This window comes from Mobula birostris, chromosome 8 (assembly GCF_030028105.1).
Source record: "Mobula birostris isolate sMobBir1 chromosome 8, sMobBir1.hap1, whole genome shotgun sequence".
Lineage (NCBI taxonomy): Eukaryota > Metazoa > Chordata > Chondrichthyes > Myliobatiformes > Myliobatidae > Mobula > Mobula birostris.
Genome location: NC_092377.1, coordinates 125,594,186 through 125,882,543, shown reverse-complemented (window position 1 = coordinate 125,882,543; position 288,358 = coordinate 125,594,186). Strand labels below are relative to the sequence as shown.

Sequence of the window (288,358 nt, the reverse complement as noted above, 5' to 3'; positions counted from 1 at the left end):
GGGTAAGGTGGTGTTTTACGTGAGGACCGAGGAGTTGTTGCATCAAGCTCTCTGCAGAAGGCTGAGAATGGGGAATGTTCTTCCCACAGTTGGATCTAGCAACAGCGGATCATCCTTGGACTCAATCCCTTCATCCCTAATGAGATCCTCCTTCCCCACTTTACCCGCTTGGGTCAAGTAAGATCTGAGATCACTGCCATTAGGCACAAGATCAAGTGCCACACCCTCTGCGACATTATCTCTTTCCAGCAACGTGTTCATGCAGCTGGCACAGGAGGAGGACATTGAGGGTCGATTTACTGTGTGAATTGAAGGGGAAACCTACCAGCTGTACTGGAGTTCAGAGCACCCATGGTGCCACACGTGTGGGGAAGTGGGGCAGTTTCAGAGGATGTGTCCCAACTCCAGCCCAGAGAGTCCATCTCAAGCACCAGTGCCCCAGCTGCCTCTGCCCCAGCTCATGCCCCTGCCCTTATCCACCATCTGTTTCTGCCCCTGTGGGTTTGGGTGGGGGAACTTGAGGCTACATGCAGGGAGGATGCAGCAGGGGATGGGGAGGAGACTCCGCAAGGCAGGAGGGTGAAGACAAAATCCAAACACAATAGGAAGAAGGTCATTGAGAACGCAGAGCTCACGTCTGCCCTGTGTCCTGTACCACAGAACCTGCTTGCTCTGAAGTTCAGCTGGAGGCTTAGGGAAGTGTGTTGGTGGACGGGAAGATGGAAGCAGAGAGTGCCGCTGTATTGGGGACCCCTGTTCCGGGTGCATTTCCAGCCTGAAGAGGAGAAGGAGCTCTTCTCCTAACAGGGTAGAGATTGTAGACGTGGGAGAGTCACCAGAGGGGGAGGGAATCCAGGTGGGTCCCTAGATGTAGCATCGAGCCCTGTGGTGTGTGGAGTGTGTCTGTAGGAAGCTGTTGTTAAAGGTGGTGTTGCCCCTGATCTGGCAACTGAAAAAGCCCCTGTGCCCTCCACTGTGGACTTATCAGATAGAGCCTCTCTCAAGGCGAGTACACTGGATAATGATGGTGAAGCAGCGGCCAGCCCCTCTCACTCTCAGGATCAGGCTCCAGGTGGACCCTGAGAACTGGAGTTGTCAGGGAACACTTGGGTCTGTCTCCTGAGGAGAGAGATGTACTCTCTATGCTGACCCCATTAACCCATCGTTCACAGGGAATTCCTGGGGATGATCCCTCCTCTCGTGTTCCTGGGAGTAGGGCTGAGGTGAAGGTGGAGTTGACAGGTATAAACAATATACCCACTGCACAGTTAGGTTAGAAGTGCTCCCATCTGTTAGTACACACAGGGAGGAAGATACAGGGGCTGGTGCAGAGGGAGAATCATTTGACAGTGAACAATGGACATCCTCATCTATCCTGAGAAGTGCCCGTTGATACCCACTGAGGTGAACAGAGAGTTTATTCTCATCTCTGTGAAGCATCAGCCGAAACTAGCCTCCCTACTCTGGTCTAGCATGCTGGAAAGGGAAGGGGAAGAGGAGTTCTGTGTCTGGATGACCTGGTGAGAGACGTTAGGGTGGGGATCGAACCACACGTTCAAGGGATGGCAGGTCACAGGGTGGAACTGGCATCACTCGAGTCCAGCAGCCAATGAGTATTCTTGCTGTTTTTGGAAAGAGTAGGGTAGAGAGTGGCTCCACTCTCACGGGAAGGGAATTGGTCAAGAGGCCGAGTGTACTCCCGATATGGCCAATGGCAATGGCAATTGTCTTGGCCCAGTGTTGAGACAGGTGATCCATCCTGACCAGTTTTAAACAGCTCCGGGCTGGTCCATTCAGGACAACGTCCATCTAGTCCGGGACCTGACTGGGTCCCCAGCAGTGTATCTCTCTCATGACCACAAGAGGATATTTGAGCAGGTAAACCAGTTTCCTGGTGGGCACTCTACAGGCATTTGGGTTCTGACCACACTTAGTAGCCCGGATTCATCTCCTATAATCTGCTGCAGGGTGCCTTGTCAAGGTCCATGGATCATTGACAGCGCCCAAACCCCTTCGAAGCGTGAAACGTCAGGGGTGCAGTGTTCTCTCGAATCTGTGATGACCAGTGTGATGAAAAATCTTGTTCTGTGCAATTTTTTGCCCAGTGAAAACATGTGCCTACTGAATTTTTCAGTGGAAGTAAACCTGAAGCCAATCTAAGGATAATAAACTACCGAATGCAGTTTGTTGTTCATTGTTTTAAAAAAAATAAAATAATACACATAAATGAGACTTATTTCTCATACAGTAAATGGCAGCAAGTGATCATATCAATCTTGTCACATGTTATTAAAGTTGTTTGAAATGGTCATTAAAATGAACCAGCAGTTCTTTTGCGCTTCACACCCTTTGCTTCCTTTGAATTCGACATAGTGAATCAATAATTTCTTCAATAAAAACAATATAAATAAGCCAGTTCTAAAATCTGCAGACAAATCATTGCAAACTTCACGTTGTCAACACCGTCCGCATCAAAAACTGGAAAAGGAAATGTGATTGTGTAGGATCGTGAAATATATTTAACATGCTGACGAGGTAGATGGTGACAACTTTTTGTGCGCAGTTTAAATTCGTTTGTGCGCTAGTAACAAAAGACGTGTGTGCGCACACCTTGGAGGGAACATTGCCGGAGTGCACCATGTCCGGCCAGTTGTACACCATCTGTGTTGAGCCACTCCTGTGCCTTCTTTGGGCTCACCTCCCCATCGCCGGAGCTGTTTGTTGGCCCCCGGCCCCGGAATCTTATCCGGGAGCCGAACCCACACAACTTGAGCCGTCTCTCACTGACACCCACAACATCTGTTGTGTATCTGATGCTGTGTGTCTGTGATGCTACTGCAAGTAAGTTTTTCATTGCACCTCTGCACACCCAGTGGGTCTGACAATAAAACTGATCTTCATCCTCCCCCCTTTAAATGTGCAGGCACTTCAGTTGATCATCCTCCTGTGTGAGAGTTTGAGTGTTTGGCTGGTGGAAACTGTTGTCTTTCTGCCACCCCCCCACCCACCTACACACACACACACACACACACACACACACACACACACACACACACACACACACACACAGTCCCCAGAAACATGTACTCGGTATAATCCTGAGCCCCTCCCCAGGGGAATGAGTGAGTGCTACACTCCACATGCTCATGGGAAGGGGGAGAGGGGAGGAAATCCCGAATTTCCTAAGACCTTCTCTTTGGTCATGGTTTCCACACACCATGTGGAGAACTATGGTACACACACACACACACACACACACACACACACACACACACACACACACACACACACACACACACCACACAGACCACACCACACATACAGAGCCGGACATACTTTGACAAGGGGTTAGGGGATATTGCAAGGGTTCAGGTACAGAGTAGGAACAGTGTTTAGGGCATGGCTTAGAGTGAAGGTAGGGAATATGACTTAGTACAAGGAATTAGGGGTTTTGGCAAGGCCTCGGGTTACGGCAGGGGCAGGGATCAGGAGTCCTGAGGGAGCTTGGGATAAAGCATGGCTTCCGGATTAAAACAGTAGATAAGGATTAGATTTTAGGGCTGGGGTTATGGGTAAGGAAGGTGTTAGGACGCAGGTGAGGGTTATGGGTTAGGGCAGGAAACAGGGGTTAGAAATTAGGTCAAGGTGCAGGGGTCAGGGTTTAGGGCAGGGGTTAAGGGGTAGGGCAATGGCAGAGGTTAAAGGTTAGGGCAGGGGTTTGGGAGTTTAGCATTAGTCAAAAGTTTAGAGGTTACAACCAGGTTTGGGCTTGAGGAGAGAGGGATGAAGGTTTGAACACGGGCCAGGCGGCTGTTTGGATGACGGTGAAAGCTTTATCAAAAGGTAAATACTTACACTGAACTTTTAAGCGTTTGGGTTCAGAATCCTGATCTCCAATCACATTCCCAGCTCTGCAGTAATAGGCACAGGAATCATCCTCGGCTGAGACCCGGATCTGAAGCTCATGCGTGGATCCTTCGAGTCTCATCCCCATCCCAGAACACACCTTCTTCCACTGGTAGGTGTCTGCAGGTGGATTCCCGACACTCTCACATCGTAACGTAACCTGTGATCCCTCGACCACAGAGTCACTGGACAGGATTTTCACATCTTCGGGTTTATCTGTGGCGTGTTTAAGAGTAAAAATCCCTGCAGTTATTCCAAATGGTAAGGGGAACTGCAAATCTTGGGTAAATATTCAAAAAACCAACAATCGCCAATGAGAATAAGAAATAGATGGAGATAACTTTCTGTAACAAAATGTCATAAGGTTATTGTGAAAGAGGGAGTACAAAGAAAACAAAATATTGGTCACATCAGGTGGGTGTCCAGGAATCTCTTTGCAAAGGGAGGGGTACAGGAGAGACCTAATGTGGGAGCCAAAGGGGAGGAAAGGATTGGGGAGGGAGAGCTGTGGAGTTGGTCAGCAAGGGAGCTATGCAGAGAGAGTCAGAGAGGGTCAGAGAGGGTGAAGGAGGGAACGTGGAGCTGAGGAACAGGCCGCTGTAAGTTTGGCTGCCAATGGCAGAATGATGGGAGGGGGTGTAGGGGTCAGAAAGGGTTACAGTGATGGGGAGGTGTGTGGGGGTCTGTTGTTGGGTTGAATTGTGAATATCTCTGGTGAAATGTCAGTTATGAAGTACTGGAGTCAGAATTAATTTTGGGAAGAGTTTAAATCAGACACCTCTCTCAAACAGCATCTTCTTCTCTCAATTCCTTCGTCTCCGCTGCATCTGCTCTCAGGATGAGGTTTTTTTATTCCAGAACGACGGACATGTCCTCCTTTTTCAAAGAAAGAGGCTTCCCTTCTTCCACCATCGATGCTACCCTCAACCACATCTCTTCCATTTCACACATGTCTGTTCTCATCTCATCCCCGTCACCCCACCAGGGATAGGGTTTATCTTGTCCTCATCTACCACCCCACCAGCCTCTGTGTCCAGCACATAATTCTCTGAACCTCCGTCATCTCCAACAGGACCCCATGACCAATCACATCTTTCCCTCTCCCCTATTTTCTGCTTTCTGCAGGGATCGCTCCCTCACGTCCATTCATCCCTCCCCACTGATCTCCCTCCTGGCACTTATCCTTGCAAGCAGAACAAATGCTATACCTGCTCCTACACCTCCTCCCTCGTTCAGGGCCCCAAACAGACACTTCACCTGTGAGTCTTCTGGGGTCATATACTGTGTCCTGTGCTCCCGGTGTGGTCTCCTGTATATTGGTGAGACCCAACATAGATTGGGAGACTCCTTCGCCAAGCACCTATGCCCCATCTGCCAGAAGATGTACGATCTCTCAGTGGCCACCAATTTTAATTCCATTTCTTATTCACATTCTGATATGTCAATCCATGGTCACCTCTGCTGTCGTGATGAGGCCACACTCGGGTTGAAGGAACAACACCTTATATTCCATCTGGGCAGCCTCCAACCTGATGGCATGATCATTGATTTCTTGAAGTTCCAGCAATGACCCCCTCCTCTTCATTATTCCCCATCCCCTTTTCCCTCTCTCACCATCTCTCCTTGCCTGCCCATCGCCTCCTCCTGGTGTTCTTCCCCACTTTTCTTTCTTCCCTGGCCTTCTGCCCTCTCCTATTACATTCCCCCTTCTCCAGCCCTATATCTCTATCACCAATCAGCTTCCCAGCTCTTCACTTCATCCCTCCCCACTTCAGGTTTCACCTATCACCTTGTGGTTCTCATTCCCCTACTCACACCTTTTAACTGTACCCCTCATCTCTTTATTTTCAGTCCTACTGAAGGGTTTTGTCCCGAAACATCGACTGTTCTCCTTTCCATAGATGCTGCCTGGCCTGCTGAGTTCCGTCAGCAATTTGCTCGTGTTGCCCTGGGTTTCCAGCATCTGCAGAATTTCTCTTGTGTGTGTTTGTGTCAAGTTGTCATGGAATCAGATTGTGTGTGAGAGGTAACAGGATAGAACAGTGTCACTACTCACACTCCACATTGAGGTGTTTCGGTGGAGACTCCTGATCACCAATGGAATTCTTCACTGTGCAGTAAAAGTCACAGGAGGAATCCCCCATTTTAACATAAAATACGTATTTTCTATCATTTCTCCTCGGATTTGATGACCGAGAGCCACACACCTTCCTCCAGCTGTAGTACTGCGGTGCTGGGTTGGCATCAGATTCACACCACAGTGTGATGGACTGAGCAACAGGAGCACCAGCGGGAGATGTGATTCTCACGTTGGTGGGAGCGTCTACAGAAAGAAACTCCGTTCAGTTAAATTAGACACCCGAATCCTACCACAAAACGCTGAGACGAGGAAGCATTTGGGCCGAATATCAACTCAGCGTGGGTAAAAGTAACGGGCGATAGAAACCTGTGCAACACACTCCGGGGTCAGACACAGAGTGAAGCTCCCTCCATACTGTCCCCTCACGCACCCCCGGGGTCAGACACAGTGTGAAGCTCCCTCCACACTGTCCAATCACACACTCCCTGGGTCAGACACAGAGTGAAGCTTCTTCCACACTGTCCAATCACACACTCCCGGGGTCAGACACAGAGAGAAGCTCCCTCCCCACTGTCCCATCACACATCCCCGGGGTCAGACATAGAGTGAAGCTCCCTCCACACTGTCCCATCACACATCCCCGGGGTCAGACACAGAGTGAAGCTCCCTCCACACTGTCCCATCACACATCCCCGGGGTCAGACACAGAGTGAAGCTTCCTCCACACTGTCCCATCACACACCCCCGGGGTCAGACACAGAGTGAAACTCCCTCCACACTGTCCCATCACACACTCTCGGGGTGAGAAACAGAGTGAAGCTTCCTCCACACTGTCCCATCACACACTCCCTGGGTCAGACACAGAGTGAAGCTCCCTCCACACTGTCCCATCACAGACTCCTGGGGTCAGACACAGTGTGGAGCTTTTCTGATGGAGCTGGGAGAAACCATAAGAAAACCGTTGGATAAAGTTTTCCTGCGGTATCAGATAAGGTCCCGCAGGACTCCTGAACTTCTCAGTGAGTAACTGTTCCACTGTGGGAACTTCTGGAGTTTATCTGCCTGTTTGGACTGTATTTGTTGGCGGCTGCTAACTGCGCAGTCTCTCGCCGCAGCGGTTGGCATATTGCCAGAGCTGTTGCTACAGCAAAGCCACGGAGAAAGAAATTGTTCGTTTTCGAACTAATATCCGAACGAATCTGCCGCAACCCCCGTCTCGTCATGCATCTCGGTCGGCGTGAATGAAGGAGTGTTTCCTGGGCATCCTGACCTTTTGAGGCCGGGGGGGGGGGTGGATTTTTGGGGACCGACGGAGTTTTTCCCGGAGTTGGAATTCGCTAACGTTTTGTCAAAAGAACCACCGGGTCAACATCGAAGATTACGTTCCATCGTCCTCTCGCAGTCTAAACAGCAAAGGACGGCGACAGTTTGTCATGGGACCCCACAACCTCGAGGCGACTGGATCTGCGGACGCAGCAGGATTTGGGTGAGCTGCGACAAGTTCCAAACATTCCAGCTAGGGACACCAGTCGCTTTTTTTGTGTCTTTATCAGCGGACATAGCCGCTTACAGTGTTTCAGGATATATGACGTGTTGTATTTGGACTGTATTCCCAGCATGCCAGATCGATCACCAGGGAGTAGTGGACCCCCCCGAGGAACAATGCAAAGGCTGTTGTCTCTAAAACCACACAGTGCCCTGTTTCGGTTGTTGTCGATTAAACGCGGGGTGCAATGCGTCTGCCTTCCGGACTGACTCTAGAAGAGTGCCGGAGGCCGGAGGCCGGAGGCCATGGAGAGCTTGGCTGCTGCTGGCGGCGTGCTGGCTTCTGAGAAGGACTGAGGTAAGGTGGTGTAAGACATGAGCACCGATGAGTTGGTGCTTCAAGCTCTCTGCAGAGGGCTGAGAATGGAGGGAACTTTCCTACAGTTGGAGCTAACGATCGCTCACACATTGCAGATCGTCCTCAGGCTCAATACCTTCATCTCCAGTGAGGTCCTCCTTCCCCATCTTGCCCTCTTGGGTCGAGGAATATCCGAAATCAGCGCCGTTAGGCACAAGTTCAAGTGACATTATCTCTTTCCGGCGACAGGTGTTCATGCAGTTGGCGCAGGAGGAGGATATTGAGGGTCGATTTACCATGCGATTTGAAAGGGAAATCTACCAGGTGTAATGGAGTTCGGAACACCCACGCTGCTCCACTTGCGGGGAAGTGGGGCACTTTCAGAGAGACTGCCCCAGTTCCTGGCCCAAAGACTCTACCTTGAGCTGCAATGCATCAAACTGATCCTGCCAGTCCCTGCACTTGCAGCTGCCCCTGTGGAATTGGGTGGGGGAACGAGTCTACAGGCAGGGAGGATGCAGCAGGGGATGGGGAGGAGACTGCTCAGGGCAGGAGGGCGAAGAAAAAATCCAAACCCAATATGGAGATGGCCATTGAGAACGCACAGCTCACGTCTGCTCCTGTGTCCTGTACCACGGAACCCGCTTCCTCTGAAGTTCAGCTGGAGGCTCAAGGAAGTGCGTAGGTGGACGGGGTGATGGAAGCAGAGAGTGCCGCTGTATTGGGGACCCCTGTTCCGGGTGCGTCTCCATCTCAAAGAGGAGATGGAGCTCTTCTCCCAAGAGGGTACAGAGTGTAGACTTGGGGGTGTCACGGGAGGGGGAAGGAATCCAGGTGGGTCCCTAGATGTGGCCCCGAGACCTGTGGTGGTGGAATGTGTGTACAGGAAGGTAGGGTGGAAGCTGGTGTTGCCCTGATCTGGCGACTGAGACAGCCCTGGCTCCCTCCATTCAGGACTGAGTAGTTAGTACCTCCCTAGAGGCAAGAACACTGGATAACGAGCCCAGCGGCCAGGAACACTCTTGGTCTTTTGGAGAGAGTAGGGCGGAGAGTGAGTCCGCTCTCACCAGGAAGGATGCTGCTCAAGAGGCCGAGTGTTGTCCCGATATGAAGCCCACCATAGCTAGTCTGAATGGTAAGTGGTATCAGGGTTTCTCTCAGCAGGTTTAACAATCTCTCAATCCTCAGGGATGGGAGATATGTGGCGAGTTTCCTACAGGAAACCCATATCATTTCAGGAGACGAATCCACTTGGCTCCTGGACTGGCAGGGAGGGGACTACATGAGCTCCGTCAGCCTCAGCTCGAGTGAGATGGTGACCCTGATGGCCCAACCTTCCAGCCGGAAATCACAATAATCCAGGGTATCGTTCCTGGCCCTCTGCTCCACCTGGCAGTGCGCCGGGATGGTTTCCCTACCGCTGCACTTCATCAACGTGTATACCCCTGGGTGAGGGGTGAAGCAGACGTGCCTACTCTGTCTGGTGTCCTCGCTGCTCTCTGCTCAGCTCCGTCGACGCTGGAGACGGCATTTTCCTCGGCGGAGATTTCTCCTCTACCCTCAAGGTGGAGGACCGCTCTAGCCTTCAATGCAACCCAGCGTCGGCAAAAGGGGTTACTAGGCTCCCGCGGGATCTTCACCCTGACTCTAGCATTTTCTCGAGAAGGACTAGACGGGGAGGATCTCGCATCGCCGCTTTTACATCTCTCGGGCGTATATCTCCCGCGAGTCGACATCCTCCATGCACCTGGTGTCGTGCTCGGACCATCACCTCGCGTGGATGGAGTTTGCTCCTCTTCACTCTCGGGTGGGTTCCGGCCACTGGCACTTTACCGACCAGCTTCAGGAAGACGGCAGATCCTGGGATTCGTCCCAAGTGTTCTGGGTCAGATGGTGGGAGAGACGGGAGGATTACTGCTCCCTCATGCTATGGTAGGATGTGCGCAGGCAGACGGTGTGGTAATTTTTGGGGAGTGTATGCGTGCCCAGGCAACCATCGTGAGGGAACACGTGCTGTCGACGGCAACCACAGAGGCGTCCCGGGACCCTTAGGGGATTAGCGCCATCATTGATAGAGATGGGAACATTTCACTTTCGTTTGTCTCGTAATTGTGTTAGTCACTGTTCTGTATATATACAGAATTTGTGGTACTGTATTATTGTACTTGTAATAAAGAATTTCTGTTTTAAAAAGCGGTGAAGTTCATTCCACACTGTCTCATGACACGTCCCCCAGACAGAGTAACTGCTTGGTCGAGAGTATCCGTTAATATATTTCATCAGAGGCGAATATTTGCGGTTCACATAATATTTCTGGTTCTGACGGCACCACCCTTCCCACAGCACTGTGCGCCCTCCTCACTGCCTGACCCACAGTACTGCACGCTGTCCTCACTGCCCGTCCCACTGCGCTCCGCTCTCTCCTCACTGCTGCTGTCGGACCCTGTTGAATTTGCAGCGCGGGTGACAGGTGATTCTCGGTGCGTGATGGGTTGGTGGGGAATCCAATTGTGTCTGTGTGGTAACAGGATGCTGCAGTGTCGGTACTCACATTGAACATCGATGCGCTTTCCTGGAGACTCCTGTTCACCGATGGAATTCCTCGCAGAGCAGTGGTAGTCACAGGAGGCGTCCTCCGGTTGAACATGCAGTCCGTATTTTCCACTATTTCTCCACAGATTTCTTGACTGGGAGCCACACACCTTCCTCCAGCTGAAATAGTTCGCTGCTGGGTTGGCTTCAGATTCACACGACAGTGTGATGTACTGACCAACAGGAGCAGCATCGGGAGATGTGATGTGCACATTGGTGGGAGCGTCTACAGAAAGAAACCTCCTTCAGTTAAAATCAAACTCCTGTAACCACGGCAAAACGCTGAAACAGGGAAACATTCAGGCTGAATGTCAACTGCGTACCGGCGGTGGATGGGCTGCCTATCAGATTGGCGGCTCTGTCCAGGTTGGCGACGAGGATTGAGTGCCACTCATTCACCCAGCTCACCCCGAGGGCTGCTCCTATTCACGTAAAGAGCCTCCGGTTTGTGTTTGAACCACGTCCCACTGAATTGAATCTCAACTTTGAAAGCTTTGTCCCTTCCTCACATTCTCATTTTATCACCAACCATTTCCCTCGTGGTCTCTTGTCAGTAACTTTCCAAGATACTCCTTCACCAGAACGAATGCCTGAAATATTTACTTTTAAGCTGGACGGTGCCAAGCCTGTCCGCAGAACGAGGAGGGTTGGGTATCGGCTAGTGACCCATACCGTAAAAAATGCCAGAGCTACGCACACTCTAACAAAACCCTGAGAGGGAAAGGATACACCAAGAAGATGGTCTCCATGGGAAACTAGAAATATTAGCCCAGTTCAGAGGCTCTGATGAGCTATTGTCAGCGGCCTATGCACCAGTAGGGGTGATGGGAAGACCAACACGTCTACTGGGACACACATCAAAGCTGCTGGTGAACGCAGCAGGCCAGGCAGCATCTGTAGGAAGAGGTGCAGTCGACGTTTCAGGCCGAGACCCTTCGTCAGGACTAACTGAAGGCAGAGTGAGTAAGGGATTTGAAAATTGGAGGGGGAGGGGGAGATCCAAAATGATAGGAGAAGACAGGAAGGGGAGGGATGGAGCCAAGAACTGGACAGGTGATAGGCAAAAGGGGATACGAGAGGATCATGGGACAGGAGGTCCGGGAAGAAAGACAAGGGGGGGGGGGGACCCAGAGGATGGGCAAGAGGTATATTCAGAGGGACAGAGGGAGAAAAAGGAGAGTGAGAGAAAGAATGTGTGCAAGACCCGACGCAGACTGGGAGACCACTTTGCTGAACATCTACGCTCTGTCCGCCAGAGAAAGCAGGATCTCCCAGTGGCCACACATTTTAATTCCACATCCCATTCCCATTCTGACATGTCTATCCACGGCCTCCTCTACTGTAAAGATGAAGCCACACTCAGGTTGGAGGAACAACACCTTATATTCTGTCTGGGTAGCCTCCAACCTGATGGCATGAACATCGACTTCTCTAACTTCCGCTAGGCCCCACCTCCCCCTCGTACCCCATCTGTTACTTATTTTTATGCACACATTATTTCTCTCACTAAACTTTTTCTCCCTCTGTCCCTCTGAATATACCTCTTGCCCATCCTCTGGGTCCCCCCCCCCCCCTTGTCTTTCTTCCCGGACCTCCTGTCCCATGATCCTCTCGTATCCCTTTTGCCAATCACCTGTCCAGCTCTTGGCTCCATCTCTCCCCCTCCTGTCTTCTCCTATCATTTTGGATCTCCCCCTCCCCCTCCCACTTTCAAATCTCTTACTAGCTCTTCCTTCAGTTAGTCCTGACGAAGGGTCTCGGCCTGAAACGTCGACTGCACTTCTTCCTACAGATGCTGCCTGGCCTGCTGCGTTCATCAGCAACTTTGATGTGTGTTGCTTGAGTTTCCAGCATCTGCAGAATTCCTGTTGTTTACGTCTACTGGGACACCTCTAGTGGGTGATGCTCCAGAGACACTGGTTCAGACAAGAGAGGTGTGTGTGTGTGTGTGTGTGTGTGTGTGTGTGTGTGTGTGTGTATGTGTCTGTGTGTGAAACCCCTAGTGGATCATTATGTGTATAAGTGACTGTACATTCTCCCCCTGACCCCTTTGGTTTCCCCTGGGTGTTCCAGTTTCCTTTTACATCCCTTGGTGTGCAGTAGTGGGTTCATTGACAACTGTGAAGCTCCCCGCTGGTGTGTTAGAATCAGTGGGGGGGAGGGGGGTGTTCATTGACAGGAACGTGGGGAGAATGGGTTACCCGGGGTGTAGGAAGTCTTGGGGAATAGGCATGATGTGATCTTTCTTCTGGGAGCTAGAATGAAGTGATGGGCCAAACGGCAGTCACAATACATCAGTAAACACTGTTATCTGATTTGCCAAGACAGTGGTGAATCATATTGCAAAGGGGCGGGTGAATGGGACGGTGTGTCTGTGCGGTAACTGGTTGGAAACGTCACTACTCACACTGTACAATGATGCGTTTGGGTGGAGATTCCCCTTCACCGATGGAATTCCTCACAGTGCAGTAATAATCACAGGAGATGTCCGCCCGTGTAATCCACAGTCTACAACCCCGAGAATAACATTGCAGATTAACTGATGAAGAGCCACACACCTTCCTCCAGCTGTAGTTGTGCGGTTCTGGGTTGGCATCAGATTCACACCACAGTGTGATGGACGAACCAACAGGAGCACCAGAGGGAGATGTGATTCTCATGTTAGTGGGAGCATCTACAGAAAGAAACTCCCTTCAGTTAAATCAGACCAATTATCCCACAGCAACAGGTCAAGGGAGGGAAACATTTGGGCTGAATATCAACTGGGTAAAAGTAATGGGCAATAGAAACATGTGTAACACACTCCCAGAGTCAGACACAGAGTGAAGCAGCAGAACATTTAGAAAGGAGTGGTTCCATTAAACAGACACAGCATGAATTCAGAAAGGGCAGGTCCTGTTTGACAAACTTACTGGAGTTCTTTGAGGACATAATGAGTGCAGTGGATAGAGGGGAACAGGTGGATGCCGTATACTTGGATTTCCAAAAGGTGTTGGATAAGGTGCCGTACAAGAGACTTATAAATAAGATATGGATGCATAAAGTCGGAGGAAGTGTATTGGCTTGGATAGTGGATTGATTAACCAACAGAAGGCAGAGAGTTGATATAAATGGGTGTTTCTCCGGTTGGCAGTCTGTGGTGAGTGGGGTGCTGCAGGGGTTGGTGCTGGGCCCGCCACTGTTTACCATCTACATTGATGATTTAGAACAGGGGACTGAGTGTAGTGTAGCAAACTTTGCTGATGACACTAAACTGAGTGGAAGCAAATTGTACAGAGGATGTGGAGAGTCTGCAGAGGGATATAGATAGTTTAAGTGAGTGGGCCAATGTCTGGCAGATGGAATACAACACTGGTAAATGGCAGATCATCCACTTTGGAAGGAATAATAAAAGAGCAGATTATTATTTAAATTGTGAAAGATTGCAGCACACTGTTGTGCAGAGGGACTTTGGAGCACTTGCTCATGAATCGCAAAAAGTTGACTTGTAGGTACAACAGGCTATTAGGAAGGGAAACGGAATGTTGACCTTCATTGCCAGAGGGATTGAATTCAAGAGCAGGGAGGTCATGCTGCAATTATACAGGGTACTGGTGAGGCCGCACCTGGAGTACTGTGTGCAGTTCTGGTCTCCATACTTGAGGAAGAATATACTGACTTTGGAGGCAGAGCAGAAGAGATTCACCAGGTCGATTCCAAGAATGAAGGGGTTAGCCTATGAGGAGACATTGAGTCGCCTGAGACTACACTCTCTGGAATTCAAAATGAGAGGGGATCTTATAGAAACATACAAAATTTTGAAAGGGATAGGTAAGATAGAAGTAGGAAAGTTGTTTCTAATGGTAGGAGAGACTAGAACTAGGGGACATTGCCTCAAGATTCAGGGGAGAAGATTTAGGATGGAGATGAGGAGAAACTGTTTTTCCCCAAGAGAGTGGTGAATCTGTGGAATTCTCTGCCCAGAGAAGCAATTGAGGCTTCTTCAACTGAATTCTTCAATTCAATTGAGGCTTATTTAAGATGCAGTTAGATAGGTTTTTACATAATAAGGAAATTAAGGGTTATGGGGAAAAGACAGGTAGATGGAGCTGTGTTTATGCACAGATCAGCCATGATCTTATTGGATGGCGGAGCAGGCTCGATGGGCTGGATGGCCTACTCCTGCTCCTATTTCTTATGTTCTTATGTTCTTCTGAAGCTCCTTCCACACGGTCCTATCACACACTCCTGGGGACAGACACAGAGGGAAGCTCCCTTGTCATCATCCCATCATACACTCCGGGGACCAGACAGAGTGAAGGTCCCTCTGCACAACCCCAACACACTCCTGCGGTTATACACAAGGTGAAGCTCCCATGGTTAGCATGAGTCTCCATCCTCATCAATTCTTCTACAATGTGGCACTCCCTTCTCTCATCCTTCCCACAGCGCTCCCCCCTCACTGTCCTTCCCCCAGTACTGCCTCCTCACCACTCCCTCTCACAGCGCTCCCTCCTCGCCACCCCCTCCTACAGCATTCCCTCCTCACCACTCCCTCCTACAGCATTCCCTCCTCACCACTCCCTCCCACAGCATTCCCTCCTCACCACTCCCTCCCACAGCATTCCCTCCTCGCCAATCCCTCCTACAGCGCTCCCTCCTCGCCACCCCCTCCTACAGCATTCCCTCCTCACCATTCCCTCTTACAGTATTCCCCCCTCACCACTCCCTCCTACAGCACTCCCCCCTCAACACCCCCTCCCACAGCACTGCCCCCTCACCACCCCCTCCCACAGCGCTCCCCCCTCACCACCCCCTCCCACAGCACTCCCTCCTCACCACTCCCTCCTACAGTGCTCCCTGCTCACCACCCCCTCCCACAGCACTCCCTCCTCACCACTCCCTCCTACAGCACTCCCCGCTCACCACCCCCTCCCACAGCAGTCCCTCCTCACCACTCCCTCCCACAGCGCTCCCTCCTCACCACTCCCTCCTACAGCACTCCCTTCTCACCACCCCCTCCTACAGCATTCCCTCCTCACCACTCCCTCCTACAGCATTCCCTCCTCACCACTCCCTCCTACAGCGTTCCCTCCTCACCACTCCCTCCTCCAGCATTCCCTCCTCACCACTCCCTCCTACAGCGATCCCTCCTCACCACTCCCTCCTACAGCATTCCCTCCTCACCACTCCCTCCTACAGCATTCCCTCCTCACCACTCCCTCCTACAGTATTCCCCCCTCACCACTCCCTCCTACAGCACTCCTCCCTCACCACCCCCTCCCACAGCACTGCCCCCTCACCACCCCCTCCCACAGCACTGCCCCCTCACCACTCCCTCCCACAGCGCTCCCCCCTCACCACCCCCTCCCACAGCGCTGCCTCCTCACCACTCCCTCCTACAGTACTCCCCGCTCACCACCCCCTCCCACAGCAGTCCCTCCTCACCACTCCCTCCCACAGCGCTCCCTCCTCACCACTCCCTCCTACAGCACTCCCTTCTCACCACCCCCTCCTACAGCATTCCCTCCTCACCACTCCCTCCTACAGCATTCCCTCCTCACCATTCCCTCCTACAGCGTTCCCTCCTCACCACTCCCTCCTCCAGCATTCCCTCCTCACCACTCCCTCCTACAGCGCTCTCTCCTCACCACTCCCTCCTACAGCATTCCCTCCTCACCACTCCCTCCTACAGCATTCCCTCCGCACCACTCCCTCCTACAGCGCTCCCTTCTCACCACCCCCTCCCGCAGCACTCCCTCCTCACCACTCCCTTCTACAACATTCCCTCCTCACCACTCCCTCCCACAGCACTCCCCCCTCACCACTCCCTCCCTCAGCACTCCCTCTTCACCACTCCCTCCCACAGCACTCCCTTCTCACCACTCCCTCCTACAGCGCTCCCTCCTCACCACTCCCTCCTACAGAGCTCGCTCCTCACCACTCCCTCCTACCGCATTCCCTCCTTACCACTTCCTCCTCACCACCCTTCCTGGAGCGGTCCCTCTTCATCAATTCTCCCACAGTGTGGCTCTCCCTTTTCACATTTTTTCCACATCACTCCCTTCTGACTGCTCCTCCCACAATGTTTTCTCCTCACCCCCCCACAGTGTTTTCTCCTCACCCCCTCCCACAGCGTTTCGTCCTCAACTGCGTTCCCTCCTCACTCCCTCCTACAGGGCTCCCTCCTCACGGCTCTCCCACAGCACTCCCTTCTGACTGCTCCCCCCACAGCATTTCCCTCCTCACTCCCGCCTATGCAGCTCTCTCCTGACCTCCCTCCCACAGTGCAGTGCGTCCTCTCTGCAACTCACTCCTGAGGATACTGGAGTTCCCGACTTCCTAAATCCCCGGGGCAACAGAACAGCGGAATATCAGGTGATAACTGGGTGCCCAGCAGGGATGGTGTGGGTTACTCACACTGTACGTGGATGGTGATGGTCTCTGAGCTTCTTGTTCCAATCTCATTATGAGCCTGACAATGGTATCTCTTGCCGTCCTCTTCTCGGTTAATCCTGTCAAACCGCAGTTCCTGATTTTGGCTCTTCTCAATCCAGCCATTTTGTAACCAGGAGTAACTGGAGATCAGTGGGTCACTCTTGGTGCTGACACAGGTCAGAGTCAGCTGATCATTCTCTCTCATAACTGTTAGCTCTTTGGTCTGTATGCCATTGACGTGGTACTCAATGTGAACACCCAGAGGTCGAGCTGGATTAGGATTCAACATCTCAGTTAGGAACTGGCCAGTGTTTGCATTTTCTGGATTGTTTTACATTAAATTTGACCACCCAGCAGATACACCCATTAGATCCCTCGACCCACACTGGGGTGTGTGCTCTATGCTAATCCACCACTTCTCTGTCACCTCCCCCCTCTCATAGAACATAGAACAGTACAGGCTCTTCAGCCCACGATGTTATGTCAATATTCTGACCTACTCTAAGAACAGATGAGCCCTTCCCTCCCACATGGCCATGGTAGTATAATGGTTAATGTAACCTTTTTGCAGAGCCAGCTGTCAAATTGGGGATCAGTATGTTTCATTGTCCTTAAGGAGTTTGTACATTCTCCCCGTGATGGTGTGGGTTTCCTCAAGATGCCCGACTTTCCCCCCACAGTCTACAACCGACCGGTCAGGGTTAGGAAGTTCCGGACATGCTATGTTGGTGCTGGAAAAATTGTGACAATTGCAGGCTACCCCAGCGCACCTCAGAAGGTGCTGGTCATTGATGCAAAATAATGCATTGCACTGCATGTACTGAGGCACTTCTGGCAAAGCCAATCTCTCTAACACTTCTCGATTTTTTCATTAATTCACAGGCCCATCTTATTGTCTCTCAAATCTCCCTAACAATACCTGCAGCATCCCCGTCACTCTCTGTGAAAAATCCTACCTTTGGCACACACCTGTACTTTCCTCCAATCACCTGAAGATTCCAACCCTTCATATCAACATTTCTACCTTGGGAAAAAATTTCTGGCTATCCACTCTATTTCTCATCGTCTTCTACCAAGTCACCTCTCATATCTCTGTTCTCCTCTCCTCTGTTTGTTCAGCTCCCACTTTCACCCCTCCCTGTCAGAACAAAGTCCATCTGAAAATGGCTTTCCGGGGTGAGGGGAGGTTCACTTATATTCTCCATTGGATTTTCCATCATTTCCCTTTGGTTCCCCACTCCACACGAATCTACTCAAAGGACCCCCTTGTTCCACAGTTCACCAGAGAAACATCTCTGATTGTTCGATGATCCAGTGAATATTTGTATCTACAATAGATCAAGACCTTTTTGTAAAATGGAGACGGGAACTGTGAACAGTGTTCTTGGTGTGGACCTGACCCAGGGGATATGGAGACGGGCAGTATGTACGACTTAAATTCCGCTTTTGTTATACCCCTCGTCCAAACAGACCAACATTATTGCCAGCTGACACTTACCTTTGCCCGTCACTGTGAATTCTGCTGACCTGCTGCTGCCCACTTCATTGGAAGCCTGACAGACATACGTCCCGTAATCGGTGTGAGATATTGGTGAAAACTGGAGGCTGCCACTCTTCTGTCCCCAGAGTTCAGTTCCATCTCTGTACCAGGTGTACTCATTGACTGCCGGGCGAGCTGGGGCAGAATTACAATTGAGGACAACTCTATCCCCTTCCTTAATATTCTGAGTGTCTGTTGTTCGCCAGTTTATTGACAGTGAGATGGTGACGTTTCGAGGAGGATCTGAAAACACAGGGAATGAGTTAAACAGAGACAGAGAAGGGTTTACAAAGACCGGGAGGGAAGAGAGCGGAATGGTTTTTGGTGTAGTGGCCGGGTGGGGGGGGGCATCAGATGGTGTCATGGCCTGAGGGGGTGTCACAGAGACAGGGAGGGGATCACAGAGATGGGAAAGAGTGCAGGGGACGGAGTGGAGGGTTCACAGAGACAGGGAGGTGTGTAGGGGCTGGAATGGGTCACAGAGATGCAGAGGAGTTTAAGAGCCGGAGGTAGTTACAGAGACCGGGTGTAGGAGCTGGAGGGTTTCACAGGGACAGGAAAGGGTGTAGAGGCAGGAGGGGGAACAGAAAGGACAGAAATGTAGGGGAAGATAGTGATGGAGAGAGTAGATGTTGAAGGACAGTAGGATGATGGGGATGAGAAGTCGAGGTGTTTCTGGTCTGTGGTTACACTCTCTGACTTACTCTTCACATCCAGTGAGATCTCCGTTTCTCGTGACGGTGTCTGGGGTCCAAAGTTGGCCACACATTTCACTGCCTGGTGGGAATTCTCGAGCGTTGGTGTGTACACCACAGTGTGGGAATAAATCCAGTGGTAATCCTGGAAAACTTGGGATACTTTCCCAGTCAGCTGAGGAACGCTGAAGCCAGGGAGGTGCCACTCAAACACAGGAGTGTCCTCAGGGCAGTAAGTGTGAACAGAGCAGGTCAGAGATACGACTTCTCCCTCCACCACACGCTCAGGTACCTTGATCACCGGTTTCTCCAGACTCCCTGTGGAACAAACCGTGCAAACAATGCGTGGCCCTGCAAGGGTTAAAGCAGTTGACACATCCCCACCCACCTCCCTCTCCCTCCTCCCAGTCTCAGAGTAGCTGTGTTCAGATCCCACACCCCAGGAGGGCATTCCCCACGGTCACAGGCAGGGAGGGGCAGTGACAAGGGAGCACTGAGGAGGGAGTGTCGCGGGAGGGGCAGTGAGGAGAGGGCACCGTGGAGGGGACAGTGAGGAGGGAGTGCCCCGGGTTGGGTGCTGAGGACAGGTGGAGGTCATACAAAAATGAAGCAATGGAGGCCAGAACTAATGTGTTCCCATGAGGATGAAAAGTATCAGGAACTCCACGGAGCCCGGAATATCAAGGAACATTGAGGCCTGGATCAGAAAAATTTACCACACATTAGGAATTTAGAATTTGAGGGGTTACGTTATAATATGAGAGCAAAGAGGAGACTTTGAATATCACTGGCAGAGATGAAGAATGAAAAACCCAAAGCATTTTATAAGTACATTTAAAGGCAAGAGAGTAACAAGAGAGAGAGAAGAATCCAACAAAGACCAAAACGGCAACCTTGTTTGAACGGCTTGAATCCTTGTTGTTCTCTACTGCTGTCACCCAGCCACTTCCAGGTTTGACCTATTGTGTGCTCAGAGATGTTCGTCTGCACACCACTGTTGTAACACATGGTTATTTGAGCTACTGTCACCTTCCTGTCAGCTTGAACCAGTCTGGCCATCCTCCTCTGACCTCTCTCATTAACAAAGCATTTTCACTCAAAGAACTGTCACTCACAGAGTGTATTCTTTTTGTTTTCACACGATATATAGGAAAGTTTACAATCCATGTAAACTCTACAGACTTCCGTGCATGAAAATTCCAGCCATTTCTGAAATAATCTAACCACCCCATCTGGCCCCAACAATCATTCCATGAGCAAAGTCACTTCAATCACTTTTCTTCCCCATTTTGATGTTTGGTTGAACAACAACTGAACCTCATGACCGTGTCTGTGTGCTTTTATGCACTGAGTTGCTGCCACATGATTGGCTGATTAGATATTTACGTTAATGAGCAGATGCACCCAATGGAGTGGCCTCTGCGTGTGTAAGACCTGACAGAGACTGCAGGAGAGGTGATGGATGTAGTCAGCGCACTATCTCAATACACTGATGTGATGAAATGTCTGACATCCAAAGCAAAGATTTTCACTGTACCTCGGGGTATATGTGACAATAATAGACAAGGAAATCACAGTCCTCCCAAAGTACTGATTAGAAATCACCAAAGGAAGTCCAGTTGGTAAATATTCAAAAGACATGAAAATTGTGATATTATTGACATAAAGACGCTAAAGTTTGAAAGTGATCATAGAAGATAGAACAGTACAACACAATACAGCCTGTTCGGCAAATGATATTGTGCCGATCTTATAACCTATTCCAAGATCAATGTACCCGTTCCCACTACATAGCTCTCCATTTTCCTTTCATCCCTGTGTCTATCTGAGAGTCTCTCAAATGTCCCGAATGCATCTGTCTCTACCATTACCCCTGGTCATGTGGTACACGCACCCACAACTCCCTGTGCTAAAACCTACCTCTGACATTCCCCCTATACTTTTCTAAGTCCTTGCATTATCCATTTGCAAACTGGAGAAAAGTCTCTGCTCTCCTCTCTATCTGTGTCTTTTATCATCTTATCCATCTCTGTCGAGTTGCCTCTCATCCTCCTTCACTCCAAAGGGAAAAGGCCCAGTTCACTCAGTCTATCCTGATAAGACATGCTCTCTGGTCCAGGCAGCATCCTGGTAAATCTCCTCTGCACCCTCTCTAAAACTTCCAATTCCATCCGATATGAGACAAGCAGAACTGGGCACAATTTTCTAAGTGTGGTCTGACGACACGTTTTATAGAGCAGCAACATTACTTCACAGCTCTTGAACTTCCAAGATCTCTCTGTTCCTTCACAATGCTAAGAGTCTGGCCATTAAACCTGTATACTGCCTTCAAGTTTGACCTTCCAGTGGGTGAACTGGGCAGAACAGTGGCAGATGTTTAATCCAGATAAGTGTGACAGGATGCACTTGGGAGCAATAATTCAGTTTATTGTCCAATGCAAATGACCACATATGGACAAATGCAAAGAAAAGCTTACTTGCAGCAGCACCACAGGCACACTCTAAGCAGAATTCACAAGAAGAGCATAAATTTAACTGTAGTTTTACAAGAAGACACAATTAGAACAAAAACACAAAGCCCATTGTAGTACAAAGTGGTCCTAGTGTGACAGTACTGAGGCAGTGATTGTGGTTGTTGTAGTTGGTTCAAGAACCGAATGGTTGAAGGGAAGTAACTGTTCCTGAACCTGGTGGTGTGGGACTTCAGACTTCTGTACCTCCAGCCTGATGGGAGTTACGAGAAGATGGCATGGCCCAGATGGTGGGGATCTTTGATGGTTGATGTTGCCTTCTTGAGGCAGCACATCTTGTAGATACTATCGATGGTGGGGAGTGATGTGTCGTTATGTATTGGGCTAAGTCCACTACTCTTGGCGGTTGCTCAAATTGCCATATCGGACTGTGGGACCTCAGGCTCCTGTACCTACACTACAAATGGCTGGATCCCGGGAAATACCCAGGAACAGAGAGACCTCAGTGTACAATCACTGGAAACCCTGAAGGTACAGGCATGGTAGTGCAGTGGTTATCATAATGTTTCACATTGTTATCGATCATGGTGCTCCAGTTTCCTCCTTCATCCCAAAGATGCAGAGTGTGCAAGCTGAAGACATGTTGCGTTGCCACTGTAATTATTGTGACAATTGCAAGCTCCCCTCAGCAAATCCTTGGTCTGTGTTGGTTGTTGATGCAAACAACGTACTTCACTGTATGTTTTAGTGTTATCGATGTACACGTGACAAATAAAGCTAATCTCAAACTTTCTTCAGAAAAAGTGGTGAGAAGGTGAATGGGATCCTTGTCTTCATTAGCTGGGGCATAAAATACAGGAACCGTGAGGTTACGGTACAACTGTATAACACACTGGACAGACCACAGCCTCGGCACTGCGTTCAGTTCTGGTCACCACACTGTAGGAAGGAGGTGACTGCACTGGAGAGGAGATTCCCCAGGATGTTGTCCTGAATGGAGAATTCCAGTGTCAAGGAGAGGTGGGAGGGGCTGTTTCATTCTCTCTGGAGTAGAGGAGGATGGGGGGAGGGAATCAAGATAAATTATGAGGGAAATGGAGATGGTAGGATGGTGTTCCTCATGGTGAACATCACTAAATCTAGTGGCACAGGTGAGGGGAAGAAAGAGGGTATATGAGGAGGGGAGTTTTTATTGCAATGGGTTGGGGAATGGTGGATTGTGGAGTTTTGAGCGACACACACTCTCACAGTACTGACGAATTATCCAAAGGACTACTTGAATGACCAGAGAAGGGACGCAGAAAGGGAGAATGGGGTTGAGAGGGATAATAAATCAGCTGTGATGGAATGGCGGAGCAGATGTGATGGGCTGAATAGCCAAATTCTTCTCCTATGCTTTATGACCTTGTGGATTGAGCGTTGAGATAAGGAGTTGGTGTAGCTGGGCCAGCAGGGCCACAATGAGCCGATAGATCTATTTCCCCGTGTTGTACAACACTGGGACTCTACTGGATGGGTTAGGGGTAGGGAAATAGAAGGGAGAGAAGCAGCAAAGAGTGGAGGAGTGAGGAGGGAGAGAGGACACAGTTGATGCTGGGCTGAAAATTAAATTATTTACTCACTAGATACCAGGAGTGTGAACCCGATTGGATCCGACCATTTACCAGACGATGTTTCAATCCGGAAATAATACTTCCCACCATCGGATTCTTTTAAATTCCTGATCTTCAATGAACAGTTTTCACTCTCCATGTGTCCCAGGAACTCGACCCGTCCTGTATAATTACCTCCGATCCCAGAAGGGGTGTGATACACTGGAGTCCCTTCATAATTTACGTCTTTGAACCAGATCCCAGTGGCCGTCGTGTATCTCGTTCTGGTTGCAGGAATGTGGAACAGGCAGGGAATTATCACACAGGACCCTTCCCGGGCATGGAGTGAGAGGGGGGTCCACACTGCCCAGTTATAACTCCCTGAAAAGAACCAAGTCTCAGTGTGGGATATCATGGACATCAAAACCAAACAACCCACACTCGCAAAGCTAGACGACGAAGAGAGAACAGGGGGAGGATTTCATCTTGGAATGGGACCACATCGCATCAGGGAGGTGGAGGAGTGCAGGGGCCAGAGATGGTCACAGAGATAGGGGGGAGGGTGTAAGGGCCAGAAAGTATCACAGAGACTGTGAGTGGTGTAAAGGCTGGAGGGGATTACGGAGACGGGGAGCAATGTAAATGTCAGAGGAGTTTCAGGAACACGGAGGGGTCAAAAAGTGTAACAGAGATGAGGGCGAATGGAAAGGCTGGAGGGGGTCACGGAGACTGGGAGGGGTGTAGAGGCTAGAGAGGATCACAAGAGAATGGGAGGGATGTAGGGTTTGGGGAGGGTCACGGAGATAGAGAGGGTTTTGGGACTGGAGGGAATTACAGAGACTAGGAGAAGTGTAGGAGCTGGATGGGGTTTCAGAGACAGAGTGGTCTGTAGGGGTTGGAGAGGGGTACCGTGAAATGCAGGGGTGTTGTGGCTGGAAAAGGTTAGAGAGACAGGGAGGGTGTAGAGGCCAAATGAGTTCACAGAGATGAGAAGTGTACAGGGGCCAGATGGGGGCCACAGTGAGGGGGAGGGGTGTAACGTCTAGGGGGTGGGATCACAGAGACGAGGATGGGGGTAATGACCAGTGGGGGGGGGGTCAAAGAGACAAGGAGGGGTGTAATGACCAGTGGGGGGGGTCAAAGAGACGAGGAGAGGTGTAGGGACTGGAGGGGGGTCACAGAGATGGGTAAGGGGTAGTGGCCGAAAGGGGTCACAGACACAGGGAAAGATGTTGGGGTAGGGGAGTGCATTACAGAGTCAGAGAGGAGCGTAGGATCTGGAGACGGTAACAGAGAGTGTATGGATCAGAATGGGGTCACAGAGATGGGCAAGGGTGTAGAGGCCGGGGGTAGAGTTTGTTACAGAGTCAGGGAGGGGTGTAGGGTCCGGAGGGGGTTACAGAGACAGTGGGGGTCCAGGGACCAGAATGGGGTCACAGAGACGGGGAGGGGTGTCGGCGATAGATGGTGGTGTCCGGTGCAGGATGCTGAGTGAATGGATGATGGTTGAATGGGATGGTTCGGGTCAGGTCACAGGGCAGCTGATTGATGAATATAACAAGGTCGAAGCCCTCGATACAAACCATACACCGGCAGTTTAGTTCTCTCAGAGGTGGCTTTTCCTAGTGAGTTGACGGCTTCACATCGGTACTCCGTGTCTCTATCAGTACTGTAGATCTGACGTGTTCCACTTGATGTCTCCTCTCTCCTGGAATTTGTACTACTTGATCGATACCAACTGTAGCTTGTTACTGGAGGGTTACTGTCCCCGACTACACACTCCAATGTCACAGACTCACGCAAACCGATGGTCTTGAAGGGAGAGATGGTGAGGTGAGCAAACCTGGGAGCATCTGTGGAATCAAAAGACCCAAATGTCAGAGAAAGGGTTTAATCCTTCATAGAGCAGAGGAGCACAATGTGACTCTCCCAGAGTGGTTCCTCCTCACTGCCCCTCCCACAGTTCTTCCTCCTCACTGCCCCTCCCACAGCACTCCTTCCTCACCCTCTTCCCAAAGAGCTCCTTCCTCCTCAATGCTCCTTCCAGAGCACTCCCTCCTCACTATCCATCTTATAACACCCCATTGACTCTCCTGCAATGGCCCTTCACTTCACCCCTCCCACTGCGCTGTCTCCTGACCACCCCTCCCAGTCTGTGGTCTTGTGTTAGACCCCGACCCTCCTCACTCTGACATGAGAGGTGATGGGTCTCACTCAGCCGAGGTTGTTGTCTGTTGCTGTGACACTCAGCAGCTCCCAATACTCACACTTCACATTTAAGGTGATAGTTTGGGATGGAGGTTTTCCCAGTGAGGATGTTTGCTCACAGCTCAGTGTCCTGCCGTGGTCCTGGTAGGAAGCGACAAAGCTCAGAGTGAGGCTGGTTGTCACGATGTTCTGGTCCGTGCGCTGAGGTTCTGTCGAAGTTTGTTCAGCTAATCCATCTGAACCCGTCCACGTCAGGTGACCTGGGCAGCCGTATTTCACAGAGCAAGTTAACATCACCTCCCTTCCCTCGATGATCTCCTCAGGTGAGGAAATAATTGGCAAGTTTGACACATCTGAGAAAGAGAGAGTGGATTAATCAGTGTGAACAGTTTGTGTGATTGCAGTGGACTCCAGTGTGCTTTACCCCAGGGATATCGAAATCGGAATATTTACAGTGCTCCCAGTGAGGCTAAATCAGGAATATGGAGACCGGTACCATGTGCAGTGTTTACAGTGTGGACCAACTCCAGAATAAGGACACTGAAACTGCCTGCTGTGTCTGGTATGGATCTGACCCAGGGATACGGAGACTGGATCTGTGCACGGTGCTCCCGGTGTGGGTCTGACCCAGGCATACGGAGACTGGAACAGTGCACGGTGCTCCCGGTGTGGGTCTGACCCAGGGATACGGAGACTGGAACTGTACACAATGCTCTCGGTATGGTCTAATGCAGGAATACAGAGACTGCAGCCATGCACGGTGCTCCCAATCTGATACACAGGTCAGAGCATCAGTAAAAGAAGATGCTCTTCAGGACAGGAATATCAGGAATCCAGTCTGTGGACATACCTGATACATTTACCAGGACTCCATCCGGTCCAGAGTACTTCTCACCGCTGTTGTCCTCCATTCGGAAGTAGTACCGGCCCACATCCCTATGGGACACATCAGTAATAGTTAACGTGCAGTCTTTCTCGGCTTCCCACTGTGGGTAGAGTTTAGCTCTCTGGCGGAACTGAGGGTCCGATTGCTTTTTGGAATCGATGACAAGGGTCCCATGAGTCTTGTTGTCCTTCAACCACTTCACCTCAGCGAGTGGATAGTTTGCGGGATGAGAGAAGATGCAGGGGATCTGCACACAGGAACCATCTGAGGCCATGATGATCTGTGGTGTTCGGACCATCCACCATGAGTAGGCAACTCCTGTCGAGACAACAACTCTCCTTCAGTCAGTGGAACAGGCCCTTCAGTCCGCAATGTTATGCCGGCCATTTAACATAGTCAGAGATTATTATAACCCTCCCTCCCTCCCATATAACCCTCCATTTTTATCCATCATCTTTGTCCCGCAATAAAAGTCTCTTAAATATCCCTAAAGTCTCTGACTCTTCCAGCACCCCTGGCAGCGACTTCCACACACCCTTCACTCCCTGTGTACAACACCAGAATTTCCCCCATATTTTCCTCCAAGCACCCTGAAATTAATCTCTCTCATATTCGTCAATTAAAAAAATACTGAGGACACAAGTAGTAGAATCCTTAAAAGTGAGTCTGTAGGTTGTAGAATCAGATCAGAGTTATACCGAGTTCATATATCCACACCAGTTCAGGAGCCTGATGGTATGGGGCATCCTTTCTCAATCTTTTTGCCCTGAAGGAACACTTTGAAATAACTTTCAGGTCTCAGGGAACCCCTGCGTAAAAATTATTATATCTACAATTCACGGTATGTTATCATGATCAGTAAGTTGTAGATATAATTATCCAAAAATAATTGTCAATGCTCTTTTGAGCAGAAAATGTATTTTAGCCAACCTTTGAAAAATATTGGGTAGATAAGCTTTGCTTACCTTTCTTGAAATTAATCTTTCTTTCCCTTTCATAAATTTTAAAAACTCATAAGGAAAACATCAGAAATTTCTGTAAAATAACTGGCTTTAGCAAATATGGACATGTACGCCCAGATCCCTGTGCTCCTCCACACTACCAAGTATCCTGCCATTTACTTTGTACTCTACCTTGGAGTTTGTCCTTCCAAAGTGTACCACCTCACACTTCTCTGGATTGAACTCCATCTGCCACTTCTCAGCCCACTTCTGCATCCTATCAATGTCTCTCTGCAATCTTTGACAATCCTCTACACTATCCAAAACACCACCAACTTTTGTGTCGTCTGAAAACTTGCCAACCCACCCTTCTACCCCTGCATCCAAGTCATTAATAAAAATCACAAAAAGTAGAGGTCCCAGAACCGATCTTTGTGGGACATCACTAGTCACAACCCTCCAATCTGAATGTACTCCCTCCACCATGACCCTCTGCTTTCTGCAGGCAAGCCAATTCTGAATCCACCTGGCTAAATTTCCCTGGATCCCATGCCTTATGACTTTCTGAATAAGTCTACCGTGTGGAACCTTGTCAAATTCCTTACTAAAATCCATGTAGATCACATCCACTGCACTACCCTCATCTATATGGCTGGTTACCTCCTCAAGAACTCTATCAGGCTTGTTAGACATGATCTGCCTTTCACAAAGCCATGCTGACTGTCCCTGATTAGATCATTATTCTCTAAATGCCAATAGATCCTATCTCTAAGAATCTTTTCCAACAGCTTTCCCACCATAGATGTAAGGCTCACTGGTCTATAATTACCGGGACTATCCCTACTACCTTTTTTGAACAAGGGGACAACACTTGCCTTCCTCCAATCCTCCGGTACCATTCTCGTGGACAACGAGGACATAAAGATCCTAGCCAGAGGCTCAGCAATCTCTTCCCTCACCTCATGGAGCAGCCTGGGGAATATTCCGTCAGGCCCCGGGGACTTATCCGTCCTAATGTATTTTAACAACTCCAATGCCTCCTCTCCCTTAATATCAACATGCTCCAGAACATCAACCTCACTCATATTGTCCTCACCGTCATCAAGTTCCCTCTCATTGATGAACACCGAACAGAAGTAGTCATTGAGGACCTCGCTCACTTCCACAGCCTCCAGGAACATCTTCCCACCTTTATCTCTAATTGGTCCTACCTTCACTCCTGTCATCCTTTTGTTCTTCACATAATTGAAGAATGCCTTGGGGTTTTCCTTTATCCTGCTCGCCAAGGCCTTCTCATGCCCCCTTCTTGCTCTCCTCAGCCCCTTCTTAAGCTCCTTTCTTGCTACCCTATATTCCTCAATAGATCCATCTGATCCTTGCTTCCTAAACCTCGTGTGCTGCCGTCTTCCACCTCACTTGTCACCCATAGTTCCTTCACCCTACCATTCTTTCTCTTCCTCACTGGGACAAATTTATCCCTAACAGCCTGCAAGAGATCTCTAAACATTGACCACATGTCCATAGTATATTTCCCTGCAAAAACATCATCCCAATTCACACACGCAAGTTCTAGCCTTATAACCTCATAATTTGCCCTTCCCCATTTAAAAATTTTCCTCTCCTCTCTGATTCTATCCTTTTCCATGATAATGCTAAAGGGCAGGGAGCAGTGGTCACTGTCCCCCAGATGCTCACCCACCGAGAGATCTGTGACCTGACCTGGTTCGTTACCTAATACTAGATCTAGTATGGCATTCCCCCTTGTCGGCCTGTCAACATACTGTGACAGGAATCTACCCTGGACACACTTAACAAATTCTGCCCCATCTAAACCAATAGAACTGATCAGGTGCCAATCAATATTAGGGGGAACTTCTTCACTCAGAGTGGTGGGAGTGTGGAACAAGCTGCCATCTGACGTGGTAAATGCGGGCTCACTCTTAAGTTTTAAGAATAAATTGGATAGATACATGGATGGGAGAGGTCTGGAGGTTTATGGACTGGATGCAGGTCAATGGGACTAGCGGAATAATGTTTCTGCACAGACGAGAAGGGCCAAATGGCCTGTTTTCTGTGCCGTAGTGTTCTATGGTTCTTCTAATCTTAATTTTTCTTAAGATAGGCTCAATAGATTTAATCTAAATAGAAGTTGTAAAGTGATATTAATTAATGCTATTTGCAACATGAAAATGTTGACAATGTTGAATACTAAAGTTCTTAAAAACCATAAGCTAGAGCATATGAATAAAAATATAGCCAATCACACAATTTTATACAAAACTTTGAAAAAATCTTTTTTTACTAAGTGACATTATCAGGCTCAAATATAAGCGTAGCATGTGAAAATTATGCTTGTTTTTTGCTGCACAAATATTCAATTCTGGGTTGAACTTGAGATAAGCACACACGGATTTCACCTTCAACTGAAATGAGATGATTTCTGTCCTTGCTCTTGGCTCTTGATGCTTGTTAAACAAGAAAATGCTAGCTCAGACACGTAAGAAGTTGAAAATTGCAGTAAAAGTTTCATTGCTTTCCTATGAGTGGCAGGATACTCCTTTTTCATAGAAATTCAGAACTTGTCCAGGAGCTGGTCAGTAAATTTCACCTTGAGTGCATGGTCAGAGTGCAGCTCACAAAGTTCATCTTCTTCTCTCAAAGTCAAATTCTCTGGCTGAACAGAAGATTCAGAGAAAGCCAGTCATACACTTGTGTTGGAGGAAAAATACTGTCCAATGTTGTCTACAGTACTTCCAGGTAGTTTACAATCAGACTCGAGACTTTCTGATGTCCTTCCTCACTCTCAAGCCCAAGCAGTGGAAACATTTTAAGATTTCCTTTTGCAACATGATTTTTCCAAAGAGTTATTTTCCTTTTAAATCCAAGAATCTTGTCACTTGAAGGAAAACATTTTTTCAAGGCCTTGCAGAGACCTGTTCAACTGGTCCATATGATGAAATATGTCTGCTAAGTAGGCTGATTTCTGCAGCCATTCTTAATCTTCAAAGCACTCATCAAAAACTGGCCTACTATTTTCTTGGAAGTACTCCTGCAATTCAACTTTCAACCACCATCTGTATGTAGCAGGAGATCGGTATGCTCTTTCTCCAGGTTTTCACAGTTTTTTATACATTTTCGAGTGAACTGGTCTTTGTTTAATAAAGATAACCATTTTTGTAGCACCATCCAGAACACTTTTCACCTTCAAGTGTTTTTTCACTTCAGGAGAGCATGGAGTGACCACTCTCTGCTGAACGTTGACAGCTCCTCCGTTGAGATCGTTAAGAGCACTAAATTTCTTGGTGTTCACCTGGCGGAGAATCTCACCTGGTCTCTCAACACCAGCTCCATAGCCAAGAAATCCCAGCAGCGTCTCTACTTTCTGAGAAGGCTGAGAAAATTCCATCTCCCACCCCCCGTCCTCACCACATTCTACAGAGGATGTATCGAGAACATCCTGAGCAGCCGCATCACTGCCTGGTTCGGGAATTGCACCGTCTCGGTCCTCAAGACCCTGCAGCAGATAGTGAGGTCAGCTGAGAAGATCATCGGGGTCTCTCTTCCCGCTATTACTGACATTTACACCACATGCTGCACCTGTAAAGCCAACAGCATTGTGAAGGACTTCACACACCCCTCATACAAACTCTTCTCCCTCCTGCCATCTGACAAAAGTTACCGAAGCATTCAGGCTCTCACAACCAGGCTGTGCAACAGTTTCTTCCCCCAATTCATCAGACTCCTTAATACCCAGAGTCTAGACTGACATCTACATCATTTAGTATTATATTGTAATTTGTCCTCTGCTGTGCCTATTGTCTTGTTTATTATTTATTGTACTGCCCTGCACTGTTTTGTGCACTTTATGTAGTCCTGTGTAGGTCTGTAGTCTAGTGTAGTTTTTGTGTTGTCTCACTTCGTCCAGTGCAGTTTTTGTGTTGTTTCATGCAGCACCATGGTCCTGGAGGAACGCTGTTTTGTTTTTACTGTGTACTGTACCAGCAGTTTATGGTCAAAATGACAATAAAAAGCGACTTGACTTGACTTGACTTGACTTTTGACATCAACCCTCTGTGTGAAGAAAGCAGTGTGTTGTGACAACGTCAGGATTTTCTTTTCACAAGGGAAATGAAACCTCTCATGGAGCCGACCATCGATGGGCCACCATCAGTATAGCTGCCAGCATGGTTCCTCCAAGGCAGACCTTTTGTTTCCAAATATGAAGATAAAACATTAAGTATATCTTGGCCTTTGCTTGTTTTGTGTTATTCTTTGCAACAGAAAAAGTTTTCACCTTCATTTACAAGTCTTACGAATGCTACAACATGACATTTATTGGTGAAATCTGTTGACTCATCAACCTGGATAGAGAAGTTGTTGTTTTTCAGTTTATCACACAAAACCTCTTCAGCATCATGTGACATGTCATCAATGCATTGCCTTATCGTATTGCTCGAGAGCGAAACCTTAACAATCTCTTGTTCTGCACCTTGTCCTAGCATTTTACATGCTGGCATTATAAGGTTCTCACCAATTGTGTGGCTTTTCATTTTTCTGGGTAATAAGTTCTAGTACTAAATTAATTGCTTCCTGATCTTTCTACTGGCTGTGACTTTATTAACAAAAGCTTTCTCTGTTTTGAGATTCCAATAGCCATTTAAAATAATCAATGCTTTTACATGTCACATGGCTGTGATTTGTAGTTAAGTATCTTTTCAATTTTGCTGGAACCATTGCTGCAGTTGTTAGCTGTTTGCTACAGACTAGGCACAATCGAATAGGGCAACCTCGATCGCCAGTCCATATAAAACCTATTGGTAAGTAGCTTTCATTGTAAAGACAGACTTTTTGTGTCCATTGTTGTACTATTGCAGTGAAGTGACGCAGAAGATTGTAATTCTTCATCACTAACCTTATCAGGATTGTCTGTAGGACTCTGCCTAGAATACTCTTCTTCCATCTCATACCTCCACTTCAAAAATCACCAGAATGGACCATCAGACGTGTCCGTACCACACAAAGGTTAATAAAATACCCCTGTGTATTTTACACTTGGAGAGGCAGATGTCACAGCCCAAGTTGGGCGAGTCCATTCAATGCTCAGAAAACACACTTCACGCTCCTCATAAGCCGACCGTCCTCCCCTCCAGACTCAACCAAATAAACACAGTCCTACTGCACACTGCACTGAGTGACCCCTAATGAGATTGCTAATGGTGTTGTGCAAAGTTCAAAAAACTATGTTCATTTTTTTAATTATGATCTCTAATGGAACCCCTAGCGACCTCTCGTAGAACTCCAGTTGAGAAACCCTAGTGTACGACAATAACTCTTCCTCAATCTGTTTTATTAGGACTTGAGGCTCCTGTGGCAAACCACTTTTGTGGAAAAAATTGCCAAAAACTATCATGGTCATGGAAAGACCATGATCACCAACATCATACGACACGGCACATAACCAATGAACAAAGGCTCCTGTACCTCCTACAAGATGGTAACAGCAAGAAGAGAACAAGGCCTGGATGCTGGGGACGCTGGGGATTCTGGATGGTGGATGCTGGTTTCTTGTGCCTGTGCTCCATGTAAATGTGCTCAGTGACGAGGAGGGTTTTTCCTGTGATGGACTGGGCTGGATCTATGCCAGGCCCTGACAGAATTACTCATGATACTCTCCACTGTGCATCTATAGAAGTTTGTCAAGGTTTTAAATAAAATTCCGGATCTACACAAACTTGTGGGAAAGTAGAGGTGCTGTCGTGTCTCCTTTGTGATGACATTATGTGCTGGTCCCAGGACAGATCCTCCAAAATGATAACGCTGAGAAATTTAAAGTTACTGATCCTCTCCACTTCTGATCTTCAAGTGAGGACAGGTTCACGGACCTGCAGTTTACTCCTCCTGCAGTCGATAACCAGCTCGTTGGTTTTTCTAATGTTGAGCTGGTTGTGACACCACTCAACCAGCTTTTCAGTCTCCAGCTTGTATGTTGATCCATCATGACCTTTGATTCAGCCAACGACAGTGGTGTTGTCAGCAAATTTAAATACAACACCGGAGCTGACATGATGGACTGAGCTGTTCACAACTCCCTGTGTTTCTTCCCACGGGCAGATCAGTTGCTGTTCAAAGCCAGGAAACATGGCTTTCTGTGGAGCATTGATTAAAAATTGGTGAGGGTCACTGGAGACTTGCTGAATTTCTTTAGCTTCCAGAGGAATTTGGTCAGGTATGCACAGTTCACCAGGAGAAGAAAAGGGAGGTGTTTAGAGAATGGAGCAAATCCCGATGGCAAAGTCCAGGGAAGTAAAACTGTCATATAGACCTTGGAGAAATAACTTCAGAAGACATTGGAAATACTCAGCAGGTAGACAGTCAATATTTCAGATCAAAGACTCTTCATCAGACGACAGGGAGAGGCAGAGGGGAGGGGAAGAGGGAGGGAGGGGAGAGAGGGAGAGAATGAATAGAGGGCGTAGAGTGAAGTAGGAGGGAAGGAGGGAAAGAGGTGAAGAGAAAAGGGAATAGGGGAAGAGGGGGTAGAGAGGGGGGACTGGGAGAGGTGAGAGAAGGGAGTGAGAGTGAGGGAAACCATAACAGAATGCAGAAGAACTGTGACCGTGTCAGGAAAGTGCAGGGCAGGTAAACAATAAGGTACAAGATTATAGTGATATGGAGTGTGAGGTCAAAGCAGACCGCATGCTTGCCTTTGTTAGTTGTACTCCCTGACGTCCCAAAGTCAGGAAGTTACGCTGCAGATTTACAAAACTTTGGTTGGGCTGTAAGCTGAGTAATGAATTCAGATCTGGTCACTCCATTACAGGAAGGATGTGGAGAATTTGGAATGGGTACAGGAGACACTCACCAGGACGCTGTCTGGATTAGAGGGCAGGAGCTGTTAGAAGTCTGACAAACCTGGGATATTTTCTTGGAAGTGTCGGAAGCTCAGAGATCTGACAGCATTAATAAGATTATGAAAGGCAGAGATAGAGTAGACAGAGTCTTTTTCCCAGGGTAGAAATGTCAAATACAAGGAGGCAGTACTTTAAGGAGAGACGGGGAAAGTTCAAAGGAGATGTGTGGAAAGGGATTTTACACAGAGAGTGGTGGGTGCCTGGGATGTGCTCCCAGGGGTGCTGGTGGAGACAGATGTGATAGAGGTTGTGACACGGCTCTTAGATATGGACATGAATGTGACATAGAACAGTACAGTATGACAACAGGCCCTTCGGCCCACAAGGTTGTGCTGAAACAAACAAATGTGCAGGGAATGGAAGCAGCTGGACATCACAGGTAGATGGGATGTTACATTGACACCAGGGTTAGCATGACTCAATGGGCAGAAGGGCCTGTTCCTGTGCTGTACTCTGCTGTGTTCTGCATTATTCTAGGCTACGAGACATCAGTTTAACAATAGCTGGATAATCCAGTCTAGTACTGGGCGTTTCACTTGAGGAAACATGCAGAGACTTTGGAGAGCATGTAAAAATATTTCATGTTTCCCTCACTCACTATGCTCTTTAATACCCACTCCCCCCTTCCCATGTCCTTTAGTATTCTCTCTCTCTACATTATTCAATACCCACTCTCTGTCTCTCCGGTACTGTACCAGTCAATTCCCACTCTCCCCTCAGTAACTGCCACCTTAAATTCCCACTCTCCCCTCAGTTACTACACCCTTAAATTCCTATTCTCCCCTCAGTAACTGCACCCTTTAATTCCCAGTCTCCCCTCATAACTGCACCATTTAATACCCATCCTTACCTCAGTAACTGCACCCTTTAATACCCACTTTCTCTTCAGTAACTGCACCATTTAATACCCACTTTCTCTTCAGTAACTACACCTTTTAATCCCCATTCTCCCCTCAGTAACTACAGCCTTTAATTCCCATTCTCCCCTCAGTAACTGCACCCTTTAATCCCACCTCTCTCCTCAGTATCTACACCACTTGATACCCACTCCCCCCTCAGTAACTGCACCCTTTAATACCCACTCCCCCTTCAGTAACTGCACCCTTTAATTCTCACTCTCCCTTCAATAAAAGCATCCTTTAATTCACACTCTCCCCTCAGTAACTGCAACTTTTAATTTCCACTATCCTCTCACTCCCTTTGATCCATAATTCCCCCCACATCATTCCCAGCCTCTTTAATCCCCACTCTCCCTTCACTTTCTCCGTACCCTTTAATGCTACTCCCAGTCTTCTCCCTTTCCCCAGCTCTGCCTCCCCATATTTAAAACTTTTGCCTTCTTCAGCAAACTCCAGTTCCACCTTCGATGTACCTACCCTGGAGGATGCTGAGGAGCAGGAAAAGGATGGTTTTCATCATCATTCTGAAGCGTCTGTAATTAAACACAAGACAGGAATTATTGGCAAAGGGTGTCTGATTCACCTCAGAATCCATTCCTGCACCCCGACCCCTCCAGCCCAGTGTCTTGTGATCACTCAGTGTCAGGATGGAGGGAACTAGGATTTGGAATCTTTACTCCGAGATTTGGAAATCCTCAGAATTCCCTGTTGCAGACAGCGGGGAATCTCAGTGGCTGGCAGTGTGGGACTGACAGCTTGATGGGGATGAAGTTATCGGGAATGCGGTGTGGAGCTGGTGGGAGATGGAGTTTCCAGGAACTGAATCATTCTGACTTTTCTGTGTGTATAACTTTTCTCTCTGGGCAATGTTAGGGTGGTGAGGTGGGGGGATGTGAAAGATCCCACGAGCACGATCAGGGGGTGGGGGTGTTTTCACACTGCTGTCCTCAGGCTCAGATTCACCACTCACTCACCAAGCGCACGAATTGTGGCTAGTATCAGGTCCCTGTCTGTAGAAATGCAGGGCACGCTGGACACTATCTGGGCTCATTATGTCATCCAGCACAACTCCAGAGGAGAGGGAGAAAGGGAGGAAGGACAGGAAGAGAGTGGGGTGAAAAAGGGGAGAGATGGAGAGGGAGAAAATGAGAGAAAATGAGAGAGAACAGGAAGAGAGAGAGAATGGGGAAGAGAGTGACTGAGAGAGGAAGAGAGATGGGGAAAGAGACAGAGCAAGTAAGATAGAGAGAAAGTGTAAGTGCAAATGGTGGGAGTGAGAAGGTGGGAAGAAAGCCAGACTGGGTAGAGTAGAAAAGAGTTGGGAGAGAGAGGGAGAGCTAACTGTGGAGGTAGTGAGGATGTGAGGGGAGAAGGGAGAGGAAGGGGGGAGAGGTGGGGAGAGAATGAAACTGGGAAGAAGGGGTAAGAGTGGAGAGAGGGAAAGGTAGAGAGTGGGGCAAGAGAGCGGGGAGAGGGAAAGGAGGAAGGAATGAGGTGGTTGAGGAAGAGGAGAGGAGGGGACAGACAGAGAAGCAGGAACAGAGAGGAAAGGGTGGAATTTATTATCAAAGTTTATATTTTATATACAACCTTGAGGTTTATCTCTTACAGGCAGCCACTAAACAAAGAAACCCAATAGAGCCCATTTGAAACAAGATCACCACCAAACACCCAATGTTTGTCAAGTGAAGTAAATTGTGCAAACAACAAAAAGTCAGGGAATAACATTCAGAAATAAAGTTGAGGAAAGTGAGTTCAGAGTGACAAAGCCAGTCATCACTGCAGCCGGTTCAGGAACCGGTTAGCTGCAGATCGCAGCCCTACTTCAGCACAGAGAGGAGAAAGGCTTGTTGAATTGCAGACTGAAGCCATTGGATATATTTAAAGCTGAGATTGACAGATTCTTGATTCACCAGGGTTTGAAGGAATATGGAGAGAAGGCAGAGAGGGAAATGGATCAGCCATGATGAAAGGACAGAGCAGACTTGATGGGCCAAATGGCCCACTTCTGTGCCTACAGCTGATGGCCCACTCTCACATTAAACCTATACCTCTAGGTTTAGACTCCCGTACCGTGGGGAAAATACTGTGACCATCCACCTTATCAGCACCCCTCATGGTTTTATAAACCTCTGTAAAGTCACCCCTCTGTCTCCTTCACTTCAGGGAAAACAGTCTCAGCCTGTCCAGCCTTGCCTTATAACTCAAGCCCTCCAGTCCTGGTAACATCCTGGTGAATCTTTCCTGCACCCTCTTCAGTTTAATGACACCCTTACTGTAGCTGGTCGACTGGAACTGCACACAGTACTCCAAGTGCGGTCTCACCATTGTCTTGTACAGCTGTAAGCTGACGTCCCAACCCCTGTACTCAGTGTCCTAACTGATGAAGGCCAGCATGCCAGACACCTTCATCACAGTCCTAACTATCTGTGTCCGCTTTCAGGGAACCATGTAGCTGTACCCCAAGGTCCCTCTGTTCTACAATGCTCCACAGGGTCCTGTTGTTCACTATGCCCTGGTTTAACTTCCTAGTAACATCCTCATAAACTTTTCTTGTCCCCTCTGACCTTAAAGACAGGGTGGCATTTCTGGAAGCCTCCAGATCAGAGGGCTTTAACACATAAAACCCTTGCAGCTGTGTGCTTCAGGAAGATGGATTGACGGGGATACGTAAATCAGGAGGCATTTACCCCTTTGAGCCCCCTACCCCATTCAACCTCAGCACCACTCCATCGCCTGCTCCCCACTGAAGTTAACTTCTGAAAATGTCTGTATGGAACAGATGACACCTTGTTTCAAGGCGGCCCCACCCTGAAGAAACACCCTGCCCATTTGTGAAGAACGGCACATTTCAACGAGGTCTCCACTCATTTCAGAACTCAAGGTTCGGAATAGTATGACTCTTTGACATGGGCAGGGGCTATTCTGCCTGCAAGAAGGTGGTGGGCAGAATGGCCCATTCCCATTCCACAGAGCCTTACTATCCCTAATCTGTATGTCTTTGGAATGTGGGAGGAAATGGAACAGCTGGAGAAAACTTACAAGGTCACAGGGAATGCGTACAAAATCCTTACAGACAGCAGTGAGAATTGAATCCCCATTGCTGGTGCTGTGAAGCGTTACACTAACCACTGCGCTCGCCTTGTTTGCATTAAGGTTTTTGCTTTAATCGCCCTATAAGCTCTTTCAGATGGAACTTTTGGAAAAGGCAGTTTGCAGGGTGTGTAGTGTCCACAATGAATTTTCCTGCCTCCTTCTTTGTCCTGGACACATACAAGTGCCACAGTGATGGTCGGTAGCAGTAGACACTTCCTGCTGAGCAGGCAGCCAAAACCCCTGCACCAACTCTATGCACATGTTTGCAGAATAAGTGTCTGCTGTACCTCCTTCACCATCTTAGTTCTGTTGTGTTGGCGTGTGGCCAATTAGTTAAAGCATCAGTCTAGTGATCTGAAGGTTGCTAGTTTGATCCTTGGCTGAGGCAGCGTGTGTGTCCTTGAGCAAGGCACTTAACCACACATTGTTCTGCGACGACACTGGTGCCAAGCTGTATGGGTCCTAATACCCTTCCCTTGGACAATATCGGTGGTGTGGAGAGGGGAGACTGTAATGTATTGTGTGAGTATTCGTACCATCACAGTGCGTATGATGTCAGGACGTGGAAAAAGGGTTTATAAAGTGGAAGTCTGGTGAATAAATGTGGTTGTTCAATCTACATGGGTGTCCGAGTCACATCAATATTACATGGTGTCAGAAGAAAACGTGAAAAATAAAAAGGAAGAGAAGACACGTAAAAGATGTCACAGTTACAGCCACTGTCAAGTTTAAGCCTACAAGGTAATCTTGCTGAAAACTGGAAAATATGGATCCAGAAGTTTGAGCTGTTTTGCACCAGTAGCGGCGTAGCTGAAAAGACGGAGAAAGTGCAATGTGCTACGTTTCTGCACGTGGCGGGAGAAGAGGCAATAAAGGTTTGCAACACATTTGTCTTCCAAGATGATGAGCAAGAAAAAATTGAAGTGTTGAAAAAAAGTTTCCAGATTACTGCGAACCGAGAAAAGACTTACCGTTCATCCGACACCGGTTTTTCACGAGGACTCAAGGACCAGCGGAGACCATAGACGCCTACGTAACAGATTTGAAGAGCAAGGTGAAAGACTGTGAGTTCGGACAACTGCATGATTCTTTAATATGTGACAGGATTGTATGCGGCATACAAGATGATCAAGTGAGAGGCAGGCTATTGAGAGAGGCGGATCTTACATTAGCTAAGGGGATTGATGTTTGCCATGCCAGCGAGATCACGTTAAGACAGGTTAAAGTGCTCAATGAAGAGATTGAAGCGCACAAGATAAAAATTGTGAAAACTAACAAGAGTAGGACAAAGCCAGCTCCACAGGATGATCAAAAGGAAGTTAACTGCAACAGATGTGGTTATAAACGTGGATACAGAAAATGTCCAGCCTTTGGTCAGACATGCAAGTTATGCCAGAAAAGAAATCACTTTGCAAAGATGTGCAAGTCGAAGGAGCACGCAAGGAAAATGCATGCTGTGGAACAGAGTGAGGGCAACAGTGACATGTTCATTGGCACAGTTGAAGTGGAACAGGAGGTATGCATCAAGAATATTGACAATGCAGAGATGGAGGATGAAGATGATTGGACCCAAGATCTGATAATAAACAGGAGGAAAGTGACATTTAAGCTTGACACTGGGGTAAAGTGCAATGTAATGTCGGCAGAAACATTCAACTCACTGGACATCAGAGGAAGACTGGAAAAATCCATCTGCAAGCTTGTTGCATATTTCAGCCACAAGACGGCGCCACTGGGCAAAAAAAGCACTCACCTGTGTATACAAAGGTCAAAAATACAAGATCGAGTTTGAAATAGTACAGCAACATGCTTCAGCAGTACTGGGCAAAGCAACATGCACAAAGCTAGGCCTGGTGAAGCGAATCTATGGTGTTAAAAAAGAAAATGACATTCTCAAAGACTTTGATGACTTGTTTTCTGGATTAGGATGTTTACCAGGGTAACACCATATCAAGATTGATCCAACTATTGCACCAGTCGTGCATGCCCCGAGAAGGATTCCAGTAGCTCTCAGGGATCGAGTAGTGGAGGAGCTACACAAAATGGAACAGATAGGAGTCATAACAAGACAAATAGAACTGACCGACTGGGTGAATAGTATGGTGACAGTGGTCACAGAAAAAAAGACGAGGATCTGCATGGATCCATAAGATCTCAACCAAGCCATCAAAAGAGAACACTATCTGCTGCTCACGGTTGAAGAGGTTGTCTCCTGCATGCCTGATGCAAAATACTTTTCAGTATTAGATGCAAATCAAGGCTTCTGGCAGATCAAGCTGGATGAAGAAGGTTCCAAATTATGCACTTTCAACACGCCCATAGGGAGATATTGTTTCCTGTGTCTACCCTTTCGGATTTCTTCTGCATCAGAGGTATTCCAGAGATCCGTGGCACAAATGATTGAAGGCCTGGACGGGGTGGTCAACATCACTGAAGATTTGCTGATATGGGGTGATACAATTGAGGAACATGATGAGAGACCGAGGAAGCTCCTGGAGAGAGCACGTGAGTACAACCTAAAACTGAACAAAAGTAAATGTAAGATCAGAACTACAGAGATCAAATACATAGGTCATGTAATCAGTGCTGATGGGCTAAAACCAGATGATGAAAAGGTCAGAGCTGTGGTACAGCTACCACCACCCAAAGACAAGCAAGAACTATTGAGGTTCATGGGCATGATACAGTATCTTGCCAAATTCATTCCCAACTTATCAGAGGTCAGCGCTCCACTCCAAAAGCTACTAGAGAGCAACACTGAATGGCATTGGGAAGACAAACAAAAGAAAAGTTTTGACACATTGAAGCAGTTGGTTACCAATGCACCAGTACTCAAGTTCTATGATGTCAATAAACCGGTGACGATGTCTGTGGATGCCAGTTCGGAGGGAATAGGAGTTGTTATACTGCAGGATGGGAGGCCTGTGGCATATGGATCACGAGCACTTACAGACTGTCAACGCCGATATGCTCAAATCGAGAAGGAATTACTCGTCATAGTTTGTGTGTGTGAGAAGTTCCACCAATATGTATATGGCAAAGAAATCAAGGTTGAGAGTGATCACAAACCACTTGAGAGCATCTTCAAAAAGCCACTCCACCAAGCTCCTATGAGGGTTCAAAGGATGCCTCTCAGGCTACAGAGGTACACTCTCACAGTCACCTATAAACCAGGAAAAGAACTGCACGTTACTGATGCTTTGAGCTGTGCTTAACTCAAAGAGCAAAAGGAAGAGTTGCTAGGAAGAGAGCTGGAGGTCAACTGGGTTACACCTCAGCTACCCATCTCTGAGGAGAAGTTGAACATGTTCAGGAAAGCAACTGTGGATGATCCTGAAATGCAAATGCTAAGAGACATTACAATGAATGGATGGCCAGCAGAAAGAAAAGATGTTCCAAAGGAAATGCAGAAATACTGGACATTTAAAGAAGAAATCAGCTATGCATCAGGACTAATGTTTAAAACGTCAAAACTCATCGTACCAAACCAAATGAGACAGGAAATGCTCAGCAGAATTCATGAGTCACACCTGGGGATAGTGAAATGTAAAGAAAGAGCAAGGGACATTCTCTATTGGCCAGGCATGTCAACTCAGATAGAGGGCATTGTGTCTCAGTGTGCTGTCTGTAATGAAAACAAAAACAGCAATCCAAGAGAGCCTCTGCTTCCCCACCCACTACCAGGAAGACCATGGGAGAAGATTGGCACAGATCTCTTTCACTACAATGGTACAGAATATCTGCTTTGTGTGGACTACTATTCAAAATATCCAGAGATCACCAAGTTAAGTGACACGTCCAGTCGAGGTGTCATTACCGCAGTGAAGTCGACATTCGCAAGACATGGTATTCCAGATATTGTCGTTAGTGACAATGGTCCACAATATGCCAGTGGTGAGTTCAGAGGGTTCTCAGAAAGCTGGGAATTTCAACATGTTACTTCCAGTCCAGGGCACGCTCAGTCTAATGGACAAGCAGAGAGAACTGTACAAACTGTCAAGAACATGCTCAAGAAGGCACAAAGCAGCGACAGTGACCCTTACATTGCTCTGCTTGAATACCGCAACACACCGATTGAGGGTGTGGGGTTCTGTCCTGCGCAGCTGTTGATGGGACGTCGTCTGAAGTCCAAACTGCCAACATCCACAACTCTACTGACTCCTGAAGGTAATGCTCAAGTACATGACAAGCAAAAGTACAAGCAAATAAAGTAAAAGAGCTACTATGACAGACATACAATACAGTTGCCAGATCTGCATACAGGTGAAAATGTCAGAATACAGAGGGGACACGTGGCAACCAGCTGTGGTTGTGAATAGACATCAGCAACCAAGATCCTTCATAGTTCACAGGCCGGATGGAAGAGTCTACAGGAGGAACAGGAAGCATCTGCTGAAGACAGGCGAGAGTGAGTTACCACGTACAGATGCACAGGACATTTCCACAGATACAGACATGGAAACAAACGACACCAAGTGTGATGCAGACCCCAAAAACACAGAGGTCGCTCGAGAGACTGACACGGATGAAGGTCAAGCACAGTCACTGTTGTATCATACACGGTCTGGGAGGTAAGTCAAACTTCCAGCTAGATACAGAGACTAATGAAAGGTTTATTAGTCTATGTTAATAAAAGAAAATACACTGCTGTTAGTATTGTAAGATACAATGCAGAATACAGTACAAGAAGGTAAGATTTTTTTAGTTTGTGTCATAGTTGTTGCACTGTAAGAAGGGCGTACCTAGAGGCATTGTTTTGGTAATTCACAGGGTTGTAAAAAAAAATCTTGAGAAGGGGGATGTAATGTATTGTGTGAGTATTCGTATTGTGTTCGGCTCTGGATGGAGTATTGTGTTTCCTTCTGGTCATCTCATTACTCATAGAGTCATAGAGAAGTACAGCACAGAAACAGACCCTTTGGCCCATCTAGTCAGTGCTGAAACAATTTAAACTGCCTACTCCCATCGACCTGCGCTAGGATCATAGCCCTCCATACCCCTACTAACCATGTACCTCTCAAAACTTCTCTTAAACATTGAAATAGAGTTCACTACTTGTGCTGGCAGCTCATTCCACATTCTCATGACCCTCTGAGTGAAGAAGTTTCCCCTCATGTTCCCCTTAAACTTCTCACCTTTCACCCTGAATCCATGACCTCTGGTTGTAGTCCCATCCAACCTCAGTGGAAAAAGCTGCTTGCATTTACCCAATCTATACCCCTCATAATTTTGTATACCTCTATCAAATCTTCACTGTTCTAAAGAATACAGTCCTACCTATTCAATTTTTCCTTATAACGCAGGCTCTCCAGACTTGTCAATATCCTTATAAATTTTCTCTGTACTCTTACAAACTTTTTTACATCTTTCCCGTCGGTAGGTCACCAAAACTGCACACAATACACCAAATTAGGTCTCACTAATGTCTCATATGAATTCAACATAACATCCCATCTCCTCTACTCAATACATCGATTTCAGAAGTACAATGGGCCAAAAGCTTTCTTTACGACCCTGTCTACCTGTGACGCCACATTCAACAAGTTATGGACACGTATTCCCAGATCCCTTTGTTTTACCACACTCCTCTGTGCCCCACCGTTCACTGTGTAAGACCTACCATGATGGGTCCTGCTGAAATGCAACACCTCACACATGTCTGCATTAAATTCCATCTACCATTTTTCAGCCCATTTTCCCAAATGATGCAGATCGCTCTAAATGCCACAACAATCTTCCTCACTGTCCATTACACCCCAATCCTGGTGTCATCTGCAAATTTTCTGATCAAGTTAACTACATTATCATCCAGATCATTGATATAGATGACAAACAACAAAGGACCCAGCACCAATCCCTGTGGCATAACACTGGTCACGGGCCTCCAGTCAGAGAGACAACCCTCTACTACCACTCTCTGACTCTCCCACAAAGTCAATTTCTCATCCAGTTTACTACCACAACCTGAATTCCGAGCGACTAAACATTCTTGACCAACTCCCATGTGGGGCTTTGTCAAATGCCTTATGAAAGTCCATGTAGATAACATCCAGTGCTTTCTCTTCATCCACTTTCCTGGTAACTTTCACAAAATCTCTATAAGATTAGTTAGACATGACCTACCACACACAAAAACATGCTGACTATCTCTAATCAGTCCACATTTTCCAATATACTTATATATCCTGTCTGTTAGAATAACGTTCCCACTGCTGATGTCAGACTCATCAGTCTATCATTTCCTGGTTTATGTTTAGAGCCTTTTTCAAACAGCTGAACAATATTAGCTATCATCCAGTCCTCTGGGTCCTCCCCTGTCCATTATCGGAAGAATGTGGAAGCTTTATAGAGGGTGCAGAGGAGATTTACCAGGATGCTGCCTGGATTAGAGAGCATGTCTTATGAGGAAAGGTTGAGTGAGCGAGGGCTTTCTCTTGGAGTAATGGAGGATGAGAGGCGATTTGAGAGAGCTGTATAAAATAATGAGATGCATAGCTTTAAGGTGATCGGAGGATACAAGAAGTAACATTTTCTTCATGGAGTGTTATGAGTGCATGGTACACACCATCAGAGTGGTGGTAGAGATAGATACATTAGCATCATTTCAGAGAGTTTTAGACAGTTCATAGTCATAGTCATACTTTATTGATCCCGGGGGAAATTGGTTTTGCTTAAATGCACAAAAGAGAAATGGTGGTTATTTATGTTGGAGGGAAGGGTTACAATAATAATGGAGTAAGTTAAAATAATGGCACAATATCATGGGACGAAGGGCTGTAGTGTGTTGTCATGTTCTGTATTCTATGTTCTGTGTTGGCTGTCATGGGCAAACCTTAGGACTCAGGGGACTCACAGTCCCTCACCATTAAATGTCAGCGTTACTTTTTGTTTTTCTCTCCCTCTGGGGATGACCTCGCTACCTCCCACTGGATTTTCCGTCTCCCTCCTTTCTTGATCCCGACAAATCGTTCTCTCACCCTCCCAGCATCACATCAGCTGCAAGCTTGGGGACATGACAGATGAACCTCCCCAAGTCTAACTCGTGAAGTGGCTATGTTTGATCCCGCATCTAATACAAGCACAACAATGTTCTCTGTCCATTAATCCCCACACGTACACCTCCCACATATTCTAATTCTGCTTAACGATCGCTCTGTTTTAAACCTTGTACACTTCAACCACTACTGTTCGCCCTTCCACAATTCTGTCTGTGACAACGCCAAACAGAAAACTCCAAGAAACTTTGCCAAACTTGGCTTCCTTTTCCTAAATCCGTGTCGATGATGAGGTAACTTTGCAAGGACCAACAGAAGCCAGAGTTAAGTTAGTAACAGAGTCTCCCCACCTCTCCTCCCACCCCACACCCAATCATGCTTCCCCTCAACCTCAACTGTCACGTCTCTCACCTGCAGCCTTAGATCGGATTCACCTCTTCCTGATCTGATTCCAGCAAACGGAGACGAGAAATGCTGGCTTTGATTCTGCTGTGGGATCCGGAGGGGTTACATGGATTGGGGATCGGGTGGGGAGTACTTCCTCTGTGTGGGAGAGCTCACAGAAATCCCCCTCCTGGTGGTTAGAGTCACAGAGACGTGTGGCTGGGTTGGAAGACAGTGTGGAAGTGAAACGACAGAAGGGCTGTTCCTGTTACACTCTCAACTTGACAGATACAGATGAACATGCGTAGTTTGATCATGGGTGGGGATACTCTCTGCTCTGCTGACTCTGCTTCATATTTTCCATCTCCTGTGGTGGTAAACAAATCTACAAACACTTTCAATACCTTAAATCACTCCCCTACTCAACAATATTCCTCTCCCATCACATTTTCGAGGAACCACCCTCTTTCCGCATTCCCCCGTCCAGCAGGTCTGGAATTTGCAATGATGATCCACAAGCAAGGAAGGGGGAAGGTGGGGAGGAAGGTGGATTTGAAAGTTCAAAGTAAAGTTTATTTTCAGAGTACAAATATTTCACCACCTACAACTCTGAGATTCTTTTTCTGCAGGCATACTTAGAAAATCTATAGAACAGTAACTGTAATCGGCGAATCCTTTGCTTGCATCATCAGAAACAGCTTTACTTCTATCTTTGATATCTCCTTTTTTCCCTTTCAGGTTCTTTTGAAGACCCTGACCTGGAGTCACACTCTGACCTCGGTTCTTTGCTGGAACATGACCTGTTCACGGGGCCTCATGACCAGCCACTTTTTGATATGCCAAGGACGCGGACTAGAAGACAGGTGCACCTTCAGGGTGCTGGATTTTCGTGGCTCTGGAGGTGGGCTGCCGTTGACTGATGTGCCATGGGCAAACGACAGGTATAGATCTTGGAAAAAGTGATGCAACAGACTTTTAACACCATAAATCAGTGAGTTGTTTTGTTATGTCTCCCCTCTCGCTGTTAAATGGGGACACCTCTTTTTCCCTTTTTAGAGAGAGAGGGAGATCGTGCGGTATGTCGAATACTGGGTGAACAAATAGTCTTTGGGGTACTGCAAGTCTGTGTCTTTCTTGATGCATTGTTGCATGCTTGAGTGCTCGTTGGGTGGCGCCAATGAATTTTTGTTGGTGGGGGAGGGAGGGGTGGACATTGCCTTGCTGCTGATTGTGGGGGGGGGGGAGAGGGGAGCCTGGGGGCCTTTTCGTTTCTAACATTCTACTGTCATTCATTCATTGGGGCACTCCTCTGTTTCTGTGGATGCTTGTGAAGAAAAAGAATTTCAGGATGCATATCGTATACATTTTTCTGACATTAAATGTACCTATTCAAACCTATCAAAACAGGATCTGTAAATTTTTAACATCAGGATCTGTAAACTGTTAACAAACTCTGCAAATGCAGATATAAATAAATTGCAATAAATTATGAACATAAAATAAGCAGATAATTGTGTCCTTAAATGAGTGCAGTTATCCCCTTTTGTTCAAAAGCCTGATAGTTGAGGGGAGTAACTGTTCTTGAATCTAGTGGTGTGAGCCCTGAGGCTCTTGTACCTTCTACCTGTTGGCAGCAGCGAGAAAAGAACATGGCCTGTGTGGTGAGGATCTTTGATGATGGAGACTGCTTTTCTACGGCAACATTTCACGTAGATGTGCTCGGTGGTTGGGAGGGTTTTACCAGTGATGTACCGGGCTGGATCCACATGATCCATCGGCTTTTCTGCTCAAAGGCATTGGTGTTCCAAGGGCATCTGAGTGCTTATCGAGTGGGCTGCTGTGTCCTATTTGGTGTTTCAAAGTTTCAAAGTACATTTATTATTAAAGAATGAATAAATTATACAACCTTGAGATTTGTTAGAGTTGCACTCAACCAGGGACGTGGAGAGTGTCCCTTCACCCTCCTAACTTGTCGAAGGTTGGGGATGGGGCAGGGTATGTGGTTAATTGAGTAACTCCATCCAGGGAGGTGGGGAGACGATGTCACTCTCCTTGGGACCTCCAGTCTCTGACCTGCCCTGACCGCCACAGTGTTTCTACGGTTTGTCCAGTTGTGTTCCTGGTCAGTGGTGATAGCACAACCCCTAGGATGAGGAGGGTGGGAGGATCTGAGTGAAGAGAACACCACTGAGTGACAGGAGATGGTGTCGGAGACAGTTGCAGGAGATGTGTGGGGTGCTGTCTACTGATCAGATATTGTCTGGACACTACATACAGGGATAGGAAGGGTTGTCCAAATTATTTTATCACAAACACTGGCCAGCACAGAGACAGCACTGATCCCCATGGGCTCTCCGTGCTTCTCAGCTAAGGGTAGGCAGTGGCTAGAAGGTGATGTTTGGATCAGGGAAGAAGAAAGTGTCTCTCTCAGAAAAGGAGGATGTGGATGATGAAACTAAGCCACACTTTCCACGCGCCATCATGATGTTGGGTCAAGAGGGAGAGAAGGTGGTACAGGCATCATGAGTTCAGACCAGACTCTGACCTCCAGTTCTACAGGGGGAAGCAGAGATCCCTGCCCTCCTGTAATGCTGGACATCTGAGAGCAGACACCTTCAGGCTCTGGGTGGGGATGGAGAGCGGCCCACCATCACTCCACCCACAGTATCTGTCTGATGCACAAGCAGAATAAGCGGGACCAATCAGTGTCCTGTCCCAGGTGACACTCCCAGCTCTGAGCCCCAAGTAACCAGGTGGGTCATGTCATTCCAGAGTAAATGGGGAAAGTGTATGGGAAGGAAGGAGTCACAGAGACAGAGAAGGGTGCAGGGGCTGGAGGGGTCTCAGAGACGGGGAGGGTGGAGGTGTATAGGGGCTGGAGGGGGTCACAGGGGAAGGGAGGGGTGCAGGGGCCAGAACAGGTCACAGATGATAAGGTGTCTAAGAATGGGGGGGGAGGGTGCGAGTCACAGAGATGGAGGGGTGAAGGTGCCAGTGGAGTTCACAGAGAAAGAGAGTGTGTGAGATTTGAGATTTGGGTTCTGCCCTCTTCCACATTGACCATCTGCTCCTGAGGGAAGTGAAATTGTGTTCACATGAGTCTTGCTGGCTTTGCTAATTTACTTCTTTACATAAAGTTAAAAATATACTTATAACGGTGTCAGCAAGCTGTGACTTCTGTACAAGACTTTCTGCTGACTCTTGTCACATTGGTTCATTCAAGCCAGCACCCTTTCCAGACTAATTTAATCTGCAGTGAACAAGTGCTTTCCTTAAACTCTGGGAAATACGCACACCAGACCTCACCGAGGGTGGAAGTGGTAAATGGCCTCTGGTTCTTTTGTGTCAACATCTCAGACGATCTATTCTGGGTCCAGGACCATGATTAATCAAAATTCAAAGTTCAGAGTATATGTATTATCGAAGTGTGTATACAGTATACAACCTTGAGATTTGTCTACTTGCAGGCAGCCACGAAACAAAGAGACTGACTTGGCCTCCCCAGCCAATCTGTTCCAATGATTAACAAACCTCTGGCTAAAGAAATCAAAGAGATGTCAGTTCTACAGGGACACCCTCATGTTCTGAGGCTATGCCCTCTGGTCCTGGACTCTCCTAGTATTGGAAACATCCTCTTCACATCTCCTCTACCTCGGGCCACTCTAGGTCTTTCAGGAGGTTTTAAAGAGATCCCACACAACCCCTATCCAGCACCATTCTCTTAAACTCTAGCAGTACAGGGCTAAAAACATCAAATCCCTCTCATACATTAACCCTTCCATGCCCAGGATCATTCTTGTATCACTCCTCCAGATCCTCTCAAATACCAGCATATCGTTGCTGAAACAGGCCAGAACTGCTCACAATGTTCCAAATGCAGTCTGACCGATGTCTTATAAAGCCTCAACATTACATCTATGCTTGTATATTCTGGTCCCCTCGAAATGAATGCTAACATTGCACTTGCCTTCCTTACAACCAACTCAACCTGCAAATTATCCTTTGGGGAAACCTGCACGAGGACTCCCAAGTCCCTTTGCAACTCTCATTTCAGAATTCTGCAAAAGACTGTACTGTTGAAGACCAACAGAGTCTTACAATCCTTACAGTCTTACTATAAATGTCTCCGATATTCACAGCATTCTGTAGCATTTTCCAATTTTCAAGGTATCCTGCCTGTGTCGTTACAGGATTTGTGGTACTTGGAGCTTTGTACATAGAGAGAGTTGGTGAATTGCTCAATGGTGGGAAGCAGAGTGATGGTGGATGGTTGTGTATCAGACTAGAGAATTGTGACTAATGGTTCTCCCCAGAGCTCAGTGCTGGCACACTTGTTATTTGTCATCTACAGTACTGTACAAAAGTCTTAGACACTGAGACTTTCTGTATGGTTTCAGATGCTTTGGTCTACACAAAACCCTGATCTCAACATCATCAAGGATGTGCGGGATTTTCTGCACACAGAAGGAAGTGAGACAGCCAAAGTCTGCAGAAGAACTGTGGCAAGTTCTCCAAGATGCTAAGACCAGCCAGACAGCCGATGTTCTGATAAAACTGCATGACATTGTACCGAAGAGTATTGGGGCAGTTTCAAAAGCAAACTGTGGTCACGCTAAATACTGATTGGTTTACTTCTCTTTATAGTAATTTTTGCTATTTAGAAACTTTTCATTTTACTGTTTTTGAAAGCAACTTTGTTTTACTTTTTTTAACACGTGCCTAAGAGGAAGTCCTGGAGGGGTTGTCTACGGAGTCTGTGGGTAGAAGTTAGGAATAGGAAGGGGTCAATAACTCGAATGGGTGTTTTTTATAGACCACCCAACAGTAACAGGGACATCGAGGAGCAGACAGGGAGACAGATTCTGGAAAGGAGTAATAATTACAGGGTTGTTGTGGTGGGAGATTTTAAATTCCCAAATATTGATTGGCATTTCCCTAGAGTGAGGGGTTTAGAAGGGGTGGAGTTTGTTATGACTGTTCAGGAAGGTTTCTTGACACAATATGTAGATAAGCCTACAAGAGGAGAGGCGGTGCTTGATCTGGTATTGGGAAATGAACCTGGTCAGGTGTCAGGTCTCTCAGTGGGAGAGCATTTTGGAGATAGTGATCACAATTCTATCTCCTTTAACATAGCATTGGAGAGGGATAGGAATAGATAAGTTAGGGAAACGTTTAATTGGAGTAAGGGGAAATATGAGGCTAGAAGGCAAGAAATTGGAAGCATAAATTGGAAACAGATGTTCTCAGAGAAACGTACGGAAGAAATGTGGCAAATGTTCAGGGGATATTTGCGAGGGGTTCTGCGTCTTTACGTTCCAAGGATACAGGGAAAGGATGTTGGGGTACAGGAACCATGGTGTACACAGGCTGTTGTAAATCTAGTCAATAAGAAAAGAAGAGCTTTCGAAAGGTTCAAAAAACCAGGTGATGATCGAGATCTAGAAGGTTATAAGTCTAGCAGGAAGGAGTTTAAGATTGAAATTAGGAGAACCAGAAGGGGCCATGAGAAGGCCTTGGTGGACAGGATTAAGGAAAACCTCAAGGCAATCTACAAGTATGTGAAGAGCAAGAGGATAAGATGTGAGAGAATAGGATCAATCAAGTGTGACAGTGGAAAAGTGTGCATGGAACTGGTGGAGATGGTAGAGGTACTTAATGAATACTTGCTTCAGTATTCACTACAGGAAGGGATCTTGGCGATTGTAGGGATGACTTGCAGTGCACTGAAAAGCTTGAGCATGTAGATATTAAGGAAGAGGATGTGCTGGAGTTTTGGAAAGCATCAAGTTGGATAAGTCACTGGGACTGGAGGGGATGTACCTTGGGCTACTGTGGGAAGTGAGGTAGGAGATTGCTGAGCCTCTGGTGATGATCTTTGCATCATCAATGAGGACAGGATTGTTGCAATGGGTGACAAGGAAGTGAATCCAAGAACAGGACACATGCTTGGAGACTTGACACGGAGACGGACTTGGACTTGGACTCGGAACTTGACTGGACCGGAACACGGAGCTGGACTTGGACTCGGAACTTGACTGGACCGGAACCCAGAGCCTGGACTCGGGACTTTACCGGACCAGGACACGGAGCTTAACTTGGACTCGGGACTTCACTGGACCGGAACACAGAGCCGGGACTTGGACTCGGGACTTGACTGGACCGTAACACAGAACCAGCAGTGAGTAGATGCAAACCATAAGACCATAAGACCATAAGACAAAGGAGCAGAAGTCGGCCATTCAGCCCGAGTCTGCTCCGCCATTTTATCATGAGCTGATCCATTCTCACATTTAGTCCCCCTCCCCCTCCTTCTCACCATAACCTTTCATGCCCTGGCTACTCAGATACCTATCAATCTCTGCCTTAAATACATAGTCATAGTCATAGTCATGGTCATAGTCATACTTTATTGATCCCGGGGGAAATTGGTTTTTGTTACAGTTGCCCATATATAATAAATAGTAATAGAACCATAAATAGTTAAATAGTAATATGTAAATTATGCCAGTAAATTATGAAATAAATCCAGGACCAGCCTGTTGGCTCAGGGTTTCTGACCCTCCAAGGGAGGAGTTGTAAAGTTTGATGGCCACAGGCAGGAATAACTCCCTATGACGCTCAGTGCTGCATCTTGGTGGAATGAGTCTCTGGCTGAATGTACTCCTGTGCCCACCCAGTACATTATGTAGTGGATGGGAGACATTGTCCAAGATGGCATTCAACTTGGACAGCATCCTCTTTTCAGACACCACCGTGAGAGAGTCCAGTTCCATCCCCACAACATCACCGGCCTTACGAATGAGTTTGTTGATTCTGTTGGTGTCTGCTGCCCCAGCACACAACAGCAAACATGATCGCACTGGTCACCACAGACTCGTAGAACATCCTCAGCATCGTCCAGCAGATGTTAAAGGACCTCAGTCTCCTCAGGAAATAGAGACGGCTCTGACCCTTCTTGTAGACAGCTTCAGTGTTCTTTGACCAGTCCATTTTGTTGTCGATTCGTAACCCCAGGTATTTGTAATCTTCCACCATGTCCACACTGATCCCCTGGATGGAAACAGGGGTCACCGGTACCTTAGCTCTCCTCAGGTCTACCACCAGCTCCTTAGTCTTTTTCACATTAAGCTGCAGATAATTTTGCTCACACCATGTGACAAAGTTTCCTACTGTGGCCCTGTACTCAGCCTCATCTCCCTTGTTGATGCATCCAACTATGGCAGAGTCATCCGAAACTTCTGAAGATGACAAGACTCTGTGCAGTAGTTGAAGAGAAAGGGAGACAAGACAGTCCCCTGTGGAGCCCCAGTGCTGCTGATCACTCTGTCGGACACACAGTGTTGCAAGCACAAGTACTGTGGTCTGCCAGTCAGGTAATCAAGAATCCATGACACCAGGGAAGCATCCACCTGCATCGCTGTCAGCTTCTCTCCCAGCAGAACAGGGTGGATGGTGTTGAATGCACTGGAGAAGTCAAAAAACATGACCCTCACAGTGCTCACTGGCTTGTCCAGGTGGGCGTAGACACGGTTCAGCAGGTAGATGATAGCATCCTCAACTCCTAGTCGGGGCTGGTAGATGAACTGGAGGGGATCTAAGTGTGGTCTGACCATAGGCCGGAGCAGCTCCAGAACAAGTCTCTCCAGGTCTCATGATGTGGGAGGTCAATGCCACCAGTCTGTAGTCATTGAGGCCGCTGGGGCGCGGCGTCTTTGGCACAGAGACGAGGCAGGACGCCTTCCACAGTACGGAAACCCTCTGGAGCCTCAGGCTCAGGTTGATTACATGGCGAAGTACTCCACATAGCTGAGGGCAGAAGCCTTTAGCACCCTGGTACTGACACCATCCGGTCCTGCAGCCTTGCTTGGGTTGAGACATTTCAGCTGTCTTCTCACCTGTTCAGCTGTGAAGCCCACCGTGGTAGTTTCGTGTGGGGAAGGAGTATAGTCATAAGAGCAGGGTGGGGGACTGTGAGGAGGGGTAGGAGGGGAGAGTGGAATATGTGTTGGTTGGGGGCCGACAACAGATGGCTCATGTGGGGATGGGCAGGGCCACAATGTCAAATCTGTTAAAGAACAGGTTAAGTTCATTGGCCCTGTCCACACTGCCTTCAGCTCCTCTGTTGCTAGTTTGCCGGAACCCAGTGATGGTCCTCATCCTCCCTCCAGACCCCTCTCATGTTGTTCTGCTGGAGTTTCCACTCAAGCTTCCTCCTGTACCTGTCTTTAAGCCTCCCTGATCCTGGCTTTCAGGTCCCTCTGTATTGCCCTCAGCTCCTCCCTATTTCCATCTCTAAACGCCCTCTTTTTAGCGTTCAGGATGTCCCTTAATGTCCTTTGTCACCCATGGCTTGTTATTTGAATAACAAAGGACAGTCCTTGTCGGAACATTGCAGTCCACATAGAAGTTGATGTAATCAGTGATGCACTCTGTGAGCCCATCAATATCCTCTCCATGTGGCTCACAGAGTGCCTGCCAGTCTGTCACCTCAAAACAACCCTAGAGCGCCTCATAAGCCTCCTCCAACCATTTTCTCACTGTCTTCGAGGTTGCAGGTTTACTCTTCACCAGAGGCACATAGCAGGGTTTTAGATGCACCAGGCTGTGATCTGACCTTCCCAGTGGGGGGAGGGGAGAGGAGCTGTATGCATCCTTACGTCAGCGTACATCAAATCCAGAGTCCTCTCCCCTCTGGTTGCACAGCTCACATACTGTGTGAAGTTGGGCAGTATTCTAGCCATGGTAACCTGGTTGAAGTCACCCGAGATGGTAATGAGGGCACTCGGATGCTGGGTTTGTAATCTGGCTATGACGGTGTAAATGCTGTTACACGCCAACGTCAGGTTGGCAGAGGGAGGGATGTACACAACAACCACAATTGCATGCGAGATTTCTCTTGGCAAATAATATGGCCCGAGTCCAACAGCAAAAAGTCAATATCCGGGCTACAGACACGTTCCTTGATCGTAATATGCCCAGGATTGCACCATCTGTTATTTACCAGAACCGCCAGCCGCCCTCCTTTACGCTTATCGCTCTCAGTGCAATTCTGGTCAGCTCGAACGGTCTGGAAGCCCTCTATGGAAACACTTTGATCGGGTATGTCCTCATGCAGCCATGTCTCAGTTATGCACATGGCACTGCTCTCCCGAAATGTTCTTTGATTCCTGACAAGCGCAGTCAGTTCGTCCATTTTATTCCCCTGCGATCTCACATTTCCCAAATACACCCAATGACTTGGCCTCCACTGCTACCTGTGGCAACAAATTCCATAGAATCACTACCCTCTGGCTAAAAAAAAGATTCTTCACATCTCTGTTCCGAATGGGCGCCCTTCAATCCTTAAGTCATGCCCTCTCGTACTAGACTCTGCCATCGTGGGAAACAACTTTGCCACATCCACTCTGTCCATGCCTTTCAACATTCGAAATGTTTCTACGAAGTCTCCCCTCATTCTTCTAAGCTCCAAGGAATACAGTCCAAGAGTGGACAAACGTTCCTCATATGTTAACCCTCTCATTCCCGGAATCATCTAGTGAATCTTCTCTGTATCCTTTCCAACGTCAGCACATTCTTTCTTAAATAAGGAGCCCAAAACTGCCCACAGTACTCCAAGTGAAGTCTCACCAGTGCCTTATGGAGCCTTAACATCACATCCCTGCTCCTATTCTCTACTCCTCTAGAAATAAATGCCAACATTGCATTTGCCTTCTTCACCACCGACTCAACATGGAGGTTAACCTTAGGGGTATCCTGCACCGTTGCAGTTCAGAACTTTGAATTCTCTCCCCATTATATAATAGTCTGCCCATTTATTTCTTCTGCCAAAGTGCATAACCATACACTTTCCAACATTGTACTTCATTTGCCCATTCTTCCAATGTATCCAAGTCTCTCTACAGGCTCTGTTTCCTCAGCACTTCCGGCCCCTCCACCTATCTTTGTATCATCAGCAAACTTAGCCAAAAAGCCATCTATTCCATAATCCAAATCGTTGATGTAGGACGTAAAAAGAAGCGGCCCCAACACGGACCCCTGTGGAAAACCACTGGTAACCGGCAGCCAACCAGAATAGGATCCCTTTATTCCCACTCTCTGTTTCCTGCCAATCAGCCAACGCCCTATCCACATATGTAACTTTCCCGTAATTCCATAGGCTTTTATCTTGTTAAGCAGCCTCATGTGTGGTACCTTATCAATGGTCTTCTGAAAATCCAAATATACAACATCCACTGTATCTCCCTTGTCTAGCCTACTTGTAATTTCCTCAAAAAAATTGTAATAGGTTTGTCAGGCAGGATTTGCCTTTGAGGAAACCATGCTGAGTTCTGCCTATCTTGTCAGATCCCTTCAGGTACTCCGTAACCTCATCCTTGACAATCGACTCCAACAACATCCCAACCACCAATGTCAAGCTAACAGGTCTATAATTTCCTTTTTGCTTCCTTGCCCCTTTCTTAAATAGTGGAGTGACATTTGCAATCTTCCAGTCCTCCGAAACCATGCCAGAATCTATCGACTTTTGAAAGATCATTGCTAATGCCTCCGCAATGTCCACAGCTACTTCCTTCAGAACACGAGGGTGCATTCCATATGGTCCGGGAGATTTACCTACCCATAGCCTATTCAGCTTTCTGAGTACTTTCTCTGTCGTAATTGTGACTGCGCACACTTCTCTTCCCTGACACCCTTGAGTGTCCGGTATACTGCTGATATCTTCCTCAGTGAAGAGTGATGCAAAATACTCATTCAGTTCCTCTGCCATCTCCTTATCTCCCATTACAATTTCTCCAGAATCATTTTATATCGGTCCTATATCTACTCTCACCTGTCTTTTACTCTTTTTATACTTGAAAAAGCTTTTAGTATCCTCTTTGATATTATTTGCTAGCTTCCTTTCATAGTTCATCTTTTCCCTCTTAATGACCTTCTTAGTTTCCTTTTGAAAGCTTTTAAAAACTTCCCAGATGTCTGTCTTCCCTCTAATTTTTTGCTTCCTTGTATGCCCTCTCCTTTGCTTTAACTTTGGCTTTGACTTCTTTTGTCAGCCACGGTTGCATCCTTTTTCCATTTGAAAACTTCTTCTTTTTTGGAATATATCGGTCTTGCACCTTCCTCACTTCTCGCATAAACTCCAGCCACTGCTGCTCTGCTGTCCTTCCCGCTAGTATCCCTTTCCAGTCAACTTTGGCCAGTTCCTCTCTCATGCAGCGGCACTGTAATTTCCTTTACTCCACTGAAATACCGACACATCGGATTTCGGCTTCTCTTTTTCAAATTTCACAGTGAACTCAATCATGTTATGATCACTGCCTCCGAAGGGTTCCTTCACCTCAGTCTCTCTAATCCCCTCCGGTTCATTACACAATACCCAATCCAGTACAGCCGATCCCCTAGTGGGCTCAACAACAAGCTGTTCTAAAAAGCCATTTTACAGACATTCTACAAATTCCCTCTCTTGAGATCCAGTGCCGACCTGATTTTCCCAATCTACACGGATGTTAAAATCCCCCACAGTTATCATAACACTGCCCTTCTGACAAGCCTTTTCTATTTCCTGTTGTAATTTGTAGTCCACATCAGTGCAGTTGTTTGGAAGCCTGTATATAACTGCCATCAGGGTCCTTTTACCCCTGCAATTTCTTAGCTCAACCCAAAAAGATTCTGCACCTTCCGATCCTATATCACCTCTTTCTAATGATTTGATATCATTTCTTACCAATAAAGCCACGCCTCCCCCTCTGCCTACCTGCCCCTGCCAGAGTCTTTATGCTGCTGGTTCGAATGAGGATCAGGTGCTGTCATCAAGTAGCCCAGAGGAACACGGGGAAAAGGAAATTAACTGAAATGAGTAGTTAACTGTGCCCGATGTCGGCCCCCTAGGCCTGAGTCGACGTAGTAGTGGTAGTAGTTAATGGATCGGACCATGACAGGAGAGGTTCCGGAGGATTGGAGGGTTGAGGATATTGTTCCCTTATTCAAGAAAGGGAGTAGGGATAGCCCAGAAAATTATAGACCAGTTAGTCTGACTTCAGTGGTTGGTAAGTGATGGAGAAGATCCTGAGAGGCAGGATTTATGAACATTTGGAGAGGCATAATATGATTAGGAATAGTCAGCATGGCTTTGTCAAAGGCAGGTCATGCCTTACGAGCCAGATCGAATTTTTTGACTAAACACATTGATGAAGGTAGAGCCATAGATGTAGGTCATATAGATTTTAACAAGGCATTTGATAAGTTACCCCATGCAAAGCTTACTGAGAAAGTAAGGAAGCATGGGATCCAAGGGTATATTGCTTTGCAGATCCAGAACTGGCTTGCCCACAGAAGGCAAAGAGTGGTTGTAGAGGGGTCATATTCTTCATGGATGCTGGTGGCCAGTGGTATGGCTCAGGGATCTGTTCTGGGACCCCAGCTCTTTGTGAATTTTATAAATGACCTGGATGAGGAACTGGAGGGATGGGTTAGTAAATATGCTGACGACACAAAGTTTGGTGGAGTTGTGGATAGCGTGGAGGGCTGTCAGAAGTTACAGCGGAACATTGATAGGATGCAAAACTGGTCTGAGAAGTGACAGATGAAGTTCAACCCAGATAAGTGTGAGGTGGTTCATTTTGTTAAGTCAAATATGATGGCAGAATATTGCATTAATGGTGAGACTCTTGGCAGTGTGGAGGATCAGAGGGTTCTTGGGGTCCGAGTCCATAGGACATCCAAAGCTGCTACAGAGGTTGACTCTGCTGTTAAGAAGGCATATGGTGCATTGGCCTTCATCAATCATGGGATTGAGTTTAAGAGCCAAGAGGGAATGTTGCAGCTATTTTGGAACCTGGTCAGACCCCACTTGGAGTACCGTGCTCAATTCTGCTCGTCTCACTTCTGGAAGTACGTGGAAACCATAGAAAGGGTGCAGAGGAGATTTACAAGGATGTTGCCTGGATTGGGGAACATGCTAACTTATGAGAATAGGTTGAATGAACTCAGCCTGAGAGGTGACCTGATAGAGATGTACAAGATATTGAGAGGCATTGATCGTGTAGATAGTCAGAGGCTTTTTCCCAGGGCCGAAATGGCTGGCATGAGAGGGCATATATGTAAGGTGCTAGGAAGCAGGTACAAAGGAGATGTCAGGGGTAAGTTTTTTTACTCAGAGAGTAGTGAGTGTGTGGAATGGGCTGCCAGCAGCTGTGGTGGAGGCAGATACGATAGGGTGTTTTAAGAGACTCCTGGGTAGGTACATGGAGCTTTGAAAAATAGAGGGCTATGGGTAAGCCTAGGTCGTTCCAAGGTAAGGACATGTTCAGCAGAGCTTTGTGGGCTGAAGGGCCTGTATTGTGCTGTAGGTTTTCCATGTTTCTATGTTACTAAGACTTTTGCACAGTACTGTACATCAACAGTTCGGATGAGAACGTACAAGATATGGTGAAGAAGTTTGCAGATGACACTTAAAGAGGTGGTGAAGTTGACAGTGAAGATGTCAGGATTTACAGGGGGATCTTGATCAGTTGGATAATTAGACTGACAAATGGCAAATGGAGTTTAATTTGGATAAGAGTAAGGTGTTACAATTTGAGAAATCAAATGAGGTCAGTGAACGGTCGGGCTCCAGGAAGCTGGATGTGGAAATACAGGTACATTGTTCCCTGAAGTGCAGACTGGATGGTGAAGAAGGGATCTGGCATGCCGGCCTTCATCAGTCAGGGCAGTGGGCACAGGAATTGTGATTTTGTGATCACAGAAAGCAAAGGAAAGGTTAATTTTATTTGGCATACGTACATCAAGACATTGAAACATGCAGTGTAAAGCGTCATTTGTATCAACGACAAACGCAGTCTGAGGGTAGAGTGGGGGGCAGCTCATGTGAAGTAAAGTAAGTAAAGGCATCCGTTAATCTTCCGAGACCATGGATCTGCGACAATATTTACGATACCGGAACTGTATTCCACAACATTTACGGTACCCAATGCCGTTAATATTGTGGTCAACAAGCCGGCCGGTGGTGTCGTGGCATCAGATGCGAATGGTCCCGAGTTCGAATCCGGCCGGCACTTTGTGCGCTTTCTATCCGTACTGGGCTGGGTTGAAAAAACAGTCAAATGCTACAGAAATGGGATGGGGGGCGGGGTGTGTGGAATGCAGCCCTTTGCGCCGCAAAGCACGAAAAGGAAATACATCAGGGAGGTATGTCGCAGCTGTTTAAAACTAGTCATGCCACACTTGGAGTATTGTATTCATTCCTGCTCGGCCAGTATCGGAAGGATTTGAAGAGGGTGCAGAAGATGTTCACCAGGATGCTGCCTGGATTAGAGGGATGAGGCTGTTTTCTCTGGCGTAGCGGAGACTGAGGGGAGGTTTTAATGGCACTGTTAATGATACTTTTAGCGGCACAGAAGGCAATAGGCAGATTGTGTCTTCCTCGACAGGGTAGAGAAGTCAAGTACGAGAAGGCATAGTTTTAAAGTGAGAGAGGACTTTGAAGGAGATGCGCAGCCGAGCTTTTTTTTCTCACGGAGAAGGTTTGGTGTCTGGAAAAAGCTGCCAGCGTTTGTGAGGAGGCAGATATGATAGCAACAGTGAAGAAGCATTCCGGGAGACAGGTGAACACTCAGAGACTGCAGCAATATGTACTATGCACGGGAATTGGTCAATTGATATCATGGTCGGCACTAACATGATGGGCCGAAGGACCTGATCCTTTGCTGAACAACAGTGAACTACTGAGCCACCTGTCAGGCATCAGTGGAGGTTAAAATACAGGAATCTGAAAAGAAGGGTGGAGCTGTATAGCAGTGTTAAAAGAGAGACAGGATTGGACAGAGTCAGCGAGGAGTCACAGCGATACAGCCCGGCTGCAGGACCTTCGGCCCCACCAATGCATGGCGACCACAGTGCCCACCAGCTAATCACGATTTCCTCTATTCAGCCCAAATTCCCCAACCCCTGCCCCTCTACATACCTATCCAAGCGCTTCTTAAATGATACTAATATTCCTGCCTCAACCACTTCCTCTGGCAGCTCGTTCCAGTCACTCGCCATCCTCTGTGTGAAGAATTTGTCCCTCGAGTACCCTTTAAATGTTTCCACTCTTACCCTAAACCCGTGCCCTTTAGCTTTCGATCGTCCTACCCAGTTACCGCCCACCTTATCGATGCCTATCGTCATTTTGAACACTTCTATAAATTCGTCCACCTTCTCCCCCGTTCCAAGGAATAAAAACCCAGCCTGGCCAACCTCTTCCTGTAACTCAGCCGCGCCAATCCTGGCAATGGCTCGATAAATCTTCTCTGTATTCTTTCCAGTTTAACCACGGTACAACTTCACTGTACTCAATGTGCCATCCCAATAGTGATCAGTTTAAGCGCGGGATGTTTATAATGTTTACGGTATTGACGCTCACGTTACAGTAGCGCTGCGATTGACCCAGTCAATAATTACAGCATTTGGTGCCCCGTGTTCCTAATATTTACGGTAGCCACTGTAACTTGTGAACGGCAACACCTTCATAATATTTATGTGACCCAGTTCACAATATTTATAGCGTTTGGTCTGACATCATCAGTGCTTGCGCTATTTACGAAGAGTGCTCTGTGTCCATAATATTTGCAGAATTCAGTCTGAGAGGACACGGTGTGGCTCGTTGCAATATTCGTGGTGTATTGCTGTGTGTTTAGAGCCTTTACAGTATTCTGTGAGGTTGCTTCTCAATCTTTATGGTACTTCCTGCAGTGAGTTCGCAATATTTATGGTATTCGGTAAGCTGGGTCACCATTATGATATTTAGTACTACACCAGTACCATAACTATGGTATCAATGCTCAGAGACCACTTTATTAGATTCCTCCTTTGCATAATAAAGTGGTCACGGGGTGATGTTTCGTGGTGTTCCGGTGCTGTGTGTTCAGAGAGGCTTTTCTGCACACTACTGTTGCAACACATGTTTACCTGAATTACTGTCACCTTCATGTCAGCTTGAGCCAGCCTGGCCATTCTCCTCTGACCTCTCTCATTTCACCCACAGAAATGCCACTTGCTGGATGATTATTTTTCTCTGTTTTATTTTTCACACCATTCTCTGTAAACTCTAGAGACTGTTGTGCATGTAAATCTGAGGAGGTGAGCAGTTTTTGAAATACTCAAACCACCCCTTCTGGCACCAACAATCACTCCACTGTCAAAATCACTTAGATCACATTCTTTCCCATTCTGATGTTTGATCTGGGTGACACCTGAACCTCTTGACCATGTCTGCATGCTTTTATGCATTGAGTTGCTGCCACATGATTGGCTGATTAGATATTTGCATTAATGAGCTGGTGCACAGGGGTACCTAATAAAGTGGCCAGTGAGTGTACATTATGGTACTGGTATTCACAGTATTTACAGTATTGATGCCAAAACATTTCTGTATCTGGCAGAGTGTGTTCACAGTATTTATGTTGCTTGGTGCTCTGTCTTCACATTGTTTGCAGGTTACAGTTCAAAGTTAAAAGTACATTTATTATCAAAGTTTGTATACTATATACAACCTTGACATTTCTCTCCTTACAGGCAGCCACAAAACAAAGAAACCCAATGGAATCCATTAGAAAAAGACCGTCAACCACCCATGTGCTGAACAAAAACACTAATTGTGCAAACAATAAAAGTAAGCAAATGCCATCCAGGAGTGAGTCCACAGCCATGAAACCAGTCTTACTCGATCTTTGACCTGGGTCGTGCTGCTTTGTTATGCTCTTGAGCCCAGGACCCATTGCCTCGAAACGGTCCGTACCCGAACTTTCCCATCTGGCCCCTACCCGACCTTTCCCATCTGGCCCAGCACTTAAATCAGTGAGCATCGACTTGGTCTGCCCTCTCAGGCCTGGGCCTGGGCCCTGCCACCTCAATTCAGCCCATATACACCACGTCACAAGTGTGTCACACCTTCCAATCTCAATTCACACCGCAAAAATGCCAGGTCGTACAGGCAATTCAGATGCACAGCTGTGAAAGGGAAGTTATAGGCTATTGATTACAGTGATCGTTTTAGAGAAAGAGTGTGATTAATAAAATAATGAGTAGTTTTGTTTGTAGCCAGCAAGTTGTCTTTGTGTTTATCAGCACTATCTTAAACCCTTTATCACTGCAGCTTGTTCATAATATTAATGGTACTGTGCATTTCTCTTCCAATATTTACATTTCATATAGCATGTGCTCAATATTTATAGTGTTGTGTTCACGATCTTTACAGTAGCTGGTGCAGAAGGTTCATAATATTTTGACAGTCAGACTGGTTGTATCCCACACCACCATGTTCAGGAACAGTTATTCCCCTACACAATCAACTCCTGAACCAGCGTGGATAACTTCACTCTCCTCCACACCGAGCTGATTCTATGAGCTGCAGACTCACTTTCAAGGACTCTTTACAACTCCTTTTGTCAGTATTATTTTTAATTTGCACAGTTTGTCTTCTTTTGCACCTTGGTTGTTTGCAGTCTCTACAAATAGTAGCATTTCGTAAACTCTATGGTATTTCTCTTTTTCTGTAAATGCCTGCACGAAATGAATCTCAAGGTACTATGTGGTAACATGCACCATGTTAATAAATTTACCTGCAACTTTAGACTTTGGTTCATAATATTTACGGTATTCTGAGGGGTTAGTTCAGTGTTTACAGTTTTCAGAGACAGTGGTTTGCAACATTTACCATATCTGAGGCTGATTAGCAATACGGTAGCCAGTGAGGCTTGTCACTGATATTTATTATACTGGGTTATGTGTGTTCACAAGATATTTTCAGTATCTGATGCAAATTATTCAGGATATTTACGGTAATTCATGATCAGGACTGCTCACAGGTTGCTGACCTGATTAGACTGGCTGAGATCGGGATCTTTTATTGACTTATTGAGACACAGCACGGAATAGGCCCTTCTGGCCCTTAAAGCCGCACCACCCAGCAATCCCCGATTTAACCCTAGACTAATCACAGGACAATTTACAACCAGCGATTCACCTACCAAGCGGCAGGTCTTTGGACTGCGGGAGAAATCCGGAGGAAACCCACACGTTCATGGGGAGAACATGCAAACTCCTCAGAGACAGACCTGGGAATTGAACCCAGGTCACTGGTACTGTGAAGCATTGTGCTAAACACTACACTCCAGTGCCACTGGAGGAGGGAGGGAGAAGGGAGGATATTAAGAGCTACAAGAGGGAAGGGCATGCTGAGAGTGGATGAGAACACAGAAAACAGATTATAATGTGGAGATGTTTGGAGACATCCACTGAAGCACAGAACAGAGAAGCAAAGTATGTGTTAATTTGTGGGAGATTGGTTAGTATTGATTTTCAATAGGATCCGGAAAGAGTTAATCTATACCACACAGAACTCTGGGAGAATGAGTGTGAGTGTGTTTGTTCTCTGCCCATCTCTATCTCGCCCCACTTTGCCAAACCTCAAACCCAACCCCACCCCCAAGAGACAAAAATCCCGCTGTCCCGTCAGATGGGGACAGATGCCACGGTGGGCTCCGATGGCACCTCCAGTCTCGCCATCTCCCCCTCTCCGAGCTGCTGGTAACGATCCCTCGCCAGCCTGAGGGGATGCAGCATCTCCTCCTCCAGCTGGGGGAAGAGCTGAAAGAGAGGAGACAACGTCCCGTCACATCCTGGGAGCAGATTCTGACTAACGTTCCCCTCTGTTGGCATTCCCATTCATCCGATTGCAATCACAAGGAATCTCCTGATAATATTGCCAGGAATTCGAGCTCGGGGTTACGGATATGGGGACGGGTGTAGGGGCGATTGGTGGTTCATGGAAACGGGGAGGCGTGTAGGGGCCAGAGGGGGATCATGGAGATGCGGAGTCGTGTTGGGGCCCGAAGGGTCTATATTTTTATCTCGAAGGCAATGCCAGTGTTTGGATTTTGAAGAGATTTGTTATCTCACCAAAGACTCAACAATTTTTTTTTAATAGATGGAGAACATTCTGACTGGCTGCATCACAACCTGTTCTGGTGGATCACAAGAGGCTGCAGAGGGCTGTAACCTGAGCCAGCTCCTCTCCACCACGGCATAATCGTCCCCACCACTGAGTACATCTTCAAGAGATGAACCCTCAAGAGGGAAGGGTAAGAGCGGCAGGGAGTGGGATGAAGAGAGGGTGAAGACCTGCTCCCGCCCCCTCCCCACTCAGTATGAACCCTGTTACTTGTTCCCTCCCCCAATGAATCCCCACCCCCCCACTCTCAGCCCTGTTACCTTGGTCAGGGGCTCGAACATGGGCATGAGGGTGGAAGTGAAGAATGCGCTCTGTGTGTGAGATTTCTACACCCGGTCCCGGTCCATGAAGGGCGACACTGGTAAACCCTCAGACTTCTCCTGGTCTCCCTGGGAACAGGTCCAACAGCATCAGCAGTGATAGAGACCAGAACCTCCCCTGACTGTGAGGCATTCCATCCCTCCTCACCACTCTTCCCACAGCATTCCCTCCTCATTACCCCCTCACAGTGCCCCTTCCTCATTCCCCCTCCCACAGCAAGGCAATTAATCGTCATTGCCCCTCCCACAGCGTCCTCTCCTCATCATTCCTCCCACAGCACTCCCTCCTCACCACTCCTACCCCAGTGCTCCCTCCTCGCCGCTCCTCCCCCAGTGCTCCCTCCACCCTACTGTCCTTTACTTAGTGCGACACTCCCTCCTCACAGCGAAATGCTCCTTCCTCACTCCCTCCACCCATGACACTTCCCCACCACCCACCTGCGTGAAGTACTCCTGTAGCAAACAGTCGAGCCAGGGCTCAGAGACCTGGGTGGGACGCACCTCATTGGAGGTGTCACAGCATTTGATCAGTACTTGTTCCAGCTGTGGACAGGGAGGACGAGGGTGTCAGTGAGCTGCAGAGAAGGGGGAAGTCGACAAGTCGCGGGTAGCCCATTCTCACCCCTCTACCCAACTTGTTAACACAGTGATGCCTGGCCCCCATCGTCAAACCTTCCCACCACAACTCTGGGGAAGGTAAAACTTCCTCGGAAGACACGTACCACCAGGCTCAAACAGATTCCACCCTTCTGTGATCAGACTCTTGCATAGACCTCTCGTATGAGAAATGGACTCGAACTCACAATCCAGGTCTCGGCCTCGCAGTTTACTGTCCACTCTCACTGCACTCTCCTTGTAGCTGTTACACCTGATTCTGCATTCGGTTATTGTTTGACCTCATTCTAGCTGAATGCACTGTGTAATGACCTGTCTGTATGAACAGTGTACTTTTCACTGTATCACTGTATATGACAATAATAAACCAATTCCAATTAACAAGAACATTGAGTGTGTATCCCCATCTCTATCATCGCCTGTGGCCCCTACATTCCCTGTCTCCGTGTCACTCCCCCTCCCTGCCGCTAGATTCCACACACCTCCCCATGTCTGTGACCCACTCCCTCCCTTACACCCCGACCTGTCTCTATGATTCCTTCCAGTTCCAATACACTCCCCGTCTTTGTCAGCCCTCTAACACCTTTCCATCTCTGCCACTCCTTCCACCCTCCAGTTCCTCTACCCATACCATCTTTATGAACCACTCTGACCCCTACACCACTCACTGTCTTGGTGCCCCCATCCTCTCTGCCTTCAGCTGTCCAGATCCTGATGTCCAGAGTGCCCTGGGGTCTCATTACTGACCAGTCGGATGTGTTCCTGGTTCTGGTAGTCAAACACATCGAGGCGTTGTGCAAACGCATCCATGATGTCCCCGTGCCTCGCCATGTCTGTGGCCAAGATCAGCTCCATCATCCCCTGGGGGGAAAGGAGAAGGTCAGAGCCCCCTCGTATACAGACACGTGGCTTACCACCCCCCTCCACCCCACCCACCAACTCTCCCTGTAACAGAGCATTCTGACTGGTTGCATTGCCACCCGGTGTGTAGTCTCCAATACACGGGATCACAAGAGGCTGCAGAGGGTCGTAGACTCAGGCAGATCCATCATGGACACAACCATCCCCACCATCACGGACACAACCCTCCCCACCATCACGGACCCAGCCCTCCCCACCATCACGGACACAACCCTCCCCACCATCATAGACACAACCCTCCCCACCATCACGGGCACAACCTTCCCCACCATCACGGACACAACCCTCCCCACCATCATAGACCCAACCCTCCCCACCATCACGGACCCAACCCTCCCCACCATCACGGACACAACCCTCCCCACCATCACGGATACAACCCTCCCTACCATCATGGACACAATCCTCCCCACCAGCACGGACCCAGCCCTCCCTACCGTTACGGATACAACCCTCCCCACCATCACAGATGCAACCCTCCCCACCATCATAGACACAGCCCTCCCCACCATCACGGACACAACCCTCCACACCATCACGGACATCTTCAGAATGCAGACCTGGTGACATCCTCGTGAATCTTCCCTTCACCCTCTCCAGCTTCATGATATCCTTCCTATAGCTGGATGACCAGAAATGCACACAAAACTCCAAGTGCGGTCTCACCAATGTCTTGTACAGCTGTAACATCATGTCCCAACTCCTGTACCATTGCAACCTTGTCAGACCAATTTTTGTAACAAGCCTTGTCTGGTTCTTCCTTGTCTATGGCCTGTTGGTGATCAGTGTTTGGGCTATTTCGATATCTTCGAAGGATCAGTCACTCCGTAAAATATCCTGCGATGTTTGTGGAAATCTGGAAGATGTTGGATCATCCACACCCCCTCCCACCCCCTCCCGAGAGTTTCCCACCCTGGAATCTTCGAAGTGAACTTTTTCCCAATTCCTGCGGCCTCCTCCCACATTTCCATCCCTCAGTCTCGCCACCTCTCCTCCCCTACCCCACCAACCCCTACAGAACGTCTCACCTTCCGGATCTCCTCCGAGACTCCCGTCTCTGTGCCAGCGAAGATGTCAGTGTTGGGCTCTGAGAGTAATTGGAAGGCCACGGCACAGCGGTGCTGTTCCAGGGGGGAGCGGTTGCCGTAGCGACGTGCGAGATCGGTCTGAGAATTGACTTGGTATCTATTTGGGGGTGATGTGGGGTGGGGGGGGGCAAGAGTCCAACCATTAGACTGAGAGCGGGGACAGTCATCAGTGGCCATCTCTCCTCCGCAGCGAGCTTGGCATCACGTTAAGTGTCAATTATTGGATGACGGAATTGATGGCTTTGTGACAATGTTTGCAGACTGTACGAAGATCGGTGGAGGAGTATGTATTGTTGAGGAAGCAGGATGTCTGCAGAAGGACTTAGACAGATTAGGAGAATGGGCAAAGAAATGGCAGATGGAAGAGTGTAGCATTGTGTACAGCCACACTGTATATTTTGGTAAAAGAAATAAAGGTAAAGACAAATTTCGAAATTGGGAGCGAATTCAGAAATTGGAGGTGCAAAGGGACTAGATAATCCTTGTGAGGATTCTGTAAAGGTTAACTTGCAGGTTGAGTTGGAAGTAAGGAAGGCAATTGGAATGTTAACATTCATTTTCAGAGAACTAGTTTATAAAAGCAAGGAGGTAATGCTGAGGTTTTATAAAACATGGTCAGGCTGCACTTGGTGCATTGTGAGCAGTTTTGTGCCGTTTAGCTGAGGAAGGATAAGATGCCATTGGAGAGGTTTATGACAATGATTTCGAGAATGAAAGGTTAATGTTTGAGGAGCTTTCGGTGAACTCACTGGAGCTGTTGTTGGGAGGTGGGCGGTGGGGAATCAGGATCAAGGCCAATGTTGGAGCGGGAATTACAACATGGAGTGACCCCCTGGGGCTGGGCACTCAGACTCACGTGTTGTTGAGTCCGGGGTGGTCCAGGTCGTGGCAGACAGCGGAGGTCATCAGGATCAAGATCTCGATGGGTTTCAGCCGGGCCTGCGATCACAAGGGAGAAGGATGGGGTCAGTGTATGTCTGGGCTCACACCTCCCCCTTCCCCACCACAACACTTCACCCAACTGGGGCTCCCTCCCCTCACCATCTTCTCTAACACCTCCAAATCAGGGGGGAGTGTGAAGAGGGAGTGCTGGGGGAGGGGTGGTGAGGACAGAATGTTGTGGGAGGGTGTTGAGGAGAGGGTGGTGGGAGGGGCGCTGAGGAGGGAGGGGCAATGATGAGGGTGCGGTGGGGAGGGAGTGCTACACCGCAGGAGTGAACCTGACTGTACTGATCGTTACGGAGGACTAGTATGGACGGGATGGTCAGAACTTGCTCCCATACACCCACCTGCAGCTCACACAGTTGGATCATGCCATGCATCATCTGGGTTACGCAGAAGGAGTGACGGAAGTTGTGGAACGGATTCTCCCTGTAGTCCTCCTGGACGCTCAGCTGTGGCACAGAGAGAGGATGCAGATAGTTACAGACACTTCGGTCCATCGGGTTCCTGCTGGTGCTCTGGCCTCACACTTGACCAATCCCTGCGTCAGGGGCTGAGGGCCATCAGGGATCCCTCTGTTCCCTCACTGGGTTCAGCCTCTTCGAACAGAACCCATTAACCTCTCCCCATCTCCTGACCCCGTAACCTCCTTTAGCCCCTTTACCCCTCCTCCATCTCTATCAGCCCCGCCAGTGTCTGCACCCCTTCCCATCTCTGTGACCCCCTTCGGCACGCATCACCATCCCATCTCTGTCACTCTGGAAGGGTAAGGGGAATGATGCAGATGAAGAGGTGGGGAAGAAGAATGGGAGAAAATAGAGGGAGCGGCATTAGAGGAAAAAACAAAGAGAGATTAGAGAAGAGGAGAGATATATATAATAATCGAGATATGTGAAAAGGAAAAGACTAGTAAAGACAAATGTAGGTCCCCTGCAGACAGAAACAGGTGAATTGATTATGGGGAGCAAGGACATGGCAGACCAATTGAATAATTACTTTGATTCTGTCTTCACTAAGGAGGACATAAATAATCTTCCAGAAATAGTAGGGGACAGAGGGTCCAGTGAGGTGGAGGAACTGAGTGAAATACATGTTAGTAGGGAAGTGGTGTTAGGTAAATTTAAGGGATTGAAGGCAGATAAATCCCCAGGGCCAGATGGTCTGCATCCCAGGGTGCTTAAGGAAGTAGCCCAAGAAATAGTGGATGCATTAGTGATAATTTTTCAAAACTCATTAGATTCTGGACTAGTTCCTGAGGATTGGAGGGTGGCTAATGTAACTCCACTTTTTAAAAAAGGAGGGAGAGAGAAACCGGGGAATTATAGACTGGTTAGCCTAACGTCGGTGGTGGGGAAACTGCTGGAGTCAGTTATCAAGGATGTGATAACAGCACATTTGGAAAGCGGTGAAATGATCGGACAAAGTCAGCATGGATTTGTGAAAGGAAAATCATGTCTGACGAATCTCATAGAATTTTTTGAGGATGTAACTAGTAGAGTGGATAGGGGAGAAGCAGTGGATGTGGTATATTTGGATTTTCAGAAGGCTTTTGACAAGGTCCCACACAGGAGATTAGTGTGCAAACTTAAAGCACACGGTATTGCGGGTAAGGTATTGGTGTGGGTGGAGAGTTAGTTAGCAGACAGGAAGCAAAGAGTGGGAATAAACGGGACCTTTTCAGAATGGCAGGTGGTGACTAGTGGGGTACCGCAAGGCTCAGTGCTGGGACCTCAGTTGTTTACAATATATATTAATGACTTGGATGAGGGAATTAAATGCAGCATCTCCAAGTTTGCGGATGACACGAAGCTGGGTGGCAGTGTTAGCTGTGAGGAGGATGCTAAGAGGATGCAGGTGACTTGGATAGGTTGGGTGAGTGGGCAAATTCATGGCAGATGCAATTTAATGTGGATAAATGTGAAGTTATCCACTTTGGTAGCAAAAATAGGAAAACAGATTATTATCTGAATGGTGGCCGATTAGGAAAAGGGGAGGTGCAACGAGACCTGGGTGTCATTATACACCAGTCATTGAAAGTGGGCATGCAGGTACAGCAGGCGGTGAAAAAGGCGAATGGTATGCTGGCATTTATAGCGAGAGGATTCGAGTACAGGAGCAGGGAGGTACTACTGCAGTTGTACAAGGCCTTGGTGTGACCACACCTGGAGTATTGTGTGCAGTTTTGGTCCCCTAATCTGAGGAAAGACATCCTTGCCATAGAGGGAGTACAAAGAAGGTTCACCAGATTGATTCCTGGGATGGCAGGACTTTCATATGAAGAAAGACTGGATGAACTGGGCTTGTACTCGTTGGAATTTAGAAGATTGAGGGGGGATCTGATTGAAACGTATAAGATCCTAAAGGAATTGGACAGGCTAGATGCAGGAAGATTGTTCCCGATGTTGGGGAAGTCCAGAACGAGGGGCCACAGTTTGAGGATAGAGGGGAAGCCTTTTAGGACCGAGATTAGGAAAAACTTCTTCACACAGAGCGTGGTGAATCTGTGGAATTCTCTGCCACAGGAAACAGTTGAGGCCAGTTCATTGGCTATACTTAAGAGGGAGTTAGATATGGCCCTTGTGGCTACGGGGGTCTGGGGGTATGGAGGGAAGGCTGGGGCGGGGTTCTGAGTTGGATGATCAGCCATGATCATAATAAATGGCGGTGCAGGCTCGAAGGGCCAAATGGCCTACTCCTGCACCTATTTTCTATGTATGTTTCTATGAGATTCCTGCCTCCACCCCTCCACTCTTTCACAGAGAGATGGATGGGAAGAGGAGAGAGGGAGAGATGGATGATTCAGAAGAAAGTTGAGAGATGAGGGAGTTGTAGCAGACAGAGGGAGGGCATTAGCCAGGTAGACTGGAAGGGTTTAGAATGGGGATCTTGTGGATGAATGGTTACTGGGAGAGGTGGATGAGGAAAGGGTACCTACCAGCCATCGCTTCAGAGTGATGGCATCGATATTAAACTGGTGGACCAGGCCCAGGCTGTGGAACATGTACTTGATACAACTCAGCATCTGTGGGGAGAGCAGAAATACATCCAGATTCAGACCCCCATCCCACTCCCAATCTTCCCTCTTCTCGCCAGTCCTCCTCAGCCCCAACATAACCCACCGGGGGTGGAGTGGGTTAAGCTGTCGTGATCTAAGACTCTCTGTTTGAAAGGAGGTGGGGAAGAATGGTGTGAGAGTAGATCTGAGGATGCAAATGAGAGAGAGTGTGAGAGTGAGAGAGAGAGAGAGCAAGAGATAGATAGCAAGAGAGAATGCAGCATAGCTGAGAAATGAAGAGAGAATGAGATAAAAAGGAATGAGAGAATGGAGAGAGAATTAAATTGAAATGAGAAGAAAGAAAAAGACAGGAAATAATGAGAGGTGATGAATATTATGGTGAAAGTGAGCAAGCAAATTAAGCAATAGATGGAGAGAGGGAGGGAGGGCAGGGACAGAAAGAGTTGCAGCAAGTGAGAAAATACGGGGCAAGAGGATAAAGAGCACAATAGAATTAAAAAACAGAAAGAGAAGGAGTTAGAGAGAAACTGAAGAAAGAGTGAGTGGGGAGATGGGTGGAGAAAGATAGGATTGAGTGACTGGGGAGAGAAGTTGTGTGCATTTGAGAGACTGGGGAGACAACAGAGGTGACATGTGTTGCACTGAGAGACTGGGGGAGAGGGGTGACCGGCTGGGTATATTTAAAAGATTGGGAGAGGGAGGTGACAGGTTTGTACATTTGAAAGACTGGGGAAGAGAGATGACCGGCTGTGTACATTTGAGAGACTGAGGGAGGGAGGAGATGACCGGCTGTGTACATTTGAGAGACTGAGGGAGAGAGGAGGTGACAGGTTTGTACATTTGAGAGACTGAGGGAGGGAGGAGGTGACAGGTTGTATGCAGCATTTTGAAATCCCATTGCCTTTGAATGTTCTGACAGGACAATGGAGGCATTGGAATGATTGACTAAAGGTCATCCAATCACAGAGAAAGGAAGAGTCTACCAGTGAACCAATTGGGAGAGCGCAGCGACAAGAATGACCCTTCCATTGGGACCTACAATGATCTCCAATGGCTCAGTAATACGGCGTTGTGACAATATTTCCCTCAATGTCAACAAAGTGAAAGGGCCGGTCATTGATTTCAGGAAGGTGATGGTGGGGGATGGTCCCCTGTCTACATTAACAGTGCTGAGGCAGAAAGGCTTAGAGATTCAAGTTCCCAGGAGCGAATATCACTAATAGTTTGTCACCATGGCCAAGAAAGCTCACCAATGCCTCTACTTCCTCAGGAGGTTTAAGACATTTGGCATGTCTCCATCGACCCTCACCAATTCTCATCGACACACGACAGCAATCATACTGTTTGGATGCATGGCGGCTTGGTACGACAACTGCTCTGCCCATGATGACAAGAAACTGCAGAGAGCTGTGTACATCATGGAAAACAGCCTCCCCTCCACAGACTCAACATTTCCCACTGCCTCAGTAAATCAGCCAGAATAATCAAAGGCCTTTCCCACCCCGGAGATTTCCTCTTTCATTGGGCAGAAGGTACAAAACCCTGAAATCACACACCACCAAGCTCAAGGACAGTTTCTATCTCACGATTGTCGGACTCTAGAATGGACCTTTTATGTGATAAGATGGACTTTTTACCTCACAATCTACCTTGTTATGATCTTGCACTTTATCGTATACCTGCACTGCACTCTTTTGGTAATTTCTACACTTTATTCTGCATTGTTATTGTTTTGCATTGATCTAGCTCAGTGCACTGTGTAGAGATCTGATCTGTATGATCAATATGCAACACGAGCTTTTCACTGTATCTCCGAGCATGTGACAATAACAAACTAATAGCAATTCCAAGGAGAGCTGGCCAAGTACAATAACATTGTGTTCAAACAGGCAATCTCCCATGGGGTGGGACTCGATGAGGAACTGCACTTCATTGCCCGGTGATGGACTCTTGCTGTGCTCAGCAGCTCCGCCTCTGAAATTACTGATGCCTACCTCATTGGGAGCCCACTGCCAGATGTCGAAGGTTGGCTTCTTCAGTGCCTCGATGGTCTCTGGAGAGAGGGTGTACTGGGAGCGGGGAGGCACAAAGAGGAACAGGAGGTCAGTGCATGAGTGCAACATCTCCACGTCAAAACCACATGTCTTAAACCTCGGCCCCACCAAACCACACCCTCACCCCGGCCTGGTGCCTCTTCACAGAAGCGCATGCCTATGTCTATGCAGTCGGAAGCACCAATCAGTAAGATCTCATAAACAACATTCTGGAACCCCGGGGAGAAACTCACTCCCCCACCCATCCCAGACTCCCCATTTATGGCTGTGGGACTTTAACATACACAGACTGGGAACGTCTCGTCTGAAGAAAGCATGAGGTTCCCTCCTCAGTGACCCTCCTGCAGCGTGGTGCTCCCTCCTCACCCTACACATCCCACAGCCCATGCTCCCTCCTCACAGCACCTCCACAGTATAGTGCTCCCCACCTAGTGAGGGGCGTGCTGACAGGAATTGTATTTCACAGAAGCAGAGAGGGGTATAGGAGCTGGAGGGGTTACAAAGACCGGGAGGTGTGTGGGGGCTGGAAGGGGGAATAGAGTTGGGGAGGGGTGTAGGATTGGGAGGAGTTTACAGAGACAAGGAGGGTTCTAGGTGCTGGAGAAGTTCACAGAGACTAGGAGGAGTGACTGAAGACAGTGGGACGGGGGGGTTCTTACCTTGGGATATGAAGGAACGTCGCGGCAAGGGGTGAGCCTCCTGCTGGCAGGGGGGCATGGGGAGTCAGGAATCCAGAGGGATCTGAGGGAGAGAGAGATAGAGAGATCAGCTTTCAGCATTCATCCCTCACCCCAATCCCACGGCCCTTCACAACGCTACTCGACATCTAGGATCCACTCACCTTGAGCCTCCGTGTGTCCCCTTCCCTCTGCCCAACACTGACAATCTCGCCCCACTTCTCCAGGGTTTTCTTAGGGTTGCTGAGAAAATACTGTGGAGATTTTTTTTTCGGACCCTGCTGCCTCACGGTGGTCCAGCAACTCTTGAGGAGCGCAATGCCACCCAGAACAGGGCAGCCGTTCATTCAGCACCCCACCTACCCGCCCTAAACACCCTCACTCCTCACCCTCTACCATTGCTGCAGAGTGCAGTGTCTACAGAACGCTCTGCTGTTACTCGCTCGGGCTACTCGGACAGTATCTACGTCCGCATCCCTTTCTGCCCAGAAGGATGAGGGCAGCTTTATGTCTGAGGGGACAGTTTGTTCCACCACTACCCTCACTCGGAAATCTGTGGGCCATTCCTTCACCGTCGCCAGGCCTGAACCCTAGGACTCCCTCTCTCCCACTCCGTACCGTGGGCTGTGGCTGTTCGAAGGGGCGATTTAGCCCCACCTTTGAGGGAGGCGAGAGGGAGCCGATAAATGCTGATCTGGCCCAATGAGAGAGAGGAATTCACCCTGCGGACATGGATCGGTTGGAGGGTGGCCTCTTGTCTACCTCCTACCTCTTGGCAATCTCTTCCCGCAGCCTCTCGATCTCCCCCTGACACTTGGCGATTTCGGCTCTCCTCCTGCTCTCCACTGCAACAGAATCCAAGCCATTCCCGATTAACCGCCTGGTCTTCCGTGTCCGTGGGATCGTGCGATCAGCCTGTGCTGAGGACACCCACGGTGGACGGCAACATTCACGGGGTGTGATCGAACCAGAGCGTCGGTGTGCGGGGTTGATCGATCCGCCATTCGATCACGGCTGATTCATTATCCCTCTCAACCCCATTCTCTTGCCTTCTCTTCGTAACCTTTAACATCCTTCCTACTAAATTACTAATCGCAATCGTGAAAATTACTAATCGTGATGTTGTTACAAAATCACGAATCAAAAGGTTGAGCGTGGTGGGACTGAGGTTCTGAGCTGCGCATGTTTCAATGCAAGGAATATTGTAGGGAAGGCGGGAGAGTTTATGACATTTTAGCCATCACTGAAATTTGGTTGTGGTGGGGGGCAGGGCTGGCTGCTCAGTATTCCGGGGTTTCATTGTTTTAGACATGACAGAGCGGTGCCGGGGTGGGGGAGCGGGTGGCATTACTGGTCAGAGAAACTCCCATTTTGATGGTACCAGAAAGGATCTGGCTTGTATAGACTGGGACAGGTTGTTTTCTTTGAAAGGTGTACTTGGTAGGAGGGAGGACTTCAGTTTTCATGAGTACAAAGCTTGTATGTGCCTGTCAGGATAAAAGGCAAGGATAACAGGTTAATGGAACCTGGGTATTCAGAGATATTGAGGCCCTGGTTGAGATAAAGAAGGAGGTGCAGGAGTAGGCAGGCACAGTGAGGTGTTTTAGGAGTATAAGAAATGCAAGAGAACACTTAAGAAGGAAATCAGGAGGGCTAAAAGAAGACATGAGGTTGCTCGAGCAGAGAAGCTGAAGGAGAATTGGAAGGGATTTTACAGCTACGTTAAGAGTGAACGGATAGCAAGGGGCAAAATTGGTCCTCTGGAAGATCAGCGTGGTGATCTCTGTGTGGAGCCGAACGAGACGGCAGCGATCTTACATGGATTTTTTTTTGGGTTTTTTTTCCATCTCTATTTGCTCAGGAGATGGACACAGAGTCTATAGGTGTGAGGCAATGCAGAGGCGAGGTCATTGGTCCTGTACGGATCACAGAGGAGGAGTCTGAAGGCAGGTTGGGTGGAGAAATCCACAGGGCTTGACAAGGTGTTCCCTCCGACCCTCTGGGAGGTAAGTGCAGAAACTGCAGGGGCTCTAGCAGAGATGTTTAACACTTCCTTAGCCGCAGGTGAGATGCCCAAGGATTGGAGGATAGTTAATTTTGTTCTGTTCTTTAAGAAATGTTTCAAGAATAAACCGGGAAAATGTATACTAGTGAGTCACTTGGTATTCAAGACGAAGCTGTAAATCAGATCAAACATTGGATTTTCAGGAGAAGCCAGGGAGTGTTTGTAGATGATTGCCTCTCTGTCTCAAAGCCAGTGACTAGTGGTGTGCCATGGGATCGGTGCCGGGTCCATTGTTTGTCTGTCACATAAATCAATCATCTGATGATATTGTGGTAAACTGGATCAGCAAATGTGCGAATCACACCAAGGTTAGATGAGACTACAACTAGAGGACATGGATTAGGGTGAAAGGTGAAATGTTTAAGGAGAATATGAAGGGGATCTTCTTCACTCAGAGCGCGGTGAGAGAGTGGAATGAGCTGCCAGTGAAAGTGATGGGTGCGGGCCGACGTCAACCTTTAAGACAAATTTGGATCGGCACATGGATTGGAGGTGTATGGGGAGCTATGGTCCAGGTGCAGATCGATAAAACAAGGCAGATTAGTGGTTCGGCACAGACTAGATGGGCTAAAGGGTCTGTTTCCGTGCTATATTGTTCTATGAGTCTATGACTCGAAGAAACCATCAACTTCCGTTTTAAATATACCCAATGACTTGGTATCCACCACCATCCATGGTATTAAATTCCACAAAACAGAGGCGCAGTCATGTCTGTTTCTGATGACAGGTGCTGGTCCCTACAGTATTAAATGACACCCCCAGCGCCCCCCCCCACCCCCAGTTCTGATAACTCTGTCCCCTCGATCGAGAGACAATCCCACTGGGGAAAATATCTCCCTTGTCCTGTCCCCTCAGGATTTGAGAAGTTTCAGTGAGTTCACCCATCTCCTTCTAAACACCGGCCTTCATCAGTTAGGGCACTGAGTACTGGAGTTGGACGTCACGTCTGGTTGAGTGAACTCGGCCTTCTCTCCTTGGAGTGACGGAGGATGAGAGGTGACCTGATAGAGGTGTATAAAGTGATGAGAGGCATTGATCGTGTGGATAGTCAGAGGCTTTTTCCCAGGGCTGAAATGGTTGCCACAAGAGGGCACAGGTTTAAGGTGCTGGGGAGTAGAATATAGAACATAGTACAGCCCACAACGTTGTGCCGACCCTAAAACCCTGCCTCCCATATAACCCCCCACTTTAAATTCCTCCATATACCTGTATAGTAGTCTCTTAAATTTCGCTAGTGTATCTGCCTCCACCAGTGACTCAGGCAGTGCATTCCACGCACCAACTACTCTCTGATATCCCCCTTGAACTTCCCACCCCTTACCTTAAAGCCATGTCCTTTTGTATTGAGCAGTGGTGCCTGGGGAAGAGGCGCTGGCTGACCACTCAATCTATTCCTCTTTATAGGTAGGTAGAGAGGAGATGTCAGGGGTAAGTTTTTTACTCAGAGAGTGGTGAGTGCGTGGAATGGGCTGCCGGCAACGGTGGTGGAGGCAGATACGACAGGGTCTTTTAAGAGACTTTTATATAGCTACATTGAGCTTCGGAAAATAGAGGGCTATGGGGAAGTCTAGTAATTTCTAAGGTAGGGACATGTTCGGCACAACTTCGTGGGCCGAAGGGCCTGTATTGTTTCTATGTTACAGATGCACCAAATGTTGTTGAGGCTGCACTTTGAATATTATGTACAGTTTTGGTCACCCCGTTCAGGAAAAACTACCATTAAGCTGGGAAAAAGGCAGACATTGATGGGTATATAGCCGGGACTCAAGGCTCTGAGTTAAAGGAACAGGTTGGGCAGATTAGGAATTCATTCTTCTGAGCGCAGGAGACTGAATGGTGAAATTATAGAGGTGTAGAAAATCATGAGGCGTGTAATTATGATTAATCTTATCGCCAGGGTAAGAGAACCAAGAACTACAGCTGGAGTTCCCAACCTTTGTTATGCTATGGACCCCTACCCTTAGCCGAGGGGTCTATGGACCCCAGGTTTGGAACCACTGAACTCGATGTTTGGGGTGAAAGGGGTGAGATTTACCAGAGACATGGGAGTGGGTTTAAGAAGGCTTATAATATGTTGGCCTTCATCAGTGGGGGGGATTGGGTTGGGGTCAAGAGCTGCGAGGTAATGTTGCTGCTCTGTAAAACTCTGGTTAGACCCCACTTGGGGAACTGTGCTCAGTTCCGGTCACTTCTTTATAGGAAGAATGTGGAAACTTCAGATAGGGTGCAGAGGAGATGTATCAGGATGTTGGCTGGATTAGAGAGCATGTCTTATGAGAAAGGGTTGAGAGAGCTCGAGCGTCTCTCAAAGAAGGACGGGACAAGAACGAGGTAGAGAGGCAGAGCAAGAGGGAGGAGGATAAGTAGGGAGGGGCAGGATGAGGGAGGAGGGGGTAGCTGTATGACATTACTGTGGGAATGCCATGTTCCCCCACCCCCCCAATGAATGAGGAGGGGGATGGAGACCATTGTCGGAGGCGCAGGGCAAACATCACTCACCCTCCACCCGTCTCTCCAAGACAGCCAGCTTATTCCGAATCTCTCTCTCGATTTCGCCCACGCTCAGGTACCTGCGGAGGGGGAGGGAGGGAGGCGGTGAAGAGAGAGGGGACAGAGGGATTTTTCCGAGAAATCAAGGGGGAAAGTGGAAAAAAATTAACATTAAAGTTTAGCTTCGTTTGTCACATCAAACAGCGAAACGTTGATACGTACTGTGAAGGATGTTGTTCTGTGTCAAAGACCTACACCGCCTGAAGATGTGGTGAGGGGTGAGGGGAGTTTCAGGGAGAACACACAGAACAGAAAAAGATGTTCTCTGACAACCCGTTCTAGATAACCAACCCCTCTCTGTGTAAGAATAATTTTAATGTCCTCCTGTGTGAAAGTGATTACACCTCAGATGGACTTTACATCTCCACCCTCTGCCCCCTTGTTTTTGATACCTATACCAAAAAAAACATGAAAAGGGGAAACAATTACAAAATGCACAATAAAGTATTACAGTGGCAGAGAAAGTGCAGCGCAGGCAGACAAGGAGCGCAACGAGGTAGGTTGCGAGTTCAGGAGTCAATGTTATCATGCTTGGGGATCCATTAGCAAGGCAAAATGTCTTCCCTACATATGTTTCCCACAACTCTTATAGACCTCTACCAGGTCACCCCCTCAGCTTCCACTGCTCTGGGGTAAACAGTCTCAGACTATCTGCTCTCTCCAGTCTCTGAGGTCCATGGAGTTGAGAGGGAAAATAAATCAGCCATGATGGGATAGCGGAGCAGAATTCAATGTCTTGTGGTCTTATGGGCCTGGCCACCAAAGGCAGCGGGGACGTCAGCAATGAAGGGGAGAGAAAGCGCCGGTAATCACGTTCCCGCTTTCCGCTGTTCTGAATCCAGTACCTGGAGAGCTGGACGGTGACATCAGTGCAGAATTTCTGTAGTAGGACTTCTCTGTCTGTGAGTGAAATCAATAAATCAGCTTGTTATTGTCACAAGTCCCGAGGTACAGTGATGTCACATCCTGTCCACACAGATCGTTTCCTCACATCAGTGCATCGACATAGTGCAAGGGTAAAGCAGTAGCTGTTACAATTACCCGGGAAGCGCAGTCAGGCAGACAGCGAGGTACAAGGTAGATTGTGAGGTCGAGTGTCCATCTTATCGCACTGGGGGACTGTTCAATAATCTTATGACAGTGAGGTGGAAGTTGTCTTTGAGCCTGGTGGTACATGCTTCCAGGCTTTTGTATCTTCTGTCCGATGGGAGAGGGGAGGAGAGAGAATGTCTGGGGATGGATGGGATCATTGATTATGCTGGCTGCTTTACCAAGGCAGAGGGAAGTGTAAACAGAGTCTTTGGAAGGGAAGTTGGTGCCTGCGATGTGCGCAGCTGTGTCCACAACTCTGTTGTTTCTTGCGGTCACGGGCAGAGCAGTTGCCGTATCAAGCCCTGATACACCAGGACAGGAAGCTTTCCTTGGCGCATTGATAAAGATCGTCAATGTCAACAGTGACATGTTGAATTTCTCAAACCGCCGGAGGAAGTAGAGGTGTTGGTGAGCTGTCCTGTCCGTGGCGTATACGTTTCTGAACCAGGACTATGGCCCTCGAAGCGACGGGGTAGAGTGATGGGCAAAATGCTGATCTGGGCCAGTGAGGGCCTGATCCAAGGAAGAATTTAACATTTAAAAATTGTTTACCTGAGGGCCCTGATGATGTAACAATAACCTTATATGGAGAACTATAAAACAAATATTTCATAATTAATATCTGTCATTTTGATGAACACTCCCCCCTCACCCACTGAATCTCCTCCCGCAGACATCCCCACTCTCCATCACCAACTCCCCCTTCACCCACTGATTCTCCTCCCACAGCCCACAGACACTCCCCACTCTCCATCACCAACTCCCCCCTCACCCACTGAATCTCCTCCCACAGCCCACAGACACTCCCTACTCCCCATCACCAACTACCCCCTCACCCACTGAATCTCCTCCCACAGCCCACAGACACTCTTCCCACAGTGAATCTCCAGCCACAGTCCACTGAGAAACTCCAAACAGATAGTGAGGAGGGAGGGAACATTGCGTGAGGGGCCGGATCGAACCCAGGTCTCTGGAATTAAATCTCTACTAAACCTGTCCATTGTTTACTCAATCGCCTCCTCATTCCAAGGATATTCCCAAACATCGCGGGCCCCTTGACCGTCGAATCCTACCTTCTGGTATTGGGCGGCATCTCAGGATCAATGGTCACCAGCGACCCCTTGTGGTCAAGCAAGGACAGCGTGCCCCCTCTGGATAGGAAGAGAGGATCTGAGAACGAGAGGCAGACTCCGCCTCAGCTTTCCGTAAAACTCCCTCCCTTCCACAGTCAGTCGGTCACACAGCGCTCCTTCCACACCACGGCTCCCGTAGCGCTCCCTCCTCACTACTCCTCCCCCAGCACGGACCTCGGTGCTAAGCCGTATGGATTCGAACGTGCCATCCTCTGGCTAAGTGCGGGAATGGGTCTGCTCCCTGCACTGTCACAGTCAAGATGGGCCATAGGGCCACTTCCTGGGTTTCAAGGAAATAATCAATCTTCTTCAGAGTCCAGCACCACCAGTGGAGATCAATGTTTCAAATATCCCATCACACGCTCCCGAGGTCAGACACCAAGTGGAACTTCCACCACACCATCACAGATTTCTAGGGTGAGACTTCGAGTGAAATTCCCTCCACACCATCACAGATTTCTAGGGTGAGACTTAGAGTGAAACTCTCTCCAGACCGTCCCCTCACACACTCCTGTGGTCAGAAACAGAGTGAAGCTCCCTCCACACCGTCCCATCACGCACTCCTGTGGTCAGAAATCGAGCAACGCTCCCTCCACATCGTGCCGTTACACACTCCCGGAGTCAGACACAAAGTGAAGCTTCCTCCACACCGTCCCACCATACATATCTACGTCACATAATCCATCCTGGGAAGGATTCCTATCCCACCAACCCAGCACTGGGTAAGTACGAACTCTATTTCTTCAAAGGATGTGCTGTTTCTGGGCCCTGATAATGAGAGATGAAGTGAGAAACCATTGGACAATAATCCTACCTTCCGAATCCTTCCATCCACCTCCAGGTGAATGATCTTGGGCAGGGCTGCGGAAGGGACGAATCCCATAATATCTCAGAGAACCGTGCTCCAGGACAAACCTCGCATAGGATGGCGGAAATCCAATATAAAACTGGGATCTAGGGGTCTCTTCTGCTCCCCCTCCCTCCCCCTTCTCTCTCTCTCTCTCTCTATCTATCTATCTCTCTCTCTTTCTCTCCTCCCTCCCCCTTCATTCTCTCTCTCCCTCACACCCTGTCTCTCTGTCGATCCCAAAATGGTTACGTTTCCATAACCATGGAGTTTGCTCTCCCCGTCTCACACACTCTCTGTCTCTCTCTTTCTCTCACTCTCTGCCACTTACACTGCCTCCCAATCCCTTTCTCTCTCCCCTCTCTCCCACTCTCCCCCCCCCTCTGTCTTTCTCTTTCTCTCTCTCTCTCTCTCTCTGTCTCTCTCACACACACACATAAACACGCACACAATGATCACAATCCCTCGGCAAACTCAATATGCTTTCCTCGCTACATCGATCACTATTTCTCCACCTGTTCCCCCTCTCTCTTTCTTTCTCTCTCTGCCACTCTCTGTTTCTGCCCCTCTCTCTCTCCCCTCTGCCCTCTCTCTCACACTGGTCGCAAACAGCTTTCTTCTCTCTCTCCCCCTTCTCTGCCTCTCTCATGAACTGATTACAACCTCTCTGCAACCCAGTTTCTAGGGTAACCCAGTCCTTGGCGTCTGAGGGATGGAAAATATTCATCATCGGCTCATTATCATCTCTTCTCTCTGCCTTTGGGAGCTTGGGGACGGCTGCTCGATCAGAACCCATTGATATTCATTGAACGAGTTCAGTCCTGAAGCCTGCCATGGTGGGTCGCCAGGGTGGTGGGATGCTGGATATGTGAGAGAGTGTGTCACCGTGGCTGAATCACAGGGATTTAATCCTCAACAGATGTAAATCAGTCCTCAAAGCCGAGGTAATAATAGACAGACTGGGCACTAATTAACATCAAAGAAACCTCTCAGCAGCCTCCCTGCTGACCTGTATTTACACGCCGCATGTATGTTCACATTTCTTTCCAAAGACGCAACTACAGCTTAACTCAAGGGAGGTAGAATCAATAAACTGTGATTTCCCTGTCCCGAGAGTGTGTGATGGGACAACGTTGAGGGAGTTTCACTCTGACTCTGACCACAGGACTGTGTGGAGGGAGTTTCGCTCTGTGTCTGACCCCAGGAGTATGTGATGGGATAATGTGGAGGGAGCTTCGCTCCCTGTTTGACCCCGTGATTATATGATGGTACAGTGTGGAGAGAGTTTCACTCTGTGCCTGACCATGGGAGTGCATGATGGGACGGTGTCGAGGGAGCCCTATATTTTACAAAATATCTTTCTAAAATTCAGTGATACAATATATACAGACCAGTGTGTGACGGGGTCCGGAATTACCCCTATGAACTGCGCTTTTGAAAAGAGAGAGAGAGAGAGAGAGAGAGAGAGAGAGGTATTTAACACCGACATATTGTTTTTAAGAGAGAGAGAGAGAGGCGAGGACTCTTCACAGTATGTTTACATTTTGTGACGAGAATACACATAGATTAAGATGTAGCTGTCCTGTGCTGGCACCAGTGGGATCAGCAGTTGGTCTGCCACCTGTCTCCAGAAGAAAAAGAGATAAGGAAAACAATGGAGTAGCATTTGGAGATGTTATTGAAGGGACGGGAGAGTTTAACGGAAGGAGAGCTGTCAAGATCGGCTCCCCCTTTGAACCCTGAACTGTTTGAAGTGATGGACAGGCGATACCCCAGCAGGGGGATAAAAAGGGATAGGTTCGCTAAGGCAAGGCACACACGACACTCCGAGGTAACGAGACCCTGGAAGCGGTGCGTCTCCCACAAGTCGGTGGGAAGTTTTGGAAGGCTGATCGCGGGACCAAGCCATAGACGCACAGGGTGGAAAGGCGCGATCAGCGGGAACCTGGTGTGTATCTGCCCTTGCCTGGGTGCCAGGTTCACCGCAGAGAAATGATCGAATCTGGAAACGAAGGGGTCACGGTCGGTGACCTCAGAGGACATCACAAAGGGCTCGCCCGAAAGCTGACTGCGAAGAATATCGAAGGTCTGTGTGGAAGCCGTTTGAATATTCATTCGTTTTGCTCTCTCTCTCCTTCCCCCCACCGTCCATCTCCCATGGCAGTGATTACTGCGAACTGAACTGAATTCAATTGAACTGAACAAGGCATCACTTTGAAATTGGTCATTTACCCCTAGACGACGATAGAGCTTGATTGATCCTGTTATCCTAATTCTGTGTACATGTGTGTTTATCATTGCTGAACTGTTGCATTTATTATCCGTTTGATTAGAGTACTGTGTTGCTTGTTTCTTTAATAAAACTTTCTTAGTTCCAGTAATCCAGACTCCAACTGAGTGATCCATTTCTGCTGGTTTGGCAACCCAGTTACGTCGTATGTAATAATTTCTACAAGGACATTGCCTGCGTGTACATTCTTACTCAGACAGAGAAGGGAGGAGTTATTTGAGAGACAGTTGGTACTCAGTACGGTGAGATAAATAGATGGTCAGATGATAGACCTGACACACATGATTTTGGACACTGAATGAGTTTTGTTGTGCCCACAGAAAAAGTGGGGTTTGGAGGATCGATCCGGCGGATCGATCAGTGGCTCTTGCAGTGTGAACAGGGCGTGAACGGTCGGGAATTATTCGTGTGACCAACCCTCGCCTGGGTTGATAGGTCCACCACAGAAGAACGGTCCCCTTTGTTGTGGTCAGAGTCGGTGACCTTTAAAATATTTCGGAGGACAACGGGAAGATCGGTGCCGTCAGTTCATCTGAAGACTCAAATCTCTCCCCTCCTCTCTCTCTCCATCACAACTCAACTCAACTGAATACCATGAACTGAACTGAACTTTCCTCATCATCGTAAAACTGTATCTATTTACCGCTAGACTTGAAGAAGCTTGATTTTCATATATTTCCACACTTACTGATATACTTACTTATATATAATCATTGCTAATCTGTTTGATTTATCTGCATTTATATTACTGTATTGTGTAGTTACTAATAAATATTATTAGTTAATAGCAATACCAGACTCCAAAGTGCTTTCCATCTCTGCTGGTTCTTTAACTCGCCACGACAAGTGACTAACACAATTACTACACTACAAAAACTAAAATGTTTCCATCTCTGTCAATGATGGCACTAACCCCCTGACCTCCCTACTCTCCCCGCCCCCCCCGCCCCACAACGAGAAGCCCACGATCCCAGAACTCCTCTGTGGTCGCCGTGGACAGCGAATGCTCCTTCTGAATATTTCCCGGGGCAAGAACATACCCCCTAAACATTGCCAGACAGTCTGCCCGGGCAGATCCCTCCGCCACCCGTTTCCAAGACCCACGGTTGACCCAGGAGCAAGTTGACAAGGATATCCTCATCCCCCCATGCCCCCCTCATTACTGGATAACTGTATATAAATAGGTTGGAGCTAAAGTGTAACCAGACGGCGAGAAGCAGCCCAAACATATACGCAAAATGGGACTGCAGCCTCGCACACTCCATGTAGATGTGGTACAAGGTCTCCTCCATGCGGCTGGGAGGTCAGTGTACAAACTAAATAACTTATTACGGAGCACTGCTCTATGCTGCAGACTCCACCCCATGTTCTTCATGGGAAGAACTCCCTCGTAAAGGGACTTACATACGGGACTATCCTCACCTCCAGGTGGAAAGACCGACCGCCATGGCGTGTTGGAACGGTGGACAAGGGCGAGGAAGTAGAAGGTGTGGATCAGCAACCCACACAGGTACCTCCTACTTGCATTCCTGAATGGGATTGTGGGTGTCGAGGAGCGACGGCTCAATTTGTGTGGCTTGGCTCTCTGATAAAGTCGCGGGGCCTGGGCCGGACAAGCAGTTCTGGCGGTGCAGAGGTGAGACCAGCCTGAGTCGTTCCACACACCCGAGCAGCACCGACATCCGTTAAGGTAGGGCAGGGGTTGGCCAGAACTCCGCCCTCTAACCATATAACCATATAACAATTACAGCACGGAAACAGGCCATCTCGGCCCTTCTAGTCCGTGCCGAACTCTTACCCTATCCTATTCCCACCGACCTGCACTCAGCCCATAACCCTCCATTCCTTTCCTGTCCATATATCTATCCAATTTAACTTTAAACGACAACATCGTACCTGCCTCAACCACTTCTGCTGGAAGCTCATTCCACACAGCTACCACTCTCTGAGTAAAGAAGTTCCCCCTCATGTTACCCCTAAACTTTTGTCCTCTAATTCTCAACCCATGCCCTCTGGTTTGAATCTTCCCCACTCTCAATGGAAAAAGTCTAACCACGTCAACTCTATCAATCCCCCTCATAATTTTAAACACCTCTATCAAGTCCCCCCTCAAACTTCTTTGCTTCAAAGAATAAAGACCTAACTTGTTCAACCTTTCTCTGTAACTCTGTAACTCTGTAACTTTCTATAATTCGGCGACCAGAACTGTACACAATACTCCAGATTTGGGGTTAACAATGCCTTAAACAAATTCGACATTACATCCCAACCCTTGTACTCAATACTCTGATTAATTAAGGCTAGCAAACCAAAAGCTTTCTTCACCACCCTATCCACATGAGATTCCATCTTCAGGGAACTATGCGCCATTATTCCTAGATCGCTCTGCTCTAAAGCATTCTTTAATGCCCTACCATTTATCATGTATGTCCTATTTTGATTAGTTGTACCAAAATGTAGCACCTCACATTTTTCAGCATTAAACTCCATCTGCTATCTTTCAGCCCACTTTTCTAACTGTCCTAAATCTCAATGCAAGTTTTGAAAACCTACCTCATCATCCACAACTCCACCTATCTTAGTATCTGCATAGTTACTAATCCAATTTACCACCCCATCATCCAGATCATTAATATATATTACAAACAACATTGGACCCAGTACAGATCCCTGAGGCACATTGCTACACACCGTCCCCCAATCTGGCACACAGTTATCCACCACTACTCTCTGGGGTCTCCCATCTAGCCACTGTTGAATCCATTTTACTACTTCCTTATTAATGCCTAACGATTGAACCTTCCTAACTAACCTTCCATGTGGAACCTTGTCAAAGGCCTTACTGAAATCCATATAGACAACATCCACCGCTTTACCCTCGTCAACTTTCTTAGTAATCTCATCAAAAAATTCAATAAGGTTTGTCAAACATGACCTTCCACGCACAAATCCATGTTGACTGTTCCTAATCAGATCCCGTCTATCCAGAAAATTATATATACCATCTGTAAGAATACTTTCCACCAATTTACCCACCACTGACGTCAAACTCACAGGCAGTTAATTGCCAGGTTTACTCTTAGAATCCTTTTTAAATAATGGAACCACATGAGCAATACGCCAATCCTAAGGCACCATTCCCGTTTCTAATGACATTTGAAATATTTCTGTCAGAGCCCCTGTTATTTCTACACTAACTTCCCTCAAAGTCCAAGGGAATATCTTGTCAGGACCCGGAGATTTATCCACTTTTAAATTCCTTAAATGTGTCAGTACTTCCTCTTCTTTAATTGTCATACTTTCCATAACTACCCTACTTGTTTCCTTTACCTTACACAATTCAATATCCTTCTCCTTCATGAATACCAAAGAAAAGAAATTGTTCAAAATCTCCCCCATCTCTTTTGGCTCCGCACATAGCTGTCCACTCTGATTTTCCAGGGGACCAATTTTATCCCTCACTATTCTTTTACCACTAACATAATGGCAGAAACCCTTTGGGTTTATTTTCACCTTACTTGCCAAAGCAGCCTCGTATCTTCTTTTAGCGTTTCTAATTTCTTTCTTAAGATTCTTTTCACATTCTTTATATTCCTCGAGCACCTCATTAACTCCAAGCTGCCGATATTTATTGAAGATCTCTCTCTTTTCTCTGCCAGAGGAGGGGATTCCCGGCCTGAAGCATCTATGTTCCAGACTCTCAGTAGGTCCTGATAGAAGCCGGGCAGTCTTCGCAAAACAGCACGGCTGACGCCCCAGGGTAGTAGCCGCATATCTTCGTGTAGACAGCGGTCACTCCGGAGGAAGAATGTCGCCAACACGTGCCATCTGGGAGGGTGCTGAGCATACAGGAATCTCTGCAGGGTCCTGAGGCGGAGAGCCGCCAGTCGCGGACCTACATACACCAGCGACTGTCCGCCCTCCCGCACTGGGAAACTGAAGACCGCTGCTGAGACCCAGTGTTTCTTATTGACCCAGAGGAAGTTCACTAACTTCCTCTGCATTCTCGCGTCAAAGGGGCAGGTAGGGTCAAGGTGACCACACGATACCACAACATGGAGGGCAGCAGCTGGTGTATGACCACCACCACCCTGCTTCGATAGGAAAGCACCCTGAGAAGGTCTGAACAGCGCCCCAGCCGGGCCGTAACTTTCGTCTCCAGGTCCTGCCAGTTCGCAAGCCAGGTATCCCCAGAAGGACTTGGGTAGACTCACAGATAGAGGAGATGCCCGGTGCTCCACTCAAAAGCTCTAATCTCCTCCGGCAGGGAGTCCACCTGCCACTGACACAGTAAGTGTCCGGAATATTTCGTCCAGTTGATCCTAGCGGAGGATACCGCCGAGAAAACATCTTGGCACTCCCGCATCCTCGGCAGGTCACTGGGATCTGCACCATGAGGAGTACATCTTCGGCGTAGGCCAAGAGGACGACCTCCATGTCTAGATCGCGCAGAAACAGACCCGTCAGCCTTCGCCGAAGAAGGCTTAGGAATGGTTCGATACAGATCGCATACAACTGGCCGGATATGGGGCACCCCTGACGTACTCCTCTTCTCAAGGGAATGAGTGCTGTCAACGATCCGTTGATCTTACCAAGGCACTCTGCGGCAGAGTATAGAAGCCAAACTCAGGTTATAAAGTGTTGTTCAAGCCCAGATGCCTGCAGAGTGCCCACCAGGAATCTGAGGTCTACCCGGTCAAACGCCTTCTCCTGGTCAAGACAGAGAAACGCTGCCGAGGACTCAGTCTCCTGGAACAGGTGGATCAGGTCCGGTACAAGATGGACATTATCCTATATTGACCGGCCCAGGACGGTGCAAGATTGGTCAGGAAGGATCACCTATCTCAATACCGAGCCAAGGCGGTTGCCCATTGTCCGGGCGCAGATCTTGTTGCACAAGAGGGACACCGGACGCCAGTTCTTTAGCAGACGGAGGTCTCCGTTCTTGGGCAGTAGCACCACGATAGCTCTCCGCCATGAGAGGAACATTTCCCCGTGACGAGGCTCTCCCTTAGGACAAAGCTGTAGTCATCCCCCAGGACATCCCAGAAAGCCTGATAAAAGTCTACATTTAGTCCATCTAAGCCAGGGGGCTTACAACTCCGGAGTTGCTTAAGGAGAGTAGTCAGCTTCTCCCGAGTCAGGGAGCGTCCAGCCGCACTATGTCCTCAGGGCGACCTTAGGCAAATCTTTCCAGACCTCATTGCACGAATCTGCATTTGACTGGTCTAGTGAGAATAAGGACCGATAGAATGAACGGACTTCTTTATTGGTTTCATCAGGGTCCGTAACGGAGGAACCATCAGCAGCAAGTAATTCCACTAATTGCTTTTGGACTCCCCGCCACCTCTCCAACGAGTAGAAGAAGGGTGAGCCACGGTCCAAACCCTGCAGCATTTGGATCCCTGACCTTACGTACGCACCTCGGGATTGCTGGAGCTGCAGATTACTTAGTGAGTCCTTCTTCTCCTGGTATTCCTTCCATAGCTGTTCGTCCCCAGCGGTCGGACCAAGACGGGACCCTAGGTCAAGCAACGCTCCCTCAAACCGCTCAATCTCAGAGCCCCGCTTCTTTGTCGAACCCCTAGTGTACTCTTGACATAAAAACCGGATGTGGGCTTTGCCCACATCCTACCATAGACGGAGGCAGCAGATATCTCCTGTCTCTCTCTTCAGGTGACCCAGAGCGCTCGGAATGTATCCTGGAATCGGTTGTCCTGCAGAAACCGGTTGCTAAAATGCCAATACCCACATCGCACCTGAGGGTGCAGAGTAGTAAATTCCATCCACACAAGGTGATCGTACGAGCACGACACCGTCCCCATGGAGGGTGCCGACACGCGTGAGAAGTACACTCGAGAGACATACAGGCGGTTTATGCGGAACCTCCCCCTCTAGACCTTCTCGAGAAGGCGCTAGAATCGGGGTGAATATTCCGTCAGGTGACCATCAAGTCAAAGGAGCGGTCTAACTCCTTTAACATCCTATAACCCGATACTGGGTTATACTGGGTTGCGCTGGAGGCCAGAGTGGTCCTCCACCTCGAGGGTACAGTTGAAGTCTCCCCCAAGGATGACACAGCCCCAGCATTGATGGAACTCAGCAGAGTGAACAGCTGATAGAATAGGCGAGTCTGTATCACCCCGCCCCTCGGGGCATTCACATTGATGATATGCAGAGCTACACCATCCAGGCACACGGCCAGGTGCAGCAGACGGCCGGGCACGACATCTTGGACTCTGACGATTACCGGCTGGAAGGTTGGGGCCAGCAGGATCGCCACCCCGCTAGAGCTGTTGCTGAGGTGGCTCATGTAGACCTCTCCTTGCCAGTCCAGGAGCCAAGCGGACTCGTCCCCCGGGATGGAATGGGTTTCCTGCAGGAAACTCACCACATAGCTCCCATCCTGAGGAATGAGAAATTATTAAATCTGCGGAGAAAATCCCTGTTACAATTTACATTTAGACTAGCTACGGTGAGGTTCATGTCGGGAGGCGACCTTAACCACACTTTCCCGAAAAAAGCAAGAATCCTCTTTGCTTACCGGGCCCGAGTGTTTCCAACTCCACCCTGTAACCCACCATCTCCCGAAGGAGTAAAGCTGATTACAACTCTGATGTCCCTTATCAGGTCATCCGGGAAGGATTTCAGCTGTCGCCTGTCGTTCCCAGACACAGCATTCCTCTTCCCCTTCCCCTTCTGTCTGAGGATGACTCGCCAAGACTATAACTAGTCTCGGCATGCTAGACCAGCGAAGGTCGGCTAGTTTCGGCCGTTGCTTTGCACCCTCAGGGGTGAGAATGAACTCTCTGATCTCCTCCACAGGTATCAACGGTGATATCTCAGGAGGGGGTGTCTAGCTATCAAAGGAATCTCCCTCCACCCCCTCACTACAAATAGATCCCTCATCTCCTCCTCGTGTGTACCAATTGCCGGTTGCACTTGTAAACCACACTGTGCAGCGGGTACCTCACTCATACCTGCCCGCTCCACCGTCGCATCAATCTTATCCGCAGTTGCGACATTGGAGGGATAATCCGCAGGAACTCCCTGCCAGCCATTAGTTGCTGGGGTCGGCATGCAGAGTACATCACCCTCCCCAGGAGACAGGTACGAGGTGGACCCTCGCAACTACGGTCCTAGGGGTCCACCGGCAGTCTGATGCTGTGAGTGGGAGAGGTTGGGTTTCGCTCCGCTGACATTATTTGAGACACTTGTCTTCAGGGAGGGGCTAACTACTAAGTACTGGGTGGAGGGCTCTAGGGCTGTCTCAGTTGCGTAAGCAGGGCTAACACCACCTCTCTGCACAAACGCTCCACCTACCACAGGACTGGAGGCCACATCTGGGTACTCAGGTTTAGAACCAACCTCCACCCGGATTCCGAGCCCTCCTGGGGTCTCCCCCGCGTCTACATTCCATGCCCGCTTGGGGGAAGATCCCCTTCTCCTCTTCCAGCCGGAAGAGCACACAGCTGCAGGGTTCACCGATGCAGCGGCACTCTCCGCTTCCATCGTCCCGTCCACCCGCACACTTCCCCGGCCTCACGCTCCACTTCAGGGCAAGTGGGCGTGAGCTCTAAGTTCTCGGGGGCAGAATTCTTAGGGTGTTTGTATGTCTTCTTCGCTTTCTTGCCCCGCGCAGGCTCCACCCTGTCTCCTGCCGGAACCTCCGTGCACATAGCCTCAAGCTCTCCCACCCGAACCACAGGGGAAGGGGCAGGGGGCGAAACAGACTCAGGAATATGGTCAGGGGTAGCGGCAGGCGCAGGCGCAGGCGCAGGAATAAGAACCGGGGCAGAGACAGCTGGGGCACTGGTACCAGAAGTTGTCTCCCTAGTGTTTTGAGACAGTCCCTCCGAAAGTGCCCCACCTTCCTGTACGCATGGCATCGTGGGCGCTCAGAGCTCCAAGCACCTGATGCTCTACCCCCTTGTGCCGGACAGTAAACCGGCCCTCAACGGTGTCATCCCGTCCCAGCTGCGTAAACACTTGGCGCCGGAAAGAGATTACGTTGCGGAGGGTACGTCTCCTAAATTTGTATCCTATGGCAGTTACTTGTCCCAAGCCAGCTGGATGGGGAAGCAGGACTTCGCTGTGGATGAAAAGCTTGACGTGACGGAGGACAATTCGTTGCGTGGGAGCTGTCACAGGCTCCATCTGTAAAAATATGTCTTCCACAGTGACCCCCCCCCCCCCACCCCCACCTACTGAGAGCCCGGTGCACTAACACATCATTTCCCAGATAAAACACTGCCTTCCCGAACTCTTTGTCTAAGGCCAAAATGCCACCTCCCCCAACCAAGTCCTCCATGGCCTCCGCACATTGTTCCCGCAGTTATTCCAGGACGCAAAATACATTGCCCCCCGCGTTCATCTTCCACCGACTGAAACAAGGCATAGTCAGTGGGTGGAGAGGCAGCTGCCTTTGCATAAATCCCCGAAGGCCTGCGACTCCCTGGAGACCGGCCCGGTATGCTGGCATTACCTCCGAATCGAAAAATATGCGGCGGTGCCGGTTATAAAGTCCTGGAGCGAGCAGAGTAACTGGATGGAAAAACTTGCACTGCAAAGTACCTTGCTGGCTCGGCGTCAGAAATTTCAACGCCAGGAAAGGCTCCGTCGGTCCTGAGGAACTCACAGCGCGTGAGAGGTCGAGACGTCTCAAAAAATGCTGCGGCTCCTGTACCGAACGAAAATCACGACGACAAAGGACGAAAGATGTCTCGATGTTGGTGGAAAAACGGCGTGCGTGTCCCTATTGTCAGAGACAAACGTTTTCCTGGCTGGTTGCCAGCGGTCGCAGCCGCCAACAAACCTAGGGAAAACTGGCAGAAAAACTCTGAATGAAGCATCCACACTAAAACAGCCACTCACTGAAATGTCCAAGAGCGACTTCGAATCCCCTCCAAAGTATCTCACGAACTTTATACAGCAGTTTTTCCTCGATTTCTCCCAGCTCATTCAGAGTACAGCACGCTGTGTCTGACCCCAGGAGTGTGTGATGGGAGGATATGGAGGGGGTTTCACTCCGTGTTTGACCCCGTGATTATGTCATGGAACGGTGTGGAAAGAGTTTCACTCTGTGTCTGACCATGAGAGTGCGAGATGGAACGGTGTGGAGGGAGCTTCACTGTGTGTATCACCCCAGGAGTGTGAAATGGGATGGCGTGGAGGGAGCATTACTCTCTGTCTGACCACAAGGTGTGTGAAATAGGATGGTGTGGAGGGAGCATTGCTCTCTGCTTGACCCCAAGGCGTGTGATACGACAGAGTCGAAGGTACACGTTGTCACATTCCTGACTGCGGGATCTTGCTGTGTGCACACTGACTGTCCCGTTTCATTGACATGGTTGTCTTCTATACAAGCCTTGTGCTGGGACACCCCGGGATTAGCCGAGTTGTGGTGGCAGGGGCGTGGTGACAACTCTTTTGATAAATGGAACCATCCCTCCCCCAACGAAATCCCGACTCAATCCCAATCGCTGTAACTCCCTCCCTCACTGATGAAACCTCCCCGCCTTTAAAACCCTCACTCACAGACCCCACCCCTGCCTCTGGTCCAGACTCTTCGGTCACAGAGGGTCACAGAAATGGGGATACGGAGGTGGTGGGTATTCATAGAAATAGGGAGGGGAGTCGGGGTCAAATTGGGTGACTGATACGGGGGAGGGGTATAGGTGTCGGAGGGGATCACAGAGACAGAGAGGCGTGTAGTTGACGGAGGGGGTCACAGAGACGGGAAGGGTGTAGCGGCCTGAAAAGGGTTACAAAGACGGGGAGGGTTATAGGGGCTGGAGGGGACACAGGGGTCAGGGAGGGTCACAGAAATGGAGAGGGGTACGGGGGTCGGTGGTGGAGCAGGGTCCGAGATAAGGAGGGGGTAAGCATCAAAGGGGCTGCTAGAGACGGAGTGGGATGTATGGGTGAGTCCAGAACCAAAGGCCACAGTTTAAGAATAAGGGGTAGGCCATTTAGAACGGAGTTGAGGAAAAAACTTTTTCACCCAGAGAGTGGTAGATATGTGGAATGCTCTGCCCCAGAAGGCAGTGGAGGCCAAGTCTCTGGATGTTTTCAAGAAAGAGATGGCTAGAGCTCTTAAAGATAGTGGAATCAAAGGTTATGAGGACAAGGGTGTGGATGATCAGTGGTGGTGGAGGAGGGTCAGAGATAGGGAGGGGAGTAAGCGTCAAACGACTGACAGAGACGGACTGGGATGTAGGAGTCAACGGGGACGTGGGTCACAGAGGGGTACAGGGGCCGAATGATGTCACACAAATTGGTGGAGGATAGAGGCTGGAGGGCGGATAGTGAGAGAGTGAATGGATGAGAAAGGGTATCTGTGAGGGAGGGTGGGAGAGAGAAAGGGGTTGGGGAGGGAGCGGGGACGTTCTTGAACCAACCGACAAAACCTCAGTCGGGTAACATTATGTTTACTTCACCCTTTGCCGCTATAATTGATTTCCTTTTAACTTTGTGTTCTTTGGTGTAAAATTGTACATAAGTTATGTTTGTCATGGTGCGCTCACGAAGGATTCGACCAGGGGCCAAGGAACAGCAGGATCGCCAGGAATAGACGGAAAGAAGAGGATGAACGCCGGAATCAGAACCTCCGAAGTGCGAATGAGCGACACCAGGAGAATTCATCCTCTCTGCCACCATGACCCGACTGAGGCACTGAATGAGAGTCCTCTACAATCGTAGCATGGGGGAAACATGTGTTCAAACACCCGAGATGCTCAATGCTCTACGGCAAGCCGCAGCGCTCATGACCCTGATCTTCCTTATCTGATACGGTAATCCTGTGATTCTGCATTACCTCTGACTTGATAGCGGTGTAGAAACTGACAAAAGGCAAAGATCAAGCAGATACGTCCGAGTATGCACGGGACAATAGACCTCAGAACAGTACAGCACTGTACAGGCCCTTCGACCTGGGCCGTCAGGGACTGAGGAACGAGAGGATGAAGGGAGAGTAACAGAAAGAGGAAGCGAGAAACTGGAAAATTATTGGGGGGGGGGGAAGTGAGAGATGTCAAAGATAGTTTTGTTTTACAGAGTGGTTTCTCTCTGTTTATTAGTCCTTTCTCTTCCTCACGCTCCCTCTCCCTCTTCAGCTCCCTCCATCCTCTGGTTTCTCAGTCCCAACAGCGTGGGCCGAAGGGTCGGCGCTGTTCTCTGCTGTATTGGTCCTGACACCCAAGGACTTGTGCTTCTGACAATTAACAGATCATTAACACCGGGGCGCACTCACATGCCGATGAAGAGGACGGCGATGGTGGGAATTATGATCATCTCGGCTATCTTCCACCTCTGGGCTTCCAGGGACTCGAGGCCTACGAGATCTCTCCTCGTCTTTGGCTGAAGCCTGGGAACTGGAATGGAGGGCGGTGCTCAGTGACGGGACTGGAACCCACACTGACTCCCTCCGATCCAAGCCCACACAGACCCCTCTCATCCACACATCATTCTTATCCCTCCCGCCAGAGCCCTCACAGACCCCTGCTCCTACACTCATCCGTCCCCATACACTGGCCTATCTCCTCAAAACGAACCCTCTCCCACACAGACCGGTCTTCCCACAACCTCCATCGACATCTCCCCCCATACTGATCCGTCCCCAACCTACTCTCTCCCACCCACATCGACCCCTCTCCACGCCACACACTGACCCGTCTGTACAACATCCACTATTCCCCCACTCCCCAGTCCACACCGAGCCCGAGGAAGGGATGAGTAAGAGTGAAAGTGAAGGTGGTGTAGAGTCAGAGCTGAATTGTTTCAACCTTCCCCACTCACCGCAGATACCGCTCCGGGATGGCCCCTCCTCCCCGGGGCCCATCTCCGGGAGCGTGGCTGGGACGGGAAGGCGAGGTGAATGGGGGTAAGAGGAGGTGAGGAAAGTCCTCACAGCATTGATTTCGTACCTCTTCAGGATTGGGCGGTCAGGCCCCGCGCTGTGCGCCGCCTCCCGCCTCCGCAGATGTGCGGCCAGTGACAGGGCACCGGGTTTACCGAGCAGTTGCTGCAGAACAGCACCGGGACGGGGAAATCCTTACCTAAAAGACACAGACAAGGCGGAGTGTCAGTGCAATTGGCGCCGCCTAGGTCGGACAGCTTCAGGAGGCGATAGCTTAGAAAGGTGGCATCCAACATTAAAGATCCCCATTAACCATGACATGCCCTCTTCTCATCGCTACCGTGGTACAGAAGCCTGAAGACATTTCAGAAACAGCTTCTTCCTTTTCACCATAGGACTTCTGAACGGGCAATGTAGCAACGTAAACCGCCTCACTATTTTCCTCTCTTTTTGTCACTATTTCCTTATTTTAATTTCTCATTGTAATTTATTGTATTTTTTATTATCTATAGGAACGTACTGCTGTCGCCAAACGACAAATTTCACGATATATGCTTTTGATTCTGACTCGCCTCTTCATCTCCAACCCCCAACCCACCGATTACACCCCGCGTCACCGCCGCTGGTCTCCGAGGGTTAGTCTTGTGGGGTGGGGAGGCGGGAGGGGCGAGGCCCCCACAGATGGTGGTGTGGTCCCGGGAATTTATGATGGAAGAGAGGCAATTCCCGAAGGTCGGGGGATCGCGGGTGTCGGGATATTCCCAGCTACAGGATCCCGGAGCGAAGTTCGGGAAAGCTCGACGGGGAGGGTATAAGAGGTGTTTTAACTTATTTCCCACCCGGACAGTTTCGGATTCGGCCCAAGAGAAATTTTATTAAGGAGGTTGGGGAGGAGAGTGTGTGTGTTGGGAGTTGGGTGGGGAGGGTGATGTGTGTGGAACATCTTCCCTCACCGTGCAACGGGGAGACGAGGGGCCGAACGTCTGCAGCAACTATCAGAATCCAATCGCACAAAAGGTTTAGACGGCCACTTTAACACAAGCAAACGCCGCAAGAAGCTTAGGGAAAAATTTAAGTGCTTTCAGGGAAAGCGGTTAAAAAATGTCAAGGTCCGCGATATATCGGATCGAGATCTCAGTATTCTCAAGAGGGAGGGTGAGCAGCCAAATGCCGTGGTCCATGTAGGGGCCAATGACGTGGCTAGGAAGAGTGGGGAGGTCCTGAAACGTGAGTTTAGGGAGTTAGGCGCCAAGTTAAAGGACATGACTTCCAGGATAGCAATCTCAGGATTGCTACCAGTGTCACGAGCACGCGGGTTTAAAAATAGAAAGATAGCGCAGATCAGCACGTGACTGAAGGCATAGTGCAGGAGGGAGGGACTTCAGATTTATAGATAATTGGGCAGTTTTCCATAGAAGATGGGACCTGTTCCAGCGGGACGGTTTACTTCTGAACTGAGGGGGACAAATATTCTTGCAGGTAGGTTTGCTAGAGAGACTCCAGAGGATTTAAGCTAGATACAAGGGGTGAGGGGAGCCAGAGTGTAGGAACAAATATAGGGGAGAAGGTAGAAAAAGAAGATAGCAAAGTTGTTAGTGATGAACAGAGAGTAAGAGGTGGAAAATTTCTTAAATGGATTTATTTTAATGCTAGGAGCATTGTAAGAAAGGTGGATGAGCTTAGAGCACGGATTGATACCTGGAAGTATGATGTTGTAGCTATTAGTGAAACATGGTTGCAGGAGGGGTGTAATTGGCAACTAAATATTCCTGGATTTCGTTGCTTCAGGTGTGATAGAATCGGAGGGACAAGAGGAGGTGGAGTTGCATTGCTTGTCAGAGAAAGTATAGCAGCGGTGCTCTGGCAGGATAGATCACAGGGCTCGTCTAGGGAGGCTACTTGGGTGGAATTGAGGAATGGGAAAGGTGTAGTAACACTTATAGGGGTGTATTATAGACCACCAAATGGGGAGCGAGAACTGGAGAAGCAAGTTTGTAAGGAGATAACAGATATTTGTAGTAAGCACAAGGATGTCATTATGGAAGATTTTAATTTTCCACACATAGACTGGGAAGTCCATACTGTAAAAGGGCTGGATGGATTGGAGTTTGTAAAATATGTGCAGGTTAGTTTTTTGCAGCAATACATAGAGGTACCAACTAGAGAAGAGGCAGTGTTGGATCTCCTGCTTGGGAATGAGATAGGTCAGGTGACGGAAGTGGGTGTTAGGGAGCACTTTGGGTCCAGTGATCACGATGCTATTAGTTTCAATATAATTATGGAGAAGGATAGGACTGGACCCAGGGTTGAGATTTTTGATTGGAGAAAGGCAAACTTTACGGAGATGCGAAAGAATTTAGAAGGAGTGAATTGGGACAAATTATTTTCTGGGAAGGATGTAATAGAGAAATAGAGGTAATTAAAAGGTGAAATTTTGAGGGTACAGAATCCTTATGTTCCTGTTAGGTTGAAAAGAAACGTTAAAAGTTTAAGAGAGCCATGGTTTTCAAGGGATATTGGTAACTTGGTTCGGAAAAAGAGAGATACCTACAATAAATATAGCATGGAGTAAATGAGGTGCTCGAGGAATATAAAGAATGTAAAAAGAACTTTACGAAAGAAATTAGAAAAGCTAAAAGAAGATATGAGGTTGCTTTGGCCAATAAGGTGAAAATATATCCAAAGCGTTTCTATAGTTACATTAATAGCAAAAGGATAGTTAGGGATAAAATTAGTCCCTTAGAGAATCAGAGTGGACAGCTAGATGTGGAACCAAAAGAGATGGGGGAGATTTTGAACAATTTCTTTTCTTCGATATTCACTAAGGAGAAGGGTATTGAATTGTGTAAGGTAAGGGAAACAGGTTGGGAAGCTATGGAAACTATGATGATTAAAGAAGAGGAAATCTTGGCGCTTTTAAGGAATATAAAAGAGGATAAGTCTCAAGGTCCTGACAGGATATTCCCTAGGACCCTCAGGGAAGTTAGTGTAGAGTTAGCAGGGGGTCTGACGGAAATATTTCAAATGTCATTAGAAACGGTGTATTGCTCATGTTGTTCCATTGTTTAAAAAGGGTTCTAAGAGTAAACCTAGAAATTATCGGCCTGTAAGTTTGACGTCAGTGGTGGGTAAATTAATGAAAAATATTCTTAGAGATGGTATGTATAATTATCTGGATAGACAGGGTCTGATTAGGAACAGTCAACATGGATTTGTGCATGGAAGGTCATGTTTGATAAAACTCATTGAATTTTTTGAAGAGGTTACTAGGAAAGTTGACGAGGGTAAAGCGGTGGATGTTGTCTATATGGACTTCAGTAGGGCTTTGACAAGGTTCCACACGGATGGTTAGTTAGGAAGGGTCGATAGTGAGGTATTAGTATTGAAGTAGTAAAATGGATTCAGCAGTGGCTGGATGGGAGACACCAAAGAGTAGTAGTGGATAACTGTTTGTCAGGTTGGAGGCCGGTGACTAGTAGTGCGGTTCAGGGATCTGTACTGGGTCCAATGTTGTTTGTCATATACATTAGTGATCTGGATGATGGGGTGGTAAATTGGATTAATAAGTATGCCGATGATACCAAGATAGGTGGCGTTGTGGATAATGAAGTAGGCTTTCAAACCTTGCAGAGAGATTTAGGCCAGTTAGAAGAGTGGGATGAAAGATGGCAGATGGAGTTTAATGCTGATAAGTGTGAGGTGCTACATTTTGGTAGGAATAATCAAAATAGGACATACATGGTAAATGGTAGGGCATTGAAGAATGCAGTAGAACAGAAGTATCTAGGAATAATGGTGCATAGTTCCCTGAAGGTGGAATCTCATGTGGATAGGGTGGTGTAGGAAGCTTTTGGTATGCCGGCCTTTATAAATCAGAGCATTGAGTATAGGAGTTGGGATATAATGTTAATATTATACTAGGCACTGGGAAGGCCAAATTTGGAGCATTGTGCACAGTTCTGGTTACCAAATTACAGGAAATATGTCAACAAAATAAAGAGAGTACAAAGAAGATTTACTGGAATGTTTCCTGGGTTTCAGCACCCAAGTTACAAAGAAAGGTTGAACGAGTTGGGTCTTTATTGTTTGGAGAACGTAGAAGGTTGAGTGGGGACTTGATAGAGGTATTTAAAATTATGAGGGGGATAGATAAAGTTGACGTGAATAGGCTTTTTCCATTGAGATTAGGGGAGATTCAAACAAGAGGACATGAGTTGAGAGTTAGGGGGCAAAAGTTTAGGGGTAATACGAGGGGGAACTTTACTCCGTGCTGTAATTGTGATGTGGTTATATGGTTATAAAATATCCGGAGGGAGAGAGGGAGGGGAGAGTGATGGAAGAGGAAGGCGAGGCAGGAGTGTCAGGGAAGGAACTCCGGAACTCGGAGCGCACTCAGTGGTGGAGAAATTGGGACTGGAGGAGGGTGGAGAAGCTAAAATTCAAAGTCCAAAGTAAATTTATCATCAAATTACATTTATGTCAGGAAAAACACCCTGAGGTCTATTTTATTGCGGGCATTCAAAGTAAATATAAGAAAAACAATAAAATTAATGAAATACCGCACCCAACAGGACTAAAGAACAATCCGTGTACAAAATAAAACAAATTGTGCAAAGACAAAGAGAAAAAATAAAATAATAACTCTAATAACAGTGCTAATAGAATATAAAACGGAGAAGCAGGATACAATACAACCAATGCATGAATATGAAACATATTAGCATTTGGGATAAAGGGAAAATTCTCGACAGAATTTACTTCGAAGCTTAAGAAAATTTCCTAAACAGACCCAATTATCAGAAAAATATAACGAAGACAATAAACATTTTCACTATACCATATTAACATATTCTTTTGGCATAATATATTGGTCTGAAACCGATCTGGAAAATTTGCAAGGAAAAATTAGAATTGAAATGACAAATTTTAGAAAACACACTAAGATTAACACTACCTGGGACAGAAGGATAAAGACGAAAAACAGGGGAGGATTAATAACCCCCACCCAACACAAGTTTGAAAGTAACTTTTAATTTGGAATTTGGTTTAAATAATAGCTGATACTCACTGCAGTCGTCGCCACACAGCTGGGGTTGGGAAAGAGAAGGAGAAGACTATCATTGGTTGACAGGGCCTACAAGTCTATATCCTTATACCACTAAGTGGGGAAACAGGAGCATTCTGTTCGGGTGTCAATGTCTACTCTCACCTTCTCAACCATTTATCCAGTGACTTCACTTCGTTGGGACCTTGTCGAGATTTTAAATGTCGCCAAACACTTGCAAATTCCTACAGATGTACGGTGCAGAGCATTCTGCAGAATGGAAAGCGGCTGCAGAGTGTTATAGACTCCGCCAGCTCCATCACCGCCACAACCGTTCCCATAATCGAGGACATCTTAAAGAAGCGGTGCCTCAAGAAGGTAGCATCCAACACTAGGACCCTCACCATCCAGTGCATGTCCTCTTCTCATTAAAATCATCAGTAGCGAGTTATAGGAAACCGAACATCTACACTCAGCGATTCAGTGGGCAGCACGGTAGTGTAACGGTTAACGGAACACTATTACAGCGCTAGCGACCTGGGTTCAATTCCAACACTGTGGGTGAGGTGTTTGTACGTTTTCTTCGTGATTGAGCGGGTTTCTTTCGGGTCCTCCGGTTCTCCCACACATTCCAAAAGTGTGCGGTTGGCAGGTTATAAACACCAGAAACTCTGCAGATGCTAGAAATCGAAAACAACAGATACACAATGCTGGAGGAATCCTATAGGTCAGGCAGCATCTATGGAAATGAACAAAGGCGACGTTTCCGGTCCAGACCCCTCTTCAGGAACGGAAGAGAAGTCACCGGATTAAAACGGTTGCGGGAAGGGAAGGATGCTAGCTGGAAGGTGATAGGTGAAGCCAGGTAGGTGGGACAGCTAAAGGGCTGGAGATGAAAGGGCTGGAGATGAATGAATCTGATAGGAGAGGAGAGTGAATCAGAGGAGCAAGGGAAGTAGAAGGGGCACAGCGGGAGGTGAAAGACAGGTGAGAAGGGGTAAGCTGGAGAAGAATAGAAGAAGAATGAAGGGAAGACTTTTTATTGGACGAAAAATCGACATTTATACCATCAGATTGGAGGCTGCACGCTATGTAAGATGTTGCTCCTCCACCCTGAGTGTGGCCTGTCGTGGCACAAGAGGAGACCATGGACTGACATGTTCGAACGGGAATGGGAATTGGAATTAAAATGCTGGGTCACTGGGAAGTTATGTTTGTGGCGGATGGAGCGAAGATGCTCAGTGAATCTTTCCCCTAACTTACAATGTGTACTACCAATACAGAGGAGGTCGCATCGGGAGCACCGGATACAGTAGACAACCCCAGAAAATTCGCAGGTGACGCTTTGCCTCACCTTGAAGGACTGTTTGGGGCCCGGAATGGAGGTGAGGGAGGAGGTGATGGACAGCTGTAGCACTTTGGCCGTTTGTATCGCTTGCGGAGAGTGATGTGTTGGATATAAAGACTTATGGGGTTGTAGGGAAGGACAGGAGGAACTCTATCACTAAGATGAGCGCTCCCGCCTCACAGCACATTCCACTGTCACACACTCCGTCACCATCCCTCCCGTAGCACAGTTCTCCCTCCTCACTGCTCCTCCCACAGCTCAGCGCCTCCTTCTCACCGCCCCTCCCACAGCTCAGTATTCCCCTACACTTTCCTCCTAACTGGGTCAGACCATCGATAGATGCATTTCAATTTTCGCGGGGAATTAAAACACTAATTTACATGAATTGTTGATATGAGCTTGGAAAAAGAATTCTGTCTCACCTTCTTTCAATCTCATCTGAGTAAAGGCATGCGACATATCTAACGGTTCATAGTCTGCAGAGAGAGAATAACATTGTTAAACTCCAGTCTTTCATACATCCCTCTGCAAACAAACATCAATACACATAGAGCTCCCAGAGGACAGAACAACAAGACCCCAATGTACAATGTTGGATCTGTCCCTCAAAGGACAGGCCTGCACTATCGTTCCTCTGCCGTCCGCTTGGGGATCAGGGGTGAAGGGAGTCCCGAGGTTCACATCCGATGAAGCAGAACCGGGGCTCATTCGGCAGTAAACATATCTATCGTTAAACGACAATAAACTTCACCGAGGTTCGATTGCAGCAGCTAACTGCAAGGTGTTTGTAGCTGCAAACCTTGGGTTTCATCTAGTTTCCTCCACATTTTCGCGATGTAAGGATTAAAATTAGTAAATTGCATGGATGCTGTGCTGGAACCGGGAGCGTAGCGGCACTCGTGGGCTGGCCCAGGACATCGCAAACGATGACGCAAATGACGCATTTCGCTGTATGTTTCGATGTCCACTAATCTGTTTCTGTGTGGGAACGGAAGAGTGAGGAACTGGCAGGGAACATAAAAACTGACGGTGAAAACTTTTATAGATATGTGAAAAGAAAAAGATTGGTTAAGACAAATGTAGGTCCCCGACAGACAAAAACAGGTGAATTGATTATGTGGAGCAAGGACATGGCAGACCAATTGAATAACTACTTTGGTTCTGTCTTCACTAGGGAGGACATAAATAATCTTCTGGAAATAGTAGGGGACAGAGGGTCCAGTGAGATGGAGGAACTGAGCGAAAAACATGTTAGTAGGGAAGTGGTGTTAGGTAAATTGAAGGGATTAAAGGCAAATAAATCCACACGGCCAGATGGTCTGCATCCCAGAGTGCTTAAGGGAGTAGCCCAAGAAATAGTGGATGCATTAGTGATAATTTTTCAAAACCCTTTAGATTCTGAACTAGTTCCTGAGGATTGGAGGGTGGCTAATGTAACCGCACTTTTTAAAAAAGGAGGGAGAGAAAAACCGGGGAATGAGAGACCGGTTAGCCTGACATCGGTGGTGGGGAAAATGCTAGAGTCAGTTATCAAAGATGTGATAACAGCACATTTGGAAAGCGGTGAAATCATTGGAGAAAGTCAGCATGGATTTGTGAAAGGCAAATCATGTCTGACGAATCTCAAAGAATTTTTTGCGGATGTAACTGGTAGAGTGGATAGGGGAGAACCAGTGGGTGTGGTATATTTGGATTTTCAGAAGGCTTTTGACAAGGTCCCACAAAGGAGATTAGTGTGCAAACGTAAAGCACACGGTATTGGGGGTAAGGTATTGATGTGGATAGAGAATTGGTTGGCAGACAGGAAGCAAAGAGTGGGAATAAACGGGACCTTTTCAGAATGGCAGGCGGTGACTAGTGGGGTACCGCAAGGCTCAATGCTGGGACCCCAGTTGTTTACAATATATATTAATGTCTTAGATGAGGGAATTAAATGCAGCATCCCCAAGTCTGCGGATGACACGAAGCTGGGCGGCAGTGTTAGCTGTGAGGAGGATGCTAAGAGGATGCAGGGTGATTTGGATAGGTTAGGTGAGTGGGTAAATTCATGGCAGATGCAATTTAATGTGGATAAATGTGAGGTCATCCACTCTGGTGGCAAAAACAGGAAAACAGATTATTATCTTAATGGTGGCCGATTAGGAAAAGGGGAGGTGCAAAGAGACCTGGGTGTCATTATACACCAGTCATTGAAAGTGGGCATGCAGGTACAGCAGGCGGTGAAAAAGTCGAATGGTATGCTGGAACTCATAGCAAGAGATTCGAGTACAGGACCAGGGAGGTACTACTGCAGTTGTACAAGGCTTTGGTGAGACCACACCTGGAGTATTGTGTGCAGTTTTGGTCCCCTAATCTGAGGAAAGACATCCTTGCCATAGAATGAGTACAAAGAAGGTTCACCAGATTGATTCCTGGGATGGCAGAACTTTCATATGATGAAAGACTGGATAAACTAGGCTTATACTCGTTGGAATTTAGAAGATTGAGGGGGGATCTTATTGAAACGTATAAAATCCTAAAGGGATTGGACAGGCTAGATGTAGGAAGATTGTTCGCTATGTTGGGGAAGTCCAGAACGAGGGGTCAGAGTTTGAGGATAAAGGGGAAGCCTTTTAGGACCGAGATTAGGAAAAACTTCTTCACACAGAGAGTGGTGAATCTGTGGAATTCTCTGCCACAGGAAACAGTTGAGGCCAGTTCATTGGCTATATTTAAGAGGGAATTAGATATGGCCCTTGTGGCTAAAGGGATCGGGGGTATGGAGGCAAGGCTAGTACAGGATTCTGAGTTGGATGATCAGCCATGATCATGCTGAATGGCGCTGCAGGGTCGAAGGGCCGAATGGCCTACTCCTGCACCTTTTTTCTATGTTTCTATGTCTCGGCGTTCCCTTCCGAAATGTGGCGTTTCCTCCTCTTCCCCTCGTGTCCCGCGGTGCTCCCTCCTCACTGCAGTCCACTTGCTCGGGGAGAGGTGGTAGGGGGTGGGGGGTAGGTGTTCCCCGTATAGTCTGATCCAGGGATACGGAGACTGGAACTGTGCACGGTGCTCCCGGTGTGGGTCTGACCTAGGGATACGGAGACTGGAACTGTGCACTGTGCTCCCGGTGTGGGTCTGACCCACAGATGAACAGACTGTGCGAGCGAACAATTTTACTTTACAGTCATATGGAGGTGATTCCCAGAGTTTTTACAGAGACACAAGGAACTGCTGCCCTCCCGCTGGTTCAGCCCCTTTCCTCGACAAGACCGAGCACTATATCTAGAACTACAACTTACCCAAGGAAAACATGAAAAGATAAATCGAATCCATCAGCTCCAGGAATGAATAAATCATTGCCTCTGTGTACACTAACGGGAAGAAGAGACAGATTGGGTCACAACTGCGGTGAGATTGATTCCAGAGCAGTGACTACTGTATCTCAAACAAACACCGGTTTAACCTTTCTCCCGGGCAGCCTGACTGTTTCCAGGGCACATACTCAGTGTGCTGCACTGCCAGGCACACACCCGGCCCTAAATGAACTTTAAAAGCTCAACGTCTTCTCCAGACCGCCCGTCCCATATGGCTCCCATCTCACCACCCCTCCCACAGCGGTCTCTTTTCACCGCACGTCCCACAGGGCTCCCAAAACCGACCTACGCACTGCACTTACTCCTCACCGCCACTCTCACAGCCCTCCCTCCTCACCCTTCTCCCAATACACCCTCATCACCATCCCTCCTTCAGTGTCCACTCCGCACTCTCCCTATCGCAGCATGTTGCCCCCTTCTCACGATCACGAGAGAGATGTCTGGCCGGATTATGACCATAGTCGCTCTCGAGTTGGGGAATTAACCGGCAACACCTTCGTCCCTCTTCTCGCCTTCATCCCTCCCCCACTGCCACTCTCCCATCTCCACGCTAGGAGATTTTATCCATCTTGAAGACAGAAAATGCTGGAGGTATTCAGCGTGCAAAGCAACATCTCTGGAGAGAAATGGACATTCAACAGTTCAGTTGGAGACCCTTCGCCAAGACAGAAAAGGAAGAGGGCAGAAACCAGAATAAGAAGGTAGCTGGAGGAGAAGGAGTACAAGCTGGCAGGTGATAGGTCAGACCAGGTGAAGGGAAAGGTGAGTGAGTGAAGGGAGGAGGGAGATGAAGTGAGAAGCTGGGAGGTGAAAGGTGAAGAAGGAATCTGAAAAGTAAGGAGACTAGACCGTGTAACAAAGGGAAGGAGAATGAGAACCAGAGGGTGTTGGTGGGCAGGCGAGGAGAAAAGGTGAGATGAAAACCAGAATGTGGAACAGAAAATGATGGGGTGGGCGGGGGGAGAATTCACTGGACGTTAGATAAATCGATATTCGTGCCATTGTTTTGGAGGCTAACCACATGGAATATGGGGTGTTGCCTTTCCAACCCTAGTTTAGATATCTCTTGTCAGCAGAGGAAGCAATTTGTGAATGAGAAATAAAACTGAAATGGGTAGCCACCGGGAAATCATGCCACTTGCGGTGGACATAGGGGTCACCAGTTCTGCGTCGAGTCTCACCGATGTAGAGCAGGTCACACCAGGAGCATTAGATACAGAAGACGGCACCAAGAGACCCGCAGGTGAAGTGTTGCCTCACCTGGAAGGAGCATTTGGTACTGAAGAGTGGTGAGGGGGGAGGTGTAGCAAGTCATGCTTGCAGGGTAAGTGCCAGGAGGCTTCTTCCCCCATTCCGTTCCAGTCTTGAAGAAGGGTCTCGGCCCGAATCGTTGACTGTTTATTCATTTCCATAGAGGCTGCCTGACCTGCTGAGTTTCTCCAGCGTTTTGCGTGTGTTGCTCGTGATTTCCAGCGTCTCCAAAATCTCTTGTGTTTACCTATCTTGAAGTTCCTGGTGTAGCTGACGAGAGGATTCAGACGCGACGAACATTCTTGCTCGTTCGCTACCACCAGGCAGCGGTCCATCATCTCCTGAAACTTGGACCACAGCCTCCGGTCACAGGTCACACACGCGCATCCCCGGTTCGGCGGCACGACGAGCAGGATTAGCACTGGTGCCAGGCTGGATCGAAGCATCTCCGCGTCGGAGTCGCCTTCCGAGCCGCTTCGGGAGCGAGGCGGGACCGGTGGTGGGTGAGGGGGAGCAGGATGCTGCGTAACAGAGGTCTCCGATCATCGGACGGTCACTCGGCGGTTGCTCCCCGTCACAATAGGGCAACCGCTCCCCTAAGATACAACAAAGACCAAGGATACTTGTTTTTATATTCTCCTCGTATTTGTCGAAAACGAGTTCGCATAATTTTAATGTGATTGGAGGGATATTTAAGAGATGTCACAGGTAATTTCTTTTTTTACCTTTACTACCACAGGTAGTTTATTTTCGGAGATCCCACAGGTCTTAGGGACGTTAAACGCGCTGCCGAGGGAGTTGGTAGAGGTAGATTCGTGAGGGACATTTAAACGACTCTCGGATATATATACGGATAAAATAATGGAGAGAAGCAGGAAGTTAAACAGTCAGTACTACATCGTGGATATGGAAGAGAGGACCGAATGCAATATAACTAAGTTTGCTGACAATACTAAATTGAGTGGAAAAGCAAATTGTGCAGATGATACGGAGAATCCGCAGAGATATATAGTTAGGTTAAATGAGTGGGTAAGGATTTGGTTGATGGAATACAATGTTGTTACATGTGAGGTCATCCACTTTGGAAGGAAAAATGGAAGAGCAAATTATTATTTAAATGGTAAAACATTGCAGCATGCTGCTGAACAGAGGGATTTCGGTGTGCTTGTGTATGAATTGCAAAAGGTTGGTTTGTAGGTGTAGCAGACGATCAAGAAGGCAAATGGGGATGTTGGCCTTCATTGCTAGAGGGATTGAATTTAAGAGCAGGCAGGTTTTGCTGCAACTGTACAGGGTACTGGTGAGGTCACACCTGGAGTACTGCGTGCAATTCCGGTCTCCTTACTTGCGGAAGGATGCACTGGCTTTGGAGGTGGTGCAGAGGAGGTTCGCCAGGTTGATTCCAGAGATGAGGGGGGTTAGACTATGAGGAGAGATTGAGTCGCCTGGGTCTGTACTCGCTGGACTTCAGAAGAGTGAAAGGTGATCTCATGGCAACATATTAAATTATGAAAGGGATACATAAGATAGAGACAGGAAAGTTGTTTCCTATGATCAGTGAGTCCAGAACTAGGGGACATAACCTCTGGATTCGGGGGAGTAAACTTAGGACGGAGATGAGGAGGAACCGTTTTTCCCCGAGGGTGGTGAATCTGTGGAATTTGACTAATGAAGAAGTGGAGGCAAACTCAGTAAATATATTTAAGACAAGGTTGATTAGATTTTTACATAGTTGGGGAATTAAGGGTTATGGAGAAGGGCAGGTAGGTGGAGATGAATCCATGGTCAGATCAGCCATGATCTGATTGAATGGCGGAGCAGGCTCGACGGGCCAGGTGACCTACTCCTGCTCCTCTCATGTTCTTATGCGGATCGAATGGTCTGTACTGTGCCGTTCTGTTCTATGTTCGGCCTGTAAACTTTATTGATATTCAAAATACTTACAAGAATAAAGCATGCAGGGCCTTTTCATTCTTAAATCAGCAGACTACGCGTTAATTAGCGTTAATCAAAAGCACTGTTGCCGTACATGCCGCCCCCTGGGATGGAATACCATTTCAATGATTGAAGGGGCTTCCTAACCCCACCCTATCCCCCCTCCTCCCTTCTAATAGCCCCACCGAACCCCTGCGGCACAACCTCTACTTCACCCTTAAAGGAAACACAGCACTTGACAGCAAACAGTTGTACCGAGCTGGGTGGTATTGTGCTCAAGCGGTTAAAATCGCTGGGTTAAGGGTTCAGTCAGCGGGGAGGCGTGGATTCAAATCCCAACCACTGCCAATGGACAGGGCTTCTGATTCTTCTGTCCCGCCAGGACAATGCACCAGAAAATGTTTCCCTCGATGAGGATGGGGAATTAGTTATGATCTGTCTGGTTCTGTTTGTAATGTGACTGTTTGTAGCTTGAATTTATAACAAATTATTTTTTTTGTGAAAATGAACGAGCCCCTGCGGCGTCCCGACACTCAGTGGCGGTCGGATTTTCCATTTGCGAAAGGGGCCGGTCTCCCCAGGGGAATCCTTTTACAAGGGTGTCTTTCCCATGTACATCGGGGACCTGGGGTGGAGGGTGCTGCATAGACCGGTGTCCTGTAACAAGTTCACAAACAAGAGGAAATCTTCAGATGCTGGAAATCCAACGCACGCAGAATGCTGGAGGAACTCAGCAGGCCGAGATGTCGACTGTACTTTTCACCATGATGCTGCCTGTCTTGGTGCTGCTGAGTTCCTCCAGGATATTGTGTGTGTGTGTGTGTGTTCCCTGTAATAAGTTCATCAGTTTGTACGGGGATCTCCAGCCGCCTCTCGCTTCTGCGGACTGGAAGAGACCGAGTATCACAGGTACCTGGAGTGTGCGAGGCTGCAGACCCCATCCGGATATCTGAAGAGGCTGCTCCTCTCGGGATGCATTTTAGCCCCACCTTCTTCATATGCAGTCATCCATGGGGCAGGAGGATGGTGGGGGTTGAGTGAAAGGAGGGAGGAGGATGTATCGGTAAACTCGTTTCTGAGGCTGCTAAAAATTGCTACCAGTGGGTCCCAACGGCGGGCAGCGGAGGGTTCTGCCCGGACTGACTTCTTGGCGATGTTCCGGGGGAGTATGTCCGTGCCCGTGTAACCGTGGAGAGGTAACACGCGGTGTCCACGGGAACCACAGAGGTGTTCTGGGGCCGTTGGGAACTGCAGGGGATAGATGTCATCCTTGATCAGGAGCTTAATATTTTAGTTTAATTTAGTCTGTGTTAGTGTTTATCTAAATTAAGATATTTATTGTAGTAACGTAGAATGTAATTTGTAGGACGTGTTTGTTTAACAATCAGTGTTAGCTTTTACGTTAATTGTGTTTGTTGTATTGTAGAACGAAATTTGTAATAAATACATTACACCAAAATAAACCAAAAACAAATTACGCGGCGGCCTGACACACAGCGCGGTCAGTTTTTCCACCTGGGAGTGGAGGTGGATGCGGTGGGTGGTGATGTCCCCAGTGGAAGTCCTTTTACGAGTGTGTCCTTCCCGTGTACATCAGGGACCGGGAGTGCAGGGTGCTGCATCGAGCTGTGCTCTGTAACAAGTCCATCACTTTCTACACGGATCTCCCAGCCACCCGTCGTTCCGCGGGCTGGAAGAGACGGTGTACCATATTAACAAGGAGTGTGCGAGGCTGCGGCCTCAATTCACATATCTGCGGGGGCCGTTTCTTGCTTTCTGTCGCATTTTAACCCCGGCCTCGTTATCTTTGGTCATTCAGTAAAGAGGAGAGTAGAGAGGGGGGAGGATGTTCTCGTTAATCTGCTCCTGAGGTTGGCTAAGGTACCTATCAATGAGTCTTGGAGACGTACAGTGGAGGTCTGACCGGGCTGACTGCCTGGGGGAGAGGGAAGAGAGCAAAAATAGAGAGATAGGAGTGGGATTGGAAGGGGAGTGGGTTTACCGGAAAATGGAAAATCTACTTATTCATACAATTGGAGTTGTAGATGAGCCCTGCGGAATCAGACGTGTAATTCTTAGAGTTTGCATTGTAGAGAATCTACCTGTCACTTCCGCGACCAGTCTCACTTCCCATCATCAACCAGTCTCTCACCACCTCCCTCCCAATCGCCTATGGGGGGGGGGGGAATGGGGGTCAATTTCCGCCGCGGAAAGTAATTTTTATGTTCTCCCCGTAACCGTGTGCGCTTCCGCCGTGTGCTCGAGTTTTGCTCCAATATTCCAAAGACTCATGAGTTCGGATTTGTAAATTGTGGGCATTTTATGCTGGTGGTAGAAGCATGGTGACTCTTGCGGGCTGCCCCAGTACATCCTCGGACGGTGTTACTCGTTGACGCAAATGACGCATTTCACTACTTGTTTCAATGTACATGTGACAAATAAAGCCAATCTTCCTAACCACCTCTGGACCCGACCATCCCATTCGCCCTGAGTACTCCCTCTCGGTTCACTCTGAGTTCTGATACAGGGTCTCGACGAGAGAAGTTGACAATTCCTTCCCCAGCACACATGTTGCTTGACTCGCTAAGTTCCTCCAGCAGATGGCGAGAGCTCCATATCGCAGCGTCTGCCGTCTGTGGTATCTGAATATTGTCTGGTCTTGCTCTGTGTACGAATGGACTGCTCAGTTCACTGCGGAGTTGCAATTGGGATTGGACAGAGTGTGTGTGAGCGGTAGAATCTGAGGGTGAGGATAATCGTTGGTATGTGGGCGAATAGAATGGGATCCTCGTGTATTGGTATTGGTTTACTATTGTCACATATGCCGAGATGCAGTGAAAAAGCTTGTTCAAAAAGACTAAATTCTTACACAGTACATTGAGGTAAAACAATAACAATGCAGAAAAAAGTGTAACAGCTGGGGAACTATTTAATCGTATTACAAACGTGAGATAGAATCTCTCTTTGAATCTTTTGATACTGTACGTGTTTAAGGCTTTCATCCCTCCTACCCTATGAAAGGGGGTATAAAAGAGTATGTCCGAGGAGGGTGGGGTCCTTGATTACTGAGACATTGGGAAGTGTAGACAGAATCCATGGAGGGAAAACTAGTTTCGAAGATGTGCTTGTCTATGTCCACAACTCTCGGCAGTTTCTTGTGATCATGCGCCAAACCAAACCTCTGCCATTCCAAGCCAAGATGCGTCCATTAGAATGGTTTATCTGGTGTATCAATAAATTTTGCAGGGATTGACATGGACTTGCTAACTTTCTTACCTTGTCGAAATCTAAAACAGTGTGTCCAGCTATTAGAATTTTTCTACCATGAAATCACAGAGTGAAGAATATAATCTGTGAGATTGCAGTGAAGAATACATAAAAAATAGAAAACCTATAGCGCAATACAGGCCCTTCGGTCACAAAGCTGTGCCGAACATGTCCCTACCTTAGAACTACCTAGTCTTACCCATAGCTCTCTAGTTTTGTAAGCTGCGTATACCCATCTAGAGTCTCTTAAAAGACCCTATTGTTTCCGCCTCCACCACTGCCGCTGGCAGCCCATTCCATGCACTCACCACTCTCTGTGTAAAAAACTTACCCCGATATCTCCTCTATACCTACTTCCAAGCACCTTAAAACTATGCCCTCTCGTGCAAGCCTTTTCAGCCCTGAGAAAAAGCCTCTGACTATCCACACAATCCATGTCTCTCATTATCTTGTACACCTCTATCAGGTCACCTCTCATCCACCGTCGCTTCAAGGAGAAAAGGCCGAGTTCACTCAACCTATTCTCATACATCATGCTCCCCAATCCAGGTAACATCCTTGTATATCTCTTCTGCACTCTTTCTATGGTTTCCATGTTCTTCCCATAGTGAAGCGACCAGAATTGAGCACGGTACTCCAAGTGGGGTCTGACCAGGTCCTATATAGCTGCAACATTACCTCTCGGCTTTTAAACTCAATCCTACAACTGATGAAGACCAATGCACCGTACGTCTTCCTAATCACAGAGTCAAATTGCGTAGATCTAATCTATATGAATATAGAGTAAGGAGTTCATTAATGTGATTCAATATACTGTATCTGGTATTATTATATTTTTTCTTTTGTTTTATAATATGTATTCTCTTGGACTCTGTATTCTTCTGTATAGAAATCAATAGAAATATTGGAAAAAAAGAAAAGAACTCCATCTGCCACTTCTCAGCTGTTTTGCATCCTACCAATGTCCCGCTGTAACCTCCGACAGCTCTCCACACTGTCCACAACACCCCCAACCTTTGTGTCATCAGCAAATTTACTAACCCATTCCCTCCACTTCCTCATCGAGGTTATTTAAAAAAATCACAGAAAGTAGGTGTCCCAGAACAGATCCCTGAAGCACACCATTGGTCACCAGACTCCATTCAGAATATGACCTGTCTACAACCACTCTTTGCCTTCTGTGGGCATGCCGGCTCTGGATCTGCAAAGCAATGTCTCCTTGGATCCCATGCCTCCTTACTTTCTCAATAAGACTTGCCTGGGCTACCTTATCAAATGCCGTGCTAAAATCCATATACACTACATCTACGGCTCTACCTTCATCAATGCGTTTAGTCACATTCTCAAAAAAATCAATCAGGCTTGTAAGGCACGAGCTGCCTTTGACAAAGCCATGCTGACTATTCCTAATCATATTATGCCTCTCCAAATGTTCATAAACCTTGCCTCTCAGGATCTTCTCCATCAACTTACCAACCACTGAAGTAAGACTCATTAGTCTATAATTTCCTGGGCTATCCCTACTCCTTTTTCTGAATAAGAGAACAACATCCGCAACCCTCCAATCCTCCAGAAGCTCTCCTGTCTTCATTGATGATGAAAAGATCATCGCCAGAGGCTCAGCAATCTCCTCCCTCGCTTCCCACAGTAGCCTGCGGTACATCCCGTCTGGTGCTGGTGATTTATCCAACTTGTTGTTTTCTAAAAGCTCCATCACATCCTCTTCCTTAATCTCTACATACTCCAGCTTTTCAGTCCGCTGCAAGTCATCCCTACAATCGCCAAGATGCTTTTCCATAGAGAATACTGAAGCAAAGAATTTATTACGTACCTCTGCTATCTCTTCTGGTTCAGTACACACTTTCCCACTGTCACACTTGATTGGTCCTATTCTCTCACATCTTATCCTCTTGCTCTTCACATGCTTGTAGAATGTCTTGGCGTTTTCCTTAATCCTGTCTGCTAAGGCCTTCTCATGGCCCCCTCTGGCACTCCCAATTTAATTCTTAACCTCCTTCCTGCTGGCCTTATCATCTTCTAGATCTCTATCATTACCTAGTTTTTTGAATCGTTCGTAATCTCTTCTTTTCTTCTTGACAAGATTTCAAACAACCTTTGTACACCACGGTCCCTGTACCCTACCATTCTTCCCTGTCTCATTAGAACGTACCTATGCAGAACCCCACGCAAATATCCCCTGCACATTTGTCATATTTCTTCCATACGTTTCCTTGAGAATATCTGTTTCCAATTTACGTTTCCAAGTTCCTGCCTGATAGCCTCATATTTCCCTTTACTCCAATTAAACGTTTCTCTAACTTGTCTGTTCCTACCCCTCTCCAATGCTATGGTAAAGAAGAAAGAACTGTGATCACTATCTCCAAAATGCTCTCCCACTGAGAGATCTGACACCTGACCAGGTTCATTTCCCAATACCAAATCAAGTACAGCCTCTCCTCTTGTAGGCTTATCTACATATTGTGTCAAGAAACCCTCCTGAACACACGTAACAAAGTCTACCCCATCTAAACTCCTCACTCTAGGGAGATGCCAATCAATATTTGGAAAATTAAAATCTCCCACCACAACAGCCCTTTTAATCTTACTCTTTTTCAGGATCTGTCTCCCTATCTGCTCCTCGATGTCCCTGTTACTATTGGGTGGTCTATAAAAAACACCTTGTAGAGTTACTGATCTGTTCCTATACCTAACTTTCACCCACAGAGACTCCCTAGATAACCCCTCGCTGACTTCTTCCTTTTCTGCAGCCATGACACTATCTCTGATCAACAGTGCTAAACCCCCACTTCTTTTGTCTCCATCCCTGTCCTTTCTGAAACATCTAAAGCCTGGGACTTAAAGTAGCCATTCTTGCCCTGTGTCATCCAAGTCTTTGTAATGGCCACAACATCATATCTCCAAGTACTGATCCACACTCTAAGCTCATCTGCTTTATTCATAATGCTCCTCACATTAAAACAGGTACATGTCAAACCTTCGGTCTGAGTGCGTCTGTTCTCTATCCTCCCTCTCGCACTATCTCCAATCTTTCTCTGTTTGTGAGCCAAGCTCCCTTTCCTCCGTCACTTCAATTCAGTTCCCAAACCCCAGCAATTCTAGTTTAAACTCTCCCCAATAGCCTTTGCAGATCTCCCCGCCAGGATATTGGTTCCCTCGGAATGTAAGTGCAACCCGTCCTTTTTGTTACACCTGCCCCAGTAGACGTCCCAAAGATCCAGAAATCTGAATCCCTGTCCCCTGCTCCTATCCCTCAGCCATGCATTTATTCTCCACATCATTCTATTCCTATACTCACTGTCATGTGGCACAGGCAATAATCCCGAGATTACTACCTTCTTAAATTCCTTCCTAACTCCCTGTAGTCTGTTTTCAGGACCTCCTCCCTTTTCCTACCTATATCGTTGGTACCAATATGTACCACGACCTCTGGCTGTTCTCCTTCCCATTTCAAGATATCGTGGGCGCGATCAGAAATATCCCAGACCCTGGCACCTGGGAGGCAAACTACAATCCATGTTTCTTTCCTGCATCCACACAACTGCCTTTCTGACCCCTAACTGTAGAATCCCCTATCACTGATGCCATCCTCTTCCTTCCCTACCCTTCTGAGCCACGGGGCCAGACTCTGTGCTAGAGGCGCGACTACTGCTGCTTCCCCAGGTAGACCATCCCCCCTAACAGTATTCAAACAAGACTACATATTGTTAAGGGGGATAGCCACTGCCGTAGCCTCCAGAATCTGCTTCTTGTCCTTCCCTCTCCTGACTGTTACCCATTTCTCTCTCTCTTGTGGCCCCAGAGTGACTACCTGCCAATAGATCCTCTCTATCACCTCCTCACTCTCCCTGACCAGATCAAGGTCATCGAGCTGCAGCTCCAGTTCCCTAACATGGTCTCTAAGGAGCTGCGGCTCAATGCACCTGGTGCAAATGTGGTCGTCCGGGAGGCTGTGATTCTCCAGGACCTCCCACATCTCACACCAAGAGCAGAAAACTGGCCTCACACACATATTTACTGTCTGTATTGTAAACATATAACCTACCTTGCCTCGACTCGTTACTGCCGAAGCCCTGTTGAGCCAAAGCCCTACCACTCTGTCTCCCTCTACACCGTCGCCCGCTCCTGTGGCACCTGCTCTTCAAATCTGTCTTCTTTTTAAACTCTTCCCGTTGTTCTCACTGGCCAACCTCCATGCGCTTGCGCAGTTGTGCCCCGTTCAAACTGCTGAAGAGATCACAGTAAAGAATACAGTCTGTGAGATCGCAGTAAAGAATACAGTCTGTGGGATCATAACTTTCAAATGTAAAAGGCACTTAGTGGCAACTTTAGTAAGTACACCTGTACACTGCTCAGTAATGAAAACATCTACTCAAGCAATCATGTGCAGGAACTTAATGCATAAAAACATGCTATATGGTCAAGAGATTCGGTTGTTGTTCAAATGTGATCTAAGTGACTTTGACCGTGGAATGATTGTTGGTGCCAGATGAGGTGGTTTGAGTATCTCAGAATCTGCTGATCTCTTGGGATATTCACGTACAACAGTCTCTCGTGTTTACAGAGAAGGTGTGAAAAACAAAACAAAAAAATCCAGTGAGCGGCAGTTCTGTGGGTAAAATGTCTTCTTAATGAGAGAAATCATTACAACTGTGGGTTAGGAAGAGGACCTCTGAATTCACGACATATAAAACCTTGAAGTGTATGGGATACAGCAGCAGAAGACCATGAACATACACTCAGTGGCCACTTTATTTGATACAGGAGGTACCCCTGCATGTATTTCTGATAAACCAGAGCACAGGGAAATCGAGGCTACTGAAATCAATTGGGTTCACAAACGCCGATGTGTTGTTTTCTTATTCAGTATGTGGGTTCTGACCTAACGGGAAGGTAGAGTTGTCCCACTATCCTGAACTGTTGCCATTCATGTCGTGACCGAGGTGCGTGCACATTGGCTTCTATGGTTCCAGTGACCCCACATCGAGCATTCATCATTGGCTGTCAGGTTTCAGGGCACCCCGAGGTGGTGGATAGTGATGGAGAAGTGATTGCCTTCTTTATATCCTCCTTTCCATACTTCCCATTCCACACTGACATGCCTGTCTGTGGCTGGAGGCCAAATTCGGGTTGGAGGAGCAACACCTCATATTCCAATCTGATGGCATGAACATAAATTTCTCAAGATGAAGAGTATTTGTCACATGTACATTGAAACATCGATATATTCCATCTGTATCAATGACCAACACAGTCCAAGGACTGTGCTGGGGGCAGCCCGCGAGTGTCACCAACATCGCATGTCCACAACTTACTCACCCTCACCTGAGTGTCTTTGTAGGAGGAAACCGGAGCACTCAGAGGAAACCCATGAGGTCACAGAGTGACATATAGCCTCCTTACTGACAGCAGCACGGGCGGAACCCCAGTTGCTGGTGCTATAATAGTCTATGCTGACACTATGATACCGTGTTGCCTTTCTCTAACTTCTGGTCACCATTCCCCTCTGTCTCCGACCCCCCACCTCCCCTTTTTAGTTGTATTCCTCATTACACATTCTGGTGGCCCTCTCAGCCACTTCTCTTTTCCTCCCCCACCCACATGACCTGTCCAATACCTCGCCATCTTTCCCCACCACCTTTCCTTTCTTCCATAGTCTACTCTCTTCTCCTATTAGATTCCATCTTTTGCCCTTCATCTCTTCCACCTATCACGTCCCAGCTTCTTACTTCATCCACCCTTCCCCACTCACCAGTCTACCCTCTCACTTGGACTTACTTAGTACCTGACAGATTGTAAACCTCTCCCCCAGCTTCCCACCCCTTCCTTTTCAGTCCTGATTAAGGGTCTTGCCTGAAACGTTTATTCAATTCTACAGATGCTGTCTGACCTGCTGAGTTCCTCACGAGAGCTATATTAATCCACGGAGAGTTACATTATGTCAGCTTGGCTACAATGACTTTTTCAAATGGTAAGAGGCAGGAAATCATGGAATATTTGGGACCCGACAAAGGTTACAAAATTGTTCATCACATTGGGCCAAGAGATTTAAAGTTCCCTGTTTTATCCTCCACTCCTATGGAGACCAGTTTGATGGGTGTACTTAAGGCAGAGTTTAATAGGTTCTCGATTGGACATGGCATCAGTGGTTACGGGGAGAATGTCAAGGAGTGGGGCTGAGGAGGGGAAAAAAGAATCAGTCATGATTGATTGGCGAAGCAGATTTGCTGGGACAAATGGTCTAATTCTGCTCCTGTAACTTTTGTCTATGGTTTCACGGAATTCTGAGGATTTCAAACCACAAGTCTACGCTCTGCATCAGTAACCAGGACACCTCACTGCCCGGCAGGCTGTATATCTTTTACACCCAGGTTGATGCACAGAAGAAAGTGCAGGTGAGGAAGGCACCCCTCTCCCCAGTGGAGCAGATGCTCAGTCTGGCTGAAGCTGAGATGAGAAAGACCCTGATCAAGTCAACTCTCGCAAAGCTGCGGAGCCCGATAATATACCAGGTTGGGTTCCAAAAGACTGCACAGCCCAGAAAACTGAGGTGCTGATGAATGTATTCAACATCTCTCTGGAAATGCTCATTGTCCCCTCACTTCAGGACAGCAACCTTCATTCCAGTTCTAAAGAAGGTGACGGTAACCTGCTAAATGACCATTGTCCGGTGCCATTAACATCAACCATTATGAAATGCTTTGAGTGGCTGGTCATGGAATGCATTAGAGCTTTACTTCCAGTCACATCGGACCCTTTATCGCTTGAATTTGTCCACTGACGATCAGTGACCTCTGCCCTTGACTCTGTGCTGCCCAATTGGAAAAGGGGTTCTCTTATATCAGGCTGCTGTTATAGATTTCATTTTGGCATTTAACAGCATTACACCTCAGGAAAGAGTGGGGAAACTTTTCTCCACTGGGTCTTAACACCTCCTTTGTAATTGAATCTTGGACTTCGTAACAGAAAGGCCACAGTCAGTCTGTGTAGACAGCAATGTCTCTAGTCCCATTACACTGAGCACGGGTACTCTCCAGGGCTGTGTGCCCAGTCCGCCGGAATTCACACTCCTGACACGTGACTCAAACCGAGTCACCTAGTTTGCAGATCACACAACAGTGGTTGGGCTCACCAACAGCGATGATGAGTCGGAGTACAGAGAGGCTTCTGAACTCCCTGCCGTATCGCATTCAAAGCGTCATCGGCAAATCTGTCTGTGCCTTGTAATATTTAATTTATGAAATTTGCTTTGTTTATTTATGTTCAATTAATGTATAGATTTTAATCTTTCTGTTATTGTGCATGTATGTTATGTGTACTATTGTGCTTTACACCTTGGTCCAGAGAAACTTTGTATCATTTGACGGTATACATGTATATAATGAAATGACAATAAACTTGACTTGACCTGACAGGAGAGGGGAGGGGTGAGAGTGTCCGAGGTGTGTGTGTGGATTTTGACAATGCTGGCTCAGGCAGCAGGAAGTGTAGGCAGAGGCCATGGAGGGGAGGCTTGTTTCTGTGATGTGCAGTTTCTTGCAGTCACAGACAGAGCAGTTACTGTACCGAGCCGTGATGTATCCGGTCAACATGCTTTCTATGATTCGAATAGAGAAGAAAGTTCATGCTGAAACTGAACCCAAAGCTTGAAGTTTAAAAATATTGCTTGTCCCTGCCCATGTGTAACAAATAGTTTGTTGCATGAGTGTGCTTAGAGGGTGTGCAGTTACCCACTGAGGATAGTTGAGCCTTGTGTCGAGTTGGGGAGGAGACTATATCCGGTGTGTGTGTGTGTGTGTGTGTGGGTTTTGACAATGCTGGCTGCTTTACTCAGGCAGCAGGATGTGTAGGCAGAGGCCATGGACGGGAGGCTTGTTTCTGTGATGTACAATATCTTGTGGTCACATGCAGAGCTGTGACTGTACCAACCGTTGATGCATCCGGTGAAATAGAGAAGGAAGTTCATGCTGAAACTGAACCCAAGACGGCGATGGTTAAAATTATTGTTTGTCCCTGCGGATCCAGTGGTTTGTTGTATGAGTGTGCTGGAGGATGTGCAGTTATCCACTGAGGATAGTTGAGCCTTGCTTCTAGTTCTTTGCATTTTTTTCACTTCTCCACCCTCATCACATAGATATATAGATATATACATAGGTATACATAGAGAGGTGTTATATTGGATTAGACATTGGCTCAATGGAAGAAGCCAGAGAGTGGTAGTAGAAGATTGTTTCTCAGAGTGGAGTGGAGGCCTGTGACTAGTGGTGTGCCACAGGGATCAGTGCTCGGTCCACTGTTATTTGTCATCTATATCAATGATTTGGATGATAATGTGGTAAATTGGATCAGCAAATTTGCTGATGATGCAAAGATTGGAGGTGTAATGGACAGTGAGGAAGTTTTCAAACCTCGCAGAGTGATTTGGACCAGTTGGAAAAATGGGCTGAAAATGGCAGATGAAGTTTAATACAGACCAGTGTGAGGTATTGCATTTTGGAAGGACAAACCAAGGTAGAACATACAGGGTGAATGGTAAGGCACTGAGTAGTGCAGTAGAACAGAGGGATCTGGGAAAACAGATACAAAATTCCCTAAAAGTGGCGTCACAGGTAGATAGGGTCGTAAAGAGAGCTTTTGGTACATTGGCCTTTATTAATCAAAGTATTGAGTATAAGAGCTGGAATGTTATGATGAGGTTGTATAAGGCATTGGAGAGGCCGAATTTGCAGTATTGTGTTCAGTTTTGGTCACCAAGTTACAGGAAGGATATTAATAAGGTTGAAGAGTGCAGAGAAGGTTTGCAAGGATGTTGCTGGGACTTGAGAAACTCAGTTACAGAGAAAGGTTGAATAGGTGAGGACTTTATTCCCTGAAGTGTAGGAGAATGAGGGGAGATTTGATAGAGGTATATAAAATTATGATGGGTATAGATAGAGTGAAGGCATGCAGGCTTTTTCCACTGAGACAAGAGGAGAAAAAAAAAACAGAGGACATGGGTTAAGGGTGAGGGGGAAAAGTTTAAAGGGAACATTAGGGGGGCCTTCTTCACACAGAGAGTGGTGGGAGTGTGGAATGAGCTGCCAGACGAGGTGGTAAATGTGGGTTCTTTTTTAACATATAAGAATAAATTGGACAGATACTCAGATGGGAGGTGAATGGAGGGATATGCTCAGTGTGCAGGTCTGTGGGACTAGGCAGAAAATGGTTCGGCACAGCAAAGAAGGGCCAAAAGGCCTGTTTCTATGCTGTAGTTTTTCTATGGTTTCTATGGTCACAAGAGACCCTCAGAATCGTTCTCCATTCAACCCGCAGAACTGAACGCCCTGAACCTGGAATAATTTCAGTTTACCTGTCCCACACACACCAACCTATTCCTAAAATGTGACTACCAGACTAAACACTAGAGCAGGGGTTCTCAATCTAGGGTTTGTGGATCCTTGGTTAATGGTAGGAGTCCATGGCATAAAAAAAGGTTTGGATCCCTGGTACTAGGTTTTTTCAGAATGCTTCATTGTGACTATAAGTCCAAAAGACATGGAAGCATAAATAGACCATTCAGCCCTTTGAGTCTGCTGCGCCATTCCATCGTGGTTGACTTATTTTCTCTCTCAAACCCCATTCTCCTGCCTTCTTCCCATAACCATTGACACCATTACTAATCAAGATCACATCAACCTCTGCCTTAAATATATCCTATGACTTCAACCCCATCTGGTGCAATGAATTGCTCAGACTCACAACCTTCTGGTTAAAATGATCTCTTATTTCTGCCTTTATTCAAAACGTTTCTCTAACTACTTTCTCACCCTGCCTTGCCCCTGTGATGAACTAAGTACATTTTACCTGTGTCTTTCTCCTTCCTCGTATGCCTTGCAGAGTTGCATCCTCTTTTCTTTCTTCCTCCCTGCACTTACCACTTCTCCTTTCTCAGTGAAAACATACACTAGTCCCTTCTTTGCTACCTCCCCATAGTGTATTTATCTCCTTGAAGTCTCCCACAAACCTCCTCTCGATCCACCCCTTCTCCAAGTTCGCTTCATCTGTCAGCTTGGAAACTCTGTCCAGTGCAAAATTTCCAGTCATAAACATATATTCACAAAGGGAATCAACTTCAAAAGTGTAAAGCTAAAATAGATTTATTATCAAATTATATATGTCACCATACACAACCCTAAGAATGAATTTCTTGAGAGCATACACAGTCGCTCCAAGAAGCACAATAGAATCAATGAAAGACCGCACCTTAAATCAACTGATGTGCGAAGAGAACAAACTGTGCAAATACAACAGAGAAAAGAAACAATAAATATCGAGAACATGAGATGAAAAGTCCTTCAAAGTGAGTCTATAGGTTGTGGGAACAGTTCAATGATCCGATCCACTCTGTACTTACATTCATTCTGAAAAACATTTTCAGATTTAATTCTTTTCTGTCGCTCAACAAACTCTCAGTCCAGTCTGTTTACAATCCCGTATCTCCTTCGGACATTGGAGACATTTGGCCCCTTGGGTTTAAATCTGACAGTTTATGGGGTGATCCCAACACCCATAATCTATTCGTAAATTCCCGTCAGTTCCTCAGGCTGTGCTGAATAGCTGTACAGTCAGAACGGTTTAAAATAGCCAATTAACCTATCTGGGCTGCACCTTCAATCCTGACGTGGTCTCGCATCACCTGACTTTTCGAAACTATCAACTGGATGCCTCCCATCATCCCTATATATTGATCAAGATACTCCGAACTTTGGATGAGACAATAGGTCCAGGGGATTCGGGTTGCAGAGACAGGGAGGGGTGTGTGGTCCAGAGTGGGGTTACAGAGAGAGGGAGGGGTGTGTGGTCCAGAGTGGGGTTACAGAGACAGGGAGGGCTCTACCTGAGAGACATATACCACAGTGCAGCAGTCCCTAGGCTAAGCTAAAATAATGTCACTGTTGGATTGATTGGGTTAACCATTTGCGAATACTTCCTCATTTTGTTTCCCTTTCCTGACCTAAGTATTCTCTTCAACCATTTTATCCACACAGTGCAGCTGCTGCAGGAGAGGACATTGACCCCTGAAGAGTCTGTCCGATTAACTCTGAAGATGAGCAGTGGGCCGATCCTGGGTATGTAATTCCATGCTTGTAGCCAACTCTGGCAAGAACTGGTGGTGTGGGATGTTGTACTGAGCCTGGTCATTGATGAGAACTTTGGGACTCTACGTCCTGTTTATTGGTGGTGAGACGTATGGAGTCCGATCATTGGTGGACCTTGTGGGGTTCTCCATCCTGTTTAATGGCGTATGGTTTATTGCTTGTGGTTCTTAATTCCCAGCTTTATCCTGGAATAGATCCACCATGTCCACCAGACTCCTGCCAACTCATATGTCCCTTTTCCCATTTTATCCTTCCTTTCCTGCCCATTCTAGTGTCTGTTCAAATGCCTCTTTGAAACCCCTCCTTGGCACCTTCACCCTGCGTCCTCTTGTTGCTGCCACCTCTGCCATGACAAAAATACATTCTACTGATCGACTTTCTCTTTGTCTCTCCTAGCATTCTATTCCCATAGGTCACCCCTTGTCCTGCTTCACTCCAGAGAGATTGAGAGAGAGAGAGAGAGAGAGAGGGTGAGGGACAGGCAGGGGGAGAGGGAGGAAGGAGAGAGGGAGAGGGAGGAGAGTGGGCGAGAGAGGGAGAGAGGAGGTGCAGAAGGGGGAGGGTGAGAGGGAGATAGGAGGAGAGAGAGTGAAGGGGAGAACAGAAAATGGATGTCCTCCAATCCAGGAGGAGCCATTCTGGTAAGTATCCAGTGAGTTCCCTTCAGCACAATAACTTCCTCTGCGTAGTGCAATGACCGTAACTGCGCACAATTCCCAGAGTACAGTCTGACCAGTGGCTAGCAACATTGCAACATATCAACACAACTCTTATATTGTGCTCACTGACCCATGAGGGAAGTATACTGTATGCCCCTTTCACCATCCCAAGCAGCTATTTTACTACTATCAGACAACAATGGTCTCAGAACCTCTGCTTATAAACACAAACGATTCTGCAGATGCAGGAAAGTTTGAGCGACACATAGAAAATGCTGAAGGAACTCAATGAGTCAGACCTTCTGTGTGATTTGCTGAGTTTCTCAAGCATTCTTGAACGTGCTGTGCTCGTCAACTTTCCTGCACTTTACCCTGTGGCAACATTCGGCACGCTTCCCTGCTAACCACAGCATGGTCAATTTGCATGTCGTGTGCATGCTTACTAACCTCTAAACTTTGGAGACACAAAATACGGCAGATCTGGGAATTTGGAGAAACAAACAACCCACAGGAGGAACTCAGTGTTCAGCAGGTCTGTGGGCAGGAACGGAATCGTAGATGTTTGGGTTGAGACTCTGAATGCGGAGTGAGATTGGAGGGGAGAGGGAGAGTGGTAAATACATATAGCCAGTACACGCATAATACTGGAAGAACACTGCAGGTCAGTCAGCATATACAGAGAGGAATGAACAGAGAATATTTGGCACGAGAACCTTCACCAGGATTGGTAAATAAGGGTCCGAACCAGAATAAGGAGGGAGGAAGGGAAGAAATTAAACCCGCCCTACTCACACCTACCCCTCGATCTCCTTCCTCACCATCATTCAATGCCCCAAAGAGCCCTTCCATGTGTCACATCACTTTACCCGAGGTTTTGACGGGGTCATCTACTGTATTCGATGCTCTCAGCCTGGACTCCTCTACATCAGTAAGACCAGACACAGATTGAGGGACTGTTCTGTTGAACATATTCGCTCCATCCACTACAAAAGGCAGATCCTTCATTGGCGACCCAATTCAATACCCATTCCCTTTCTGACATGTCTGTCCATGGCCACCTCTACTGTCACAATGAGGCCAAACTCAGGTTGAAAGAGAAACACCTCATATCCATCTGGGTAACCTCCCACCTGATGGCAAGAATTTGGATGTCTCTAATATCCATTAATTTCTCTGCCCTCCCCCATCTCTCTATCCATTCCCCATTCTGGTTCCCCTCTCACCCCTTCTCTTCTAGTGCTCATCACCTGCCTCCGATACCCTTCCTCCTTCCATTTCTTCTATTTAGAATGAGCAATGAACCTACCAATCAGTGTGTCTTTGGATGTATGAGGAAGCCACACAGAATGTACAAACTTCTTACAGAGAGCAGTGGGAATTGAAACCTGGTCACTGGTACAGTAAAGTGTTGGGTGAACCACTATGTCACCGAACCTCAGGGGACTGTGCCGCACATCAGACAAGCCACCGCAGTGTCAGTGCTCAAAGACCGGCACACTGTTGAAAGATGGTAGACCCAAACAGCAAAGGAACTGGCCCTTCAGCCCATCCAGTGCATGTCAACTATGCCAGACCCATGTGCTAGCTTCTTACACATGTAAGTTTAAAACGTTCTGATCCAAGTATCAGTCTAACTGTATTTTAAATGTAATTGTACTGCCTCATGAACTCTCTCTGGCAGCTTGTTCCAGCTGCAGAGCAACAACTGAGTGAAAAACTTGTATCTTCAGGTTCCATTAAATCTCTCCCCTCTTACCTGAAACAGTAGCCTTCTGGTCCTTAAATCAGTAGACCCTGGTAAAAGACTGGGTGAACTCATCCTGTCTGTACTTCTCATGATTTTATGCACCTCCGGAAGACACTTCACGTTCTCCTAGGCTCCAATGAATAAATCCCAAAATTCACAACCTTGGCGAATAACTCAGTCCCTCGAGTCTGCTCAACATTCTCCTAAATCGTCCTGCATTCTCTCCATGTAATGAGCTTTGTATTTCAAAAGACAAGTGAGAGGGAAAAAGGAACATTATTCGAGTGACAGCAATGCGGGACTGTCACACTGTCAGAGGAACAGTACGGAGGGACTGGCTCACTGTCAGGATGACACTACAGAGAGAATATCAAACTGTCAGAGGGACAGTACTGAGAGAGTGTCACACTGTCACAGGAACAGTATTGAGGGAGTGTCACATTGTCAGAGGGGCAGTACTGAGGGAGTGCCACACTGTCAGAGAGACACAACTGAGTGAGTGTCATAATGTCAGGGGGACAGTATTGAAGCAGTGCCACACTATCAGAGGGGCAGTCGGGAAAAATTGCCACACTGTCCGAGGGAGAACTCTGAGAGAGTGTGACATTGTCAGATGGACGACACTGAGGGAGTGTCAGACTGTCAGAGGGACAGTACGGAGGGAGTGTCACACTTTCAGAGGGACATTACTGAGGGACTGTCACACTGTCAGAGGGACAGAACTGAGTGACTGTCACACTGTCACATGGACGGTACTGAGGAAGTGTCACACTGTCAGAGGGACAGTACTGAGGGAGCGCCACACTATCAGAGGGACAGTATTGAGGGAGTGCCACACTATCAGAGGGGCAGCCAGGAAGGAGTGCCAACTGTCAGAGGGACGACACTGAGGGAGAGTCACGCTGTCATAGGGACTGCACTGGCGGAGTGTCACACTGTCAGAGGCAGAGCACTGTAAGAGCGTTGTACTGTCAAACGGACACAACAGGGTGAGTGTCACACTGTCAGAGGGACAACACTGTGTGAGTATCGCACTGTCAGTGGGACGGTTCTGAAGGTTTGTCACACCGTCAGGGGAACAGGACAGAATTTGTGTCACACGGTCAGAGAGATAGTACTGAGGGAATTTTGTTCTATCATAGGGACTGTACTGAGGGAGTGTCACACTGTCAGAGGGATTATACTGAGGGAGGGTCACACTGTCAAAGGGACAGTACTGTGAGAGTGTTGCACTGTCAGAGGGACTCTATTAAGGGTCCGAGGGGCAGTCGGGAAGGGACTACACTGAGGGAGTGTCACACTAGGAGAGAGATAGTCCTGAGGGAGTGTCGCACTATCATAAGGAATGTACTGAGGGAGTGTCACACTGTCAGAGGGACTGTACTAAGCGTCATAAGGGTAGTCGGGAATGCGTGTCACACTGTCAGAGGAACAACACTGCGGGAATGTCATACTGTCAGATGGATAACACTGAGGGAGTGTCACCCTGTCAGAGAGACAGCACTGATGGAGTGTCCCACTCTCGGAGGGACAGTACTGACTGACTGTAACACTGTCACATGGACAGTACTGAGGGAGTGTCAAACTGTCACAGAGACTGTGCTAAGTGAGAGTCACACTGTCAGAGGGACAGGACTGAGGGAGCATCACATAGCCTGAAGGACGGTACTGAGGAACTGTCAAACTATCAGAGGGGCAGTACTGAGAGTGTGTCACACTGTCAGATGGACGGTACTGAGAGAGTGTCACACTGTCAGAGGGACATTACAAAGCGTCATATGGGAGTTGGGAAAGTGTACAACATGGTCAGTATTGACAACACTGAGAGAGTGTCAAACTGTCAGAAGGACGATACTGAGAGAGTATCACACTTTCAGAGGGATAGTACTGTGTGAGTATCACACTGTCAAAGGGTCAGTACTGAGGGAGTTTTACACTGTCTGAAGGACAGTACTAAGCGTCTTAGGGGCAGTTGGGAAGGTCTACAACATTGTCAGAGAAACAACACTTAGGGAGTGTCACACCGTCCGATGGGCAACACTGAGGGAATGTCACTCTGTCAGTGGATGATACTGAGGGAGTGTCACACTGTCAGATGGACGATAAAGGGTGAGTATCACATTTTCAGAGGGATGATACTGAGGGAGTGACACACTGTCAGAGGGACAGCACAAAGAGCGAGAGGGACACCATTGAGGGAGGGTCCCACTTTCAGACGGACACAACTGAGTGAGAGTCACACTGTCAGATTGATATTAATGAGGGACTGTCACACCGACAGAGGAACAGTACTGAGGGAGTGTCACACTATAAGACGGACTGTACGGAGTAATCATCACACTGTCAGAGGGACGGTACAGACAGAGTGCCACACTCTCTGAGGGACAACACTGAGGGGGTGTCACACAGTCAGACGGACAACACTGAGGGAGTGTCAGACTGTCAGAGGGACACTACTAAGGGAGTGTCACACTGTCAGAGGGACAGGACTGAGGGAGCGTTAAACTATCAGAGGGACAGTACTGAGGGTGTGCCACACTGTTAGGTGGACAGTACTGAGGCAGATCACACTGTCAGAGGGACAGTATTATGCGAGTGGCACATGCCGAGAGGGACAGCACTGAGGGAGTTTCACACTGCCCGAGGGACAGTTTGAAGCGTCATAGGGGCAGTCGGGAATGAGTACCACACTGCAAGAGGGACTTCACTGATGGAGTGTCACACTGTCAGAGGGAAGATACAGTGTGAGTACCACACTTTCAGAGTGATAGTACTGAGGGAGTGTCATGCTGTCAGAGGGAGCATACTGAGTGAGTGTTATACTGTCAGAGGGACGATACTGAGTAAGCATCACACTTTCGGAGGAATAGTACTGTGGGAGTGTCACACTGTCAGAGGGTCAGTATTAAGTGTCAGAGGGACGAGACCAAGGGAGGGTCACTCTTTCAGACGGACACAATTCAATGAAAGACACACTGTCAGATGGACATTACTGAGGGACTGTCACAGTGAACAAGGAAAAGTACTGAGGGCATGTCACACTGTCTTATGAACAGTACTGGTGGAGGGCCACACTGTCAGAGGGACAGTACTGAGTGACTGTCACACTTTCACATCAACAGTGCTGAAGGAGTGTCACACTGTCAGAGGGACAGTACTGAGGGACTGTCACACTGTCAGAGGGGCAGTACTGAGAGAGTGTCACACTGTCAGCGGGACGGTACTTAGGGAGTGTCACATTGTCATAGGGACAGTACTGAGGGAGTGTCACACTGTCAGCGGGACCGTACTGAGGGAGCGTCACACTGTCAGAGGGTTGATTCTGACGGAGCGCCGCACTGTTAGAGGTACAGAACTGAGGGAGTGTCACAGTGCCAGAATGACGGTACTGAGGGAGTGTCACAGTGCCAGAATGACGGTACTGAAGGAACGTTTCACTATCAGAGGGACAGTACTGAGGGAGTGTCACACTGTCAGAGGGACAGTACTGAGGGAGTGTCACACTGTCACAGGAACAGTACTGAGGGAGTGTCACACTGTCAGAGGGACAGTACTGATGGAGTGTCACTCTGTCACAGGAACAGTACTGAGGGAGTGTCACACTGTCATATGAACAGTACTGGGGGAGTGTCACACTGTCAGAGGGACAGTACTGAGGTAGTGTCACACTGTCAGCGGGACAGTACTAAGGGAGTGTCACACTGTCAGCGGGACCGTACTGAGGGAAAGTCACACTGTCAGAGGGTTGATTCTGACGGAGTGCGGCACTGTTAGAGGTACAGAACTGAGGGAGCGTCACAGTGCCAGAATGACGGTACTGAAGGAGCGTTTCACTATCAGAAGGACAGTACTGAGGGAGTGTCACACTGTCAGAGGGACAGTACTGAGGGAGTGTCACACTGTCAGAGGGACAGTACTGAGGGAGTGTCACTCTGTCACAGGAACAGTACTGACGGAGTGTCACACTGTCAGTGGGACAGTCCTGAGGGAGTGTCACACTGTCAGAGGGACAGTACTGAGTGAGTGTCACACTGTCAGAGGGACAGTACTGAGTGAGTGCCCACTGTTCAAGGAACAGTAATAAGCGGGTGTCACATTCTCAGAGGGTCAGTACTGAGCAAGTTTCACACTGTCTGAGTGACAGTACTAAGTGATGAGCAGTCTGATGGAGCGTCACACTGCCAGAGGGACGATATAGATTGAGGGACAGTACTGAGGGAGTGTCACACTGTCAGAGGGACAGTACTGAGGGAGTGTCACACTGTCAGAGGGACAGTACTGAGGGAGTGTCACTCTGTCACAGGAACAGTACTGAGGGAGTGTCACACTGTCAGAGGGACAGTACTGAGGGAGTGTCGCTCTGTCACAGGAACAGTACTGAGGGAGTGTCACACTGTCATATGAACAGTACTGAGGGAGCGTCACACTGTCAGAGGGGCAGTACTGAGAGAGTGTCACACTGTCAGTGGGACGGTACTGAGGGAGTGTCACATTGTCATAGGGACAGTACTGAGGGAGTGTCACACTGTCAGCGGGACCGTACTGAGGGAGCGTCACACTGTCAGAGGGTTGATTCTGACGGAGCGCCGCACTGTTAGAGGTACAGAACTGAGGGAGTGTCAAAGTGCCAGAATGACGGTACTGAAGGAACGTTTCACTATCAGAGGGACAGTACTGAGGGAGTGTCACACTGTCAGAGGCACAGTACTGAGGGAGTGTCACACTGTCACAGGAACAGTACTGAGGGAGTGTCACACTGTCAGAGGGACAGTACTGAGGGAGTGTCACTCTGTCACAGGAACAGTACTGAGGGAGTGTCACACTGTCAGAGGGACAGTACTGAGGGAGTGTCACTCTGTCACAGGAACAGTACTGAGGGAGTGTCACACTGTCAGAGGGACAGTACTGAGGGAGTGTCGCTCTGTCACAGGAACAGTACTGAGGGAGTGTCACACTGTCATATGAACAGTACTGCGGGAGTGTCACACTGTCAGAGGGACAGTACTGAGGGAGTGTCACACTGTCAGCGGGACAGTACTGAGGGAGTGTCACACTGTCAGGGGGACAATACTGTGGGAGTGTCACACTGTCAGTGGGACAGTACTGAGGGTGTGCCACACTGTTAGGTGGACAGTACTGAGGCAGATCACACTGTCAGAGGGACAGTATTATGCGAGTGGCACATGCCGAGACGGACAGCACTGAGGGAGTTTCACACTGTCCGAGGGACAGTTTGAAGCGTCATAGGGGCAGTCGGGAATGAGTACCACACTGCAAGAGGGACTTCACTGATGGAGTGTCACACTGTCAGAGGGAAGATACAGTGTGAGTACCACACTTTCAGAGTGATAGTACTGAGGGAGTGTCATGCTGTCAGAGGGAGCATACTGAGTGAGTGTTATACTGTCAGAGGGACGATACTGAGTAAGCATCACACTTTCGGAGGAATAGTACTGTGGGAGTGTCACACTGTCAGAGGGTCAGTATTAAGTGTCAGAGGGACGAGACCAAGGGAGGGTCACTCTTTCAGACGGACACAATTCAATGAAAGACACACTGTCAGATGGACATTACTGAGGGACTGTCACAGTGAACAAGGAAAAGTACTGAGGGCATGTCACACTGTCTTATGAACAGTACTGGTGGAGGGCCACACTGTCAGAGGGACAGTACTGAGTGACTGTCACACTTTCACATCAACAGTGCTGAAGGAGTGTCACACTGTCAGAGGGACAGTACTGAGGGACTGTCACACTGTCAGAGGGGCAGTACTGAGGGAGTGTCACATTGTCATAGGGACAGTACTGAGGGAGTGTCACACTGTCAGCGGGACCGTACTGAGGGAGCGTCACACTGTCAGAGGGTTGATTCTGACGGAGCGCCGCACTGTTAGAGGTACAGAACTGAGGGAGTGTCACAGTGCCAGAATGACGGTACTGAGGGAGTGTCACAGTGCCAGAATGACGGTACTGAAGGAACGTTTCACTATCAGAGGGACAGTACTGAGGGAGTGTCACACTGTCAGAGGGACAGTACTGAGGGAGTGTCACACTGTCACAGGAACAGTACTGAGGGAGTGTCACACTGTCAGAGGGACAGTACTGAGGGAGTGTCACTCTGTCACAGGAACAGTACTGAGGGAGTGTCACACTGTCATATGAACAGTACTGGGGGAGTGTCACACTGTCAGAGGGACAGTACTGAGGTAGTGTCACACTGTCAGCGGGACAGTACTAAGGGAGTGTCACACTGTCAGCGGGACCGTACTGAGGGAAAGTCACACTGTCAGAGGGTTGATTCTGACGGAGTGCGGCACTGTTAGAGGTACAGAACTGAGGGAGCGTCACAGTGCCAGAATGACGGTACTGAAGGAGCGTTTCACTATCAGAAGGACAGTACTGAGGGAGTGTCACACTGTCAGAGGGACAGTACTGAGGGAGTGTCACACTGTCAGAGGGACAGTACTGAGGGAGTGTCACTCTGTCACAGGAACAGTACTGACGGAGTGTCACACTGTCAGTGGGACAGTCCTGAGGGAGTGTCACACTGTCAGAGGGACAGTACTGAGTGAGTGTCACACTGTCAGAGGGACAGTACTGAGTGAGTGCCCACTGTTCAAGGAACAGTAATAAGCGGGTGTCACATTCTCAGAGGGTCAGTACTGAGCAAGTTTCACACTGTCTGAGTGACAGTACTAAGTGATGAGCAGTCTGATGGAGCGTCACACTGCCAGAGGGACGATATAGATTGAGGGACAGTACTGAGGGAGTGTCACACTGTCAGAGGGACAGTACTGAGGGAGTGTCACACTGTCAGAGGGACAGTAGTGAGGGAGTGTCACTCTGTCACAGGAACAGTACTGAGGGAGTGTCACACTGTCAGAGGGACAGTACTGAGGGAGTGTCGCTCTGTCACAGGAACAGTACTGAGGGAGTGTCACACTGTCATATGAACAGTACTGAGGGAGCGTCACACTGTCAGAGGGGCAGTACTGAGAGAGTGTCACACTGTCAGTGGGACGGTACTGAGGGAGTGTCACATTGTCATAGGGACAGTACTGAGGGAGTGTCACACTGTCAGCGGGACCGTACTGAGGGAGCGTCACACTGTCAGAGGGTTGATTCTGACGGAGCGCCGCACTGTTAGAGGTACAGAACTGAGGGAGTGTCACAGTGCCAGAATGACGGTACTGAAGGAACGTTTCACTATCAGAGGGACAGTACTGAGGGAGTGTCACACTGTCAGAGGCACAGTACTGAGGGAGTGTCACACTGTCACAGGAACAGTACTGAGGGAGTGTCACACTGTCAGAGGGACAGTACTGAGGGAGTGTCACTCTGTCACAGGAACAGTACTGAGGGAGTGTCACACTGTCAGAGGGACAGTACTGAGGGAGTGTCACTCTGTCACAGGAACAGTACTGAGGGAGTGTCACACTGTCAGAGGGACAGTACTGAGGGAGTGTCGCTCTGTCACAGGAACAGTACTGAGGGAGTGTCACACTGTCATATGAACAGTACTGCGGGAGTGTCACACTGTCAGAGGGACAGTACTGAGGGAGTGTCACACTGTCAGCGGGACAGTACTGAGGGAGTGTCACACTGTCAGAGGGACAATACTGTGGGAGTGTCACACTGTCAGTGGGACAGTACTGAGGGTGTGCCACACTGTTAGGTGGACAGTACTGAGGCAGATCACACTGTCAGAGGGACAGTATTATGCGAGTGGCACATGCCGAGACGGACAGCACTGAGGGAGTTTCACACTGTCCGAGGGACAGTTTGAAGCGTCATAGGGGCAGTCGGGAATGAGTACCACACTGCAAGAGGGACTTCACTGATGGAGTGTCACACTGTCAGAGGGAAGATACAGTGTGAGTACCACACTTTCAGAGTGATAGTACTGAGGGAGTGTCATGCTGTCAGAGGGAGCATACTGAGTGAGTGTTATACTGTCAGAGGGACGATATTGAGTAAGCATCACACTTTCGGAGGAATAGTACTGTGGGAGTGTCACACTGTCAGAGGGTCAGTATTAAGTGTCAGAGGGGCGAGACCAAGGGAGGGTCACTCTTTCAGACGGACACAATTCAATGAAAGACACACTGTCAGATGGACATTACTGAGGGACTGTCACAGTGAACAAGGAAAAGTACTGAGGGCATGTCACACTGTCTTATGAACAGTACTGGTGGAGGGCCACACTGTCAGAGGGACAGTACTGAGTGACTGTCACACTTTCACATCAACAGTGCTGAAGGAGTGTCACACTGTCAGAGGGACAGTACTGAGGGACTGTCACACTGTCAGAGGGGCAGTACTGAGAGAGTGTCACACTGTCAGCGGGACGGTACTGAGGGAGTGTCACATTGTCATAGGGACAGTACTGAGGGAGTGTCACACTGTCAGCGGGACCGTACTGAGGGAGCGTCATACTGTCAGAGGGTTGATTCTGACGGAGCGCCGCACTGTTAGAGGTACAGAACTGAGGGAGTGTCACAGTGCCAGAATGACGGTACTGAAGGAACGTTTCACTATCAGAGGGACAGTACTGAGGGAGTGTCACACTGTCAGAGGGACAGTACTGAGGGAGTGTCACACTGTCACAGGAACAGTACTGAGGGAGTGTCACACTGTCAGAGGGACAGTACTGAGGGAGTGTCACTCTGTCACAGGAACAGTACTGAGGGAGTGTCACACTGTCATATGAACAGTACTGGGGGAGTGTCACACTGTCAGAGGGACAGTACTGAGGTAGTGTCACACTGTCAGCGGGACAGTACTAAGGGAGTGTCACACTGTCAGCGGGACCGTACTGAGGGAAAGTCACACTGTCAGAGGGTTGATTCTGACGGAGTGCGGCACTGTTAGAGGTACAGAACTGAGGGAGCGTCACAGTGCCAGAATGACGGTACTGAAGGAGCGTTTCACTATCAGAAGGACAGTACTGAGGGAGTGTCACACTGTCAGAGGCACAGTACTGAGGGAGTGTCACACTGTCACAGGAACAGTACTGAGGGAGTGTCACACTGTCAGAGGGACAGTACTGAGGGAGTGTCACTCTGTCACAGGAACAGTACTGAGGGAGTGTCACACTGTCAGAGGGACAGTACTGAGGGAGTGTCACTCTGTCACAGGAACAGTACTGAGGGAGTGTCACACTGTCAGAGGGACAGTACTGAGGGAGTGTCGCTCTGTCACAGGAACAGTACTGAGGGAGTGTCACATTGTCATATGAACAGTACTGCGGGTGTGTCACACTGTCAGAGGGACAGTACTGAGAGAGTGTCACACTGTCAGCGGGACAGTACTGAGGGAGTGTCACACTGTCAGAGGGACAATACTGTGGGAGTGTCACACTGTCAGTGGGACAGTACTGAGGGAGTGTCACACTGTCAGTGGGAAAGTCCTGAGGGAGTGTCACACTGTCAGTGGGACAGTACTGAGTGAGTGTCACACTGTCAGAGGGACAGTACTGAGTGAGTGCCCACTGTTCAAGGAACCGTAATAAGCGGAGGTCACATTCTCAGAGGGTCAGTACTGAGCAAGTTTCACACTGTCTGAATGAAAGTACGAAGTGATGAGCAGTCTGATGGAGCGTCACACTGCCAGAGGGACAGCACTGAGGGAGTGTCACACTGTCAGAGGGACAGTACTGAGGGAGTGTCGCTCTGTCACAGGAACAGTACTGAGGGAGTGTCACACTGTCATATGAACAGTACTGAGGGAGCGTCACACTGTCAGAGGGGCAGTACTGAGAGAGTGTCACACTGTCAGTGGGACGGTATTGAGGGAGTGTCACATTGTCATAGGGACAGTACTGAGGGAGTGTCACACTGTCAGCGGGACCGTACTGAGGGAGCGTCACACTGTCAGAGGGTTGATTCTGACGGAGCGCCGCACTGTTAGAGGTACAGAACTGAGGGAGTGTCACAGTGCCAGAATGACGGTACTGAAGGAACGTTTCACTCTCAGAGGGACAGTACTGAGGGAGTGTCACACTGTCAGAGGCACAGTACTGAGGGAGTGTCACACTGTCACAGGAACAGTACTGAGGGAGTGTCACACTGTCAGAGGGACAGTACTGAGGGAGTGTCACACTGTCAGAGGGACAGTACTGAGGGAGTGTCACACTGTCAGCGGGACAGTACTGAGGGAGTGTCACACTGTCAGAGGGACAGTACTGTGGGAGTGTCACACTGTCAGTGGGACAGTACTGAGGGAGTGTCACACTGTCAGTGGGAAAGTCCTGAGGGAGTGTCACACTGTCAGTGGGACAGTACTGAGTGAGTGTCACACTGTCAGAGGGACAGTACTGAGTGAGTGCCCACTGTTCAAGGAACCGTAATAAGCGGGTGTCACATTCTCAGAGGGTCAGTACTGAGCAAGTTTCACACTGTCTGAATGAAAGTACGAAGTGATGAGCAGTCTGATGGAGCGTCACACTGCCAGAGGGACAGCACTGAGGGAGTGCCACACTGTCAGCGGGACCGTACTGAGGGAACGTCACACTGTCAGAGGGTTGATTCTGACGGAGCGCCGCACTGTTAGAGGTACAGAACTGAGGGAGCGTCACACTGTCAGTGAGACAGTACTGAGGGAGTGTCACACTGTCAGAGGGACAGTACTGAGTGAGTGTCACTGTCAGAGGGACAGTACTGAGTGAGTGCACACTGTTCAAGGAACCGTACTAAGCGAGTGTCACATTCTCAGAGGGTCAGCACTGAGCAAGTTTCACACTGTCTGAATGAAAGTACGAAGTGATGAGCAGTCTGCTGGAGCGTCACACTGCCAGAGGGACGATATAGATTGAGGGACAGTACTGAGGGAGTGTCACACTGTCAGAGGGACAGTACTGAGGGAGTGTCACACTGTCAGTGAGACAGTACTGAGGGAGTGTCACACTGTCAGAGGGACAGTACTGAGTAAGTGTCACTGTCAGAGGGACAGTACTGAGTGAGTGCACACTGTTCAAGGAACCGTACTAAGCGAGTGTCACATTCTCAGAGGGTCAGTACTGAGCAAGTTTCACACTGTCTGAATGAAAGTACGAAGTGATGAGCAGTCTGCTGGAGCGTCACACTGCCAGAGGGACGATATAGATTGAGGGACAGTACTGAGGGAGTGTCACACTGTCACAGGAACAGTACTGAGGGAGCGTCACACTGTCAGAGGAGCAGTGGTGAGAGAGTGTCACACTGTCAGTGGGACGGTACTGAGGGAGTGTCACATTGTCATAGGGACAGTACTGAGGGAGTGTCACACTGTCAGCGGGACCGTACTGAGGGAGCGTCACACTGTCAGAAGGTTGATTCTGACGGAGCGCCGCACTGTTAGAGGTACAGAACTGAGGGAGTGTCACAGTGCCAGAATGACGGTACTGAAGGAACGTTTCACTATCAGAGGGACAGTACTGAGGGAGTGTCACACTGTCAGAGGCACAGTACTGAGGGAGTGTCACACTGTCACAGGAACAGTACTGAGGGAGTGTCACACTGTCAGAGGGACTGTACTGAGGGAGTGTCACTCTGTCACAGGAACAGTACTGAGGGAGTGTCACACTGTCAGAGGGACAGTACTGAGGGAGTGTCGCTCTGTCACAGGAACAGTACTGAGGGAGTGTCACACTGTCATATGAACAGTACTGCGGGAGTGTCACACTGTCAGAGGGACAGTACTGAGGGAGTGTCACACTGTCAGCGGGACAGTACTGAGGGAGTGTCACACTGTCAGAGGGACAATACTGTGGGAGTGTCACACTGTCAGTGGGACAGTACTGAGGGAGTGTCACACTGTCAGTGGGAAAGTCCTGAGGGAGTGTCACACTCTCAGTGGGACAGTACTGAGGGAGTGTCACACTGTCAGTGGGAAAGTCCTGAGGGAGTGTCACACTGTCAGTGGGACAGTACTGAGTGAGTGTCACACTGTCAGAGGGACAGTACTGAGTGAGTGCCCACTGTTCAAGAAACCGTAATAAGCGGGTGTCACATTCTCAGAGGGTCAGTACTGAGCAAGTTTCACACTGTCTGAATGAAAGTACGAAGTGATGAGCAGTCTGATGGAGCGTCACACTGCCAGAGGGACAGCACTGAGGGAGTGTCACACTGTCAGCGGGACCGTACTGAGGGAACGTCACACTGTCAGAGGGTTGATTCTGATGGAGCGCCGCACTGTTAAAGGTACAGAACTGAGGGAGCGTCACACTGTCAGTGAGACAGTACTGAGGGAGTGTCACACTGTCAGAGGGACAGTACTGAGTGAGTGTCACTGTCAGAGGGACAGTACTGAGTGAGTGCACACTGTTCAAGGAACCGTACAAAGCGAGTGTCACATTCTCAGAGGGTCAGTACTGAGCAAGTTTCACACTGTCTGAATGAAAGTACGAAGTGATGAGCAGTCTGCTGGAGCGTCACACGGCCAGAGGGACGATATAGATTGAGGGACAGTACTGAGGGAGTGTCACACTGTCAGAGGGACAGTACTGAGGGAGTGTCACACTGTCAGTGAGACAGCACTGAGGGAGTGTCACATTGTCATAGGGACAGTAGTGAGGGAGTGTCACACTGTCAGCGGGACCGTACTGAGGGAGCGTCACACTGTCAGAGGGTTGATTCTGACGGAGCGCCGCACTGTTAGAGGTACAGAACTGAGGGAGTGTCACAGTGCCAGAATGACGGTACTGAAGGAACGTTTCACTATCAGAGGGACAGTACTGAGGGAGTGTCACACTGTCAGAGGCACAGTACTGAGGGAGTGTCACACTGTCACAGGAACAGTACTGAGGGAGGGTCACACTGTCAGAGGGACTGTACTGAGGGAGTGTCACTCTGTCACAGGAACAGTACTGAGGGAGTGTCACACTGTCAGAGGGACAGTACTGAGGGAGTGTCGCTCTGTCACAGGAACAGTACTGAGGGAGTGTCACACTGTCATATGAACTGTACTGCGGGAGTGTCACACTGTCAGAGGAACAGTACTGAGGGAGTGTCACACTGTCAGCGGGACAGTACTGAGGGAGTGTCACACTGTCAGAGGGACAATACTGTGGGAGTGTCACACTGTCAGTGGGACAGTACTGAGGGAGTGTCACACTGTCAGTGGGAAAGTCCTGAGGGAGTGTCACACTGTCAGTGGGACAGTACTGAGGGAGTGTCACACTGTCAGTGGGAAAGTCCTGAGGGAGTGTCACACTGTCAGTGGGACAGTACTGAGTGAGTGCCCACTGTTCAAGGAACCGTAATAAGCGGGTGTCACATTCTCAGAGGGTCAGTACTGAGCAAGTTTCACACTGTCTGAATGAAAGTACGAAGTGATGAGCAGTCTGATGGAGCGTCACACTGCCAGAGGGACAGCACTGAGGGAGTGTCACACTGTCAGCGGGACCGTACTGAGGGAACGTCACACTGTCAGAGGGTTGATTCTGACGGAGCGCCGCACTGTTAGAGGTACAGAACTGAGGGAGCGTCACACTGTCAGTGAGACAGTACTGAGGGAGTGTCACACTGTCAGAGGGACAGTACTGAGTGAGTGTCACTGTCAGAGGGACAGTACTGAGTGAGTGCACACTGTTCAAGGAACCGTACTAAGCGAGTGTCACATTCTCAGAGGGTCAGTACTGAGCAAGTTTCACACTGTCTGAATGAAAGTACGAAGTGATGAGCAGTCTGCTGGAGCGTCACACTGCCAGAGGGACGATATAGATTGAGGGACAGTACTGAGGGAGTGTCACACTGTCAGAGGGACAGTACTGAGGGAGTGTCACACTGTCAGTGAGACAGTACTGAGGGAGTGTCACACTGTCAGAGGGACAGTACTGAGTGAGTGCACACTGTTCAAGGAACCGTACTAAGCGAGTGTCACATTCTCAGAGGGTCAGTACTGAGCAAGTTTCACACTGTCTGAATGAAAGTACGAAGTGATGAGCAGTCTGCTGGAGCGTCACACTGCCAGAGGGACGGTATAGATTGAGGGACAGTACTGAGGGAGTGTCACACTTTCACAGGAACAGTACTGAGGGAGCGTCACACTGTCAGAGGGGCAGTACTGAGAGAGTGTCACACTGTCAGTGGGACGGTACTGAGGGAGTGTCACATTGTCATAGGGACAGTACTGAGGGAGTGTCACACTGTCAGCGGGACCGTACTGAGGGAGCGTCACACTGTCAGAGGGTTGATTCTGACGGAGCGCCGCACTGTTAGAGGTACAGAACTGAGGGAGTGTCACAGTGCCAGAATGACGGTACTGAAGGAACGTTTCACTATCAGAGGGACAGTACTGAGGGAGTGTCACACTGTCAGAGGCACAGTACTGAGGGAGTGTCACACTGTCACAGGAACAGTACTGAGGGAGGGTCACACTGTCAGAGGGACTGTACTGAGGGAGTGTCACTCTGTCACAGGAACAGTACTGAGGGAGTGTCACACTGTCAGAGGGACAGTACTGAGGGAGTGTCGCTCTGTCACAGGAACAGTACTGAGGGAGTGTCACACTGTCATATGAACAGTACTGCGGGAGTGTCACACTGTCAGAGGAACAGTACTGAGGGAGTGTCACACTGTCAGCGGGACAGTACTGAGGGAGTGTCACACTGTCAGAGGGACAATACTGTGGGAGTGTCACTCCGTCACAGGAACAGTACTGAGGGAGTGTCACACTGTCAGTGGGACAGTCCTGAGGGAGTGTCACACTGTCAGAGGGACAGTACTGAGTGAGTGTCACACTGTCAGAGGGACAGTACTGAGTGAGTGCCCACTGTTCAAGGAACCGTAATAAGCGGGTGTCGCATTCTCAGAGGGTCAGTACTGAGCAAGTTTCACACTGTCTGAGTGACAGTACTAAGTGATGAGCAGTCTGATGGAGCGTCATACTGCCAGAGGGACGATATAGATTGAGGGACAGTACTGAGAGAGTGTCACACTGTCAGAGAGACAGTACTGAGGGAGTGTCGCTCTGTCACAGGAAAAGTACTGAGTGAGTGTCACACTGTCATATGAACAGTACTGAGGGAGCGTCACACTGTCAGAGGGACAGTACTGAGGGACTGTCACACTGTCAGAGGGGCAGTACTGAGAGAGTGTCACACTGTCAGTGGGACGGTACTGAGGGAGTGTCACATTGTCATAGGGACAGTACTGAGGGAGTGTCACACTGTCAGCTGGACCGTACTGAGGGAGCGTCACACTGTCAGAGGGTTGATTCTGACGGAGCGCCGCACTGTTAGAGGTAGAGAACTGAGGGAGTGTCACAGTGCCAGAATGACGGTACTGAAGGAACGTTTCACTATCAGAGGGACAGTACTGAGGGAGTGTCACACTGTCAGAGGCACAGTACTGAGGGAGTGTCACACTGTCACAGGAACAGTACTGAGGGAGTGTCACACTGTCAGAGGGACAGTACTGAGGGAGTGTCACTCTGTCACAGGAACAGTACTGAGGGAGTGTCACACTGTCAGAGGGACAGTACTGAGGGAGTGTCACTCTGTCACAGGAACAGTACTGAGGGAGTGTCACACTGTCAGAGGGACAGTACTGAGGGAGTGTCGCTCTGTCACAGGAACAGTACTGAGGGTGTGTCACACTGTCATATGAACAGTACTGCGGGAGTGTCACACTGTCAGAGGGACAGTACTGAGGGAGTGTCACACTGTCAGCGGGAGTGTACTGAGGGACTGTCACACTGTCAGAGGGACAGTACTGTGGGAGTGTCACACTGTCAGTGGGACAGTACTGAGGGAGTGTCACACTGTCAGTGGGAAAGTCCTGAGGGAGTGTCACACTGTCAGAGGGACAGTACTGAGGGAGTGTCACTCTGTCACAGGAACAGTACTGAGGGAGTGTCACACTTTCATATGAACAGTACTGCGGGAGTGTTGCACTGTCAGAGGGACAGTACTGAGGGAGTGTCACTCTGTCACAGGAACAGTACTGAGGAAGTGTCACACTGTCAGAGTGACAGTAGTGATGAAATGTCACACTGTGAGGATGAGCACTGAGTGAGTGTCACACTGTCAGAGGGACAGTACTGAGTGAGTGGCCACTGTTCAAGGAACTGTAATAAGCGGGTGTCACATTCTCAGAGGATCAGTACTGAGCAAGTTTCACACTGTCTGAGTGACAGTACTAAGTGATGAGCAGTCTGATGGAGCGTCACACTGCCAGAGGGACGATATAGATTGAGGGACAGTACTGAGGGAGTGTCACACTGTCAGAGGGACAGTACTGAGGGAGTGTCACACTGTCAGAGGGACAGTACTGAGGGAGTGTCACTCTGTCACAGGAACAGTACTGAGGGAGTGTCACACTTTCATATGAACAGTACTGCGGGAGTGTCACACTGTCAGAGGGACAGTACTGAGGGAGTGTCACTCTGTCACAGGAACAGTACTGAGGAAGTGTCACACTGTCAGAGTGACAGTAGTGATGAAATGTCACACTGTGAGGATGAGCACTGAGGGAGTGTCACACTTTCATATGAACAGTACTGAGGGAGTGTCACACTGTCAGAGTGACAGTACTGAGGGAGTGTCACTCTGTCACAGGAACAGTACTGAGGGAGTGTCACACTGTCAGAAGGACAGTACTGAGGGAGTGTCACACTGTCATATGAACAGTACTGCAGGAGTGTCACACTGTCAGAGTGACAGTAGTGATGAAATGTCACACTGTGAGGATGAGCACTGAGGGAGTGTCAGACTTTCATATGAACAGTACTGAGGGAGTGTCACAATGACAGAGGGACAGTGCAGATGTACTGTTACACTGTCAGAGGGACAGTACTGGGTGACTTTCACACTGTCACATGGACAGTGCTGAGGGAGTGAAATACTGTCAGAGGAACAGTACTGAGAGAGTGTCAAAGTATCAGAGGGACAGTACTGAGGTGTGTCACACTGTCAGAGGAACAGAACTGATGGAATGTTACACTGTCAGAGGGACTGTACTGAGTGACTGTCACACTGCCACATGGACATTGCTGAGAGAGTGCCACACTATCTGAGGGACAGTACTGAGAGAGTGTCACACAGTCAGAAGTACAGTACTGAAGGAGTGTCACACTGTCAGATGGACAGTGCAGCGAGAGTTTCACACTGTCTGAGGGACAGTACTAAGCGTCAGAGTGGCAGTGGGGAAGGTGCGCAACACTCTGAAAGGGACAATACTGAGGGATTGTCAAACACTCAAAGGGACGATACTAAGGGAGTGCCATACTGTCAGAGGGACGATTGTGAGTGAGTATCACAATTTCAGAGGGATAGTACTGAGAGAGGGTCACACTGTCAGAGGGAAAGTACTGAGGGGTTTTCACACTGCCTGAGGGACAATACTCAGCGTAAGAGGGAGCACTGAGGGAGGGTCACACTTTCAGACGGACACAGCTGATTGAGAGTCAAACTGTCAGAAGGACAGTATTGAGGGAGTGTCACACTGTCAGAGGGACAGCACTGATGGAATGTCACACTGTGAGGGACAGCACTGAGGGAGTGTCACACTGTCAGAGGGACATTACTGAGTGACAGTCATACTGACACATGGACAGGGCTGAGGTAGCGTTACACTGTCAGAGGGACAGTACAGAGGGAGTGTCACACTGTCAGAGGGACAGTACAGAGGGAGTGTCACACTGTCAGAGGGACAATACTGAGGGAGTGTCACACTATCAGAGGGACAGTACAGACGGGGCGCCATACTGTTAGAGGGACAACAGTGAGGGAGTGTTACACTGTCAGATGGACAACACTGAGGGAGTGTCAGACTATCAGAGGGACAGTGCTGAGGCAGTGTCGCACTGTCAGAGGACATTACTGAGGGAGTGTCACACTTTGAGAGGGACAATACTAAGCGAGTTTCACGCTCTAAGAGGGACAAGACTGAGAGTCCGTCACAGTGCCCGAGGGACGGTACTGAGGGAGTGTCAAACTATCAGAAGCACAGTACTGAGGGTGTGTCACACTGTCAGAGGAACGGTACTGAGGGAGCAACACACTTTCAGAGGGACGTTACTGACGAAACGCTACACTGTCAGAAGGACAGAACTGAGGGAGCGTCACAGTGCCAGAATGACGGTACTGAAGGAGCGTTTCACTATCAAAGGGACAGTACTGAGGGTGTGTCACACTGTCAGGGGGACAGTACTGAGGGAGTGTCACACTGTCAGAGGGACAGTACTGTGGGAGTGTCACACTGTCAGTGGGACAGAACTGAGGGAGTGTCACACTGTCAGAGGGACAGTACTGAGGGAGTGTCACACTGTCGGAGGGACAGTACTGAGTGAGTGTCACTGTCAGAGGGACAGTACTGAGTGAGCGCACACTGTTCAAGGAACCGTAATAAGCGAGTGTCACATTCTCAGAGGGTAAGTACTGAGCAAGTTTCACACTGTCTGAATGAAAGTACGAAGTGATGAGCAGTCTGCTGGAGCGTCACACTGCCAGAGGGACGATATAGATTGAGGGACAGTACTGAGGGAGTGTCACACTGTCACAGGAACAGTACTGAGGGAGTGTCACACTGTCAGAGGGACAGTACAGAGGGAGTGTCACTCTGTCACAGGAACAGTACTGAGGGAGTGTCACACTGTCATATGAACAGTACTGCGGGAGTGTCACACTGTCAGAGGGACAGTACTGAGGGAGTGTCACACTGTCAGCGGGACAGTACTGAGGGAGTGTCACACTGTCAGAGGGACAATACTGTGGGAGTGTCACACTGTCAGTGGAACAGTACTGAGGGAGTGTCACACTGTCAGTGGGAAAGTCCTGAGGGAGTGTCACACTGTCAGTGGGACAGTACTGAGTGAGTGTCACACTGTCAGAGGGACAGTACTGAGTGAGTGCCCACTGTTCAAGGAACCGTAATAAGCGGGTGTCACATTCTCAGAGGGTCAGTACTGAGCAAGTTTCACACTGTCTGAATGAAAGTACGAAGTGATGAGCAGTCTGATGGAGCGTCACACTGCCAGAGGGACAGCACTGAGGGAGTGTCACACTGTCAGCGGGACCGTACTGAGGGAACGTCACACTGTCAGAGGGTTGATTCTGACGGAGCGCCGCACTGTTAGAGGTACAGAACTGAGGGAGCGTCACACTGTCAGTGAGACAGTACTGAGGGAGTGTCACACTGTCAGAGGGACAGTACTGAGTGAGTGTCACTGTCAGAGGGACAGTACTGAGTGAGTGCACACTGTTCAAGGAACCGTACTAAGCGAGTGTCACATTCTCAGAGGGTCAGTACTGAGCAAGTTTCACACTGTCTGAATGAAAGTAGGAAGTGATGAGCAGTCTGCTGGAGCGTCACACTGCCAGAGGGACGATATAGATTGAGGGACAGTACTGAGGGAGTGTCACACTGTCAGAGGGACAGTACTGAGGGAGTGTCACACTGTCAGAGGGACAGTACTGAGTGAGTGTCACTGTCAGAGGGACAGTACTGAGTGAGTGCACACTGTCAGAGGGACAGTACTGTGGGAGTGTCACACTGTCAGTGGGACAGAACTGAGGGAGTGTCACACTGTCAGAGGGACAGTACTGAGGGAGTGTCACACTGTCAGAGGGACAGTACTGAGTGAGTGTCACTGTCAGAGGGACAGTACTGAGTGAGTGCACACTGTTCAAGGAACCGTACTAAGCGAGTGTCACATTCTCAGAGGGTCAGTACTGAGCAAGTTTCACACTGTCTGAATGAAAGTACGAAGTGATGAGCAGTCTGCTGGAGCGTCACACTGCCAGAGGGACGATATAGATTGAGGGACAGTACTGAGGGAGTGTCACACTGTCACAGGAACAGTACTGAGGGAGTGTCACACTGTCAGAGGGACAGTACTGAGGGAGTGTCACTCTGTCACAGGAACAGTACTGAGGGAGTGTCACACTGTCATATGAACAGTACTGGGGGAGTGTCACACTGTCAGAGGGACAGTACTGAGGTAGTGTCACACTGTCAGCGGGACAGTACTGAGGGAGTGTCACACTGTCAGCGGGAGCGTACTGAGGGAAAGTCACACTGTCAGAGGGTTGATTCTGACGGAGTGCCGCACTGTTAGAGGTACAGAACTGAGGGAGCGTCACAGTGCCAGAATGACGGTACTGAAGGAGCGTTTCACTATCAGAAGGACAGTACTGAGGGAGTGTCACAATGTCAGAGGGACAGTACTGAGGGAGTGTCACACTGTCAGAGGGACAGTACCGAGGGAGTGTCACTCTGTCACAGGAACAGTACTGAGGGAGTGTCACACTGTCAGTGGGACAGTCCTGAGGGAGTGTCACACTGTCAGAGGGACAGTACTGAGTGAGTGTCACACTGTCAGAGGGACAGTACTGAGTGAGTGCCCACTGTTCAAGGAACCGTAAAAGCGGGTGTCACATTCTCAGAGGGTCAGTACTGAGCAAGTTTCACACTGTCTGAGTGACAGTACTAAGTGATGAGCAGTCTGATGGAGCGTCACACTGCCAGAGGGACGATATAGATTGAGGGACAGTACTGAGGGAGTGTCACACTGTCAGAGGGACAGTACTGAGGGAGTGTCACTCTGTCACAGGAACAGTACTGAGGGAGTGTCACACTGTCAGAGGGACAGTACTGAGTGAGTGTCGCTCTCTCACAGGAACAGTACTGAGGGAGTGTCACACTGTCATATGAACAGTACTGAGGGAGCGTCACACTGTCAGAGGGACAGCACTGAGGGACTGTCACACTGTCAGAGGGGCAGTACTGAGAGAGTGTCACACTGTCAGTGGGACGGTACTGAGGGAGTGTCACATTGTCATAGGGACAGTACTGAGGGAGTGTCACACTGTCAGCGGGACCGTACAGAGGGAGCGTCACACTGTCAGAGGGTTGATTCTGACGGAGCGCAGCACTGTTAGAGGTACAGAACTGAGGGAGTGTCACAGTGCCAGAATGACGGTACTGAAGGAACGTTTCACTATCAGAGGGACAGTACTGAGGGAGTGTCACACTGTCAGAGGGACAGTAATGAGGGAGTGTCACACTGTCACAGGAACAGTACTGAGGGAGTGTCACACTGTCAGAGGGACAGTACTGAGGGAGTGTCACTCTGTCACAGGAACAGTACTGAGAGAGTGTCACACTGTCAGAGGGACAGTACTGAGGGAGTGTCACTCTGTCACAGGAACAGTACTGAGGGAGTGTCACACTGTCAGAGGGACAGTACTGAGGGAGTGTCGCTCTGTCACAGGAACAGTACTGAGGGAGTGTCACACTGTCATATGAACAATACTGCGGGAGTGTCACACTGTCAGAGGGACAGTACTGAGGGATTGTCACACTGACAGCGGGACAGTACTGAGGGAGTGTCACACTGTCAGAGGGACAATACTGTGGGAGTGTCACACTGTCAGTGGGACAGTACTGAGGGAGTGTCACACTGTCAGTGGGAAAGTCCTGAGGGAGTGTCACACTGTCAGTGGGACAGTACTGAGTGAGTGTCACACTGTCAGAGGGACAGTACTGAGTGAGTGCCCACTGTTCAAGGAACCGTAATAAGCGAGTGTCACATTCTCAGAGGGTCAGTACTGAGCAAGTTTCACACTGTCTGAATGAAAGTGCGAAGTGATGAGCAGTCTGATGGAGCGTCACACTGCCAGAGGGACAGCACTGAGGGAGTGTCACACTGTCAGCGGGACCGTACTGAGGGAATGTCGCTCTGTCACAGGAACAGTACTGAGGGAGTGTCACACTGTCATATGATCAGTACTGAGGGAGCGTCACACTGTCAGAGGGACAGTACTGAGGGACTGTCACACTGTCAGAGGGGCAGTACTGAGAGAGTGTCACACTGTCAGTGGGACGGTACTGAGGGAGTGTCACATTGTCATAGGGACAGTACTGAGGGAGTGTCACACTGTCAGCGGGACCGTACTGAGGGAGCGTCACACTGTCAGAGGGTTGATTCTGACGGAGCGCCGCACTGTTAGAGGTACAGAACTGAGGGAGTGTCACAGTGCCAGAATGACGGTACTGAAAGAACGTTTCACTATCAGAGGGACAGTACTGAGGGAGTGTCACACTGTCAGAGGGACAGTACTGAGGGAGTGTCACACTGTCACAGGAACAGTACTGAGGGAGTGTCACACTGTCAGAGGGACAGTACTGAGGGAGTGTCACTCTGTCACAGGAACAGTACTGAGGGAGCGTCACACTGTCAGAGGGACAGTATTGAGGGAGTGTCACTCTGTCACAGGAACAGTACTGAGGGAGTGTCACACTGTCAGAGGGACAGTACTGAGGGAGTGTCGCTCTGTCACAGGAACAGTACTGAGGGAGTGTCACACTGTCATATGAACAGTACTGCGGGAGTGTAACCCTGTCAGAGGGGCAGTACTGAGGGAGTGTCACACTGTCAGAGGGACAGTACTGTGGGAGTGTCACACTGTCAGTGGGAGAGTACTGAGTGAGTGTCACACTGTCAGAGGGACAGTACTGAGTGAGTGCCCACTGTTCAAGGAACCGTAATAAGCGGGTGTCACATTCTCAGAGGGTCAGTACTGAGCAAGTTTCACACTGTCTGAATGAAAGTACGAAGTGATGAGCAGTCTGATGGAGCGTCACACTGCCAGAGAGACAGCACTGAGGGAGTGTCACACTGTTAGCGGGACCGTACTGAGGGAACGTCACACTGTCAGAGGGTTGATTCTGACGGAGCGCCGCACTGTTAGAGGTACAGAACTGAGGGAGCGTCACAGTGCCAGAATGACGGTACTGAAGGAGCGTTTCACTATCAAAGGGACAGTACTGAGGGTGTGTCACACTGTCAGGGGGACAGTACTGAGGGAGTGTCAAACTGTCAGAGGGACAGTACTGTGGGAGTGTCACACTGTCAGTGGGACAGAACTGAGGGAGTGTCACCCTGTCAGTGAGACAGTACTGAGGGAGTGTCACACTGTCAGAGGGACAGTACTGAGTGAGTGTCACACTGTCAGAGGGACAGTACTGAGTGAGTGCACACTGTTCAAGGAACCGTACTAAGCGAGTGTCACATTCTGAGAGGGTCTGTACTGAGCAAGTTTCACACTGTCTGAATGAAAGTACGAAGTGATGAGCAGTCTGCTGGAGCGTCACACTGCCAGAGGGACGATATAGATTGAGGGACAGTACTGAGGGAGTGTCAAACTGTCAGAGGGACAGTACTGAGGGAGTGTCACTCTGTCAGAGAGACAGTACTGAGGGTGTGTCACACTGTCAGAGGGACAGTACTGAGGGAGTGTCACACTTTCAGAGGGACAGTACTGTGGGAGTGTCACACTGTCAGTGGGACAGTACTGAGGGAGTGTCACACTGTCAGTGGGACAGTCCTGAGGGAGTGTCACACTTTCTGAGGGACAGTACTGAATGAGTGTCACACTGTCAGAGGGACAGTACTGTGGGAGTGTCACACTGTCAGTGGGACAGTACTGAGGGAGTGTCACACTGTCAGTGGGACAGGCCTGAGGGACTGTCACACTGTCAGAGGGACAGTACTGAGTGAGTGTCACACTGTCAGAGGGACAGTACTGAGTGAGTGCCCACTGTTCAAGGAACCGTAATAAGCGGGTGTCACATTCTCAGAGGATCAGTACTGAGCAAGTTTCACACTGTCTGAGTGACAGTACTAAGTGATGAGCAGTCTGATGGAGCGTCACACTGCCAGAGGGACGATATAGATTGAGGGACAGAACTGAGGGGAGTGTCACACTGCCAGAGGGACAGTACTGAGGGAGTGTCACACTGTCAGAGGGACAGTACTGAGGGAGTGTCACTCTGTCACAGGAACAGTACTGAGGGAGTGTCACACTGTCAGAGGGACAGTACTGAGGGAGTGTCACTCTGTCACAGGAACAGTACTGAGGGAGTGTCACACTTTCATATGAACAGTACTGCGGGAGTGTTGCACTGTCAGAGGGACAGTACTGAGGGAGTGTCACTCTGTCACAGGAACAGTACTGAGGAAGTGTCACACTGTCAGAGTGACAGTAGTGATGAAATGTCACACTGTGAGGATGAGCACTGAGTGAGTGTCACACTGTCAGAGGGACAGTACTGAGTGAGTGGCCACTGTTCAAGGAACTGTAATAAGCGGGTGTCACATTCTCAGAGGATCAGTACTGAGCAAGTTTCACACTGTCTGAGTGACAGTACTAAGTGATGAGCAGTCTGATGGAGCGTCACACTGCCAGAGGGACGATATAGATTGAGGGACAGTACTGAGGGAGTGTCACACTGTCAGAGGGACAGTACTGAGGGAGTGTCACACTGTCAGAGGGACAGTACTGAGGGAGTGTCACTCTGTCACAGGAACAGTACTGAGGGAGTGTCACACTTTCATATGAACAGTACTGCGGGAGTGTCACACTGTCAGAGGGACAGTACTGAGGGAGTGTCACTCTGTCACAGGAACAGTACTGAGGAAGTGTCACACTGTCAGAGTGACAGTAGTGATGAAATGTCACACTGTGAGGATGAGCACTGAGGGAGTGTCACACTTTCATATGAACAGTACTGAGGGAGTGTCACACTGTCAGAGTGACAGTACTGAGGGAGTGTCACTCTGTCACAGGAACAGTACTGAGGGAGTGTCACACTGTCAGAAGGACAGTACTGAGGGAGTGTCACACTGTCATATGAACAGTACTGCAGGAGTGTCACACTGTCAGAGTGACAGTAGTGATGAAATGTCACACTGTGAGGATGAGCACTGAGGGAGTGTCAGACTTTCATATGAACAGTACTGAGGGAGTGTCACAATGACAGAGGGACAGTGCAGATGTACTGTTACACTGTCAGAGGGACAGTACTGGGTGACTTTCACACTGTCACATGGACAGTGCTGAGGGAGTGAAATACTGTCAGAGGAACAGTACTGAGAGAGTGTCAAAGTATCAGAGGGACAGTACTGAGGTGTGTCACACTGTCAGAGGAACAGAACTGATGGAATGTTACACTGTCAGAGGGACTGTACTGAGTGACTGTCACACTGCCACATGGACATTGCTGAGAGAGTGCCACACTATCTGAGGGACAGTACTGAGAGAGTGTCACACAGTCAGAAGTACAGTACTGAAGGAGTGTCACACTGTCAGATGGACAGTGCAGCGAGAGTTTCACACTGTCTGAGGGACAGTACTAAGCGTCAGAGTGGCAGTGGGGAAGGTGCGCAACACTCTGAAAGGGACAATACTGAGGGATTGTCAAACACTCAAAGGGACGATACTAAGGGAGTGCCATACTGTCAGAGGGACGATTGTGAGTGAGTATCACAATTTCAGAGGGATAGTACTGAGAGAGGGTCACACTGTCAGAGGGAAAGTACTGAGGGGTTTTCACACTGCCTGAGGGACAATACTCAGCGTAAGAGGGAGCACTGAGGGAGGGTCACACTTTCAGACGGACACAGCTGATTGAGAGTCAAACTGTCAGAAGGACAGTATTGAGGGAGTGTCACACTGTCAGAGGGACAGCACTGATGGAATGTCACACTGTGAGGGACAGCACTGAGGGAGTGTCACACTGTCAGAGGGACATTACTGAGTGACAGTCATACTGACACATGGACAGGGCTGAGGTAGCGTTACACTGTCAGAGGGACAGTACAGAGGGAGTGTCACACTGTCAGAGGGACAGTACAGAGGGAGTGTCACACTGTCAGAGGGACAATACTGAGGGAGTGTCACACTATCAGAGGGACAGTACAGACGGGGCGCCATACTGTTAGAGGGACAACAGTGAGGGAGTGTTACACTGTCAGATGGACAACACTGAGGGAGTGTCAGACTATCAGAGGGACAGTGCTGAGGCAGTGTCGCACTGTCAGAGGACATTACTGAGGGAGTGTCACACTTTGAGAGGGACAATACTAAGCGAGTTTCACGCTCTAAGAGGGACAAGACTGAGAGTCCGTCACAGTGCCCGAGGGACGGTACTGAGGGAGTGTCAAACTATCAGAAGCACAGTACTGAGGGTGTGTCACACTGTCAGAGGAACGGTACTGAGGGAGCAACACACTTTCAGAGGGACGTTACTGACGAAACGCTACACTGTCAGAAGGACAGAACTGAGGGAGCGTCACAGTGCCAGAATGACGGTACTGAAGGAGCGTTTCACTATCAAAGGGACAGTACTGAGGGTGTGTCACACTGTCAGGGGGACAGTACTGAGGGAGTGTCACACTGTCAGAGGGACAGTACTGTGGGAGTGTCACACTGTCAGTGGGACAGAACTGAGGGAGTGTCACACTGTCAGAGGGACAGTACTGAGGGAGTGTCACACTGTCGGAGGGACAGTACTGAGTGAGTGTCACTGTCAGAGGGACAGTACTGAGTGAGCGCACACTGTTCAAGGAACCGTAATAAGCGAGTGTCACATTCTCAGAGGGTAAGTACTGAGCAAGTTTCACACTGTCTGAATGAAAGTACGAAGTGATGAGCAGTCTGCTGGAGCGTCACACTGCCAGAGGGACGATATAGATTGAGGGACAGTACTGAGGGAGTGTCACACTGTCACAGGAACAGTACTGAGGGAGTGTCACACTGTCAGAGGGACAGTACAGAGGGAGTGTCACTCTGTCACAGGAACAGTACTGAGGGAGTGTCACACTGTCATATGAACAGTACTGCGGGAGTGTCACACTGTCAGAGGGACAGTACTGAGGGAGTGTCACACTGTCAGCGGGACAGTACTGAGGGAGTGTCACACTGTCAGAGGGACAATACTGTGGGAGTGTCACACTGTCAGTGGAACAGTACTGAGGGAGTGTCACACTGTCAGTGGGAAAGTCCTGAGGGAGTGTCACACTGTCAGTGGGACAGTACTGAGTGAGTGTCACACTGTCAGAGGGACAGTACTGAGTGAGTGCCCACTGTTCAAGGAACCGTAATAAGCGGGTGTCACATTCTCAGAGGGTCAGTACTGAGCAAGTTTCACACTGTCTGAATGAAAGTACGAAGTGATGAGCAGTCTGATGGAGCGTCACACTGCCAGAGGGACAGCACTGAGGGAGTGTCACACTGTCAGCGGGACCGTACTGAGGGAACGTCACACTGTCAGAGGGTTGATTCTGACGGAGCGCCGCACTGTTAGAGGTACAGAACTGAGGGAGCGTCACACTGTCAGTGAGACAGTACTGAGGGAGTGTCACACTGTCAGAGGGACAGTACTGAGTGAGTTGTCACTGTCAGAGGGACAGTACTGAGTGAGTGCACACTGTTCAAGGAACCGTACTAAGCGAGTGTCACATTCTCAGAGGGTCAGTACTGAGCAAGTTTCACACTGTCTGAATGAAAGTAGGAAGTGATGAGCAGTCTGCTGGAGCGTCACACTGCCAGAGGGACGATATAGATTGAGGGACAGTACTGAGGGAGTGTCACACTGTCAGAGGGACAGTACTGAGGGAGTGTCACACTGTCAGAGGGACAGTACTGAGTGAGTGTCACTGTCAGAGGGACAGTACTGAGTGAGTGCACACTGTCAGAGGGACAGTACTGTGGGAGTGTCACACTGTCAGTGGGACAGAACTGAGGGAGTGTCACACTGTCAGAGGGACAGTACTGAGGGAGTGTCACACTGTCAGAGGGACAGTACTGAGTGAGTGTCACTGTCAGAGGGACAGTACTGAGTGAGTGCACACTGTTCAAGGAACCGTACTAAGCGAGTGTCACATTCTCAGAGGGTCAGTACTGAGCAAGTTTCACACTGTCTGAATGAAAGTACGAAGTGATGAGCAGTCTGCTGGAGCGTCACACTGCCAGAGGGACGATATTAGATTGAGGGACAGTACTGAGGGAGTGTCACACTGTCACAGGAACAGTACTGAGGAGTGTCACACTGTCAGAGGGACAGTACTGAGGGAGTGTCACTCTGTCACAGGAACAGTACTGAGGGAGTGTCACACTGTCATATGAACAGTACTGGGGGGAGTGTCACACTGTCAGAGGGACAGTACTGAGGTAGTGTCACACTGTCAGCGGGGACAGTACTGGAGGGAGTGTCCACACTGTCAGCGGGAGCGTACTGAGGGAAAGTCACACTGTCAGAGGGTTGATTCTGACGGAGTGCCGCACTGTTAGAGGTACAGAACTGAGGGAGCGTCACAGTGCCAGAATGACGGTACTGAAGGAGCGTTTCACTATCAGAAGGACAGTACTGAGGGAGTGTCACAATGTCAGAGGGGACAGTACTGAGGGAGTGTCACACTGTCAGAGGGACAGTACCGAGGGAGTGTCACTCTGTCACAGGAACAGTACTGAGGGAGTGTCACACTGTCAGTGGGACAGTCCTGAGGGAGTGTCACACTGTCAGAGGGACAGTACTGAGTGAGTGTCACACTGTCAGAGGGACAGTACTGAGTGAGTGGCCCACTGTTCAAGGAACCGTAAAAGCGGGTGTCACATTCTCAGAGGGTCAGTACTGAGCAAGTTTCACACTGTCTGAGTGACAGTACTAAGTGATGAGCAGTCTGATGGAGCGTCACACTGCCAGAGGGACGATATAGATTGAGGGACAGTACTGAGGGAGTGTCACACTGTCAGAGGGACAGTACTGAGGGAGTGTCACTCTGTCACAGGAACAGTACTGAGGGAGTGTCACACTGTCAGAGGGACAGTACTGAGTGAGTGTCGCTCTCGCACAGGAACAGTACTGAGGGAGTGTCACACTGTCATATGAACAGTACTGAGGGAGCGTCACACTGTCAGAGGGACAGCACTGAGGGACTGTCACACTGTCAGAGGGGCAGTACTGAGAGAGTGTCACACTGTCAGTGGGACGGTACTGAGGGAGTGTCACATTGTCATAGGGACAGTACTGAGGGAGTGTCACACTTGTCAGCGGGACCGTACAGAGGGAGCGTCACACTGTCAGAGGGTTGATTCTGACGGAGCGCAGCACTGTTAGAGGTACAGAACTGAGGGAGTGTCACAGTGCCAGAATGACGGTACTGAAGGAACGTTTCACTATCAGAGGGACAGTACTGAGGGAGTGTCACACTGTCAGAGGGACAGTAATGAGGGAGTGTCACACTGTCACAGGAACAGTACTGAGGGAGTGTCACACTGTCAGAGGGACAGTACTGAGGGAGTGTCACTCTGTCACAGGAACAGTACTGAGAGAGTGTCACACTGTCAGAGGGACAGTACTGAGGGAGTGTCACTCTGTCCACAGGAACAGTACTGAGGGAGTGTCACACTGTCAGAGGGACAGTACTGAGGGAGTGTCGCTCTGTCACAGGAACAGTACTGAGGGAGTGTCACACTGTCATATGAACAATACTCGCGGGAGTGTCACACTGTCAGAGGGACAGTACTGAGGGATTGTCCACACTGACAGCGGGACAGTACTGAGGGAGTGTCACACTGTCAGAGGGACAATACTGTGGGAGTGTCACACTGTCAGTGGGGACAGTACTGAGGGAGTGTCACACTGTCAGTGGGAAAGTCCCTGAGGGAGTGTCACACTGTCAGTGGGACAGTACTGAGTGAGTGTCACACTGTCAGAGGGACAGTACTGAGTGAGTGCCCACTGTTCAAGGAACCGTAATAAGCGAGTGTCACATTCTCAGAGGGTCAGTACTGAGCAAGTTTCACACTGTCTGAATGAAAGTGCGAAGTGATGAGCAGTCTGATGGAGCGTCACACTGCCAGAGGGACAGCACTGAGGGAGTGTCACACTGTCAGCGGGACCGTACTGAGGGAATGTCGCTCTGTCACAGGAACAGTACTGAGGGAGGTGTCACACTGTCATATGATCAGTACTGAGGGAGCGTCACACTGTCAGAGGGACAGTTACTGAGGGACTGTCACACTGTCAGAGGGGCAGTACTGAGAGAGTGTCACACTGTCAGTGGGACGGTACTGAGGGAGTGTCACATTGTCATAGGGACAGTACTGAGGGAGTGTCACACTGTCAGCGGGGACCGTACTGAGGGAGCGTCACACTGTCAGAGGGTTGATTCTGACGGAGCGCCGCACTGTTAGAGGTACAGAACTGAGGGAGTGTCACAGTGCCAGAATGACGGTACTGAAAAGAACGTTTCACTATCAGAGGGACAGTACTGAGGGAGTGTCACACTGTCAGAGGGACAGTACTGAGGGAGTGTCACACTGTCACAGGAACAGTACTGAGGGAGTGTTCACACTGTCAGAGGGACAGTACTGAGGGAGTGGTCACTCTGTCACAGGAACAGTACTGAGGGAGCGTCACACTGTCAGAGGGACAGTATTGAGGGAGTGTCACTCTGTCACAGGAACAGTACTGAGGGAGTGTCACACTGTCAGAGGGACAGTACTGAGGGAGTGTCGCTCTGTCACAGGAACAGTACTGAGGGAGTGTCACACTGTCATATGAACAGTACTGCGGGAGTGTAACCCTGTCAGAGGGGCAGTACTGAGGGAGTGTCACACTGTCAGAGGACAGTACTGTGGGGAGTGTCACACTGTCAGTGGGAGAGTACTGAGTGAGTGTCACACTGTCAGAGGGGACAGTACTGAGTGAGTGCCACTGTTCAAGGAACCGTAATAAGCGGGTGTCACATTCTCAGAGGGTCAGTACTGAGCAAGTTTCACACTGTCTGAATGAAAGTACGAAGTGATGAGCAGTCTGATGGAGCGTCACACTGCCAGAGAGACAGCACTGAGGGAGTGTCACACTGTTAGCGGGACCGTACTGAGGGAACGTCACACTGTCAGAGGGTTGATTCTGACGAGCGCCGCACTGTTAGAGGTACAGAACTGAGGGAGCGTCACAGTGCCAGAATGACGGTACTGAAGGAGCGTTTCACTATCAAAGGGACAGTACTGAGGGTGTGTCCACACTGTCAGGGGGACAGTACTGAGGGAGTGTCCAAACTGTCAGAGGGACAGTACTGTGGGAGTGTCACACTGTCAGTGGGGACAGAACTGAGGGAGTGTCACCCTGTCAGTGAGACAGTACTGAGGGAGTGTCACACTGTCAGAGGGGACAGTACTGAGTGAGTGTCACTGTCAGAGGGACAGTACTGAGTGAGTGCCCACTGTTCAAGGAACCGTAATAAGCGGGTGTCACATTCTCAGAGGGTCAGTACTGAGCAAGTTTCACACTGTCTGAATGAAAGTAGGAAGTGATGAGCAGTCTGCTGGAGCGTCACACTGCCAGAGGGACGATATAGATTGAGGGGACAGTACTGAGGGAGTGTCACACTGTCAGAGGGACAGTACTGAGGGAGTGTCACACTGTCAGAGGGACAGTACTGAGTGAGTGTCACTGTCAGAGGGACAGTACTGAGTGAGTGCACACTGTCAGAGGGACAGTACTGTGGGAGTGTCACACTGTCAGTGGGACAGGACTGAGGGAGTGTCACACTGTCAGAGGGACAGTACTGAGGGAGTGTCACACTGTCAGAGGGACAGTACTGAGTGAGTGTCACTGTCAGAGGGACAGTAACTGAGTGAGTGCACACTGTTCAAGGAACCGTACTAAGCGAGTGTCACATTCTCAGAGGGGTCAGTACTGAGCAAGTTTCACACTGTCTGAATGAAAGTACGAAGTGATGAGCAGTCTGCTGGAGCGTCACACTGCCAGAGGGACGATATAGATTGAGGGACAGTACTGAGGGAGTGTCACACTGTCACAGGAACAGTACTGAGGGAGTGTCACACTGTCAGAGGGACAGTACTGAGGGAGTGTCACTCTGTCACAGGAACAGTACTGAGGGAGTGTCACACTGTCATATGAACAGTACTGGGGGGAGTGTCACACTGTCAGAGGGACAGTACTGAGGTAGTGTCACACTGTCAGCGGGACAGTACTGAGGGAGTGTCACACTGTCAGCGGGAGCGTACTGAGGGAAAGTCACACTGTCAGAGGGTTGATTCTGACGGAGTGCCGCACTGTTAGAGGTACAGAACTGAGGGAGCGTCACAGTGCCAGAATGACGGTACTGAAGGAGGCGTGTTCACTATCAGAAGGACAGTACTGAGGGAGTGTCACACTGTCAGAGGGACAGTACTGAGGGAGTGTCACACTGTCAGAGGGACAGTACCGAGGGAGTGTCACTCTGTCACAGGAACAGTACTGAGGGAGTGTCACACTGTCAGTGGGACAGTCCTGAGGGAGTGTCACACTGTCAGAGGGACAGTACTGAGTGAGTGTCACACTGTCAGAGGGACAGTACTGAGTGAGTGCCCACTGTTCAAGGAACCGTAAAAGCGGGTGTCACATTCTCAGAGGGTCAGTACTGAGCAAGTTTCACACTGTCTGAGTGACAGTACTAAGTGATGAGCAGTCTGATGGAGCGTCACACTGCCAGAGGACGATATAGATTGAGGGACAGTACTGAGGGAGTGTCACACTGTCAGAGGGACCAGTACTGAGGGAGTGTCACTCTGTCACAGGAACAGTACTGAGGGAGTGTCACACTGTCAGAGGGACAGTACTGAGTGAGTGTCGCTCTCTCACAGGAACAGTACTGAGGGAGTGTCACACTGTCATATGAACAGTACTGAGGGAGCGTCACACTGTCAGAGGGACAGCACTGAGGGACTGTCACCACTGTCAGAGGGGCAGTACTGAGAGAGTGTCACACTGTCAGTGGGACGGTACTGAGGGAGTGTCACATTGTCATAGGGGACAGTACTGAGGGAGTGTCACACTGTCAGCGGGACCGTACAGAGGGAGCGTCACACTGTCAGAGGGTTGATTCTGACGGAGCGCAGCACTGTTAGAGGTACAGAACTGAGGGAGTGTCACAGTGCCAGAATGACGGTACTGAAGGAACGTTTCACTATCAGAGGGACAGTACTGAGGGAGTGTCACACTGTCAGAGGGACAGTAATGAGGGAGTGTCACACTGTCACAGGAACAGTACTGAGGGAGTGTCACACTGTCAGAGGGACAGTACTGAGGGAGTGTCACTCTGTCACAGGAACAGTACTGAGAGAGTGTCACACTGTCAGAGGGACAGTAACTGAGGGAGTGTCACTCTGTCACAGGAACAGTACTGAGGGAGTGTCACACTGTCAGAGGGACAGTACTGAGGAGTGTCGCTCTGTCACAGGAACAGTTACTGAGGGAGTGTCACACTGTCATATGAACAATACTGCGGGAGTGTCACACTGTCAGAGGGACAGTACTGAGGGATTGTCACACTGACAGCGGGTGACAGTACTGAGGGAGTGTCACACTGTCAGAGGGACAATACTGTGGGAGTGTCACACTGTCAGTGGGACAGTACTGAGGGAGTGTCACACTGTCAGTTGGGAAAGTCCTGAGGGAGTGTCACACTGTCAGTGGGACAGTACTGAGTGAGTGTCACACTGTCAGAGGGACAGTACTGAGTGAGTGCCCACTGTTCAAGGAACCGTAATAAGCGCACTGTCTGAATGAAAGTGCGAAGTGATGAGCAGTCTGATGGAGCGTCACACTGCCAGAGGGACAGCACTGAGGGAGTGTCACACTGTCAGCGGGACCGTACTGAGGGAATGTCGCTCTGTCACAGGAACAGTACTGAGGGAGTGTCACACTGTCATATGATCAGTACTGAGGGAGCGTCACACTGTCAGAGGGACAGTACTGAGGGACTGTCACACTGTCAGAGGGGCAGTACTGAGAGAGTGTCACACTGTCAGTGGGACGGTACTGAGGGAGTGTCACATTGTCATAGGGACAGTACTGAGGGAGTGTCACACTGTCAGCGGGACCGTACTGAGGGAGCGTCACACTGTCAGAGGGTTGATTCTGACGGAGCGCCGCACTGTTAGAGGTACAGAACTGAGGGAGTGTCACAGTGCCAGAATGACGGTACTGAAAGAACGTTTCACTATCAGAGGGACAGTACTGAGGGAGTGTCACACTGTCAGAGGGACAGTACTGAGGGAGTGTCACACTGTCACAGGAACAGTACTGAGGGAGTGTCACACTGTCAGAGGGACAGTACTGAGGGAGTGTCACTCTGTCACAGGAACAGTACTGAGGGAGTGTCACACTGTCAGAGGGACAGTATTGAGGGAGTGTCACTCTGTCACAGGAACAGTACTGAGGGAGTGTCACACTGTCATATGAACAGTACTGGGGGAGTGTCACACTGTGAGAGGGACAGTACTGAGGTAGTGTCACACTGTCAGCGGGACAGTACTGAGGGAGTGTCACACTGTCAGCGGGAGCGTACTGAGGGAAAGTCACACTGTCAGAGGGTTGATTCTGACGGAGTGCCGCACTGTTAGACGTACAGAACTGTGGGAGCGTCACAGTGCCAGAATGACGGTACTGAAGGAGCGTTTCACTATCAGAAGGACAGTACTGAGGGAGTGTCACACTGTCAGAGGGACAGTACTGAGGGAGTGTCACACTGTCAGAGGGACTGTACTGAGGGAGTGTCACTCTGTCACAGGAACAGTACTGAGGGAGTGTCACACTGTCAGTGGGACAGTCCTGAGGAGTGTCACACTGTCAGAGGGACAGTACTGAGTGAGTGTCACACTGTCAGAGGGACAGTACTGAGTGAGTGCCCACTGTTCAAGGAACCGTAAAAGCGGGTGTCACATTCTCAGAGGGTCAGTACTGAGCAAGTTTCACACTGTCTGAGTGACAGTACTAAGTGATGAGCAGTCTGATGGAGCGTCACACTGCCAGAGGGACGATATAGATTGAGGGACAGTACTGAGGGAGTGTCACACTGTCAGAGGGACAGTACTGAGGGAGTGTCACTCTGTCACAGGAACAGTACTGAGGGAGTGTCACACTGTCAGAGGGACAGTACTGAGTGAGTGTCGCTCTCTCACAGGAACAGTACTGAGGGAGTGTCACACTGTCATATGAACAGTACTGAGGGAGCGTCACACTCTCAGAGGGACAGCACTGAGGGACTGTCACACTGTCAGAGGGGCAGTACTGAGAGAGTGTCACTCTGTCAGTGGGACGGTACTGAGGAGTGTCACATTGTCATAGGGACAGCACTGAGGGAGTGTCACACTGTCAGCGGGACCGTACTGAGGGAGCGTCACACTGTCAGAGGGTTGATTCTGACGGAGCGCAGCACTGTTAGAGGTACAGAACTGAGGGAGTGTCACAGTGCCAGAATGACGGTACTGAAGGAACGTTTCACTATCAGAGGGACAGTACTGAGGGAGTGTCACACTGTCAGAGGGACAGTACTGAGGGAGTGTCACACTGTCAGAGGGACAGTACTGAGGGAGTGTCACTCTGTCACAGGAACGGTATTGAGGGAGTGTCACACTGTCAGTGGGACAGTCCTGAGGGAGTGTCACACTGTCGGAGGGACAGTACTGAGTGAGTGTCACACTGTCAGAGGGACAGTACTGAGTGAGTGCCCACTGTTCAAGGAACCGTAATAAGCGGGTGTCGCATTCTCAGAGGGTCAGTACTGAGCAAGTTTCACACTGTCTGAGTGACAGTACTAAGTGATGAGCAGTCTGATGGAGCGTCATACTGCCAGAGGGACGATATAGATTGAGGGACAGTACTGAGAGAGTGTCACACTGTCAGAGGGACAGTACTGAGGGAGTGTCACTCTGTCACAGGAACAGTACTGAGGGAGTGTCACACTGTCAGAGGGACAGTACTGAGGGAGTGTCGCTCTGTCACAGGAACAGTACTGAGGGAGTGTCACACTGTCATATGATCAGTACTGAGGGAGCGTCACACTGTCAGAGGGACAGTACTGAGGAACAGTCACACTGTCAGAGGGGCAGTACTGAGAGAGTGTCACACTGTCAGTGGGACGGTACTGAGGGAGTGTCACATTGTCATAGGGACAGTACTGAGGGAGTGTCACACTGTCAGCGGGACCGTACTGAGGGAGCGTCACACTGTCAGAGGGTTGATTCTGACGGAGCGCCGCACTGTTAGAGGTACAGAACTGAGGGAGTGTCACAGTGCCAGAATGACGGTACTGAAAGAACCTTTCACTATCAGAGGGACAGTACTGAGGAAGTGTCACACTGTCAGAGGGACAGTACTGAGGGAGTGTCACACTGTCACAGGAACAGTATTGAGGGAGTGTCACACTGTCAGAGGGACAGTACTGAGGGAGTGTCACTCTGTCACAGGAACAGTACTGAGGGAGTGTCACACTGTCAGAGGGACAGTATTGAGGGAGTGTCACTCTGTCACAGGAACAGTACTGAGGGAGTGTCACACTGTCAGAGGGACAGTACTGAGGGAGTGTCGCTCTGTCACAGGAACAGTACTGAGGGAGTGTCACACTGTCATATGAACAGTACTGCGGGAATGTCACCCTGTCAGGGGGGCAGTACTGAGGGAGTGTCACACTGTCAGAGGGACAGTACTGTGGGAGTGTCACACTGTCAGTGGGACAGTACTGAGTGAGTGTCACACTGTCAGAGGGACAGTACTGAGTGAGTGCCCACTGTTCAAGGAACCGTAATAAGCGGGTGTCACATTCTCAGAGGGTCAGTACTGAGCAAGTTTCACACTGTCTGAATGAAAGTACGAAGTGATGAGCAGTCTGATGGAGCGTCACACTGCCAGAGGGACAGCACTGAGGGAGTGTCACACTGTTAGCGGGACCGTACTGAGGGAACGTCACACTGTCAGAGGGTTGATTCTGACGGAGCGACGCACTGTTAGAGGTACAGAACTGAGGGAGCGTCACAGTGCCAGAATGACGGTACTGAAGGATCGTTTCACTATCAAAGGGACAGTACTGAGGGTGTGTCACACTGTCAGGTGGACAGTACTGAGGGAGAGTCACACTGTCAGAGGGACAGTACTGTGGGAGTGTCACACTGTCAGTGGGACAGAACTGAGGGAGTGTCACACTGTCAGTGAGACAGTACTGAGGGAGTGTCACACTGTCAGAGGGACAGTACTGAGTGAGTGTCACTGTCAGAGGGACAGTACTGAGTGAGTGCACAGTGTTCAAGGAACCGTACTAAGCGAGTGTCACATTCTCAGAGGGTCAGTACTGAGCAAGCTTCACACTGTCTGAATGAAAGTACGAAGTGATGAGCAGTCTGCTGGAGCGTCACACTGCCAGAGGGACGATATAGATTGAGGGACAGTACTGAGGGAGTGTCACACTGTCACAGGAACAGTACTGAGGGAGTGTCACACTGTCAGAGGGACAGTACTGAGAGGGTGTCTCTCTGTCACAGGAACAGTACTGAGGAGTGTCACACTGTCATATGAACAGTACTGGGGGAGTGTCACACTGTGAGAGGGACAGTACTGAGGTAGTGTCACACTGTCAGCGGGACAGTACTGAGGGAGTGTCACACTGTCAGCGGGAGCGTACTGAGGGAAAGTCACACTGTCAGAGGGTTGATTCTGACGGAGTGCCGCACTGTTAGACGTACAGAACTGTGGGAGCGTCACAGTGCCAGAATGACGGTACTGAAGGAGCGTTTCACTATCAGAAGGACAGTACTGAGGGAGTGTCACACTGTCAGAGGGACAGTACTGAGGGAGTGTCACACTGTCAGAGGGACAGTACTGAGGGAGTGTCACTCTGTCACAGGAACAGTACTGAGGGAGTGTCACACTGTCAGTGGGACAGTCCTGAGGGAGTGTCACACTGTCAGAGGGACAGTACTGAGTGAGTGTCACACTGTCAGAGGGACAGTACTGAGTGAGTGCCCACTGTTCAAGGAACCGTAAAAGCGGGTGTCACATTCTCAGAGGGTCAGTACTGAGCAAGTTTCACACTGTCTGAGTGACAGTACTAAGTGATGAGCAGTCTGATGGAGCGTCACACTGCCAAAGGGACGATATAGATTGAGGGACAGTACTGAGGGAGCGTCACACTCTCAGAGGGACAGCACTGAGGGACTGTCACACTGTCAGAGGGCCAGTACTGAGAGAGTGTCACACTGTCAGTGGGACGGTACTGAGGGAGTGTCACATTGTCATAGGGACAGTACTGAGGGAGTGTCATACTGTCAGCGGGACCGTACTGAGGGAGCGTCACACTGTCAGAGTGTTGATTCTGACGGAGCGCAGCACTGTTAGAGGTACAGAACTGAGGGAGTGTCACAGTGCCAGAATGACTGTACTGAAGGAACGTTTCACTATCAGAGGGACAGTACTGAGGGAGTGTCACACTGTCAGAGGGACAGTACTGAGGGAGTGTCACACTGTCACAGGAACAGTACTGAGGGAGTGTCACACTGTCAGAGGGACAGTACTGAGGGAGTGTCACTCTGTCACAGGAACAGTACTGAGAGAGTGTCACACTGTCAGAGGGACAGTACTGAGGGAGTGTCACTCTGTCACAGGAACAGTACTGAGGGAGTGTCACACTGTCAGAGGGACAGTACTGAGGGAGTGTCGCTCTGTCACAGGAACAGTACTGAGGGAGTGTCACACTGTCATATGATCAATACTGCGGGAGTGTCACACTGTCAGAGGGACAGTACTGAGGGATTGTCACACTGTCAGCGGGACAGTACTGAGGGAGTGTCACACTGTCAGAGGGACAATACTGTGGGAGTGTCACACTGTCAGTGGGACAGTACTGAGGGAGTGTCACACTGTCAGTGGGAAAGTCCTGAGGGAGTGTCACACTGTCAGTGGGACAGTACTGAGTGAGTGTCACACTGTCAGAGGGACAGTACTGAGTGAGTGCCCACTGTTCAAGGAACCGTAATAAGCGGGTGTCACATTCTCAGAGGGTCAGTACTGAGCAAGTTTCACACTCTCTGAATGAAAGTGCGAAGTGATGAGCAGTCTGATGGAGCGTCACGCTGCCAGAGGGACAGCACTGAGGGAGTGTCACACTGTCAGCGGGACCGTACTGAGGGAACGTCACACTGTCAGAGGGTTGATTCTGACGGAGCGCCGCACTGTTAGAGGTACAGAACTGAGGGAGCGTCACAGTGCCAGAATGACGGTACTGAAGGAGCGTTTCACTATCAAAGGGACAGTACTGAGGGTGTGTCACACTGTCAGGGGGACAGTACTGAGGGAGTGTCACACTGTGAGAGGGACAGTACTGTGGGAGTGTCACACTGTCAGTGGGACAGAACTGAGGGAGTGTCACACTGTCAGTGAGACAGTACTGAGGGAGTGTCACACTGTCAGAGGGACAGTACTGAGTGAGTGTCACTCTCAGAGGGATAGTACTGAGTGAGTGCACACTGTTCAAGGAACCGTACTAAGCGAGTGTCACATTCTCAGAGGGTCAGTACTGAGCAAGTTTCACACTGTCTGAATGAAAGTACGAAGTGATGAGCAGTCTGCTGGAGCGTCACACTGCCAGAGGGACGATATAGATTGAGGGACAGTACTGAGGGAGTGTCACACTGTCACAGGAACAGTACTGAGGGAGTGTCACACTGTCAGAGGGACAGAACTGAGGGAGTGTCACTCTGTCACAGGAACAGTACTGAGGGAGTGTCACACTGTCATATGAACAGTACTGGGGGAGTGTCACACTGTCAGAGGGACAGTACTGAGGTAGTGTCACACTGTCAGCGGGACAGTACTGAGGGAGTGTCACACTGTCAGCGGGACCGTACTGAGGGAAAGTCACACTGTCAGAGGGTTGATTCTGACGGAGTGCCGCACTGTTAGAGGTACAGAACTGAGGGAGCGTCACAGTGACAGAATGACGGTACTGAAGGAGCGTTTCACTATCAGAAGGGCAGTACTGAGGGAGTGTCACACTGTCAGAGGGACAGTACTGAGGGAGTGTCACACTGTCAGAGGGACAGTACTGAGGGAGTGTCACTCTGTCACAGGAACAGTACTGAGGGAGTGTCACACTGTCAGAGGGACAGTACTGAGGGAGTGTCGCACTGTCACAGGAACAGTACTGAGGGAGTGTCACACTGTCATATGATCAGTACTGAGGGAGCGTCACTCTCTCAGAGGGACAGTACTGAGGGACTGTCACACTGTCAGAGTGGCAGTACTGAGAGAGTGTCACACTGTCAGTGGGACGGTACTGAGGGAGTGTCACATTGTCGGTGGGACAGTACTGAGTGAGTGTCACACTGTCAGAGGGACAGTACTGAGTGAGTGCCCACTGTTCAAGGAACCGTAATAAGCGGGTGTCGCATTCTCAGAGGGTCAGTACTGAGCAAGTTTCACACTGTCTGAGTGACAGTGCTAAGTGATGAGCAGTCTGATGGAGCGTCATACTGCCAGAGGGACGATATAGATTGAGGGACAGTACTGAGAGAGTGTCACACTGTCAGAGGGACAGTACTGAGGGAGTGTCACTCTGTCACAGGAACAGTACTGAGGGAGAGTCACACTGTCAGAGTGACAGTACTGAGGGAGTGTCGCTCTGTCACAGGAACAGTACTGAGAGAGTGTCACACTGTCAGTGGGACGGTACTGAGGGAGTGTCACATTGTCATAGGGACAGTACTGAGGGAGTGTCACACTGTCAGCGGGACCGTACTGAGGGAGCGTCACACTGTCAGAGGGTTGATTCTGACGGAGTGCCGCACTGTTAGAGGTACAGAACTGAGGGAGTGTCACAGTGCCAGAATGACGGTACTGAAAGAACGTTTCACTATCAGAGGGACAGTACTGAGGGAGTGTCACACTGTCAGAGGGACAGTACTGAGTGAGTGTCGCTCTCTCACAGGAACAGTACTGAGGGAGTGTCACACTGTCATATGAACAGTACTGAGGGAGCGTCACACTCTCAGAGGGACAGCACTGAGGGACTGTCACACTGTCAGAGGGGCAGTACTGAGAGAGTGTCACTCTGTCAGTGGGACGGTACTGAGGGAGTGTCACATTGTCATAGGGACAGTACTGAGGGAGTGTCACACTGTCAGCGGGACCGTACTGAGGGAGCGTCACACTGTCAGAGGGTTGATTCTGACGGAGCGCAGCACTGTTAGAGGTACAGAACTGAGGGAGTGTCACAGTGCCAGAATGACGGTACTGAAGGAACGTTTCACTATCAGAGGGACAGTACTGAGGGAGTGTCACACTGTCAGAGGGACAGTACTGAGGGAGTGTCACACTGTCAGAGGGACAGTACTGAGGGAGTGTCACTCTGTCACAGGAACAGTACTGAGGGAGTGTCACACTGTCAGTGGGACAGTCCTGAGGGAGTGTCACACTGTCGGAGGGACAGTACTGAGTGAGTGTCACACTGTCAGAGGGACAGTACTGAGTGAGTGCCCACTGTTCAAGGAACCGTAATAAGCGGGTGTCGCATTCTCAGAGGGTCAGTACTGAGCAAGTTTCACACTGTCTGAGTGACAGTACTAAGTGATGAGCAGTCTGATGGAGCGTCATACTGCCAGAGGGACGATATAGATTGAGGGACAGTACTGAGAGAGTGTCACACTGTCAGAGGGACAGTACTGAGGGAGTGTCACTCTGTCACAGGAACAGTACTGAGGGAGTGTCACACTGTCAGAGGGACAGTACTGAGGGAGTGTCGCTCTGTCACAGGAACAGTACTGAGGGAGTGTCACACTGTCATATGATCAGTACTGAGGGAGCGTCACACTGTCAGAGGGACAGTACTGAGGAACAGTCACACTGTCAGAGAGGCAGTACTGAGAGAGTGTCACACTGTCAGTGGGACGGTACTGAGGGAGTGTCACATTGTCATAGGGACAGTACTGAGGGAGTGTCACACTGTCAGCGGGACCGTACTGAGGGAGCGTCACACTGTCAGAGGGTTGATTCTGACGGAGCGCCGCACTGTTAGAGGTACAGAACTGAGGGAGTGTCACAGTGCCAGAATGACGGTACTGAAAGAACGTTTCACTATCAGAGGGACAGTACTGAGGAAGTGTCACACTGTCACAGGAACAGTATTGAGGGAGTGTCACACTGTCAGAGGGACAGTACTGAGGGAGTGTCACTCTGTCACAGGAACAGTACTGAGGGAGTGTCACACTGTCAGAGGGACAGTATTGAGGGAGTGTCACTCTGTCACAGGAACAGTACTGAGGGAGTGTCACACTGTCAGAGGGACAGTACTGAGGGAGTGTCGCTCTGTCACAGGAACAGTACTGAGGGAGTGTCACACTGTCATATGAACAGTACTGCGGGAATGTCACCCTGTCAGAGGGGCAGTACTGAGGGAGTGTCACACTGTCAGAGGGACAGTACTGTGGGAGTGTCACACTGTCAGTGGGACAGTACTGAGTGAGTGTCACACTGTCAGAGGGACAGTACTGAGTGAGTGCCCACTGTTCAAGGAACCGTAATAAGCGGGTGTCACATTCTCAGAGGGTCAGTACTGAGCAAGTTTCACACTGTCTGAATGAAAGTACGAAGTGATGAGCAGTCTGATGGAGCGTCACACTGCCAGAGGGACAGCACTGAGGGAGTGTCACACTGTTAGCGGGACCGTACTGAGGGAACGTCACACTGTCAGAGGGTTGATTCTGACGGAGCGACGCACTGTTAGAGGAACAGAACTGAGGGAGCGTCACAGTGCCAGAATGACGGTACTGAAGGATCGTTTCACTATCAAAGGGACAGTACTGAGGGTGTGTCACACTGTCAGGGGGACAGTACTGAGGGAGTGTCACACTGTCAGAGGGACAGTACTGTGGGAGTCTCACACTGTCAGTGGGACAGAACTGAGGGAGTGTCACACTGTCAGTGAGACAGTACTGAGGGAGTGTCACACTGTCAGAGGGACAGTACTGAGTGAGTGTCACTGTCAGAGGGACAGTACTGAGTGAGTGCACAGTGTTCAAGGAACCGTACTAAGCGAGTGTCACATTCTCAGAGGGTCAGTACTGAGCAAGCTTCACACTGTCTGAATGAAAGTAAGAAGTGATGAGCAGTCTGCTGGAGCGTCACACTGCCAGAGGGACGATATAGATTGAGGGACAGTACTGAGGGAGTGTCACACTGTCACAGGAACAGTACTGAGGGAGTGTCACACTGTCAGAGGGACAGTACTGAGAGGGTGTCTCTCTGTCACAGGAACAGTACTTTGGGAGTGTCACACTGTCATATGAACAGTACTGGGGGAGTGTCACACTGTGAGAGGGACAGTACTGAGGTAGTGTCACACTGTCAGCGGGACAGTACTGAGGGAGTGTCACACTGTCAGCGGGAGCGTACTGAGGGAAAGTCACACTGTCAGAGGGTTGATTCTGACGGAGTGCCGCACTGTTAGAGGTACAGAACTGTGGGAGCGTCACAGTGCCAGAATGACGGTACTGAAGGAGCGTTTCACTATCAGAAGGACAGTACTGAGGGAGTGTCACACTGTCAGAGGGACAGTACTGAGGGAGTGTCACACTGTCAGAGGGACAGTACTGAGGGAGTGTCACTCTGTCACAGGAACAGTACTGAGGGAGTGTCACACTGTCAGTGGGACAGTCCTGAGGGAGTGTCACACTGTCAGAGGAACAGTACTGAGTGAGTGTCACACTGTCAGAGGGACAGTACTGAGTGAGTGCCCACTGTTCAAGGAACCGTAAAAGCGGGTGTCACATTCTCAGAGGGTCAGTACTGAGCAAGTTTCACACTGTCTGAGTGACAGTACTAAGTGATGAGCAGTCTGATGGAGCGTCACACTGCCAGAGGGACGATATAGATTGAGGGACAGTACTGAGGGAGCGTCACACTCTCAGAGGGACAGCACTGAGGGACTGTCACACTGTCAGAGGGCCAGTACTGAGAGAGTGTCACACTGTCAGTGGGACGGTACTGAGGGAGTGTCACATTGTCATAGGGACAGTACTGAGGGAGTGTCATACTGTCAGCGGGACCGTACTGAGGGAGCGTCACACTGTCAGAGGGTTGATTCTGACGGAGCGCAGCACTGTTAGAGGTACAGAACTGAGGGAGTGTCACAGTGCCAGAATGACGGTACTGAAGGAACGTTTCACTATCAGAGGGACAGTACTGAGGGAGTGTCACACTGTCAGAGGGACAGTACTGAGGGAGTGTCACACTGTCACAGGAACAGTACTGAGGGAGTGTCACACTGTCAGAGGGACAGTACTGAGGGAGTGTCACTCTGTCACAGGAACAGTACTGAGAGAGTGTCACACTGTCAGAGGGACAGTACTGAGGGAGTGTCACTCTGTCACAGGAACAGTACTGAGGGAGTGTCACACTGTCAGAGGGACAGTACTGAGGGAGTGTCGCTCTGTCACAGGAACAGTACTGAGTGAGTGTCACACTGTCATATGATCAATACTGCGGGAGTGTCACACTGTCAGAGGGACAGCACTGAGGGAGTGTCACACTGTCAGCGGGACCGTACTGAGGGAACGTCACACTGTCAGAGGGTTGATTCTGACGGAGCGCCGCAGTGTTAGAGGTACAGAACTGAGGGAGCGTCACAGTGCCAGAATGACGGTACTGAAGGAGCGTTTCACTATCAAAGGGACAGTACTGAGGGTGTGTCACACTGTCAGGGGGACAGTACTGAGGGAGTGTCACACTGTGAGAGGGACAGTACTGTGGGAGTGTCACACTGTCCGTGGGACAGAACTGAGGGAGTGTCACACTGTCAGTGAGACAGTACTGAGGGAGTGTCACACTGTCAGAGGGACAGTACTGAGTGAGTGTCACTGTCAGAGGGATAGTACTGAGTGAGTGCACACTGTTCAAGGAACCGTACTAAGCGAGTGTCACATTCTCAGAGGGTCAGTACTGAGCAAGTTTCACACTGTCTGAATGAAAGTACGAAGTGATGAGCAGTCTGCTGGAGCGTCACACTGCCAGAGGGACGATATAGATTGAGGGACAGTACTGAGGGAGTGTCACACTGTCACAGGAACAGTACTGAGGGAGTGTCACACTGTCAGAGGGACAGAACTGAGGGAGTGTCACTCTGTCACAGGAACAGTACTGAGGGAGTGTCACACTGTCATATGAACAGTACTGGGGGAGTGTCACACTGTCAGAGGGACAGTACTGAGGTAGTGTCACACTGTCAGCGGGACAGTACTGAGGGAGTGTCACACTGTCAGCGGGAGCGTACTGAGGGAAAGTCACACTGTCAGAGGGTTGATTCTGACGGAGTGCCGCACTGTTAGAGGTACAGAACTGAGGGAGCGTCACAGTGACAGAATGACGGTACTGAAGGAGCGCTTCACTATCAGAAGGGCAGTACTGAGGGAGTGTCACACTGTCAGAGGGACAGTACTGAGGGAGTGTCACACTGTCAGAGGGACAGTACTGAGGGAGTGTCACTCTGTCACAGGAACAGTACTGAGGGAGTGTCACACTGTCAGAGGGACAGTACTGAGGGAGTGTCGCACTGTCACAGGAACAGTACTGAGGGAGTGTCACACTGTCATATGATCAGTACTGAGGGAGCGTCACTCTCTCAGAGGGACAGTACTGAGGGACTGTCACACTGTCAGAGTGGCAGTACTGAGAGAGTGTCACACTGTCAGTGGGGACGGTACTGAGGGAGTGTCACATTGTCAGTGGGACAGTTACTGAGTGAGTGTCACACTGTCAGAGGGACAGTACTGAGTGAGTGCCCACTGTTCAAGGAACCGTAATAAGCGGGTGTCGCATTCTCAGAGGGTCAGTACTGAGCAAGTTTCACACTGTCTGAGTGACAGTACTAAGTGATGAGCAGTCTGATGGAGCGTCATACTGCCAGAGGGACGATATAGATTGAGGGACAGTACTGAGAGAGTGTCACACTGTCAGAGGGACAGTACTGAGGGAGTGGTCACTCTGTCACAGGAACAGTACTGAGGGAGTGTCAGACTGTCAGAGTGACAGTTACTGAGGGGAGTGTCGCTCTGTCACAGGAACAGTACTGAGAGAGTGTCACACTGTCAGTGGGACGGTACTGAGGAGTGTCACATTGTCATAGGGACAGTACTGAGGGAGTGTCACACTGTCAGCGGGACCGTACTGAGGGAGCGTCACACTGTCAGAGGGTTGATTCTGACGGAGTGCCGCACTGTTAGAGGTACAGAACTGAGGGAGTGTCACAGTGCCAGAATGACGGTACTGAAAGAACGTTTCACTATCAGAGGGACAGTACTGAGGGAGTGTCACACTGTCAGAGGGACAGTACTGAGTGAGTGTCGCTCTCTCACAGTAACAGTACTGAGGGAGTGTCACACTGTCATATGAACAGTACTGAGGGAGGCGTCACACTCTCAGAGGGACAGCACTGAGGGACTGTCACACTGTCAGAGGGGCAGTACTGAGAGAGTGTCACTCTGTCAGTGGGACGGTACTGAGGGAGTGCACATTGTCATAGGGACAGTACTGAGGGAGTGTCACACTGTCAGCGGGACCGTACTGAGAGAGCGTCACACTGTCAGAGGGTTGATTCTGACGGAGCGCAGCACTGTTAGAGGTACAGAACTGAGGGAGTGTCACAGTGCAGAATGACGGTACTGAAGGAACGTTTCACTATCAGAGGGACAGTACTGAGGGAGTGTCACACTGTCAGAGGGACAGTACTGAGGGACTGTCACACTGTCAGAGGGACAGTACTGAGGGAGTGTCACTCTGTCACAGGAACAGTACTGAGGGAGTGTCACACTGTCAGTGGGACAGTCCTGAGGGAGTGTCACACTGTCGGAGGGACAGTACTGAGTGAGTGTCACACTGTCAGAGGGACAGTACTGAGTGAGTGCCCACTGTTCAAGGAACCGTAATAAGCGGGTGTCGCTTTCTCAGAGGGTCAGTACTGAGCAAGTTTCACACTGTCTGAGTGACAGTACTAAGTGATGAGCAGTCTGATGGAGCGTCATACTGCCAGAGGGACGATATAGATTGAGGGACAGTACTGAGAGAGTATCACACTGTCAGAGGGACAGTACTGAGGGAGTGTCACTCTGTCACAGGAACAGTACTGAGGGAGTGTCACACTGTCAGAGGGACAGTACTGAGGGAGTGTCGCTCTGTCACAGGAACAGTACTGAGGGAGTGTCACACTGTCATATGATCAGTACTGAGGGAGCGTCACACTGTCAGAGGGACAGTACTGAGGAACAGTCACACTGTCAGAGGGGCAGTACTGAGAGAGTGTCACACTGTCAGTGGGACGGTACTGAGGGAGTGTCACATTGTCATAGGGACAGTACTGAGGGAGTGTCACACTGTCAGCGGGACCGTACTGAGGGAGCGTCACACTGTCAGAGGGTTGATTCTGACGGAGCGCCGCACTGTTAGAGGTACAGAACTGAGGGAGTGTCACAGTGCCAGAATGACGGTACTGAAAGAACGTTTCACTATCAGAGGGACAGTACTGAGGAAGTGTCACACTGTCAGAGGGACAGTACTGAGGGAGTGTCACACTGTCACAGGAACAGTATTGAGGGAGTGTCACACTGTCAGAGGGACAGTACTGAGGGAGTGTCACTCTGTCACAGGAAAAGTACTGAGGGAGTGTCACACTGTCAGAGGGACAATATTGAGGGAGTGGTACTCTGTCACAGGAACAGTACTGAGGGAGTGTCACACTGTCAGAGGGACAGTACTGAGGGAGTGTCGCTCTGTCACAGGAACAGTACTGAGGGAGTGTCACACTGTCATATGAACAGTACTGCGGGAATGTCACCCTGTCAGAGGGGCAGTACTGAGGGAGTGTCACACTGTCAGAGGGACAGTACTGAGGGAGTGTCGCTCTGTCACAGGAACAGTACTGAGAGAGTGTCACACTGTCATATGATCAATACTGCGGGAGTGTCACACTGTCAGAGGGACAGTACTGAGGGATTGTCACACTGTCAGCGGGACAGTACTGAGGGAGTGTCACACTGTCAGAGGGACAATACTGTGGGAGTGTCACACTGTCAGTGGGACAGTACTGAGGGAGTGTCACACTGTCAGTGGGAAAGTCCTGAGGGAGTGTCAAACTGTCAGTGGGACAGTACTGAGTGAGTGTCACACTGTCAGAGGGACAGTACTGTGTGAGTGGCCACTGTTCAAGGAACCGTAATAAGCGGGTGTCACATTCTCAGAGGGTCAGTACTGAGCAAGTTTCACACTCTCTGAATGAAAGTGCGAAGTGATGAGCAGTCTGATGGAGCGTCACGCTGCCAGAGGGACAGCACTGAGGGAGTGTCACACTGTCAGCGGGACCGTACTGAGGGAACGTCACACTGTCAGAGGGTTGATTCTGACGGAGCGCCGCACTGTTAGAGGTACAGAACTGAGGGAGCGTCACAGTGCCAGAATGACGGTACTGAAGGAGCGTTTCACTATCAAAGGGACAGTACTGAGGGTGTGTCACACTGTCAGGGGGACAGTACTGAGGGAGTGTCACACTGTGAGAGGGACAGTACTGAGTGAGTGTCACTGTCAGAGGGATAGTACTGAGTGAGTGCACACTGTTCAAGGAACCGTACTAAGCGAGTGTCACATTCTCAGAGGGTCAGTACTGAGCAAGTTTCACACTGTCTGAATGAAAGTACGAAGTGATGAGCAGTCTGCTGGAGCGTCACACTGCCAGAGGGACGATATAGATTGAGGGACAGTACTGAGGGAGTGTCACACTGTCACAGGAACAGTACTGAGGGAGTGTCACACTGTCAGAGGGACAGAACTGAGGGAGTGTCACTCTGTCACAGGAACAGTACTGAGGGAGTGTCACACTGTCATATGAACAGTACTGGGGGAGTGTCACACTGTCAGAGGGACAGTACTGAGGTAGTGTCACACTGTCAGCGGGACAGTACTGAGGGAGTGTCACACTGTCAGCGGGACCGTACTGAGGGAAAGTCACACTGTCAGTGGGTTGATTCTGACGGAGTGCCGCACTGTTAGAGGTACAGAACTGAGGGAGCGTCACAGTGACAGAATGACGGTACTGAAGGAGCGTTTCACTATCAGAAGGGCAGTACTGAGGGAGTGTCACACTGTCAGAGGGACAGTACTGAGGGAGTGTCACACTGTCAGAGGGACAGTACTGAGGGAGTGTCACTCTGTCACAGGAACAGTACTGAGGGAGTGTCACACTGTCAGAGGGACAGTACTGAGGGAGTGTCGCACTGTCACAGGAACAGTACTGAGGGAGTGTCACACCGTCATATGATCAGTACTGAGGGAGCGTCACTCTCTCAGAGGGACAGTACTGAGGGACTGTCACACTGTCAGAGTGGCAGTACTGAGAGAGTGTCACACTGTCAGTGGGACGGTACTGAGGGAGTGTCACATTGTCAGTGGGACAGTACTGAGTGAGTGTCACACTGTCAGAGGGACAGTACTGAGTGAGTGTCCACTGTTCAAGGAACCGTAATAAGCGGGTGTCGCATTCTCAGAGGGTCAGTACTGAGCAAGTTTCACACTGTCTGAGTGACAGTACTAAGTGATGAGCAGTCTGATGGAGCGTCATACTGCCAGAGGGACGATATAGATTGAGGGACAGTACTGAGAGAGTGTCACACTGTCAGAGGGACAGTACTGAGGGAGTGTCACTCTGTCACAGGAACAGTACTGAGGGAGTGTCGCTCTGTCACAGGAACAGTACTGAGAGAGTGTCACACTGTCAGTGGGACGGTACTGAGGGAGTGTCACATTGTCATAGGGACAGTACTGAGGGAGTGTCACACTGTCAGCGGGACCGTACTGAGGGAGCGTCACACTGTCAGAGGGTTGATTCTGACGGAGTGCCGCACTGTTAGAGGTACAGAACTGAGGGAGTGTCACAGTGCCAGAATGACGGTACTGAAAGAACGTTTCACTATCAGAGGGACAGTACTGAGGGAGTGTCACACTGTCAGAGGGACAGTACTGAGGGAGTGTCACAATGTCACAGGAACAGTACTGAGGGAGTGTCACACTGTCAGAGGGACAGTACTGAGGGAGTGTCACTCTGTCACAGGAACAGTACTGAGGGAGTGTCACACTGTCAGAGGGACAGTATTGAGGGAGTGTCACTCTGTCACAGGAACAGTACTGAGGGAGTGTCACACTGTCAGAGGGACAGTACTGAGGGAGTGTCGCTCTGTCACAGGAACAGTACTGAGGGAGTGTCACACTGTCATATGAACAGTACTGCGGGAGTGTCACCCTGTCAGAGGGACAGTACTGAGGGAGTGTCACACTGTCAGTGGGACAGTACTGAGTGAGTGTCACACTGTCAGAGGGACAGTACTGAGTGAGTGCCCACTGTTCAAGGAACCGTAATAAGCGGGTGTCACATTCTCAGAGGGTCAGTACTGAGCAAGTTTCACACTGTCTGAATGAAAGTACGAAGTGATGAGCAGTCTGATGGAGCGTCACACTGCCAGAGGGACAGCACTGAGGGAGTGTCACACTGTTAGCGGGACCGTACTGAGGGAACGTCACACTGTCAGAGGGTTGATTCTGACGGAGCGCCGCACTGTTAGAGGTACAGAACTGAGGGAGCGTCGCAGTGCTAGAATGACGGTACTGAAGGAGCGTTTCACTATCAAAGGGACAGTACTGAGGGTGTGTCACACTGTCAGGGGGACAGTACTGAGGGAGTGTCACACTGTCAGAGGGACAGTACTGTGGGAGTGTCACACTGTCAGTGGGACAGAACTGAGGGAGTGTCACACTGTCAGAGGGACAGTACTGAATGAGTGTCACTGTCAGAGGGACAGTACTGAGTGAGTGCACACTGTTCAAGGAACCGTACTAAGCGAGTGTCACATTCTCAGAGGGTCAGTACTGAGCAAGCTTCACACTGTCTGAATGAAAGTACGAAGTGATGAGCAGTCTGCTGGAGCGTCACACTGCCAGAGGGACGATATAGATTGAAGGACAGTACTGAGGGAGTGTCACACTGTCACAGGAACAGTACTGAGGGAGTGTCACACTGTCAGAGGGACAGTACTCAGGGAGTGTCACTCTGTCACAGGAACAGTACTGAGGGAGTGTCACACTGTCATATGAACAGTACTGGGGGAGTGTCACACTGTGAGAGGGACAGTACTGAGGTAGTGTCACACTGTCAGCGGGACAGTACTGAGGGAGTGTCACATTGTCAGCGGGACCGTACTGAGGGAAAGTCACACTGTCAGAGGGTTGATTCTGACGGAGTGCCGCACTGTTAGAGGTACAGAACTGTGGGAGCGTCACAGTGCCAGAATGACGGTACTGAAGGAGCGTTTCACTATCAGAAGGACAGTACTGAGGGAGTGTCACACTGTCAGAGGGACAGTACTGAGGGAGTGTCACACTGTCAGAGGGACAGTACTGAGGGAGTGTCACTCTGTCACAGGAACAGTACTGAGGGAGTGTCACACTGTCAGTGGGACAGTCCTGAGGGAGTGTCACACTGTCAGAGGGACAGTACTGAGTGAGTGTCACACTGTCAGAGGGACAGTACTGAGTGAGTGCCCACTGTTCAAGGAACCGTAATAAGCGGGTGTCGCATTCTCAGAGGGTCAGTACTGAGCAAGTTTCACACTGTCTGAGTGACAGTACTAAGTGATGAGCAGTCTGATGGAGCGTCATACTGCCAGAGGGACGATATAGATTGAGGGACAGTACTGAGAGAGTGTCACACTGTCAGAGGGACAGTACTGAGGGAGTGTCACTCTGTCACAGGAACAGTACTGAGGGAGTGTCACACTGTCAGAGAGACAGTACTGAGGGAGTGTCGCTCTGTCACAGGAACAGTACTCAGGGAGTGTCACACTGTCATATGATCAGTACTGAGGGAGCGTCACACTGTCAGAGGGACAGTACTGAGGGACTGTCACACTGTCAGAGGGGCAGTACTGAGAGAGTGTCACACTGTCAGTGGGACGGTACTGAGGGAGTGTCACATTGTCATAGGGACAGTACTGAGGGAGTGTCACACTGTCAGCGGGACCGTACTGAGGGAGCGTCACACTGTCAGAGGGTTGATTCTGACGGAGTGCCGCACTGTTAGAGGTACAGAGCTGAGGGAGTGTCACAGTGCCAGAATGACGGTACTGAAAGAACGTTTCACTATCAGAGGGACAGTACTGAGGGAGTGTCACACTGTCAGAGGGACAGTACTGAGTGAGTGTCGCTCTCTCACAGGAACAGTACTGAGGGAGTGTCACACTGTCAGAGGGACAGTACTGAGGGAGTGTCGCACTGTCACAGGAACAGTACTGAGGGAGTGTCACACCGTCATATGATCAGTACTGAGGGAGCGTCACTCTCTCAGAGGGACAGTACTGAGGGACTGTCACACTGTCAGAGTGGCAGTACTGAGAGAGTGTCACACTGTCAGTGGGACGGTACTGAGGGAGTGTCACATTGTCAGTGGGACAGTACTGAGTGAGTGTCACACTGTCAGAGGGACAGTACTGAGTGAGTGCCCACTGTTCAAGGAACCGTAATAAGCGGGTGTCGCATTCTCAGAGGGTCAGTACTGAGCAAGTTTCACACTGTCTGAGTGACAGTACTAAGTGATGAGCAGTCTGATGGAGCGTCATACTGCCAGAGGGACGATATAGATTGAGGGACAGTACTGAGAGAGTGTCACACTGTCAGAGGGACAGTACTGAGGGAGTGTCACTCTGTCACAGGAACAGTACTGAGGGAGTGTCACACTGTCAGAGTGACAGTACTGAGGGAGTGTCGCTCTGTCACAGGAACAGTACTGAGAGAGTGTCACACTGTCAGTGGGACGGTACTGAGGGAGTGTCACATTGTCATAGGGACAGTACTGAGGGAGTGTCACACTGTCAGCGGGACCGTACTGAGGGAGCGTCACACTGTCAGAGGGTTGATTCTGACGGAGTGCCGCACTGTTAGAGGTACAGAACTGAGGGAGTGTCACAGTGCCAGAATGACGGTACTGAAAGAACGTTTCACTATCAGAGGGACAGTACTGAGGGAGTGTCACACTGTCAGAGGGACAGTACTGAGGGAGTGTCACACTGTCACAGGAACAGTACTGAGGGAGTGTCACACTGTCAGAGGGACAGTACTGAGGGAGTGTCACTCTGTCACAGGAACAGTACTGAGGGAGTGTCACACTGTCAGAGGGACAGTATTGAGGGAGTGTCACTCTGTCACAGGAACAGTACTGAGGGAGTGTCACACTGTGAGAGGGACAGTACTGAGGGAGTGTCGCTCTGTCACAGGAACAGTACTGAGGGAGTGTCACACTGTCACATGAACAGTACTGCGGGAGTGTCACCCTGTCAGAGGGACAGTACTGAGGGAGTGTCACACTGTCAGTGGGACAGTACTGAGTGAGTGTCACACTGTCAGAGGGACAGTACTGAGTGAGTGCCCACTGTTCAAGGAACCGTAATAAGCGGGTGTCACATTCTCAGAGGGTCAGTACTGAGCAAGTTTCACACTGTCTGAATGAAAGTACGAAGTGATGAGCAGTCTGATGGAGCGTCACACTGCCAGAGGGACAGCACTGAGGGAGTGTCACACTGTTAGCGGGACCGTACTGAGGGAACGTCACACTGTCAGAGGGTTGATTCTGACGGAGCGCCGCACTGTTAGAGGTACAGAACTGAGGGAGCGTCGCAGTGCTAGAATGACGGTACTGAAGGAGCGTTTCACTATCAAAGGGACAGTACTGAGGGTGTGTCACACTGTCAGGGGGACAGTACTGAGGGAGTGTCACACTGTCAGAGGGACAGTACTGTGGGAGTGTCACACTGTCAGTGGGACAGAACTGAGGGAGTGTCACACTGTCAGAGGGACAGTACTGAATGAGTGTCACTGTCAGAGGGACAGTACTGAGTGAGTGCACACTGTTCAAGGAACCGTACTAAGCGAGTGTCACATTCTCAGAGGGTCAGTACTGAGCAAGCTTCACACTGTCTGAATGAAAGTACGAAGTGATGAGCAGTCTGCTGGAGCGTCACACTGCCAGAGGGACGATATAGATTGAAGGACAGTACTGAGGGAGTGTCACACTGTCACAGGAACAGTACTGAGGGAGTGTCACACTGTTAGAGGGACAGTACTCAGGGAGTGTCACTCTGTCACAGGAACAGTACTGAGGGAGTGTCACACTGTCATATGAACAGTACTGGGGGAGTGTCACACTGTGAGAGGGACAGTACTGAGGTAGTGTCACACTGTCAGCGGGACAGTACTGAGGGAGTGTCACATTGTCAGCGGGACCGTACTGAGGGAAAGTCACACTGTCAGAGGGTTGATTCTGACGGAGTGCCGCACTGTTAGAGGTACAGAACTGTGGGAGCGTCACAGTGCCAGAATGACGGTACTGAAGGAGCGTTTCACTATCAGAAGGACAGTACTGAGGGAGTGTCACACTGTCAGAGGGACAGTACTGAGGGAGTGTCACACTGTCAGAGGGACAGTACTGAGGGAGTGTCACTCTGTCACAGGAACAGTACTGAGGGAGTGTCACACTGTCAGTGGGACTGTCCTGAGGGAGTGTCACACTGTCAGAGGGACAGTACTGAGTGAGTGTCACACTGTCAGAGGGACAGTACTGAGTGAGTGCCCACTGTTCAAGGAACCGTAATAAGCGGGTGTCGCATTCTCAGAGGGTCAGTACTGAGCAAGTTTCACACTGTCTGAGTGACAGTACCAAGTGATGAGCAGTCTGATGGAGCGTCATACTGCCAGAGGGACGATATAGATTGAGGGACAGTACTGAGAGAGTGTCACACTGTCAGAGGGACAGTACTGAGGGAGTGTCACTCTGTCACAGGAACAGTACTGAGGGAGTGTCACACTGTCAGAGAGACAGTACTGAGGGAGTGTCGCTCTGTCACAGGAACAGTACTGAGGGAGTGTCACACTGTCATATGAACAGTACTGAGGGAGCGTCACACTGTCAGAGGGACAGTACTGAGGGACTGTCACACTGTCAGAGGGGCAGTACTGAGAGAGTGTCACACTGTCAGTGGGACGGTACTGAGGGAGTGTCACATTGTCATAGGGACAGTACTGAGGGAGTGTCACACTGTCAGCGGGACCGTACTGAGGGAGCGTCACACTGTCAGAGGGTTGATTCTGACGGAGTGCCGCACTGTTAGAGGTACAGAACTGAGGGAGTGTCACAGTGCCAGAATGACGGTACTGAAAGAACGTTTCACTATCAGAGGGACAGTACTGAGGGAGTGTCACACTGTCAGAGGGACAGTACTGAGTGAGTGTCGCTCTCTCACAGGAACAGTACTGAGGGAGTGTCACACTGTCATATGAACAGTACTGAGGGAGCGTCACACTCTCAGAGGGACAGCACTGAGGGACTGTCACACTGTCAGAGGGGCAGTACTGAGAGAGTGTCACTCTGTCAGTGGGACGGTACTGAGGGAGTGTCACATTGTCATAGGGACAGTACTGAGGGAGTGTCACACTGTCAGCGGGACCGTACTGAGGGAGCGTCACACTGTCAGAGGGTTGATTCTGACGGAGCGCAGCACTGTTAGAGGTACAGAACTGAGGGAGTGTCACAGTGCCAGAATGACGGTACTGAAGGAACGTTTCACTATCAGGGGGACAGTACTGAGGGAGTGTCACACTGTCAGAGGGACAGTACTGAGGGAGTGTCACACTGTCAGAGGGACAGTACTGAGGGAGTGTAACTCTGTCACAGGAACAGTACTGAGGGAGTGTCACACTGTCAGTGGGACAGTCCTGAGGGAGTGTCACACTGTCGGAGGGACAGTACTGAGTGAGTGTCACACTGTCAGAGGGACAGTACTGAGTGAGTGCCCACTGTTCAAGGAACCGTAATAAGCGGGTGTCGCATTCTCAGAGGGTCAGTACTGAGCAAGTTTCACACTGTCTGAGTGACAGTACTAAGTGATGAGCAGTCTGATGGAGCGTCATACTGCCAGAGGGACGATATAGATTGAGGGACAGTACTGAGAGAGTATCACACTGTCAGAGGGACAGTACTGAGGGAGTGTCACTCTGTCACAGGAACAGTACTGAGGGAGTGTCACACTGTCAGAGGGACAGTACTGAGGGAGTGTCGCTCTGTCACAGGAACAGTACTGAGGGAGTGTCACACTGTCATATGATCAGTACTGAGGGAGCGTCACACTGTCAGAGGGACAGTATTGAGGAACAGTCACACTGTCAGAGGGGCAGTACTGAGAGAGTGTCACACTGTCAGTGGGACGGTACTGAGGGAGTGTCACATTGTCATAGGGACAGTACTGAGGGAGTGTCACACTGTCAGCGGGACCGTACTAAGGGAGCGTCACACTGTCAGAGGGTTGATTCTGACGGAGCGCCGCACTGTTAGAGGTACAGAACTGAGGGAGTGTCACAGTGCCAGAATGACGGTACTGAAAGAACGTTTCACTATCAGAGGGACAGTACTGAGGAAGTGTCACACTGTCAGAGGGACAGTACTGAGGGAGTGTCACACTGTCACAGGAACAGTATTGAGGGAGTGTCACACTGTCAGAGGGACAGTACTGAGGGAGTGTCACTCTGTCACAGGAACAGTACTGAGGGAGTGTCACACTGTCAGAGGGACAGTATTGAGGGAGTGTCACTCTGTCACAGGAACAGTACTGAGGGAGTGTCACACTGTCAGAGGGACAGTACTGAGGGAGTGTCGCTCTGTCACAGGAACAGTACTGAGGGAGTGTCACACTGTCATATGAACAGTACTGCGGGAATGTCACCCTGTCAGAGGGGCAGTACTGAGGGAGTGTCACACTGTCAGAGGGACAGTACTGTGGGAGTGTCACACTGTCAGTGGGACAGTACTGAGTGAGTGTCACACTGTCAGAGGGACAGTACTGAGTGAGTGCCCACTGTTCAAGGAACCGTAATAAGCGGGTGTCACATTCTCAGAGGGTCAGTACTGAGCAAGTTTCACACTGTCTGAATGAAAGTACGAAGTGATGAGCAGTCTGATGGAGCGTCACACTGCCAGAGGGACAGAACTGAGGGAGTGTCACACTGTTAGCGGGACCGTACTGAGGGAACGTCACACTGTCAGAGGGTTGATTCTGACGGAGCGACGCACTTTTAGAGATACAGAACTGAGGGAGCGTCACAGTGCCAGAATGACGGTACTGAAGGATCGTTTCACTATCAAAGGGACAGTACTGAGGGTGTGTCACACTGTCAGGGGGACAGTACTGAGGGAGTGTCACACTGTCAGAGGGACAGTACTGTGGGAGTGTCACACTGTCAGTGGGACAGAACTGAGGGAGTGTCACACTGTCAGTGAGACAGTACTGAGGGAGTGTCACACTGTCAGAGGGACAGTACTGAGTGAGTGTCACTGTCAGAGGGACAGTACTGAGAGGGTGTCTCTCTGTCACAGGAACAGTACTGAGGGAGTGTCACACTGTCATATGAACAGTACTGGGGGAGTGTCACACTGTGAGAGGGACAGTACTGAGGTAGTGTCACACTGTCAGCGGGACAGTACTGAGGGAGTGTCACACTGTCAGCGGGAGCGTACTGAGGGAAAGTCACACTGTCAGAGGGTTGATTCTGACGGAGTGCCGCACTGTTAGAGGTACAGAACTGTGGGAGCGTCACAGTGCCAGAATGACGGTACTGAAGGAGCGTTTCACTATCAGAAGGACAGTACTGAGGGAGTGTCACACTGTCAGAGGGACAGTACTGAGGGAGTGTCACACTGTCAGAGGGACAGTACTGAGGGAGTGTCACTCTGTCACAGGAACAGTACTGAGGGAGTGTCACACTGTCAGTGGGACAGTCCTGAGGGAGTGTCACACTGTCAGAGGGACAGTACTGAGTGAGTGTCACACTGTCAGAGGGACAGTACTGAGTGAGTGCCCACTGTTCAAGGAACCGTAAAAGCGGGTGTCACATTCTCAGAGGGTCAGTACTGAGCAAGTTTCACACTGTCTGAGTGACAGTACTAAGTGATGAGCAGTCTGATGGAGCGTCACACTGCCAAAGGGACGATATAGATTGAGGGACAGTACTGAGGGAGCGTCACACTCTCAGAGGGACAGCACTGAGGGACTGTCACACTGTCAGAGGGCCAGTACTGAGAGAGTGTCACACTGTCAGTGGGACGGTACTGAGGGAGTGTCACATTGTCATAGGGACAGTACTGAGGGAGTGTCATACTGTCAGCGGGACCGTACTGAGGGAGCGTCACACTGTCAGAGTGTTGATTCTGACGGAGCGCAGCACTGTTAGAGGTACAGAACTGAGGGAGTGTCACAGTGCCAGAATGACTGTACTGAAGGAACGTTTCACTATCAGAGGGACAGTACTGAGGGAGTGTCACACTGTCAGAGGGACAGTACTGAGGGAGTGTCACACTGTCACAGGAACAGTACTGAGGGAGTGTCACACTGTCAGAGGGACAGTACTGAGGGAGTGTCACTCTGTCACAGGAACAGTACTGAGAGAGTGTCACACTGTCAGAGGGACAGTACTGAGGGAGTGTCACTCTGTCACAGGAACAGTACTGAGGGAGTGTCACACTGTCAGAGGGACAGTACTGAGGGAGTGTCGCTCTGTCACAGGAACAGTACTGAGGGAGTGTCACACTGTCATATGATCAATACTGCGGGAGTGTCACACTGTCAGAGGGACAGTACTGAGGGATTGTCACACTGTCAGCGGGACAGTACTGAGGGAGTGTCACACTGTCAGAGGGACAATACTGTGGGAGTGTCACACTGTCAGTGGGACAGTACTGAGGGAGTGTCACACTGTCAGTGGGAAAGTCCTGAGGGAGTGTCACACTGTCAGTGGGACAGTACTGAGTGAGTGTCACACTGTCAGAGGGACAGTACTGAGTGAGTGCCCACTGTTCAAGGAACCGTAATAAGCGGGTGTCACATTCTCAGAGGGTCAGTACTGAGCAAGTTTCACACTCTCTGAATGAAAGTGCGAAGTGATGAGCAGTCTGATGGAGCGTCACGCTGCCAGAGGGACAGCACTGAGGGAGTGTCACACTGTCAGCGGGACCGTACTGAGGGAACGTCACACTGTCAGAGGGTTGATTCTGACGGAGCGCCGCACTGTTAGAGGTACAGAACTGAGGGAGCGTCACAGTGCCAGAATGACGGTACTGAAGGAGCGTTTCACTATCAAAGGGACAGTACTGAGGGTGTGTCACACTGTCAGGGGGACAGTACTGAGGGAGTGTCACACTGTGAGAGGGACAGTACTGTGGGAGTGTCACACTGTCAGTGGGACAGAACTGAGGGAGTGTCACACTGTCAGTGAGACAGTACTGAGGGAGTGTCACACTGTCAGAGGGACAGTACTGAGTGAGTGTCACTGTCAGAGGGATAGTACTGAGTGAGTGCACACTGTTCAAGGAACCGTACTAAGCGAGTGTCACATTCTCAGAGGGTCAGTACTGAGCAAGTTTCACACTGTCTGAATGAAAGTACGAAGTGATGAGCAGTCTGCTGGAGCGTCACACTGCCAGAGGGACGATATAGATTGAGGGACAGTACTGAGGGAGTGTCACACTGTCACAGGAACAGTACTGAGGGAGTGTCACACTGTCAGAGGGACAGAACTGAGGGAGTGTCACTCTGTCACAGGAACAGTACTGAGGGAGTGTCACACTGTCATATGAACAGTACTGGGGGAGTGTCACACTGTCAGAGGGACAGTACTGAGGTAGTGTCACACTGTCAGCGGGACAGTACTGAGGGAGTGTCACACTGTCAGCGGGACCGTACTGAGGGAAAGTCACACTGTCAGAGGGTTGATTCTGACGGAGTGCCGCACTGTTAGAGGTACAGAACTGAGGGAGCGTCACAGTGACAGAATGACGGTACTGAAGGAGCGTTTCACTATCAGAAGGGCAGTACTGAGGGAGTGTCACACTGTCAGAGGGACAGTACTGAGGGAGTGTCACACTGTCAGAGGGACAGTACTGAGGGAGTGTCACTCTGTCACAGGAACAGTACTGAGGGAGTGTCACACTGTCAGAGGGACAGTACTGAGGGAGTGTCGCACTGTCACAGGAACAGTACTGAGGGAGTGTCACACTGTCATATGATCAGTACTGAGGGAGCGTCACTCTCTCAGAGGGACAGTACTGAGGGACTGTCACACTGTCAGAGTGGCAGTACTGAGAGAGTGTCACACTGTCAGTGGGAAAGTCCTGAGGGAGTGTCACATTGTCAGTGGGACAGTACTGAGTGAGTGTCACACTGTCAGAGGGACAGTACTGAGTGAGTGCCCACTGTTCAAGGAACCGTAATAAGCGGGTGTCGCATTCTCAGAGGGTCAGTACTGAGCAAGTTTCACACTGTCTGAGTGACAGTACTAAGTGATGAGCAGTCTGATGGAGCGTCATACTGCCAGAGGGACGATATAGATTGAGGGACAGTACTGAGAGAGTGTCACACTGTCAGAGGGACAGTACTGAGGGAGTGTCACTCTGTCACAGGAACAGTACTGAGGGAGTGTCACACTGTCAGAGTGACAGTACTGAGGGAGTGTCGCTCTGTCACAGGAACAGTACTGAGAGAGTGTCACACTGTCAGTGGGACGGTACTGAGGGAGTGTCACATTGTCACAGGGACAGTACTGAGGGAGTGTCACACTGTCAGCGGGACCGTACTGAGGGAGCGTCACACTGTCAGAGGGTTGATTCTGACGGAGTGCCGCACTGTTAGAGGTACAGAACTGAGGGAGTGTCACAGTGCCAGAATGACGGTACTGAAAGAACGTTTCACTATCAGAGGGACAGTACTGAGGGAGTGTCACACTGTCAGAGGGACAGTACTGAGGGAGTGTCACACTGTCACAGGAACAGTACTGAGGGAGTGTCACACTGTCAGAGGGACAGTACTGAGGGAGTGTCACTCTGTCACAGGAACAGTACTGAGGGAGTGTCACACTGTCAGAGGGACAGTATTGAGGGAGTGTCACTCTGTCACAGGAACAGTACTGAGGGAGTGTCACACTGTCAGAGGGACAGTACTGAGGGAGTGTCGCTCTGTCACAGGAACAGTACTGAGGGAGTGTCACACTGTCATATGAACAGTACTGCGGGAGTGTCACCCTGTCAGAGGGACAGTACTGAGGGAGTGTCACACTGTCAGAGGGACAGTACTGTGGGAGTGTCACACTGTCAGTGGGACAGAACTGAGGGAGTGTCACACTGTCAGAGGGACAGTACTGAATGAGTGTCACTGTCAGAGTGCCAGTACTGAGTGAGTGCACACTGTTCAAGGAACCGTACTAAGCGAGTGTCACATTCTCAGAGGGTCAGTACTGAGCAAGCTTCACACTGTCTGAATGAAAGTACGAAGTGATGAGCAGTCTGCTGGAGCGTCACACTGCCAGAGGGACGATATAGATTGAAGGACAGTACTGAGGGAGTGTCACACTGTCACAGGAACAGTACTGAGGGAGTGTCACACTGTCAGAGGGACAGTACTCAGGGAGTGTCACTCTGTCACAGGAACAGTACTGAGGGAGTGTCACACTGTCATATGAACAGTACTGGGGGAGTGTCACACTGTGAGAGGGACAGTACTGAGGTAGTGTCACACTGTCAGCGGGACAGTACTGAGGGAGTGTCACATTGTCAGCGGGACCGTACTGAGGGAAAGTCACACTGTCAGAGGGTTGATTCTGACGGAGTGCCGCACTGTTAGAGGTACAGAACTGTGGGAGCGTCACAGTGCCAGAATGACGGTACTGAAGGAGCGTTTCACTATCAGAAGGACAGTACTGAGGGAGTGTCACACTGTCAGAGGGACAGTACTGAGGGAGTGTCACACTGTCAGAGGGACAGTACTGAGGGAGTGTCAATCTGTCACAGGAACAGTACTGAGGGAGTGTCACACTGTCAGTGGGACAGTCCTGAGGGAGTGTCACACTGTCAGAGGGACAGTACTGAGTGAGTGTCACACTGTCAGAGGGACAGTACTGAGTGAGTGCCCACTGTTCAAGGAACCGTAATAAGCGGGTGTCGCATTCTCAGAGGGTCAGTACTGAGCAAGTTTCACACTGTCTGAGTGACAGTACTAAGTGATGAGCAGTCTGATGGAGCGTCATACTGCCAGAGGGACGATATAGATTGAGGGACAGTACTGAGAGAGTGTCACACTGTCAGAGGGACAGTACTGAGGGAGTGTCACTCTGTCACAGGAACAGTACTGAGGGAGTGTCACACTGTCAGAGAGACAGTACTGAGGGAGTGTCGCTCTGTCACAGGAACAGTACTGAGGGAGTGTCACACTGTCATATGAACAGTACTGAGGGAGCGTCACACTGTCAGAGGGACAGTACTGAGGGACTGTCACACTGTCAGAGGGGCAGTACTGAGAGATTGTCACACTGTCAGTGGGACGGTACTGAGGGAGTGTCACATTGTCATAGGGACAGTACTGAGGGAGTGTCACACTGTCAGCGGGACCGTACTGAGGGAGCGTCACACTGTCAGAGGGTTGATTCTGACGGAGCGCCGCACTGTTAGAGGTACAGAACTGAGGGAGTGTCACAGTGCCAGAATGACGGTACTGAAGGAACGTTTCACTATCAGAGGGACAGTACTGAGGGAGTGTCACACTGTCAGAGGCACAGTACTGAGGGAGTGTCACACTGTCACAGGAACAGTACTGAGGGAGTGTCACACTGTCAGAGGGACAGTACTGAGGGAGTGTCACTCTGTCACAGGAACAGTACTGAGGGAGTGTCACACTGTCAGAGGGACAGTACTGAGAGAGTGTCACTCTGTCACAGGAACAGTACTGAGGGAGTGTCACACTGTCAGAGGGACAGTACTGAGGGAGTGTCGCTCTGTCACAGGAACAGTACTGAGGGAGTGTCACACTGTCATATGAACAGTACTGCGGGAGTGTCACCCTGTCAGAGGGACAGTACTGAGGGAGTGTCACACTGTCAGAGGGACAGTACTGTGGGAGTGTCACACTGTCAGTGGGACAGTACTGAGTGAGTGTCCACTGTTCAAGGAACCGTAATAAGCGGGTGTCACATTCTCAGAGGGTCAGTACTGAGCAAGTTTCACACTGTCTGAATGAAAGTACGAAGTGATGAGCAGTCTGATGGAGCGTCACACTGCCAGAGGGACAGCACTGAGGGAGTGTCACACTGTTAGCGGCACCGTACTGAGGGAACGTCACACTGTCAGAGGGTTGATTCTGACGGAGCGCCGCACTGTTAGAGGTACAGAACTGAGGGAGTGTCACAGTGCCAGAATGACGGTACTGAAGGAACGTTTCACTATCAGAGGGACAGTACTGAGGGAGTGTCACACTGTTAGCGGGACCGTACTGAGGGAACGTCACACTGTCAGAGGGTTGATTCTGACGGAGCGCCGCACTGTTAGAGGTACAGAACTGAGGGAGCGTCACAGTGCTAGAATGACGGTACTGAAGGAGCGTTTCACTATCAAAGGGACAGTACTGAGGGTGTGTCACACTGTCAGGGGGACAGTACTGAGGGAGTGTCACACTGTCAGAGGGACAGTACTGTGGGAGTGTCACACTGTCAGTGGGACAGAACTGAGGGAGTGTCACACTGTCAGTGAGACAGTACTGAGGGAGTGTCACACTGTCAGAGGGACAGTACTGAGTGAGTGTCACTGTCAGAGGGACAGCACTGAGTGAGTGCACACTGTTCAAGGAACCGTACTAAGCGAGTGTCGCATTCTCAGAGGGTCAGTACTGAGCAAGTTTCACACTGTCTGAGTGACAGTACTAAGTGATGAGCAGTCTGATGGAGCGTCATACTGCCAGAGGGACGATATAGATTGAGGGACAGTACTGAGAGAGTGTCACACTGTCAGAGGGACAGTACTGAGGGAGTGTCACTCTGTCACAGGAACAGTACTGAGGGAGTGTCACACTGTCAGAGAGACAGTACTGAGGGAGTGTCGCTCTGTCACAGGAACAGTACTGAGGGAGTGTCACACTGTCATATGAACAGTACTGAGGGAGCGTCACACTGTCAGAGGGACAGTACTGAGGGACTGTCACACTGTCAGAGGGGCAGTACTGAGAGAGTGTCACACTGTCAGTGGGACGGTACTGAGGGAGTGTCACATTGTCATAGGGACAGTACTGAGGGAGTGTCACACTGTCAGCGGGACCGTACTGAGGGAGCGTCACACTGTCAGAGGGTTGATTCTGACGGAGCGCCGCACTGTTAGAGGTACAGAACTGAGGGAGTGTCACAGTGCCAGAATGACGGTACTGAAGGAACGTTTCACTATCAGAGGGACAGTGCTGAGGGAGTGTCACACTGTCAGAGGCACAGTACTGAGGGAGTGTCACACTGTCACAGGAACAGTACTGAGGGAGTGTCACACTGTCAGAGGGACAGTACTGAGGGAGTGTCACTCTGTCACAGGAACAGTACTGAGGGAGTGTCACACTGTCAGAGGGACAGTACTGAGAGAGTGTCACTCTGTCACAGGAACAGTACTGAGGGAGTGCCACACTGTCAGAGGGACAGTACTGAGGGAGTGTCGCTCTGTCACAGGAACAGTACTGAGGGTGTGTCACACTGTCATGTGAACAGTACTGCGGGAGTGTCACACTGTCAGAGGGACAGTACTGAGGGATTGTCACACTGTCAGCGGGAGTGTACTGAGGGACTGTCACACTGTCAGAGGGACAGTACTGTGGGAGTGTCACACTGTCAGTGGGACAGTACTGAGGGTGTGTCACACTGTCAGTGGGAAAGTCCTGAGGGAGTTTCACACTGTCAGTGGGACAGTACTGAGTGAGTGTCACACTGTCAGAGGGACAGTACTGAGTGAGTGCACACTGTTCAAGGAACCGTAATAAGCGGGTGTCACATTCTCAGAGGATCAGTACTGAGCAAGTTTCACACTGTCTGAGTGACAGTACTAAGTGATGAGCAGTCTGATGGAGCGTCACACTGCCAGAGGGACGATATAGATTGAGGGACAGTACTGAGGGAGTGTCACACTGTCAGATGGACAGTACTGAGGGTGTGTCACACTGTCAGAGGGACAGTACTGAGGGAGTGTCACTCTGTCACAGGAACAGTACTGAGGGAGTGTCACACTGTCAGAGGGACAGTACTGAGGGAGTGTCACTCTGTCACAGGAACAGTACTGAGGGAGTGTCACACTTTCATATGAACAGTACTGCGGGAGTGTTGCACTGTCAGAGGGACAGTACTGAGGGAGTGTCACTCTGTCACAGGAACAGTACTGAGGAAGTGTCACACTGTCAGAGTGACAGTAGTGATGAAATGTCACACTGTGAGGATGAGCACTGAGTGAGTGTCACACTGTCAGAGGGACAGTACTGAGTGAGTGCCCACTGTTCAAGGAACCGTAATAAGCGGGTGTCACATTCTCAGAGGATCAGTACTGAGCAAGTTTCACACTGTCTGAGTGACAGTACTAAGTTATGAGCAGTCTGATGGAGCGTCACACTGCCAGAGGGACGATATAGATTGAGGGACAGTACTGAGGGAGTGTCACACTGTCAGAGGGACAGTACTGAGGGAGTGTCACACTGTCAGAGGGACAGTACTGAGGGAGTGTCACTCTGTCACAGGAACAGTACTGAGGGAGTGTCACACTTTCATATGAACAGTACTGCGGGAGTGTCACACTGTCAGAGGGACAGTACTGAGGGAGTGTCACTCTGTCACAGGAACAGTACTGAGGAAGTGTCACACTGTCAGAGTGACAGTAGTGATGAAATGTCACACTGTGAGGATGAGCACTGAGGGAGTGTCACACTTTCATATGAACAGTACTGAGGGAGTGTCACACTGTCAGAGTGACAGTACTGAGGGAGTGTCACTCTGTCACAGGAACAGTACTGAGGGAGTGTCACACTGTCAGAAGGACAGTACTGAGGGAGTGTCACACTGTCATATGAACAGTACTGCAGGAGTGTCACACTGTCAGAGTGACAGTAGTGATGAAATGTCACACTGTGAGGATGAGCACTGAGGGAGTGTCAGACTTTCATATGAACAGTACTGAGGGAGTGTCACAATGACAGAGGGACAGTGCAGATGTACTGTTACACTGTCAGAGGGACAGTACTGGGTGACTTTCACACTGTCACATGGACAGTGCTGAGGGAGTGAAATACTGTCAGAGGAACAGTACTGAGAGAGTGTCAAAGTATCAGAGGGACAGTACTGAGGTGTGTCACACTGTCAGAGGAACAGAACTGATGGAATGTTACACTGTCAGAGGGACTGTACTGAGTGACTGTCACACTGCCACATGGACATTGCTGAGAGAGTGCCACACTATCTGAGGGACAGTACTGAGAGAGTGTCACACAGTCAGAAGTACAGTACTGAAGGAGTGTCACACTGTCAGATGGACAGTGCAGCGAGAGTTTCACACTGTCTGAGGGACAGTACTAAGCGTCAGAGTGGCAGTGGGGAAGGTGCGCAACACTCTGAAAGGGACAATACTGAGGGATTGTCACACACTCAAAGGGACGATACTAAGGGAGTGCCATACTGTCAGAGGGACGATTGTGAGTGAGTATCACAATTTCAGAGGGATAGTACTGAGAGAGGGTCACACTGTCAGAGGGAAAGTACTGAGGGGTTTTCACACTGCCTGAGGGACAATACTCAGCGTAAGAGGGAGCACTGAGGGAGGGTCACACTTTCAGACGGACACAACTGATTGAGAGTCAAACTGTCAGAAGGACAGTATTGAGGGAGTGTCACACTGTCAGAGGGACAGCACTGATGGAATGTCACACTGTGAGGGACAGCACTGAGGGAGTGTCACACTGTCAGAGGGACATTACTGAGTGACAGTCATACTGACACATGGACAGGGCTGAGGTAGCGTTACACTGTCAGAGGGACAGTACAGAGGGAGTGTCACACTGTCAGAGGGACAGTACAGAGGGAGTGTCACACTGTCAGAGGGACAATACTGAGGGAGTGTCACACTATCAGAGGGACAGTACAGACGGGGCGCCATACTGTTAGAGGGACAACAGTGAGGGAGTGTTACACTGTCAGATGGACAACACTGAGGGAGTGTCAGACTATCAGAGGGACAGTGCTGAGGCAGTGTCGCACTGTCAGAGGACATTACTGAGGGAGTGTCACACTTTGAGAGGGACAATACTAAGCGAGTTTCACGCTCTAAGAGGGACAAGACTGAGAGTCCGTCACAGTGCCCGAGGGACGGTACTGAGGGAGTGTCAAACTATCAGAAGCACAGTACTGAGGGTGTGTCACACTGTCAGAGGAACGGTACTGAGGGAGCAACACACTTTCAGAGGGACGTTACTGACGAAACGCTACACTGTCAGAAGGACAGAACTGAGGGAGCGTCACACTGCCAGAGGGATGGTACCGAGGGATGTCAAACTATCAGAGGGACAGTTCTGAGTTTGTGTGACATTGTCAGAGGGACAGTACTAAGCGAGTGTGACACGCTGAACTGGACTGAACTGAGGGAGTTTCACATTGTCTGAGGGACAGTATGAAGCATGATAGGGGCAGTCAGGATGTTGTACCACACTGACAGAGAGACAAAACTGAGAGAGAGTCGGACTGTCAGAGGGACGATACAGAGTGAGTATCACATTTTCAGAGAGATAGCACAGTGGGAGTTTCACGCTGTCAGACGGATCATTCTGAGGTACTGTCACAGTGCCAGAGGAACGATACTGAGTATCACACTTTCAGAGCAATACTACCGTGGGAGTGTCACACTGTCATTGGGAGAGTACTGAGTGACTGTCACACTGTCACATGGACATTGCTGAGAGAGTGTCACACTGTTTAAGGGACAGTACTGAGAGAGTGTCACACTGTCGACTGGTCGGTACTGAGGAAGCGTCACACTGTCAGAGGCATGGCAGAAACGGAGAGCCACACATTCAGAGGACAGCACTGAGGGAGTGTTGCACTGTCAGATGGACAACACTGAGGGAGTGTCAGACTTTCAGAGGGACAGTACTGAGGGTGTGTCACACTTTCAGAGGAACGGTACTGAGGGAGCACCACACTTTCAGAGGGAAGTTACTGACGAAGCGCTACACTGTCAGAAGGACTGAAGAGGGAGCGTCACACTGCCAGTGGGACGGTAGCGAGGGATGTCAAACTATCAGAGGGACAGTACTGAGTTTGTGTCACACTGTCAGAGGGACAGTACTAAGCGAGTATGACACGCTGAAAGGGATTGAACTGAAGGAGTTTCACACTGTCTGAGGGACCGTATGAAGCATCATAGGGGCAGTTAGGGCGGTGTACCACACTGTCAAAGAGACAACACTAAGGGAGTTCAGACGGTCAGAGGGACAGTCCTGAGTGTCTGTCACACTGTCAGAGGGACAGGACTGAAGGAGCGTCACTCTGCCAGAGGGACGGTACTGAGGGTGTGCCACACTGTCTGAAGGATGGTACTGAAGGAGCGTCAAACTATCAGAGGGACAGTACAGATGGTCTGTTACATTGTCAGAGGGACAGTACTAATTGAGTGCTACACGCTGAGAGGGACAGTACTGAGGTATTTTCACATTGTCTGAGGGACAGTACGAAGGGTCATGGGGGCCGTCAGGAAGGTGGACTAAACTTTCAGGAGGATAGTACTGGGGATAGCTACACTGTCAGAGGGATCATACTGAGGGAGTGTCACACGGTCAGAGGGACAATACTGAGTGAGTATTACACTTCCAGAGGGATAGTACTGTGGGAGTGTCACACCGTCAGAGGGTCAGTACTGAGGGAGTTTCAGACTGTCAGGGGGACGATACAGAGTGTGTATGATTCTTTTAGAGGGACATTACCGAGGGAGTGTCACACATTCAGAGGGACAGTACTGATGGAGTGTCACAGTCTAAGATGGACAGTTCTGAGTGACTGTCACCCTGTCACATGGACAGTGCTGAGAGAGTGTCACACTATCAGAGGGTCAGTACTGAGGGTGTGTCACTCTGTCAGAGGGACGGTAATGAAGGACTGTACTGCGGGAATATCACGCCTTCAGTCGTGAGGGAGTGCCACACTGCCAGAGGGACAGCAGTGAGGGAGTGCTGCTCTGTCAGATGGACAACCCTGAGGGAGTGTCAGACTGTCAGACGGACAGTACTGAAAGAGTGTCACACTGTAAGAGGGACAGTACTGAGGGAGTGTCACACTGTCAGAGGGACAGTACTGAGGGAATGTCATACTATCAGAGGGACCGTAGTGAGGGAGTGTCACACTGACAGAGGGACAGTACTGAGAGAGTGTCACACTGTCAGAGGGACAGTACTGAGGGAGTGTCACACTGTAGTAGGGATAGTACTGAGGGAGTGTCACACTGTCGGAAGGTCTGTACTAAACGAATGTCACACTGACAGAGGGACGGTACTGACGGAGCGCCACACTGAACTGACAGAACTGAGGGAGCGTCACACTGCCAGAGGGACGGTATTGAAGGGAGCGTCAAACCATCAAAGGGACAGTACTCTGTGTCATAGGGGCAGTCGGGACAGTGTACGGCACTGTCAGAGCGACAACACTGATGGAGCGTCACACTGTCAGAGGGACGAGACTGAGGGAGTGTCACACTGTCAGAGGGACGATACAGAGTGAGTATCACGTTTCAGAGGGATAGTACTGAGGCAGTTTCACACTGTCAGACGGAGCATTCTGAGGGAATTTTACACTGTCAGAGGGATGACACTTTCAGAGCGATAGTACTGTGCGAGTGTCACACTGGCAGAGGGTCTGTACTGAGGGAGTTCCACACTGTCAGAGAGATGATACAGATTCAGTATCAGATTTTTAGAGGGATAGTACTGAGGGAGTGCAACACTGTCAGAAGGACAGTACTGATGGAGTGTCACACTGTCATAGGGGCAGTAATGAGTTACTGTCACACGGTCACATGGACAGTACTGAGGGAGTGTCTTACTGTTGGAGGAACAGTACTAAGCGAGTATCACACACTGAGGGGGACTGCACTGAGGGAGTTTCATACTGTCTGAGGGACAGTTTGAACTGTCATAGGGGTAGTCGAGACGGTGCATCACACTGTCAGAGGGACAACACTGAGGGAGTGTCACACTGTCTGATAGACGATACTGAGGGCGTGTCACACTGTCAGAGGGACGATACAGAGTGAGTGTCACAGTTTCAGAGGGATATTACTGAGGGAGTTTCACACTTTCAGATGGAGCATTCTGAGGGAGTGTCACACTGTCAGAGGGACGATACTGAGTGAGTATCACACTTTCAGACCGATAGTGCTGTGGGAGAGTCACACTGTCTAGGGTCAGTACTTAGGGAGTTTCTCACTGTCAGAGGGACGATACAGAGTGAGTATCAGACTTTTAGAGGGATGGTACTGAGAGAGTGCCATAATGTCAGCGGGACAATACTGACGGTATGTCACTCTATCAGCAGGACAGTTCTGAGGGATCGTCACACCTTCATATGAACAGTCCTGCGGGAGCTTCACACTGTCAGAGGGACCGTACTGATGGAGTGTCACACTGTCATAGGGACAGTACTGAGTGACTGTCACACTATCATATGTACAGTGCTGAGAGAGTGTCACACTGTCTAAGGAACAGTACTGAGGGAATGTCTGACTGTCGGAGGGACAGTACTGAGGGAGTGTCACACTCTCACGTGGAAAGTGCTGAGAGAGTGTCAAACTGTCAGATGGACAGTACTGAGGGAGTGTCTTACATCAGAGGGACGGTACAAACGGAGCGCCCTACTGTTAGAGGGACAAAACTGAGGGAGCGTTACACTGTCTGAGGAACAGTACTGAGGAAGTGTCGCACTGTCAGAGGACAGTACTGAGGGAGTGTCACACTGTCAAATGGACAGTACTAATCGAATTTCACGCTGAGAGAGGGACAAGACTGAGGGTCCGTCATAGTGCCTGAGGGACGGTACAGACGGACGTCAAACTATCGGAAGGACAGTACTGAGGGTGTGCCACACTGTTAGAGGAACGGTTCTGAGGGAGCACCACACTTTCAGAGGGACGTTACTAATGAAGCGCTACACTGTCAGAAGGACCGAACTGAGGGAGCGTCACACTGCCAGAGGGGCGGTACCGAGGGATGTCAAACTATCAGAGGGACAGTACTGAGTTTTTGTTACACTGTCAGAGGGACAGTACTGAGTCAGTGTCTTACTGTCAGAGGGACAGTACTAAGCGAGTGTGACACGCTGAGAGGGACTGAACTAAAGGAGTTTCACACTGTCTATAGGACAGTATGAAGCGTAATAGGGGCAGTCAGGACGATGTACCACACTGCCAGAGAGACAACACTGAGGGAGTGTCAGACTGTTAGAGGGACGATACTGACAGAGTGTCAGACTGTCAGAGGGACGATACAGAGTGAGTATCACATTTTCAGAGGGATAGTACAGTGGGAGTTTCACACTGTCAGACGGATCATTCTGAGGTATTGTCACAGCGTCAGAGGGACGATACTGAGTGAGTATCACACTTTCAGAGGGATAGTACTGAGGGTGTGTCACACTGTCGGAGGGTCAGTACTGAGTGACTGTCACACTGTCACATGGACAGTTCTGAGAGAGTGTCACACTGTATAAGGGACAATACTGAGAGAGTATCACACTGCCTGATGGACGGTACTGAAGAAGCGTCACAATGTCAAAGGCACGGCAGAAACGGAGCGCCACATAGTCAGAGCGACAACACTGAGGGAGTGTTACACTGTCCGATGGACAACACTGAGGGAGTGTCAGACGGTCAGAGGAACGGTCCTGAGTGAGTATCACACTGTCAGAGGGACGGTACTGAAGGAGCGTCAAACTATCAGAGGGACAGTACTGATGGTGTGTTACACTGTCAGAGGGACTGTACTAATCGAGTGTCACACAGTGAAACGGACAGTACTGAGGTATTTTCACACTGTCTGAGGGAAAGTACAAAGCATCATAGGGGCAGACGGGAAGGTGTACTACACTTTCAGAGAGATAGTAACGGGACGAGTCACACTGTCAGAGGGATCATACCGAGGGAGTGTCACACTGTCAGAGGGACGATACTGAGGGGTTGTCACACTATCAGAGGGACAGTACTGAAAGAGTGTCACACTGTCAGAGGGACAATACTGAGGGAGTGTCACACTGTCAGAGGGACAAAACTGAGGGAGTGTCACACTGCCAGATATACGGTACTGAGGGAGTGTCAAACTGTCAGTTGGACGATACTGAGGGAGTGTCACACTGTCAGAGGGACAAAACTGAGGGAGTGTCACACTGCCAGATATACGGTACTGAGGCAGTGTCAAACTGTCAGTTGGACGATACTGAGGGAGTGTCATGCTGTCAGAGAGACGATGCAGAGTGAGTATTACGGTTTCAGAGGGGTAGTACTGAGACAGTTTCACACTGTCAGACGGAGCATTCTGAGGGAATGTTACACAGTCAGAGGGACGACACTTTCAGAGTGATAGTTCTGTGGGAGTGTCACACTGTCAGAGAGTCTGTACTGAGGGAGCTACACACTGTCAGAGAGACGATACAGATTGAGTATCAGATTTTTAGAGGGATAGTACTGAGGGAGTGTCACACTGTCAGAGGGACAGTACTGAGGGAGTGTCACACTGTCAGAGGAAAAGTACTGAGGGAGTGTCACACTGTGATAGGGATAGTACTGAGGGAGTGTCACACTGTCAGAGGGACAGTACTGAGAGATTGTCACACTGTCAGAGGGACAGTACTGAGGGAGTGTCACACTGTCAGAGAGACAGTACTGAGGGAGTGTCACACCGTCAGAGGGACAGTACTGAGGGAGTGTCACACTGTCAGACGGACGGTAAAGATGAAGCGTCACATTGTCAGAGGTACGGCAGAAACTTAGCGCCACACTGTCAGAGGGACAACAATAGGCGAGTGTCACAGTGCCTGAGGGACGGTACTCTCGGAGCGTCAGACTATCAGAAGGACAGATCTGAGGGTGTGTCACACTGTCAGCGGAACGGTACTGTGTGAGCACCACACTGTCAGAGGGACAGTACTGAAGAAGTGTCTTACTTTTAGAGGAACAGTACTAAGCGAGTGTCACACACTGAGGGTGACCGTACTGAGGGAGTTTCACGTTGTCTGAGGGACAGTATGAAGCGTCTTAGGGGTAGTCGGGACGGTGTACCACACTGTCAGAGGGACAACGCTGAAGGAGTGTCGGACTGTCAGATAGACGATATTGAGGCAGTGTCACACTGTTAGAGGGACGACACAGAGTGAATATCACACTTTCAGAGGGATAGTACTGAGGGATTTTCACACTGTCAGACGGAGCATTCTGAGGGACTGTCCCAGTGTCAGAGGAACGATACTGAGTGAGTATCACACTTTCAGAGCGATATTACTGCGGGAGTGTCACACTGTCAGAGGGTCATTACTTAGGGAGTTTTACACTGTCAGAGGGACAATACAGAGTGAGTTTCAGACTTTTGGAGGGATTTTGAGTGTCATACTGTGAGAGGGACAATACTGAGGGTGTGTCACTCTATCAGAAGGACAGTACTGATGGAGTATCACACCTTCATATGAACAGTCCTGAAGGAGTTTCACACTGTCAGAGGGACCGTACTGATGGAGTGTCACACTGTCATAGGGACAGTACTGAGTGACTGTCACACAATCATACAGACAGTGCTGAGGGAGTGACACACTGTCTAAGGGACAGTACTGAGAGAGTGTCCCACTGTCAGAGGGACAGTACTGAGGGCTTGTCACACTGTCAGAGGGATAGTACTGAGGGAGTGTCCCACTCACAGGGACGGTACTGAGGGAATGTCAGAGGGGGTTTTGTCGTTTATGTTACTGTGTAGGCTAATTAAAATGGCTTTTTTGTTATGTTACACTTGAGAATGCTTCTTCGTTATGTTAAACGCTGAGAAAGTTCTTGTGCTAGCAGCTTGTTTTGGGTTACAGTGTGATAAGAATATGTGCGAACCAATTGGGATAGTTGTTATGTTTTTGGTGTATTTGAAGATATTGTTTGCACGGGGTTTTGGGGGAAAAGGTGGGAGAGAGAGACAGAGGATGGACCAGGTGCTGTGATGACCACTAACTGGTCGGACCCCAAGCAGGGCTTTCGGCGAGGAGAGGAGACGGAGACAGACTCGCGTGGAGCATCTGGTTGACCACCGTTGTTGGTCCCAGGCGGCCGGTCGAGGTGGCCCGAGGGGTCGCAGGGTGAAGAAGAAGGGTCCTGAGCTCCAATTGTTTGTGCACGAAGAAATTGAACTTTGATAAGTGTGGCGCCTTTTATTTTCCTTTTATATTGTATCCTCTATTAATTATATAGTTCCAGTAATATCTATAAACAGTAAATCATTTAATCGTATCTGGTGTATTGTCTGTTATTTGGGCGGGGTGGGGTACATCACACAGCATCCACACAAACTAATTACCCAGTTTGGTGCGGCCGAGGGCTGAGCGAGCCGAGCGACCCTGAGGTTGGCCAGGGGGCTACAGAGGGCTATACTGGTGGGGTGTCACACTGTCAGAGATACAGTACTGACTGTGTGTCACACTGTCAGAGGGGGACACTGAGTGTGGAAGCTGTATCATCAGACAGCAGCGTACAAAAGATTCTTGAGCTTCTTTAGTGACAGCTCGTACACTTGTCCATTCTGCGGACGGGCGGAATCAGTGCACGACGCGGACACAGAACGTGAGAGGTTGCAGACCCTGTTTCCGTATCTCAGAGCTGCTGCTACGGTTCTGGGAGCACTTTAGTCCGGCGTTCCTCATCTACGGCCCCCAGTTCGGAATGGAGCGGGGCAAGAGGAGTATCTCCTGGTGGACATGGACCCGGGCCTGGCCAAGATGGCCAACAGTGGGTCTAGGCGGCAGAAGTTGGAGGGCGATAACCGGTGCGACTGCTTCCAATTTTCCAAGGATACACCCGTGCCCAGATGTCCTTGGAAAGGCAGCACGTGGTCACGACGAACACAGTGGGGGATTTCCGTGTGCAGAGGTCCCAACACGATCTAAACTGTTACATCATCAGTAGGAACCGTATTGGAATTCGTAAATATTGATTGTCTTGTGTCAATATGTTGGAAATAAACTTTTATAGTTTTGATTATTAAAAAAGGGACAGGACTAAGGGAGTGTCACGCTATCATAGAGACAGCACAGAGGGAGTGTTACCCTGTCCCAGTGATAGCTCTAATGGAGAGTCAGACTACAGGCCACTTTTCTGAAGATTCATTCTTGCCCGGCTGTCCTTGGAGAGGGAGCACGGTGACACAATGGGTACAATGGGGGAGTTCAGGGAGTGTGGGGCTCCTGGTGTGTTGACTGTTTTATTGATATTAGTAACCATGTTTTAATTTGAATACACTATATTTTAATTTAATTTTAATTTTAATATTGACTGCTGTATCTTGTGTATATGTAACGTAAATAAACTTTTAAACTTTGCAAGTAAAAAGGGTTGTACTAAGGCGTGTCACACTGTCACGAGGACGGTACTGAGAGAATGTCACACTGTCAGAGGAACAGTACTGAGGGAATGTCTCACTGTCAGAGGGACTGTACTGAGGAAGAGTCACACTGTCAGATAATAAAGGACATTACTAATGGAATGTCAGACTGCAGACTACTTTTCTGACGATTCATTCTTGCCCGTCTTTCCTTGGAGAGGGAGCAGGCAGTTGCAATGGGTACAATGGGGGGAGTCCGGGAATGTGGGCCACCTGGGGGGATGACTGTTTTATAGACAGTAGTAACCATTTATCCATTGAGTATATTGATTGTCTTGTAAATATTGGCTGTCTGTATCTTCTGTATATGCAAAATAAATAAACTTTTATTAAATTGTAAGAAAAAAGGGCAGTACGAAGGGTGTGTCAAACTGACAAAGGGACAGTACTGAGGGGGTGTCACACTGTTAGAGGAACAGTACTGAGGGAGTGTCACACTGTCAGAGAAAAAGTAATGAGGGAGTGTCACACTGTCATGAGCGACGGTATTGAGGGAGTGTCACACTGTCAGAGGGACAGTACCGAGGAAGTGTCACACTGTCAGAGGGACAGTACTGAGGAAGTGTCAATTTATCAGAAAAATGGTAATGAGGGAGTGTCACACTGTCACAGCGCCAGTACTCAGGGAGTGTCACTCTGTCAGAAGGACAGCACTGAGTGAATGTAACGTTTTCTCAGCGTCAGTACTGAGGGAGTATCATACTTTCAGAGGGACAGTACTGAGGGTGTGTCACGCTGTCAGAGGGACTGTACATAATGAGTGGCACACTCTTACAGGGACGGTTATGAGGGAGCGTCACACTGCCAGAGGGACGGTATGAGGGTTTTTCACACTGTCAGCGCGACAGTACTGAGGGAAAGTCACACTGTCACAGGGACAGTACTGAGGGAGTGTCACACTGTCAGAAAGATGGCACAGATGGGTTGCCACACCATCAGGGGGACAGTACTGAGGGAGTGTCACACTGTGAGAGGGACTGTACATAATGAGTGGCACACTCTTACAGGGACGGTTATGAGGGAGCGTCACACTGCCAGAGGGACGGTATGAGGGTTTTTCACACTGTCAGCGCGACAGTACTGAGGGAATGTCACACTGTCACAGGGACAGTACTGAGGGAGTGTCACACTGTCAGAAAGATGGCACAGATGGGTTGCCACACCATCAGGGGGACAGTACTGAGGGAGTGTCACACTGTCAGAGGGACAGTACTGAGGGAGTGTCACACTGTGAGAGGGATGGTACTGAGGAAGTGTTACACTTTCAGTGGGACACTAGTGAAGGACTTTCACACTGTCAGAGGTACGGTACTGAGGGGTTGTCACACTGTCAGAGGTACGGTACTGAGGGGTTGTCACACTATCAGAGGGAGAGTACTGAGGGAGTGTCCCATGTCAGAGGGATAGTACTCAGGGAGTGCAACACTGTCAGAGGAACAGTACTGAGGCGGTGTCACACTCTCTGAGGGACAGCACTGAGGGGTTGTCACAATGTCAGAGGTACGGTACTGAGGGGTTGTCTCACTGTGAGAGGGACAGTACCGAGGGTGGGTCACACTGTCAGAGGGATAAAACTGAGGGAGTGTCACATTGTCAGAGGTACAGTACTGAGGGAGTGTCACATTCAGAGGGCAAACATTGAGGGAATGTCACACTTTCAGACGGACGGTACTGAAGGGGCGTCACACAGTCAGAGAGACAGCACTGAGTGAATGTTACGTTTTCTAAGTGTCAGTACTGAGGGAGTGTCATACTGTCAGAGGGACGGTACTGAAGGAGTGTCACAATGTCAGAGGTACAGTACTGAGGGGTCGTCACACTGTGAGAGGCACAGTACTGAGGGAGTCTCACACTGTCAGAGGGATAGTACTGAGAGAGTGTCACACTGTCAGAGGGACAGCACTGAGTGAATGCTACGTTTTCTAAGCGTCAGTACTGAGGGAATGTCATACTGTCAGAGGGACGGTACTGAAGGAGTGTCACAATGTCAGAGGTACAGTACTGAGGGGTCGTCACACTGTGAGAGGCACAGTACTGAGGGAGTCTCACACTGTCAGAGGGATAGTACTGAGAGAGTGTCACACTGTCAGAGGGACAGCACAGAGTGAATGCTACGTTTTCTAAGCGTCAGTACTGAGGGAATGTCGTACTGTCAGAGGGACAGTACTTAATGAGTGGCACACTCTTACAGGGACGGTAATGAGGGAGTGTGACACTGTCAGAGCGACAGTACTGAGGGAGGGTCACAATGTCAGAGGGACGGTACTGAGGGGTTGTCACACTATGAGAGAAACAGTACTGAGGGAGTGTCACACTGTCAGAGGGACAGTACTGAGGGAGTGTCACACTGTCAGAAAGACAGTACAGATGGGTTATCACACTGTCAGGTGGACATTACTGAGGGAGTGTCACACTGTCAGAGGGACAGTACTGAGGGAGTGTCACACTGTGAGAGGGATGGTACTGAGGAAGTGTTAGACTTTCAGTGGGACACTAGTGATGGAGTCTCACACTGTCAGAGGTACGGTACTGAGGGATTGTCACACTATCAGAGGGAGAGTACTAAGGGAGTGTCCCATGTCAGAGGGATAGTACTGAGGGAGTGTCACACTGTCAGAGGAACAGTTCTGAGGCGGTGTCACACTCTCTGAGGGACAGCACTGAGGGGTTGTCACACTGTCAGAGGTACGGTACTGAGGGGTTGTCACACTATCAGAGGGAGAGTACTGAGGGAGTGTCCCATGTCAGAGGGATAGTACTGAGGGAGTGTCACACTGTCAGAGGAACAGTACTGAGGCGATGTCACACTCTCTGAGGGACAGCACTGAGGGGTTGTCACAATGTCAGAGGTACGGTACTGAGGGGTTTTCTCACTGTGAGAGGGACAGTACCGAGGGTGGGTCACGCTGTCAGAGGGATAAAACTGAGGGAGTGTCACATTGTGAGAGGTACAGTACTGAGGGAGTGTCACATTCAGAGGGCAAACATTGAGGGAATGTCACACTTTCAGACGGACGGTAGTGAGGGAGCGTCACACAGTCAGAGGGACAGCACTGAGTGAATGTTACGTTTTCTAAGCGTCAGTACTGAGGGAGTGTCATACTGTCAGAGGGACGGTACTGAAGGAGTGTCACAATCTCAGAGGTACGGTACTGAGGGGTCGTCACACTGTGAGAGGCACAGTACTGAGGGAGTCTCACACTGTCAGAGGGATGGTACTGAGTGAATGTTACGTTTTCTAAGCGTCAGTACTGAGGGAATGTCGTGCTGTCAGAGGGACAGTACTGAATGTGTGTCACACTGTCATAGGGACGGTACTTAATGAGTGGCACACTCTTACAGGGGCGGTAGTGAGGGAGTGTGACACTGTCAGAGCGACAGTACTGAGGGAGTGTCACGATGTCAGAGGGACTGTACTGAGGGGTTGTCACACTGTGAGAGAGACAGCACTTCAGGCGGACAGTACTCCCTCGGTACTGTCAGAGGGACAGTACTGAGGGATTGTCACACTGTCAGAAAGACGGTACAGATGGGTTATCACACTGTCAGGTGGACATTACTGAGGGAGTGTCACATTGTCAGAGGGACAGTAGTGAGGGAGTGTCACACTGTGAGAGAGATGGTACTGAGGAAGTGTTACACTTTCAGAGGGACAGTAGTGAAGGAGTCTCACAATGTCAGAGGTACGGTACTGAGAGGTTGTCACACTATCAGAGGGACAGTACTGAGGGAGTGTCACACTATAAGAGGGAGAGTACTGAGGGAGTGTCCCATGTCAGAGGGATAGTACTGAGGGAGTTCACACTATCAGAGGAACAGTACTGAGGGGGTGTCACACTCCCTGAGGGACAGCACTGAGTGAATGTTACCTTTTCTAAGCGTCAGTACTGAGGGAATGTTGCACCATCAGAGGGACAGTACTGAGGGTTTGTCGCACCGTGAGAGGAACAGTACTGAGGGAGTGTCACACTGTCAGAGGGATAGTACTGAAGGAGTGTCAAGATGTTAGGAGAACGGTACTGAGGGGTTGTCGCACTCTGAGAGGAACAGTACTAAGGGAGTGGCACACTGTCAGAGGGACGAAACTTAAGGAGTGTCACAATGTCAGAAGAACGGTACTGAGGGGCTGCTCACTATGAGAGGGACAGTACTGAGGGAGGGTCACGCTGTCAGAGCGATTGTCCTGAGGAAGTGTCACACTGTCAGAGTGGCAATACTGAGAGAGTGTCACACTCAGAGGGACGGCACTGAGGGATTGTCACACTTTCAGACGGACAGTACTGAGGGAGTGTCACACAGTCAGAGGGACAGCATTGAGTGAATATTACGTTTTCTAAGCGTCAGTACTGAGGGAGTGTCACACAGTCAGAGGGCCAGCATTGAGTGAATATTACGTTTTCTAAGCGTCAGGACTGAGGGAGTGTCATACTGTCAGAGGGACGGTACTGAAGGAGTGTCACAATGTCAGAGGTACGGTACTGAGGGGTCGTCACACTGTGAGAGGGACAGTACTGAGGGAGTCTCACACTGTCAGAGGGATAGTACTGAGAGAGTGTCACCCTGTCGGAGGGACAGCACTGAGTGAATGTTACGTTTTCTAAGCGTCAGTACTGAGGGACTGTCGTACTCTCAGAGGGACAGTACTGAGTGTGTGTCACACTGTCATAGGGACCGTACTTAATGAGTGGCACACTCTTACAGGGATGTTAATGAGGCAGTGTGACACTGTCAGAGGGACAGTATGAGGTTTTGTCACACTGTCTGAACGACAGTACTGAGGGAGTGCCATGATGTCAGAGGGTCGGTACTGAGGGTTTGTCGCACCGTGAGAGGAACAGTACTGAGGGAGTGTCACACTGTCAGAGGGATAGTACTGAAGGAGTGTCAAGATGTTAGGAGAACGGTACTGAGGGGTTGTCGCACTCTGAGAGGAACAGTACTAAGGGAGTGGCACACCGTCAGAGGGACGAAACTTAAGGAGTGTCACAATGTCAGAAGAACGGTACTGAGGGGCTGCTCACTATGAGAGGGACAGTACTGAGGGAGGGTCACGTTGTCAGAGCGATTGTACTGAGGAAGTGTCACACTGTCAGAGTGGCAATACTGAGAGAGTGTCACACTCAGAGGGACGGCACTGAAGGATTGTCACACTTTCAGACGGACAGTACTGAGGGAGTGTCATACAGTCAGAGGGACAGCATTGAGTGAATATTACGTTTTCTAAGTGTCAGTACTAAGGGAGTGTCATACTGTCAGAGGGACGGTACTGAAGGAGTGTCACAATCTCAGAGGTACGGCACTGAGGGACGTCACACTGTGAGAGGGACAGTACTGAGGGAGACTCACACTGTCAGAGGGATAGCACTGAGTGAATGTTACGTTTTCTAAGCGTCAGTACTGAGGGACTGTCGTACTCTCAGAGGGACAGTACTGAGTGTGTGTCACACTGTCATAGGGACCGTACTTAATGAGTGGCACACTCTTACAGGGATGTTAATGAGGGAGTGTGACACTGTCAGAGGGACAGTATGAGGTTTTGTCACACTGTCTGAACGACAGTACTGAGGGAGTGCCATGATGTCAGAGGGTCGGTACTGAGGGTTTGTCGCACCGTGAGAGGAACAGTACTGAGGAAGTGTCACACTGTCAGAGGGATAGGACTGAAGGAGTGTCAAGATGTTAGGAGAACAGTACTGAGGGGTTGTCGCACTCTGAGAGGAACAGTACTGAGGGAGGGTCACGCTGTCAGAGTGATTGTACTGAGGAAGACTTACACTGTCAGAGTGACAGTACTGAGGAAGAGTTACACTGTCAGAGTGACAGTACTGAGAGAGTGTCACACAGAGGGACGGTACTGAGGGATTGTCACACTTTCAGACGGACAGTACTGAGGGAGTGTCACACAGTCAGAGGGACAGCATTGAGTGAATATTACGTTTTCTAAGCGTCAGTACTGAGGGAGTGTCACACAGTCAGAGGGACAGCATTGAGTGAATATTACGTTTTCTAAGCGTCAGTACTGAGAGAGTGTCACACTGTCAGAGGGACAGCACTGAGTGAATGTTACGTTTTCTAAGCGTCAGTACTGAGTGACTGTCGTACTCTTAGAGGGACAGTACTGAGTGTGTGTCACACTGTCATAGGGACCGTACTTAATGAGTGGCACACTCTTACAGGGATGTTAATGAGGCAGTGTGACACTGTCAGAGGGACAGTATGAGGTTTTGTCACACTGTCTGAACGACAGTACTGAGGGAGTGTCACGATGTCAGAGGGTCGGTACTGAGGGTTTGTCGCACCTTGAGAGGAACAGTACTAAGGGAGTGGCACACTGTCAGAGGGACGAAACTTAAGGAGTGTCACAATGTCAGAAGAACGGTACTGAGGGGCTGCTCACTATGAGAGGGACAGTACTGAGGGAGGGTCACGCTGTCAGAGCGATTGTACTGAGGAAGTGTCACACTGTCAGAGTGACAGTACTGAGAGAGTGTGACTCTCAGAGGAACGGCACTGAGGGATTGTCACACTTTCAGACGGACAGTACTGAGGGAGTGTCACACAGTCAGAGGGACAGCATTGAGTGAATATTACGTTTTCTAAGCGTCAGTACTGAGGGAGTGTCATACTATCAGAGGGACGGTACTGAAGGAGTGTCACAATGTCAGAGGTACAGTACTGAGGGGTCGTCACACTGTGAGAGGGACAGTACTGAGGGAGTCTCACACTGTCAGAGGGATAGTACTGAGAGAGTGTCACACTGTCAGAGGGACAGCACTGAGTGAATGTTACGTTTTCTAAGCGTCAGTACTGAGTGACTGTCGTACTCTTAGAGGGACAGTACTGAGTGTGTGTCACACTGTCATAGGGACCGTACTTAATGAGTGGCACACTCTTACAGGGATGTTAATGAGGGAGTGTGACACTGTCAGAGGGACAGTATGAGGTTTTGTCACACTGTCTGAACGAGAGTACTGAGGGAGTGTCACGATGTCAGAGGGTCGGTACTGAGGGTTTGTCGCACCGTGAGAGGAACAGTACTGTGGGAGTGTCACACTGCCAGAAAGACGGTACAGACAGGTTGTCACACTGTTAGGCGGACATTACTGAGGGAGTGTCACACTGTCAGATGGACGGTAATGCGGGTGTGTCACACTGTCAGAGAGACAGTACTGAGGGAGTGTCACACTGTAAGAGGAGCAGCACTGAGGGAGTGTCACACTGTCAGAGGGCAGTACTGACGGAATGCCACACTGTCAGACAGGCCGTACAATGAGTTCTATAGCCCTCTCAATGAAAGGTTGGACCAAGATCTTCAGTTGAGCCTGCAATCTTTCACCTCACGGTTGATAGTCATTAATAACATCCTCCGTTTCAGGGAAAATTACCCCAACCTGTCCAGTCTCTCCTTATAACTCAAACCCTCAAATCCTCGTGACATCGCCGTGAATCTTTCCTGCATTCTCTCCAGCTTAGTGATATTCTTCCTGTAGCTGGATGACCAGATCAGCACAAAATGCTCCAAGTCGTCTGCCAACACATTGAACAGATAACGTTCTAACTTTTGTTCTCATTGTCCTGAGGAATACTGTCCAATGTGCCAAATGCCTCCTTCACCATTTCCTGTCATTTCCCTGTTCCCTTCTGATTCAGAGGGGCCCAGTTCCTCTTCCGTGTGTCCTTTTTCTTAAAGCTCCCTTTAAAAAGTCCAATACAGCATTAAAAACGAATGAATTAGTAGTGTGTGGGATTACTAATGGGAATAGCTTGGAACAATTTGGGAAACTTCTTGTCTCGCACGGATCTTGGAACCATGTCAGTTTGTAGGAGATTCATTGTAACTATTTTTTTTCAGTCTGAGGGCGGAAAACTGACAGAATATGCTGGATCTGAGAACAATTGGAAAGGTGTACTTCCTCCTGCCACTTCTTCAAGGTAAATCAGCAGCAGCTCGGGCAGCAAATCCCCGATTTTCCTCTAGTCCGGCCGGTGTGTCACTAACCAGGGTACTCAGGGCTGAGTAGGGGGCTGGACTGTGTGTTCGGCTGGTCAGCTGACAGAGCCAGAATCGTACAACATAAACAGGCCCTTCAGCCCAATTTTTTCCTGCTGACCAAGGTTCCAATTTAAATTATTCACAAACACAAGAGATTCTGCAGATGCTGGAAATCTTGAGCAACACACACAAAATGCTGAAGGAACTCAGCAGGTCAGCAAGCATCTCTGGAGGGGAATAAACGTTTTGGACTGAGACCCTTCATGTAGCCATTTGTCCAGCTCTGCTCCATATACTTCTAAACATCTCCTCTCCGTGTCCCTGTCCTTATGTGGTTAATCTACCTGGCTCAACAACTTCCTCTGGCACTTTGTTCCTCATAGAGTGGACGTGGGAAGGACGTTTCCTCCAGTAGCAGTCTAGGACCAGAGGGCACTACCTCCAAATCAGAATTATCCCTTTAGAACGGAGTAAGAGGAAATTCTTTTGCCAGAGTGTGGTGAATCTGTAAAATTAATTGCCACAGACAGTTGTGGAGGCCAATTCATTAGGTGTAGTTAGAGTAGAGGTTAATATGTTTTTGATTAGTAAGGACCTCAAAGGTTACAAGAAGAAGGCAGGAGAATGGCGTTGAGAAGGATAATAAGTCAGTCCTGAGAGAATGGTGGAGCAACTCGATGGGCTGAATGGCCTAATTCTACTTCTGTGTCTTCTGGTTTTATAGTCTTATATATTGTTCACTTTCTGGGAGAAGAAATTGCTCCATGAGTCCCCATTAAATCTCTCCCCCATCGCTTTAAACCTGTGCCTCTGTGGTCTTGATTTCCCAACTCTGAGAGAAAGACTGCAAACTTTTACCCTATCTATATCGATGATGATTTTATACACCTCAATGCAATCATCCTGTATGATACACTTCAATGATGAATGTTCCAACCAGTTTAACCTCTCTCCATTACTCAGTCTCTGATCAGGGTAGTGGAAGCAGCTTTAACAAGATTAACCGGTGGGAATTGGGTCATTCACCCATGGAACGTGTGGGTCAGTGGGGTGAGAGCCCGGCTGATTGGTGAACAGCTTCACAGAGATATCACCGGCTCGGTAAGAATAGTCAGTGACAACTCAACAGTGTTGGTTCACAGTCTTGCTGACATGGTGGAAATGCGTGAAACCACGGGGATTGGGTAGTCCTCAGAACTCGGCTGATTGAATTCTTGAAATCACACATCAGCAGTTAGCTCCCATAGTTCAAAGTTCAAAGTACATTTATTACCGAAGTATGCAGAATATATAAAATCTTGAGATATGTCGCGGAGCAGCGAACTGAACCTTGTCTCCAGCTCCGACATCCTGATCATTGCCAAACTTTGGGTTGTTCCTCGCTCTCGGACCCGAACCCTGCCGCTTCGATACTCACTCGGGCTCGGGCTTGGACCCGGGCACCACCGCTTCATCCCTGCCGCACCTCGGCTCTCATCGCCTCTGTTCTACCTCATCGAATAGCCTTCAAGTCGCTCCAGCAACAGCCAAACATTGGTTCATTCCTCGCTCTCAGGACCAGGTCCAGATGACTCGACTCGACCCTTACAGGCCACGTCACAACTGTTCTGTATTTCCCAGACTTCACACCGCAAAAATACTACGCCGTACAGGCAGTTCAAATATCAACTGCGAAAGGGAAGTTACAGGCTATTGATTGCTGTGATCGTATCGGGAAAAAAAGTGTGATTAATACCGTAATTTATCGTTTTTTCGGCTTTGCTGTCAACAAGTCGTCGCTGTGTTTCACCAACGCTCTCCTACATCGGAAGTTTAACGTGAAGCTCCATAGAAGGAGGATAACACTGTGTGAGTGGCAGTGCTGAGGGAGGATAACACTGTGTGAGGGGCAGTGCTGAGGGAGAGTCACACTGTGTGAGGGGCAGTGCTGAGGGTAGTCACACTGCGGGACGGGTGGTACTGAGAGAGAGTCACACTGCACGAGCTCTCCCTCCTAAAGTTGGAAAATTGCGGAACAATCGGAAAGAACAGGTTCAGAACCACCAGAAGTTTTGGGAGAACAGAGTCTCATCTTGGATGTGGACTAGAGCAGTGGCTCTTCCCGGAAGGATTCTGTTTGTTTAGTTTTTGGTTCGTGTGTCGAACGCTGAGTCGTTTCTGCAGCTGACGGATTGCGAAGGTTCCATTCTTAAACTCTGTCTGCAGCGGGGACGGATTTATTCCGTCTTGTAACAGCGAAAAATCCCTCCCGTTTGGAGTGTCTATCCTAGGGCGATGAGGGAAGACGTCTTTCGACTTTGGTTTTCGCAGTTGCACGGACAGCGCTGAAGTTGTTTTTTTCACAAGGACATCCCTGTCTGTTGACAGCTAACACCAATTTTCCCTCCGCTCTCCGACCTGTTGTTTTTGAAAGACAGTTTGCTGGTGCTCCCTTGGTTGTATAGCTGTGTATTATCCCAGCGGGGGCGTGTTCGTCATGGCGGGCTGCAGCTGTTAGATGTCGGCATCCAAGTCCATGAGACCACAAGACTTAGGAGCTGAATTAGGCCATTCAGCGTATCAAGTCGGCCCCACCATTCCATCATGGCTGATCCCGAATCCCAAACAACCCCATACACCTGCTTTCTCGCCATAACCTTTGATGCCCTGACCGATCAGTCGTGTGCGGAGGCTGTGGCTTCTGGAGTTACAGACAGCGAGAAATTACCCATTCTAATTATTGACTTTGAAAACGCTCTGCAGTGTGCTGTACTAACTTCAGTCAGTAAGAATAGCACTTCAAAAGCCAATGCTTGTCGTGTTCGTCTCGTTGCTTCTACAAAATTGAACGGGAAGACCATATTCTATCGTCGGTCTGGGACAGATATGTTCCTGGCCGTGAGTAGGCTTTCCATGACGGTGGAGCGGATGCTGGTGCCTGTGAAGTTGGTTATTCTTTCCGACGCCCACCCCAAATATCCCTGGTGCGGTCCTCATCCCCGGCTGTGCTCTCTTGGTACAGTCAAATACAACCCCAGTGCGGTACAGGGCATCTCCGCGGGGGGTTGATCACATTTCCTCATTTCAGTGCCGCCTGCTGGTGCAACTGGAACGGGGTGGGGATGCAGATGGAAGCTTTCAGGTGCAATTTGAGGGGCATTACTACAGTACCGCGACGACGTGCCTGTAAGGACTTTGGGCATATTCGAAGGCTGCTATCTTCACTTTGGATTCATAGAGCAGCACTGCTGAGCCTTCCCGACCTATCCCTACTCCTGCTATTCCTCACCCCCAGCCGTCCCTCCCAACACCATCCCCCCCCCCACCTGCCAGTGGTGCTGAAAGTCGGGGATGGGCGGGGCGCGGATGACGGTGAGGGGTAGGGTCAGGTAATGGGTATGATGGCCAAGAAAAAGAACAACCATCTCGGGGCCTCTCCCCAGAAGGAGAAGGGGCAGGAGGTGTCTGAGATTCAACAAAGGCCTGGGGAGATCGGGGTACGGAAAGTGGTGCCTGAGTCTGGGGGCGCCTCCGAAATAGAGGTCAACGTGCCGCAGCACCCCTGTGGTCTGAAGATATGGAGAGATGTGTCCTCTGTGTCTGCAATCTAGGGGCCACTCGAGGGAAAGGATTTACTTCCGGTTAAGGCCGTATACTCAGACTATGTACCCCCAGAGCTGGAGGATAGCCCTGCGATACAAGGGTCCTCCGGCGGTGTGGCTTCTCTTCAGCATTTGTCCTCCAGGCTGGTGAGCGACGCCATTTTAGAGAGGGCACGTGAGGAAGCAGAATTGCCTTCGGTTGAGACTGTGTGCCCAGAGCACCCATCCTCTGGGGAGGAGGAAATCCCTGGAGAACAGGGATCGCCTGTGAGTGGAGAGTCATCGGTGGGTTTAGTCTCTCAAACTGTTGCCTCAATCGAGGCCGTGCCCTGCTGAGAGATTCCGGTCCCGGTGGATGAGGGGAATCGGAATAGCCCCAGATCACTACCCTGCGCAGTTATTCATAAGGTGGGTGTCTCAGTAGATGAGGAGAGAGGGAACTCTGCTAATGTAGTTTCTGGGGAGGGTGACAAGTGTGTAGAGGTGAACATGTCCCGGACGGCTCGCGCCCTCCATTCCAATTCCAGGAGAATCAGTGGGCTGTCTGCTCCGAGATCGGATTATACGGTACCGGGTGGTGGCAGTGAGTGGGAGATCTACCATGACCTGCGTTGGGACCTGTCTCTGGGAGGGATTCTGGATCCAGGGGTGGTGGGCCTTCCTCTATAACTGATCATGAAGTAGTGCCCATGGTGTGAAGCTCACAGTGCCTTTTCGTGATGCACAGAGGCTGTTCTTGTAAGGGCTACATTTCACTTCTTTGCCTTGGACTGCAGACTAGACACGCCTTGGCGGTCTGCTTTTACCACCCAGCGGCTGGAGAAATTTCTTTATACAAGGGTCCTTCCCCTGAATACTGGGGCGCTGTCCACCTGTCCATTCTGTGACCAGGAAGAGTCAGTGTACCACATTTATATGGAGTGTGAGAGGTACTGCCCCTATTTGAATATTCGAAGGGGCTGTTCCTCAGGTTTTGGTTGCACTTCAGCCCCGCAATCCTGATATGCAGGCACTCAGTACAGAATGGGGAGGTCCTTCGGTAGATCTGCTGGTGAGCTTGGCCAAGATGACCATACATAAGTCCATGTCATAAGGGAGCGTTGGGAGCGGACCCAAATGCAAGACACAGACACTGAAGTACTTGGAACAGGACAAAGTTGATCAAGAGAGCAAGGGGAGTCAGGAAGAAACGACGCTGGACATGGACACATGCCCTGGAAGAGACAAGAACACCAGGCCTGGGCTAGGACTAAGACTAGGAAAGCGGGACCAAGACAAAGAACTTGGAACTAGGAGTCTGGGATACGACTTCGAGCCAGAGACCGGACAGGGACCCTTAATCCGTGTCTTCACTCGGGTGTGTACCCCGGATCTAGGCGAGGACAAGACGTGGCTACAGGACTGGACGTGGAACTCTTGCACAGGACGAGGCACATGGGCAGGGCGAGAACACAAAGCCTTGACTTGGACAGGACGAGGTTCTTGGACGTTGCTTGGACTAGACGAGGTTCGTGGACATGTCCTGGACTAGACGAGGTTTGTGGACATGTCCTGAGCTAGACGAGGAACTTGGACGTGCTCTGGGCTGGGCGAGGTAACTCCTGGGCAGAACGTGGCTCTTGGACTAGGTTTGGCTCGGCTCTTCGGTATGTAGCCGAGACTCCTCCTTGGAGCGCACGGCTGGGTGACTGCCGAGGTAACTGTCGGGGATTTGGATGGGGACGATCCAGCACAGGACGAGAACACGAAGCCTTGACTTGGACAGGACTGGAACACGGTGCCTGGAACTTGGAACACAGGAACACAGAACACAAAGCCGGGACCCCTCCTTGGGAACAGAACATAGTGCTGGGATTCTTCCAGACACAGAACGCTAAACATGAACACACAAAGGGACAGCTCCAAAGTCAGCGATAGATTGTTCCTTATCTTGACGCAACAAGTCTCCAGTCTCTCTCCGGCGGGTTAACTTGACGGGGAATTTTGACGAAGAGGCAGACGAAGGTAGCAGGCGAGGACTTAGAAGGAAGGGGAAGGGGACAGTCCAGCCGGAAATCCTTGGTTTGAGAGGTATTTATGTGCCAACCCAAAACGAGAATCAGGTGTTTCAATTAAGGCACCTAATGGAACGAGGAAAAACAGGAAAAGCCAGAATAAAGAATCGACGGACCAGACCATGACAGTCCATGTAGAAAGCAGTGAAGGTATCTGCCAGAGCCCAGGCCGACTCTTTGCCCCCCTTCGAGGATGTTCATGCCCGGCTCTCTTTGTTGAGGGAGCATGGAGTTACCATGGGTACAGTCGAGGATTTCCAGGAATGGTGCCCACTGGCCCCCTTCCCCCCACCACACACAGGGATTTGGCTGTTTAACATATTTTCATTTGAACACGTTCACTTTCTTGTAAATACTTGACGCTTGTATTTTGTATATTTTTGTGTGCTTAAACCTGTAAAAGAAAAAGTGTGGTGCAGAAGGAACACTGCACTGTAGATATTGAAGAATTTGAGTGTCACACATTCAGAGTCACGTGTGTTAAAGTGGAGTTTATTATCAGATGCTCAAGTACAGGTATGCACGTGTAATGAAAAACTTTCTTGCAGCAACATCACAGGTATAACAACATGAGATAGAATTAGATTAGATTATATGCAACTTTATTATCATTGTGCCGAGTATAGATACAAAACCAATGAAATGCAATTAGCATCTGACCAGAAGTGCAAAGGAATAGTATTATTCAAAAGGAATAGTATTATTTACGTACCCCGTAACAGGTTAAAGAACCAGCAGAAATGGAAACACCTTGGAGTCTGGTATTGCTATTTACTGAAGCTCGTTTATTAGCAACTATGCAATACAGTAATATAAATTCAGACAAATCAAACAGGTTAGCAAAGTTCATGCATATATATAAGGGTGGAAATATCTAAAACCCAAGCTTCTTCAAGCCTAGGGGTAAATGAATACAGTCTTACGATGATGGTTAAATGAAATCAGTTCAGTTCGTGGTATTGAGTTGAATAGTGATGGAGAGAGAGAGGTGTTGTAGTTGTCCGAGTAAGCCGATGCCGTCGGTTCTTCCCGTTGTCCTCCGAAACTTCCAAGTTAGCCAAACTTGACCAACTTAAGAGCACCGTCTTCAACTGGTAGCCTAAACCAATCTAGGCAAAGGTTAGACATCACAATCGATCCTCAGCCCCACACTCGTGGGCATCTGAACAGAATAATGGTAACTTCGCCAAAACTTAATGCGTCTGTGTGTCCAGCGAAACAAGCAATTACACTGGTTTAAATACTGTTGTGCTGAACACCAGCTGCCCATCAAGTAGCTCCTCCCTTCTCTCTCTGCAGGAACCCAGAAGCTGGCAGTGTCCTTGCAGAAATCCCAAACAAACTATAAGCAGTCTTCACCCCTCTCTCAATAACAAGTTGTTTCTGCTGTACAGCTGCATGCTCTCTCTCTCTTTTTAAAAGCACAGTCCATAATGAATAACTCAGGATATCGTCACAGTGAATAAAAAGTAAATGCTACAGCATACAAAGATAGAAGTACTGAGACAGTCCAATATGGGTTCAATACTGTTTAGCGCTGTGATGTGATGTTCAGCAGGGTCACAGCCTTAGGGAAGATGCTCTTCCTGAGCCTGCTGGTGCGGGAGCGGAGGCTTCTGTAGCGCCTACCGGATGGAAGGAGAGTAAGAAGTCCATGGGTAGGGTGAGATGCATCCTTGCTAATGCTTTTCGCCCTGCCCAGGCAGCGTTTATGGTAGATGTTCTCAATGGTGGGCGATAATCCGCTGGGCAGTTTTCACCACCCGCTGGAGTGCTTTGCAGTCCGACACAGGGCAATTGCCATACCACACTGAGATGCAGCTGATGAGTATGCTCTCAATGGTACAGCGGTAAAAGTCCATCAGTATCCTAGGACGGAGGTGAGCTTTCTTGACGCTCCGCAGGAAGTAAAGGCGCTACAGAAAATAAAGGCGTTGTGAGATGCACAGCGTTGAGAAGGACAACATGAATTATACACAATCTTACAAGAAAAAAACACAACTGATGGCAGCAGTGATAGGGGACCCTATAGTTAGGGGGTCAGACAGGCGATCCTGTGGACGTAGGACAGAAACGCGGATGGTAGTTTGCCTCCTAAGTGCCAGGTTCTGGGATATTTCTGATCGCATCCACGATATCTTGAAGTGGGAAGGAGAACAGACAGATGTAGTGATACATAAAGGTGCCAATGACATAGGTAAGAAAAGGGAGGAGGTCCTGAAAGCAGACTATAGGGAGTAAGGAAAGAAGTTGAGAAGCAGGACAACAAAGGTAGTAATCTTGAGATTACTGCATGAGCCATGTGACGGTGAGTATAGGAATATAATGAGGTGAGGGATAAATGCATGGCTGAGGGATTGGAACAGGGGGCAAGGATTCAGATTTTTGGATCATTGGAACCTCTTCTGGGGCAGGTGTGACCTGTACAAAAAGGACGAGTTGAACTTGAATCAAAGGGGGACCAATATCCCGACGGGGGGGTATGCAAAATCTACTGGGGAGAGTTTAAACTCGAATTGCTGTGGGGTGGGAACCAAACTGAAGTGATGGAGGAAAGGGAGGCTGGTTTACAGATAGAGAAAGCTTGGAGACAGTGCGAAAGGGGGAATAGGGAGGTGATCGATAAGGGACGCACTCAGACCGATAGTTTCAGAAGTGTCTATTTTAATGCGAGGAGTATTATGAACAAAGCGGATGAGCTTAGAGCGTGGATCAGCACTTGGAGCACTGATGTTGTGGCCATTACAGAGACTTGGATGGTGCAGGGATGGCTACTTCAAGAATCAGGCTTTAGATTTTTCAGAAAGGACAGGGAGGGAGGCAAAAGAGGTGGGAGCGTGGCACTATTGATCAGAGATAGTGTCACAGCTGCAGAAAAGGAGGAAGTCATGGAGGGGTTGTCTACGGAGTCTGTGGGTGGAAGTTAGGAATAGGAAGGAGTCATTAACTCTACTGGGTGTTTTTTAACAGGGACATTGAGGAGCAAATAGGGAGACAGATTCTGGAAAGGAGTAATAATAACAGGTTTGTTGTGGTGAGACATTTTAATTTCCCAAATATTGATTGGCAACTCCCTAGAGTGAGGGGTTTAGATGGGGTGGGGTTTATTAGGTGTGCTCAGGAAGGTTCTTGATACAATATGTTAGATAAGCTTACAAGAGGAGAGGCTGCAGAGCAGATCAGTTTGGACACTCCATTTCTTCCTTTTTGTCGGGTTCTGTCGGGTTTCGGCGGGACTCAAGTGCAGACCAATGAATACTATTTTACCAGGATTATTAGGGAGCACAAAGGCAACAGTCTTTCAAAAACAGAAGGCAGGCACGAATCCAAAATGGCAGGCAGAGGTCTTCACAGGAAACGCAGTCAGGCGAGGGCAGACAATCCAGAGCGCACAGGCAAAAATCGGGTCCAAGAGCAGGCAAGGTCCAACACACAGAATCAGGCAAAATCGGTTGGCAGAAGTCGCAATGACAGGCTGGAATGACACAGGTCAGAACTGGGACAAACTGGCAGAGAATGCTAGTCAAGGCGGGGTTGAAATGGATAGGGTAATGAGTGAAAATTAGAGACAAGTAGGTGCAAATGAGGAGACAAGCATGTAATTGGAGGAAGTCCAAAAAAGGAAAAGGGCTGTACCAGAACCCACATGGCCAAGTGAAAGAAAACAGAAATTAAAGACTGTCATAATCCAGAGCTACCAGCACAGGCCGTTCGACCCAGTGTTCAGGCCGGATCTTTAACACTTTTGTGTTAGACGACAGCCCTTCATTAATTTTCCTGATAGTGCTAGACTAACGTCATTGGTCCTGAGGCGAATGAGCCAACAGAGGATGAACCTGCTTCCCACCACCCACGCCCCCACCCCGCGACTAACAGGTCCCCTCCATTTGTGAGGAGTGGTGGGTTTCCTTGTGTCTCCCACACTTAGAACGCACTATGTCCACAATACAGGAGTGATACAAGGGGTGTTCACAAGCAGTCCATTACCAAACATTGTTCATTCTCTCCTCAGTCGCAGTGTCGAGTGAGTGGTCAGCTAACACACCACGACATGTGAAGGCACAGAGTGGCTTGTGTGCCTGGATTCCGTGCCAGTACCGTTATCCATCATATCTGCATGAGAGGTCGAGGACTGGTATCTGGTATGTCAGAAAAAATACAAAATCTCCTCAAATAGTCTTTCACTCCCGCTATCACAGAAAGGCGATACAGAAGTTTCGTTATCGAACCCGTCTGTCTGGAGACTTGAAAGACGGTGACTGTTCCCTGGTTATAGACAACATCACTCAGAAAGATGAAGGGTGGTACTCTTTCAGAATTGAATTTGACCGATGGAATCGTTACCACTATCGCCCCGTTACGCGGCTCCGTGTTACTGGTAGGTGTTCTGTGCGGTCACTCAACAGCAGACATTCAGCAGTCGGTGGGGAATAATGTAAACTTGTACTGGGTCCACATTCACATCGTCACAGCTCCTGATTTTCAGGAAACTTCCAATTCATTCCCGAAGCAGCCTCTGTACTATCAGCTTTGCGACTGTTCCTATGTTATCAAATCCAATCTATGTTCCCAATCATATTGAAGCACAACTGACATGGACATGAGAGGTTCGCAGAGTCATGTGCAGTTTCTTGCCGAATTTGGCCACTCTGTATGTGGCAGTGTTCAGCTTCCCACCGGCTCTCCACTCCTTCTCCATGTCCTTCCTGGCCATCTGCACACCCCTCCTTTCCATCATCATTTGTGTTATAATCCAACATCCAGGCCATTCCCTGATCTCACTACTAACATCGGGCAGGTGGTACAGAAGCCTTGTGTACCACACCACCCAGTTCAGGAACAGTTATTACCTTCCAAACACCAGTCTCCAGAACCAGCGTGGATTACATCAAACACCACTATTCTGAACTGATTCTATGACCTCCAGACTCACTTTCAAAGACTATTCACAACTTATATTCACAGTACTATACTTTTTTGAATTTGCAATTTGTCCTTTTGTTGTCAGTCTTTCTCTGCTTATTTGTAGATTTTTGTAATTCTCTTAGTTTTGTTTTTTTCCTGTAAATGCCTGCAAGAAAATTAATCACAATGTTGTAGAGTTTGGTAGTGGTGTATGGTAACAACCGGTATATATACTTTGTTAATAAATTTAATTTGAAATTTTTGAAATCATCCCCACCATAACCAAGTCCACTTGGCCCATATCTCACTGTCTGGGGAAGGACGGACCCCACTGGATGTATCAGTGACTGTGTGATATTGTGGCTCTCAGTGGAGGACTCTGTTTCCCATTTCCCCTCTCAACAGCTTTCAGAACAGTAACGACCACCACACTGTTCAACTTTCCCTCACACTGTACCCTCATTGTTCAGGGATCATCCTGTAAACATCTTTTCTCTTGTGGAACTGGGGTTTCTATCTGAACTGATGCATCTGGTGATATTGAACTAAAAGGATCCATTTCTCTGTGTTAGATTTCACAGATAAACCCACAATATTCGCTGCTGAACTTGTTGAAGGAAAGTCTGTGAACATAAGCTGCATCTTCAACACCACGTGTGATGGAACTTCAGCCACCTTAACCTGGCTCAGCCCCACTGATGTAGCACCATCAGTCTCAAGCAGCGTAACTCGGTGGCACGACACTCTGACATACACTTCTGTCCTGACCATGACCCCAGCGCTCAAACACCACGGGCAGGGTCTCACCTGCAGAGTCAGATACCCATCTGTTTCATCGGAGCAGACCCTCACACTAACTGTGCAGTGTAAGTACGGGGATCAGTTGTAATACAGGTACAGCAATACTCCGCAGAGTACACAGAAATATTCTGCTGATTTCAGTACAAGGATTACTGAATTATTTATTTAGTGACAAATGTTGCCCTGAATATCCATTAAAAGACAATAAGACTGAAGAGCAGAATTAGGCCATTTGGTCCATCGAATCTGCTCCGTCATTCAGTCATGGCTGAACCATTTTCCCCTCTTCAGCCCCACTCTCCAGTCCCTTCCCATAACCTTTGATGCCATGGCCAATCAAGATCCTATCAATCTCTGCAGTATATACCCCTAATGACCTGGTTTCCAAAGCTGGTAACAAATTCCAGAAATTCACCAACCTCTGGCTGAAGAAATTTCTCTGCCTGCTTGTGTTAAATGGACGCCCCTCTATCCTGAGGTCATGTCCTCTTGTCGTACGCTCCCCCACTATGGGAAACATCCTTTCCAGTTCTACTCTGTCTAGGCTTTTAACATTCAAAAGATTTCAATGAAATGCCCCCTGATCCTTCTAAATTCCAGCAAGCACAGGCCAGAGGCATCAAACATTGTTCGTGTGATAACCCTTTCATTCCTAGGATCATCCTTGTGAACCTTGTCTGAAACCTCTGCAAAGCCAACACATCTTTGCTTTGAGAAGGAGCCCAGAACTGTTCACAATACTCAAGGTGAAGCCTCACCAGTGCCGTATAAAGCCTCAGCATCACATCCCTCCTTTTATATTTTAGACCTCTTGAAATGAATGCTAACATTGCATTTGCCTTCCTCACAACCGACTCAACTTGCAAGTTAACCTTTAGAATGTTCCGCAACAAGGAGTCTCAAATCCCTTTGCATCTCAAATTATTGGAATTTCTCCCCGTTTCCAAAAAAATGTCTGCAGATTTATTTCTCTTCCTAAAGTGCATGTCAATGTCCTTTCCAATATTGTATTTCATATGCCACAATTTTGCCCATTCTTCAGATCTGTCTAGGTTCTTCTGCAGCCTTCCTGTTTCCTCAACACTCCCTGCCCCCCAACAATATTGGTATCCGCTGCAAACCTGGCAACAAAGCCATCTATTCCATCATCTAAATCATTGAGATACAGCATTAAACGGTGGTCCCAACACTGACCACTGTGGAACACCATGAGTCACTGTCAGTCAACCAGGAAAGGACCCTTTTATTCCCACTCTCTGCCTGCTGATAATAAGCCAATGCTCCAACAACGGGCTCTCAACTTGGTAAGCAGCCTCACATGTGGCACATTGTCAAATTCCGTCTGAAAATCCAAATGTACTACATCTACTGCTCCCTTTATCTATCCTACTTATCATCCCCTCAAAGAATTCCAACAGGTTCATCAAGCCAGATTTCCCCCGAAAGCAAGCATGTTGACGTTATATTATCTTGTCCTGTGTCACCAAGTACCCCATAACCTCATCCTTTAAAATTGACTACAACATCTTCCCAACCATGGAGGTCAGGTTAACTGCTCCATAATTTCCTTTCTGCTGCCTCCCTCCTTTCTTAAAGAGTGGAGTGACGTTTGCAATTTTCCAGCCCTCCAGAATCATTCCTTGATTCTGGCATGGTCCCAGATGACTGGAAGATTGTAAAAGTCACTCCACTCTTTACGGGTGGGGGGGAGGCAAAAGAAGGAAATTATAGGCCAGTTAGCCTAATCTCAGTTGAAGGGAAAGTGTTAGAGTCCGTTAATAGGAATGAGGCTTCGAGGTACTTGGAGACTGATGATAAAATAAGTCAAAGTCAACATGATTTCTGTAAAGGGGAATCTTGCCTGACAAATCTGTTAGAGTTCTTTGTGTCACAATGGGGGAGTGCTTGGAACAAGGGTGGACGCAAATGCGAGACACAGACACTGAAGCACAAGGGACAGGACTTGACTAGAGTAGGGACGTGCTAGGATACAAATAGGGAGCAGGGACAAGAACGTAGACTAGGGCTTGGACCCTAAGCCAGAGACTGGACAAGGACCCAGAACCTGGGTGTTGCCTCAGGCTCCGGCCCCAGAACCAGGCATGGACACGACCTGACTGCAGGACTGGAGGCTTGCGTCTTGAGGCTAGAGGCCTGGAGTCAGGCTTGGGGTCTTGAAGGCTAGAGGCTTGGAGACAGGCTTGGGGTCTTGAGGTTTGAGGCTTGGAGTCAGGCTTGTGGTCTTGAGACTTGAGGCTTGGAGACAGGCTTGGGGTCTTGAGGTTTGAGGCTTGGAGATTGGCTTGGGGTCTTGAAGTTTGAGGCTTGGAGACGGGCTTAGGGTCTTGAGTCTTGAAGCTTGGAGACAGGCTTGGGGTCTTCAATTTTGAAGCTTGGAGACAGGCCTGGGGTCTTGATTTTTGAAGCTTGGAGACAGGCTTAGGGTCTTGAGGTCTGCAAGCTTGGGCCTTGGGACCAGAATGTAGGGCCGGGACTCATACACAGAACACTGAACATGAAGAGTTGGATCCCAACACAAGGTGGCGGCAAACGGCCGGACCCACCTACCGAAGACGACGACACAGACACAGTTCGTAACACTAGGTAGCGGCAAATGTCTGGACCTACCTAGCGAAGACGTGGACACAGAGAGATAATTCCACACAACAAAAGACAGTTCCTTATCTTGACCTAACCAGGCTCCGGTCTTGCTCCGGCTGTAAAACTTCAGCGATACATGTGGGGTATACAGGCGGGGCAGGTGAGCAGGCAGAGAGTCAGGCAAGGTATCCAGGCAGACAGTCAGGCAGGTGGCAAGGTGGGGAGGGGGCAGGGTGGAGACAAGGAGGGTAACAGAACAGTCCAGCAGGGAATCCCTGGTTTGCAGAAGTATGTATGTCTCAGCCCCAAAACGAGAATCACGTGCCTACAAAAGAATCTGTGGAAAACCAGAAACCCTGGAATAAGGAACTATGGACCGGACCGTGAACTGGAATACCGACTTCATGGACTGGTCCTGACACTTCGAGGAAAAAAACAAGTAGAGTGGTCAAAGGAGAGGCAGTGGATGTAATTTACTTGTATTTTCAGAAGGTGCGAACAAGATAAAATCCTGTGGCATTACACGAAAGACACTGGCACAGATAGCGGAATGGCTGACAGGCAGGGGCAGTGAGTGGGAATAAAAGGGGCCTTTTCTGGTTGGTAGCACGTAGAGACAGTATTGCGACCGCTGTTCTTCACATTGTTTGATAATGGAATTGATGGATTTGTGGATGATACAAAGATATCGAGAGGTAGGTAGTGCTGAGGAAGCAAGGCAATTGCAGCAGGACTTCTCTCTTTTAATAGAAGCTGCACTCACATCTCTTCCCTCCACCCGTCAACACCTGCCACACTGCTCGTGTCTTTCACGGTGAAGACTGATGCAAAATACTCATTTAGTTCCCTGTCCCCTGTTATTATTTTTCCTGCCTCATTTTCTAATGGTCTTGTACCCATTCTCACCTCTATTTTTCTTTTTATATACTTGAAAATATCTCTTCTATCCACCTTGATATTGGATGCTAGCTTGCTTTCATATTTCATATTTTCCCTCCTAATGATTATTTTAGTTGCTTTCTGTAGGTTTTTTTAAAAGCTTCCCATTCCTCTATCTTCCCACTAATTTTAGCTTTGTTGTATGCCCTCTCTTTAACTTTTAAATTAACTTTGCTTTCCTTGTTGTCCACAGTTGTACTATTTTGCCATTCCAGTATACCTTTGCTTTTGGAATGCATCTATCCTACACATTCCTCATTTTCCCCAGAAACTCTAGCCATTGCTGTTCTGCTGTCATGCATGCCATCATCTCCTTCCATAGAACCATAGAACCATAGAACCATAGACACTACAGCACAGAAACAGGCCTTTTGGCCCTTCTTGGCTGTGCTGAACCATTTTCTGCCTAGTCCCACTGACCTGCACATGGACCATATCCCTCCATACACCTCCCATCCATGCATCTGTCCAATTTATTCTTAAATGTTAAAAAAGAACCCACATTTACCACCTCATCTGGCAGCTTATTCCATACTCCCACCACTCTCTGTGTGAAGAAGCACCACCTAATGTTCCCTTTAAACTTTTCCCCCCTCACCCTTAACCCATGTCCTCTGGTTTTATTCTCCCCTTGCCTCAGTGGAAAAAGCCTGCTTGCATTCACTTTGTCTATACCCATCATAATTTTATATACCTCTATCAAATCTCCCCTCATTCTTCTACGCTCCAGAGAATAAAGTCCTAACCTATTCAACCTTTCTCTGTAACTGAGTTTCTCAAGTCCTGGCAACATCCTTGTAAACCTTCTCTGCACTCTTTCAACCTTATTTATATCCTTCCTGTAATTTGGTGACCAAAACTGAACACAATACTCCAGATTCGGCCTCACCAATGCCTTATACAACCTCATCATAACATTCCAGCTCTTATACTCAATACTTTGATTAATAAAGGCCAATGTACCAAAAGCTCTCTTTACGACCCTATCTACTTGTGACGCCACTTTTAGGGAATTTTGTATCTGTATTCCCAGATCCCTCTGTTCCACTGCACTCCTCAGTGCCTTACTATTAACCCTGTATGTTCTACCTTGGTTTGTCCTTCCAACATGCAATACCTCACACTTGTCTGTATTAAACTCCATCTGCCATTTGTCAGCCCATTTTTCCAGCTGGTCCAAGTCCCTCTGCAGGCTCTGAAAACCTTCCTCACTGTCTACTACACCTCCAACCTTTGTATCATCAGCAAATTTGCTGATCCAATTTACCACATTATCATCCAGATCATTGATATAAATGACAAATAACAATGGACCCAGCACTGATCCCTGTGGCACACCACTAGTCACAGGCCTCCAGTCGGAGAAGCAATTCTCTACTACCACTCTTTGGCTTCTTCCGTTGAGCCAATGTCTAATCCAATTTACCACCTCTCCATGTATACCTAGCGACTGAATTTTCCTAACTAACCTCCCATGCGGGACCTTGTCAAAGGCCTTACTGAAGTCCATGTAGACAATATCCACTGCCTTTCCTTCATCCACTTTCCTGGTAACCTCCTCGAAAAACTCCAGTAGATTGGTCAAACATGACCTACCACGCACAAAGCCATGTTGAGTCTCCCTAATAAGTCCCTATCTATCCAAATGCTTGTAGATTCTGTCCTTAGTACTCCCTCCAATAATTTACCCACTACCGACGTCAAATTTACCGGCCTATAATTTTCTGGATTACTTTTTGATCCTTTTTTAAACAATGGAACAACATGAGCTACACTCCAATCCCCCGGCACCTCATCCGTCAACACCGACATTTTAAATATATCAGGGTCCTTGCAGTTTCTTAACTCATCACTCAAGGTTTCACCATCTTCTGATCCTATGTCACATTTTTCTAAAGATTTGATACCATCTTTACCAGCAGAGTCACACCATCCCCTCTGCCCACCTTCAATGTGTAACCTTGATCATTCAGTTCCTGACTACAGATATCCTTCAGCAAAGATTTACTGATGGCCACACCATCATACCTGAGAATCTGTAAAAGTGCAAACAGATCATCCACTTTATTTCTTAGAATCCATGCATTGAGATATAACACTTTGAGTACAGTATTTGTTACTCTTTTTGACTCTGCATCTCTAATCACTGATACTCACCCTGCTGGCTGCAATTTCGTCTCCTCATCTGCCTGCCCCTCTTGACAGTTTGACTGCATGCTGTCTTTGCTTTTTTTTGTTATGCCATCAGACCTATCCTCAGTCCTGTCTCTCTGGTTCCCATCCCCCTGCTAAATTAGTTTAAACCTTCCCCAACAGCGATAACAAACTGCCTGCAAGAATATTAGTCCCCCTCGGGTTCCTTTTCTGCAGGTCATGCCTCCCCCAGACCGATGATCCAAGAACCTGAAGCCCTGCCCCCTGCATTAACTTCTCAACCGCACATTTATCTGCTGAAACATCCTGTTTTTACCCTCACTGGCAGGTAGCACAGGTTCAATTCAGAAATTACTACCCTGGGAAGTCCACATTCTCAGCTTTTTGCCTAGCTCTCTAAATTCTCTCTTCAGGGCCTCTTTGCAGTTCCTTCCTATGTCATTCCTCTTCCAAAATGCTGTGGATGCAAACTGAGATGTCCCTGATCATGGCACCTGGGAGGCAACAAACCATCAAGTGTCCTGTTCACATCCACAGAATCCCCTATCTGTTCCCCTGACTATTGATTCCCCTATCACTACCGCTCCTTTCTACTCCCTCCTTCCCTTCTGCACCATGGACCCATGCTCAGTGCCAGTAAACCTGGTCTCCATAGCATTCCTCTGGGAGGTCATTCCCTACAACAGTATCCAAAACGGTATACTTATTACCGAGAGGAATGGACACAGGGATGCTCTGCACTAACTGTCTTTTCACATTTCCATGTCTCCTGACAGTCACTGAACTACTCTCCTCCTGCAACCTAGGGGTAACCAGTTCCCTGTAACTCCAATTGATTATCTGCTCACTCTCCCGTACAAGCAGAATGTCATCCAGCTGCTGCTCAGATCCTTAACATGGTCTTCAAGGAGCTTCATCTGGATGCACTTCATGCAAATGTAGTTCCCTGGATCTCCCATGACTGCAACATTCGGCATGAAGAACATACTATGGCCATTTAATCTACATTAAGTACCCCTGGCACAGTCAGAAAAAGGGGAAACTCACCAAGAGCCAACGTCTCTTCCGAGCGGAAGCCTCCTTTGAGCCAAAGCCTGTCACTCACACTCTCACTACTGGCCCACTCCCAATAATGGCCGCTCCTCTCGTCACTTCTGTGCATTTATTTACTCCACTCTGCGCTGCTCCTGGCGCTGATTGGGACGCCGGAATTTTACAGAACGCTCACGAATCTCTCCTTTTAAACGAACATCTCCGATCTGCCATAAACCTTCTCGCTGTATGCTGCTCCTGCCGAGGATTGGGCCGCCGGCATGACAGATGCTGAGGGCCGCTGGGCTCTAAGCCTACCGTGCCTTCTGAAATAATCTCAGTAGCGGCCGTCAGCATCGTCCTCCAGATACTGTGCAGCTTTAGCAAAACATCTTCCTTCACCTCTCGACCTTGGGGCAGGGCTTGTTCCCCGCTCACTACCACCACCCTGTACTACGGCGCTGCTCAGCAGCCCGCAGGGCGCATGCTCAGGAAATGCCGCCGCAACTGCGGGCTCGTGTATGGAAGGACTATCCTCCGGCTGTGGGGAGACATACTCGGAGCACCCGGCCTTAACCGTAGGGTAAATCCATCCCTTCGTGTGACCCCTGGTCTCCTTCAGATCACAAATAAGCAGAGGTACGCTGACCTCTATTTCGGATGTCTCCACAGCCTCAGGCACCAGTAACCGCTTCCCGGCGCTTACTGGATCTCGGATGCCTTGCGCCCTCCGGTTTGGGTTCAGCAGGAACTGTCCGCCCCTTCGCAGGGAGAGAAGCCTCGGGATGTTTCTTGTTTCTCCCTGCATTCTTAACTGAACCCCCCCCCCCCCCGGCAATTTTCATCAGTGCCGCGCCCATCACCGACTTCCATCGCCACAGGCACGGGGAGAAGGGGGAGGGGGCGACAGGTGGAGCAGAAGGAGGGGTGCAGCGGCGTCAGCTTTGCCATCCTGATGGAGTTAACAGCCTGGCCGTTACGAACATGTCCAAACTATTTGCATCGCGGGCGGCTGGTAGCCATGGAATCATGTAATATTACCCCTGAAACTGCACCTGAAAGCTTCCCTCGACATCCCACCCTGCTCCAGCTGCAGAAGCAGACGGCGTGGAAAGGAGAAAATGTGGTTAAATGCCCGCGGAGGTGCCGTGCCGCAATGGAGTTATATTTGACTGCATGTCACCCAGAGAGCGCTGGCGGGGAGGAGGGCTGCATCAGCGGTATGGCGGTGGACGTCGCAAAATACAACCATCTGCGAGGGGACCAAGACGGGCTCCCCCGTCATGTAAACCCTCCCCTCCTTTAACCCTCTACTCGGAGCCAGAAAATGTCTCTCGCAGACCGCAGATAGAAAATTTCTCAGACGCAACAACACATTCACGACCCCCAACAATCTCAGCTATGACATTTAAAACTTCATTCCTACTGCCTGAAGTCAGTACAGTACAATACAGCATTTTTCAGGGCCATTGATTTGAAAGGGAGACCCACTTCGCGAGATGCAACGCCAGAGCCCGCAGTCTCCGCGCAATGCCGACATCTTAGAGCTACCCGACTCAGTTCAAAATTCTACAGCACGGCTGGAATTAAACAGAGCTGTAAACCCAGCGGGGCGCCAGCAAATAATCTCTCAAAAAGTAACAGTTCAGAGAGGAGAGGGAAAAAGGGAGTCATCGGTGGATGGACTGGAATGTCGGTCTGGTAGAAAAACCTCAGCGCCATCCGTGCTGCCGCAAAATCAAATGAGTCTCCCAGGTCAGTCCGCTCTTCTTCCAGCCGCTTCCCAATCACCCTGAGCGAGGCAATTTAAACGGGAGGGGTTTTCGCTCTTTCAAAACAGAATTAATCCATTCTCGCTCCCGACAAAGTTGAAGACTCGAACCTTAGCAATCCATCAGCCGCAGCCACTGCTCAGCGCACGAGCAACACCGACGGAAAACTTCAAAAACCGGGCCCCTGCAAGAAAGAAATCTCTCTAGTCCACTGTCAAAATGACACTACACACCCCCAAAATCTTCTGGAGGTCTCTAAACCCGTCCGTTTAGGATCTTGCCGCTACAGGAGCGAGAGCTTCGATGGTGTGACCCTCCCTCAGTATCGCCACTGCCATAGTGTGACTCTTCCTCAGTGTCGCCCCTCCCTCAGTACCGCACCTCCGATACTGCGGCGCTCCCTCGGTGTGACAACAATCCATTGATGAATCTCAGCACTGCATCTTTGCCCACATCACTCCCTCAGCATTGTCTCTCCGATACCGCACTGTCCCTCGTTTCTGCCCTTCAGACTGGACAACATTTTCTCCGTGATCATTGCAGAGCTTTCCTTTGCTGTGTGCTTGTGACGAAGAATTTGGACCATGGACCAGATGACCTAGGAGCAGAATTAGGTCACTCTGCCCATCGACTCTGCTACACAAATTCCATCATGTTATCCCCCTCAACCCCATTCTCTGATCTTCCCTGTAATGTTTGACGCCCTAAGCAAGAACCTATCAACTTCCGTTTTAAATATATCCAAATGACTTGGCCTCCACAGCCGTCTGTGGCAATGAATTCCACAGATTCACCACCCTCTGGCTCAAGAAATGCCTTCTCATCTCTATTCTACCCCATCTCTATTCTATGTGGACATCCCTCCATTCAGAGGTTGGACCTCGACCTACAACACTATAGGAAACATTATCTCCACATCCTCCCGGTATAGGCTTTCGATGTTTGATACCTTGTAAACTCCAATGAGTATCGGCCCAGAGCCATCAAACGCTCCTCATACGTGCAAGTCCACAAAGAACTGCCTCCAACTCACTCCGTGATCTCTTGTTCCGCAGTCGTGTCCCAACAGGCCCCGCGCACTTTTAAAACTGATGTATGATCTTTTATTGCCTCGAAACTATTGCACTGTTAGCCATCTGCTTGTCTTTAGACGCCCCACAGAATCTCTCAATCACTTCTACCAACAACGTGAACAATTCCTGGTTGAATATGAGGGAAGGGATTCCTACATCGATCCTCTGCTCCGTCCAGAGTTTCCCAGCATCGAACCTGAGGTGGAGACGTCTCGGGGTCACACTGAACACAACAAGTTCCAGTAACAATCTGTGGCTGGTGTTTCCTCAGGTGACACCCCAGCAGGCCGGAGACTATCAGTGTGTGGCAGAGAATAAACACGGGACAGCGGAGGGGGTAATAACCCTCACTGTGGAATGTGAGTGTGTGGACACAACCCAACAGTTCTCTCTAAATCTATTTATCTATTTATTGAGATACACGCTGAATAGCCCCTTCCAGGTCATTGAGCCACACCACCCCGCAGTCCCCTAGTTTAATCCTAGTATAATCATGAGACAATTTACAATGAGCAATTAACCTACTGAGCGGGTCGTTGCTGTAGTGGCGTCACAACTGGTCCCGAGTGTGAATCCGGCCAGGTCCTTGCACGCTTTCCATCCGTCCGTGTTGGTTTGAGCATCGAGCTGGCAACTCGACCTCGTACAAAATAGACTCATGCTACAAAAATGACAAAGAGTGCTGTCTGATGCGCCACAAGGCATAAGAAAGCCCAACAACAGCAAAAATTAACTTTCTAGTCGGTACGTCTTTGGACTGTGGGAGGAAACCGGAGCACCCGGAAGAAACCCACGTGGTTACGGGGAGAACGTACAAACTCTTTAGAGGCAGCGGCAGGAATTGGTCCCAGGTTCACTGTATCGTAAAGCGTTGTGCTATCCAATACGCTACTGTCCCGCCCAAACACAGATGTATCATTGCACAAGGGAGGCGCTGGTATTCACCAGCTCCAGACTCCTGTGATTACACAAGGAAATGTGATGCATACACACACGTGATTATAAACCCACATAGATCAAACACGTGCAAGTACACACTCAATTTACAGATGTATCTCTGAGATGCAGGCGTGTTATCAGACATAGATTTACACTCACACGTTCCCCTCACCCTCTCTCTTTGTTCTGTTTCTTTCACTCCCCCCACATTAACCATTTTCCCCTCGACCCTCAGTTATTGTCCACACAACCACCCCCTCCTCCAGCACACTCCCTTACTTCCCTCCCACTCACTCTTCCCTCCAGCTCAATCCCTCAGTGAACACACCCACACACACACACACATTGCCCTTACTGGGGGATGGATTAATCCTACATGCATTGCCTGCTCTGGCCAAATATTAGGTGGGATATAGATCAGTCGCAGATCGGGGCAGAGAAGCGCAGATGGAGATTAATTGAAGCAAGTGCGAGGTGTTGCAGTTTGGAAGATGAGGTACAAAGCGATAGGAACAGTTAATGGCAGGACACTTAACAATGTTGATGATAAGAGGAATCTGGAGATCTGAGTTCATGGCTCCCAACAGTTTGATGGGGTGGTAAAGAAGGCGTAAGGCAAGTTTGCTTTCATGAGTTTCGGAGTTGCAAAGTTACGTTAGAGCTGAATAAATTTTTGGTTAGACCCCATGTGAAGTATTGCATTCAGTTCTGTTCACCGCATTGTGGGAAGGGTGTAGGAGCTTTGGATAGGGTGAAGAACCTTGTTCTACACCATGTGTTCTCATACTTAACTCTTTATTTGTTTTTATTAGATGCCCCACGGAATATCTTAATCACTTCTCCCAGCAACGTGAACAATTCCTGGGTGAATATAAAGAAAGGGATTCCAACATCGATCCTCTGCTCTGCCCAGAGTTTCCCAGTGTCTAATCTAACATGGAGACATCACGGTGTCATACTGAACACAACAAGTTCCAGCAACCAACTGTGGCTGGAGTTTCCTCAGGTGACACCCCAGCAGGCTGGAGTCTATCAGTGCGTGGCGGAGAATAAACACGGGACAGCGGAGAGGGCCATCACCCTCAGTGTGGAGTGTAAGTGGATGCATTGCAACATCTCTAAGTACAAATGCAAAGTCAGTGGACTATTTATCCTTCGATACATAATACACACTCAGTGACCACTTTATTTAGTACCTGTACACCTGTTCGTTAATGCAAATATCTAATCAGTGAATCATGTGGCGGCAACTCAATGCATAAAAGCATGCAGACATTGTTAAGATATTCCGTTGTCGTTCAGACCAAATATTGGAATGGGGAAGAAATATGATCAAAGTGACTTTAACCATTTTCTGCAGGCATACTTAGGAAATCCATAGAACAGTAACTGTTAACTGTAAACAAACGGTGGAAATGCGGATATGAATAACTCTTAATAAATAATGAGCATGAAGTAACAGTATAAAGAGTCTTTAAATGAGTGCAGCTATCCCCTTTTGTTCAAGAGACAGATGATTTCAGAAAATGCTGATCTTGTGGAATGTTTACACAAAATAGTCTTTAGAGTTTACAGAGAATGGTGTGAAAAATGGATGGAAAAAATCATTGACTGGCAGTTCTGTAGGTGAAAGCAGTTTGTTAAGGAGAGAGGTCAGAGCAGAATAGCCACACTGGTTCAATCTGACAGGAAGGCGACAGTAACTCAAAAAATCACACGTTACAGCAGTGATATGCAGTAGAGCATCTCTGAATGCGTAGGAGGGGGTGTCCAACAGAGGACAGCTAAGGCTTCAAAATAACACTGTACCATTACAATACAGCAGTGCTACCAACATCTCCTGCCTGTTTCTTCACAGATAAGCCTGAGATTTCGCCGGACTCAGGATGCACTTCGACCCCCAAGGTCGTTTCTTGTGTGTGTGCAGCCAGAATGAACCCACTCGGAGAGCTCACCTGGCACCTCCCCCTCGTTAACCTCAGCGGGAACCAGACGCACGGTCGTTTCCAGACGTGGCAGGTGGAAGATGGGCAACTGGTGACTGGCTTGCTGACCTTGGGTGTGGGCGAGGGAGAGGATGTGACTGCCTTCTGTACAGTCCGAAACCGGCATGGAGAGGCCATGCTTGCGATGTCCCTGTGGATGAAAGGTGAGGATATCTATGAGAAGTATTCTCCATTCAGCAGAGTGCAGCCCTTACCGCAGCAATTCCCTCCATCCTCCACTTGAGCTCCATCTGAGCAAAGTCTGCTTTCCTTTCCGGTGGGATGGAGCCAGAAGGGAGTTTATACCAGCGTCCCAATCCCATTAATGGTCATCGTCGCATTGCTAGTCATGGGATCGTGCTATGTACAGACTGCTGCCCTGCTTCCCTTGGGACCAGATCACAAGCTAAGGAGCACATTGGGATGGTGAGATGGGAATCACACTCTCCACTCTCCTTTAAGACCCCACTGCCTTTATCTAAGGATTTAGCTATTTCTCACAATATGTGAAGGACAAAGCCCAAGCAAAATCAGGAAGGAACACGTGGGACCAGATGACAACCATACATCACAAGCTGAGGATCACATTGGGATGGTGAAATGTGCAGAAGTGATGGGAATCACACTCTCCACTCTCCTTTAAGATTACCTTTATCCACTGCATTTATCCAAGGATTTATCCATTTCCCTCAATGTGCTGAGGACAAGGTCCAAGTAAACTCCAGAAGGAACACATGGATCTCTCTCTCCCACAATATGTTGGCAATGAAAAGCTAAATATCCTGGATATTACATTAGAATCAGAATCAGGTCCAATATCCCAGGCACGTGCCGCCAAATGTGTTGTTTTGTGGCAGGACTACATGGCAACATACAATACAATATCTATAAATAACAGTAAGAAAAATATATATACAGTGCCTAGAAAAAGTATTCACCCCCTTGGAAGTTTTCATGTTTTAATGGTTCTACAACACTGAATCACAGCAGATTTAATCTGGCTTTTTTTGACACTGATCAACAGAAAAAGACTCTTTCATGGAAAAGTGCAACTGAGTCTCTACAAAGTGATAAGTATTCACCCTCTTCAGTCAGTATTTAGTAGGTGCACCTTTGGCAGCAATTGCGGCCTTGAGTCTGTGTGATTAGGTCTCTTTCAGCATTGCACATCTGGACATTGCAATTTTTCCCTATTTTTCTTCACAAAACTGCTCCAGCTCTGTCAGACTTCGGGGGATCACGATTGTACCGCCTCAGTACAGCCACAAATTCTCAATTGGATTGAGGTCTCTTCTCTGACTTGGCCACTGCAGGACATGAACATTGTTGTTTTTAGGCCAGTCCTGTGTAGCTTGGCTTTATGCTTGGGGACATTGTCCTGCTGGAAACCAAATTTTCTTCCCAGTCCCAGCTCTCTAGCAGACTGCATCAGGTTTACTAACAGGATTTCCTTGTATTTTGCTGCATTCATTTTACCCTCTACCTTCCAAGCCTACCAGGGCCTGCTGCAGTGAAGCATCCCCACAGCATGATGCAGTCACCGCCATGTTTCACTGTAGGGATGGTGTGTTTTGATGATGTGCAGTATCTGACTTAGACTAAACATAGCGTTGATTCTGATGGACAAAATGTTCAATTTTCATTTCATTAGAACATAGAACCTTCTTCTACCTGACTTCAGAGTTTCCCACATACCTTTTAACAAATTCTAGCTTTTGTTTGTCCCGCTCCCATAAGCTGCAACTGGTGACGTACCCGGGCAACAGTTGTTGTATACGCAATCTCTCCTATCTCAGCCACTGAAGCTTGTAACTCCTCCAGGGTAGTCATAGGTCTCTTGGTGGCCTCCCTCACTACTCTTTCTCTTGCATGCTTATTCACTTTTTCAGGACAGACTGCACTAGGCAGATTTACAGCTGTGCCATGTTATTTCAATTTCTTGATAATTGACTTAACTGTTCTCCAAGGGATAGTCAGTGATTTGGAAATTTTATTGTATCCTACTCCTGACTTGTACTTTTCAATAAACTTTTCAGGGAGTTGCTTGGGGTATTCTTTTGACTGCATGGTGTAGCTTTGACAGCGAATTGTCAGGATGGAGCTCCCAGGACTGGACACCATCTATTCCAGCAGACTCAGGAGGAAAGCATTCAGCTTAACCAGAGACACCACACACCCCGGCCACTCCCTCTTTAACCCTCTGCCGTCCAGCAAAAGGTTCAGGACACTAAAAGCCAGAACAAATAGACTGAGGAACAGCTTCTATCCCAGAGCTGTGGCATCCATTACACCACCGCCACAGAACAATGACTGAAACTGTCAGCACACACATGCACACACAGGACTCCAATACCTGCACTAACAGCACTTTGTGCATCACTGTGATATTCTGGTGCTGCTGCAGCTTATTTTCTGCTACTTATCTATTTAATACTGTTTTTCTATTACTGCCTTGTTTTTTATCTGCCACTTTATTTAATTGCCTGAGAGGAAACCAAACAGAGTTTCATTGTACCTATGTATAATGACAATAAAAATCATTCATTTCAATTCAATTTTTGCCAGCACCCTGACTCACAAGCAGCTGGACATTCCTAGTACAGATGTATTTTTACCACAATCAATTAAAGCACCTTGACCGTACACAGGTCTCCAAAAACAAATCTCCATTTAACTAATGATGTGACTTCTAAAACCAATTGGCTGCACAGTCATGGTTTGGTGTGCCGTGTTAAAGAAGGGTGAATACTCATGTGATCAATTATTTTCTGTTTTGAATTTGTAATATGTTCAGATCATTTTGCAGAGATTTGTTTTCACTTTGACATGAAAGAGTCTTTTTATTGATTAGTGTCAAAAAAGCCAAATTAAATCTACAGTGATTTAGTGTTGTAAAACAAAACATGAATACTTTTTTATTGGCTTTATATATATTTTGAGAAATTAAATTCAATTAAATAAGTTGTGCAAAGAAAGCAAAAAAAGTGAAAAGAATTGTGAGACAGTGGCAATGAGGATGAAGCTTTCCTCACACGTGAGTGTGTATCTTCAGGATCTTGTACTTAATAACAATGTCATTTTGAGGCTTCAACTTTTGAGGATGACTCAGGTACTGAAGAGGCAGGTGAACATGATGGTGCTGTGTTTGCAACTTTTTGCTGCTTTTTCCAATCCTGGGCAGTGGCCGGTCCATAAATGAGAAAGGGGTTGACTTGTACAGTGGACTATTCTGAAGCCGTCCTGTTGGTTGATGTTACAGGTGGCGTCTCTGCTGTTTGGTTCACAGTTTTACTCACGAGCAGTGTCATTCTCAGTATGCTACTGGCTGGTTTCTTCATCTACAAGTACATCCGGAAGTAAGTCCAGATGAACATTCAAGTTCAGTTTTATTGTCATTTCAATTGTATACCTTTATACCATCAAATGAAACAAAATTCCCTGGACCAGGGTATACAACACAGTGCATATAGCACACACAGCATATGAAACAATATTACCACAAATAAGTTATCAAATAATAAAATATATTCTATAAGATTGACATCGATATTAAGGTGCATTTACGACACTTCATATGTGATGAGACCTGGGTGGTGGCAGGGAGTTCAGTAGTGGGGAAGAAGCTGTTTCCCATCCTAACAGTCCTTCTCATAATGCTATGGTTCCTCCTGCTTGGTGGTGGGGGTTGGAGGGGGCAAAGATGGTCAAAGAGATTGTGGGATGGATGGGCGGGGGTTCCTTGACGATCCTAAGGGTCCTGGTAAACATCTTGGATGGGTGGAAGAGATACCCCGATGATCATCTCAGCAGCCCTTGTAATCCTTTGTCGGGTCTTGTGATCAGATGCTTTTCAATTGCTGTATCAGACAGTGATGCAGCTGGACTGGATACTCTCAATGGCACTCCTGTTAAAAATATGTTAGAATAAAGGGAGGAGGTAGCCTCGCACATCTTAATCTCTTTAGGAAATGGAGACATGTTGTGCTTTCTTGACTAAAGAGATGGTGTTTCCGGCCCAGGTGAAATTACAGGTGAATAATGTTCAGCTTCTTTTCAAATCCTACCTCATGCTGTCTGCCTGTGTGTGACTGCTTCGATCGGGTCTGCATCTCTTCCTGTCCCTGTCTCCTCTACTGACTAGAAGCCAACAAACATTCACATTCATTGTTGCATCCTAAACACTGGTGGTATACAGTGCTTATAAAAGTATTTCCCCTGCTTGGAAGTTTTCATGTTTTATTGAATTACAGTAGGTTTAATTTGGCTTTTGTTTTTGATACTGATCAACAGAAAGACTCTTACATATCAAAGCGAAAACAGACCTCTACTAAGTGATCTAAATTAATTCCAAATATAAAACACAAAATAACTGATTGCATAAGTATTCACCCCCTTCAAAACAGTATTTAGTAGATGCACCTTTGGCAGCAATTACAGCCTTGAGTCTGTGTGAATAGGTCTCTTTCAGCTTTGCACATCTGGACACTGCAATTTTCCCCCAATCTTCTTTAAAAACTGTTCTGTCTCTGTCAGATTGTATGGGGATTGTGAGTGAACTTCCCTTTTCTCATCCAGCCTCTCCAGTCCAGTCCACTCCATCCAAACTCTCAAGTGGATTGAGGTCTGAACTTGACTTGGCCACTCCAAGACATTAGATTTGTTGCTTTTAAGCCATTCCTGTGTAGCTTTGGCTTTATGCTCGGGGTCATTGTCTTGCTGGAAAACAAATCTTCTCCCAAGTCCCAGTTCTCTGGGAAATCAGGATTTCCCTGTATTTTGCTGCATTCATTTTACACTCTACCTTCATAAGCCTTGCAGGGCTTGCTGCAGTGAAACATCCCCTCAGCATGTTGCAGCCACCACCATGCTTCATTGTAGGGATGGTGCTTTTTGATGTGCGGTTTTTGGCTTATGCCAAACATCGCGTTTAGACTAATGGTCAACAAGTTCACTTTTGGTTTCAATGTACCATAGAACCTTCTTCCAGCTGACTTCAGAGACTCCCACATGCCTTCCTGTCAACTTGAGCCAAGATTTCATATGAGCTTTTCTCAACAGTAGCTTTCTCTTTGCCACTTGCTACTAAAGTTACGACTCGTGAAGCACCCGGGTAACAGTTGTATGCGCAGTCTCTTCTGTCTCAGCCACTGAAGCTTGCAACTCCTCCAAAGTTGTCATAGGTCTCTTGGTATCCTTCCTCACTAGTCCCCTTCTTGCACAGTCACACAGTTGATTTACAGCTGTGCCATATCCTTTTCATTTATTGATGATTAACTTAAATGTTCTCCAAAGGATATTCAGTCACGTAGAAATTTTCTTTTATCCATCTCCGGACTTGTGCTTTTCAATAACCTTGTCACAAGTTGCTTGGAGTGTTCTTTTGCCTTCATGGTGTAGCTTTTGCCAGGATACTGACTCATCAGCAGTTGGACCTTCCAGATACAGGTGTATTTTTACTACAATCAATTGAAACACCTTGACTGCACACAGGTTTTCAAAAGCAGATCTTCATTTAACAACTTATCTGACTGCTAAAACCAATTGGTGGCACTAGTGATGATTTGGTGGTTATCTTAAAGGGGGGGGGGGTGAATATTTATGCAATCAGTTATTTCGTGTTTCATATTTGTAATTTTGTAGAGATCTGTTTTCAGCTTGACACGAAAGTCTTTAACTACTGATCAGTGTGAAAAAAGACAAATTATATCCATGTGATTCAATATTGTAAAACAATAAAACATGAAAACTTCCGGGGGGGTGAATACTTTTTACAGGCACTATATATGTTATGGCAATTATCAGCAGCACTGTACATTACAGATGACAAAATAATTTATTTAGAGATACAGCATGTATCAGTCCCAAACCCTAGCCAATCACAGGACAATTTAGAACGACCAATTAAGCTACTAACTGGTCCATCTTTAGAATGTAGGAGGAAACTAGAGCACCTGAAGGAAATCCACGTGGTCATGGGGAAGACGTACACTGCGTCTGTATGTTATACATAACTTACATGATAAAATAAACCAAACTAAACAAAGAGAGCTCCAGATCCAAAAGCACAATGAGGGAGACTGGGAATTCCCTGTCTTCCAGTCTGGTCCTTGTCATCCCGTGGTCACACAGCGCTTGGGTGGTCACACCTTGATTAGTGGCCAGCTGTCAGCACCACAGGTGAGGCGTCCAAATGAACAAGTAAACTATTAAACTTTCAGATATATTTTCTCTCTCTGTCTCTCATGAGGGGAGAAGGGAAGGAGCGAGGAGGAGGAGAAGCAGAATGGTGACACTCCACAGCCTCAGTGGAGGATGTTGTATCAAATGATTTGGATGTCACAGTGAGGTGGGATCAGGGAGTTGATTTGGCTGACACTCTGATGTTCTGTAACCCTGGGCCAACCTTCTGCTGTTCCAGATGGGATGCACGGACCAAGGAGAGGGCCTTGGAGATCCTGGACACCACCGTCAGCTCCAGTGTATGCTTGACCACACCTCAGGTACAGGTCACAGCTCAGTCCAGTAAAGGTCAGGACACCAGGAGCACAGTGCAGCGGGAAGGACATTGAGGGGGAAGTGTCACACCATGGGGCGATGCTCACAGACTACCACGGTTTGGGGATTAGGAGCATGGGTGAGTGAATGAGAGGGAGGGAGGGTGAGAGAGAGTGGAAGGGAGGGAGAGAGAGACAGAGATGGAGAGAGAGAAAGAGGAAGAAGTGAGTGAATGAATGAAATCGAAAAAGATGAGAGACTCGCAGAGAATTGGGAGGACAGAGAGAACTGAAAGGGAAGAAATAAGGGAGGGGAGAGAGAGAGAACAAGAGGACTGTATCTGCCACAGGGTTCTAGCCTGTTACTCAGAGCCTGTTCTTCACTAGCCAGTGCTCACAGCATTTATGTATCTTCATCCTCAGTGTTCAAAGTTCAAAGTAGATTTATTATCGAAGTACATATATGTCACCACATTCTATCCTGAGATTCATTTTCTTATGGGCATTCACAATAAAGACTAATAAACACAATAGTAACAATTAAAACTCCACACATCATTGATGCAAACAGTAAGTGTGCAAAAGACAACAATCTGCAAATCCAAAATAAAAAGTAACAATAAACAAATAAGAAATAAATATTGGGAACCTGAGTTGTAGAGTGCTTGGAGGTAAATCCAGAGGTTGTGGAATTAGTTTAGTGATGGAGTGTGAGTAGTTCAATGGTGTTTGATGAAGAACTGAGATTTGCTTTTATTTCTGCCCCAGGACACGGAGAGGCAGAGGATGAGCCAGATCCCACCAGTAATGCCCGTTGGAGAGGGGGAAGAGTGTGGCCCGGTGTACGCCAACCTGCGGGAACTGCCCGGCGGTGGAGGCCCTGTTCGCAGCGGGGAGACGGTCATATATGCAAAGCTGCACTTCCAGTCAATTGGGCCAGCCTGAGGGGTCGGGGGTGGGATGAGAGATGGCCAATGATGGAACATTGCAGCCACTACACAGTAAGATCCCAAAGAGCACTGGGTCCCACAGACTCAGGTCACCAACTACTTTCTAATCATGTTCATTCATATCAAGGGAAATTGGAGACTCGCTGACTCAGACAAATACAATCGCATTGCTTTTAGATTATGAAGACAGGCAGTCCTCTTTTATTGTTATTTAGTAATGCATGCATTAAAAAATGATACAATATTTCCTCCAGTGTGATATCACAAAACACAGGACAGACCAAGACTGAAAGAACTAACAAAACCATATAATTATAGCATATAGTTACAACAGTGCAACAATACCATAACTTGATGAATAAGTCTACGAGCACAGTAAAAAGTTCAAAGTCTCTCAAATGTCCCACATCTCACACAGACGGGAGAAGGATGTGGGAGGGGAAGTTTGGAGGGGGGGGGTGACACTCTGGGAGGGGCAGCTTGGAGGGGGGGCAAACTGGAGGGAGCATGACACTGTGGAAGGGGCAGTGTGGAAGGAGCGTGACACTGTGGGGGGGGTGAAGTGGAGGAAACATGACACTGTGGGAGGGGCGGTGTGGGGGGGGTGGGCGAAGTGGAAGGAAAGTGACACTGTAGGAGGGGCTGTGTCGGGGGGGTTGTGGAGGGAACATGACGCTGCGCATGGGGCAGTGTGAATGGAGTGCTGCGTTATGGGTGGGGCAGTGCTGTGCTGCAAAGGGGAGGTAGTCCTTTACAGGGGGGCTTGTGATATTTGATCCAGCCGCAGACATGGAATGAAGGTGTGGAATTTCCTCAGGAGTGGAGATGAGAAGGGAGCACTGCAACGTGAGAGGGGTGGGGTGAAGGGATCGCTGCGCTGTGGGAGGGGAGTTCATGAAACAGCACCTCACCTCGTCAGGGCAAGTGAGGGAGCCCCGCGCTGTGAGAGGGAGGTGAGAAGGGAGCACGATGTTGTGGGATGAGATGTCAGGAGGGAGAACTGCACTGTGGGAGAAGAGATAAGGAGTTTTGAAGGAACCTCTGACAATGTAGCACTATTGGGAAGAAGGAACTTGGTTCCCATCATCTGAAGGGTGGGGGGGGGCAGTGGCCAGTATTCATTCCTCTACTTAGGGACGATTTCGGTCACCCTCGCTGCTGTGGACTGACTACTGCGTTCCCGTCCTGACAACAGTGAGCGGAATTCGAAACATCTAGGTGTGGGGAGGGGGATGTTGGGATAAATTAAGGGTGTCACAGATGGCTGCTGGGTCTCTGTGCTTTTCTCCACCAGCTTACCTCCTCGTGCTGGAATCACAGACAGATACAGATTAAACAGGGCTGTGAGGAGGACAGAGACCATGTGGGGGTGGGGAGTGGGTGCATTGTACAGAGACAGGCCGAGTAACTGGGCCCAGACTCTGCAGCTCCAATATCTTTGGGACAATCTGGTTTGAGAGAAAAAAACAGAAAGACAAAGATTTTATTTCGTAAAATAATGAATGAGACAGTTTGAATAGACATTCTTTTACCCAGGGTCAGGGAATCAATGTTCAGTTTCAGGCGCCTTGCTGTAGGAAAGAGTGAAGATGAGTTTTGTGAGGACGTTGTCAGGACTCAAGGAACGTAGCTATGGAGAGAAGATGAACAGACTGAGATTTGGAGCTCAGGAGAACGAGGTGTGATCTTATGGGGGTGTATAAAAGTGTGACGGGCACAGGTAGGGTTAATACACAGTATAAAATGAAAAGGGAGAGATTTACTGGGGTCTCAGGGGCATCTTTTTCACCTAGAGGCTAATCCGCATATGAAACTAGCTTCCACAGGAAGTGATTGAGGCAAAGATGCCTGGAGAGGTACATGGACAGAGGGATATGGGCTAAGGGAGCTTGGATGGTACTCTTGGTTGACATGGACAAGTGGGATGGAAGGGCCAGTTTCCCTACCCTGTGACTCAATGAAAGTTGTCATAGTTCACTGTGCACAGTTTGCTGATGGTTAAAATGCTGGACATGTTGAAAGGAAACACTGCATTGGCACTAATTGTATGGGGATCCAAGTTCAAGGGCAGAGATATCTTGCCAAAATCATACATGGTCCTGAAACATTGACCTGATTCTCCTTGCACAGAAGGTGCCTGGCCGGTTGGAATATTGCAGCCAGCTCTGGGCTCCCTGTGAAGGGGAGTCTACTCGCGGAGTGGTGGGAACTCAGACACTGCCTATGTTCAGTGACAGTACTGATTGGTTGGATATTAATGGAATCGGCGGGCATGCGCTTAGAGGAGGGAAGTGACGATCAGGTCACTAATCAGTCATATTCATTGAATAGTGGAACAGAGACGGTCTTGTCCTGAAATTATGGGTTATGTAGTCTTCTGCTACTGTAGCTCACCCTCTTCAATGTTCGACCTATTGTATGCTCAAAGATGTTCTTCTGCACATGACTGTAACTCAAGCTACTGTCGCCATCCTCTCAGCTGAATAAGTCTGGCCATTCTTCTGTGAGTCCCTCATTAACAAGGCATTTCCCTTCACAGAATTGCCACTCACCAGTTTTTATTTTCTGTTTGTTTGTTTTCACAGCACACGCTGTAAAGTCTATACACCATTGTACATGAAAATAGCAGAGATCAGCAGTTTCTGAGATACTCAAACCACCCTGTCTGGCACCAATAATTATTCCACAATCAATCACTTAGATTACATTTCTTCACCATTCTAATGTTTGGTATGAACCTCTTGACCATGTCTGGATGCTTTTAAGAATGAAGTTGTTGCCAGATGATTGGATGCCCCCAATAAAGTAATCACTGAGTGCACGTTCCACGGAGGATTTGTCTATTGTTACATTTATTAAGTTTGGAATTAAAGGTCAGTTTTACTTTTCTCAGTTGTTTGTTTCTATTGGATTTCCTTCTTCTCCTTGACAATGCAGCTCCTTGTGTCCATGTTTCTAATGTCAACATGTCAGGCTGCCTGTCCAGTTCCTGTCTGGGACATCTTCTGTTGAAATGTCCTCAGTGAAGCAGAACACATCCTTCAGTCCAACGACTGTGCATTTTCTCTGTCAGCCACACCCAGTGCAATTTATATGGTGCTTTCGGATGGTCTGAGACTGTTGTCCTGTGGTGAGTCACTCACTTCCTGATACCCAAAGCACTGTCAACTGGACACAGGAGTGCAACTGAATACTCTCTGCAAAACTACATGAGAGTAGCTACAACTTTCAAGACTCTCTCTACTGGTGCTGGAATCTGATAAGTAATAAAGGTGATAATGGGAACCATTAGGGAATGGAAAAGGGAAACAGAACCAGTGTTAGATGGGGAGGAGTGGGCGGAGAGTCAGAGAGTGAAATGCATGGGTGGATGGGCGAAGGAAGTCTGTGGGGTTGGTGGGGAGGACAAAATAGAAGGACGGGAGGGAAATTGGAAGGCGATGGAGTTACGTTTAAATGGAATATGCATTGGGGTTGGAGATGAGCCCGGGAGACTATGAGGTTTTCTTCCTCGAGTTTGCTCTGAATCTACCTCGCCCTCCCCTAACCAGATCACTCAGCCTATTGTCCAAACCCTTTCCCATCATCACTCCAAATACACCAACACACCACTCGCCCTCGATACAGACTCTCTCCCCTTCACTGTCAGACCCAAACATTGACAGTTCCTTCCACAATCCCTCCCCCACCCCGTACACATAGATGCTGCTGGACCTATTGAGATCCCCCAACAGTGTTTCTCCACATTCAGACATGAACGGATAACTGGAGATAACACTCTGCCATACAAGTGCCTGGCAACAACCCACTGCAACCGTAGAGAACAACCGCCCGTTGAGATTTACTGGCAATCCTGATGCTGAGTCCCCACCATCAACATCCTGGAGATCCCTGGTGTCCAGAAACACAAGGGGACCAGTCATATAAACCTTCAGATACAGGAACAGGTCAGAGACTGGGTACCTTTTCAAAGTAACATACTCAAACTCCAAATGAAATACAGCCACGGGCGTGCCTCCTTCGTGATTGCTTCAATGTGTTGGGTCCAGAACAGATCCTCTGAAATGTTGAAGTCTTGAAGCTGCTCAGCCGTTCTACCCTGACCCCAGGATGAGGACCGTAGTGTGTTCTCCCGATTTTCCCTTCCCGAAGTTCACAGTCAGTTCCTTGGACTTTCTGAGGCTGAGGGTAAGATTGTTGTTGTGAGACCACGTGGAGAGCTGCACTTTGAAATGTAAGACATACACCCACCTCTCAGAGTACAAAGGATACTTTGCAGCACCACACTCTCCTCACTTCCCCACACACCCTATGCACTTCCCCTTCCCTCACTCCACCTCCTACTCCATTCATTCCTCCCTCTCCTTCCCCACTCCAACAACACACCACTCCCCATGCAAACAGACCCTTTAGTTTCTCTTCACACCCGCCCTCCCTACATGGAACCCCTACTTCCCCCACCACTCAGACCCCTATTCCCTTCTCCTCTCCACTCTGACATCCACACGTCCCCTTCCCTCTCCCATCCTGCTCCGACACTCCATACCCACTGTGACTCCTCTTCCCTCCTCTGACATCCGCTCCCTACTTCGACCTAGAGACTCCTGCACAACTTTGAGAGTCTATGGAGGTGAACCCCAAGATACCTGTATTTCTCCACACTGCCAAGAATCTTGCCATTAACCCTGTAATATGACTTCCGTTCAACCTTCTCAAACAAATTGCTTCACACTTTTCTGTTTGAACTCCTTTGTGTTATCTACAAACTTATTAACCCACCATTCTGAATCCAGGCAGCCAAATTTCCCTGGATCTCATGCTCCTGACTCATCTACCTCACTACAAAGGATCACTGAGGAGGAAGCAGTCCACTATTAAATAGTCAGGGAAGAGGGAGCACTTTACTGTGAAGGGTTCAGTGAAGAGGGTGCACTTCTATATGAAGGGATCAGATGAAGGAGCACTTCACTGTGAAAGAGTCAGAGACAAAGGAGCACCTCACTATGAAGTGGGCAGTGATGAGGAAGCAGCTCACTATGAAAGGGCCAGTCAGGAGGGAGAACCTCACTATGAAATAGTCAGTAATGAGGGAGCTCCTCACTATGCAAGAGTAAGAGACGAGGGAGCACATCAGTATGAAAGGGATCGTGATCTGGATCTTACCACCCATGAACAATAAACGTCGATATTTAAACTGCACAATTAGTGAGGGTTAGACTGAGAACCAAGGGAGTGAAGGATCTGTGAGTGTAAATCTGTGTCTGATAACACATGTCTGCATTTCAGCGGAACATCTGTAAATTGAGTGTGTACTTGCAAATGATATATCAATCTGCACTTCTGCAATTGTACTGATGTGTGTATAAACACACATCATATTTCTATGTGTGATCACACGTGTGTGAGTGGAGGTGGTGAATACCTGCACCTCCCATGTGCAATGATACATCTGTGTTTAGAGACAAGTACTGGGCAACGTCCACTTACGTTCCACAGTGAGGGTGATGGCTCCCTCCACTGTCCTGTGTTCATTCTCTGCCACACACTCATAGACTCCAGACTGCTGCTCGGAGAACTGATTGAGACATTCTGTGGGGTGTCTAAAGACAAGCAGATGGTTAGCATTGCAACAGTTTTGAGGAAATAAAAGATCATAGTGACACACACAAAATGCTGGAGGAACTCAGTAGGCCAGGCAGCATCGAAGGGAAAAAATTGTCACGGTCTGGTCCATCGATCCTTATTCCAGGTTTTCCGATTTCCCCTTGTCCTATTGTGTGCCGTAATTGTGGCACATGCTTCTCATTTTGGGCTGGCTACATAAACAGCTGCTGGGTTCAGTTTCAGTTGCTGGACTCTTCCCTTCCCTTCCCCTTCCTTCGCCTGAAGCCTCGGCTGCTACCTTCGCCAGAAACCTCGCCTGCCACCTTCGCCTGTGTCGTCACCTGTAACGTCGTCAGGTTCAACCACTAGTGCAAAGTCGGGGCCTTATTGTGTCTAGATAAGGAACTGTCTTTCGTTGTTTGGAACTCTTTGTGTCCTCGCCTTCGCTAGGTAGGTCCGGCCATTTGCCGCTACCTTGTTTGGGGAACAGTCTGTTTGCGCTCTTGCCTCTGCTGGGTGGGTCCGTCCGTTTGCCGCTACCTTGAGTGGAGATCTGTCTCTCAGTGTTCTGTGTATGAGTTCCGGCCCTACATCCTGCTCCCTAGGAGGGGTCCTGACTCTGTGTAGAGCCCCTGCCCCAAGTCCTGTTCCCAAGGAGGGTTCCTGGCTCCGTGTTCCATGTTCCTGTTCTACCACGACCAAGTCAAGGCTTTGTGTTCTCGTCCTGTCCATGTACCTTGCCCAGCCCTGTGCTGGGGTTCCTTGTGTTCCCCCATCTTGTCCAGGAGTCTCACGTCCAGTCCTGTTGCCACTCCTCGTCCTGTAGCCACGTCTTGTCCTCACCTAGATTCAGGGTCCGAGCCTGAGTCAAGACCCAGGTTCTGGTTCCCTGTCCAGTCTCTGGCTCGGAGTCCTTGTCCGGGTTCCAAGTTCCTAGTCTAGTCCTAGCCCAGGCCCTGTATCCTAGCCTCGTCCAGGGCCTGTGTCTTGTCCAGCGTCGTTTCTTCCCCACTTCTCTTGCTTGCTTGACATTCCTAGTCCTGTTCCTAGTACCTCAGTGTCTGTGTCTTGCATTTGTGTCTGCCTCCAGTGCTCCCCGTATGACAAAAATAGAGTCAATGTTTCGGGCCGAAATCCTTCAGCGGGATTGGCCGAAAAATCAATTATTTTCTTCCATTGATGTTGCCTGCCCTGCTGAGTTCCTCAAAAATTTTGTGTGTGTTGCTCAGATTTCCTACATCTGAAGTTTTTCTCTCGCTTGCAATAAAAGATCATAAATCAGTTTTAAATAGTGAGTGGGGCCTATTGGGACGGGTCTGCGGAGCAAGAGTTGAAGATAGTTCTTTATGGACTTGCGAGAATGAGGAGCATTTGATGGCTCTGGGCTAATACCTTTCAAGAATGAGGAGAATCTCATTGAAACCATCGAACATTGTAAGCCTATATCGAGAAGATGTGGAGATAATGTTTCCCATAGTGTGTAGGTTGAGGACGAGAGGGAAGAGTAACTGATAGAGGGATATCCATTTAGAAAGCAGGTCAGGAGAATTTATTTAGCTAGAGGGTGGTGAATCTGTGTCATTCATTGCTATAGATGGCTGTCGAGACCAAGTCTTTGGGTATATTTAAAACCAGACAGACATCTTAGCCTATCTATGGATAACTCCCATTTTCCCTCCCCTCTCTGACTAGTTTCTTTATGAGTGATTCTTTGCTGGCACCCCATTGGATTTAGAGCAGTGTAGTGTCGAATTTCGGACTGAGTAGTGATTGTCATGGCAGGCTGCAGCTCCAAGATGTTGGCATCGCAGTCATATGCGGAGGCTGCAGGCTGTGGAGATACATCTCGCGAAGTGGGTCACCCTTTCAAATTAACGGCTCTGAAAATTACTGTACAATGTACTGTACCAACTTCAGTCAGCAGGAATGACGTTATGAAAATCATGGCTGAGGTGCAAGGGTCTTGAATGCATTGTTGCATAGAAACATAGAAAATAGGTGCAGGAGTAGGCCATTCGGCCCTTCAAGCCTGCACCGCCATTTATTATGATCATGGCTGATCATCCAACTCAGAACCCTGCACCAGGCTTCCCTCCAGACCTCTTGATCCCCGTAGCCACAAGGGCCATATCTAACTCCCTCTTAAATATAGCCAATGAACCAGCCTCAACTGTTTCCTGTGGCAGAGAATTCCACAGATTCACCACTCTCTGTGTGAAGAAGTTTTTCCTAATCTCAGTCCCAAAAGGCTTCCCCTTTATCCTCAAACTGTGACCCCTCGTTCTGGACTTCCCCAACATCGGGAACAATCTTCCTGAATCTAGCCTGTCCAATCCCTTTAGGATTTTATGCGTTTCGATCAGATCCCCCCTCAATCTTCTAAATTCCAACGAGTACAAGCCTAGTTCATCCAGTCTTTCTTCATATGAAAGTCCTGCCATCCCAGGAATCAATCTGGTGAACCTTCTTTGTACTCCCTCTATGGCAAGGATGTCTTTCCTCAGATTAGGGGACCAAAACTGCACACAATACTCCAGGTGTGGTCTCACCAAGGCCTTGTACAACTGCAGTAGTACCTCCCTGCTGCTGTACTTGAATCCTCTTGCTATAAATGCCAGCATACCATTCGCCTTTTTCACCGCCTGCTGTACCTGCATGCCCACTTTCAATGACTGGTGTATAACGACACCCAGGTCTCGTTGCACCTCCCCTTTTCCTAATCGGCCACCATTCAGATAATAATCTGTTTTCCTGTTTTTGCCACCAAAGTGGATAACTTCACATTTATCCACATTAAATTGCATCTGCCATGAATTTGCCCACTCACTCACCCAACCTATCCAAGTCACTCTGCATCCTCTTAGCATCCTCCTCACAGCTAACACTGCCGCCCAGCTTCGTGTCATCTGCAAACTTGGAGATGCTGCATTTAATTCCCTCATCCAAGTCATTAATATATATTGTAAACAACTGGGGTCCCAGCACTGAGCCTTGCGGTACCCCACTAGTCACTGCCTGCCATTCTGAAAAGGTCCCGTTTATTCCCACTCTTTGCTTCCTGTCTGCCAACCAATTCTCTATCCACATCAATACCTTACCCCCAATACTGTGTGCTTTAAGTTTGCACACTAATCCCCTGTGTGGGACCTTGTCAAAAGCCTTTTGAAAATCCAAATATACCACATCCACTGGTTCTCCCCTATCCACTCTACTAGTTACATTCTCAAAAAATTCTATGAGATTCGTCAGACATGATTTGCCTTTCACAAATCCATGCTGACTTTGTCCGATCATTTCACCGCTTTCCAAATGTGCTGTTATCACATCTTTGATAACTGACTCTAGCAGTTTCCTCACCACCGACGTTAGGCTAACCGGTCTATAATTCCCCAGTTTCTCTCTCCCTCCTTTTTTTAAAAAGTGGGGTTACATTAGCCACTCTCCAATCCTCAGGAACTAGTCTAGAATCTAACGAGTTTTGAAAAATTATCACTAATGCATCCACTATTTCTTGGGCTACTTCCTTAAGCACTCTGGGATGCAGATCATCTGGCCCTGGGGGTTTATCTGCCTTTAATCCCTTCAATTTACCTAACACCACTTCCCTACTATCATGTATTTCACTCAGTTCCTCCATCTCACTGGACCCTCTGTCCCCTACTATTTCTGGAAGATTATTTATGTCCTCCTTAGTGAAGACAGAACCAAAGTAATTATTCAATTGGTCTGCCATGTCCTTGCTCCCCATAATCAATTCACCTGTTTCTGTCTGTAGGGGACCTACATTTGTCTTTACCAGTCTTTTCCTTTTTACATATCTGTAAAAGCTTTTACAGTCAGTTTTTATGTTCCCTGCCAGTTTTCTCTCATAATCTTTTTTCCCCTTCCTAATTAAGCCCTTTGTCCTCCTCTGCTGAACTCTGAATTTCTCCCAGTCCTCAGGTGAGCCACTTTTTCTGGCTAATTTGTATGCTTCTTCTTTGGAATTGATACTATCCCTAATTTCTCTTGTCAGCCACGGGTGCACTACCTTCCTTGATTTATTCTTTTGCCAAACTGGGATGAACAATTGTTGTAGTTCATCCATGCGATCTTTAAATGCTTGCCTTTGCATATCCACCGTCAATCCTTTAAGTGTCATCTGAGAAACCGAACAGGAATACCATTTTCTATATGTTTGGACTAATTTATAAACGCCAGGCTTCAAACTCCATCACAAAGGCATAAAATGACGCCACTGGGCCTCCCCCGCTGCATCATCAACCTGTTCCTCCAGTCACACCCTCACCTCTTCTCCCTGTGGCGATGGAGGTCGGTGATGGACGCAACATGGATGAAGATGAGGAGTAGGTTTAGGCAGGAAGGCAAAGAGTAACAAGAAAAATCTCGAGGCTTCTTCCCCTGCAAAGGGGTGGGCGATTCCTGGTAAAACCCTACCCGGAAGGCCGCAAGGCACCTGAGTTCCAGTAAAGTCCGGGGAAGGGAAGTGGTGCCACAGGCTGCAGACACATCTGAAATGGAGGTCAGCATACCTCAGCACATCTGTGGTCTGAAGGAGACAAGGGAGGGATGGATTTACCCTCTGGTTGAGGCCGGATGCTCAGAGTATGTCTCTCCAGAGCTGGAGGACAGTCCTACCATACAGGAGCCCTCAGCTGCGGCAGCATCTGCTGAGCATGCATCCTCTGGGCTGGTGAGCAGCGCAATTGTGCAGGGGAGACAGACTTTCCTTTGGTTCAGGCTGCGACTAGAGCGCGTAACCTCTGGGAAGGGGAGAAGCCCTGAAGAACAGGGATTGCCTGTGGTTGGAAAGCTACCGGTGTGTTTAGTTTCCCAAATTGAAGTCTCAATGGTGGTCAAACACTCTGCAGAGAGCATCCAGCCCTGGCCATCATTCCACGCAGTTATTCAGAAGGAGGGTGTTCCGACAGGTGAGGAGGGAGGGCACTCTCCTAGTCTAGTTTCCAGGGAAGATGACAAGGGTGTAGAGATGGGCACTGCCCACATGGCCCATGCCCCCTGCTCAAACTCCAGGAGGGTCCGTAGGCTGCCTACTCCGAGTTGGGGATGTATGGTACTGGGTGGTGGCGGTGAGTGGGGACCAAGCCCTGTTCCGACGTCAGGGCCGGGGTAGGGATGATGCTTTGGTAAAGCTGCAGTGTGTGGATGACGATGCTGACGGCCGCTACTGAAATGATTTCAGATGGCCCAGTAGGTTTAGAGCCCAGCGGCCCTCAGCATCGGTCATGCCGGCGGCCCAGTCCGCGGCGGGAGCCGCGCACAGCGAGGAGGTTTATGGCAGGTCGGAGATGCTCGTTTAAAAGGAGAGATTCGCGAGCGTTCTGTGTCATTCCGGCATCCCAATCAGCACCAGGAGCAGTGCAGAGAGGAGTAAATAAAAGTACAGAAGGGACAAGCGGAGCGGCCATTGTTGGGAGTGGACCGATGGTGAGAGTGGGATTGAGAGGCTTGGCTCAAAGGGAGCAGGGCTTCATGTTCTTCGATCATTGGAATCATTCCCGGGTAAGATATGACCTGTACAAAAGGGATAGGTTGCACCTGAACACAAAGGGGACCAATATTCTTGCAGGGAGGTTTGTTATAGCTGTTGAGGAGGGTTTAAGCTAAATTGCCATGGGGATGGGAACCAGAGTGAGGGGACTGAGGATAGGACGGATGGTAAAAAAAAGCAAAGGTAACATGCATTTAGACTGTCAGGAGGGGCAGGCAGATAATAGGACAAAATTGCAGCCAGCAGGGTGGGTATCTGTGCATTAGGGATGCAGAATCAAAAAGGGTAACAAATACAGTACTCAAAGTATTATATCTGAAAGCACAGAGTATAAGCAATGAGATGAATGATCTTATTACACTTTTACAGATTGTCAGATATGGAAGTGTGGCCATTAGCAAATCGTGGCTGTAGAATGTTTGCAGTTGGGAGTTGAATGTCCAGGGTTACACATTGTATCAGTGGAATAGGAAGGTAGGCAGAGGGGATGGTATGGCTCTGCTGGTAAAGAATGGCATCAAATCATTAGAAATATGTGACATAGGATCGGAAGATGGTGAATCCTTGTGGGTTCAGTTAAGAAACTGCAATGGTAAAAGGACCCTAATGGCAGTGATAGTCAGGCCTCCAAACAGTAGCTGGGATATGGACAACAGGTTGCAGTGGGAAATTGAAAAGCTGTGTCCAAAGGCAATGTTATGATAGTCATGGGAGATTTTAGCATGCAGGTAGATTCGGAAAATCGGATTTATAATGATTTGTAGTGGTTTGTAGTGAATTTGTTGAATGCCTACAAGATGGCTTTTTAGAGCAGTTTGTCCTTGACCCTACTAGGAGATCAGCTGTACTGGATTAGGTGTTACGTAAACAAACCAGTGGCGATTAAGGAGTTTAAGGTAAAGAAACCCCTAAGGTGGAGTGATCACAATATGATTGAGTTCAACTTGAAATTTTATAGGGAGAAAGTAAAGTCTGACTTAGCAGTATTTCAGTGGAGTAAAGGAAAATACAGTGGTATGAGAGAGGAGCTGGCCAAAGTAAATTGCAATGAGATGCAGGCACGCGTGTCAGCAGAGCAGCAAAGGCTTGAGTTTCTGGGAAAAATCGGGAAGGTGCAGGATAGGTATGTATAAACAAAGAAATACTCAAATGGCAAAATAGTACAATCATGGCTGACAAGGGAAGTCAAAGCTAATGCGAGGGCATACAACAAAGCAAAAATTATCGGGAAGATAAAAGGTTGGAATGTTTTTAAAACCTACTGAAAGCAACTAAAAATAATTATTGGGAGGAAAGGATAGAAATAAGTAAGCAAGCTAGCAAACAATATCCAGGTGGATAGAAAAAGCATTTTCAGGTATGTAAAAAGTAAAAGAGATATGAGAATAGATATTGGACCATTAGAAAATGAGACCAGAGAAATAATAACAGGGGACAAGGAGATGGCAGATGAACTAAATGAGTATTTTGCATCAGTATTCACTGTGGAAGATACGAACACTGTGGCAGGTGTTGACAGGTGTGAGGGAAGGGAAATGAGTGCTGTTACTATTATAAGGGAGAAGGTCAAAAAGCTGGGAGACCTAAGGGTACATAAGGCACCCGGATCAGACGCACTGCACTCTAGGGTTCTGAAAGAGGGAGCGCTAGAGATCGTGGAAGCATTAGTAATGATCGTTCAAGAATCATTGGGCTCTGGCATGGTTCCAGAGAACTGAAAAATTGCAAATATCACTCGACTCTTTAAGAAAGGAAGGAGGCAGCAGCAGAAAGGAAGTTATCGAACAGTTAGCCTGACCTCAGTGGTTCAAAGATGTCGGTGTCAATTGTAAAAGATGAGGTTATGGAATATTTGGTGACATAGGGCAACATAAGACAAAGTTAGCATGTTTTTCTTCAGGGAAAATCTTTCACGATGAACCAGCTGGAATTCTCTGAGATTACAAGTAGGATAGATAAAGAGGAAGCAGTTGATGTTGAACATCTGAATTTTCAGAAGGCCTTTGACAAGGTGCTATACATGTGGCTGCTTACCAAGTTAACAGCCCAAGTTACTAGCATGGTTAGAATATTGGCTGATTGGTAGGAGGCAGCGAGTGGGAATAACAGGATCCTTTTCTGGTTGACTGGCAGTGACTAGTGGTGTTTCGCAGGGGTCAATGGACTGCTTCTTTTTATGATGTATATCAGTGATTTAGATAATGGAATAGATAGCTTTGTTGCCAAGTTTGCAAATGATACGAATATTGTTGGAGGGGCAGGTAGCATTGGTGAAACAGGAAGGCTACAGAAGGACCTAGACAGATTGGAAGAATGAGCAAGGAAGTGGCAAATGTTGGAAAATGCATTGACATGCACTTTGGTAGAAGAAATAAATTTACAGACTATTTCTAAACGGGGAAATATTCCAAAAACCTGAGATGCAAAGGGACTTGAGAGCCCTTGTGCAGAATACCTTAAAGGTTAACTTCCAGTTTGAGTTGGCAAGGCAGGCAAATACAACATTAGCTTTCATTTCAAGAGGTCTAGAATACAAGAGCAGTACTGTGATGTTGAGTCTTTATAAGGCACTGGTGAGGCCTCACCTTTAGCATTGTGAACAGTTTTGGGCTCCTCAGCTAAGAAAAGATATGGTGAGTTTGGAGAGGTTTCAGATGAGGTTAACGAAGATGATTCTGAGAATGAAAGGGTTATCATGTGAGGTTTGTTTGATGGCTCTGTAATTGTACTTGTTGCAATTTAGAAGGATGAGAGAGGATCTTACTGAAATCTTTTGAATGTTGAAAGGTCTAGACAGAGCAGATGTGAAAAGGATGCTTCTCATGGCGGGGGAGTCTCGAACAAGAGGGCACAGTCTCAGGATAGAGGGGTATCCAGTTAAAACAGAGAGGTGAATAAATTTCTTTAGCAAGAAGGTGGTGAATTTGTTACCACAGGCAACGATGAAGGTCAAGTCGTTGGGTATATTTAAGGCAGAGGTTGATAAGTTCTTGATTGGCCATGGTATCAAAGGTTATGGGAAGGGACTAGAGAGCGGGGCTGAAGAGGAGGAGAAAGGATCAGACATGATTGAATGGTGGAGCAGACTCGAAGGACTAAATAGCCTCATTCTGCCCCTGTGTCTTATGGTCTTCTCATGGATATTCACAGCAACAATTGTTACTAAATAAATTTTTAAATTATCCTCTTACTGACATTTGCAGAATATTTCTGTGTACTCTGGGGAGTATTGCCGTACCTGAATGATAACTGATCCCCATAATTACACTGCACAGTTAGTGTGAGGGTCTGCTCCGATGAAACAGATGGGTATCTGACTCTGCAGGTGAGACGTTGCCCGTGGTGTTTGAGCGCTGGGGTCATGGTCAGGACAGAAGTGTATGTCAGAGTGTCGTGCCACCGAGTTACGCTGCTTGAGACTGATGGTGCTACATCAGTGGGGCTGAGCCAGGTTAAGGTGGCTGAAGTTCCATCACACGTGGTGTTGAAGATGCAGCTTATGTTCACAGACTTTCCTTCAACAAGTTCAGCAGCGAATATCATGGGTTTATCTGTGAAATCTAACACAGAGAAATGGATAATTTTAGTTCAATATCACTAGTTGAATCAGTCGAGATAGAAATCCCAGTTCCACAACAGAAAAAAATGTTTAACGCATGATCCCGGAACAGCAAGAGTACAACGGTCAGAGAATGTTGAACAGTGTTGGGTTCATTACTGTTCAGAAAACCATTCAGAGGGTAAATGAGAAACTGAGTCCTCTACTGAGAGCCACAATACCACACAGTCACGTTTACATCCAGTGGGTTACATCCTTCCTCTAACCGTGGAGGGGGTGGGCAATTGGACTTGTTCATGGTGCAGATGAATTCAGAAAGTTCAAAATTAATTTACTAGCAAAGTACAGATACAGTATTTATTTCCTTGCAGTCATTTACAGGAAAAAGAACTAAATTGAATAGAATTTACAAAAATCTACAGAACAAAGACTAGCAACAACCAACTTGCAAAAAGATAACATGCAAATTCAAAAGAATACCGTACTGAGAACATGATTTGTGAAGAGTCCTTCAAAGTGAATCTGTAGGGCATAGAATCAGTTCGGCATAGTGGTGTTTGAGGTTATCCACAACATTTCAAGAGACAAGAGGGGGAGGGACATTTTGAGGAACAAGAGGGGGAGGAGTTGCATTGCTTGTCAGAGAAAATACTACAGCGGTGCTCTGGCAGGATAGGTTAGAGTGCTCGTCTAGGGAGGCTATTTGGGTGGAATTGTCATAGTCCGGTCCGTGAAGTCCATATTCCGGTCCACAGTCCGGTCCATGATTCCTTGTTCCGGGGTTTCTGGTTTTCCACGGTTTCTGTTCTGGGCACGTTTCTCATTTTGGGGCTGAGACATAAATACCTCTGTAAACCAGGGATTCCCAGCTGGACTGTTCTGTTCCACTCCCTATCTTTTCCCCCCTTGCCTGACTCTCTGCCTGCTCTCCTAGCCTGGATACCCCTGCTGTATCGCTGAAATGTTATCGCCGGAGCAAGACCGGAGCTTTGTTAGGTCAAGATAAGGAACTGTCTTTTGTTGTGTGGAATTGTCTCTCTGTGTCACACCTTCGCTAGGTGGGTCCGGCCGTTTGCCGCCACCTTGTGTTGGGATCCGTCTCTTCATGTTTAGTGTTCTGTGTATGAATCCCAGCCAGACGTCCTGTTCCCAAGTAGGGGTCCCGGCTCTGCGTTATGTGTGAGAGTCCCGGCTCTACGTCCTGTTCCCAAGGAGGGGTCCCAACTCTGTGTTCCATGCATCCGTCTCTTCTAGTCCAAGGCTCCGTGCTCCTGAAAGTCCTCGTCCAGTCCGTGCCTAGTCCAGTCCTATCCGAGTCCTGTCCATCTGCCTTTACCTATCCTTGCATCTCGCCCTACCCAGGAGTTCCACACTCAAGCCATGTCCAGTCCTGTAGCCTCGCCTTGTCTTTGCCTACTTCTGGAGTCCGAGCCCGAGTCAAGTCCCATGTTCTGGGTCTTTGCACACTCTCTGGCTCGGAGTCCATTCCCAAGCCTCGAAGTACCCTAGACCAAGACCCTAACCTGTCTCCAAGCTCAAGCCTCAAAACCAAGACCCCAAGCCTGCCTCCAAGCCTCAAGACCCCAAGCCTGCCTCCAAGCCTCAAGGCACCAAGCCTGCCTCCAAGCCTCAAGGCCCCAAGCCTGCTTCCAAGCCTCAAGGCACCAAGCCTGCTTCCAAGCCTCAAGGCACCAAGCCTGCCTCCAAGCCTCAAGGCACCAAGCCTGCCTCCAAGCCTCAAGACCCAGACCCCAAGCCTGTCTCCAAGCTCAAGCCTCAAGACCAAGACCCCAGCCTCAAGCCTTAAGAGCCCAGCCTCCAGTCCTGCAGTCATGTCATCTCCATGCCTGGTTCTGGCACCCGAGCCCAAGGCAAGACCCATGTTCTGGGTCTTTGCCCACTCTCTGGCTCGGAGTCCAATCCCAAGCCTCGAAGTACCCTAGACCCAAGACCCCAGCATGCACGCTTCAAGACCAAGACCCCAACCTGTCTCCAAGCTCAAGCCTCAAGACCAAGACCCTAAGCCTGCAGACCCCAAGCCTGCTTCCAAGCCTCAAGCCTCAAGACCCAAGACCCCAGCCTGTCTCCAAACTCAAGCCTCAAGACCAAGACCCCAGCCTGTCTCCAGTTCAAGCCTTAAGACCAAGACCCCAGCCTGTCTCCAGTTCAAGCCTTAAGACCAAGACTCCAGCCTGTCTCCAAGCTCAAGCCTCAAGCCCAAGACCCCAGCCTCAAGTCTCAAGCCTTAAGAGCCCAGCCTCCAGTCCTGCAGTCATGTCATCTCCATGCCTGGTTCTGGCGCCCGAGCCCGAGGCAAGACCCATGTTCTGGGTCCCTGGCTCGGGGTCCTAGCCCAAGTCTGTGTTCTTGCCCCAGCTCCTAGTCTGCATTCAGTCACATCCCTACTCTAGTCAAGTCCTGTTCCCTGTACTTCATTGTCTGTGTCTTGCATTTGGGTCCGTTCCCAGCACCGCATTGTGACAAAACAGTCCAGCCAGACCTGGACCCAGCGACACAGACACTGTTGTTTTACTCTCGCATTCCTGGTTCTCTCCTGTTCAATGACATTCCCCCCCCCCCCCACCACCCAAACCTGCCCGTGTCGTCCATAGACTGGGAAAGCCTTTTGGGTCGCCAGGAGGCTCCCCTGGGGGGGTGGGGGTTACTGTCATAGTCTGGTCCGTGACGTCCGTGTTCCAGTCCACGGTCTGGTCTATGGTTCCTTGTTCCGGGTTTTCTGGTTTTCCCCAATTTCTGTTGTGGGCACATGTTTCTCATTTTGGGGCTGAGACATAAATACCTCCACAAACCAGGGATTCCTGGCTGGACTGTTCTGTTCCCCTCCCTGTCTTTTCCCCCCTCGCCTGCCTGCCTGCTGTCCTAGCCTGGATACCCCGCCTGTATCGCTGAAGTCTTACTGCTGGAGCAAGACCGGAGCCTTGTTAGGTCAAGATAAGGAATTGTCTTTCGTTGTGTGGAATTGTCTCTCTGTGTCCACGCCTTCGCTAGGTGGGTCTGGCTGTTTGCTGCCACCTAGTGTTGGGATCCATCTCTTCATGTTCAGTGTTCTGTGTATGAGTCCCGGCCCCACGTCCTGTTTCCAAGGAGGGGTCCCGGCTCTGTGTTATGTGTGTGAGTCCTGGCCCTATGTCCTGTTCCCAAGGAGGGGTCCTGGCTCTGTGTTCCTTGCTTCCGTCCATTCTGGTCCAAGGCTCCGTGCTCCTGAAGGCCCTCGTTAAGTCCGTGCCTAGTCCAGTCCTATCCAAGTCCTGTCCATGTGCCTTTACCTGTCCTTGCGTCTCGCCCTACCCAGGAGTTCCACACCCAAGCTCTGTCCAGTCCTGTAGCCTCGACTTGTGGTTGCCTAGTTTTCGAGTCCGAGCCTGAGTCAAGTCCCAGGTTCTGGGTCCTTGCCCAGTCTCTGGCTTGGAGTCTATACCCAAGCCTCAAAGTATCCTACACCCAAGACCAAGACCCCAGCCTGCAGGCCTCAAGACCAACACCCCAGCCTGTCTCCAAGCTGAAGCCTCAAGACCAAGACCCCAACCTGTCTCCAAACTCAAGCCTCAAGACCAAGACCCCAAGCCTCAAGCCTTAAGACCCTATACCTGCCTCCAAGCCTCAAGCCCCAGACCCCAAGCCTGTCTCCAAGCTCAGGCTTCAAGACCAAGACCGCAGCCTCAAGCATCAAGACCCCAGCCTCCAGTCCTGCAGTCATGTCATCTCCATGCCTGGTTCTGGCGCCCGAGCCCGAGGCAAGACCCAGGTTCTGGGTCCTCGTTCAGTCTCTGGCTCAGGTTCCTAGCCCATGTCTGTATTCTTGTCCCAGCTCCTAGTCTGCATCCAGTCACGTCCCAAATCTAGTCAAGTCCTGTTCCCTGTACTTCAGTGTCTGTTTCTTGCATTTGAGTCTGTTCCCAACGCCCCCCTTTGTGACAGGAATTCAGGAGTGGGAAAGGTGCAGTAACTCTTATGGGGGTGTGTTATAGACCACCAAATGGGGAGCAAGAATTGGAGGAGCAAATTGGTAAGTAGATAGCAGATATTATTAGTAGGCACAAGGTTGTGATTGTGGGCAATTTTAATTTTCCACACATAGACTGGGAAGCCCATACGGTAAAAGGGCTGAATGGTTTGGAGTTTGTAAAATGTGTGCAAGATAGATTTTTGCAGCAATACATAGAGGTACCAATGAGAGAAGGGGCAGTGTTGGATCTCCTGTTAGGGAATGAGATAGGTCAGGTGACGGGGGTTTGTGTTGGGGAGCACTTCGGGTCCAGTGATCACAATGCTATAGTTTCAATATAATTATGGAGAAGGATAGATCTGGACCCAGGGTTGAGATATTTGATTGGAGGAAGGATAACTTTGAGGAGATGCGAAAGGATTTAGAAGGAGTGGATTGGAGCAATTTGTTTACTGGGAAGGATGTAATAGAGAAATAGAGGTCATTTAAAGGTGAAATGTTGAGAGTACAGAATCTTTACGTTCCTGTTAGGTTGAAAGGAAAGGTTAAAAGTTTGAGACAGCCATGGTTTTCAAGGGATATTGGAAACTTGGTTCGGAAAAAAAAGAGATCTACAATAAATATAGGCAGCATGGAGTAAATGAGGTGCTTGAGGAATACAAAGAATGCAAAAAGAATCTTAAGAAAGAAATTAGAACAGCTAAAGGAAGATATGAGGTTGCTTTGGCAAGTAAGGTGAAAATAAATCCAAAGCGTTTCTACCATAATATAAATAGGAAAATGATAGTGAGGGATAAAATTGGTCCCTTAGAGAATCAGAGTGGACGGCTGTGTGTGGAGCCAAAAGAAATGGGGGAGATTCTGAACAATTACTTTTCTTCAGTATTCACTAAGGAGAATGATATTGAATTGTGTAAGATAAGGGAAACATGTAGGGAAGTTATGGAAACAATGATGATTAAAGAAGTAGTAGTACTGGAGCTTTTAAGGAATATAAAAAAGGATAAGTCTCCGGGTCCTGACAAGATATTCCCTAGGACATTTAGAAGAGTTAGTGTGGAAATAGCAGGGGCTCTGACAGAAATATTTCAAATGTCATTAGAAATGGGCATGAAGCCGGAAGATTGGCGTATTGCTCATGTTGTTCCATTGTTTAAAAAGAGTTCTAAGAGTAAACCTAGCAATAAATCGGCCTGTGAGTTTGACGTCAGTGGTGGGTAAATTGGTGGAAAGTATTCTTAGAGATGGTATATATAATTATCTGGATAGACAGGGTCTGATTAGGAACAGTCAACATGGATTTGTGCGTGGAAGGTCATGTTTGACAAACCTTATTGAATTTTCTGAAGGGGTTACTAGGAATGTTGACGAGGGTAAATTGGTGGATGTTGTCTATACGGACTTCAGTAAGGCCTTTGACAAGGTCCCACACGGAAGGTTGTTTAGGAAGGTTCGATCGTTAGGTATTAATATTGAAGTAGTAAAATGGATTCAGCAGTGGCTGGATGGGAGACGCCAGAGAGTGGTGGTGGAAAACTGTTTATCAGATTGGAGGCCAGGACTAGTGGTGTGCCTCAGGGATCTGTACTGAGTCCAATGTTATTTGTCATATCCATTAATGATCTGGATGATGGGGTGGTAAATTGGATGAGTAAGTATGCAGATGATACTAAGATAGGTGGAGTTGTGGATAATGAAGTAGGTTTTCAAAGCTTGCAGAGAGATTTAGGTCAGTTAGAAGAGTGGGCTGAAAGATGGCAGATGGAGTTTAATGCTGATAAATGTGAGGTGCTACACTTTGGTAGGACTAATCAAAATAGGTCGTACATGGCAAATAGTAGGGCATTGAAGAATGCAGTAGAACAGAGGGATCTAGGAAAATGGTGCATAGTTCCCTGAAGGTGGAATCTCATGTGGATAGGGTGGTGAAGAAAGCTTTTGGTATGCTGGCCTTTATATATCAGAACTCTGAGTATAGGAGTTGGGATGTAATGTTGAAATTGTACAAGGCATTAGTGAGGCCAAATTTGGATGATTGTGTACAGTTTTGGTCACCGAATTATAGGAAGGATGTCAGCAAAATTGAGAGTGTACAGAGAAGGTTTACTAGAATGTTACCTGGGTTTCATCACCTAAGTTACAGAGAAAGGTTGAACAAGTTAGGTCTTTATTGTTTGGAAAGCAGAAGGTTGAGGGGGGACTTGGTAGAGGTATTTAAAATTATGAGGGGGATAGATAGAGTTGACGTGGATAGGCTTTATCCATTGAGAGTGGGGGAGATTCAAACAAGGGTTGAGAGTTGAAGGGCAAAAATTTGGGGGTAAGATGAGAGGGAACTTCTTTGCTCAGAGAGTGGTAGCTGTGTTGAATGAGCTTCCAGCAGAAGTGGTTGAGGCAGGTTCAATGTTGTTGTTTAAAGTTAAACTGGACAGCTATATGGACAGTAAAGGAATGGAGGGTTATGGGCTGAGTGAAGGTCGGTGGGACTAGGTGAGAGTAAGAGTTCGGCTCGGACTAGAAGGGCCGAGATGGACTGTTTCCGTGCTGTAATTGTTATATGGTTATATGGTGGTTGAAGGGTAATAACTATTCCTCAACTGGGTGTTGTGGGATAGAAGGCTTCTATACCTCCTGCACATTGTTAATACTGAGATCAGCGCATGGCCTGAATGATGGATAAAACACAAAGGACGGTGGAAAGGAAGGATGTGTGGATGGTCGGGATAGAGAAGGAGGAGTGGAGGGTCGGTCGGAAGATGAACACTGCCACATGCAGAGTAGCCTAATTCGGAAAGAAACTGCATGTAACTCTGAGAACCTCTCGTGTCCATGTCAGTTGTGCGGCAACACGATTACGAACATAGATTGGCTTTCATGACATAGTACAGTCGATAAGCTGAAAGTACATAGGCTGCATCGGGAATTAAATAGAAGTTTCCTGAAAATCGGGAGTTGTGACGATGTAGATCTGGACCCAGTACGTTTACATTATTCCCCACTGATTGCTGAATGTCTGCTGTTGAGTGACCACACAGAACACCTACCAGAAACATAGAGCCACATAGCAGGGAGATAGTTGAAGTTATTAACTCATCTCCTTCTACCTTAGGCCACGAACCTATCAATCACCCCTGCTGTGGACACTTTCTGGAATTCCAAGATCCGTATGCTCCACGACTGTTGGACTAAATGTGTATATGTAGGAGGGGACTATGTTGAAAAATAAATGTGCTAAGGTTTTCAAAAATTGACTCCTTCTACTTTAGGCCACGAACTTATCAATCACCCCTCGTACGTCACAGGTACATCCCTCCCAACCATTGCAAGTCTCTACAATAGGCGTTACCTCAAGTGGCAACATCCATTGTCAAACATCCCCACCATCTGGACAGTGCCACGTTCTCACAGCTCCCATCAGGCTGGAGGTATAGAAGGCTGAAACCCACACCACCAGGTTCAGGAACAGCTGCTCCCCTTCAACCATTTGGTTCTTGGATACACCCTCTAGTGCCAACATGCCTGTGATTGAGAACCACAGATGCTGGTGATAGACAGACAGGAATAAGGGTCTGCATTAACTGTTCCTACACTGACTCAAACCAAATCAGCAGAATTCACAGAGGCACTATTCTGTCTGTGCTACCCGTCCAGGAGTGAGGCATTCCCTCTGTACTGCCCATCCCCAATGGTTCTCTGCTTTCATCCAGTAATGCCATTGATACAGAGTATATTATCGCATCACAAACCCTTCCAACACGCCAGCATACCTAACTCAAGAAGGTAATGTCCATCATCAGAACTCCCCAGCACCTGGACCGTGCTATGTTCTCACAGCTCCCATCAGGCTGGAGGTACAGAAACCTGAAGACCCACACCACCGGGTTCAGGAGCAGCTACTTCTCTCCAATCATTCAGTCCTTGAACAAATATAACCACAACTCAGTATAGCAACACTACGCCAAATTTGCAATACAATGGATTGCAATACAATTTGCAATCCCGGGAGCGGAAAGAAAAGGTGGTGGCGCGACGGCAGCACGCGCGGCCACTTCAGTGGTGATGTCTGTTATTTGTCAGGTAGGGGACCGTGCACAATTCTGATTTGATGGAGACGGACGTGAGAGTACTGTGGAACATTTGGAGAACTTCTGAAATGCCCACTTCGCTGCCGCTGCTACTGTGTGGTAACCGGAATCTCCGGAGCAGAAGGCCCCGAAATCCTCGGCTTTGCGTGTTTCGGCGGCCGGGGCGAGGTCGAAGGCACTTGGCAGAGGATGGCGCTCGGGAGGCTGGTCGGTGCGGCTGCTTCCAAGGCATCGGCAAGTTGACGGTGCCTGGAGGTTTATGGCAGGGAGTTTCTCCCTTTTGCCGCCTGCTATTGGGGACTCAGGAGTTGATCAACTCGGGGACTTTTGAGACTTTATTTACTGTGCCCATGGATTGTTCTTCATCAAATTATGGTATTGCTTTGCACTGCTGTAACTATATGCTATGATTATGTGGTTCTGTCAGTGGTAGTCTTTGGTTTGTCCTGTTTTACATAGAAACATACATAGAAAATAGGTGCAGGAGTAGGCCATTCGGCCCTTCGAGCCTGCACTGCCATTTATTATGATCATGGCTGATCATCCAACTCAGAACCCCGCCCCAGCCTTCCCTCCATACCCCCTGATCCCCGTAGCCACAAGGGCCATATCTAACTCCCTCTTAAATATAGCCAATGAACTGGCCTCAACTGTTTCCTGTGGCAGAGAATTCCACAGATTCACCAATCTCTGGACAATAAATACCAATCGCTGAACACTCACCTTTTGCACACTTTTGGACTTCCAGAGTCTGAGTACGTCAAACAGTTGCTGTCCTCACCGGGTCACGGCGATGTTAGGCCTTTGGAGAAGATATACCACATGTTGTCTCTCCTGGGGAATCACCATACTTGTTTTATTTCTAAGCAACTCTTCATGCAGCAAACGTCAAAACAATTTCGCACAGCCTTGCTAATGCACCATTGAAAGACTATAGGGAGCTTGCTAAAATAGCTGATAGTCTGCAGACAACTAGGCAGGGGTGGACCATTCCACCCCATTTCTCTACCTCAATAAGCCAGGTCAGCAAGGTCCCAAATATAAGGACAACTGCAGCTTTGAAACAGACAATGCCGGGCCTATGCTTTTACCATGCTTGCTTTGGTAGGAACACTAGGAAGAACCGAGTGCTTTGCAGCTTCGACAGTGCCAGCGCATTGGGACATCGGAGGTCTGTGAACGCCATGGGTTCCAGCTGCCAGGGCCACCCTTTCAGTGTAACACTTGTTATGTGCATGGGTGCTCAAGCGAGTGTGCCCGCTGGCATCACCTACTGATGAGAGGCAAAGAGCAATGAAAACTTGCTGGAGGCTGCCAATGACAGCAAGATCCAGACCTATGGGACATGACAGTTGATACTCGGATTCAGTGGGACAGTCCCAACATCACACTTGGGACTTCATCCTGACTGAAGTGCCTAGTCCTTTGCTCAAGTACGAGGAACTTTAGCCTTGTGTGCCCAAGGGCTGTTGGTTGATCTTGAGTACTGCTGGTTTGTGATGTCAAGGACTTTGTGCCATTACCCTGTTCCCCCAGTAAGATCCCCACAAAGATTCTGTCATGTATATGCACCATTGCGTGTGAGTTTACTCGACTGCTGGGCGAATTCCCAAACCTCACCAAGCCCTCATTCTCCACTGCAGTCACAAAATATAGTTTTGAGCACCATACTCCCGCAACTGGTCCGCCAGTCCATTCCATGTGCTTGTAACTGTGAAGGTTGAGTTTGCCACCATAGAAAGACTCACCATTGTACGCGGTCGAATAGCCCTTGGGCTTCACCCTTCCATATGGTCCCTAAGTCCGATTGTGGTTGTTGCCCATGTGGTGATTACCGATGCATTAATGAGGCTACACTATTGTTACCCAGTCCCAAACATCCAAGACGTTCTGGCACGTTTAGTCAGTAAGTTAATTTTTTCCAAACTTGATCCATTCAGGGTGTATCACCTGGGGCCTGTGTACTCAGAAGACATTCTACAAACTGAGTGATAACCCTGTTTGGCATTTTTGAGTTTCTGTGCATGAAAAATGCCACACAGTCTTTCCAATAGCTTACGGACTCAGTATTAAAAGACAGATTTTCCTTTTGTTCACCTGGATTACATACTTTTTGTCAGTGCGTCCAAATCTGAAGATGTATCTCATCTCTGCAAACTTTGAGTGCTTACACCAATATAACTGTGATTATTATCCTGCTAAATGCCACTCTGTGTTTTACCATTGACTTTCTTGGCCATCGCATCTCCATAGAAGGTGCGAAACCCATCCCAACAAAAGTAGCCGCTGCTATGGATTTCCCTCTGCCCACACTATAAAATCTACAGGAGTTTTTAGTTACGGTGATTTATTATCACTGCTTCATTCCGCAAGCTGCTGAACTTGTGCTCCCCCTGTATAATGCACTTAAAGGCAATACCCAAATCAAGTGCTTGACGGATCAGCAGACATCATCAGGGCATTTGATGACACCATACGAGCTCTTCCTAACACAACCGTACTGATGCACCCTCCCGCCAACACACCTAAAGGCATTATTACTGACACCTCAAACTATGCTGTGGGTGTTGTGCATGAACAGTTTGTCAGAGACGTGGCAGCTGCTCGCCTTCTTTAGTTGACAGATGCTCCCCCCCAACCCCCTAAAGGAAGTACAGTATGTTTGACTGTGAGCTTCTCAGTCTCTATCTTGCTGTCTGTCATTCTTATTTTCTTCTAGAGGGCCGCCATTTCACAGCATTTGTTGACCACAAACCGGTTACGGACATGATGGCCAAAATATTAGATCCTTGGTCTGCACGGCAGCAATGCCACTTGGCCTACGTATCCGAGTTTACAACGATATACAACATATCAAGGAAAAAATGACGCTGTGGCCAATTGCCTCTCATGGGCAGCTATTGAGACTGTTCACATAGGGGTTGACTATACTAGCATGATAGCTGACAAAGTTACTGACCCAAAGGTCCAGGCTTACAGAATAGCAGTCACCAAGCTCCGGTTGGCTAACAATAAGTTCGGGAAGCTGGGTCTTCTCTCCTGTGCGATGTCTCAACCAGTCATTCGCGCCCCATCGTGCCTGTACGCTGGAGACAGACTGTATTCGACTCCATACATGGCCTCCCAAGTCCAAGCCAGAAGGTCTCACAAAAACTGGCTGCACAAAAGTTTGTTTGGCACGGCCTCCAAAAGGACATGCGTGATTGGACTACAGCTTTTGTGGAGTACAAGAGGGCAACAATTACCATCATGTTCAGGTGCCATTGGCACCTACTGGGATCCCTGAGCGATGAACTGACCATATCAATGTAGACCTTGTTGGTTCTCTTTCTCCCTCTCATGGTTTCACACACCTTGCCACCATGGTGGACTGTACCACCAGCTGGCTAGAGGTCATCCCTCGAGCATCAACGATGGCCACAGACGTGGCTTGTGCTTTCATCAGCACATGTGTTGCTTAGTTTGGCATCCCATCTGATATTTCCTCTGAGCGGTCCCCAATTCATTTCAGACCTCTCAGCTGTGATGGTGCAGAACCTTGGTTGCATCACACCATGGTGTATCACCCACAGGACAGTGGCCTATGCCAGCAGTGTTGCTGCTCTGAAGGTCTCCCTGACTGATGAGTGTTGGCATGATTGCCTCCTACGTGTCCTGCTGGGGCTCAGAACTACTCCAAAAGAGGACCTGCAGCTGTCCGTTTTGTATACGAGCAGCTGTTACGAGTGCCAGCTGATTTCAATACCTGCCACCATGATGTCTGGTTGTCCTCTCGGCAAAGGTCCACCCTTCTCAGTAAATTCAATTCCTTTTCACCTATTCCCACCTCCAATCATAGCTTACAGCACTCTTGAGTTCCCGTTGACCTACATACCACTTTGTTTGTTTTCGTCCGCCATGACTCAGAGCAACATCCCCTTAAGATGGCCCATTCTGCATTTTAGAATGGGGAGAAAAGACTTTTAGCGTAAATTAGAGGGGTAAACCTGAACATATTTTGGTAGATCACCTTAAACTGGCCCACCAAGATTTGGACAATTCTGCTGCCATGCCCCTGGCATCACAACGTGCCCATGAACACCTGCGGGTTGACATGACAAGCCAGAGACACCTACTGTTCCTCCATCCGTGGAACACTGGATCCGAGCCGGGCTGCTCGTTGGAGCTCCAGACATGCTCACAGTGCCGGCTCTAGTGAGTCCTGGGGGGAGCATGTGTAGTACAACATAATTGGGAAAAATGTACATAATTCACAACCACCAACGTTGATTTGGGATGTTGCTTTAAGAGGTTAGTCTGACATGATGACATAAGGATTCTCAGCATCCTTCTGTGTTTAGGCATTGGAGTTTAATAAAATATGTTGCGGTTTCGTTAAACACAAACCGCCTCACTTTGTTTCATTTGCGGAAAACTACAGCCCTTTACCCCAACATTTCCACAGTCCTGATCGATAAGCTACTGAACCTAGGCTTCTTTCCTATAAGGTTTATTTTACCTTAAACTTTCTAATCAATTTTGGTTCATTGCACAGCACACAATCCAGAATAGCTAATCCCCTTGAAGGCTGAGCCACAAGCTACTCTAAAAAGCTATCTCATAGGCATTCTAGAAATTCTCCCTCTTGGGATCCAGCACCACCCTGATTTTCCCCATATACCTGCATACTGAAATCTCCTATAACTATTGTAACGTTGCCTTTTTTGGCATGAATTTTCTATTTTCCGTTGTAATTTGGAGACCACATCCTCACTGCTGTTTTGGGAGTCTGTGTATAACTCCCATCAGGCTCTTTTTAACCTTGTAGTTCCTTGCGTTAATCCACAATGAGTCAACACCTTCTGACCTCATGTTACCTCTTTCTAAAGATGATTTCATTTTTTTTTTTTTTTTTATTATACAGAGTAATGCCACACCCTCTGCCTTCCTGACTGTCCTGTCGATACAAGGTATATCATTGAACATTAAGCTCCCAGTTATATTCTTCTTTCAGATATGATTCTGTGATGCCTACAACATCCTATCTGCCAATCTGCAATAGTGCTGCAAGTTCATCTACCGTATTTCATATACTATATACATTGAAATACCACACCTTCAGTCTTTATTCACACTTTATTGGATTTTGTCAACCTCTTATGTTGCAATTCCTAACTTTTATCTGAGGACTTACCAATATCGGTTTCCACAATCTCTCCACTAAATGTCTGACGCTCTGGTCTCCAACCCTGTGCAACTCGAGTTTAAATCCGACCATGCAGCATTAACAAACCTTCCCAATAGGACATTAATCCCCCTCCTGTTCAGGCGAAAACTGTTCCTTCTGGATAGATCCCACCCTTCCTGAAAGAGAGCCCAATGATCCAAAAATCTTACGCCCTTCCTATGCAGATTATCGCCACTCATCCTACCCATGTCATTGGTACCTACATGGACCATGACTTCTGGCTGTTCTCCCTTCCACTTAAGAATGCTGAGGACTTGATCTGAGATATTCCGGACCCTGGCACCCATGAGGTAACATACTACTGGGGGCAGAGCTAACGTGATGATGGCGCTAAACGGCGACTCCTTTGCTTGCTTCTCCGGAAACAGTTCTATTTCCATCTTTAATATCTCTATTTTCCCCTTTCAGGGTTCCCCTATCTTACAAATCCCCTTTCACAATATCGTGCCTCTTCTCCCCTCCACTTCAGAATCATAGAGGGAGACTCAATGCCGGAGACCTGACCACAGTCACTTGCCTCTGAGGTCATATTGAACCTGCCTTCCCCCCACCAATAGAATCCAAAGAGGTTTATCTGTTGTTGAGGGGGATAGCCACAGGGGTACTCTGCACTGTCTCCTTAACCTCCTTCTCTTCCTGACTGTCATGAAGTTTCCTGTGTCCTGCACCTTGGGTGTAACTGCCTCTCTGTAAGTCCTATCGATCATCCCTTCATCCAGAGTTTATTCAGATCCAGCTCCAACTCATTAAGGCAGTTTGTTAGAAGCTGCAGCTGGATGCAATTCTTGCAGCTGTATTTATCAGAGACACTGGAGGTCTCCCTGCCTTCCCATGTCCTGCAGGATGAGCATCCAATATCCTCCCTGTCACTTCTACTGTTCTAGCTGAGCACATATAAAGAAAACAAAAAAAAAACTTGAGCTTTACTTTCCTGTGCTTTTTCTGACTGAAGCCTTGAAGAGCTAAAGCATCAAGATCACCAATCTGATTATGTCTACTCCTACGGCAGCTGCTTCGCCTTCCAAATTCAGCTTTTGCTAATCAATCCCAAATGCCGATTGGTCGCTGGTCAAAGCTCTTTTTCACTGTAGTGACTGGCTGCTGCCTTTTATCATCTCACAATGGTCCTGATTGAAATCCCCTCCTCTCAAAACTTCCAACGTCCAGACTGGCCACTAGCCAAAGCTTGTTTTGACCCCTGACACTTGGAACTTCCACCACACTTCCACAGTGAAGACCGCGATTTCATTGTTCCACATTATTGCCTCTCCAGTATCATTTTCCAGCAGTCCGATGTCCACTCTTGCCTCTCCTTTACAATTTGTATGTCTGAAGAAATTTTTGGTATCTTTTTAATATTAATTAGCTTACTTTCCAATTCCATCCTTACATTATTAATTTTTTTTGATGTCTTCTGTTGGTGTTTGAAAGCTTTCCAATCCTCTAACTTCCCACTAATTTTTGTTCGATTATATGTCCTCTCTCTGGCTTTTCAATTTTGCCTGTTCCTTCCCAAGCTACATTTAGTCAGTCTCTGCATCTTCCTCAGGACAATCTCATTCTTAGAGGAAATTTCATTGGAATGAGTACATAGCAGAAAAAAATTGAACAGAAACTTGATCTGTTACCATGGAATAAGACATTTTAAAAATCTTCCTAGGAATAGTGGAGAACCAAGAATCCAATACAATAAAATTAGTTAAAGAAAAACAGCTAGGGATATCAATGTGCTTAAAAACTGATATAAAAAAAAAAACACCTCCTTGGATTATGTACCTTGTGGTTGGAAATTTAGAGTCATGAGCCATGGAAGCAACAGGCTGTCATGCAATACAAGCAAACACACTGGAGATTGAAGATAAAGATTAGCTTTATTTGTCACAGGTATATCAAAACATACAGTGAAATGTTTCTGCTAAATTAAATAAGCAAGGATTGTGCGAGAGACTGCCCACAAGTGTCACCATGCTACAAGTGTTACCAGCCACTACTGCTCTGTTGTCTTCCCTGCTAGTATCCCCTTCGAACCTGAAATTACCAATCTACCTGCATCTTGAAAGCCCCTTTGACTATCAGAACATTGCCCTTTTAACATGCATTTTCTATCCAGCATTGTAATTTGAAAATGAGAGTGGCTGAAGCCAGAATAAAAAGGTTAGGAGAGGGGAGGGAGTACAATCCAGCAGGTGATAGGTGAGACCAGGTAGGGGAAATCTGGATGAGTGGGTTGGGATGGAGGAGGGGTAATAAGATGAGAAGTTGTGAAGTGATATGTGGAAAAGGTAAAGGGCTGGAGAAGAAGGAATCTGATAGGAGAGGAGAGAGAACCATGGGAGAAAGAGAAGGAAAAGGGCAATAGGAAGGGGGTGAAGAGCTGGCGATGAGAAGAGAAGGGCAAAAGAGTCACCAGAATATGGAATGGAAAAGGAAGAGGGTGGCGGGGTGGGACTCCAGATCAGGTAAATTTGCTTGAAATATTAAAACAAAAGGTTTTAGCAGTGTTCTGCTTATATCTGTGCAGTATAAAGAAATATATATGTGGGCACGTGACCAAGTCGTTAAGGCATTAGACTAGCGACCTGAAGGTTGTGAGTTTGAGCCCCAGCCGAGGCAACATGTTGTGTCTTTGAGCAAGGCACTTAACCACACATTGCTCTGCGACGACACCAGTGCCAAGCTGTATGGATCCTAATGCCCTTCCCTTGGACGACATTGGTGTCATGGAGAGGGCAGACTTGCAGCATGGGCAATTGCTGGTCTTCCATACAAACTTGCCCAGGCCTGCACCCTGGAGAGTGAAGACTTTCCGGGCGCAGATCCATGGTCTCGCAAGACTAGTGGATGCCTTTATTTATAGATATATGAGGGGAGCGGGAGAGTTCACAGAGTAGGAGAGCATGTAAAGGGACTAGAGGTACACTGGGAGCAGGAGACAGGAGGGAGGGGGAGACTATATGTATGGGGAGGGAGTGACTGCACAACGGCAGTGAGCTGGGAGCAGGAATGAGTGTGCACGGTGGTGGTGGGGGTGGTATAAAAGCAGAGTCAGGAGAGGGCACAGAGAGAGAGGTAGTATACAGAGAGTAAGAAAAATAAGCAGAAAGAAATATTGCAGAAAAAGGGCATAGGGCAAATGCCCACACTGATGTTTTAACATGTGGTAATTGTAGCTGGGCTTGAGATCACTGCACAGACCCCAATCTCCGACGCACAGTTCCTAGGAGGAAAGAGACAACGGTTGCAGAATGGAATTACCTGCACCTGCTCTCCCCTTGCTCCTTCCTTCCTCCACTCCCTGTATCAGCCCCATTCACCCGCCCCCACCACCACCTGTATATTTTGAAGCCTCCTAGCTACGGAAGGACTCTCAGAGTTTCAGCATACAACGATATTCCTCTGTATGAGGTATTGATTGAAATAAATCTTGGACCAAAGATTCTAAGAAGAGCAAGCCTGCTCTGGGTAGGGATACCTGCTAGAACGAGCAGTGGATTTGTTAACATCCACTCGATATTCATAGCCTTTAGGAGGAGGCTGACCCACACAATGAAGCTCTCTCTCATGAAAGACTTCACCTATACTGCGGCAGTCCCTCAGCACTGCTCCTCTGAAACTGAAGCACTCCCCCAGTAGTGTCCCTTCCACACTGTGGCAGTCTATCAGTACTGTCCCTTCCACACTGTGGCAGTCCATCAACACTGTCCCTTCCACACTGTGGCAGTCTATCAACACTATCCATTCCACACTGTGGCAGTCCATCAACACTGTCCCTTCCACACTGTGGCAGTCCATCAACACTGTCCCTTCCACACTATGGCGGTGTATCAACACTGTCCCTTCCACACTGTGGCAGTCTATCAACACAGTCCCTTCCACACTGTGGCAGTCCATCAACACTGTCCCTTCTACACTGTGGCAGTCTATCAACACTGTCCCTTCCACACTGTGGCAGTCCATCAACACTGTCCCTTCCACACTGTGGCAGTCTATCAACACTATCCATTCCACACTGTGGCAGTCCATCAACACTGTCCCTTCCACACTGTGGCAGTCCATCAACACTGTCCCTTCCACACTATGGCGGTGTATCAACACTGTCCTTTCCACACTGTGGCAGTCTATCAACACAGTCCCTTCCACACTGTGGCAGTCCATCAACACTGTCCCTTCCACACTGTGGCAGTCCATCAACACTGTCCCTTCCACACTGTGGCAGTCCATCAATACTGTCCCTTCCACACTGTGGCAGTCCATCAGCATTGTCCCTTCCACACTGTGGCGGTCTATCAACACTGTTCCTTCCACACTGTGGCAGTTCATCAACACTGTCCCTTCCACACTATGGCGGTCTATCAACACTGTCCCTTCCACACTGTGGCAGTCCATCAGCATTGTCCCTTCCACACTGTGGCAGTCCATCAACACTGTCCCTTCCACACTGTGGCAGTCCATCAACACTGTCCCTTCCACACTGTGGCAGTCCATCAACACTGTCCCTTCCACACTGTGGCAGTCCATCAGCATTGTCCCTTCCACACTGTGGCAGTCCATCAACACTGTCCCTTCCACACTGTGGCAGTCCATCAACACTGTCCCTTCCACACTGTGGCAGTCCATCAACACTGTCCCTTCCACACTGTGGCAGTCCATCAGCATTGTCCCTTCCACACTGTGGCAGTCTATCAACACTGTCCCTTCCACAGTGTGGCAGTCCATCAACACTGTCCCTTCCCCACTGTGGCAGTCCATCAACACTGTCCCTTCCCCACTGTGGCAGTCCATCAACACTGTCCCTTCCACACTGTGGCAGTCCATCAGCATTGTCCCTTCCACACTGTGGTGGTCTATCAACACTGTCCCTTCCACACTGTGGCAGTTCATCAACACTGTCCCTTCCACACTATAGCAGTCTATCAACACTGTCCCTTCCACACTGTGGCAGTCTATCAACACTGTCCCTTCCACACTATGGCGGTGTATCAACACTGTCCTTTCCACACTGTGGCAGTTCATCAACACTGTCCCTTCCACACTATGGTGGTGTATCAACACTGTCCCTTCCACACTGTGGCAGTCCATCAACACTGTCCCTTCCACACTGTGGCAGTCCAACAACACTGTCCCTTCCACACTGTAGCAGTCTATCAACACTGTCCCTTCCACAGTGTGGCAGTCCAACAACACTGTCCCTTCCACACTGTGGCAGTCTATCAACACTGTCCCTTCCCCACTGTGGCAGTCCATCAACACTGTCCCTTCCACACTATGGCGGTGTATCAACACTGTCCTTTCCACACTGTGGCAGTCTATCAACACAGTCCCTTCCACACTGTGGCAGTCCATCAACACTGTCCCTTCCACACTGTGGCAGTCCATCAACACTGTCCCTTCCACACTGTGGCAGTCCATCAATACTGTCCCTTCCACACTGTGGCAGTCCATCAGCATTGTCCCTTCCACACTGTGGCGGTCTATCAACACTGTTCCTTCCACACTGTGGCAGTTCATCAACACTGTCTCTTCCACACTATGGCGGTCTATCAACACTGTCCCTTCCACACTGTGGCAGTCCATCAGCATTGTCCCTTCCACACTGTGGCAGTCCATCAACACTGTCCCTTCCACACTGTGGCAGTCCATCAACACTGTCCCTTCCACACTGTGGCAGTCCATCAACACTGTCCCTTCCACACTGTGGCAGTCCATCAACATTGTCCCTTCCACACTGTGGCAGTCTATCAACACTGTCCCTTCCACAGTGTGGCAGTCCATCAACACTGTCCCTTCCCCACTGTGGCAGTCCATCAACACTGTCCCTTCCCCACTGTGGCAGTCCATCAACACTGTCCCTTCCACACTGTGGCAGTCCATCAGCATTGTCCCTTCCACACTGTGGTGGTCTATCAACACTGTCCCTTCCACACTGTGGCAGTTCATCAACACTGTCCCTTCCACACTATAGCAGTCTATCAACACTGTCCCTTCCACACTGTGGCAGTCTATCAACACTGTCCCTTCCACACTATGGCGGTGTATCAACACTGTCCTTTCCACACTGTGGCAGTTCATCAACACTGTCCCTTCCACACTATGATGGTGTATCAACACTGTCCCTTCCACACTGTGGCAGTCCATCAACACTGTCCCTTCCACACTGTGGCAGTCCAACAACACTGTCCCTTCCACACTGTAGCAGTCTATCAACACTGTCCCTTCCACAGTGTGGCAGTCCAACAACACTGTCCCTTCCACACTGTGGCAGTCTATCAACACTGTCCCTTCCCCACTGTGGCAGTCCAACAACACTGTCCCTTCCACACTGTGGCAGTCCATCAACACTGTCCCTTCAACACTGTGGCAGTCCATCAACACTGTCCCTTCCACACTATGGCGGTGTATCAACACTGTCCTTTCCACACTGTGGCAGTTCATCAACACTGTCCCTTCCACACTATGGTGGTGTATCAACACTGTCCCTTCCACACTGTGGCAGTCCATCAACACTGTCCCTTCCACACTGTGGCAGTCCATCAACACTGTCCCTTCCACAGTGTGGCAGTCCATCAACACTGTCCCTTCCACACTGTGGCAGTCCATCAACACTGTCCCTTCCACACTGTGGCAGTCCAACAACACTGTCCCTTCCACACTGTAGCAGTCTATCAACACTGTCCCTTCCACAGTGTGGCAGTCCAACAACACTGTCCCTTCCACACTGTAGCAGTCTATCAACACTGTCCCTTCCACAGTGTGGCAGTCCATCAACACTGTCCCTTCCACACTGTGGCAGTCTATCAACACTGTCCCTTCCCCACTGTGGCAGTCCAACAACACTGTCCCTTCCACACTGTGGCAGTCTATCAACACTGTCCCTTCTCTGGACTGGGCAGCTCCCAGCAAGCAGGAAGAAGGAGAATGCCATGACACTGTTCAAAAAAAGATGTGGGCAAAAGGTAGGTAACAATAGGCCAGTTACTTTAATATTTGTAGTTTGGAAAATGCTTAAAGCTATCATTAAAAAAGAAATAGACAGGGATCTGGAAAGAAATGGATCCATCAGACAGACACAAGATGGATTCAGCAAAGGCCGGTCCCGTTTGACAAATGTACTGGAGTTCTTTGAAGATATAACAAGCTCAGTAGATAGAGGGGGACAAGATGGACAATAGTTACTTGGATTTCCAGAAGGTGTGCGATAAAGTGCCACATGAAAGACATCCATAAGGTAAGGATGCACAGAGCTGGGGATGATATATTAACAAAGATAGAGGATTGGTTAACTAATAGAAAGCAGAAATTGGGATACATGGGTGTTTCTCAGGCTGGCAATCAGTTGAGTGGTGTGCCACAGGAGTCGGTGCTGGGTCTGCAACTGTTCATGCTGTACCATAACAAAGAGGGGATTGAGTGTTATGTATCTAATTTTGCTGATGACAATAATTTAAGTGGAAAAGCAAATTTTGCAGACGATACAGACAGACTGCAGAGCGATAGAGATAGGTTACTTTAGTGGGAAAGGGTCTGGTAGATGGAGTACAATGTTGGTAAATGTGAGGTTATCCACTTTGGAAGGAAAAATTAAAGAGAAGATCACTATTTAAATGGTAACAAATTGCAGCATGCTGCTGTGTAGAGGGACTGGGGAGTGGTTGTGCATGAAGCACAAAAAAGTTGGTTTGTAGGTGTAGCAGCCGATCAAGAAGGCAAATGGAATGTTGGCCTTCATTGCTAGAGGGATTGAATTTAAGAGCAAGGAGGTTGTGCTGCAACTGTACGGGGTACTGGTGAGGCTGCACCTGGAGCACTGCGTGCAGTTCTGGTCTCCTTACCTGAGGAAGAATATACTGGCTTTGGAGGTGGTGCAGAAGAAGTTCACCAGGTTGATTCTAAAAATGAGAGGGTTACACTATGCAGAGAAATTGAGTCCTCTGCGTTTGCATTCTCTGGAATTCAGAAGAAAGAGAGATCTCATCGAAGCAGAAAAATTATGAAAGGGACATATAAAGTAGAGGCAGGAAAGTTATTTTCTGCTGGTAGATGAGACTAGAACTAGGAGACATAGCCTCAAGAGTTAGGGGAGTAGATTTAGGATGGAGATGTGGAGAAACTGCTTTTCCAAAGGAGTGGTGAATCTGTGGAATTCTCTGTCCAATAAAGCAGTGGATCTTATCTCAGTAAATATGTTTAAGAGAAAGTTGGATAGATATTTGGATAGGAGGAAGATTAAAGATTATAGAGAAAAGGCAGGTAGGATGTGATGAGTCCATGGTCAGATCAGCCATGATCTGATTGAATGGTGGAGCAGGGTCAATGGGCCAGATGACCTACTCCTGCTCCTATTTCTTATATATTATCAAGGGAACAAGGGCCAACTGAGCTGTAATAATCAAGGGACCCATATCCCAGTGTGTTATAGGGATCACGGGAGCCATGACCCAGTGTGTTACAAGGATGGTGGAAACAGGGCTCAGTGTGTTGCCTGGCGTCGACTGAGCACTGCTCACAGTAGAGCACACTCCCTTCACTATCCCATGACGGGTAACAGTACTGGCAGTGAATCCAAGCACACAAACCCTTCTGCATTTTGATCTTTTTGTCACATTGATTCTTCTTTCGTCTAATGCCACAGCTGAAAAATCAGCAATATTTAGCATTGGCTGCTATGTCTACCTGTCTTCATATTTAAACCTGTAGGTCTCCACTCCAGATCGTAATCGCATATCCCAGGCTAATATGCCCTGTACTGGAACAGAGGTCCTTCTTCAGATTCTCCAAAACATCTGCACACTGGGGCAATTTATCACAGCTAGCCTGTTAAAGTTTGAGGAATGGAAAGAAATGAGAGTGACAGAGGATAACCCAGGCCGTCACAGGGAGACGTGAAACTCCCATGCAGATTTCACTGGCTGATGGGAGTTTTGAGGAAGCAACCCTATTAACTATGCACCGTGCCACTCACTGGAAACTAGGAATCCCTAGGTATTGTAATGGAATATTGTGAGCAGTTTTGTGCCCCTATGTTAGAAAGGATATGCTGAAACTGGAGAGGTTTCAAAGGAGGCTCATGAAAATGATTCCAGGATAAAATGACTTGTCATATGACAAATGTTTGATGGCTCTGGGCATGTAGTCACCAGAATTCAGAATAATGAGCAGAGACCCCATTGAAACCTATCAAATAACGAAAGGCGTTGATAGAATGGATATGGAGAGGATGTTTCCTATGGTGGCAGAGTCTAAGATCAGAGGACACAGCTTCAGAATAGAGAGGTGTCCTTTTAGAACAGAGATGAGGAGGAACATCTTAGCTAGAAAGTGGTGAATCTGTGGAATTCTTTGCCACAGGCAGCTGTGGAGGCCAAGTCTTTATGTACATTTAAGTCAGAGATTGACAGATTCATGACTGGTCAGGGCCTGAAGGGATACAGGAGAAGGCAGGAGATTGTGGCTGAGAGGAAAATTGGATCAGCCATGCGGAAGTGGTGGAGCGGACTCGATGGGCAAATGACCTAATTCTGCTCCATTATCTTATGGTTTTATGGTCTCTCCTTTGGCCTGACACTACAGCCGAGAAGCAAATATCTGATGTTAGGTACTGGATGGCTTGTTAATCCACCTGTCCCACATTCACATGCTCAGGTATCCAACCATTGATGCCATACTCCAGTCTGCCAAATCATATGCAAGAACTAAGGGACAGCACTGAGGGGGAGGGACAATGTGGGAGGGAGTGCTGAGGAAGTTCAGCATATGAAGTGAGACAGCACCAAGGAAACATTGTATTATACGAAGGACAGAACTGAAGGGGCAGAGAGCAAGCATCTCTCTGAGGGATGGACAAAGTCTTCCGTCAGATATAATGTGATGCTAGTGCAGAAATTGTAGGGGCCCTAGAAGAGGTATTTAAAACATCCTTAGCCGTGGGTGAAATGTCAGAGGATTGGAGGACAGCTAATGTTGTTCTGTTGTTAAAGGAAGGCTTTAAGAATAAATCGGGATATTTTATACCCGTGAGCCTGATATCAGTAGTAGGGAAGTCATTGTAAGTGTAATGCACGCTTTGCCGAGAGGTATGATCTTGGGGGTGATGACCCCCCTGACTGGCCAAACTTTAGAACTCTCGTTTGGGTGAATGCTGTGCGATGTGTCCCGTTTCAAATCAGTACCCCGTAATGACAAGTCACACAGGATGTGGTTAAATAATTAAGATTTTATAACTCTTACTTGAACTATGGGGTTAGTAGAGAACCAAAATATAAAATAAAAGGCGTCACACTGTATCTTTAATCACTCTGTGCACAAATATTTCGTAGGAGCTCATGCAATATCCCCTTTCCACCATTTGATATTTCCCGAACTCCGCCGGGTCCCAAGCCCCCGCTCGGGGTCCGCTCCGCTAGCCCGCTCACAACATCTCTTTGTATGCATCTTCTTTGCTTCATCCCTATGGCCCGTCCTCCCCAAATCCCACACAAACAGCTTTCAGATACACAAGAAAGAATAACATCTATCCCAATTGGTTAGCAAATGAATACAAATCCCATTATCACTAATTATAACCCAAACATGCTGCTACAGAGAACCCCTTACCTCAGCATTTAACATTACAGAGAAGCTATTTTATTATAACACCACAAATGCTGATACAGATAACCCCTTACCTCAGCAGTTAACATTACAGAGCAGCCATTTTATTAGCCTTAGCAAGTAGCATGAAAGCCCCCCCACCAAATTTAGTCATGTCCTCATGACGTCTAAATAACTCGCCAACCTTTCCTGTAGACACAAAAACCCAACCCAACACTGTGACATTGTTCCCCAAACTGTAGACTTTATGCCCTGTTCCCCAGGCACTACATAGGCCAACCTATCTGGGAGTTTCCTAATCCTCTGAGACCTCTGTACCCCCTCACCTAACTCTTCAGTTTAGAACACCACTGGAGATACCTCGGGTCTGCATACCGAATTCTTTCTGAATCTATCACTCATGTCCCCTGTCTCTCCTTCAGGGTCCTGCAGTAACCCAGGTTGCCCACAATAGCGCCCCCACCCCCACCTGACCTGACTCAGTGGGAGAAAGGCAAGGAATCTAACAAGGGAAAGTTAGCAAAAGGCAGCATGTACCACACCTCTATCTCATCATCCTTAGAATCAGTATTCTTCTCCTTCTGCTCGATGGGTAGCTGTTGTTTGGTTTTCTGCAAGCTGGAGCATTTGGCCTTGGCTGCTTCTGCAGCCTCTTGAGCTTCTTGTAATCCAGACGTCACTTTCTTCTTGGACTCCTCCAACTCTCGCCACAATCACAGCTGTTCTGACTCATGTTTCTTGTTCATCTCACTCTGGGACACAGTTACTCCATCAGCTTCTTCCACCCGGGCCTGATATTCCTTAATCTTCCTCTGAAAAGTGGCAGTTAAAGATTGTTGATCCTCCAGTCTATATGTTCACTGAACATATCTCCAGCTTTTTCTTCTTAATGACTTCTTCCAGGTCAATTTTCAGTTTTTCCGTTTCATTTAGGCTGTCGATGGGCATCTTCAGGTCTCCTTCAAGCTTGCGCTTCCCTCTTCCGAGATCTGTCCGGAATTGCTTCACCTCCTCGGAATTGTATTCTTACTCCACTGTCTGGGCTATCAGTCTTCTGTCGGCCTTAGTCAGACAGCTTTCTTTGTCTTCCCCAACTTGCAAGTCTTCCAATCTGTTCTAGATCAATTTCTCTAGTTTCTGCTCTGAATTCTGTTTCCCCGTCTCCACTTTGACAAACATGAAACCCAATTCTTCAATGTCTGTCCCAAGATTATGGCACTCAGTCTCCAGTCTGCATTTCCGGGCGTTCAGTTGAGCGGTGTAAGTCTCCTCCATCCGTAGTCTCTGATTCAAATCGGCGACCTGGGTTTCCAGCTCTAAGATCACCTCCAGCTGCGGTGGGCAACGCTGCTCAGAGTCAGCCTGACTCTCCCGTTCCTCATCCATGTCCAACCCATCAAGCACCTGTCATGACGAAACGTCCACATCAATGTTCCGACTCCCCGGCCGGTACTTCAGGCTGAAATCGTTGGCAGACAGCGCGGCCAATCAATGACGGCCGGCGGCATCCAGTTTCGCCGAGTTCGTGATATGCGTTAAGGGGATGTTATCCGTCTGCACCTCAAACTTGATCCCGTGGGGATAGTCACTCAGTTCCTCCAGCAGCCCCCATCCTAGAGCCAGGGCGTTCGACTGGTGCATCGGGTAATTTCTCCAGGAGCGTAACAAATTCCGGTTACCAAAAGCTAACTCACATTTTACAGTCTGCCTCTGTCCTTTTTTCCCCCTCCCTCCCTTCCCCAAGGGAGTGTATCTACACAGAAACAGATTCAAGGGGTGTCTCAGTTTGCTGTAGTCCCTTGCGAATCTCCAGTAATAATCACAGATGTCCACAAATGAATGCAGAACACTCACGAGCTGTGACCTTCGCCAGACCTGGCACTCGTCCAGAGAAAATTTTACTTTAACTCCTAGTCGCTCCATAGTCTTCCGAGGCAAATCCAAATACTAGGAGATATCCAAATACCCCAAAACTCCAAACAATTCTACATCCCCTACTGTCTTCCCCGTGCCCCGCTGGAAAGTTGCACTCCGGTTATGCCCTGGGGTATCTTTTCGGGCTGGAAGAATCCCTGGGGACCTATAACGGCCGTCTTCTCCTTGTGGACCTCACTCATCGGGATATGGCAATATCCATTCCTCAGATCCAGCACATTAAATCACTTCGTACCACTCAGACAGATCAGCGTGTCTTCGTCACTCGGGACCGCATACTGGTCAGGGACAGTGCGCCTCTTCAGAGTACTATAATCCACACACACACACGCTGCCTACGTCTCCCACGTCTGCAGGGGCCAGTCGCCGCGACCTCTCTCTCACTGAGGCGTCTTCAGCGGTCAACTCCACCCCTCACCCTCCCCCCCCTGCGGTATTTTGGAGCGTCTACCAAGAGCAGCGGTCCCCAACCACCGGGCCGCGAGGAAACGATATGATTTGGCGATATGAATCAGCTGCACCTTTCCTCATTCCCTGTCACGCCCACTGTTGAGCCATTACCCGCGCATCGTCCATGTCAGCGCGGGAAGGAGATCAACTCCTCGAGCTTGCAAATGACGGCGGGCTGAAAAGTCTGTTTGACATAACATCTCTGCCGGCATTCTGGATCAAAGTCAAGGCTAAATATCCTGAGATAGCCACGGAAGCACCAAAAACGTTGCTTCCATTTCCAACATATCTGCGATGAATGTAACAAAAACTAAATTGCGAATTAGACTGGACATAACGAACCCCGTTCGAGTATCGCTGTTCCCCATCACCACTCGATAGGACCGTCTTGTTGCAGGAACACAAGCCCAGGGCTCCCACTGATTCAGCGATATTGGTGCGTTGCAATGATTTTATAAGTTCATACAGGGAAAATATGCGCTGTGTTTAATATCCAAACGTTACTTAAAATGTTATGATGCTACTGACTTATATAACCATATAACAATTACAGCACGGAAACAGGCCATCTCTGCCCTTCTAGTCCGTGCCGAACGCTACTCTCACCTAGTCCCACCGACCTGCACTCAGCCCATAACCCTCCATTTACTTTCCTGTCCATATACCTATTCAATTTTTATTTAAATGATAATATCGAACCTGCTTCTGACACTTCTACTGGAAGTTCGTTCAACACTTAGCTCCCCTGTCCTCCCCTGATAATTGACTTATCGCTATATTCATGCGAGGAAAATGCGATGTGTGTCTAATATTAAATTCGTTAGATAAAGCCTTTTAGAAACGAAATTGAGTGTATTAGCCACTTATCACCTATATTCCGGTCGTGATTAACACCCCCCTCCGAACAGAATCGCCAAACACGATTTGCAGAAAAATAATCGGCAGGTACACGCATGCGCACTGGTGTCCGCGCAAGGCTTCATGGTCATTGTAGTCTTTTTCTGGGTAACGCAACGTGTTTGACTGCTACTCTTGTCCGTTGGCAACCATTCCCCCCTCCGGTCGGCCGGTCCGCAAGAATATTGTCAACATGAAACCGGTCCGCACTGCAAAAAAGGTTGGGGACCCCTGACCAAGAGGACCTCACCCTGATACTTCCCCCGGCCCGAACTACCATTGGCTCTCGTTGAAATTCGGTACCGGCCCAATGCTGTCACACACGTCCTCACGAGCAGCTCGAAACACTGGGTGCACAGACAATGCCCCCAAACAACTCTCACCGCCTTCTTCCACAAGGCCCCCACGCGCATCCTCGCAAGCGGGGTGTTGGTCCCCTCCCGAAACGAAACGCTGCTCGTCTCAGCAGTGTCTGGACACATCAGCACTAAATACTCACGAACCTCAGGCACCCACACATTGGCCTCCGAGAACGCCAGATTCACCGACCAACAACCGTCGTCTGGATAATCACCAGCACTGGTACCCCAAATCTCCAGTGCCTTGAATGTTGTCAAGGGTAAATGCTTCAGAAACCGGTTGTCAAACGAACTGTACATCAACTTGACCTGCGACCCGGTGTCGAGTATGGCTTTAGCATAGCTCCCCTCCATCAGTAACGACCTACTGGAGCGCGGTCCCACTAAGCCTTCAGGAATAGGGTCTTTTCCTCTCAGTAGTTCCTTGGTACATTGCTGGGAACGTGTTCCCCCAAGAGACACCAGGTAGTTCCCCCACTGAATCTCCTCTTATTTTCCTGACACCTCTCTGATCAGCAGAATAACCACCCCGCTCCCCGAACTGCAACTAACTAAGCTGTTTCTCTAGCCGAAAAAATTACTCTGAAAGCTTTTCCCCAATCTCATGACACATGTTTTGAAATCCCCCTAGGTGCTGCATTTACTTCCAGTCGAACCAAGCGCCTTTTCCTACGCTTGCAGATAACTGGCAGCTGTCACGACGGGGTAATTGAACCTGACAGGTCTAACAAAGTCAGCAGTCCGTCTATCCAAACTTCCAACCAATTTCGGTCACTTTTCCTCAACCAAGCACTGCCATTCAACCAGCAACTGAGAGGTCCGTTCCGCCCACGTCTCATAAGCCTCCGCCCCTTTAGGGGTGGTCTTTATTCCAAACACCAGGCGGAGCCTGCCATTGCTGGAACATTTATTCGCAGACACTACCTCCGAATCCGACCACTCTTTCCTCTCTCTCCTAACAGTATGGACAGCCCATGGCCCCGCCTCACCCGGGGCACCAATAGACACTGGCAGTCCCACCACCATCTCGTCAGCGCTAGTCTGAACTCGAACAAAGACTGAGCCCGCCATTTCATCAAACATTCGTGCCATGCTTTCAACTTTGTCCCCAGTTTTAACCATACTCAAAAATAAAATTAACAATTCATCCAGGGTACGAATATCCACCCCACTCAACCCGTACTAACCCCAATCTCACAGAAGCACACATTACTAACCGCAATCTCACAGAGACAAATCAACACTGATTTAAACAGGGCGACCACACAGCACCCAACTGAATCAAATCCCGGACAAGCCCCCACATTGTAACGCTCGCTTTGCCTAGTGGCATGATCTCGGGGGTGATGCCCCCCCCCGCCCAGCCAAACGTTAGAACTCTCGTTTGGGTGAATGCTGTGCGATGTGTCTCCTGTTTCAAATCAGTACCCCGTAATGACAAGCCGTACACAGGATGCGGTTAAATAATTAAGATTTTATAACTCTTACTGGAACTATGGGGTTAGTAGGGAACCAAAATATAAAATAAAATAAATTCTAAGGGACTGGACATACAAGTATTTTGATAGACAGGGACTGATTAGGGATGGTCAGCATGGCTATGTTGTGCTAAGTCATATCCAACCAATCTTAGAGTTTTTCGAGGAAGTTACCTGGAAAGTTGTTGAAGGCAAGGCAGTGGTTGTTGTCTACATGTACTTTAGCAAGGTACTTAATAAGGTTACCGCATGGGATATTGGTCAAGAAGGTTTAGTTGCTGGTGAGGTAGTAAATGGAACTAGACATTGACTTTGAGGGAGAAGTCAGAGAGTGGTAGTAGATAGTTGCCTCTCTAACTGGAGCCCTGTAACAAATGGTGTCGTGTAGGATTCAGTCCTGTATCCATTATTGCTTGTCATCTATATCAACGATCTGGATGATAATGTGGTAAACTGTATTAACAAATCTGTGGGTGACACCAGGACTGGGAGCATAGTGGACATTGAGGAAGTATATCAGAGCTTGCAGGACGACCTGTACTAGCTGAAAAATTGCAGATGGAATTTAATGCAGTTAAGTGTGAGATGTTAAACTTTGGAAGGACTCCAGGGTGAGACTTACACAGCAGTGCTCCAAAGAGCACAGTAGAATAGAGGGATCCTGGAATGCAGATCCATATTTCCTTGGAAGAGGTATCACAAGTAAGTAAGATCATAACGAGAGCTTTTGACACATTGGTTTTTATATCAATCAATACAGGAGTTGGTACTTCATGTTGAGGTTGTATAAGATATTGGTGAGGCCTAACTTGGAGCATTGTGTGCATTTCTGGTTGCCTACCCAGAGGAAAGGTATCAATAAGATTGAAAGAGTACATAGAAAAAGGATCTAATGCTTTCTTGGCATGTATGATGAATAAACTCTTCTCAGGCTTCTATCTGGGTAACAAACATTAATCCTAAGTGACATTTTGATGACAAACTCCCTATCTTCTTCAGGAATCCCTAATGAAGATGGCAGAGTTTTTCATGGGAACATTAGTTATTAATGATTCTTGTACCCGGCCTGAAGCCCGAAAGGATTTTATTCTGACAGAGAAAAATTGTCAAGGTGTTGCCACAGTTTCGGTACCTGAGTTATAGTGAAGGTTTGAATAGGTTCAGACATTATTCCATCAAGTATAGGAGAATGAAGGGAGATTTAATAGAGGTATACAAAATTATGAGGGGTATAGATAGGCTAAGTCCAAGGTTTTCTTCACTAAGGTTGGGTAAGACCAGTACTCGAGATCCTATGTTAAAGGTCCAAGGTAAAATATTTAACAGGAAGATAAAGATACATTTCGTCAATCAGAGAAACGAGCTGCCAGCGGAAATAATGGACGTAGGTTTTATCTCAACCTTTAAGAGAAGTTTGGATAAATCCATGGATGGGAGGGGTATGGTGTGTGTGAGTGAGAGAGTGAGAGAGTGAGAGAGTGAGAGAGTGAGAGAGTGAGAGAGTGAGAGAGTGAGAGAGTGAGAGAGTGAGAGAGTGAGAGAGTGAGAGAGTGAGAGAGTGAGAGAGTGAGAGAGTGAGAGAGAGAGAGAGAGAGAGAGAGAGAGAGAGAGACACACACACACACACGTAACCGGCAACAATAAATATTAATCGAGACAGGTTATATAAAAACAACCGAACATTTATTAAACACGTATAAACGATAAGGAAAAAAAAAGCAAAGGAAAACTTTATCCGGAGGTTAACAGGTACACAGCCGTTCACCAACTCGCCACTCGGCTCTGGTTCTTAAAGCGTTAAATGTGAAAACAGTTCTTCAAGCGAAACAGTCAGATATAGTTCTTAAAGCGATAACTTCGAAAGTCCAACGGTTTTACACATTCAATTGGGAGAGACTTCTCTGGAGAGGGAATTCTCCATAGACGCAACTTTACTGCTGGTTCTGTCCACAAGATTCCCGATGCCGAAAATAATCAGTTTAAATCGACTGACCTTAAATTCCCTTTAGACAGAGAGAGAGAGCACCTTTTTGCATGAACTCATTGCCCTATTGCAAGAGTTATCTCGATGCAAGTTCTCTTCAACGAAGACTCAATAAGGTCGATTCTTTATTAAACTGCCAAACGATGCCGACTTCTCTCGATCCTTCACTTCCATGAATTCTTCACTCTACCTTCAAAACTGTCGGAATTGAGTAAATTGGCACTTCCAGCCATAAATTTCCAGTTCAATAATACATATCTTGTAAGAGAACGCACCTTCCGTTTTAAAAATGAAACTGCATCACAAAAACAAACACGCAACAGAAACAGGGGCACAACACATTCTACCTGGAAATCTACAAACTCAAAAACTAACTGTGTCACCTGGGTCGACCCTTATATAGTCACGGGGGTGGGGAGGGGGCAATGTCATCACGTGACCTCATATCGGCGGGAAAATCACATCAGGTGACCTCCAAAAGACCATTACATCATTCTCACAAAAAAAACAGATCTCCTTGAGCATGTGACAGTGTGTGTGTGTGTGTGTGTTTTGGGTGTTGGTGTGTGTGTGTGTATTCCCTTTGTAAATCAATGGGCACAGGCAGAATAATAGCTTAGCATGGACTCGATGGGCCAAAGGGCTTCTTCTGTGCTGTAATGCTGTCTATTTCATGTTTTCCACATTTTATCGCACATTGCCCATAACTATCTTTATGCTTTGTGACCTCCTCTTCAGAGGTTAATTTCCTTCCTTTGAGTCCACTGAAAAATTAGCAACCATATCAGTAGCCTTGTTTGCAATTCGCTGCGTACTATCGCTCCTGCTTCATTCACAGGAGGACGATAATCAGAATTGATAGCCTGTGGGAGAGGAACACTAGGAGGCGAAGGATTAATACATTTCACAATGTAGGCGCTTCACCCGCCCCCATGCTACCCATGAACGTGCGGCACCCGGGCCCTGCACTATGGGTACGAACAAAACCCCACTCCTGTCGCTTGTATACTGTACCTCACGTACGGAGGGACAGTCACAGAGACGAGGAAGGGTATAGGGTTGGAGGGAGTCACAGAGATGGGGAAGGGTTCAGAAGTCGGAAGGGGATCACGGTGCACAGGGGTCTGAGAGGGTCACAGAAATTGATAGGTATATGGGGACGGTTGCGGGGGATTTTAGAAAGATTGTAGTAGGGGTCAAAGGGGACAGAGACAGAGAAGGGTGTAGATGCCAGAGGGGGTCACAGAGTCGGAGGAGGGTGTAGTTCCCGGAGGGGGGTCTAGTGATGGGGAGAGTTGTTGGGGCTGGAAAGGACACGGTGCACCGGGGTCAGAGAAGGTCACAGAAATGGAGAGGGATATAGGGGTTGGTGGTGTGGGGCGGGGTGTCTTAGAGATAGGGAGGGGAACAGGGGTCAAAATGGGTGACAGAGACGGAGTGGGATGTAGGATCCAATTAGGACGTGGGTCGCAGAGGCAGGGAAGGGTGCGGGGGCCAAATGATGTCACACAGGTTGATGGCGTGTAGAGGCTGGAGGGTGGATAGTGACTGAGTGAATGGAAGTGAAGGGTATCTGTGAGGGAGGGTGGGAGAGAGGAAGGGGTTGGGGAGGGAGCGGGAACGTTCTTGAACCAACCGGAACCTCAGTCCGGTAACATGTTCATTTTGACCACTTGCCGTTAAAATTGACTTCCTCTTAATTCTGTGTTCTTCAGTGTAAAATTGTATATAAGTTATGTTTGTCATGGTGCGCTCACGAAGGATTGGACCCCGGTGCCAAGGAACGGCTGGATCGCCAGGAATAGACGGAAACGAGAGATTAAACGTCGGAATCAGAACCTTCGAAGTGCGAATGAGCGACGCCAGGAGAATTCATCCTCTCCGACACCATGACCCCACTGAGGCACTGAATGAGAGTCCTCTATAATCATAGCATGTGGGAAACATGTCCCAGTCACAATTAACTTGACAAGATTAAAGCGAAAACACAAGTGCCTATCAACTCTAGTTAGAATATTGATTCGCAAATGCCGGTTCTCAAACACCCGAGAAACTCAATGCTCGACGACAAGCTGTAGTGCTCTTGACCGTGTTCTTCCCTATCTGATGGGATAACTCAGTGATTCTGCATTACCTCTGACTTGATAGCGGTGCAGAAGCTGACAAAAGGCAAAGATCAAGCAGATACGTCCGAGTTTGCACGGGACAATAGACCTCAGAACAGTACAGCACTCTACGGGCCCTTCGACTTGGCCCGTCAGGGACTGAGGAACGAGAGGATGAAGGGAGTGAAAGAGAAAGAGGAAGAGAGAAACTAGAAAATTATAAGAGATGGGGAACTACAGATGTCAGATATAGTTTTGTTTTACAGAGTGGTTAATGACTATTTATTAGTTCTTTCCCTTACGCTCCGTCTCCCCCTTTAGCTCTCTCCATTCTCACATTTCTCAGTCCCAACAACGTGGAACGAAGGGCCGGAGAGAGGTGGCAGGGGTGGGGGTGTGGAGTTGGCAAATGACATGACAAATTGGCAAGGCGATTATTTGAAAGTGTAGACACTACTGCAATAAGTCCACATTGTAGACCGCAATCTCCAACCTACAGTAAGGTG

General features: G+C 48.7%; 2 protein-coding genes and 1 pseudogene across 4 annotated transcripts; 1 reads left to right on the top strand and 2 right to left on the bottom strand.

Moving 5' to 3' along the window:
- Positions 1 to 10,129: 10,129 nt before the first annotated feature.
- Positions 10,130 to 35,509, bottom strand: LOC140202054 (B-cell receptor CD22-like). The gene is made up of 10 exons (XM_072266910.1): positions 35,459 to 35,509; positions 26,195 to 26,548; positions 25,404 to 25,697; positions 24,720 to 24,989; positions 23,167 to 23,517; positions 19,083 to 19,391; positions 18,337 to 18,621; positions 16,821 to 17,108; positions 12,829 to 13,095; positions 10,130 to 10,647 (listed from the first exon to the last, which is right to left on the bottom strand). The coding sequence occupies exons 1-10, from the start codon at positions 35,502 to 35,504 to the stop codon at positions 10,130 to 10,132; spliced, it is 2,982 nt and encodes a 993-aa protein (XP_072123011.1). The 5' UTR covers positions 35,505 to 35,509.
- A 28,425-nt stretch (positions 35,510 to 63,934) lies between these two features.
- Positions 63,935 to 75,078, bottom strand: LOC140202053 (high affinity cGMP-specific 3',5'-cyclic phosphodiesterase 9A-like; annotated as a pseudogene).
- Positions 75,079 to 123,131: 48,053 nt separating this feature from the next.
- On the top strand, positions 123,132 to 240,539 carry LOC140201665 (myelin-associated glycoprotein-like). Of its 3 annotated transcripts, XM_072266127.1 has the most exons (10): positions 123,132 to 123,232; positions 208,683 to 208,762; positions 218,471 to 218,836; positions 219,936 to 220,229; positions 229,813 to 230,094; positions 231,487 to 231,768; positions 232,533 to 232,823; positions 235,919 to 236,015; positions 239,078 to 239,159; positions 239,922 to 240,190. In XM_072266127.1, the coding sequence occupies exons 2-10, from the start codon at positions 208,708 to 208,710 to the stop codon at positions 240,096 to 240,098; spliced, it is 1,926 nt and encodes a 641-aa protein (XP_072122228.1). In that variant the 5' UTR covers positions 123,132 to 123,232; positions 208,683 to 208,707; the 3' UTR covers positions 240,099 to 240,190. The 3 variants fall into 3 exon arrangements, with proteins under 3 accessions (XP_072122228.1, XP_072122230.1, XP_072122229.1); XM_072266129.1 differs by lacking the exon at positions 229,813 to 230,094; XM_072266128.1 differs by lacking the exons at positions 235,919 to 236,015; positions 239,078 to 239,159 and having other exon boundaries at positions 239,922 to 240,539.
- The last annotated feature ends 47,819 nt before the right edge of the window (positions 240,540 to 288,358 follow it).

Coding starts and splice junctions, on each gene's coding strand:
- LOC140202054 (XM_072266910.1), bottom strand. CDS start 35,504: ATGATGATGAAAACCATCCTTTTCCTGCTCCTCAGCATCCTCCAGG. Junction 17,109..18,336: donor ATTCACAGTGACGGGCAAAG/GTAAGTGTCAGC, acceptor ATCCTAATCCAG/CTCGACCTCTGGGTGTTCAC. Junction 10,648..12,828: donor CAAACGCATCATTGTACAGT/GTGAGTAGTGAC, acceptor TTCTTTCTGTAG/ACGCTCCCACCAATGTGCAC.
- LOC140201665 (XM_072266127.1), top strand. CDS start 208,708: ATGCTGGATCTGAGAACAATTGGAAAGGTGTACTTCCTCCTGCCACTT. Junction 231,769..232,532: donor CATCACCCTCAGTGTGGAGT/GTAAGTGGATGC, acceptor GTTTCTTCACAG/ATAAGCCTGAGATTTCGCCG. Junction 232,824..235,918: donor GATGTCCCTGTGGATGAAAG/GTGAGGATATCT, acceptor TTGATGTTACAG/GTGGCGTCTCTGCTGTTTGG.